Source organism: Ursus arctos, unplaced genomic scaffold (genome assembly GCF_023065955.2).
Source record: "Ursus arctos isolate Adak ecotype North America unplaced genomic scaffold, UrsArc2.0 scaffold_17, whole genome shotgun sequence".
In the NCBI taxonomy this organism is placed as follows: Eukaryota; Metazoa; Chordata; class Mammalia; order Carnivora; family Ursidae; genus Ursus; species Ursus arctos.
The window spans coordinates 5529029-5817386 of NW_026622841.1; the positions used below are offsets into that span (position 1 = coordinate 5529029).

At 40.0% G+C, this 288358-nt stretch overlaps 1 protein-coding gene across 1 annotated transcript; it reads left to right on the forward strand.

Annotated features, from left to right (window-relative positions):
• The first annotated feature begins 76338 nt into the window (after positions 1 to 76338).
• Positions 76339 to 183846, forward strand: NETO1 (neuropilin and tolloid like 1). Its single transcript, XM_026496481.3, has 11 exons — positions 76339 to 76675; positions 78709 to 78762; positions 78993 to 79130; positions 84901 to 85149; positions 143648 to 143689; positions 143808 to 143935; positions 153484 to 153712; positions 174896 to 175009; positions 180794 to 181352; positions 182350 to 182424; positions 183302 to 183846. The coding sequence occupies exons 1-10, from the start codon at positions 76648 to 76650 to the stop codon at positions 182408 to 182410; spliced, it is 1602 nt and encodes a 533-aa protein (XP_026352266.1). The 5' UTR covers positions 76339 to 76647; the 3' UTR covers positions 182411 to 182424; positions 183302 to 183846.
• The last annotated feature ends 104512 nt before the right edge of the window (positions 183847 to 288358 follow it).

Genomic DNA, 288358 nt, shown 5'->3' on the forward strand with positions numbered 1-288358 from the left:
CCGTATTTGGCTTGTCTTTTCATTCTCTTGACTGTGTCCTTTACAGAGTAGTAATTTTTTATTTTAATGAAGTCCAGGTTATCATTTCATTCTTTAATGGGTCATGCTCTTGATGTTGTATCTAAATGGTGTCACCAGACCAGGCCCATCTAGATTTTCTATGTTATTTTCTACGAGTTTGGAAACATTGTTTTTATCGTGCATTGTTTAAGGCATCTCTTATTTCTTCAGCCGTCAATTAAAAAAAAACAGGTATCGGATAACCCTCATTAAAACGTCATTGTCTAAATGATTCCAAAGGTGGAAAATGACATCCGTGGGGGATTTTATAATGCGGAAAGAGGAAGCAGGGAACATGGGCCAAATATAGGTCCTGTATTTTGGGGGTCTAACACGGAGAGCTTTAACGTCACTCTACCTATAAATGTGCTGAAATAAAAAATAAAGTTTATTGTAGGATAAATATAGCTTAGTGAATGTAGGTGTGTAAGTAGGAAAAAAACAAAGTTATGAAATCTCTCTTCTCCATATAATTTCTTAACAATGTAACAATGTACAATAAAACAATAATAGTTTCTTAACAACGCTTCGTCATGCGATGTTTTCCAAAAGGAGGACGTTTGTGCAATGGGGGCCCTGTAGGTCTACCGAGCTCCATTTTCTTCTGTTTCTAGTCACATAGGACCATAACACTTCACAGACCCCAAGAGTGCATATCTCAGCGATGTGGGCAGGAATGCAATCGCTAAGTCCAGGCTTGGGTACAAAAACCCTCTGAGACCTTCCAGCTCCCTATTCCCTGGAAACCATGGGCCCAGCTGATGACTTCACAAGGGGTGGGGCTCCCTCAGCTATTCTTGAAGATCACCTAAATGGAGAGAGAAATAAAACCCTTTTGTTAAGCCACTAAGAACTTGGAATCATGTTTCTCCCACATAGATTGACCCATTCTGACTAATACAGCAGCAAAAATTAGATCATTAAAACCTTTACTTTGCATTCTTATAACTTCTGCCAAACAGTGCGGCATTTCCCAACTGTTATATTATTTTTAACACAAAACTCATACTAAGTCATAGTTAGGTAAAACTCTAAAAACAAGAAATTTGATTTTATGAATCCTATATGCATCACAATTTACCCATATACTTCAAAAGACTGATGGTTTAATGAAGTGAAACTCTGTTTTATTAAACTCTCATTATCTGAAGATTCTTGTTATGAAATATTCAAAGATAATTTCCATTGAAAATCCAAGAAATTGCCCATAACCTGATGGAAATAAGACCATCAAAAATAACTTCTGTATATAAAAAATAATCCTTTTACTAGGCTCTGTGATCCCAGAATAATTCATTTAGAAAATAATATATGAGAAATACATTTGTGATTTGGGAAGTAAAAGTAGAAGAAGCTGCTATTAACTGAGAGGAAAAGCCAAAGTCCTCAAGGACGTCGATCCATTTTCCATGACTTCAAGCATGTGTTGTATACGCGAGTTCTTTGAGTGTCTGGCTCCAGTAGCAGAAAACATGCCTTTTTCCATGGGCTAAGAAGCATTGTTCCAAAATTACATTAATGACAGTAATAGTACCAGTTATTAATATTGGATAACTGCAGTGTGCCTGGAAATGGGTTCAGTGCTCTCTATATTGATCTCCTCATTTAGTCATTACAAAACAGTGGCTACCAGGATAAGGTAAGGGGACAGTTTTGTCTACAGTTCTTTGTAAAGTTTGTACTTTATCAATTCAAGGTACTATCGTAATATCTTCATGAGACTATCTCTAGAATTCTGATTTAAGTTTGTGACAAAATTATAGAATCTGAGATTTTTAAAGTCTGTAAAAGGCAATAATGTTCAGTATTGTCACTTCATCAATTTACAAAGTGCATCAAGACATAAAAGCAAACTGACCCAACATACCTCTGCTTTTCTAAAATTCCTGGTGAGGGGTGCCTGGGGGGCGCAGTCATCATTAAGTGTCTGCCTTCAGCTCAGGGCATGATCCCAGCGATCTGGGATCGAGCCCCACATCAGGCTTCTCCTCTGGGAGCCTGCTTCTTCCTCTCTCGCTCCCCCTGCTTGTGTTCCCCCTCTCGCTGGCTGTCTCTCTCTGTCAAATAAATAAATATAATCTTAAAAAAAAATAAAAAATTAAAAATTAAAAAAAAATAATAATGAAATTCCTGGTGAGTTACTGGCAGGCAGGTTGAGTGGGTCCCAGGATTTCTGCATCTGACTGCGTGCTGGCTCTTTACAGCCAGCTGCTTACTGTAGAGAGAATTCTCTTTTATTAGTTTTTGTTTCCATTCCTGCTACAAAAGTCTACATTTTAATTTAAGCTTCTTTAACGATCTCATAAAAACTGTGGGAAGATATATCATGCATAAAATTTCCAAAAGTAAAGAATTTTTTTCCTTTTGACCACATAAAATAAATAAATGTTGATTGCTAAAAATGCCTGAAATATAAAATGCATATTTGGTAACTGGAATTTTAAGATGCATTTAATTGCCTACAGAGGCTTTGATGTTCATTTAGAAGTAGTCATGTTACTCCAAAAATATGATTAAATAATGACATATACAAACAAGCAGTGGGCTTGTTTTTCATAAAGAATTAGACCAACTTGTTTGCAAAGAACTCCTTTTGAACTAAAAGGATATTATCATATCCATGGCTGTGCAAGAAGGAAAATAATGTGATTTGGAAATTTCATTTAGCTTAATCCAAAAAAAAAAAAAAAAAAGAAAGGCTTGAGAATAAACAGAGAAATGATAAGTGAATGGTTGAATAAATAGATATTCTAATTTTTGCTCAAAAATTCATTAAAGAATATTGAGTTACATTTAGAAGGGACAGGATGAGCACATTTGTTAAATAAAGCTCAGGAAATGTGGGTGCTACCAAACGAATGTTTGTGTCTCCCCCAGTTCATCTGTTGAAGCCCTGATTCCCAATGCGACCATATTTGATGTCCTTTGGGAGGTAATTAGGTTTAGATGATATAATATTGCTGATAACAGAGAAACTGAATTTAAGAAGGCACAGTTGACAGTATGTGTAAATGGGGGAGACCTGGGGTCAGATGGAGAGACACAGCTGTGTCTTCCTCTGCTTCTATACATGCGTAGATGAGGGGAATGTTGGTTTGTTCTGGTTCTTAGTGATTTCCACTTCTTTTTTCTAATAGCCAACCCGCCTTTCCCTTAATTACCTTCATCACCTTTAAACCTCCCTTTCCTCACCTGCACCCCTGCAGCGGTGGCCAGAGACAAAGGACGACCAGCTACAGACGACACTTTGCACTCACAGCCACCAACCACAGGGACACCCTCTCACTGACAGCCGCACACCTGGAAGAATATTTCACATTATCTCTTTCTACAAACATCTAACAACCCCCATCCCCCTGCAAACTCCTCTCAACTGAGAAAAAAGAAGGAATCTAAAGGGAATTTCCAAGTCCTCCTGCTAGCCATCCTATTGCCCCCCATGTGTCCCCGGGCACCCTGTCACCTCTCCCGTGCACCAGCCCCCACCCACTGTGGACTACTCCGTGATTTTGCTCCTGTCATTCCCTCCTTCCCCTTCAGCAGCACAAGTGGGCAGTTTCTTTTCTTCATGAACAGAAAAACATGATCTGGAATCTCACGCTGTTAAAAATAAAATCTCCTGATCTCTTATTCTTCTCCCACTGCCACTCAATTTGCTCCCATTTACAGAAAATCCGTGCAAGGATCGGCTATACTTGCTGCCTCCTTGACTTGCCTCGTGTGACTCTAAGCAGAGAGCTCGGTTGAGCCCACCGGCACTTCTGACCTGCAGAACTGGGAAATGATAGGTGGGTGCTGTTTTAAACTGCTAAGTTTGTAGGCATTTGTGAAATAGCCATAAAAAGTGAATCCAGATGGGGACGGATTGCAGCCTCTAAAGACATGGTTAGGGTCCCGCGCATTGAGAAGCTGCCGCAGAACAAGGGTTTCCAAAGGTGAAAAAATCAGTTGTGTGGATATTTGGGGTGTGAGCGTTCGGGGCAGACAGAAACAGCCAGTGCATGAGCAGAGAGCAAAATCTGGGGACCTAGGGGCAGCATGGGGGCTCAGGAGGCTGGGGTGGCATGAGCAGAGAAAGTCAGGAGGTGAGAGGAAGCTCAGGCTCCTCTGGGATGTTGTTGGAAGGGTTTTGGATTTTCCGAGTGAAGTGGGAAAGCAGTGCGGGACTTTTAAGCAGAGGAACGCCGTAACTGACTCCTCTGCTGGGAATAGACTGCACGGGAGCCGTAGCAGAGCAGGAACAAGAGGTTTGAAGGGGGTTGGCCCATGAGGGTAGCAGTTGAGGTGGAGAAAAGTGGTTAGATTTTGGAAAAATTTTCACCTCTACCTGAAATTCAACCTACAAACACATGGCTTGCTAACTAACCATCCAGTGGTGTGGCTTGGATCTGACGGAATGGCTACAAGGTTGTGATGGTTAAAATGACATGTCAATTTGGCTTAGGTCACCGCACTCACATATTTTGTCAATCTGTGCTCTACATGTTTCTGTGAAGGTATTTTTTTAGATGAAATTAACATCACATCAGTAAACTTTGAGTAAAGCAATACCCTCCAAAATGTGGTGGGCCATACCCAATCAGTCAAAGGCCTTAACAGAAGAAACACTGACCTCTTTAGAAGCAGATGGAATTCTTCCAGCAGATGACCTTTTGACGAGAACAACTCCTCCCTGGCTCTCCAGCCTGCTGGCTGACTGTAGATTTTGAACTTGCAGGTCTCCACAATTGCATGAGCCAATTCCTTAAAATATCTCTCTCTCTTTGTGTGCATTCTGTTGGTTCCGTCTTTCTGGAGAACCCTGGCTAATACAAGGGTCTCTGGCACAGCACAGACAAGAAGCATCTGGAGAGGGTGGGAACAGTAGAAACCTTACCCTGTGTTTTCTTTATTATTAAGCTCCTGCCAGGTGTCAAGCCTTGGTTAGGCCCCCTGTGGATACAACAGGAGGAAGTGGGTCCCTGTCCAACTGTATCACTGCTCTGCACTTTGGAAACACTACCTAAAAGCTCTAGGTTTCAGGTTCTTCTCAATTAAAAATGGGCGTATGACTAACCTCATTTAGCTGATGAGAATATTGAATGTCATAATGCATGTAAAGTATCTACCAGTGAACCAGGCTCAAAATGGACTCTTACTAAATGACAGTATTATGGGGCACCTGGCTGGTTCAGTCCATTGCATGTTTGACTCTTTTTTTTTTTTTTAAAGATTTTATTTATTTATTTGACAGAGACAGCCAGAGAGAGAGGGAACACAAGCAGGGGGAGTGGGAGAGGAAGAAGCAGGCTCCCAGCAGAGGAGCCTGATGTGGGACTCGATCCCAGAACGCCGGGATCACGCCCTGAGCAGAAGGCAGACGCTTTAACGACTGCGCTACCCAGGCGCCCGCATGTTTGACTCTTGATTTCGGCTGAGGTCATAATTTTAGGGTTGTGGGATCGAGCCCTGTGTTGGGGTCCCCACTCAGCACTGAGTCTGCTTGAGATTCTCTCTCTCCTTCCACCCTTCCCCCCACTTGCAGTCACTCTCTCTCATTGTCTAAACAAATAAATAAATGACAGTATTATTATCACTGCCTCTCATTCAAAGGGCATTATGTGGCTGCCATTACCGTTAATGGTACAAGTGGTAAACCAGTAGAAGTGATAATAATACTTTACAATGATTTGACTCACTTAACATTTTAAAGAAGTTTCCTATCTTATTTCATTATTATGCCACTGATGACCTGTATAGGTTATTGTGCTTTTAATTTCAATGGAAACCAGGAAAATGTCACATGATTTTATCCTCAGTCTGTCTGTATATGGAAATCCAACATTCTGTACACTGCAGGTGAAATTTTATTTGGCTGCTGTGATGAGTCAATAATAGTTGAAATAATTGTCTCACCAAAAATCAATAAAATTCTGAAGGGAAATATTAAAAAAGAAGTATACATACTTGCTACAAAAGTGTTTTAAGGGATATCTATACAAATTTTTAAAATTTATTTTAAAATAAATTTAGTAAACAACACTTTGTGCATCTCAGCACCCAATTGTGAGTACATTGTGTCTTTATGGAACTTCACAAAATTGCGTTAGAAACGATGTCAACTTTCCTTTGGTGTTTTCCAAAGAGTTTTACAGTAGAAGCTATTTCATTATATTTTAATTGTTTACCCAAAGAATAAATCGATTTTCTTTAATACTTACTTTAATTGAAAAGACTTAAAAAAAGTTAGTAATGATAAAAGGTAGTAGGCAATACGACGAACGCCTCGCAAGCATTGAGCATGTAAACATCACTCCGGTCCTGTGAATAAGATATCTTTTCTTACGATCCAAATGAATAAGTTGAGATCTAAGGAGGTCAAGTATTTTTCCTAAGGTTTTGCAGCTAGGATGGCAGAGCTGGTATTTGAGTTTTATTATTTGAATCCATGTCTGAAGATAGCAGAGTGGAGTCAATCATTCTCAAATTTCATGGCACGAAAAGGACTAAGAGTCTTGTTAAAATGCAGATTCCTAGAACTCCCCGCCAGACCTAGGAGGCTGGAAGTTCTGAGGCTGGGGCTCTGGAACATTTACCTTTAACACACAACTCGGGTAATAATCCCCGGACAGGTGGCTGGGGGGGGGGGGGGCACAACTTGACAAATGCTGCCCTATTGTTAATAGAATTATTAAGATATTGTTTTAAAATTTTTTTTGTTAAATCTCTGTCAGTGAAAGAGGTCATATTTCTGTCTTCACTATGGTATGACATGTATTATTTTTTTTTTAAGGAAGAAGACACTGGGTTCCTCGTGAAGTGTCTTTCCTCCGCTTTAGCCAAGATTAATGCGTGCCATAGGACCCAGCTCTTTCTTCTAAATTCACCTTCTAAGGGTTTGCGGAAATAATACGGGGCCAGACTGACCTACTTCCGAGAGACTTACAGTAACTTGGAAAGTACTGATGCCCTTGTGCTATTTTTTGGTAAAAGTCAAATGTGCTACTTTCCATATATCTTTCAGGACCATCTTTGTGTTCTAATATTTCAGGCTACTTACTTCTAAAGTGCCGTGAGGACTTCAAAATATATTTGCGTTGCATGCGTATCCACTGGAAGGTTTCATATATTATTGTTAATGGTTAAAAACAAAAACAAAAACCCAATACAAAATAGTGTGATTGTGGAGGAGCGTGTGTGAGGGCATTTATAATAGTAGCTGTTATAACAATGCTGTGAAGGGGCGTAATTATTAACTGATCTAACCCTCATAAAAATGTTCATTTTATTTCAGTGATTTACTTATCCTAAATCAGTATTATTCCAGCTAAGAGTTAACTTGATGGGTTTCTGCCCTAGAAATTCCTTGATTCAACTCCTTTTGACTTTGCAAAGTTTTATTTGGGTTAACTTTCCATCTCCAGCTTTTAATGTCCCTGGTACAAATAATCATATTATGATAGGAAAGAGATTTTTATTTGTTTTTAATGAATACATTGTTGTCCTTTCTTGTTTTAAAATAGTTTTGAATGTATTTTTTTTTTTATCCTTGGAAGACATTGGAGAAAGTCATAGGGAAAGGAACACTTTTTTGTAACTGAGGAAGATGATATTGGGAGGACTTAACTGAGGCACCCAAGATCGCACAGGAGGTGGGAGCCGGGAAGGACTCAGGCTGTGGAGCCCTGGGTCAGATTGTTACTGGTTTGGTCTGGCCAGCCTCCTCTAACGTCCCTTCCAGGAAGGCTGTCTGCTACGTGGCTTCCGCCACATTGGCCTCCTCAAATCAGTTCCCCAGGGGGTCTGTCTGAAACTCGTAAGACCCATGTCGCCTGGGTCCTGCGGGGTTGGGCTGCCCCAAGGAAGACCGCCTCTCCGGCCCGTTGGCCAGGGCACCTGCCGGCGCGAGGTGGACAGCAGGCAGCCGGCGCTGTGCGGGGGGAAGGGCAGCTCCAGGCAGCAGCATTGGGAGGGGCTGGCCCAAAAAGGAAGAGGGAGGACCTCGGACCTCGGACCCCCTGACTGCGGGGCAGGGGCATCGCCAACCCGGCCCCTCTAGTGCTCACGGGGCGCAGAGCTCTCCAGCTCCGCGCATCTGCAAGGGAGACCCGCGCCCCGGGATCTCTAAGGCGACTGCAATTCACTGACACTCACAGCGCTCTCCCCTTTTAAACTCACGAAGGTATAGAGTAACTTTCTTTTTCCTTTAAAGCTTAAATATTCACCCGAAGAAAAACCGGGAAAGCAAATACTCCAGGGACAAAACCAAAACCAAAACCAAAAAGCCGTCCCAAACTATACAAGATGATGGTTGGCCAGTTCTGAGAAGTGCACTTTATTTTCTGAGAGCAGAAAATGAGGAGCAGTAATTTCCTGAAGATCACCAGCCAGTGGCTCATTTTGTAGTAAAGTCTCCTGAATAAGATTCTCCAACCACTTCTCTTTCAACTCTGCTGCCTCTCACATCTTTGCCAAGCTGAGTTATGTTTTCAATAAAGCCACCAAAGCATTAACATTCTAAAGCCATCTGTCACTGTCCATGCTTATTATTATTATTTTTAACATCAAAGCTATACTTGAAAACCATCAAGAGTTTATCTGCATTCTCTTCGCCAGAGCAGGAAAAATGGAGGCCATTCAAGTCATGGCCCATCCACCTGTAACCTGCGTGCCCTGGGGCCAGTTCCCGAACATCTCCGTGCCTCAGCTTCCCCATCTGTGGGACGATTGTCATGATCATGACCACATTGGTTTGTTGTGAGGAAATCAATGCTAATAAAGGTAAAACGCTTAGAATAGTATCTACCCAGAAGGCGTGCTTATAACCGCGAGATCGCGTTGGCAGCAACACACCTGTCTGGGGAACCACACAGGAATTTATGTTCCAGGTTGGAATCACGCCGCTCCCGCTGTTTTTCGGAATGCAGTTATTTGGAAGCTATCGAGCACTGCTGCAAATTCAAGCATTTATTTGATGTTTGACTGAACTCTGGAATCTGTTTCCATGCATAATGTAGACATACTCCTCTAAATAATTTACCAGCCATTTTATTGTCTCAAAAGAAATACAAAAATGTGCGAAATACTAGAAAACCCATATATCCCTTCTATTTGGAAGTTTAAGACCAGAGGTTGAAGAAGCGTTTACTCTCTTCTTCTCAGAGGAGCGTATGCCTCCGGCTTAGGGAGTTACGTTATTGCAAATTTTGTTTTCCTTAGGGAACACGAGGGTAGAGGATCTTCTCATAAATACAGAGGAGGATAAGAGCTGTATGTGTGGGATTCCATGCTGACTACCTAGGACAGGATCTCCCTGAGGGCCATCAGCATTCTCTTGGTATTAAGTTAAAGAATTTGACATTTTTATCCCATGAAAGCATGTGGGCACAGGAAAAGCTGTGGAGTTAACCTACACCAGACAGTACAAAAAAATGTGTAATGACCTGGAATAATGAAACCCACACTTCTTATCATGATCTAAAAGTCTCCATGAGATGCGGCGCCTGTCATTACAAACACATTTTTAAAGCGCTCGATCCACTCGAGACCCAACGGCTTCCTTTGTGGGTTCTTTGGGACCATGTTAATGTCATCTTAACCTTAGCATCTTTGGACTTGCCTCTCTGCCTGGGATGTTTTTCTCCTGGATGTTTGCAAGTTTCTATTCTTTTTCTTATTTTATTCAGGTCTTCACTGAGATTCAAGCTGAAGCAGTTCAGCTCTAAATATGCATTTCTCTAGCTGTGAAGTAAGTTCTGTGTCCCAACACCACATTGTGTGGAATGCCACGATGGCGGGTTCCACGTCTGTGAGCCCACAGACTGTCGGGCGCACAGAAGGATCATGGGCAGGGAAGGCACATCCAAGCCCAGAATATGTGTCTTCCAGGGTCACCCCTGGGAGGTTCTGTGCAGTGCTTTCCACATTCAAGCGGTGCTGGGATATCACGGAGACCCACCTGTGAACCTGGCTCAAGTCTGTTCCCCGGTAAATTGGTTGTAAAGATACCACAGGTATCTTTATTTCTTTTAAAACCCAAATTATTCTAGGCTATCCAAAATCTTGGAATCTAAGAGGAAGCATACGACATGGATATATAAACAGTGCCAACTTCAGACAGATACATAAATGCATGATTTTTGATTTGAGACAGAAAAGGCAAGTTCCACGGTGACTCACGTTGAAGGAGTCTGGGTCACCTGTTGTTACAACTTAATTGCACCTTCTGGACCAGCCTGAGCTGAGCATTTTACATACCATTCCCCTCTGATGATAGATTGCTGCCTTTGCACCTAAACATATGGCTAGGTGGGCCAGGCGACAGCTGGTTTATGATGGAAGCTCACCGCACATGGTCACCTGAGAGCCCATGGTTAAGTGTTCAGTTTCTACAAGACCAAAAGTTGTTAGGAAAAGCTATCTTGAGAAGAGGGCATAGATTGACTCCAGAATCTGAGAGGTCTGAGAAGTCATGATTCTAGAATTGGTGCTTGCCAGGGACTCTATACAACGTCCCGATTTGTCGGGGACACTGGGAGCATCGTTGGCCAGGCTGGAGGGACAGAGCAGCTTGTATGGCAAGCTGGGGTGCTGCAGGGCCCCCTCCTGTTCTGGGCCCCACTCACACAGACAGCCTCAGGGAGCCTGCACACGAGGGTCGAAGTCACACAGTCATATAGGGCATAGGTTGCCTTTATACTCACGTCTTCGTTTTTTTAAAACATAGCACTGGTAAGGATTCTACAAAAACAAATTATTTTAAAGTATACAGAATGTGGAAGTGTGTGTTTCTAGAAAACACACAATCCTGCTGAAATGGCAACTTTAAAAACTCAAAGGTCCCTTCCAATACTATTGTTATATAATTCCATAGATTATTTTGGGGTCTAAGATATTATTTTCAAAATAATTTACTATTGACAAAGCATACTGCTCTATATAGATTCTTTATTCTCATAAATGATTAGCAAGTATATTTTAAGTAGGATATTAAAGGTCATTTAGACCACAAAAACTTGTGTTTTATCCTGGCAGGAATTTTTCTAGAATGAATAGCACAAAATTTCTTTTAAAATCTGTTTTATTTTATTTTATTTTTTTAAAAGATTTTATTTATTTGAGAGAGAGAGAGAAAGAGAGCACAAGAAAGGAGAGTGGCTGAGGGAGAGGGAGAAGCAGGCTCCCAGCTGAGCAGGGAGCCTGATGTGGGGCTCAATCCCAGGACCCTGAGATTATGACCTGAGCCAAAGGCAGACACTTAACCACCTGAGCCACCCAGGTGTCCCTTAAATCTGTTTTAAAGCAGATAATAATTAGAAAAAGTATATATGGAAAATATTTATTATATTAAGATAAATGATTTCTTTTCCCAATTGTAAAAGTCTGTAGATTTTCCAGGATAAACCTTTAAGTGTTCAAAATTATATATTTATAAATAATATTCTAAGCAACACTTTTATGATGTATGTACTAGGTGTAAGATACAAATTAGTCATATAAATTAAGTAATTACACATGATAGGATGAAATGATCATTTAGAATGAACTGCTTGTTTAATAAAACATACATATACAACCATTGAAAATGATTATTTGAAATTTATACTCTGTCCCTGAATTTTCAGATGTCGAATTCATTGAGAGTTGAACCAAATATGAGGCTCAACGATCATGATTTCTGAGCATCACTGAAAGCGTTTTAAGATGTACAAGAGGAAATTGAGACTCTTGGGACCTCTACAAACAGGTGCAATGCTGGCGGACCTTATCTATAAAATTTTGTCCATCCCGTCGGCTACTTCCACCATGAAGGATGTTCGCGATGCGGTCATTGAATGAATAACGGTAGTTTTCTTGCACGGTGACTCACGAAACAGTTCTCGAGTTCCCTCTTCATGCTCTGTGTTCCCTTCCCTCCACCCTGCCCTCTCTCTTCCCCACCGCGAGGCTGGTCCCACTCCTGAACAGAAAGGCTCACTTCACCATCCAGCCCACCAGGAGCCCTCCTTGGGTCGCCTGTCACTCGCAGGACTCACTGTCAGGCTGCTTGCTTTATCCTATCTCTCCAGCCCTACATGGGCGCTGTTAGCCAAGTGTGTAGTCGATGATACATAAGCTGTTTGGGTTGTTTGATTGATGTTTACAGACACAGGAAGGTATTTGATTTTCTAATGTTTACTCCAGGATAAGCTAGCATGAAGATTCATTCTTACAGAGCAGAATATGAATCACATACCAGAAGTAGCCACGTTTTGATTTTAGAAAAGTCATCCTGGGAAATAACTTGCCAAGTGTTCATTTAAAGATTATTTCTTTTAAAACCCAAATTATTCTAGGCTATCCAAAATCTTGGAATCTAAGAGGAAGCATACGACATGGATATATAAACAGTGCCAACTTCAGACAAATACATAAATGCATGATTTTTGCCAGTTTTACCTTTTTGACTCACTTAAAATTCATTTAATATAAAATCCCATGGAAATTTACCAAAAGTATACCTTAAATAGTTACAACATTTTGAAAATATCTAACCGATGCAGTTAGTCCTCACTGGGCGCAGCTCAGGGTCTACGGGGACTTCTGTGGGGCTGGACCGAGCATGGACAGCAGCTGCCTCCACCCACCCCTCACACCAGGTGGAGCCACTTGTGTTCAGGGTACATTTGCTTGGTTGTGTCGCCGCTTCTTCCAAATGGTCATTGTTGGACAGAGGAAAGGAAAGGTCTCTCCAGAAAGGGATTGTGGATCAAGCTGCATTTCCCAATGTTTCGGTTTGTCTCGGGGCCACTTCTTAGACCCATCATCTCCTTCTTCTTACACCTGTTCAATGTATCCTCAGCCAGCACTTTGCTGATTTGTGTTGGTCTGGAGGGGAATAACCAAGCCCTCCTCCATCCCTCCAGGTTTCTGCACCTGTTTACTGTGTCTTGGCTACAGTTATCGTAATTGCATGTACACAGTTATTTTGGGGCGCAAAAGCCCAAACAGGCACCCAGCTGAATCTGTGGCGTTCTGGATATCCTTCTCCCTGTCCCTGCCATGAAGGAGCAAACCCCTCTTCTTAAGAGGACCTGTGTCAATTATCCCGGCAACATATTAACTCTTCTATATGCCTGGCGGCCAAGCAGGATGAGGGAGCCAACATGACCGGATGCCAGTCATCACCTGGAATGCTGTGACCACTTACTCTGTCCCCTGGTACCAGCGTATCTCCCCTGGGAACCAGGGCCCGTTCAAACACAGCCCGAAGTGGCCAAGACAGGAAGCACGAATTACCCAAATGGACCTCTTCCACCACCGCGTACTGGCTGGAGGTTGAGGTGTGCCCTGCATCTTACCAGACAATAGCTCACGAAGTCCCACCTTTCTCACAGGGCAGGTTCCTTCGTCTGAGTGATTCTGGGAGCGATCCCATGGCAACAGCCAGTCCTCGGAGCCCTTGCACAATGATCCTGGCTGGGGCTCTGCATGCAAAGAACGCAGCTGCAAAATGTGGCCCATTCTTAGTAAAGAAAACAGTTCCCCTCCAAGGTGGAAGGTGTCCGATACAAAAAGGCTGTCTTCACATGGCCGGCTCATTTTCTCAAAGATTTGTACTGATCTGGGCTCTGCCTCCGTTTCTGCTGCTGGCTGCTCAGGCTTTCAGCAGCGGCAAGAGCTGAATGCACCTTGGCTAGTAGGTGACCATGTTGCTGAGCTCATACCTGGGCTTCTGTCCCTGCAACATGGTGGCTCCCTTCATGGGCAGATGATGGAAGTAGAGAAGCGAGTACATTTAGAAGTTGGCTGACTTCTGCTCAGCGAGTTAGCCCATCTACCCGGTTGCTCTTCTCTGCAGAGAAGTTGTCTCTTCTGCAGTGGATGTTCTCTCTCGCCCATCGATGTGGACGAAAATCCCCAAAATATTCTGCACACTCTTGTCTGAGTATACGCTTCTTCTCCATAACTTCTTTTGTCTCTAATCTTTCGGTGTTGCTCCTTCAAGACTCCTGACCATCTGGCCAAACCATTTCTCTGCCCAGGAGTGGATGTTTTCTTACCTGTGTTTCTTCTCCCAACACATGACAATGTATACTGCTTAGAGTTGGTCTCCTGGGAGAATTTCCTTACCACTGTCTTTCAGGGTCACCCCTGAATGCAAGATTAGTGCCATTCAGTGTGGTTTTCATCTGAAATAATATATAGAGGCTGGTCCTTGAACTAGGCTTGAAATATTTCTTCCTCTATCACTTGGTTGAAGTGTGCCCTCCCATCCCCATAAGGTTACACGTGGGAGCTGAATGTTAGCAGGTGTCACAGAGGCAGGTAAGCATGGAGTTTGGACCCTTCTTTTGTGTAGCTTCCCATGACCTTGAGCCTGCTCAAGCTTCATCCCAATTATATCATATCCCTTACATCACGGCTGCCGCTGAGCCCCCTGACCATGAAGCCTTGTTGAGGGGTGCGGCAGTAGCTGCCTGGTGATGCTCAACACCCCTGCTTATGTCGTCACTTGTCTCTTCAGAGTTAGATGTTTAGTCCCTATCACTGGTTTTGGAATGGTAAATAGAACTCTCCTGAAGACAGCATGGTCTTGCAGCAGACTCCTAGTGGTCTTCACTGCGATTTAACTCTTGGGGCTTGCCAGGGACACGGCTAGGCGTCCTCACGATCCGCACGCTAGATGCACCACCCACTGGGGCGGCTGCATCCAACACCCAACTGGCAGGTACTTTCGAACTGCAGCCTGACCCTGCTGCAGTCTTTCCCTTCTCTCAGCTCCCCTCGAAACCAGCAGCCTCCCAAGCCATCTGAGAAATGGGCAGATGAGAGCATGCTGTCTCAAAATGCAAGGAGGCCCGCCAAGTGCTGTACTTCTTTCTCAGTGCTTGGCGACATAAGGTGCTATAACTTGCTCTTTAATTCTGATTCGCTGCAGCATGTCCCAGGTCGCCAGACTCCGAAAAATTTCACTGATGTGGCAGGTGGACCCTGAATATTTATGGGGCTTCTTTCCCGGTCTTTAGGGTAGATGTGATTCACAAGGGCATCCAGAGTACGTTCTACTTCAAGCTTCCATGTCCAAATAAATGCTGAAGGCAAGATTTCTAGCTGTGGCCAAGTGACAAAATCAGCAAATATCACTGCCTAAAAGTAACTATAAATTTGGACGAAATTGATGACAATAGCACAGTGCTCTGGAAATTGACTAAAAGCAAATAACAATCTAAGAATCTCTTATGCCTGAAAGATTTCTGAATTTCAGGAAAGAACAGTTGGAGTTTGTGCTACTCTGGCCTGAGGGTGCTTGTCTCCCTTGCTTCCAGCTTGGCAATGCCAGATTTCTGCCAGGGAAGGGCATACCGTGACCACAAGATTCTTCTGGTTAATGGGGGTAGGCTCATCTTTAAGCAGCGGGTGATAGCCATGCCCAGCAGCTCTGTTCATGGCAGTGACTTCCTGGAGGGAGGCAAGGGGTGGGGGGCGCCAAATGCTGGGCTCTCTTAGCCTGAGGTTGCCATCAGGCTGGAGCAAGCATCATCCTGGTTAAGGCCGAGCGCGTGCACAGCCAAGACCAGACAGAGACCAGGCTATTAGACATTCCTGGCCAAACGTGAGCACCACGCTTGAGCAAAGAAACCTGAAGGGGCCCAGTGCAGAGTAAGACCGAGCATCCAAGGCACGGACCTTGACTTCTCATATCATTACAAGAAGGAAACAAGAATTCTTGGAGAAAAGGCTTATTCAAGGGCTGGGGCAGAGAACATACAAGATGAGTCTGAGACACCAGAATTAAAGGAAGGGCTCAAAAAGAAAACACAGTAATGGGCGTATGTCAAGGGACAATGGATCCAACTGAACGAGCTCCCGATGGACAAAGGTAGAACAATAGTGCAGCAAACAATGTATTCTTGAATGGTCACCTGCAATATGAAATAAAGACCCATGAGTCCACACTGATGGTAAATAAGTACATAGATGAGCGAGAAGAGATGAATTTCCCATGCAGAGTTCCAAATTATGTGTGTAAATACTCTGCCCTCAGGGACGGGAACATATCTCCTTACCTCTTAAGTGTTGGGTGCATGTAGTGACCCCCTTTCAAAGTGTACACTGGAGAAACAGACGAGAGGAGCAGATTTTCAGTGGAGGAATCTGTCCGGCACAGCCTCGAGTTTAAGGTCAACAACAATAAGGCATGTTGATGGCATGCACTCAAGGGATGACGTGATGTACACCACGCTCTGTCTCTGTGCTCTTCCTCCCCAAGACCCATAACCTATATCTAACCAAGCAAACCTGTATTAAAGGATGTTATATACACTAGCTGACTGGTGGCCCTCGAAACTGTCAAGGTCATTGAAAACAAGGAAAATCCGGGACAATCTCACTATCTAGAGGAGCTGAGGGGCGTTGGTGGTTAAACGTAAGGTCATATTCTGCGTGGGATCCCGGAACAGGTAAAGACCAAGGTATTTGAATAGAGTCCTTTTGTTAGTAATGTGTCCCTATTAATTGTGAAAAATGTACTTTATTATAATGTCAGGTGTTAATGATATAGGAAACAGGATAGGAAGTATATAGGAATTCTTGTACTACCTTTCGATATTATTTAAACTTGAAACTAAAAGTTTCTAAAAAGTTTATTTAAAAAATAAAGAAAGAAAGACCTGGGGCAGACTGAGAGCATCCTGTTTTGAATGCCTTCCCTAATCATATGCAGTTCCATCCGTGGAGGTTGGACACCATACTGGCTGGGCACACTGGTGTGCAAATTCCGTCCAGTCATTGGCTCACTCTCAAAAATTCAGACATAAAATTAAAAATAAAAATATATACCATCGAATAACAAAAACTGAGTGGAAACATTAGGCTGCTTATTATAGGAAATACAGGTTTCATTGACTCAGCCCAGCCAAGTACTACACAAGCAAAAAGCAGCAGCAACGATCTTTGGGGACAATGATCTGACTGCCTCCTACCTCCCTCCTGCCCGTCCTTCCTTCTCTCTGCTTTTCCCCCTTCCATTTACTTTTGCTTCAAGTCTGTCTTTCCTACAGTACTCTTTATGAGTCAACTACGTATCCAGTATAGAATTGAGAATTAAAGGGGCGCCTGGGTGGCACAGTGGTTAAGTGTCTGCCTTCAGCTCAGGGCGTGATCCCAGCGTTATGGGATCGAGCCCCACATCAGGCTCCTCCGCTATGAGCCTGCTTCTTCCTCTCACACTCCCCCTGCTTGTGTTCCCTCTCTCGCTGGCTGTCTCTATCTCTGTCAAATAAATAAATAAAATCTTTAAAAAAAAAAAAGAATTGAGAATTAAAAAACAAAAAATGGATAAGAGGGGTGCCTGGGTGGCTCAGTAGGTTAAGTGTCTGACTGTTGATTTTGGCTCAGGTATTGATCTCAGAGTCATGAGATCAAGCCCTGCATTGGGCTCCACACTCAACGAAGAGTCTGCTTGAGCTTCTCTCTCTCCTTCTCTTTTTGCCCCTCTCCGTGTTGTCTGTCTCTCTTTCAAATAAATAAATAAAATCTTTAAAAAAATGAATAAGAATCTTAGACAAACCTTGAGTGTTTTATTTTTTCTGTAAATGAGCATTCATCTACATAGAGAAATAGACTATTGGAATATAAAAATATGAAAACCAGCTTTAAGGTTGCTTTTCACTCCCCTTAACCTGCTGGACAAGTCGGAGGAGCATCCCTGGCCCAAGGGATGAGGAAGGCTGTGGCTTTTACCAGCCTCGCAAAGACATGGCCGAGGCCCAAGGCAGAGAAGAGTCTAAAGGACAATCAACAGCTCACATCAACCATGCTCTATCATCTCAAACAGAAAATGCTGCTCAAATTAAACTGGCACACTGCAGTCAAGTGTTGCATTTTAATTTAAGGCCTGGGGCATCGGCTAATTTAGATGGGTGTTAACCAATGTGATAAAGTCTGATGACAAAATGGCAGACGTACCAATGACTAACAACTGTGCCCCCAAGGACCTTACATCTAATAGCAAAAGAAATGCGTGAAATGACCAGAATACAATAGGGTCCCGGAGCATTCCTAAGGGCTATGCAACACAGAAATGAATGGTTGCCTGATGGGTGCTTGGGCTTTGACCTCAGTTCAAACACGAACCTAAATTATTAACATGGAGGCATTGTAACTGCTTGTAGAAATACAAAGGGCCATATATAAATGATCAAGAAGTAGTAATTGCTAGTTGCAGAAGGGATGATTAGACAACCTACTATTTGCCAGACTCAGAACCTTCACGCACATTTGCTTATTGTAATAATTCCATGTCTGTTTATCACTAAACACATTCATCACACATGAAGAGAAGTATGGCTTCGAGAAGGGCAAAAGCGAGGTAAGTGTCCCAGGTCACATAGCAAGAAGGAAAAGGATTTGAACCCACATCTGAGAGACCCTAATGTGGAGTCCCCTGCCACCGAGCCACATTCTTGGCACCCAGCACAACTATTCAGTAGAGCCCGAGGAACACGCATACGTTCATCTATAGGACGCCTGCCTCGCTGTCTCAGTCAGGGTCCAATTAAGATACGGAATCCACACCAGTTGTTTTGACAGAATTGAGAAAGAATTTAACCTCCAAATAATTGCTACCCAGTGTTTGAGATCTGAAAAGACAAAGAGGCAACACTGAGATATCTTGTGGTTGTGCAGTAAGCAGCTGCTTCTTAAAAAGTTTAAGAATAAAGGATAGAAATTGTGACACTTTTGAAGGTTCATAGGTGGCCCCTTTATGTGGGATACAGATGTCTAAGGACACATCTATCCGCCTATGACCCTCGTTCAGGAGCTCAAAGGAGGGAACCCCGTTTATCTGCCAAAGGAATAATGTGGTTTCAAGAGGCCAACCCTGTGTCACAAAGCACAGTGTACCAGAATGGGTTTGAAACAGAGAGACAGAAGCTTAATAACCAACATGCTCGCTAAGGCTGTATTTCCAGAAACCCCGATGCCCTTTCTGCAACTTTCAGAAATTTTTCTCATGGTTGCAACTGGTTATGAGTCACCACCATTACTGAAACTAACTAATATCAGGAGCTGCTGTTAAGTAAGTATTTTGCTCTCAAAATGCCATAATTTAACAAAAAGAATTCAGAACTTAATTGATTTGATATATAATTCATGTTAAATTTTATTTATAAAATGATAGTTAATTTTAACTGGCATTTCAAAATTAGTGCAGTGGTGTTGGTATTTTTATCATAGACTCCCAACTAAATATAGCTCCTCTCTGCAAACTTACATAAAATATTTACTTAAGCATAATTATACCACAAAAGCTTATTCAAATGCCAGGCTCCTTAAGGAGATTTTCACAGTCATCTTAAATCTAGACAGGACGGTTAATCATGGCATAATTACTCTGACCTTAAGCCACATATATCTTTTTATATATCATGCTATTTATAATTCATTTTGGTGGATTAGCCTTTCAAATGTATAGGAGTCTATTTAGTCAAATGAGTCATCATTCTTGTCATCAAGACCACACAGACATCCATGAGAGAGAGCAACTGGACCTCACCGAGATGCACAGTGTTCTTCTGGAGACAGAGAGGGCTACAAAGAAGGTCTCGGGCACGCCGTGAATTCACGTTTGTGTAGAAGGTAAGCGATGCACTCATGAAAACTACGTTACTCACAGTATGTCGTTAGAACCAAATGTATGCTATAATCTATAAGTCTTAAAAATTGGAAGCAGAGGAAGAAATTCCCTATGGGACTCAGTAAAGTAGAATGAACTAGAATTTGAGCTTGACCTTGAAGAATCATTGGTCTCTGCTGTCATGCACCACCCACGCTGAGCACTGTATTAGCTCTTAACTCACCCCACGTTAGCTGTCTCTCCCATCAGTCTCTTGAGCTCTGATGCAGGGATTTTGCCTGGTTGGGCCCTGAGTATCTAGTTTGCTTTAATAAGCATAATCCTAACATTATGTTGTGAAGGACTGGATTACCCATGAATGAAGAGAGAGGTCAACAGCCCCTATTCTTGCTTAGAGTCTTCCCAAGAAAGCAGACATGTCAATGAAAAGGACAGTGCGCTACCCAGAAAGGCAGACGATCCATCTATACCCAAGAGAGAAGTAATGATGTACCAGGCAAAATAATCAGCCACAAATAATATCAACTCAATAAGTCTTTATAGGTGTTTCACCCAGAAAACCACCACTGTGATCAAGATGCGATATATTTCCATCACCCACAAAGATTCCATAGGCCCCTTGGCAGTCTGCCTCCTTCTGCCCCCAGCCGTAGGCAACCGCTGTTTTGCTGTCCATTATTATAGATGAATTTGTATTTCATAAAAATGGTATCGTATGGTACATACGATGCACGTACACGTATGCTGTGTGTGTACACCATTTGGTGACTGGTTTCTTTCATGCAGCGTGATGATTTTGCATTTCATACATCTTTTTAAAAGATATTGTTTATTTATTTTTGTGAGAGAGAGAGAGAGAGAGTGCACATGAGCAGGGGGGTGGGATGCAGAGGGAGAAGCAGACTCTGCGGAGCTGGGAGCCGGACTCTGGAATCATGACCTGAGCTGATGGCAGACTTTTAATCAACTGAGCCTCCCAGGTGCCCAAGTTTCATCCATTTTGTTTCATGTACCGGTAGTTGGTTTCTCTGGATCTCTGAGTTGTATTTGTGATACTACAACTTATAATAAGAACTATATATTTGGTCTTTGTCCTTTCTGGCACAGAGCTCCTAAAAACCTTGGAATATTCTAAGTGGTGAGAGCAATAAAGGTGTCTTTTTTCATGTTACTGAGGTGACTTTCGGAAAGCACATAAGGATGGGGGCTGGTTGCCAGAGGAGCCCGCCCTCTTATTTGAGGCTTGAAGCTTTCAGTTCTATCCCTTAGACTTTTGGGGAAGGGACGGGAGCTAGAGGTTGGAGCAATTGTCAATGGATAATTTAATAAATCATGTCTATGTAATGAAGCCTCCATAAAAACCCAAGGGACAAGATTCAGAGAGTTTCCGGGTTGGCGAACACATGGAGATTGGGACAGAGTGGTGCTCTTGGAGAGGGCGGGAAGCTCCATGCCCTTCCCACACATCTTCCCCTGGGCATCTCTGTCTGGCTGTGCCTGAGTTATACCCTTCTTAAATAAACTGGTAGTCTCACAAGTAAAATGTTTCTCTGAATTCTGTGAGCCATTCTAGCAAATTGATCAAACCCAAGGAGGGGGTCGTTGGAGGCTTCAATCTCTAACCAGTCCATGAGAAGCCCTGGTGACAACTGGGGCTTGTGATTAGCATCTGAACCGAGGGGAGTTTTGTGGAACTGAGCCCTCGGCCTGTGGGATCTGATGCTATCTCCTGGTCATGTCAGCATTAAGCTGAATTGTAAGACACTCAGCTGGTATCCAAGAATTGCTTGGTGGTGTAGGGAAACACCCTCATGAAGAATTGGTACCGGAATTTTCGTATTCAATTGTATGGATGGTTTGTCTATTCAAGTGTTGACGGATATTGGTTTTGATTCCAGTTTGGGGCTGTTATGCATAAAGCTACTATAAACCTTTTACTACAAGTATTCGTGGACATGTATTTTTCATTTCTGTTGAGTAGATACAATGCTTTCTTTTTTATGGCGTTATTGTTTTGGGCCACTTGGTTATGATAGTTGAATCTCTCTCCAACCAATTTAGTTATGTATCATAAAAGCTAAATGTGATAAGCTATGTATGTATTAGAATTCCATTTTCCCTTCTGTTATTTAAATGATTCTACTGGTCATCCTTGTTTATTTTTAAATATTTAATATTATTTTCAGATGACCCAAGAAGCTATTCATTTATAAGGGAAACTAGTCTGTGTAATTAGACTGTCTTATAAATTGATAACCAATTTTAAATTGAGTTTTGAATAAAAAGCATCTAAGGGGGCAGTTAGGGCATACAGCGGTCAAATCACACAGCTGCCCAAGCTGGGAGTAATATCAGACTTTGTCTGAAATAATAATGTGAACAAACTATGTTATCTCAAGTCAGGTATTGCTTGGAGCATAATACAACCATTAACACATCTACTCCAGACAACGACCACAGAAGTAGATGTTTTTATTTCAGGTAAGGAAAATGAGGGATTAAGATATTAAGTAACTTGCCCAACATCACAAAGCCTGTAAGCAGCAAGACTTGGGGGACAGGGGCAGACTCCATCCAAGCCATCTTCTCAGAGGCCACACACTCAAACTTCAGTGACTCTACTAAACTTTGCTGACTGAAGGAAGGAGCCATGACTTGTCATCCTGTGTCCTCTCACCCACTAGAGTGACTAGACATTCAATAAATTTAACATATTCTACTTTAACAACTCCAAGGTTTTCTAATAAAAAGCTCTGAACATAAAAAAATGATGATTCTTTGTATTTCATTAAAATTTTCAAATAACATTGCTCATCATATTTTTTAGTTAATTCTTTTTGATGAACTCATGAGTCAACAGATCTCTCCTGGAAGTGAGGAGACTATATGCTGGGGAAACTCTCCATCCGTGATGATTTACATTCCGGCAAACAGCCTTCACAGTGTGTTCAGTCAACACCAGCTATTTGCACAGAGCAGACAGGCTTGCTCCGAGACTGGAAAACCTAACCGAGTTCCTTCTACCGAACTCCACATAAACTCAGCTTTTACCTTTCCTTTTGGGGAAAAAAAAAAGTAAGAGAAAAAAGAAATCAAAGTTTAAAAGAACAGAAGGCACCTCACATGGAGGAACCGCTATCCCCAGGAAGTTTCTATTTGTGGGCCAGAGTCTGCTCTGCCAGGTATAAATTATGCAGCGGCAGAACTAAGTGATGGAATGACTAGAACTTACTGGCAGTGCTCAGCAGGCATAATTGACATGAGATTCGCACGTCCCGTCTCCTGAGCTCATCTGAGCCTTTTCGGTCTCTGGAGCTGGTGTTTCTGGTGTCAACAAGTGGGCCAAGAAGATTTCCAATGGACCAAACCTCTGAGTGGTTTATACCCACTCGAGTCAAGCTGCTTTCACCTCATCATCCTGTTCTTATCCCCACAGGAAAGGAAAAGAGGCAGCCTTAAGGCACTGCTATGCATGTCTAGCTATCTGAGGGGAATAAAATGCAAGGAAAGACTAAGTATTTTAGTCTATAGATGAAATTTAGGCAATAATGAATTATTAACTCAAAGACAAATAACCCATCAATCTTCATACTGCTAAATGATTTGACACCTATTTTATTTTATTTATCTATTTATTTAGAGATTTTATTTATTTATTTATTTATTTGAGAGAGAGCGAAAGCTTGAGTTGGGGGAAGGACAGGGAGAGAATTTCCAGCAGACTCCATGCTGAGCGCAGAGCCTGATGTGGGGCTTGATCCCATGACCCTGAGATCACGACTTGAGCCAAAATCAAGAGTTGGATGCTCAACCTACTGAGTCACCCACACATCCCTTGATACCAATTTTATGCTCTCTTTTATTCACATTATTCCAGATCAAGCAAGATAATGAACTTAAATGATAACTCAGAATGAGAAAGGGATTGAGATCAGGGAAGAGATGCATCTGTTCCTGGGAAAATACCATGGCTGCCCACCATGACCAGGCCCCTAAATGGTACTAAAGGGAAAGTTAAAGCTTTGCTGCCTGAATATGGAGGTACATCCACATTCCCTTGAAATAGGTTATGAGAAGAGTGCATCAACGTTCATTCTTCACGAACGTGGGGATGGAGAAGCTATTCTTTATAAAATAAATTCAATTAAAATAATAAAGATGAAAACATTTCAAAATGATAGAGTGCTATATAAATGTAGGAAATTTATTATAAATCTACCGCGGATTATAGATATTTAACAGAAATCAAACAAGATCAAGAATATGCTCTTTTCTTTCCCATTTCCTAATCTCCACTTCCATTCTGAATGATATGACAAGTTAAACATCATGCTTGGCCTTGAAAAGTGTGAATAAAAAGGAGTTTTAAATAGCTATCAAATCCTTTAAAACTATGGAGATTGATGGGCTATTTGTTCTTGAGTTAATTATTCACCATTGCCTAAAATTCCATCTATAAACGGAAATGTCAGCTTTCTTTGCATTTCAATTAAATTTTTTCTTGAATTCCACAGATTATAATTTCCTTAGTTTTTTGTACTATTAAAAAACCTTTTATTTCACTGACAATATTGATTTTAGTATTCCTCCCTCAGATTTATAACTTTGTGTGTGGTGGGTAATGCTCACAGTTGCAAAAACCAATAATTTATTGATAAATACGTAGAACTCTTCAAAGTGTAATTAATATATCCGTAAAATAACATTTACAGCCTTGTATCAGAATATAAATACTAAAATGCTGAATTATAGAATTGGTCATTTATTTTAAGGTTTTCTATACAGTGACAGAAAAAAGTAAAAATATTAAACTTTGATCTAAATTAGCCAGTATGTGCTGAACTTTTAAAATTTGAATGTTTATTCAATACCTATTGAGGGGCTACTATGTATAATATTCGGATACTCTGTTCAAAAAAGTAACTGATTTGGGGGCACCTGAGTGTCTCAGTCAATCGAACATCCAACTCTTGGTTTTGGCTCAGGTCATGATCTCATGGGTCCTGGGTTAGAGCCCTGTGTTGAGCTGTGCGCTCAGTGGGGAATCTGCTTGAGGTTCTCTCTCCCTCTGCCAGTCCCCTACTTGGCATGCATGAGCATGCTCTCTCTCTCTCGAATACATAAATAAATCTTTTAAAAAATTAAAAAATAATAAAGTACGTGACTACGGAGAAAACAGTTTAGGCTGGGAAAAAAGCTATAAAAGTGATATTTAGGAGTTCGAGAGAGGAGAAAAATTGCACAGTAAGGAAACCACATCTGAACATGTGAGATTCAATTTACATCTTAAAGAAAACTAGAATTTGGATGGAAGAGGGAGAGAAAGCAAATTCTAGGGCAGTGGAGTGGTTCGAACAAAATATGGAAATAGAAGAGACCATACCTGTGTCTGCCGCATCTGGACAACTTATTTGGCCAGAAAGTGGATTTCATTTGGGAGCATAGAAGAAATGAAGCTGGAAAGTTATGTTGTATGCACTTATTTTTAATTATAGGAAGATTCTTCTGGCCTTATACAAGACAGCCTATTTCTCCGTGCAGCTGCAAGGCCATTTTTGGAGGTGAACGTGAAAGCACTGTGTCCTTGCACCACTTGGTCTCTCCTCACTTACTTCTTCATGGGCAACAGATCACTGGTGGTGTTAGAAATACGACTGGCCTGAGGTGAGGGAAAATTGTTTCTCAAGTCCAACGATCGATGCCAGAAGAGAGAAGGTATTTTTACGACATTTTAGTCTAAATGACATTTGCTCTGGGTAAATTTCTCTGTCTGTTGGCAACCCAGTTTCCCCTCTTTCTACGCATGCTATTGGAACTTCCATCCTGACAATGATCCCGACGCGCTGGGTCATTGTCTTTTCCTTGTCTGTGTCTCTTCCTGGGTGTCATGAAAGCCACAAAATGTAAGTGGTGTGAAAAGGAGAGAAGTGAGCTTTTGCTCAACACCTGAAAAGAAGAAAAAAGGAATTAGGAACAGTGAGAGAGACTCTGCTTCTCAAAGACTCCATTTGCTTCTTCACATTTCCCTGGCCTTCCCGGAAGCTGGGGTTTAGCCATGTGACTGATTTGGGAAATGGGTTGTGCATAGTGATGCCGTCATTTTGGGGCCGAAGGATTAAAAATCCAGTGTGTTTCCACTGTTTCTCTTCTCTTTAAGCAGTGCCTGTCCCCCCTCGGGACAAGGAGATGATGAGTCTTAAGATGAAAATAACCCAAATATCTGTGAATGTTGCCAGACCCACATGGGACTTTGTACAAGAAATAAGCACAGTTGTGTTTAACCAACGAGATTTTGTGATCTGAGTGCTGCGGCAGCCAGCATTAATTATTCTGAAGGAAATATGTATGTTCCTAACTAGCTTAATGCTGGTTTCTTGTGCTTCATTCTGAAGGGTATTTAGAGTCTTGTTTACGGCCAAAATAATGGTTTGCTAAAGGTAATATTGCTGGAGAAATTAATGTTGAATCTTCAAGTACCACCTCAACTTCAACTGCATGAAGAGAATAATTATAATCAAAGATATCCTAAATTTAAAGGTCAAGGTAAAAAAATAAACCCATCTGAGGAGACATTTACATGAAGGTCATGTAGCCACTATCATATGGATAATTTAAGATTTTGAACTTGTAATATTCTGCACATGTCACAGAAGTAAATAACAAATAAATCAGTACTTCAATAATTCATTATGCAGTAATTCCAGTTGATTTAGTCTAAGAGGGCTCAAAATATTTTTGATATAAATTTAGCCATTATCCAGAATATAGATCACTACAATTTTTCTTTGTTTCTCCCCCCCCCCCACAAAAGCCCTTGAATAAATCTATCGCATCTGAATTGGACCCTTTAAATAATTCCTGCATGTATATACAGAGAAGGAATTATTTTTTAAACCCAAAGGGTTTTACCAATGCAGCTGAATTAGTTTTGAGTAAAAGACTTGCTTTTGAGAAAAATTGGGTTATTAGTGCTGTGTGAAGGAAAATATTAATGCTGTATTTTACTAACGAAAACAAAAAACAAACAACCACTCCTCCTCCCCCCCCAGAAAAAAACCCAACCAACCAAACAAGGAAAAAACTTGTTCTCTGGAGTACATTAAGAAGTTCTCTAAAATCACATGAGGAAATTACTTTTGTTTCCCCACCATTATGTTAATTGATAGACCTGTAATCACTAACTATGATTCCCATGTGAATTTACCTTAAATTGCAAGTAGAACGAGACTGCAAGTTCAAAGGGACTGTGAAGAAAAAGTTAACACACAGAGTTCGCAGGGTCCTCTAAGGGGCTTGCTCATAGGTTGACCCTTGGCTGGTGTCTGGGAAGGTGGATTTCAGCAAAGTTCCCAGCATTTCTCCATAAGGGTGGCTCACCGTACCGAAACTTTTTCTGCAGATAACATGTCTTGTGCTGAAACTGTTTTCCTTCCGAGAATCTGGGATTTTGGCATATGCTAGCAAGGGCACCTACGTGACCAGCCCCCAGGAGCCACCGTGGGAGCCAAGTCTCTAATGAGCTTTCCTTGTAGACATCACATGTGCGGTCTCATGTCAAGCCTGAGAGGTTCAGCACGTCCTGTGTGATTTTATAGGGAGAAGATTCTTGGAGCCTTGCATCTGGTTTCTCCCTGATTTTGTCCCACGTGCCTTTCCTTTGTTGATTCTGGGTTGTGTCTTTTCACTGTAATAAATCATAACCATGAATATAACGATATGTGGAGTCCTATGACCCCCCCAGAACCCCCCAATACATAATGAAAATAACCTAAATAATGCATTTATCTGTAGAGACCTTTCAGTATGAGCCTTTTTTTTTTTAAGATTTTATTTATTTATTTGAGAGAGAGAGAGAGAGAGCCCACTGAGCAGGGAGCCCAAGGGCCTCTATCCCAGGACCCTGAGATCATAACCTGAGCCAATGGCAGATGCTTAATGGACTGAACCACCCATTAGCCCCTGAGCTGCTTTTTTATAAGCAGCACATTCCCCTGAGCTCTTGTTTCCTCACTCAGCTGGAAATAGAGGGAAGTTCTGTGGACAGGGACTGGAGCTCCTACAGGAAAATAAAACATAAATAATGTGAATTCTGAAAAAATAGAATATGTACAAAACAATAAATAGAAGTCATGGTTAGGTCTCAACCCACCAATTTGTCTTTAAAATAAAACATAAATGTCTTATTTCATACATCACCTTGTGGTTTTATAATTCTGCAAGCAATTACTTGTCTGAAAAAAAAACTTATACATATCATAAGAACAAGGACGGATTTACAATTAATTTTCAAAATATCCTCACCTATGCAGGCAATTTCCAGGCTTTTATTTTGCCCACTTCTTCTCTTAACTTCTGTGTTCCATGGTCAACTTATTAACTGTACTAAAAATTTCTTTAAATCAAAGAGTCTACTCCTTACTTTGATTTCAAATGCTGTGGTATCTTCTTAGGCCTTATTTGACTATAATCGACAGATTTGGACGCTGGCTTTGGGGATTGAAAGACGAAATTTCATATTGTAAAAGAACTAAAAAGCATGTGTTACTGATAATTTGCTTCTATCACCACATTTTCAGGAGAAAGTTACTAAATACTGACTAATACTATTGCTCTGAACCTTCTCCACGTTGTCATGTTTTTAGGGCTGGTTAGTTATTTTTAATTGTACGTTGCAGACATTTTATTTGCATTTCAGCTGGCGAGTTCCTTAAGTGCAGAACTTTGATATACTTTTAAAAAAATTACCCAATGGTAATTTCAAATAATTACTCAAATAATATTTTCGGTTATTATTCTAGTGGTAACTTCATATCACATGCTCCGAGGGCCATCAGAACTGCTGACCATGAGAAATTAGACAGACGGGACGATTGTGGAGCAAGAGCACAACCTTGCAGAGCACGACACTCTCTTGTCAGAGTGATGTGGGTGGACAAGGGACGGGTTTGTAGAAGGAAAATTGATGGTTGTTATTAGACTCACTCTGCAAAACTCCTGAAAATTTCCTGTATCTTCCTTTTGGTGCTCATGTTACTTCGCTTTCTGCATTTCCAGGCTCATTTATGAGTGATCGACCCACTGGAGTGACTCTGGACCATTTCTTGAACTTTGCAACCACTCTCTACTCCACCTTGGCATGGCTTTCGCTCAAGGAGAACCAATGTGTTGGACTTTGGAACCTCACTGAAGTTCAGACTGCGTGCAGTTTGGTTTCTCAGGATTTACCCACAACCCAAGGCCTTGGGGACTGAAGCAGATAGACCAGCAGTTCTGAACTCCAGGCGCCCTGGAGATTTGCATGAATGCTTGTGCTCAGCTCCAGGTCCGAGCACCCTGATTGAATTCCAAGGCCTGGCTGGGTATAAGCGTTTGTAAACTCACTCCAGATTTGGGGGATGTACAGCCAAGAAGAATCTTGGTAAACAGGGTGATTGCAAACCTTGCTGCTCTGAACAGCTTTCTCTAGTAACTGTTCCAGAAACGTGTGCATGGTGGAGCAACTTAGGGTTTAAGAGAAGAAATGACAGAAAGGCAGATCTTCAAGCACATACCAGCCAGTGGGGAGCTGGGAAATGAAATGGTCTGGGCAGCAGTGACGGGCACAGGCCCGCTGGGCAGGTGCACACCTTTAGCTCTAACTTTGGTTTCACTATGTGTGGGATCCTCAGACTTCAGGGCCCACATCTATCCCTTAAGCAAGAATGCTACAACTTTCCTCTCAGGTTTGTTGAAAGAGTTAAAAGAGATCAATAAACATGAGTATTAGCATGTAAAATCATTAGTGTCTAAACTGGAAACCGTTTAGGGGTGAGTGTGGATGTAGCCTGACACTCTAACTCAGCATCTGGGTTCAGACAACTGGACTGGGCTTCTCAGTCTGTTGCAGAGCTGGGAGATGTCCAGCACGTACCGTGGCCTCTCTACATTTCATTCTTTCTTTCTACAAATGGGTATCACGGGTGTCTTATAAATAAGAACTGAGATGTGTTTGCTAAGTGCTTGATACAGAACTTCCCTCGTGCTGCTGGCTAGGTGAGTGGAAGCTGTCGTTGTTACTGACATGCACCCATAATGGTGCATATAATACAGCTCCTCGCGGTGTCCTGATTACCTACAGCTTAGAGCTCAACACGCTAAAATCCAAGATTATTTTTCTGATCTTGAGAAATAAACACCATAAGAATCAAAGTGACTACTTTTTCACTTTGTTCATTTCTCTAAGATTTAGTGCTCATCAAATTGAAGAAAAATGTTAGTTGTCTCTCTGGATACAGTGTTGTAGAGTTCACAGAACTTTAGTGTGATGCTGAATGCTTGTAACTGTGAGGTCATTTCGTCTGAGAAAGAAGCCTGAGCTAAGTCAGAAATCTGTGTCTTATAGGAGGAAATTGTGTAGAGTCAAAGATTAATATACCTGTAGGGGCTCCTGGGTGGCACAGCGGTTAAGCATCTGCCTTCAGCTCAGGGCGTGATCCCAGCGTTACGGGATCGAGCCCCACGTCAGGCTCCTCCACTATGAGCCTGCTTCTTCCTCTCCCACTCCCCCTGCTTGTGTTCCCTCTCTCGCTGGCTGTCTCTATCTCTGTCGAATAAATAAATAAAATCTTTAAAAAAAAAAAAGATTAATATACCTGCAGACATTGCATTTCATTTCCTATGGTGTAAAAATTTAATTTTATTTTACTGAAAACCATAAACCTCTGGTAATCTTATATAAATTATTTTTTAAAACTTGTGGTAAGAAAATACAAGTAAAAAGTAAATAAGATACTTGCTTACTGTATTAAATATGTATGTAACACATATTTCAACAGATACGAGAAGTGGCATTTGTGTAAATGACGCGTATAAATGAATGGCATACACAACTCTGTTTGTGGAAAAAATGTTACTTTTTGTCTTTGGGTATGATGTCCCCACATATTTTCCAAGAAATATGATTATCTCTGAAAATATAATATTTGTACTATATTCTTTTCCTTTTTTTCCCCCAGCTTAGTCCATCTCACAAAGCTTCAAAATACATAACTTTTATTTCAAAGTAAAAAATATATGCTTACCTATTCACTTTGTAATTATTATAAAATTATCATTTTTCCATAAATTTAAAAACAATTACCATATACTAACACGTTCTAACCACTGAGAAAGAAAAATCACTGAACAACTAGAATTTCTTCCTTAATGAAATTAATATTGCACTCCCTCTATTTTGATTATTAATCAATTAGCAGTGATTATCGAGCCTATAAAATTCATGAAAGTCTAGTAGAAAGGAGAGAAAAATGGTACAAGACTCTTTAGAACTGGATTTAAATCTTACTTCTATCAAAGATAAATATCAACACCCTTTAAAAGCAGATGCTTTTGTGGACGTCAGTGTACTTATTTGAAAAATGTGAGAATGGACCTTGTTGTTCTGTGAAGTGTCTTCCAATAAATAAATTGTTTGATTCAATTCAGAAAACGCTGAATAAATATTAGCTATTTATTAGTATATCACCACTAATTTAAGCTTCCTCTTCTTCATTTTCAATTGGTCAAGCAATTAGCATATTTAAGCAATCATTCACATGTACCAAGCAATCTGATATATAAAAGGTACCTCTCTTTTAATAAGGAAAATAATTCATAAAGAAAGCAACCCCCGTAAGAAATCTGCTTCGTAAACTTAAGTTTTCTAAATTCTTCCTGTTTCTTATGTGCTCCCAATTTCGATAAAGTATAAAATGGCTCTCATGTATTTGATTTCTGAAACACAGTTATTCTTATTTTCTTGTACGTCATTACAGAACATCTAATTTGCATTGTGTAATGGTCTATAAAAGGTTGCCAGACTAACTCACAGCATATGACTCTGGATACATTGTTCTGGAAATGGTGACAGGTCCTACTTTCCAAATGCTAACAGAATACAGTGCTGAGATTTTTATTTTTTTATTTTTATTTTTATTCTTTTTATTATTTATTTGACAGAGAGCACAGAGGGAGAGGGAGAAGCAGACTCCCTGCTGAGCTGAGAACCCCACGTGGCACTGGATTCCAGGACCCCGGGATCATGACCTAAGCTAAAGGCAGATACTTAACCGACTGAGCCACCCACGCGCCCCTTGAAGAGATTTTTAAAAATTGCTAATGCATATATAATATATATGTATACATATATACATATGGAGAGGTATTATGGATGTTCTGTGACATATTTTTAAAAATCAAACATACCATGTTAGAATGGGATACTGTGGGGAAGGTGAAATGCAATTAGAGGTTCAGAAAGGAAAATGCAACAGTATAAAATTCACAAGTTAAAAAAAGGGTATTTCTTTCTTCTTTTAAAATGGACTCTGGTGGGTACCGAATGACATTGGTGTTTATAATCTGCGGCATATATTTAGGTGAGATAACATAGCTATACTTCATAATGTCAACATTTACAGCATTACAAAATACAGCTTTTATAACGATTTAGACTCATGATGAAAACCTCAAATGCCGATTTGAAATGAGAAGTGATACTCAAGAGCTTAGTAAAAAGACCTGCTCTCCCTCCAAAACCTAGAGACGGTATTCTTTCTGTCTCCTTCCTTCGCACCTAAGAAAAAGGAGATACCCTCCAATGTGGCCCCACCCAAGGAAAGGTCACAAAAAACCGCCCAGAGGTCTGAGGAAGTACACATTTCTGGCTAAGCTACAGAGACCGAGAAATTCATCGATGACGGTTAAATTACAAAACGTTCTGGATGCCTGTATCTTTGTAAGTACATTTGGGTTCTTAGGAACGATGCTTGTCTGCACAGGGGACAGCTTAGCAAATAATTTTTGAGAAGGGAAGACCCAAGAGACCTGTTCTCCCTTTTATTTTCACTCAAGTTCAACAATGGTAAGTCACTTAGGAAACGTATTTGGCAACGCATCTTCTGAGATTGTTAAGAGCTTTCGCATGCCTCTGGTCTGGCGAGCTGCCAGGGCGTGTTCCCAACCCAGATTAAAACGAGTTCTGTAGGAGCTAACCGAGTGACTTGTAATGCTAGTTATCTGAGACTGTTGGCTCCTGAGCGTTAAGAGCACTCTCCAAGCCACTGTCAATGCGACAGGGCTGTTCATTTGCCTTTACGCCATAGTTCTGAGTCATTGCTGCTTTCCATCAGTGGAAAACTGTACTGTTCCTTCAACCCCACCTCATGGCAGATAGGGGGCAAATCCCCAGAGAAGGAAAACGCTTCTCCAAGCCACTGTCTTTTTCTTTTTTCTCCCCCCGACATGTGCCTTAGATAAAAACAAACAAAAAAACAAAGATAAAAACTTCAAAGTTCAAATTTCAAACTTTCTAAAAGCAAAACTGAGCCTCTGCCTGGCATGGGATGGATGAATGCCCCCAGAGGGTGGCGAGTGGCATCAGCATCACCTGGAACGTGGCAGAAGCACAAATTCTAGGGCCCAGAATGATGAGTTAAAGTCGGGGGGGGGGGGCAGAAGTCAGTGTTCTCACCAGTCCTGCAAGCGCTTGTGATGCACACTGAATTTTGGGAAGCCCTGGCCTGGAGTAATGCCCATGCTTCTCTGAGCGAGCAAAGCCTGGTTTGCATCCCCGCTCCGACACTCTCTGTGCACATGGCATTGGCTCACTTACTAACGCTTTTTGGTTTTAGTTTTGTTATCTACAAATTGCAGACCGTATTGACTAAGGTGAGATACTTCTAGAGAGGACAGCCCAGTTCGCTTCTCAGTCACCGACACTGAAGTGCTGTCCAGGGGAATGATGGGAATGGGAAATAGTTCGAGCCTTACTTAGGACAGAAGACACTGTTGGCCGAGCCAGCTGTGTGCTTGCATGCGTGCTGTGACAAAGACAGTGACTCCTGCCAGCTGTTTTTAACAGAATGTCACCAACAAGCCCCCCCCCAACCCGCCACCTCCCCACCCCGGCTCTAGGGTCATAAACTTCCTAAAATTGATCATGGTGAGTCTTTCCCAACCTTCCAGGTGCATTCCCTTGAAATGGCACGGAGACGAATGGACATTTACTGGGTTGTGATATTTAATATTCACAACTCTTCACAGACGCTTATTGTCAAGAGTACTCATTCAGTTAAATTAGTGACTTTAGAATTGGTGAGTGAGTATGGGGGTCTAACTGTTATTCACTGTTAATTACTGTTAATTTTAAGAAAAAACATATCCCATATTCAGAGCAAACAGATGATATTTTCAGAGATAAGGCGCTGAGGAGGTGGGATATCTCTTCTGTCCCAGTGGAGGGCTTCCCACATCAGCCTCACATCCGTCAGGACTCAGCAGAATGCCCGTTAAAGAAGCTTCCCCTATAAGACCAGCTAATATTTAACGTGCCTTCTCTCTCCATCCCTTTCTCTCCTTTATTTTTCTTTATAATATTGATCGATATCTGACCTTTGAAATATGCATTGCTGGCTGCCTGAGCTCTACAAAGCTCTACATAGAAAGGACTCTGGGTGTTTTTTCACTGCTGTGTCCCCCGCTCTTAGAAGCCTGCCTGAACATAGTAGCTGCCCAATAAATAAATATTTGTTGGATGATGAATTATTCTCTTTGCTATTTTCATCACAATATGCTCATCAATACACATTTTTCGATATACAATCTTTCGTTAGAGATGAAATGTCATGCCACTTAAATTCTATTTGAAACAGCAATGATTCCCAAAACTTTACATTATCAGAAACCTATCACTCCTGTATGCTGAAGCGGTTAGTGTCCCTTCTTAATTAGTATTTAACACTGCAGCCCACTTTCCTTTCTCTTTGAAGCACAGCAAAATAGCAATCTAAGACGCCCGCCACTGTTTCCATGTCATCCTTTTCTTTTAGTATTCATTAAAAAATAGAAAGTACACGATGCCTCCTGAAAATCCAGGAGAAGAATATTATTTAGCTTCCTACGGTAAATCTCTATTTGGAATAATAAAAACAAAAGAAAGTCAGCAATCCACAAATCTTGCTGGAGGGAAAAATGACTAAGAGGAAGTGCATAGAGAAGAGTGAGACATCAATTTGCTTTTACAACCTCTCCGACGGGACAGTCAAGAATGCCAAGAGCAAAAGAGGAAGAATCCATAGCAGAAGAGTGGCCGAGAACTTGGAGCTTCCCAAGGAGGGCGGTGCAGGGAATCTGCCTTACAGCCACACGGTGTGAACGTAAATCACTGGCTCCTTTAGAAACATATTCATATGGTATTTCTTGAGAAAAAGAACCACAGACAATCACTGCAGTCAAGTAATTCAAGAAAGAAGAAGAAACTATGAAGGATTAGATTTATGGCTCTGCAGCTTGAGAAAAGTTGAAACTCTTTTAAAGAAAAAAAAAAAAACTAGGAGGAAACATGAGCCTTCTGATTTTATGTCAAGAAAAGACCAAAAGGAGACTAATTCTCATTTCTTCTTAACATGGGTTCTGTAGACGTTGGCACTTATCTTCTTCCCGGTTTGTACTGTTATGTTTCAAAAATGTCGTCAAGAGTCTGTATCCTCAGAATAATTGGAAAGGGAGGTCTAAGGGGTGAAGAGATTTCTCTGAGCCATTGCCCACAGATTCCTGTATCACCAAGAACCCTTGTGGAATTTGGAGGACAGGTCAGGTCATCAGGCCCGGGGTCAGGAGGAGGGGCCTCCTGAGCTGAACAGTCCTGTCCACTGTCTGAGCCACTAATTTTATAAGCAAGATTATATATTATGTATTATGATCTGAAAGTCCTAATTAGGGAACCCTTTCACAACACTTTGCTTGGTCAAAATCTTGCATTGGATTACGATGTGCATATGATATTAGCCTAAATCATGCCCTCCCTTAGAAAACACAATCTGGGTTTCTGCAGTGTGACCTCTGACCTTCACAGACTAATCCATTGCTACACAAGCCCTATTATACACACTGTTGTGCATGAATTGTATTTTATTATGGAAGCTTTTAGACACCCTTTCCATTGACAAATCCTTCAATTAGATTTAAACAGTGTTTAGATTGGCAGATGACTTGAATGTAGCAAGTTCAATTAACAATCCTATTTATTCTCAGTTTCACCTGGTTTGAGAATCTTTGTCTGAAAAGGAATAATTTGAATGTGATATTCCATCCTTTCATTCCGAAGCAAGTAGCAAGCAATCAGGCTCCATTCATGGTGCTGAATAAAGTAGATTCATACAAGAAATTTCACACAATATCTAAAACCTTGTGAAGGTCTTTGGGCAGAGTATCACGTACGAGCCAGTCATCCGTGGAGCCTATGGGCAAAATCAATACAAACCAATGTGTAAACACCCTTCGATCATAATTGATTTCTGTTCGATTTTTTTAAAATTTGTATGAAAGTAGCAAAACATATATTAAATAAAAAACTACCATTATATGTACAGGCAAACAATTCACACTGTTGAATTAATACTCAAGAAATAATCATCAAGATCTTTCTTAGTAAAGTGGAAATTCAATGAAAACTTAGATATTTTAGAACTACTTTCTCAAAGGGAGGAGAAAAGTGAGAACACAAAATGTCTTCTTAAAATAAAATTTTATTAGGTCTAGATATTTAATATTGACTTTGAGTGTTCTCTATTCCTCTCCTTCAACACCATCTTAATATCCACTCCCAGTGACGTTTGCATTAATAATGAGAAGTATCTCTTGGGGGAATAAACCCAAACTGGCATCCTACACTATTATTGCAAATGGTATTCGATTCTGATATTTGGTCTACAGGGTCATATTTATCTGAGTATTGTTTCAGTATTAATACTATAACGTGGTCATTTCAATCTATGGGGGAAAGATGGGCTATTCAATAAATACCGGTATAATAAGGCAGCCAGTTAGAGAACAATCACAATGAATCACAAGTTTATAGCTTTTACCAAAATAAATTCCAAAGGGATTAATTATGTGAAAGAAAAACAAAATAAGTCATAAAGCACTAAAAGAAAATATAGATTATAAAACATTTGGAGTATGGAAGATCTTTGTAAGCATGAAACAGAACTCAAGACTCACTAAAAAAAAGACATAAAAGGTCGTTACCTAAAATGTTGTGATAATCTGCATGGCAAAACGTTACCACAAATGTACAGGAAAGTAAAGTTGACGATGAAAAAAATCACTTGTGACAATCATGGCGCTGTAAGCTTCATATTCCTAAATACCAGCAATAATAATTATAGATAAATAAACCAATGGGAAAATGAGGAAAGGAACTGCCAGAGTTCTCCACAAATATTAATATTATAAAATATTATTAATCTCATTCATCATTTGAAGGAAGAAGCTGAAAGGGATAATACATATCATTTGTATTGAGCAGTTACAGAGGTCAAAAAGTTTGGTAACTGTTGGCAAAATGGGAGGAAAGAGGCATTCTCACCTTCAATATTAATTATTAAGAGATAATTAAGGAAACAACCAACCAAGAAAATTTAAAAATGCAATGGATTAAAGAAGGTAGATGCTTATTTCTCTATTTTATCCATGTCTACCCACCTCAGGGTCGGTGTGCAACTCTTCTCCATGAGGTCATTAAGAGATCCAGGCTTATTTTGTAGAACTGCTCAGCCAACCCCCAGGAAGACATCCCCCATCGCGGTAGAGTAGAAGATGGATGCTGCTAGTTCCACATTCTGATGGAACGCAGGAGAGAAGGGCAAGTTCCAGGGCTCACAATTCCCTGCCAGTTCCTGCCCAGGATAAGAGAGCAGAGACAGTCATTAGAGAACCCAGACTGATGACAGATAGGCCCAGGGAATAAATATATCTGTGCGTTCACCGAAGGTAGTGAAACACTCGTCTCCACTGGAATATGTCTGGACGTCCTGACCATAGCAAGAGGGAAGATAGTGAGGAAGTGTGATGAGTCTTCTCTTCTTCTAAGCTTGGGGTTGACCTGGGGGACACCAGGAGGCATAGACTCTTGGTGCTCAGCCAGCGCACTGGCAGTCTCCTGATGACCAGCAGCTGCGACTTTACCAGAACCAGATTATCAAACTAGACTCGCAGGAATCTGACATTTTACCAATGACAAGATTAATAGTTTCAAAGACTGAACCCAAGAGATCCAAAGGAAAGACTTGAAACCATCAACTCAGCTTTCCAAAGTCCTTTCTCACCACCTTGACATCCTTTGGTCTTGAAGAACATGAAAGGTCACTGGGGGGGCTGTGCTCTTCCTATTACTTACACAGGCAAGAGTTATTTTGTTATGAAAACATTTTAGACTCAGTTGCACAACTGCTGTAAGCTCATGTGATATTTTCAAGGAGCCGTGCCCCACCAATCCTCAGAATGCAGACTTGTTTGCTGTAAGTTCTAGACAACCAGGTATCTCCTGCTTAAAGGGCTTCACAGACAGCAGTCTTGCAGCAAACACTGCTATTTTCTCGCAGGAATATCTGATAATAGGGTGTTTACAAGCAAGGAGTTCACTCAACTTTCTTCCTTCTTGGGGGTTTCCCACTGGTAATGGGAGAGAGGAAAGCACAGAATTGTTGCTTAATCCTTTCCCTCCCAAAGGCCCTTATTTAAATATGACCAATTGTCTCAAAAATATCCCCCTGCAATATTCTTCTCCTCACGATCCACACATGACGTTTAGTTTTCATGTCTCTATTCTACCTAACTCTAGAGAAGTCCCTCAGATTTTCAGTCTTTTATGAGAATAACATCTTTTTAAAGTCCAGATTGCTTATGCTGCAGAATCCCCTACATCCTAAATTTCTCGGCTTTGTCCTTTCCTTCTCATTTTTAGAACACAAGTAAAACATTGTTGGCAAGAAAACGACACAATACTACATATATTATGCTATGCACATTTTCATCTTTTTATCATATTATTTAGTACCAGTTATTATTGATAGGATGCACAGCGACTCACTGACTGATGAGTTAAATTGTTAACACCATGAATTAATTGCTCCAGGAGAGATTAGTCACTCGTACCAAAAAATCAAAGGAAGGTAGCTTTCACGTGCATCTAAATGCTTCATCAAAAATGTAGTTACTTCGACATGCGACTTTTCTCAGAACCAGGAATTCTTGCCTCTGTGCCTCTAAACAGATTCTAGATTGTTAAAGAAATGGAAAAATGACCCACTTAGGGTGAGTATTGACCAGAGCAGGTGCCATTCAAAGTTTGATTTGCATCTCCTAAATGTTTTCAAGAAGATAAACAAATGATTCTTGGCTTATTTCTTATCTATATAGTTCTTGGGCTCCAAAATCTAGGTCAAGATTTGTGTAACCTTCAGAGAACACTGTATTGATTCTGTGTGCATGTTGGGTACCTGGGGGTGTCACGGATTGCGCTTTTATCACCTAATCATTTTACTAAACTCTCAGATAATTTTCTTGGTGATCTTTATATCTTAAATCCCTCTTGATACAAAAAACATTCACTTGCCTTTTTATTGAAATTTCGTCAGACATTCTTAAATTGAATGTGAGTCCCATTGATTTGTGTCCTTTTCTCTCAGCGAACTCTTTAGTGCAGAGTGCTGGGTAATTTCTTCTTATGACTATAATTTTTATTCATTCTATTGTCTTTGTAGGTAATATGAGGAGACACTAATTTGATATCGAATGGTTTTTCACATTTGTAAATTTAACAGTATTTTCCACTGGAAAATGTCAGCATCTCACACTCATACTTTAGGAGGGTCCTTTATCCTCAATATTACTGTGCTCTTTTTTTTTTTTTAAGATTTTATTTATTTATTTGACAGAGATAGAGACAGCCAGCGAGAGAGGGGACATAAACAGGGGGAGTGGGAGAGGAAGAAGCAGGCTCATAGCGGAGGAGCCTGATGTGGGGCTCGATCCCACAACGCCAGGATCACGCCCTGAGCCGAAGGCAGATGCTTAACCGCTGTGCCACCCAGGCGCCCCAATATTACTGTGCTCTTAAACTTCTCAGGAGTGTATCCAACAGGCTCTTATACTACTTCATGTTTTCTCAATATGAAACCAAAACTGCAAAGTCCTTGATGATACCCATGTATCTTTCCATGTCAAATCATCATTTTCTGATAATTAAAAATGAATAAAAAGCATTAGGTACTATAATGACATTGCTTTTAGTTATACATACAGGTGATGACACCTTAGATAATTATCAATTGCAGCAATAATAATTGTTTTGTAACCAAGAGTGAATTTGCATAGTTGAAGTAGATACTGGGTATCCTTCTGTTGAAAGGCAGCAAAAAGAATTATTTTAGAGAAATATAATTATTTTAAGCTATAGGAAATGAAATGCTGGAAAATCATATTTCGATAGTTTTAGAATGATTCTTCTTAGTTAAGACCACTGTTTTACTATCAATTAAAAAAAATTAAAAGGCGATCAGCTTTAAAAACATTTCTGGAAATAAGTGACACCTTGCTTATTTCCACATTAGCATCCACTGAAAAGGACTTGTAACGTAGGCAGCTTCCGAGAATCGAGACGTCTACTGGTAGGAGATGGTAGGAGGTGATGGGGATAGGGAAGCATTAGAAGAATGTGGGTTTAATTCCTGTTTTGAGAATAATCTACAGAATGAAGAAAGACTCTCTCTCCTAAGGGTTAAAGAATGGAGTATTTTTGGACTTGCAACAGCAGGAAAAATGTGCGCTTGAATCTCACAGTCCTTGACATTATTACAGGTGATGGTCACAGTATAATTTAATAGCCAACACTCTCAAGATTATGTCTAGGCACATACAATCTTTAGGGACAAGGTAAGTAAAATTATATGATTAGATTATTTTGTCATTAGCATTAACTAATTAAGTTCATTCCATTCCATTTTATTTTCTAAGACTTATTAGTCAACACACATTTAGCATCTAAAAGCCAGGCATGAAGCTTGATGAAATAAAGAATATCATATAGGTCATATTTTTAATTTGATTAATATTTGATTCAGTCCCATATACTCTTCTGTTTGAGATCAGTTGTCACAGAATTAAGTCAATCACAATAGGTTAAACTCATTTTTGTTTAATTTTTCCAACATTCGAGTTTGATTTAATGTCTACTTTTTAGGATCAAATATTCTATCAGAAAATATCATAAATCCGAATTCCATTTCAGACTTAAAACTATGTGATTTGTGACAAATGCATTAATTTGTCCTATTAATAGCCTGTTAAATACAACATAGTAATTGATGATATTATGTAGTTAGGTGGTAAATTTTAGCCAGTATAAATGATTACATCCAAAGACTGATAAAGGTTTAGAATATTTGAACAAGTTCAATGCATTTTACTAATAACTTTCCTTGGGAGATTAATGCATAAAATAAAAGTGAAGTCAGTTTCTGGCTTTATAGTTTAAGTATGTCAAGGATTTTTATCATTTGATTACATTGTGAGACTAAAGTTAAGCACCATGTGATCCCTCCTCTTCAAAGGTAACGTCATGAGAAAAAATTGCCCCTAAAAAATCATGATTTTGTTTCCTTTAACTAAATCATGAGCTATCTCCTTTTTGATCTGGTTGCCAGGAAACTTAAGTATATGTGTGTGTGTGTGTGTGTGTATTATAATAATTTTAATATATATGTAATTTTACTGATGTGTCGTACATTTTCTGTAAAATTTTATGATGCATTTAGATATTTGTGGTATAGATTTGTATTAATATTTAATTGACATTTTATATGCTATTTCTTATCACATGTATTCACTATAAATCAGTTAAAATGCATTTTTCCTAGCTCAAAATAATGTTTATTATAAAATAAATTTTATAATCTGAAACTTCTGCCTTCCTACTCTCCAGATAAAACTGGTGGAACTTGTGAATGCAAGCCCCACTGCCTATTAGAGCCAAACGAAGCAAGGGGCCTGTCCCTTGGGCGGCTGCCAGACGCCGTGGTGCAGATTTACGCAGAGTGGACACGTGCTTTCTCAGACTGACTAGGTGTTTGATTTGAGGATAGGCTTCTACTCACTAAAACTCCCACCTCTATCCTTATTAAAGAAGACATTCTATTCTTTTAAAAAACCAGGCACCATCAGTTTCTGGGCTGAACAGGGTTTATCACAGCCTTTGGAAATTTCTCCTGATCATATTGACTGTTCCTCATAGATGGTCTCTTCACAGCTTTCCTACAACCTCTTGTCAAATCTAAATTCTGTCCATTCTCCTGCCTTTTCTCTGCGGCAGATTTCTAAGTCTTAAGATCTCTATGTCATCAACTTGAAATATCATAAATACATGGATTGAATAATAGCAGATAGCGGAGTTTACTAGGCAAACAAGCATTCTATAGATTGCTGCTCGAGATGTGTGGGCACCAGCCAGATGGGTTCTGTCCTTGACTGTTTATTGTAATATTTTATCATTTACTTGCTAGGATACAAAATACCAGTTAAATATATCAATAGTGCAAAGTGAGGAGGCTGTCATGAAGAATGGCAACAGCAGAATTTACAATAGACTTTGAAATACTATAATGAAAGACCGAAACAAGAAATACAAAATGTCATAGGGAAAAAATGTCCAGTCTTGTATGTAGGTGTGTTTAAGGAAGAAGGATTGCAGGATTGGAGGAAGTAGCTTCTGGCGTTTGATAGAGCTGGGATCAAATCAATGAAATGCCGCCATTTCTTTTTTTTTTTTTTCTTAAAGATTTTATTTATTCGACAGAGATAGAGACAGCCAGGGAGAGAGGGAACACAAGCAGGGGGAGTGGGAGAGGAAGAAGCAGGCTCACAGCGGAGGAGCCTGATGTGGGGCTCCATCCCATAACGCCAGGATCACGCCCTGAGCCGAAGGCAGACGCTTAACCGCTGTGCCACCCAGGCGCCCCAATACCACGATTTCTTTTGTGACTTTGGTCAATTATTTATTTCTTAAGATTCAGTTTCCTTTTTCCTAAATGGAAATGTGTGGATTAAACCAGATAATACGCATAAGATGCTTAGCATGGTACATGATACTAGGTAATCACTCTAGAAATATCAGTTGCTATTATGACCATCACCATTATCACTGCGTGGGAGAGACTGAAATTAAAATCAATTCATTAAGAAAAGCCTGGATTATGAGTTAATCACAAGCATAATATGAGCTACGGAAAAAAAGTAAAGCCAGTTGTACCCTACATTATGAGGAAAAGCACAGCTACCTGAAGGCTAGTAAACAACCTCTGCTAACTCATGGCCCGCGGTTCTTGAACTTGAAAGTGCACATGAATCACCTGGGAATCGTATCACATCACGTGCTTCCATAGACGCGGGTGGATTCTGAGAGTCATCAAGCCAACTTCTGGGGGAAGCTGCCGCTGCTGGGCGTGGTCATTAGCAAGAACTAACCTAGAGTGTGTGTTTCATGCCAGGTGCTGCATATGAGGAATGTTGACAATCTTTCGAGGACATTCTTTTAAGGAAAGTAATGAAGAAAATGAAAGATCAAAAACTTGGTCATATTATAGGATAGATAATAGAAGGCACTGGGTATAATAGCATCGAAGTTAATTTTCTTCAAATTATATGAAAAGCATTACAAATACCTTATTAAATCTTTTTTAAAAAGTACTTTTTCCCCATCTCCCACATTTTTGAGGAGTAGGAAACTTACAGGCACTTTAAAATATTAATTTGAGATACTTAGTAAATGTCATGTACCAAAGTGCCAAAAGTAATTATTATATGATCAATTTTGCTAATGTCATCTTGTTAAAGGTCTAAAGTTAATTTTAAATATTTATTAAACAATTTATGATATATACGTCATTGTACTTTGCCTGGAAATTCTATGAAATGCTCTGCATTTGAAAATTCACACAGAAGTGGGTGAGATATGTATATAAATACCTAATTATCATATAATAAATAAAGCATAAGCAAATACAAACCAATTTGTGAAACAGCTACCATAATAGATAAACTGAGCATTCTAGAAAAGCAAAGATACAAAACGTGTTAAATTTTGCATCAGCAAACTAAACTGAAAAAAGTTCCATAAGATTCTAAGAGTCAGATATACAGCCAAGTTCTACATCATATTTAATTCATTTTTCTGAATGTCATGCTTTATTTCTAAAAAAATCTTAGCTATTTTTATTATTATAATTTATTGTGGTTATACGTCTATGAAATAAATGACTATAACTGAAAGTCATGATTTATAAACAAATGACCATCTGATAACCCCTCGTTCCTTTAAATTGTTCTAAATGAAACACCAAATTTCAACATAGTTGGCTTATTCTGATGTTGCCTCATTTTCATTTGGTTTTCTGCTTCCTCGCCAGAAGCACTATTAGATTGCAAGTAGCATGAATAATAGTAGCGACTATTCCTTTAGCGACTGCTTTGTCAAAGTTACAGAATGTATGTATTAATTTAAAAGTATGGGGACCCAAGTGTGTGTGTGGAGGGGCGTGTGTGTGTATATGTGTGCGTGTATGTGTGTGTTGAGTTAGTTTTGCTTAAAATGTCTCCATATTGCCAGTATTATTCAGATTTCAATGTGGGCGGGTGGCAGGGTCACCAAGAATCTTTGCCCCTGGTCAGCGTTCTCTCTTTCCAGAAACTGTGGCCAAAATAAAACCCCAGGACGAATGTGAAGGGAGAAGCATCTGAAGAGCTTCAAATGTGTAGGCATCAATCTGGGCATGATATGTTAGAAATAAAACAGATCAATGTATCTTAAATTTTAAATTTTAAAACAGATATCCACTTATGTAGTGATGCTCTAATTGTCTAAAGAAGGAATTCTAAAAAGAGCCCTCGGTGTCCGTGAGCTTGCTATAGTCTGGGCATCCTAGTCTAGGAAGTCTAATCACAAGCGAGACTTCCTCCTAGACGTGGTCACTGGCTGAGAAAAGGTGGTAGTCCTGTACAAAGGGCGGAAATGAGGAAAGCGAGAACTTTCAATGTTCTCTTTGAAATGGAATCTTTCAATTCTGGGTGATACTAAGGCTCTTGGAGAATACGGCATTTAAGGGGGAATTACGACCTTCATAGCTTCCTACCGACCAAAGTAGGTTGGTTGGTTTTCTGTTTTGTTTTGTGTGCTTTGTTTTTATTTTGATACAAGGCGATAGACAAATTTGTCTTCTTTTCTTGGCCTTCATAGCTCATGATGCCGGAGTCAGGCGAATCACTGTGGTCTGTCTCCGCTTTAGTTAATGGCTTAAAGCCTGAAATGATAGTTTTGTCGAAGAAAGACTTGTGACGTCACAGGGGGAGCCGTGGCTAAAGGACATTGCTGAACCCAGGTTTATCGCGGAATAGATCCTAGGACTCTGGGAAGGTAGGAATGCACACTTTAAAAACACATTAGCCCCTTGCGTCCACAGGTGGTGGCATTAATGCAGGGACCCTTATGCAGCAGACGGCTAATAGCCAGTTTGAAAGAAATACAGAAGAAAGGAGATAATGGAGCTTTCCAGAATCAGTGAAAGATGAAAAAAGAAAATCTCCTATGTTCCAAAGCATCTTTTGAAATATAAAGACGACTTAGGTAAGCCTTCTTCTCAAATAATGCCCTCTCGGGAAAATCTGGAGGGGCCCGATAAATGAGGTGGGAGTGTGGCACCATGGAAATCACGCAACTATGTCCATTTCCCTCACAGTGTAAAGGAGCAGTGGAAGAGCAACGACTGATTGATCGACAGGTCCCGTAGATTATTTGAAGAGAATGAGTACAACACCATTAAGATCAATATAACTCACCCTTAAATATACTGCTAGACGCAGAGAATATTCCTTGGAAGTGATATTCACTCTAGTCTAAGAAATTAATTTGTGTTTGGCTCCTCCTCAGGTATCTTTCAGGGGTGGACCCGAAGCATGGAAGACGTGCGCAGTGCTTGTAATTGCCTAAGTGCTGGGTCGCTGGTCCTGAGAAAGATCCAGTGCCTTTGCACGTACAAATAGATGTGATGTCTGCCTTAGTGCTTACAATTTACCTTTCTCGTCACACAAAGTGGATAAACTTTGCGCTGCTACTTTAATGAGCCGTTGGTCCTTCCCATTAACACAAGTTTAGGGAATCCCTCTGTTCTCAACTTAGGTGGAATTCAGATCGAATGAGGAGAACACAGTTTCTCCTCTTGTATAATATTTGAAAGGCCAATTTATTGAAATACAGTTTTCACACCAGCTTTTTATGAGTAGAGACAGAGTTTCCATTTAGGTTTTTCAAAAGTAAAACGGTTTTGCTTCGAATACATGCAAGTTTTGTAATGAGTACCGTGAGTATGTAATTTTTGCTTGACTGCTGCCTCCCTTTGAATATTAAGCTGTGACTATTACTTTTCTGCAGTAGAAAGTGCTATGTAGTAAAATTGGCTCAGTTTCTTAAAACTACACTGGTTATTTTGTAGGTCAGAAACTGAATTTTCCTCTGTATCCCACAGACTTTCCAAAATCGTATCTTAGATTTTACATCAAAATATTTATTGGTAAGAAGAAAAATATTAAAAGAGAAATGTGAAAGACATAATACATGATAAAAGTTAAGTCTATTAGACAGATTTTTAAAATTTTTAGGAATTATTTGAAGACTCTTATTCCTTGATATTTTAAATTTAAACAGTTTACTATTTCCCATTCTGTTCTATTTAAACTTCAATATAATATTATCATGTTTGTAGTCAATTTTATGAATACACACACATTTTAATTGCAGGAACTTATCAAAAATCATAAAGTTCTAAATGCAATGTGGTGTCCTGGATTGAGTCCTGGAAGGAAAAATAAAAGTTGTTAATGGGAGGAAAATCCTAAAATGCAAATTAAGCATAGACTGGAGTTGGCAGTGGTGAGACGGTGTTGGTTTCTCGGCTGTGACAAGTGTGCCTGGTAATGTCTACATCAGGGGACTGGATGAGGGGCTTACAATGACTCTATTACATTTGCAGCTTTTCTGTAAATCTAAAATTATTCCAAAGTAAAATTTTTATTTTAAAATTATAAAACCTCGATCAGGCATTTCTATGTTCTATGATGGAAATTACAGGTAATAACGTGCCCTTGTTTTTTATAATTTTTGGGAGAGAAAATATTTATCACAATTAAAATCTGCTTGTAACATTCCCCTAAAAGATTCATGTAAAAATTAGAGTTTCTTTTCTTGTCCTGGTAAATTGTGCCATGTTGGTAGTGGTAATGAAGATGAGTTTATTATAATGAGTCATTTTCATACTTTTATTTGTTTAGCAAACTGCATTTTCTATTTAATGCATTATTTATTTATTTTTTAAAGACTTTATTTATTTGTCAGAGGGAGGGAGAGAGCACAGGCAGGGGGAGCAGCAGAGGGAGAAGCAGACTCCCCACTGAACAGGGAATCTGATGCAGGGCTCGATCCCAGGACCCCGGGATCGTGACCTGAGCCGGAAGCAGATGCTTCACTGACTGAGCCACCCGGTGCCCCTCTATTTAATGCATTTCAGAATATTTTTTTGGATCCATAAGACAGTGATCCATTAAAAGCCAATAAATGAAAAAAATATTCTCTGGGACAATAAACTATCTCCTATATCAGATCCTAGGTTAGGATCATTGACTCTGATATTTCCCAGCTATCTGAAGTCTCACAAAGATTATTCCCTTAGATCAAATATTGCTACCACAGAACGGTATATGTGCTACTTCCACTCACCAGACAAATAAAAATCTAGCAATATTTGTCACATATAACGCACTCTGTTTACCAGATGCTAAAGAGAGAAATCCACCCAGAGGATTCTGAATTGATAATAACCATCTCGTATTAAACTCACAGTCTGGCAGGAAATAGACACAGATTTAAAAGTTCACTGAAATCGACACCGAAAACACAAGGGACGCAACTACGTTTACCGACAATGTTCCCCGAATTCTAAGGATGACTGCCAGATACTTAAGATGAGGACTGGGCAGTTATCAGATATGAACTGAAGGCTGGAGGAATGAAGATATTTTTTTCAACTTGTATAAGAACGTTTATAACAGCCCGAACTAGAAACAACCCAAGTGCACATCAACACGCCAATGAGGAGACACACTGTGGTACAGTCACACACTGCAACCGGGGTGTTATCGTGAAGGTTCAAACTGCCACGAGGCACAAAATAGTGATGTCACTAACAAAAAAGAGGAATAAGTTTAGGATGAAGGAGAAAGATGAAATTTGTCAGACAACACAAAGCAGAGTAAATACAAAGAATACGATCCCTGCCCTCATTGCTTAGTGGAAACCAAGCCTATAAAGAAGCTTATCCTCTAGGTTTATTAGGTATATTAATTAAAAAAAATATCGTATTTTTTTTAATGACTTTCTCACGGCCAGGGACCTCTTAGTAAGTGCATAGTAGTGAGGAGCAATCCATTAGTATTTATAATTATTTTAATTAAAACAACACTTTGGGATGCCTGGGTGGCTCAGTGGGTTAAGCATCTGCCTGCAGCTCAGGTCATGATCCCAGGGTCCTGGGATCGAGACCCACATTGGGCTCCTTGCTCGGTGGGGAGCCTGCTTCTCCCTCTGCCTGCTGCTCCCCCTGCTTGTGCTCTCTCTGACAAATAAATAAATAAAATCTTTAAAAAATTAAATTAAAACAACACTCATTCTAAATCTCAGAACTAATCTGTTGTGCTGCTTCTTCATTTTATTAGCAAACTGTTTGATCCACAGGAAAAGTACATAAACCTAAAAGCAATTTACTTTAGATCACGTACGCAGCATAGATTGAGTAGATTGGATTGTACTTGTGCACTTAAACATAAAAATCATAACATCTAAATTCGTATACTTGAATCCTAAGTGCAGACGACATAGACAGTATGGGTAGAAAGACATCCAGCTTCCTTTAACATTAACAGCTTAATGATCCTAAATTTTCTCTGGACCGGGACTTAAAATATCATTAATTCTCTATTGCAGGTGTTCTTCTCTGGAGTAAAGAACATTCCATCTGTAAGCAAGCATCTCCCATGTTACAAAGAATTTACAAAACTTACCGTTTCATGAACTCACATTCGAGCCAAATGGATGTTTTCTATTCTATCTTTTACAAAAAGTCATTTTTTCCTCTTTCACAAACCAATGCGATAAAAATTACATGAATACTTTATGCTTCACTTTATTGAATTAGGTGAAATATGGTCTATGGTAACTGAATTCTGAATGTTTTCATTGACAGTCTATCCTTTTAAATGTTCAAGCTTATGTAGACAAATGTAATTTCAGTAGAATCCTGCCCTGTAGGCTACCGAAAGTCTTATTAATAGACAGAATAAACATATTTAAAACTAAATTTCTCTTAAGGGAAGCAGCTCTTACATATACTTGATTCATTTAAAAATATTTGAAATAACTACATCAATTTCGATAATGTTGGTCCCTGTCCAAATTTACATTATAATCTTCATGAATGCATGTGTTATGTGATCTAATGCCATAGACTCAAGGAGTTATTGAATTTAATTATCAATATTTACACAGTAGGGTTTTTGACAAATGCCTCGAGAGTTGTTAAGTGTCTATTATGGTTAGAGATAAAGAGTATAGGATAGATTTGCTTTATATCCTGATAATGTTTGCTATTGTTTTTAAGACTATACTGTTTCCATAGTTACAGCAAGAGGCTCAAAAATCCTTCTTTCTTTGTAATATGCTAAAGGATAACTTCATAATACACTCAGAGTAAAACATTCACTGAACATACTACCTCTTAAATACAGCTTTTATTTTATTGTCAGACCCTAGTGTATCAAACGTGAAATTGTGAGCAGGAATTTTTAATACTGAATTTGAATAATGCTTACTGTGTTTGGGGTTCTCATCAAAACAAGCTAAAGGAAGGGGAAAGACATAAAATGATTTTTAGCTTACTTGATTTTGTTATATTACTACAATTATGCAATTTCATTTTTATTCATGGTACTCTAAGGCACCCGTTTGTCTATCCAAACCAATGCTTGAAAATTAGAGTATAATTTGCAGGTTTTTACATCAGTTGAGCCTGATATTGACTTTGAAACAGTAAACACTTGATGGAAGTTCCTGGCCCCACGGAGGGCCTCTCTCCCCCTACTTTCACATCTGAAGTCCACGAACCACCCTCCACTCTTTCTTCATCACCTAATTCTGTTTCTCATGATCACGTCCCTTCTCTCTGCAGTCCTTTCTTTGTACACTGTGAGGACAAAGCTGACAGAGGAGGATGCTTGACCTCTCCCCGGCGAAATGGGGAAATGAGCGAGACAGGATTGTGGCAGTGAACAAAGCTTCGCGTGCAGAGACAAGTGTGAGCTTTTCAAAAGCACAATTCTAGCAGCTTGCAACTTCTCTGTTAGTTTTCAGTAATGCTTCCATGAGAGGGGCAAGGGGAAGACATAACAAACGAGGGTAAAGGAACATCTTTGCCCAAACAGCGATTGCTGAGAATTGTTTTTCCCGAACTTTTTGGTTCCCGTTTTGCACGTGCGGTTTTAGAACAAGGGGAGCACCTGTGCCTGACTGAAAGCACCTCCCTGCCTCGGCGTCTACTGGTTTAAATACACCCGAAGTCGTGAAGCTGCGAAGTCGTATGAACGGATTCAGCATGATTTTTCATTAAGGAGAAAAGAAATACGGTCTCTATTTACTCCTTTCATTTTCCTCAAGTAAGATTTTGTTCTCAATTTAAAACCAAATACTATTATCAATATCCCTTGGAAATTCTACTTAATTAAAACGCTCTAGTCATAAAATCTGCCAAATAAAAACTTAGTTAGGTTTTTCAATTAACTGCATTTAATTAGAACTATATAACATGGAGCAGATCTGCCTGTGTACCTTATCCTAACCAAAGAGGTCTGGGTTTGGGTTTGGTCAAAACATTAAAGAGAACATTAAAAAAGGAATGGATATCCATAGGATAAAATGGTCTTCATTCCAAATTAAGTTCTCCTCTGGCTGACATAACAAAGGGAAAAAGCCGCTGGTTCTTGCAGAGTATTTGTCAGGAACGTGTTCCCAGGACTCCCGTCTGCCTGCATAGTGGGGCTGGGGCTGAGGCCACAGGGCAGTTCTGTGTCTGCATCCAGGGCAAACCCGCGTCACCAGACCGTGTTCATGGCATGGACCTGGGGGGGCGGGGACCTGGCATGTAAATTGTTCAACTTACACATTTCACTTTGTTCAGTTCAAAAAGACAACATAATTTCTACTAGCATTCAATAACAATGGGACAAGTTCCTACCCACCCCCCCTTTAAAAAGAAAGGGTGGGGGGAGTCTGCCATCAGGAAACCTATATGATTAAGGTCTGTCGTCTGCACTTCTCTTTAAGGTGATGACAATTATTTTCAGTACGTGGACAACAGCCGCGTAAGAACATCATCCTGGCTTGAACACCCACTTCTTTCCATGCAAATCACATTTGTGACAAAACATACAGGAATGGAATGTCCTGAAGTCAGCTGGGACACTGCACATTAACAGTCATAGAGTAAGATTCATAAATTTGCATTAGGAAAGCTTTCATGCTCATTTGGGGGGGGGGGTAAAAACCTTCTTTTGATGTTGTTCATACTGTAGTGAGAACAGAAACATGGTATTTTAGATTTGGAGACTTCAGGTGAGTGCTTGATCTTAACCACAGGCAGTCCGGCGAATCGGGGCATTTTACAGAAGAGAGAATACAGCTCAGCAAAGCTCATGGCTTGACCTCGGTCAAACGGACAACAGACGTCGATACCTGCAACCCGAGAGGTGTTCACTACTTTGACTTAACTGGGCAAGATATTTATTTGTTTGCTCCCTTTTTGATTTATTTCTATTATTTCTTCAATTGCATTAATACATGATAAGCCTTCCTATTAAGGTCATACCAACTGCAGAACCGAAAGCCAGACAGGTTAGAGGGGAAAGACAAAGAGCAATATAGGCTCTCCGAAGCCTTGGCCCACCCCTAGGGCATTCTGGAGCATAACCTGCCGGCCAGAGTGTGCCTGCGGCTTTTATTGGCTACAGGCCACCCGGTGAGGCAGCTGGTGAGGGGCTCCTGAAGGGGCTGACACCTGGATATTGTCTGCTGACAGCATCTTCTCTTCCGATGGAACAGAAAATCATCTGTTTGACAGATGGCGTGTAACTGAGGCCCTAGCAGTGGGGGTCACGACTGTCGTAGGACGCCATCATCCTCCAGAACCTGCCTTTTTTCTGTAGGGACCAGAGTGGTCGGTAGTTCTTCCACAGCAATAGCCTGGGGCTCTGAATCATTTAGATCAAGAAGGCAGAGTGTTTCTGGAAAGGATCAGATAGTAAGTATTTGAGGCTTTTTGAACCGCCTTTGGTCTCTGTGACACACCTTCCTCTTGTTTGGTTTTAGGATCTTTTGAAACCATAAAAACCATTTTTAGCTTATGAGCCATGTAGTAACAGTTTGCAGCCTGCATTTGGCCTACAGGCTGTAGTTGGCTTACCCCTGATTTATATTCTTAGAGGTGACTCTGATTTTTGTTGTGCTTGCCCTCCCCCAATGCCATATAGTTTGGATTCACTACCTTGGCTGAGGTGAAGGGGCAGTTCCACAGGCTTCTACTTGGCCCGCCCACAATGAGTGACATTTGTGACCTGGCTCCCATGTGCCCCCGTTCTAACAGGGATCGTGATTATACGTGGGGCCTTGAGATACTAACGTCAACCTAGACTTTGTGCCCAACAGCGCTCAAAATGGTTTGACATACCCTTTCCTCAGTGTTACGGGTTGCATCGTGTCCCCCTAGTGTGACAGTTGAAATACTATCCCCAGTACCTCGAATGTGACCTTATTTGCAAACAGGCCATGCAATGCAATCGTTCAGAGGAGGTTTTATTGGAATGGGTGGGCCCTAATCTGACTGCTGTCCTTACAAAACAAGATTTGGACGCAGGCACAAAGGCAGAACGAACTTCATGTGAACATACAGAAGAACTTGGGGTGATGTGTCTACAAGCCAAAGAACCAAAAATTGCCAGCAAGCTACTAGAAGCTCAGGGAAAGGCCTGGAGCAGATCCTCCCTCACAACCTCGGGAGGAGCCAACCCCGCTGACACCATGTCTCAGACTTTCAGCCTCCAGAACTAGGAGAGAAGACGTTTATAGTACGCAAGCTGCCTGGTTACAACAGCCCTTAGAAACTAATACGCTCAGTACGCACTCGCCCAAGGACATGACTGTAGGGCCCTTGGAGGGAGGACAGAGGCAGCATTGCTGACGACTATGGAGGCATTGCTGAGTCCTTCCTTCTGGGAACATGGCGTCCTCTTCAGTCAGTGGGTTCCAGTTCAGAAAGCTGGCTCAGGTTCAGAAATAGAACAAAAGATTTTGACATTTGGGCAGGGGGGAGTTTCAGCATCCTGGGCATATCTCCTTGATTTATTCTGGTGGTACAAACCCTGCTGATTTCCCATCTATGCTGTTCTCAAGGTTGCTGTGTTCTATTAAGAATCTCCATAACTTTCAGTGGATTAGCCTTCTTTCCTGCTTTCTTTCCAACATGAAAATGGTGACACTCTCTCCACTTGGTTACTTTTGTTTTAGGGTCCTGTCATTCCCATTGCTATCAGTGTGCCTAATTCTGTAATGACCCCTCTTGCCATAGTCCCGGTGTAAGAGGAGGGCCTCCACTAAACATTTGGAGATGCTAGTGCTATTGTCACCCGCTCATTCCTCATGATGATAGCTAATGGTAGGTCCTTTGGACTTTATTGTGGATAGTAATCTTCTGCAGGTCTTATACAGTCCACCCAACCTAGAATGCCCATTTATGCTAGCCTTTCCATCCCTCGGACACTGTCTGCTATGCAATTCTGGCATTTTGACTTCACTTAATGCTGGAAATGCACGATACAAAAGAGGGCGGACATTCATCCGGGCTGAAAAGAGGAAAATTAACTGAAAATCTTTATATACCTTTGTAGACTGTCATACCCTGCCTTCATGCACAGAATTTTGCATGTCTGGCATCTGTCCTCCCTCGCATTCCCCAGGCAGGAGATCCAAGCTTTCATCCCAGGGGAAATTAAACTTTCTTAATAGAAGAGCAATCCATAGTCTAGAATTTGGTTATCTCTCAGCATAATTACATCTAGCTTACTTCCAATCATTCTTAAGCAAATCTGACAATAGACAAGTCTTATAAAGGTACCCAAATTTCTCGCTATCTTTTAATCACATTATTCTTAAAAAATAAAACCAAGTATGGACAAACAGATACTTGAGAAAGCCTCCAACTTGAAGTACACATTGAGGTTACTCCCGAGGTGGATAAAAACAAAACTGACTAAATAAACCAAGGTGAAATCTCATTAAATTGAAGATAATCAGGAATAACGAGAATATGCTGAATGCTCCCAGAAGTAAAAATGCAGTTAAATTACACAGGAAAGAGTTTCAGATTTTTTTTTTCTTTTACTTCTTATTCTCAATACCAGACTCTAAATGCTTTCAAAATATGAAGGGAAAACATATTTTCAATCCATTTCAGAATTTTGTTTTCTTTTACTTCTTATTCTCAGTACCAGACTCTCAACGCTTTCAAAATGCCAAGGGAAAAAATATTTTCAATCTAAAATGTTATACCTCACAAAGCTATCAATTAAATGAAAGTCAAATAAAAGACTTTCCCGTCATGGAAGAACTCAGAACAATTTCTTCCTCTTGTCAGCTTTTCTCAGGAAATTATATGACAGAGCATTTCAGCCAAACAGAATATTAAACCAAAAAAAGTGTTAGATCTCATGTACAATTTAGGTCACTTTTCACTTTGAATACCCAAAACCCAATAAAAACCAGCACAAGCAAATAAGAACAACAACAATAATGAGGTGGGTGTTCTTTACTCTTTTGCATAGCAGTTTAAGGGAGAGGTTGGTGTTAGCCTCAAACAAGGCTATCCACAATTGAGGACCTCCACCTGTTGACTCAACCCTCTCTTCCTTTGACTGCAAGTGAATACAATGGATCCAGACACATCCTCTCAGCCTCATGTTCATAAGAGAAAAGAGAGCCCTTTTTCTCACAAAAAGTGAGATATCTGAGAGCGAGATAAGGTGATTTCCCCAAAAGATTTCATGGATGCTGACAGAGCAACGATGCCCAATACCCACTACACTGAAGAAACGGTGCATTAAAGAACAAAGGAATGAATGAATATCCCTGGGTTTATAACCTAGAAAGCAACTAGATCAGTTGGGAGCTGGAAGAGAGAACATTCAGGTCAGAAATTGCCGAGAAAAAAACGTAGTTCCCCTAGAACACTTGCTACACTAAATTTTTTAAAAAAACAATTTTATTATGAAAGGGACACGACAGCAGGAAAAAAGAAGTCTGAAACTCCAGTGAAAAACAAAATTTCTCAGTGAAAGAAATATAATCACGTTCCACCTTTTGACTTTCGAGTGAACACTATTTACGTGATCATGTTGTTATACACACTGAATATTCGATTTTTATTTAAGTAAATACACTACAAATCTCATGAAAGGATGAAGCAGGGGAGGTAGTGTGCCATGAAAATAGATAAATCTTCAGCTGTCATAACAGGAAGTAAATAGGCCATGTCTCACTTGGAGAACTCAGGATACAGTGATCTAGTAACTTCACAGATAAGGGTGTTAGCACCCAAATAAAAAGCTGCAGGATGAAAACCCTGTTGCCTTGGAGGGAAAGAAAGAGGGAAGGAAGAGGAGGTAGTTGGTTTTCATGAAAAGCTTTTCAGAAGGGACACCTGGGTGGCTCAGTCGGCTAAGCATCTGCCTTCAGCTCAGGTCATGATCCCAGGGTCTTGGGATCAAGCCTCACATCAGGTTCTCTCCTCAGAAGGGGCTTGTTTCTCCCTCTCTCTCTCTTTCCTCCTCCACCCGACTTGTACTTGCTCTCTCACTCTCAAATAAATAAATAAAATATTTTTAAAAATCTTTCACAATTATGTTATTTCTGCCCATGTTCATGTTATTTGGGAAAAATTAACTTTGTAAAGAGAAGCTCAAGGTCTCTGTTGGTCCAATGCCAACTCCAGAACCACAGACTCTTTCAAGGTAAGAATTATCCAATGTTATTTCAAGTTTTCAATAATTTGTAATTTTTTGTTTTTCCTTAGATGTGCTTGTCTGAACAAAATACAGCCAAGAACTAATTTGGAAACAAAGTGGCCATTTCCCTTCTTGCATTCTGCTAACGCAGACTTCTTACCACGGGTTGATATTATCCAAAGTTTGTACAGCCCAAGTTTTGATGTAATGTATCAACCACCGGGCTTATGACACTGGATGGGTAAATGGGGGTGTGAGCTATCATACTCATGCGGTCCATGCGTGGCTTCTTCTCTTGGCTACAAGATGACATATCCAGTCTTATCATTCACCTTCTCACCAGACACTAGAACTTGTCTTTAATTGACGGTGACAGAAAAAGAAAACAAAAAAGATCACAAGTAGTTTATCTATTCATCTTTCTACAATTTCAATGTATCGTCAAATGAACAAAACCAGCAACCTTGAATGAGAAAGTAGGAATGCATTATGTCAGGAAAAGAAGCCTACAGCTTGCCAGTGGATATAAAAGAAAGGAGAGAGAGAGGGAGTGTCTTGCAGCTTGCTGCCTTCCCACCTGTTTCTGGTGAGCTCACGTCTGTGAATACCGCAGCCTGTCTTAGTCCTGCCTGGTGGGTCCCCGCTCCTTCTCCACCTGCTCTGCATCTCCAGACACCTGGTTCCTCTCCCACCAAGTCTCTACCACACACAACTTGTGGCAAGGACTTTATGCACAGTGATATCTTTGCTATTTGATAATCCTTGAAACTGACTTAGCAAAAGGGAATGGATGAAGGATGAAGTGACTCCTGGTGTTACTAGCTGCAAATTATGCATTCAGTGCTTCGTTTTTCTAATACCTAACCCTTTTTATCATGAGTGTCATGGGTGCTTCTAATGGGACCAATATTCTTTTTTTTTTTTAATGTTCTTTTTTTTTAATAATAACTTTTTATTATGTTATGTTAGTCACCATACACCATCCTTAGTTTTTGATGTAATGTTCCATGATTCATTATTTGCGTATAACACCCAGTACACCATGCAATATGTGCCCTCCTTAATACCCATCACCGGCCTATCCCGATCCCCCAACCCCCCACCACCAAAGCCCTTGGCTTGTTGTATTCTTGAAACAGTTTTTCATCACAGATGCTGAATTTCAATACGAACAAATCTAAACACAATGTTAAAAGCTATATAATCAAAATCCAAATTTCAGTGTGTGTTAGAGAAAATTATTGTGCATTTTTTTTGAAAACCAAAATGACTTAAACAATAATGGTATAGATTATTCACTAACTGGACATTCTTGAGGTGATTTCAACAGCCAAGTGATATTATCAAATAGCCTCTTTCAATCTTTTCAAACCACCGTCTTCAGTAAATTGACATTAGTGTTAAACTTGTCCCCTCGTGGTCAAAGTGGCTATGTGACCATCTCTTTGCACATTCCTGGGAAATGTCCTTATAAAGATTTATATGAGGGGGTGCCTGGGTGGCTCAGTCGTTAAGCGTCTGCCTTCGGCTCAGGGCCTGATCCCAGGGGGTCCTGGGATCAAGCCCCGCATCAGGCTCCCTACTCCACTGGGAGCCTGCTCCTTCCTCTCCCACTCCGCCTGCTTGTGTTCCCTCTCTCGCTGGCTGTCTCTCTCTCTGTCAAATAAATAAATGAAATCTTAAAAAAAAAAAAAGATTTATATGAGAATGCTTACTTGCTGTGAGTTTGCCTCTAGGCTGATATAATAATTTAAAAAATCATAGATTATATGATCTTATTTCTCAATATTGGGTCCTATAAAACAAAGTATTTATCAATAGCCATCTAAGTCATAGAGATGATATTTTATCTCTTTTTTATTTTTTAAAGATTTTGTTTATTTATTTGACAGAGAAAGGGGGGAGAGGGCGCACTGGAGGGGGAGCAGTAGAGGGAGAGGGAGAATGAGAAGCAGGCTCCTTGCTGAGCAGGGAGTCCGATGTGGGGTTCCATCCCAGGACCCTGAGATCATGACCTGAGCCAAAGGTAGACACTTAACCAACTGAGCCACCAAAGCACCCTACGTTTTGTCTCTTAAAATAAACAAATAATGGAAATTCTTTCTCATATACAGAATATTTTGGTTAATTCAGTTTTCCAGACTTACATCTTCTTCCTAAAATATTTCTAAATGGCAATTCTAGTAATTTCTTATCATGTCAATACTCTGTTCATTAACTTAACCATTCATTCACTTACACACTAATATTTATTCAATTAAACAAGTAATAACATAACTTGTTACAAATAACAAGTAACAACATGATCTATGTTTAAACGTATGGATTCTGCAGCAAAACTGCCTACGTTTGAATCCGCTCCTTGGTATATAATTCAATCTTGGGGTACCTGGGTGGCGCAGCAGGTTAAGCATCTTCCTTCAGCTTGGGTGATGATCTCCAGGCCCTGGGATTGAGCCCTGCATCTGACACCCTGCTCAGTGGGGATCCTGCTTCACTCTCTCCCTCTCTCTCTGCCCCTCCCCCTCACTTGTTCTCTCTCTCTCTCAAATAAATAAATAAAATCTTTTATAATTCAATCTCTCTCACTGTGCCCTAGTTTTTATGTCTGGAAAAAATGGATAAAACGCACATGCCTTATAAGGTTATCCTTTTTGTATGAGTTACCATATGTACACTGCTTAAGAGAATGCATGGCTCTCAATAGTGACTAAGTAATCATTATTATTCAGTTAAATGCAAATAAAAAATATGTAGCATTGAAGGAAAAGATAAACTGTTTTCATAATTGCCATATTTGTTTCTGTATGATAGAAAAGTCATCAAAAGCAAAAATAGGTAAGTGGGACTACATCAAACTAGAAAGCTTCCGCACAGCAAAGGAGACAGTCAACAGAGTGAGAAGGCAAACCTATGAAATAGAAAATATTTAAAAATACATATCAGATAAGGGGTTAATGTTTGAAATACATAAGGAACTCTGACACCCAACAGCAAAACAACAAACAAATAAACAACAACCACAAAACCTACAACCAAATAATCTGATTAAAATGGGCAAAAAACTTGAACGGACATTTCCCCAAAGAAGACATACAAATATCAAACATACACTATCAAACAAACAAACAAAGACTAAATAGAAAATAAGAAGCGTGGTAAGGATGGGGAGAAACCGAAACTTCCATACACTGTTGGTGGGAATAGGAAATGGTGCTGCCCTTATGGAAAACAGGATGGAGATTCCTTGCAAAAGTAAAGAATTGAACTACTATATGATCCAACCGTCTAACTTCTGGATACTTATCCAAAAACACTGAGATCAAGATCTTGAAGAAATACTTGCACTCATGTGTTCATTGCAACGTTATTCACAATAGCTAAGTAGTGAAAACCACCTAAATGTCCATCGATGGATTCCCGGGTAAAGAAGATACAATATATACACACAAGGGAATATTAGTCAGCCTTAAATAAAAGTATACCTTGCTGTATGTGCTAACATAGCGAGCTTTGAGGACATTATGCTAAATGAAATGAACCAGAGAGGGACAAATGCTGCATAATTGCATTGACATGAGGTTCCTAAAACAGTCACTGTCCTAGAAGCAGAGAGGATAATTGTGGATGTCAGGGGCTGGGGGAGGGGAGCTGTTCAGCAGGTACCTAGTATCAGTCAAGCAAGATGAAAAAGTTCTTGAGATCTGCCCTGCAAAGCTGTGCATATAAATAACAATAGCGCATTCACTTAAAATTTTGTTAAGGGTAGAGTTGATGTTATGTGTTTTTACCACAATTAAAAAAAAATCAGTTCAATCAATTCAAACCCCAAAAAGCTGGTTTGTTTTGGGTGCATATCCCACACAGTCCAACAACCAGCTGAAGACCTGTATTGTCCATTCGCTGCTTCTACTCTTGGCAGGACACCACCCCAAATCCTGGGCTCTCTGCTGCTATCCCTGCTGTCCGACTTGACCAGAGCAGGATATCCTCAGACAAAATGCTTTAAAACGTAATGTATCAATTTGGACTCCTTTCTTGTGCAAATGACAATAAATCAATGCAAACTGACTTCTGCCAAACTAGTCTTACTGACTCATAAAACTGAAGAACCCAGGAGTAGTACTTTAGGCACAATTTAATCCAGAAGCTCAAATTATTTGGAATAATTTGTCTCTGTTTTGCTTTTCTTTTCTTTTTTTCCTCTTGGCTTTTTTTCTGAGGTTCCTCTTTATTCCCAGGCTCATGTCTTCCTCTCTGGCAGCTGTCCCACCCTGAAAGCTTCCATGCTGCTTTGCTAGCGGATCTGTATTATCCTATATAATGCAGATAGAGAGGATACTGGTATAAAATTATCCTTCCTGAGTAGGTTCAACAGTATTCAACAGACAACATAGCCATACTCGTAAGCCCTAAGGTAAAACGTTCGTTTGGAGACATACGGAGACACCTGGGCCAAAGGACTCTACCTGAATATTTGACAGAAATAGTGTCATTAGATCTCATTGTCTCGACCACATGTTCATTCCTGACCAGTCACTCTGGCCACAGAATTTTCTGCATTAGTTGACTGATCCTAAATCATCCTGTAACCCTGGAGGCAGGAGTGGAACAATACGTTTTTATATTTCATATTGTTTAAGCAAAGCCCAGACTTGTTAGATTTTAATAATCTCTTTGAAAACTGTGTTCCATCTTTCATTGCTAGTCTCCCAATTCTGCTTTCAGTGATGGGCTTTTATTTTGCATTCAGTATTCCAGAAGAGCAGATTTTCTTTTCAAGCACCTCTATCCATATGTATATAGTTACGAATCCTGAGTCGTGTGCCTAAAATAAAAGAATATGAGTCAAAGGTATATACTAAGAATAAATCATAAAAAATCCGTATTGCTAAGGGTAACAAGAACAATGTGTTCCATCTTTAAATTAATATATAGGTTATCTAAAGAAAGGCAAATCTTTCATTTCAAAAAGATGGATAGTATGGTACTTGAAAATAAATTCTCGATAGATAAAAATAAGGTATTAAATTCTGACACAAATATTTATTTTCTATCATCTATCTATCTATCTATCTATCTATCTATCTATCTATCTATCATCTTTCACCATCATCATCATCATCATCTATTTCCCTGTTTATCCAATCTATTTTCATTTATTGAATGCTTTTTTCCTATTTTAGAGGATCAAAATTACAACTCTTTCAGTCTTGTTAAGACAGTATCACTGTCTAATTCAGTTGGCCTCGGTTTTGCAAAACACACCCTGGGGCTGTGTGAGAAGTGTTACTCCAGCACAGCCCCCCAGCTCTTCATGAATCAATCTGACCTTCTTCTCTAGCTGCCTTGCAAATCTACTCTCTGTTTATTCAATACAGAATCTTCTTGCAAAGGAAAATAAAAACGCGAAGAGAAGAGACTTTATATAAGAGCTTTGCTCTTCCCTTGAGGACTTTGTCATTTGAAAAAAAAATAATTCAGAAGAAATTCCAAAACAAACAAAAAGATTGTCATGACCACAGATTTGCACAAATAATATATTCGACGTTAATTTGACTCTCCCCCTGAATTCCCACAACTCACCTCTAATATGGGCTCTAGGCTTCTACAGCTGTAACCTCTATTACAGATATTTTTCCCTTTTTCAGTTTTGAGAAAAATTTTTGTATCGAGTGTAAGATTTCAGGTGGAATCTCCTTGGTAGCTATATGCATGTCACGAGGAATGCTTCAGTCAAATTTGGAAATAAATTTGTTTTCCGGAGCAAAGGGAGAAAAGCCAGGTGTAAATCTAGCAGACTATGTACTCGGTGAACAAAAATATGACTGGCTCTAGTTTCTTATTTCTGAACTCAGTCTAACCTTCAAACTCTAATATTTGCTCAACTATAGGAAAACAGTTATTTTCCATACTGAAGATAACATGATCACTTATGATTTAAAACTCCCTTCCTCCCTTCCCCTCCTTGATTCTAGACCAATGTCCCAGTTGGGGAAATCCCGTTATTGTTTCTAGAGGAACAGAATTAGTAGCAGGAACTGGGAATTAATGAGGAGCTGCCAGGCTGGGGACAAAATATAAATATCAATAAGGCAATTTGGATATGGGGGAACTTTCCCATGACTCAGAATTTCATGATTGGACAAGGACACCTGAGGCAGGTACTGATAATAAACTACTGGAATGTTTCCTTGAAGCCTTCAGAATAATGGCTCACAATGAATCATCTGGAGATGTTGCTTTCAAGGGTAGGCAGCACCTTCAAGCTCCATTCCCAGATTCTGCTGATCATCTCTTTTGTCTCAGAATAGAGATAGGACTTCCCCAGTTAAGCCACCCTGAGATCTTCACCTAGTAATTAGTCTAGAATCAATGAGGGGAAATGAGGTCAGACCTTGAGAAAGTAATTATCAACTTCATGGCATTTGCCTGGGGGTAAGGAACTACACAGTTTTGAGACAGGGGGAGGCTTCTCTAAAGGTGTAGATGAGACACTTGTGCTGGCCCAGAGGAATTAGGGGTATCTGAATATTCATAGTTCTCAGGCACAGCCATCACCACCTCACAAGTCTCAGGGTCCCACTTCCTCCCCATCACAGCCTGCCTTTAATACAGACACAGTCGTGATTGGAAAATACCAGGGCAACCTGTCCTAACTATTTTTCTGTGCCAACTTTCCACAGACAAAAGCCTTAGCAATTGTGATGTTATAGCGTGCTGGGGGCATCAAGATTCCAATTATCCCCATCAATGGGGTATTTGTTTCTATAGGGCCAGTGAATGATTCAAATCCAGAATCCCATCCTAAGGATATGCATCCTAGGAATGCTTTGGGTACCAGACCTATTGTTTTCTTTACCTTTCCCTAGAAGAAAACCAAAACCAAACAAAACAAACCCAAATGCAAACACAAACACAAACCAAAAACAACCTCTGGGATAAGAATCTGTATATTAAGTGGTTATTTTAGAAGTTCTTCTAGAAAGTATTATCAAGGTACGGGTCACTGAGGCTAGGAAGGGAATCAGCCCTGTATGGTGTTACCCAATAAGCCACTGCTGTGGGCGTCTCCTTCTTAATCCTCCTGGCAAGTCTGGATCAGGGTCAGACATGGCTTGGGGATTGCACTACAGGGTGGGTGAGGGACACCAGCAGTCATTGTTTGAAAGCTGCTGGTACTTTTCCCTGCTGAGAGCTACTCAAGAGCGGGCCCCAGAGAGAGCCTGCAGAAAACCCTTTGCTGTCAGTGGAAGCGTAAGCCAGTGTGAACGGACAGGGTACCTACCGCCCAAGAGAATAATGCTGAGGCATTCAGCACGAGTTCACTGTGTCTGGTTCCGAGGCTGAAGTTATACCAGCTTCAGGAAATGAAATTTTTAGCTTTCCCTCTCTTAAAAGAAGTTCTGAAATGCCATGTAGAAAATTTAGATGATTAGGTCCGTGGAGGTAAATCTTGTCATAAAGTGACCCTTAGTGTAATATCATCTTGTCTATTGCTATCTGTTTATTTATTTCCTCATTCATGCATGCGTACCTTCTTTTCTTTCTTTCTTTTTCTGATACTGGTGAGACGAGAGGTGGTGAGCAGAATCAACAATTCAATTTTTTTGTGGTTATTGATGTATCCAAGTTTCTATATTTTCTTCCACAAATGTTTGCCTTTTATATTTTACTCTAACTTTACCCACTTCATCCTGGTTTTCAAATTTGTTCATATGTGGTTGTTCATAATAGTCTCTGGCTTGTTTTTAATCTCAATTTTTCTCCTTTTCATTATTTATGTTGTTTATATGCCTCTTACTTCCTTTCCTGCTCTTGATCAATCTTGTCAGAAACTTTTCTATTTAATATGGTTTTTCGAAGAACTAGAATTTGGATTTCATAATCATCCTGATTCTTTGGTCTATTTCACTGATTTCTAGCATTTTCTTTGTTCTTTCTCTCTTTTCTTTCTTTAAGCTTACAGTGTTTTATATCTAGGGTTTTGTTTGTTTTTGTATTAGAAACCCCTTTCTCTTCTAAGCACTGTCTAGCAGCCAACAAATTCAGAGATTTGCTTCTATGCTTGCCATTAAGACCGAGATTTTGATCTTTCTCTCATAATTTCATCTTTGATCTAAGAGGCATGTATTCAATAGAAGTAATTTTGTTATTGTTGACATTATTGTTTTGGTTTCCAGACATGGAACATTAAACTATGCTTTGCATATTCGTTTCTAATATTGTCGCATTCTGATATTTGATCTGCATATTCGTTTCTAATATTGTCGCATTCTGATATTTGATCTGCATATTCGTTTCTAATATTGTCGCATTCTGATATTTGATCTGTATGCTTATTCTTTTAATTTACCAGTTTTGTTTTTTGCATCAGATGTATTTATTTTTAATAAATGTTTACTAGGAGTTTAAAATATGTTTATTTTCTTTTTAAATTTCTGCTTATATCAAATACATTGATCTTATATTTATGTGTTCTCAGTCTTTGCTAATTTTAGATATATTTAATCAGTTTCTGAGAAGATTGCATTAAGCACTTTAAACTACAATTATTATTTAATATAATTCTCTATTTTTTCATTTATCCTTTTTTAGAAAAATATTAATCTGAGGCTAAATTTTAGCTGCATATATGTTCAGGAACATTCTTTCAGTTTGCCATATTTTTTTTTCTACAAATACATGACAACATTTTTTCTTTCGTGATGTTTATCTTGCTTCGATTCTATTTGGTTAATATTAGAACTGTCTTCTGGATGTCCATATTTGTCTGGGATGCCTTTTGCTAATTATTTACTCTACGACTGCAAACTATGTTAAATATTTCCCTTACAGATATCTTGTTGATGGATTTCATTTTAGTTGTTATCATTTGATATTGTATCAGAAACACTCCTTTCATTGATATCTTTAATCCTTATATGTTCATAGCAAATTAAATTACAATTTAAATAATTATCGTAGATCTATTGCAGTTATAGTTTTCTTTGGCTTTCTTGCCTTATTTATTTATTTTTACTCGCATCTTCCTTTAAATGAGTTGAATATTTCCTTTTTTTTTTTAAGATTTTATTTATTTGTCAGAGAAAGAGACAGAGAGCGCACACAAGCAGGGGGAGAGGCAGGTAGAGGGAGAAGAAGGCTCCCTGCTGAGCAGGGAGCCCATTGCGGGGGGCCTTGATCCCAGAATCCCAGATCGTGACCTGAGCCAAAGGCAAATGCTTAACCGCTGAGCCACCCAGGCCTCCTGAATGGGTTGAATATTTCTTAACTGACACGAACAGTTTATATTGTTCTACTCATATAGTGATTACCTCTAATTTATTTATATGGAGTTATGCTTGCATTCCCTACCAATGGCTTGTGATAGTCAATATCTATATTTTTTTATCCAAACCAGACAGGAAACTTAGAACACCTTTATCTTCCTGTTCTTCCCACCCTCCCCCATATACAATGTATGTCAATTGCTCATTTAGAGAACAATAAATTTTCCTAAGACTTGCCTCACCTTTACTTCTATATTGCAATATGTCCTCCTGAAGTCATTATTCTTGTTGCTCTAACACATATAAGCATTCTTTAAAATTGGGTGTGCTGAAAATCTCTTTTTTTTCCTTCTTGAATTTAAGCAATAGTTTATATGTAGTGTTTTTCTTTACCACTGACAATATAGCTCTATTGACTTTTTGTGCCCAGAAGAGCTCTGTGAATATAATTCTATTTTTCAGAAGATGGCTGTGAATATAAATCTACTTTTCTGAGGTGATCTATGTTTGTTTCCATCGGGCTGTGTTTGTTATTGTTTTCTTTTTCCTTTCTTCATAATCTTTTGGAATTTTCTCTTGCTTTTAATTTTATTAAATGTTATTATTGGATTCAAGTTGTTTATTTTTTTCACCAAAATATGCTGTTCAGTACTCATATGTGTTTTTGGCTTAAGGTCTGATAAGATTCTTTAATTATGTTATTATTAACTTGAAATACTTGTCATATGTTGTCATTTTTAAACGTTCTTTCATTCTGAGATGTATGCATAACCTTATATGTCTATCCTCCATATCTATGAACATTTTCTTGATGCTATCCGGGAAAGTACTTCAACTTTGACCATTTCAATACATTCATTAATTTTTTTTAACATTTCAACAATGATCATCTTTATACCCAATATTTCCAATGTCTTCTCCTTCTGTGTCAGTTATCTATTGCTATAAAATAAACCAATTCCAAACCTAGTGGCTTAAAACAATTATCAATTTATTAACTCATGATTTTGTGGTTAGCAGTTTGTACTGTGCTCAGTTGGGTGGCTTTTCAGCTGGTCTGTCTGAAGTCATTCATTCAACAGTAGTCATTAGGGGCTCAATTAGTGTTGGATGGTCTAAGATTATCTCACACAGATGTCTTGCAGATGGTGATGGCACTTGGCTGGGAGTTTGTTGTTCTAGGAGCCTTCCCTGGAATGGCTCATCTGTGTTCCAGATAGCATCATCCTTCAAGAGGTTGTCAGTTTTCTCCAGTGATGATGGAAGGTTTCTCATCAGCAAGAAGTTTAGCCCAGTTTGTAAGCACATGCTAAGTCTCTGCTTATATCATGTTTGCTAATGTTTCATTGGCCAAAGTAAGTCACCGGATTTAGGTGGTGGAGAAGTGAACTCTGGCATCTTTATGGGGGGAGGGCATCAATGTCATATTAAAGGACTACGCAGAGAGGGAGGAAGGAATTACTGCAGCCACGGATGAGAACGCTCTACTACACCTTCGTAACTTCTTAAAGTTTTCAATAACCTTCTTTTATGGTGAGTATTTTTTCTTATGCTTGTATAGGTATTATGTTCTGTCTTCCTTTCAGAGTGCTTGTACAAAGTGCTTTGTTATTGTCTTGGGACTAGCAGCTGTCTTGATATGATGCTTATGTGAAGGAAGAGCGAAAATCCAAGTCTTAGTTTGTTCTTCTCCACCTGAGTTTCCGGGATGGGAGTCTGGAGTGTGTTTCAGGACAGGAAAGCTCCGATGCTGCCATCTTGACTTCCCTTGTCCTTTGCCCACCTCATTAACAGCGCTGTCTCAGGTACTCTTGTTCCAGGGCGGCCAACTTCTTTAGTAATTGCTTGACCCAAGAAGGATTGGGTATGAATTAAATGCAAGGTTGCCGGTAACTGCACTATTTCAATAGCTCCCACTACAGCCACACGCAGGGTCTCCCCGGATAGTGATTGCTGTCGGCTTCACACTCACCCTGATGTGTTCTAGCCCGAGAATGGCAGTGGGGTGGGACAGCAGATTATATTTTTCAAAGACGGCCTTCATAATATCTCCAATCCCACAGGCTCTTCTGCCATGCAACCGTGTCATTCCCCTGCTGAGAGGTGGATTCTAATTCTCTGTCTCCTGGAAACTGAGTGGAATCTGTAACTGCTTTCGGATAGAAGAGGACAGAAATGCTAATGTGCTACTTGAATTATACACTTGCACTGGCCCTGCAGTTTGCATTCCCTGCTGAGTCAGAAAGCACTGTGAGGCGTGCAGGCAATCTTGAGATCTTGAGTACCAGTGAGAAGCCCCAGCCGTGTGGAAACTCCGGAGGATACGTCATTAAGGAGAGGGAGAGAGAAAGGCATCAAGGCATCAGAATTGCGAGTAAGGGAGATTTCTGGAAGTTGTGCCTCAATTCTGGCCACTTCAGCTAATACTAATTATGTGCAGCAGAACCAAGCCACCCTTCCACACTCCTCCTGATGGTTTGTTTGTACACAAAGCCTTGGAGCAGTGTGTTACACAGAACAGAATTCACACCTAGAAGTGAGAAGGTGCTGCTGGGAGAAGAGGCAGAAACAAATGGGGCTCTCTTTGGGACTGAGCAGAAGTCGGAGGCCTTAGGACCCTGAGGAAACTGTCTGTAGGAGCTGAAAAGACAATGTGTACCTTGCTGCCAGAGGCAGGAGAAAAGTTGGCAGGTGTAACACACTGTCACCTGCGTTAATGCAGAAAATAGAAAATATACCTAATGATGGAATGAATTTGACTAAGGAGCTCACTGAGAAAATGCCAACAGATTTCTTACAGCTGCGTGTGGTAAGTCACAACTAGAGAGGGAACAGCTAAAGATGGAACTGTTCATCTTTCAAGCAGAATTTAGAGGAAATAGAAAGGAACCAGAACTTGCTACATTTAAAAAACAAAGCTTTTTTTGGTCATTCTCAGCCTTTCCGGAGAGCAAAATACTCTCAAATTGAAGAAATGGCTTCCAAAAAAAAAAAAAAAAAAAGTCAGATCTGGTGCCTGGCCAGTGAAACAGGGCTTCAGAGGAAGTTCAAATCAAAGTTGAAGTTATAAGAACCTTGGTTAAAAATTCAGAGAGAAGAAAAGGCATCAAGAATCTTATGTGTATCTTGTAGCTCCTCTCAACTAGACCAATGGGGCAAGGAATGCTCTTGAAGGCATTGTTCCACAGTGCCTAACCTTAGCCCAATGCTGAGAGAGAAATCTCTCAAAGAGATTAATGAATGTAATTTTTATCTGATGGAGGAGAGCCCCTCCAATAAGATCTATAGGAAACCCACAGTGTTTTTAATAAAAGTATATTGACAGAAGCTTCCAGAGCAATGCAAGGGTATATTTATAGCATTAATACAAACTCTCAGGCGTGCCTGGGTCACTCAGTCAGTTAGGCATCCCACTCTTGATTTCAGCTCAGGTCATGATCCCAGGGTCCTAGGATCAAGCCCCTTGTCAGTTCCACGCTCAGAAGGGAGTCTGCTTGGGGGTTCTCTCCTTCTCCCTCTGCTCCTCCCCTTGTTCTCTCTCTGTCTTAAATAAATAAATAAATAAATAAATTAATTAATTAATTAAAACATACAAACTCTCCTTCAGCACCCTGCCACTCATAGCCCTTACCCTGTTGTGTCTCACTGCAAGCCCCAGTTTTCTCAACTCAGGACAGCAGTATCTTTGATTTCTTGAAGAGCCTCTCACAATATTTGTATTAGTTACTGAGCGTGGCTGTGCTATATGCCAATCTTTCTCAGCTTAGATATGAATCAGCATTGTTACATTAAACCGTAAAACCACATATGTCTTAATGATAGAACTATATTATAGGGATTGGTAGAGATGGAGATATAAATACAGATATAGTACAGAGATACAGAAATAGGTATGAGTATAGATATTATCCAGGTACTTAGGTTTTTATGAAATTGCTTCCATCTACAAGACACAAAAACAGGTAGTTTTTATCACTGTGTTAATAGAAGTAGCAATATTTACTTACATATGCCTGTCAGTGTGTGCAGTGCTTTATATGTAAATACTTTCCATCATTAAATAACTCTGTGTGTTACTATTCCTGTCTCACAGGTGAGAAAAATAGGCTGAGACAGTTTAAGTAATTTTTATGTATTTACTAATTGACAGATCTGGCATTTTAACAAGAAGTTCCTGACTCCAATCTTCTTAACTTGTACACAATACATTTAAACACTATAAAAAGCTTATTAAGGAATTATCCTTTCTTCTAACAGGTGATGTTATTTAGCTTGGTTACATGTAATGCATACCTACCTGCTTTCTCCTCATATTGCCTGTGTGTGTCTGTATGAACGATCTCTGCCATTCCCCACTTACACCTGCTATCTACCAAGGCCTTTCTGATCTCTAGGCTTTTTTTCCCCTACAATGCACCTGCTGTTTTCTTTAATTGCTCTTTGAATTCTTTTTTTTTTTTTTTTTGAATACTAACCCACATGGACACTACACTCAGCAGTGGTGTCTCTGGAGGCATGCAGGCTCTGACCAGAAAGCGGAACAATGGCAGAAAACATTAGGGCTTTCCTTTGAGCTCAGGGAAAACAATTCAAGGTGCACAGCAAGGTTTGTTTTTGTTGTTCGCTGGGAGTTCTAAGATCTGGATTCCAACAGTTACTATGTTACAAATAAAGTAACACCGTGGAAATCCTGCACTTCCTTTGGCCTCATTTTCTTCATTCTCAAAAAGATAACATGGCGGAGGATCAAGTATTGCTAACTCACATGCACGTAGAGGTGAGGTGTGTAAGCCTGAACAATTCTAACTCCATCTTGCGTCCCCAGCAGACAAAACTGGCGTCGTAACAGTATTGACAGAGATGTAAAACTATGTTGGTGAAAATGGTACAAAAGCGTGGATATTTCCTACAGCGTGTCTCAGAGTAGGAGGACGGCAGAGATTGTAGTGAGTGGGCAATCATTTGTTTGAATTAAAAGGGCTGCTGACATTGGGAATGGTGGTTAATTGTGGTGCAATCAGGATTTTTCAGTGAAGCAAGGATTATTAAGAACTGGATTTATTTAATAAAATACATACCTCAAAAGCATCAGCTTATAACCTTTGACCAAAAGAACTCTGTTGTGCTTTTTAATTATGAATTGAAATGATTTTAACTTAGTCCTCTTGGATGGTAACTCAGATGTTACTCAGTTCTCATACCTTGACCTTGTGGGATGGGTTCCTGTAATACCAAACATGCCATTCAGCTTGCAATCTCAAAGCCAAACCTGAAAGCAAACATCTTCTCAATAAAAGATTCAAATTTGTATCCAAGGCATATACAACAGTTCTTGCTGGCGTCTCATTCCTTCCCCATCTGTTCCCTGGACAAAGGTGCACTCTGTGCAAATGACTGTGTAAGAGAGCTTTCGGAGTGCCCCTCAGAAGGTCAGTGCTTTATAGCACTTCCAACCACCTCTTCTTTCCTTCTACTCTGTTAGAGAGTCTCCTTTTAGAATGAACCGCGATTGTGATAGGAGGGAGTACTGTGCACAGCCACTCAGAACTACAATAAATCCTCTATTTCCAAGAGACATGTATTGAAATTTAACTATGTATGTCTATTAGAAAACCATTTTGAAGACTGCTGTTTAAAATGCTACATTTACTAAAAAGCATCGATGGCATTTTCCCTTAATGTTTAAAAATCATCGTAACTGTAAAGGCTTGGCAAAAATTTTGCTGCAGGATCACTCCCTTCTGAAATGTTTTTTTTTTTTTTTTGTACCTCAGTCTGCCCTAAAACTGGGGGAGAGAGCTATTTTATATTTCTCTTTTTGTCTTGCAAAAGGAAATGAAAACATTTGGGATGTTTCTTGATACATATTGTATATTAAAGAGAACGTACAGTTAAGGAAAAATAGATACATGACTTTGCTATTATATATATTTAAAAAACCGCAACAGTATTTTCATTCAACATTCATTTCCATATACCACAGTTTGTCCACTCTTCAGAATTATTTCATGAGTCGGGCATAAGTCCTGTCCTAGCCTAACATTCAGTGTTATTTTCAACAAGCACATGGTGGCTTTTCCTATTTTCTAAATCATCTACTTAACACCCAATAAATCATCATAATAATATGCTCTGTCCTAAATATGCAAAGGAAGAAAATTTAGGTGATGCTATTAACTTATATGATTAAGGATAAAAAATTATATCTCATGCAAAAGGGATAGTCTCGTATGTGATTTAGCAACTTTAAGTGAAACTTTGTATTTCTTTTTTTTTTTTTTTAAGATTTTATTTATCCATTCGACAGAGACAGAGACAGCCAGCGAGAGAGGGAACACAAGCAGGGGGAGTGGGAGAGGAAGAAGCAGGCTTATAGCGGAGGAGCCTGATGTGGGGCTCGATCCCATAACGCCGGGATCACACCCTGAGCCGAAGGCAGACACTTAACCACTGTGCCACCCAGGCGCCCCAACTTTGTATTTCTTAATGGATATTTCGTCATGAAATGTATACATTTGTTTTTCCACTTAACTTATATTTGCCAAATGTGGTTAAATTCCTTTTTCCACTAGTGATTGTTTTCTCCCCAAAATCCCAGTGAGTGGATGCAGCGGCCTAAGTCAGTACAGAGGCAGATCCTTCACAGAGAGCAGCGTACATTCCTATGTTAGGATGTAGCTTATAGATGCTCCTTTTCTTTATATGCTCACTTACAGAACACTAGCTATTAATTAGGCTGGTGACTATTAAAAAATCCTGAAGTTATCTTTATAAGCCACTGTCAACTAAATATTAATCAGAAGTATGATAAAGTTTTTCTAAATTTTTGCATAGCCTGGTGGATCATGGAGTTCTTTTTATTCACCTCACATTTCCCCAAACAAAGATAATAATACATTGTTCCTGGAGCACGACTATCGCTGACTATGAAACATCGTGGACAATGACCCCCATCTGTAAGTAGTGATGAAAACTGGTTGAATGATGTAGTGCTCTGAGAATTCTTGCCCACTAGAGGCTATAATATTCATGTGATATCTAACAATACCATGTGTTCATACTTCTAAGAACACCATGTTTTATTTCTCTAGCCATGTTCATAAGCTATCCTGCCTTATGTAAGGTAAGATTCAATGACGTAAGATTGTACAATTTCAACAATTTTAACTATCTTCTGTATTATGAAGATTTTTCTACTGTCATGATATATTTACAGGTTGTTGAAGGGAAATGGCTTCCCATGTTGGTTCAAACCAGTTTCATGTTAGAGAACGGCAGATTATTTTTAAAGACTTCCGATATTTGGCAGCAAATTATTAATAAATGTTTTTGATAAACTAATACCATGATGTATAGATTGAGTTAATAAAGTTGAAAAACAACTTTATGTAACTAGGTTAAGTAAGCAAAAAAAACTTTAAAATAAATTTATTTAATATAGAGTGTCTGAGCACTATTTTGTTTCTTGCTTTTGTAACATCACCTGTTTGGCAGCAAATTATTAATAAATGTTTTTGATAAACTAATACCATGATGTATAGATTGAGTTAATAAAGTTGAAAAACAACTTTACGTAACTAGGTTAAGTAAGCGAAAAAAACTATGTAAAATAAATTTATTTAATATAGAGTGTCTGAGCACTATTTTGTTTCTTGCTTTTGTAACATCACCTGTTTACAGCCATAGAAAAACAACTTCGAGGATGCCAATACCACAGATGAATTAATGAAAGAGTCCTAGAGGATCTGGAGCTTTATAATTTTTTTTTTTTTTTAAACAGAGCTATGAGCCAGCAGACAAATACCACTTGGTTTTGAATTGGAAGAACATGTGTCCCACACCCGTTCTTTTAAGGGTTTTGGGAATCTTTCTTACCATTCATTGTTATAAGGTACAACGTAAGGAAACCAATGTTACCTTAATTGGGTTCCAGAAGTATGCATTCTGTGTTATCTTCTAGAAGTAGTATCTACTTCGATGCTAATTTTGCAGAACTGTGACAGGCACCCTCTTCTGGGACAGCACGCTGAACTTACACAAGCTATCGGTTTATAACCACTCCCTTTCAAAACAATCATGTCTTGAAATCGGACCATATGTATGCATAACCTTCCCTGGAGAAGCTGAACTTTTCCCATATGTTGGTTTTTCTCAGAAAGAAAAATCTTGTGGGTTCCCATTAGGGAGGTAGCATTACAGGCAGTTCTGAACTCAAAAGTGAGAAGGCAGTTTGCCAAGAGGCAGAATGTGGTGGGTAGTTAAAAGTATTTCTGCATGCCTGTGTAGGAAAATGAATAGAATTTTCAAGGAAAAGCGGCAGCCACAGCCCAGGAGGATGAGGGCAATAGTGCAAAGCCGCATCATCACTCAGCCTCAGTCTCTGGGTGAGTGAGTGGAGGACCTGGTCCAGGACATGCACACTCCTGCCCTCAGCACTGAGGTCTGAGCAGAAATGCCACCTCTCAGTCCCAGACACTGCCCAGGAGAGCACTGGGGCTCATAAATCAAAGAGGCCACTATGTCTGAGAATTTGATTTCCAACGCAGACATATGGAGCCACTAGGTTATGGTGGAGGAGTGAGGAAATGGTAACGAGTTAGTATCACCCCCCCTTTTCTTTTTCTTTTTCTTTTTTTTTCCTTCTGGGGTTTCCTTCTCGCATTTCCCGCAAGAACTACTTTTGCGGCAAAATTTAGGTGGCCAGTTTCTTGGCCCAGTAACACAATCTGCAAGTGCTGGAAAACTGACCTGGGCAAAGAGGAGGAAACATGTTAGACATACTTCCAGTGGGTGGATTTAGCAAAGACCAAGTTTGTATTCTCTTATCTTCAAATGGCAACTGAGAAATGTAGTAATTTCCCTTAAGATATTTTCTAACGTTTTAACATTGTTACTGTTGAATGGTTTTATCATTTTCCTAAAAGAGACATATTTTCTGGATGTAAAACATAATAACCATCCAGTTTTAAAACTTTTAACATTCCACTATCAACATTTGGTGTTGACCCTTTTTCAAGGGCCCTCCCTCCCCCCTTGGGGACCTGCATCTTTGTCATCTATTCACGTATCTATCTACTAGCCGCTCTAAAGGTCTGCTAACCACCCTCTGGTCACTCGTGCTTCTTTGCAGTTGGGGCACTTCTTCCTCAACTCCACTCCCATCCACCCCCAACACCAGCGCTGGCACAAGAATCACGCGTCGGTCCCATGACTCTCGCGGGACCTTCTGCCTATTGCTCTGGACCCTTTTACAGGTACAAACGTGGCCAGATACACACCGGTTTTCTGGGGCTCTCCTCCTGGCTTTCCATCCATCCACTCACGCCTTGCTCTTAGCTCCTCTCTCTCGCGGCGCCCAGTACGGCTGGAGTTGGCTCTCTGTGGGTGCGCAGTTTGTGTCTGTCCCTCTAGCTCTTCGTTCCGTCCTGCCCCATCTACCCGCCCTTCATTAAATGGATGGAAAGACTCCCCCCCCCCAACCTGGTCATTTTTACCCACTTTGAGGACTTGCAGCTGCTTGGAATCCAGGAACCAAAAGCCCCCAGCCTTGGGGGTCGCCTCACTGTCCCTCTTGTCACATGACGGGCACAAGCCCTGAACCCCTCGCGGCCGCGGTGCCAGGGGAAGGCGGGCAGCACGGGAGCACCACCAGCCGCACGCACGCCCCCACGTGGGCGGTCCCGCGCCACAGCAGCAGGTGCCGCGAGGTGGAGGCCAAGCCGGGAGCCTGGCGGCGGCCGCAGCCCGGCGCAACCGCTCTCCCGTCCCTTCTCAGGGCCCTATCCTCTCTCCTCGGCCTTCGGAGGTGATCCCAGGCTTCGCGGCACCGCGCCTCTCCGCTGCCTGCCTCCGGAGTCCTCCCTACCGCCGAATAATCACCGCCATCGTCCCCAACCGGAGCCCCAGGCCGCGCTCGGGAGCGGGGGGCGGGCCCGGGGTCCAGGACCACCGAGGCGGTGGCCGGGGGTCTCCGGTCCGGCCGGCGGCCGTGGTGGCGTGGACAGTTCGCTGCGGCCGGAGAGGGCGGGACCGGGCCGGACCAGAGGAGGTGCTGCTGCAGCGGCCGCGGAGGGACTCCCCCTCACTCCAGCGGGCTCCGGCCCTCCGCGGGGCCGCCCGCCGTTTATGTTCCTTCCTATTCATTTATTCGCATTTTACAAGCTGGGGCTTTTCCGGGCTGTTTCCCCAGCAACTCTTTTTCCCCCTCCTGAGTTTAACGAGCTGCGCCCGCGCGTGTCTGTGCGTGTCGAGGTGGGGTAGGAGGTGTTCTGTGTTTGCCTTGGGGGTTTTAAATATCTTGAGAAAGAGGAAGGAGTCTTCGCAGAAGCAGTTTGGTGGGGGCGACCTAAACATCAGGCCAGGAGATTAACCGCGAAAGTTTTACTGCTGCTTTTGCCTCCGAGCGCCCCTGCCTCGTCTCCCAGCCTGAGAGCGCAGTAAATGGCAAAGCCTCCTCCCCCCCGCCCCCGCAAGCGCCGATAAGAGAGAGAACCCGCTTCCTCTAGACAGATGCAATATAAGGGGTGGGAGACAGAGCGACCGCAATCTCTAACCTGTAAAAAGTGAAAACTGAATCCCAAAGGGAATTTTCACGCGATGGCCCCTCCCCCTTGCTCGCCTTTTATCGGGCATCGGGATCCAGCTCCGGATTTGCCTGCTCGCTTCGGGCCCCCTCAGCCCCGGCTGGCCGAGTGACGGATCCCAGCCTGGTCCTCACCCCCTCCCCCTTCCCTCCCCCCAGGATCCGAGCGGGTGTGATGTCCTTGCAGCCGCCGCCGCCGCCTCATTCCGCCGCGCACCAGCCCCGGGGGCGCCGGCCGCGCCGCGCTGTCCAATTTCGCCCCGGCTCCGGGCTTCCTGGAGGGTCGCGCAGCCCACGGCTATGACTCAGGCGCCCACTTGGTAACTCTGCCATCTTCCTGCTCCTTCCTCCTCCCTCCCTTCCCCGCCCCCTTGGCCACCCCCGTTCCCCTCCGCCACCCTCACGCCCTCCTCCCAGACGCCCACCCACCCGCTCCTCTTTCCGCAAGATCGCAGAGGTGGCGCGGAGCCCGGCGAGCCGATGACGGACCCTTTCCTCCTGTCTTCAATGCCTCAGCGGAAGATCCCCAAGGGCTGGAGAGAGGAGGGCTGCTGCTGGACATCCTCCCGGAGAGGTTGCTCCGACCTGCTGCTCGTGGTGTATGAAACTGGGGACTGAGCGAGCCCCAGCCGCCGCCGCCCGCCCGCCCCGTCGCTGCCGTCGGTCTGGACTGGCCCCCGCCTCGCCGCTCCCGCCGCCCGGCCCCGGCCCCGGCCCCGGTCCGGGCGCCCCGGGGCTAGCCCCGCGCCCGCCGCCGCCCGCGCGCCGACTGCCCGCGCGTCCTCCTGACAGCTGCGGCGGCGGCGATGATGCAAAGGAGGAGGGTGCTGCCGCCGGCGGTACTGATGGTGGCGATCGGCGCCCGGGTGTGATGCGAGCGTCATGGTGGGGATGCTGGCTTCGCGGCGGTGAGAGAGCGAGCGAGAGCGAGCCAGAGGCGGAGGACGCCAGAATTCGGATCTTGCTGCTGTGTGGGCTCGGATCTCTCTTTTCCCTCTCTCTCTCCCCCCTTCATTTGGTTCTTGGTTTGCACATTTAAAATCCCCCGACTCCGTCCTCTCCCCACCACTGGAAGTCTTCCCGTCTCTAAATGGAATTAGTGGAGATCGGAGCCTCTGGTGTAACGAACAGACATGATCTATGGACGCAGTTTGTTTCACAGTGAGTACCTATCCCGCCGCGCGGGTCCACTCGCGGTCCCTCCTCCCTCTCTCCTCCCTCGTGGCCGAACGCTCAGGGAAAAGCCTCGCAGCCGCGCTCCAACCGGACCCCGCAGTCCCCGCGAGTCCGGGCACCTGTAAACTTTCTGTTTGCAGCATAATCGAGCGAGGCGTGGGGGCGGCGCCGGTCAGTGGTCGCTGGGTCTCAGAATCTGCGGGGGACAGCATCCTTTCCGTCTGCAGGGACGTCCTGGGGGCGGAGGCGAGCACGTGCGGGAGCGGCTGGGAGTGGGCCGGGGTGCGGGCGCAGGTGGAAGGAGGGAGAGCGCGGGGCCCACAGTTTGTAGAATGCAGGGGATAGTCCTCTTTCGGGGGCTTCCGGAGCTCTGCGGGCCCATATTTTCACTCCAGGAGGGAGTTTAGGGCGCACCTGAACGCAGCGCTTGCGGGGAGGGAGAGTGCCAACCTCAACTCTGTGGCCCGAAGACCTCTAGTGTTGCGTTATGGGTGTGTGGTAGCGCGTGCAGTTCAGAGGAAAATGGCTTCAGAAGTCATCAAGTAAAAGGCAATGTAAGAAAACATATGATGGAAATTTCACATTTAAAAGCTGGAATTCCAATGTTAATCCTGTGCCACGCAGTTAAAAGGCCGGCTTTGTGGATGTGTTAGTCCTGGTACTTGTTCCACCGTGTGATTCCATCAAAACAGGAAAAGCAGAGAAGGTTAGAAGAAAAGCAGAGTAACACCACGCTTACGTCCTGGTATTGATGGCCGTGTACCTGTGTGTTTGTGTGTCTAGAATCCTGGCAAGTTAAAATAAGATTCTTTTTTTTTTTTTTTTTTCTGTTTAAACACAGACGACAACAGCTAATGTTTTAATCTAAAAGCAGATGATCAGGCAGGAGTACAAAGTAATATAACTGATACACTTTCTCAAATGCTGATATAAAGGCCCACATTCTTTTCTTGGAATAATCTGAAAACATAAATTTATAAGGCCCTGCTGTGAGCTTCAGTTTAGGAAATCATTGTGAATTATACCTTCCCTTTCCCAAATTAATTTTAAGTGGAAATATTATTGTATACCTAATGGAAGTTAGAGCGTTTAGGGAATTGGGCAACAAAATAAATAACAAAGATAAAGTAGAAGAGGAAAAACCAGTAATTATGAAGACTAGATTGTTTTATTACTTTTCTAGTTTCAGGTTTTATAAAAATGGTGAGTAAATCAAGGTACGAAAGTAAAGCAGAGGTTCGGGTTGCAGTGGTCTTTGCAGATTTGCTCTTGGTAGAGATCAGGGTCTTTTTTTTGATGCTGAAAAACTGGCTCAATAAAATGCTCATAGAAATCACCTTTCTCAAAGTAAGAATCTATTTCTGGATAATGCTAAATATTAACTCAAAGTTAAGGTTAGAAGAAATTAATTGCATAGTTTAGGAAGTGCTGAGGACAGGGGTTACTTGGAGGTATAATACTTTTTTGTAAGAAACGTTTTTGTAATGCTACTTAATGCCTCCAATCCACATTTATCTGTTTTTCTCCTGTTCCCCTCCCCCACCGGCCATAACATTTGCCCAAGTATTTGTTTTCTCAAATACAACAAAGCTGGCATTGCCTTAGGGTCAGTCATGGAGTCCTTCCTCATTGTTGCGGTTTCAGCCTTTCACCTGGTTCCTCTTCCTTGAGAGATGCTAGCAAAGCTTTTCCCTAAGGGCAGTTAGAAACAATACAGGTCCTGAAATCCTACTGTAATGTGACAGGAGTAGATTACAGCATTGCCTCTGAAGTCTTGCGGTATGCATTTGCAGTTTTGGGGTCTCAGCCATCCTTGACTTGCGTTACTTCCTGAAGGGATTCCTAAATTTTCTTGATTTGTGCACTTTTAACCAGTTTTGGCACATTCTGAGTTAACTTGGAACAGTTAACAGTAATACAATTAATCTGCTTTGATATTATCTTTATGCTGTTATGGAATGTGATCATTTCAGTGTATATTAATATGATCTCTTTCTAATTTTTCTTTTCTGTTTCAGTTGTAGCAAGTTTAATCATCTTCCATTTGTCTGGGGCAACCAAGAAAGGAACAGGTGTGTTTCTTTGGGAAAATGCAGTGGAAGACCTCTATTTACATTTTTCTATTTTCCCATGTATTCTTAATATTCCAGAATATCTGAAAATTTTATAGCGTGTATGATTGATTGATTTTGACTAAGACAACATTTCAAAATTAATTTACTAATGGATATTATAAGAATGTCCTCTCTATTTTTAGTCTTATAGAAAATTGGATGATGGCTCTTGTTTTTATTTTTTACAGAAAAGCAAACCACCTCGGAAACTCAGAAGTCAGTGCAGTGTGGAACTTGGACAAAACATGCAGAGGGAGGTATCTTTACCTCTCCCAACTACCCCAGCAAGTACCCTCCTGACCGAGAGTGCATCTACATCATAGAAGGTAAGGGGAGAGAGAGCCAGGGCTGGAGAGAGTGCCAGGCCAAACCTGGCCATAGCTCTGCTTTGGATGGACAGTATGCATACGGACATTACAAAAATTAGTTTTGGAGACCGTGCACAGAAATATCTCTTAATGCATCAAATACCTGTAAAATTTGGAGTCGAGCTGATTATTGAAATTATTAGCAATGGCTTATGAATAAGTAAATTCTGGCAAATAAAAGCAATTCGGTAACAGTTTATTTTGCAGGTGATTTAACTGATTTAGAATTCTTAATAGATGGAATGGATGTATAGTTGGCATAATATTACCTGATGTATAACAATTTTAGAAACTAGTATTTTATTGGTTAACAGCTAGTAGAAAACCCCATACATTTGTTGTTTTTCCTTAATAATATAAAATACAAAAATACATATTAATTTTAAAAATAAATCAATAATCATGTTTCCAAACAATCTGAATGATAGTTGCCTTAGTTTGTGTTAAGAAGTGACATTATCATACTTTAATGCTAAAATCAGGATTCCAAATTATGATGCTTGTTTCCATCATTTTCTTTCCTCACTCAAAAGATAAATAGTGCTGAAATAGAGATCATTTCCCTTTGAACATTTCCAATTTCCATTACCCTCATAGACAGCACTCGATTAAGTACAGCTTTCTAAAATGAATGATCATTTCATCTAGTGATGAAGATTTCAATATTGCAAGTGTTAATACCTACAAGCCCCAAACCTGCAACCCTTTTCCATCCCCCACCCACACAGGTACAGACAGATCCGAGCCGCCTTAATGGAAAAGACAGTGTATGCTCAGTATTTATTTCTAAATGAGGGGCATGTTCATTTGGTAGATCTTTGAAAGAAAAAGGCTTTCTGTTTAACTGATTTCAAGAATTCCTATTTAGAAATGATTCTTTTTCTCTTTTTGTAACTTTTAAGCTAAGAATATTACCTCTCTCCTTTTTGTGCTTGAGGGTGAACTTTTAGCAAAGATATCCTGCCCTACAAGAAGGAGGAAAACCAATAAGCTTTGATAATAAAGGATAAAACTGAGAAATCTGAGCTCTGCAGTTTTGTTCCTCATGTGATTGATAGAAAAGGAAATTGAAATATGGAAATTCTGAGTTAAAATGAGTTGTTCTCTTCATCAGGTTAATATTACCTACCTATTATGTGTGTGTGTGTGTGTGTGTGTACATAAAACATTCAAAGAACTTAATATATATTAAAACATTGAAACATAAAAAGTAGGTAATTTTTGTTGTCCTCATTTTATGGACAGGGAAACAGACACAGGGAGGTTAAATGTCTTGCTTAAACTCACATAATTTGTGTTTTGAAGGAACAGTATTCTAAAACTTAGAATTATTAAAAAGAATAAAATAAATTAGTTCTCTCATTTAAAGGATTAATTCAGAAGCAGATCTTTGCATATTAATTGTGCTTTCATGTTTATTGTTATTTAGAATTAAAAAGCATTGCTAGCATTTTATTTTACTATCGTGCATATATTTGCCTTCATTCCTGGTTATGTCAAGGACAAAACTTAAAGTTGAGAAATTAATAGAACTTCCTGTTACTATTAATCATACTTCTAAACTCTCTTTGAAATACTTCATCCTAGCCATTGTTTTCATCCGTACGTTTATTTAACCAATATTTATTGAACAACTACTAAGAAACAGCCACTTTTCTAGATAACAGTTTAGAGAGCCTTTAACGAAACAACCATCGTACTTGCCTGTGGAACTTATTATGTGGCCTGGGGACCATGCCCCGTTCAGTCAACAATCTAAAGGGGCCCCCAAATTAGCAGTGTTTGGAGCAGAAAGGAGAGGAGCCTATCAGGAGGAGGAGATGCTTTCGCTCAGTTTTGAAGAACTGCAGGGAGGTAATTCTCTATTCAGAATGGCCTGTGCAGAAGTTCGAGATGTGATGTGGTTGGGACCCGTGGGTAGCTTCTGCGTAGTGTGAGGAGAGGAAGAAGCAAGGAGACTCAAGAGGTCAACAGTCTCTCAGATTAAGGAGAACTCGGTATTCTGTCTGCTCCAGCAGTGAAAGTGAAAGTTTGAACTTTATATGATAGACAATGGGGTGCCATTGAAATAATTTAAGTGGAGAAATAATAAACTGATATTTTGGTGAAGTGAAGGAAGGAAAAGCAGTAAGGAGGAACCGTTGTGAAAGACCACATGAACCATAGTAAGAGCCTGTACGACACAAGTGACACTGGCTGGGGTGTCAAAGGAAGAGCCGAGAGGTCTTCAGGAAACTGAGTCATGAGTGGCTGGATATAGGGAGGAGAGGTAGGAAATCTATTCCAAAATTTTTGGCTTGGTGACATATGGATGGAATTGCCATGTCAGGTAAAGAATATGGGTGGAGAAAGAGGGTTTAGAGGGAAAATAATGAATTCCATTTTGGTGTTTATGGAGATGTCAGGTAAAGAAATTGGATACGTGAGTCTAGCTCACTGGAGAGCTTTGGGCTGAAAATAGATATTTATAGGTGATAAATATGGATTGTTGTTGAGGCGTTTGGTATGAATTAAATTATCCAGAGAGAGTATTTGGAGCTCTATTTCATAAATCTTTCAAAAAATACAGATGTCTGGGTCTGTCCCCAAGAAGTCTGGTTTAATTGGTCTTTGATGGAGCTGCAGGCACCATTATATTGTCATCGCTCTCCTTTGGGATGACAGTGGCCCCCAGAACACTGGTCTAGAAAGAGCGGAAAGAAGACGTAGAATGGGTTTCAAAAACAACAGGGAAGGGATGGGAGAGTAAGGAGAGGGTGACAGAGACTGTGAAGGACAAGCCAGCGAGATGGACTAGAGATCCGGTAAAAGATGCCCCAGCACGTGATACAGGTGAAATTTCGGAAGGACGGGAGTAGCCAAAATGCCAGCTGTTACAGCAAAGAGAAGTGAGGTAAAAGCAAGCACATCTATTGCATGAGGCCATGGAGAGGCTGATGGTAACTTTAGGACGTGTGCGCTCGTGGCGCTAGTGGGGCTGGGAGCTGGCTCTCAGCCGATGGAGGCGTGGGGGGTGGGTGCGGATGGGCCCAAGGTAGGAAGGCAGTTACTTTCTTTTTCTTTTTGTCTTTTCTGCTTTCGGTGGGGGGGGGGGGGGGTGCGGGGGGGTGTGTTTTGTCATATTTAGTTCTGAAAAACAGCATCCTGTTCTGTACAAAAAGATAAATGTAAAATACAAGAAAAGTCTAAATCATTGGTGAGGTTTCTTGAGATCAGGTAGGTTCTGATGAATAGAGGTGGAGTCCCAGTCAAGGGGACTTTTGTGGGTTTCAGGTTGTCCTAAAACTCCCTCCAAGAGGGGGCGGTGTTCTGTAGCTATGTGCGCTATTCAGGTGACAGTGCTCAGAGTTTTCGGTGTGTCCAAAGTCATGTTAGGAGGGGTTAAGACCTCTCAAAGAGGAACCTCAGATTTAGATACCAGACGACTTAGAGAAAACGTGGAAGTGAAAGACAGCTACGAATTGAGAGATTAGAAGGGGGGGGGAATGTAAGTGTAAGGAGCTGAACTTTGAGAGCTTCCAGTGGCTTACATGCGCTGTAATCACTTGTTCTTAATTACGATAACTATATGACATGCTTATTTTTAAAACCGTATTTTACTGCCTTCGAAAATTCAGTTAGTGGAATTTCGTATATGAGTGTGTGTAGTTAACTTAAGCCTGTTGGGCCAGAGGAAGATATGCATGAACAAATTCATGTTTGATCGCCATGCATTTCCTAATAGGGAAAAATAGATGGGTATTTGTTGCTTCATAGAGTTTTAAGTAAATTAGCACAAGGTTGTTCTCATTGCTTTACCGTTCCCTAGCCATACATTATTTACATCTAAAAGAAGTATCCTACATTCTCAAGTAGTTCATTTCCATCTAAAACTTATTACACTGGCTTGCCAATGAGCAGATAAACAAGTGGGCACAGTCTGTAAGATACTAATACATACAAATGATATACTTAATGCTACTACATAAATAGGTCCAGTTTCTTAAGCCTTTGCCTCTTTGTTATTGGACTAATAATCTCAAGGGGAAAAACATGGTTTTCCAAGTAATTTCTTATGATACTTTACCATTTGCAGATTTTTTTAAAAATTGAAATTTCATCAAATCTCTCATTATGGTAATACCACAATTGTTTGGCCTTTGTGAATATACAGTAGTGGTAGGTAAAACCATCCCTGGTTTTTCTTGGAAGAGTAATAAATGTGTCTTTTCAATGTCCAAAGAGTCATAAACATTTTTAGAGATTAAAAATAATCCCTAAACTAGTCTTGTCACATGCATTGACCTTTAACCAAATGAGCTTCGATTATTCTGTCTCTAATTTCCAAGTCATCATGTATCTCAATTCTCTATGAATTTTTGAATCCACGCATGCAAGGGTTTCATTTTAAAGCCATCAAGGGTGATATTCAGTACGTATGTAAGAACTGGTGTGGTGTGGACAGCAGTCATTCGGAATGATTACCGACCACATGGGGAGCAGGGCTGTGCTAGGTCTTAACTTACAAGTTCCTGGAGGGTGTTGGTCCCTGAGGAGGGTCACATGGCAGCAAAACACTCAAAGGACTCAATGCAACAGCTGTTTACTAACTAGGATAAATGTGTACGGATATTTCGGCAACTGTTATGGCTATTCTGGGGTATCCTGGCTGAATCCCAGTCTGGAGTGCCAGGATTTTGAGCTGTTTTGGACCTGACAAGGGAGAAATGGCAGGGTGCTAGCAAATGCCTCCATGTGGAGGTCTATAGAGCTGTCAGCCCGCTGAGGCTCTTCCTGATGCTTTAGAGAGCTCTACAGCACATTTATGAAGATAAGCTCATTTACTATTCACCCAACAGAGTTTGTTTGTTTTTGTTTTTGTTTTTGTTTTGATAAATCCTCAATGACAAGTACTGTGCTGAGTGCTGCTGAAGTAAGAAGGTGAATAGATTTTGTCCTTAGGGAGTGGATTTAGAGGGGTGGTTCTTGTCAGCAAGGTTTTCCTGCAGAACCAGGAGTCCGCAGATCCTCCAGGAAGTGCTAAAACACATGGAAGCCCAAAAGAGCATGCTGCCTTAGAAAACGTAGTGTGTCTGAAGTGGCCCCAGCTTGGGCTGTGTGTGGAGTAGGAAGACCCTAGAAGTGTGAGTTGTAGGATATCCTTAAGGGTCCTGCAGTGTCAAGTGCATCGATCATTTTCCTGTAGCTGACAGTTGCTAAGTTTAAACCTGAGGGTGATGTGGTAAGATTGGTGTCGTAGAAAAATTCTTCTTAATGCCCTTGTATATGCACTTGGGTCTAATCAAGACATCGGACTGGGGACTATTTGAATGTTGGGGTAACTCTGTGCTGAATAATTCTTAAGTGGGTTTTGACCTTAAAACTGGATACTTAAGAAGATATGGGAAAAGTGACAGAAAGATGTCTTTCTACTTTCTAAACCTGATGTCAGTGGTCTTTCACAAAAATACTGTGATTTATTAGGTCTGTGTTAGACATCGAAATGGTCGTTTTATAACGGAATAATCTTGTGTGCAACATCATCAGTTTTAAGGAGCATGCCCGAAACGTTCTTACGGAAATGTTGTCCCTTAGAATGCTCAGTATTACAGGCTTGTTTTGCTCTTCCAACGCATGTCATGCTCAAAGTTTCATAGAAGACATACATATAAAATCTGAAGTAGAATTACAAAAATCTACCTAAAGATTTAAAAATGGCCTTCTACACATAATCTTTCCTTGTTTTCAGCTGCCCCAAGACAGTGCATTGAACTTTACTTTGATGAAAAGTATTCTATTGAACCGTCTTGGGAGTGCAAATTTGATCATATTGAAGTTCGAGATGGACCTTTCGGATTTTCTCCAATAATTGGACGATTCTGTGGACAACAAAATCCACCTGTAATAAAATCCAGTGGAAGATTTCTATGGATTAAATTTTTTGCTGATGGAGAGCTGGAATCTATGGGATTTTCAGCTCGATACAATTTCACACCTGGTAAGTGAGGGTTTGGTTTTTTCCTATGCTTTTTTTCTTCCTTAGTTGTCTGTCTTCGTAGTACAAGAACTTTTGTAAGACAACTTCATATTTTCTTCAAAGAATTTTCTAGCTCTATTTAAAATCACACCTACAGTGCTTTCTTTTTTCATTTCATAAATTTTGAAAGGAAAATAAATTTTCCTTAAAATGTAGCCTCCACTAGAGGTGAAGTGTGCACGGTCATCAGGAGCACAGTTAATTAAATGGACTTCTATTATGCTGAAATGTGTAATTCGAGAGGCGGCCTGTAATAAAGAAACTAATTTCAGTATACATTGAATCCCAATAAACTTGAAAAGGCAATTATAGTATTGTAAAATGTATCCATCAAAATGATCTTTGGAGAACTTGAATAAAAAATTCTTTTGTTCTGAAAATTATAATTTTTAAGCAAATGGATCTTAGTATAAAGCAGTCTAATCTCTGTTTAGAAATGCAAATTCCTAAGAGTTCTGATGAAAGCAAGACTGAGACCCATAGCAGCCAAATATTCATTCGCAAGGTCTGCAGACATTATTTGTCATTATACAATTATGCATTCTATGTCAATTTTCCTTTTAACCTGCTAATATTAAAAATGGGCCTATGATGTTGACTGGCTCGCTTGATGATGAGTTGTCATTTGTTACAATAAAAATTGGTTATCACATTTTTAAATTGCAACATCAGGCTGAAGCGATTTGAGATTTGATGAAGTGAGGTCATTTTTTTTTTAATGGAAAGATGACTCAACTTACATAACACAGGTAATTTTTATATAATTACATATTTTCCCAGTTTGTGTAGATTGCTTTACTAAGGTTATAACAGGCAATAGATGAAATTGCTATACATGTAAAATTTGTTGAAGTTTCTGTTCCATGTTACAGAGATAACATAAGAGCAGGGCTCAGATGCTCAGCTCAAGCACTGAAATTTAAAAAATAATTAATATAAGGTTAATGAGGATTTTCATTGTGATATGGTTTCTGATCAATAAGTCATATATTAATGGTATCATATGTGTTAACCTTAAACATTAGGAATGTTTTCACAGTATCAGTAAGAGATACTGTGGTTTTAATTATGTTTTGTTAATACTGAATCGTTCACAGAAAGCATGGGTATTTCATATTGGTGACCAAACTAATTTGATGTGTTCTGAAAACTTGCAAACATTGAGATTACTTTATTAGTGCTACATGGAAATTTTTTTTTAAATTTTTCTTGACTGATAATTTTGAGTATAACCAGGACCTAAAGATAGTTCAAGGCTTTTATAAGTTATATCTTCACCCTAAGATTGGAGATCATGGGGATAATGTCTAGGATTTAAAACTGTATAGTCAGCTTTATCAGCAGAAGCAATGCTGCCCATGTTTCTAGCTCTACCAGAGAGAACATGAATGTTGAAGCTCAGTGTGCTCTCCCAGGGTTTTAAAAAGCCACTGTTTGCTGTTACTTGTGCCTTATTTCTTTAGAGCCACGTTACTTGATCTGCATATAAAAGGAGACTTTATTGCCAGGAACTCCTAAATCACAAGGAAACCCGAGGAGATGATTCCATGAAGTGGAGGATGAGTTAAGGATGGAGCCAGGAGGCTTCTGTTTCCACTTAGATAAACTAGAGGAAAGTAAGTGCACAGGGAGGCCTAGGCTTGGCATATGAAGAAACAGGAGGACCGTAAAAGGGAGACTTGTAAAACTTCCATGACTGCAGACATTGACGTTCCATGGCCCAAGGCCATTGCCTGAGTGGCACAATCTACAGCTCATTTCATAAAGAGGCAGTATTGAGGAAGCCAATTAGTTAATGAAAGAGGAAGGGGGCAGGGATTAGTAATAATTTAGACAGCATTTAGGGAATAGGGAGTCAGGCAGGCTTCAGTTTAATTTGGGCTTAATTTTGATTTGGTAGTGTGCTTCAAGTGGTGATTTGGGGAAATTGAAAAGGTAGAGTTCCTGAAGTCAGCTTCATGATTTAAATTACACAGCATTGCTGCAATCCCCAGGGCATCCAAGTGGACCCCACTGCAGAGGGGAATGCCCTGCCCATCAGATCACATCCAGAGCTGAACCCCACCGTGGCTGCGAGGAACACTGGTTTTGGAACAGATCTGGCCTCAGTCCTGGCTTTCTTATTTCTTGCTTGCTGTAAACCGCAGGCATGATCCTTAATGTTCTGTGCCTCAGTATTTTAATTTATAAAATAGGGATGATACTGACCACCACATAGGGTTGTTCAAAGATGGCTTGCTTGCCAACCAATGCCTGTCTGTGGATTTTTCACTTCGTATGAGATCTCAACTCTTGGATGCTATTAATTTTATTAATTTGATCATGTGTTCTTTAAGAGCAAAGGGGCCTTGTTACAGTTTATTGGGAGAACAAGCGTCCCAGAGATTTTAAATTACAACTGCTCTCGCTCTGATTTTGGGCGCGGATTTGCAAAATTGATACCTGGAAGATGTCACTTTTCCCTGTTAGTTTGTTTACATGGGTCCAGGCCTCCGTGTGGGGGTTGTAGTGTTTGCGTTGGAAGGCATAAAATATGTCAAAGCAGAGACACAGTGGGAAGACCAGGTGATTTTTATTATGTGTGTGAGCTTACTTCAGTCTGAAATCTGGACCTTCAGGGATAGTCTCAGAAACTGGAAGTCAGCAGGGGCACCTGGGTGGCTCAGTCCTTAAGTGTCTGCCTTGGGCTCAGGCCGTGATCCCGGGATCCAGCCCCCCAGCCCCGCATGGGGCTCTCTGCTCTGCTGGGAACCTGCTTCTTCCTCTCCCACTCCCCCTGCTTGTGTTCCCTCTCTCGCTGGCTGTCTCTCTTTCTGTCAAATAAATAAATAAATAAATAAAATCTTAAAAAAAAAAAAAGAAACTTGACGTCAGCATACTGAGAATGCACCCACTTTTAGGAACGTATCACAACAACCAAGCTAAAACGACTGACTATGCATATACACATGTATGCGTTGATACACACACACACACACACACACGCGACACGTGTAAACCTCCATGCATTTTCAGTAAGAATACTTTGAATCACACAGCTCAGTTTTTCTTGTAAGCAAACATACATACACGGGTATCTGGTTTATAATGAGAAGATCGTATAGTGAGTGTCAGTCCAAATATTAACGCTTAATTACACGCGTGCTGTGGGCTAGCACCCTGCCAAGGTACACGATGATCCATCTCCGGGGCAAGGGCCATTTTTTCAGGGGTGCGCTACATCTCAGACCGCCTTGGGGCGATTCCGCTGTCCGGTCTCTGCTTTCATCCTGCCTGACCGGGACACTAGTCGGTGTCAACTCTTGTCTCAAAATTTGTTTCTGTTTCTTAATACCTGAGTCTCTTTGACTTTTCTTCCCACACAACGTTTAAAAACAGCCTTTTCATTTTGGACTCCTGCGTTGGTAGTAGCGATGCTTCTGGACCGGTAGTGGATGGGAGCTAGCGAGCCAGAGGTCATGTGTGGGCATGCGCCGTAGTAACGCAGGGCCAGAAAAGATGCCTCCGACGCGCTCTTAAAGGGTCGCTCCTCTATCTCCAGACACACTGACTAGTCCTCGCCTTTTATTTCATGCATTCTGGTTATCTTTGGTACTGCGTCGGTACCCAGGCCCACAGTGCGCCGCTGAGGCAGGAGGGTGATGGTGGAGCACGCGTAAGGATGGTGAGGCTGAGTAGACAGACAGCAGTCGGCTGGGTCTCACCGGCGATCTGCAGAAACCAAGGACAAGGGTGGGGCCTGAAGAAGGACCAAGGGACCCAGAGCCCTGATGGGAGGCTCCAGGGTGATGTCTGTAAGGGAACCTCTCTTCTTCCTGTGTAAACAGAGTTGTGTTGTGAGGTCTCATCAGCAATACGCTCCCGCTTCTGAGAAGAGGGAGGAGTTCAGCATCATTGAAAATGGTAGAAGTTACATGATGGACAATTTGGTAGCCCACAGATAATTTAATGAGAAAACGTATAAAAGTGCTCATTGTAATAAAATAATATCGTTTTCTCATCTTCATAGGCACATTTTTTTTATCTTAAAGAAAGATTTAAATCAGTTGTATTGCAGAAAAATGTGTAATGATGACCCTAGCTAGGTAGGGGGTGGAGGAGAATGAGGAGGAATTGAAGGGGCCCAGATGGAGATATGGTGAGAATGTATTAGCATTATTAGTAATGCTTTCATTTTTGAAAAGGGTGCTACATTTTTGATACTACTTATGTAAATAACAGTGTTTACGATAAAAAATCAAAAAAGAGTAATACTATAGTTGGGAAACGTTAAATGAATTTTTGGAGCGGAGGAATGCCATTTATCTGTAATCCACATTTTCTTTTTTACTCAAACTGAGAATGCTTTTCAAGTAGACAATAATTTTCCCCTGCAGCCAGCTGCCTATATGCCTCAGTTTTCTTTACCACTGGAAAAATATAGGTGAAGAAGAAAACATGTAACATCTGCTATACCCCCAGTCCAGTAGCATTACAAGGGGCTTTATTCAATATTAAGGAAGAAAAACATCTAGGATGCTCTACTCTTAAGGAAAGTAATCCTTTCAGTCTCTTTAGGAACAAGTATCTTTTGTTAGCCTTGTACTTTTCTTCTTAGTGGAGGAGACGTTTTCAGCTAGTCATCGACATATAATACAATGTTTATAAAATCTTCCTCTTTGGATGATTTTTTTCCTGAAAAAGTTTTATGAAACAATATTATATACACCCTATTAGAGAAATTTAACTTAAGGATTGTGCCTCAAAATACCAAACAGGTGGGGTAGAGTCAGGTATTCCCATGCAAGTGAGTGGAGTTGTTATTGAGATTATTATGATACTTTGTACTTAAACAGCACCTTTCATCTGAGAGCTCAAAGTGCTTCAGGAACTTTCTGCCCAATTCCTAGCTTCCTCTTAGACTCCAAGCTGATTGACATCAAAGGCAGTGGAAGTGATATACTGCAGTGATTTAAATTGAGTGTTCTGAAAAGATTTCTATGCATATTAAATGAAATACATTATTTAGGTAAAATATTGTCATGGACTCGATGCTATTTTAATTATCCAGCACATTGCTTTTCTTCTTTGTATTTGAAATGTGAATGTATGTGCGAATATTGACCCTATTGAAAGTTACTACATTTTCTTCTCCACATAATCAGAGTTATAATATATTCTCTGGTACGAAAGAAAAAAAATGCACACATCTATCTATCCACCTATATCACCTTTTCAACAACTAAATTTTAATTTGACCTTTGCTCTAAAAGATGAAAGAATAAAAGGTTTTAAAGGCTGAGGTTGAAAGAAGGACTTTGATTACTTCATTTTTCACATAGAAATAAAAGATTGAATAACTTCAGATAGCATTGTGTTGTCTATTATCTTTACACTTCAGCCCAGCAAAGGCTGTCAAAAAGAAAATGTATGGAAACAAACATCATATTTCCTCTTTTTTTTTTAATTGAGGTACAGTTGACACGGAACATTGTAAGAGTTTCAGATGTTCAACATAATGATTTGGTATTTGTGTGCACTGGGAAATGATTACAGCGAGTCTAGTTTCCCCATCACCATATAAAGTTATATAATATGTGATACATTATTATTAACTAGAGTCACCAGGCTGTACATTACATCCCCATGACTCATTTGTTTATGACCGGAAGTTTGTACCTCTTGATCCCCTTCTCCGATTTCACCCCTCCTCCCAAATTCCCTCCTCTCTGGCAGCCACTAAACTGTTCTTTGCATCTGTGAATTGGGTTTTGCTTTGTTGGTTCATTTGTTTTGTTTTTTTGGATTCCACACCTAAGTGAAATCAGACAGTGTTTGTCTTTCTAAGGCTGATTTTCTTCACATAGCATAGTGCCCTTCAGGTCCATCCATGTTGTCACAAATGATAAGATTTCATTCTTTTTATGGCTCAGTAGTATTCCCATTGTGTACGTACGTGTGTGTGTGCATGGTCAGTGAATTCATCGTCTGTTTTATATATAATATATATATACACACACACGTACACACACATATATCATCTTCTTTATCCATTCATTCATTGATGGACACTTAGGTTGTTTCCATATCTTGGCTATTGTAAATAAGACTGCAGTGAACATAGGGGGCATATGTTTTCAAATTAGTGGTTTTGTTTTCTTTGAATAAACACCCAGAGGTGGAATTGCTAGCTATGATAGCTCTGTTTTTAATTTTTTAAGGAACCTACATACTGTTTTCCACAGTGCCTGCACCAGTTTATATTCCTACCAACAGTGCATGAGGGGTCCCTTTTCTATGCTTTCTTGCCAACGGTTGTTATTTCTTGTCTTTTTGATAATAGCTATTCTTGGAGATGTGAGACGATATCTCATTGTGGTTTTGATTTGCATTTCCCTCTGCTGAGGAGATGTTGAACATCTTTCATGTGCCTGTTGGCCATTTGTATGTCTTCTTTGGAAAAATTTCTATTCAGAACCCCTGCCCATTGAAAAAATCAGATTGTTTTTTGTTATTGAGTTGTATGATTTCTTTATGTATTTGGTCGATGGTTTACTTTACCGGGCGGAAGCTTTTTGGTGTGATATAGTTCCCATTTGTTTATTTTTCCACTTGTTGCCATTGCCTTTAGAGTCAGAGCCAAAGAAAATATTGCCAAGAATGATGTCAAGGAGCTTACTGCCTATGTTTTATTCTAGGAAGTTGTGTGATTTCTGGTCATATATTCAAGTCTTGAATCCATTTTGAATTAATATTTGTGTATGGTGCAAGATAGTGGTCCAGTTGCATTCTTTTCTATGTGGCTGTCCAGTTTTCCCAACACCATTTATTGAAGACACCATCTTTTCCCCATTGTATATTCTTGCCTCTATCATAAATTAATTGACTTATGTGCATGAGTTTATTTCTGGGCTCTCTGTTCTGTTCTTTTCTGTTGATCTGTATGTCTGTTTTTATGCCAATACTATATCGTCTTGATTACTATAGCTTTGCATTGTAGTTGGAAATTAAGGAGGGTGATGCCTTCAGCTTTGTTCTTATTTCTCAACATTGCTCTGGCTGTTAAGGACCTTTTATGTTCATATGAATTTTTGGATTATTTGTTCTATTTCTGTGAAAAATGCCAATGAGATTTTAATATGGCATGCATTGAATCTAGAGGTTACTTTGGATAATATGGATATTTTAACAATAGAAATTATTCCAGTCATGAGCACAGAGTATCTTTCCATTTATTTGTGTCTTCTTCGAGTTCTTTCATCGGTGTTTTGTAGTTTTCAGTGTACAGGACTTTTACCTCTTGGATAAATTAATTCCTAGGATTTTTTTTTTTTTTTGAAGCGGTTGTAAATGGGGTTGTTTTCTTAATTTAAGAGTTTTCTTGATTCTTAATCTGATTGTTAGTGTATAAAAAGACAACAGATTTTGTTATTGATTTGCATTCATTTAACAGTTTTTTGGTGGAGTCTTCAGCATTTTCTGTATATAGAATTATGTTGCCCTCCAGTAGTGACAGTTTCACTTCTTTCTTTCTAATTTGGAAGCCTTTTATTTCTTTTTCTTGCTCCGGCTAAGTCTTCCAACACTATGTTGAATAAAAATGGCAAGAGTGGGCATTCTTGTCTTGTTCCTAATCTTAGAGGAAAAGCTTTTGGCTTTTCACCGTTAAGTATGCTGTTAGCTGTGGGTTTGTCATAGATGGCCTTTATTATGTTGATGTACGTTCCCTCTCTACCTACTTTGTTGAGAGGTTTTTATCATAAGTGGATGCTGAATTTCGTCAAATGCTTTTTCTGCATCTATTTGAGATGATCATATAATTTTTATCCTTCATTTTGTTAATGTGGTATATTATGTTGGTTGATTTGTGGACACCGAACCATCCTACATTCCTGGAATAAATCCCAGTTGATCCTGGTGTATATTGATCATTTTTATTGAATTCAATTTGCTAATATTTTGTTGAGGATTTTTGCATCTGTGTTCATCAGGGATAATGGCCTTTACTTTTGAATTTTTCCTTCCTTCCTTCCTCCTTCCTTCCTTCCTTCCTTCCTTCCTTCCTTCCTTCCTTCCTTCCTTCCTTTTGTGGTGTCCTTGTCTGGTTTTGATTTCAGGGTAATGCTAGCCCCATAAAATAAGTTTGGAAGCATTTCCTCCTCTTCAATTTTTTGGAAGAACTTTAGAACGATAGCTATTAAAATCTTCTTTGAATGTTTGGTAGAACTCACCAGTGAAGCCATCTGGTCTTGTATTTTTCTTTGTTGAGAGGTTTTTATTTTTTATTTTTTTAAAGATTTATTTATTTATTTATTAGACAGAGAGAGACAGCCAGCGAGAGAGGGAACACAGCAGGGGGAGTGGGAGAGGAAGAAGCAGGCTCCCAGCGGAGGAGCCTGATGTGGGGCTCGATCCCGGAACGCCAGGATCACGCCCTGAGCCAAAGGCAGAGCTTAATGGCTATGCCACCCAGGTGCCCCTGTTGAGAGGTTTTTGATTAAGGATTCCATCTCCCTGATAGCAATTGGTCTATACAGATTTTCTACTTCATGATTCAATCTTGGAAGACTGTATGTTTCTAGGAATTTATCCATTTCTTCTAGGTTGTCCAATTTGTTGGTGTATGATTGTTCATGGCAGTCTCTTATGATCTCTTGTATTCCTTTGGACACTCGTAACTCCCCCTCTTCCATTTCAGATTTTATTTGTATGATCCCCCACTCTTTTTTTCTTGTGAGTATAGCTAAATGTTTATCAATTTTGTTTATCTTTTCAAAAAACCAGCTCTTTGGAACCACTTAACTTTCCTTTTTTTAATTTCATTTGTTTCCACTCTGATTTTGTTTCCTTTCTTCTACTAACTTTGGGCTTCATTTGTTCCTCTTTTTCTAGTTCCTTAGGTGTAAAGTTAGATTGTTTGGGGTTTTTTTCTTGTTTCTTGAGATAGGCCTGTGAGCTCTTAGAACTGCTTTTGCTGCATCCCTTTGATTTTGGTATGCTGTTTTTTCACTGTCATTTGTCTCAAGGCTTTCTTTGATTTCTTTTTTCATTTATTCATTGACCCGTTGGTTGTTTGGCAGCATATTGTTTAATTGCCACATATTTGTGAATTTTCCAGTTTTCTTTTTGTGATTGGTTTTCAGTTTCATACATTTTTTGTCAGAAAAGATGCTTGACATGTTTTTAATCTTCTTAAATTCATTGAGACTTGTTCTGTAGTTCCTCTCTATTCCTTTCTTCTTCTCTTGCTCTCTTCTGTTGTGGTTTGATATCTTTCTTTGGTGTTATGTTTAGATTCCATTCTTAGTATCTTTTGTTTATAGGTTTTTGCTTTGTAGTTACAATAAAGCTTATATATCAGTTCATATATCCCAGTCTATTTTAAGTTGATAGCAAGTTAAGTTTTTTTTCTTTTTTTAAGATCTTGCTTATTTATTTTAGAGAGAGAGACTGTGTGAGCAGGAGGAGGAGCAGAGGGAGAGGACGAGGGGGAGGGAAATAATCTCCAGCAGACTCCATGCTGAGTGCAGAGCCCTACGAGGGGCTTGATCCTACAACCCTGAGATCATGACCTGGGCCAAAACCAAGAGTCAGCGACTTAACCGACTAAGCCACCTAGGTGCCCTACAAGTTAAGTTTAAATGCATTTTGAAACTGTATGTATATACTCTCCTCTATGTTTTGTTTCTGATGTCACCTTTTACACCTTTTTATTTTGTGTATTCCTTAACTAATTGTTTTAGTTATGGTTATTTTTACCAAATTTGTTTTTTTTTTTTTAAGATTTTATTTATTTATTCGACAGAGATAGAGATAGCCAGCGAGAGAGGGAACACAAGCAGGGGGAGTGGGAGAGGAAGAAGCAGGCTTATAGCGGAAGAGCCTGATGTGGGGCTGGATCCCATAACGTGAGGATCACGCCCTGAGCCGAAGGCAGACGCTTAACCGCTGTGCCACCCAGGCGCCCCCAAATTTGTTTTTTAACCTTCGTGCTAGCTTTATAAGTAGTTAGTTCACTACCTTTACTATTATTTAGTTTTACCAGAGAGATTTTTACTTTCATATGTTTTCTTGCTACTAATTAATGCTATTTCTTTTCAGCTTAAAGAAGTCCCTTTAACATTTCTTATAAGGCCAGGTTAGTGGTGGTAAACTCTTTCAGTTTTAAGGAAAACTTGTCTCTCTTTCAATTCTGAAAGATAACCTTGCTGGATGGAGTATTCATGGTTAGAAGGGTTGTGTTTTTTTGTTTTGTTTTGTTTTGTTTTGTTTTGTTTTGTTTTGTTTTTCTTTCACTACTTTGAGTACATCATGGCACTCTCTTCTGGCCTACAAAGTGTCTGCTGAAAAATCTGCTCATAGTTTCCTGGACATTCCCTTGTATGTAACAAGTTGTTTTTCTCTCATTGCTTTTAAGATTCTTTCTTATCTTTACCTTTTGACATTTAACTGTAATGTGTCATGGTGTGGATCACTTTGGAATTATCTTATTTGGAATTCTCTGTGATTTCTGGACCTGGATGCCTGTTTCTTACAACCCTTTGGGTCTCCTGGATATAATCCGCATTGATTTTTAAAGCCAGGTGTTTCGGAGGCTCATCTCTCCAGTGCAGGTCCCAAGAGTTGGGATGCCTACTGTAGAGCTCAGACTTCTCATTCCTCACTGATACATTCTGTATCTGTGAGATTCCTCCCGCTTTACCTGCTTGGTGAAATTGTATCTCTGCTTCCTCAAACCTCTTAGTATCCTTCGTTGTAGAGGAGCTGTTCAGGTAGTTTTAGAGAAAATTGTTCTGTATGTAACTATAGATTTGATATTTCCATGGAAGAGGTGAATTCAGGGTCTTTGTATGCCACCATCTTGAACCATCTCTCGTATTTCTTTTTGGGGCTTATTTTTTAAGAACTAAAATTAAAATTAAAAACTTGAGAGTCACAGCAGGGACAAAATTGAGTGTATAATGGACACCAACATGTTCGTGTGAAGACCGTTTTATTTATCTCTTACTCTCATGCAGCCAGCCCATGCCTTGGTTCATCTGATCTATTACAATACAGGGCTTAGGGGGAGGGATGGGGAATAAAGAGAGAGACAAAATGCTGTTTGGTCTTGGTGGGTGTTCAGGAGAGAAGCTGAGAGTGGGAGAGAGGATTTCCAGGATTAGCTGCCATCTGTGCAGAGAATACTGAAGGCACTAACAAAGGAGAAGGAAGATTTTTAAGAAGTTTCCTGTACAGAAAGAATGCCTTTTTCAACTTGTTGTTTCCTGGAGAGGCAGAGAAAAGTGTTTTAAGTTGTTTATATTTACTTAGTGGTTAATTGCTGGCACACAAGATTGACTATGGTACATCTGGGACTCGACCGTGTGGAGACTCTGGCGTATTTCTGTTGTAGACGTGTATTTTCTTTAGCTCTGAAAGAGAGCTTGGAGTTCACCTCATTCAGCCTTTTCGTTTTAAAGATGAAGATACCAAAGGTCTAGATAAAATCTGCTGCCCAGGTTTATGACGCTGTGTAGAAGTTAACCTGCTGCTTGTTTATCTGTTATGGAACCATTGTGCTGATACACCTTCTTCAAAGGGTCAAGAGTATGACCTTAATTACATCACATACTGCAAGCACTTTTAGTACAGTTATATTAAGAAGTTTAATTAACTGGTGTAGGAATTTAAAATTTCATCTTTTTCATGTTTGAAATGTCTTTCGATTCAAAATGACCAAAGAGGCAACAATTAGTTTCCTCTCCCTCTACCTCTGTTATAAAACTCTGCCCTTTCAACCTCTCTGAGCCTGAAGTATGTGATTCATTCCTTGTTCTCGAATATCTGCTATGATGGACATGGTCAGTTGTGTGTATAATGTTTTCTTGACTTGAAACCGAAGCTCACATGCTAAATACTCAAGGGAAATCCACAGTTTCTGTCTTAGGGCTCCCACAGTTATTCCTTCTTCCCAACACAGGTCTCTTTGACTTTTTCTTCTGATGCTAGTTGCTTCCAGTCTCCAGCACCATCCTTTCTCCAGGGTTGCTGTGTGCAGTTGTGTACCCCAAGGACACTCAGTTGAAGGAGAAGGAAGGGCCAATCCCATTTACATTCAGATGCCCTGGGGCAGAGCTGTATCCTGAAATCAATACCACTTACTATTTTGCACAAATGTGTGTTATGGACTAGCTGAGGCCATGCCTCAATCAGTCTTAATAACATCACCTCTGTACCCAATCACGCAGTAGTCCCAGCATCAAAGGACCAGCGTCCACTCTTCACTTACATAGTTCTAAAGAGAAATTATATCATTTAAACAAGAGGAACATTTAAAAAAGAAAACAAAAGAAAGAAATAATGTGTATGTTCTGTCTTCATTTTGCACTGTCATGTTTTTTCTGGGTATCTGGAGTCATTAAGCTTCTTGGTAAAATACTCTAGAAAACTCTACCATTTAACTTATCGTTGCATATTGAAGAAGTATGTGTTTCAAATTATAAACATCTGATGTATTTTGCCTAAGATGTTATTACCTAACTGTAATTTTTGAAAACATTTTCTTTCATAACAATTTGCATATAATTTGAGGCTTATTGTTATTTTATTTATATGCATAAAATCAGGGAATTATCAGGAAAGCAACCCACCGTGTTGTTTTCTCAACCAATAATGCTTCCCTATTTTAGAATGTATATGCTATTATAGCTACTTAAGTATAGCTCATACAACTATTCTTAAAGTGAATGCACAGAATGACAATTTCCACTAGGCTTTATTTGCCTCTGCATTTATTCAACAAATGTACTGTAGAGATGCAGTATATACAAGATATATGTACTGTATATAAACACTGTAGAAATACAGTATCTACAAGATTCTGTCCTCCATACAATCAGTTTATAGTTTATAAGATAATAAAAATCAGATAGACTGTAGTAAACAATTTCCCCTCCCCTCCCCCAAAAAGATATTTATGACCTAATCCCTGAAATCGGTGAATATATTTGGTTACTCGGTAATGAGAATTAAGATAATAGATTGGATCAAGGATGCTAATCACATTACTTCCATGCTGGGGCCTTCATTTGGATTATCTGGGAGGGCTCCCTGTAATCACAAAAGTTCTTCGGTGTGGAAGAGGGAGGCTGAAAAGTCCATGGCAGAGTGATATGATGTAGGAAAGAATCCAAGGCCAATTCTGGCCTTAAAGTTGGAGGAAAGGACCATAAGCCAAGGAATGTGGGGAGCCCCTAAAAACTGGAGAAGGCAAGGAATGGATCTTTCCCTAGAGCTTGCAGAAGGGGGGGGGAAGCCTTGCCATCACCTTGCTTTTAACCCAGTGAGACCCATTTTAGATTTCTGACATTAAGAACTGTAATATCACACATCTGTGTTGTTTAAATCATCTAAGTTTATAGTAATTTGTTGTATCAGTGATAGAAATAGATACAGGTTTTCCTACCTGAAAGTAGAATGCTGCTGTAAAAACTCATCTAGAAGATGTAGATATGGTTTTTGCAATTGGGCAGTGGGCAAAGGCTGGAGGAATTTTGAAGAAAAGCATGATAGAAAAAGCCTATGTTGCCTTAAACAGACTGTTAATAGATATATGGATATTAACAACTTTGCCAATGAGGACTCCCAGGGAAGTGAGGAGCATTGCATGGAAACATATATGCTTTAAAGAATATAAACGTCATCATAAGTAAACTGCTGGTAGAAATGTGAACGTGGAAGGTGCCAATTTTGAGGACTCCAAAGGAAATGAGGGACGTGTATTTGGAAAGAGGAGGAAAAGGAATCCTTGTTCTCTTGTGTCAGAAAGCTTAGCAGAATTGTGTCCTGGAATTATATGGAAAGCAGAACGTTTAAGCAATGAACTTGGACATTTAACTGAGGAGATTTCCAAGCAAAGAGATGAGATCCAGCCCGGTTTCTTCTTGATGCTTTAGGAAGACACAAGAGGGAAGAGACAGATTAAAGGAAGAACTTTTAAACCAAAAGTAACTGAGGCTTAACGACTTGTTAGATTACAGATGATTCTAAAATTAAGAGATTCACTGCCTATTGAAATTTAGGGAACTCGGGATGGGGTTGGAAAAACATGCTCTAGAGAGAAAATGAAGGTGGAGCTGGACAGCCTTTTGCTCATCCTATGGACAGATAAAAACATTAAAATATTCAGTCTCACAAAAGGCTCTTTCAAATGATTAAGTGTGTGACTCACAAATCTCTTCAGTCATCGCAGCAGAAGCCCAAAATAGAGATGGGATTATCTAGAAAAGACCCGTGGAGCAGCCTCTTGGCTAATAGGGCAAATCTCGTGACATACACAGGAGACTCACAAGGTTGCTGGGAATGTTGTTGTATCAGCAAAAACATTGCCATCTAGAACCGAAGGCGACAGGATGACATGAAAAAATGGTTAAGACCACCAAATGCTTACAGACGAGAAACCTGCTGATAAAACTCCACTGCAGACATGGTCTACCTTTCGTGAAAAAGGAAGGCTGATGCAGAGGGCACAACCCCAAGCCCAGAGGATGGGGCTTTGAGCCCAGTAGTAGAGCTAAGAATCACAGAGGATAATTTCCAGGCTTTGAAACCAGGTGGAATTTTCCAGATGGATTTCATAGTTGCTTGGGACTGTTGGAATTATTTTTCTTTCCACCTTCTCCCCTTTTAAGGAGAAATCTCTATAAACGCTACCCTATACCTGCCTCACCATTGTGTTTTTGGAGCAGGTAAGATGTTTCTTGGGTTAAAGGTTCACAGATAGAACTTGTGCCACCGGAGAGTACCCAGTGCCTCATCCACAGCTGACTTAAATGATTCAGACGTTGAGCTGATGGGATTTGGACTTCGAGTTGATGCTATAATGGATTGAGACTTTCGGGTGCCTTGGGATGGGATGAATGTATTTTGCACACGGGATGGACTTGAGTCTTGGTGGGCCACAGGTTAGACCATGGTAGGAAGAATAATGGCCCACAAAGATGGGCCATTTTTTACCTTCAGAAATTTAGAACCTGGATATATGTTACTTTACATGGCAAAGGGAAATGAAGGTTGTGGACAGAATTAAAGTTGCTCATCAGCTGATCCAAAGACAGGGAAATTATCCCAGATGATCTGCATGGGCCCAGTGTAATCATCAGGGTCCTTCAAGGGCGAAGCCGAAGAATCAGTGTCAGAATGATATGATGTGAGGAGGACTCAAGTGGCCATTGTTGGCTCTGAAGATAGAAGGTGCCCATGAGCCAAGGGAGGTGGGCAGTCTCTAGGAGCTGAAAAGGCAAGGAATGGATTGTCTCCTAGAGCCTCCAGAAAAGGAACGTAGCCCTGCCAGCACTTTGATTTTAACTCAGTAAGACCCATATCAGACTTGACATCCAGAACTGTAAGATAATAAATTTTCATGGCTTTAAGACATTAAATCTGCGATAATTTGTGACAGGAGCAAAAGGAAACTAGTTTGGCATATAACTAACTTTTAAAATGTTTCAAAATTTGGGGAGTGATACAGAAAGTAAACAAATGATGTATGAATTGATCGCTGGGTTGAAGAACATAATCCTTTGAGTCCATCAATTCAGATTTTTAAAATACTTGTGTTCAAAATGCAGAACACCCGATCATTTCGGCGTGGCTTTCCTACACAAAGATTGATACTCTCTTCCTATGTGGATGTATGCATATGTCTCTCTATATACCATTTGATTTTGTGTGAATGCCATCAATATGCATAAATATGGCTGAAACCGCAACAAAATAATGACTTGCAATCCTTCCCAGAGATGTGCACTGGGATGGTGGTATTTTTGTTTGTGGTAATAATAGCTATTTGTAGAACCTGGCATCTTGAAGCCTCTGCCTCTTCACGGTGTATCTGCCCGGTGCCTCTGCTTCAGAAGAGCTCTGCTGTCTGTTCTTGCTTGCTCACTTGGCTAGCTTCCCACCATTTTCACAGCTATGCTGACTTGCTTGAAATTCTGCCTCAGTACCTCCTTATGGCATTTTCCCTTTCCAACTACTTTCAGACACCTCACTTCAACCAGACTATCCCCAGAATTACAGAGTGATTATAATATAGTAGGGCTCTTCGCAATCAGCAAGGCATGTACCCACAAAAGAACTAAACTTGACTTTTTTAAGCAGGAGGACATCTTAGTCATAAATAGGTCACTTCTGTTCTGTATCGATCAGAACCCAAATCAGAAGACAGTTTTATTCCCTGGGAGCTTTTCTTCTGAAATTTGCACTTCAAAGCCCCAAGGAGGTTCTCTTAAGTGATTCAGGGAGAATTGTGATATAGAAAATCAGTGCTACCTTAAAACATCCCTAGACTCTATCATGCTTGCTGATGCGCTCTGAAAGGAGCGTTGTAGCAGATTTGGCGGGCAAACAAAGTAGAATTTGTAGACTGGTCCGTGGCTGTGCAATGGAAGTGGGAAAGAAGACGGTTGTCATGACAATGGCAGTGAAGGGCTTCCATGGGCCTTACTATGACCTTCTGCCAGAGATAACTGGTAAACTGGTGAGAAAATTATTCCTGGTTTTGTTGCATGTGTTTGTAACTTTCTTTTAAAAATAATTTTCGAATTGTATTTACATCTCCATTTTAAATTAAAGGACGGGAGCATGCAAACAGTCATACAGCCGTGCTTATTTTTGGTTGACAGCTGTTTTACCTTTTATCTCATCGCCACTTAGTCCATTCCATTTGTTATTCTCTTGGATTCTTCCCCAGCTTCTGCCTGCCACCCTTTCCTTCTCAGCATTTTTCATGTACCCGCAGTGGTTGCATACCTCTTTCCTGGACGACTCCCTGGCGTGTGTCTCCCACACCCTTCTCACTGCTCCTCCTGGCTGTTGCGTCTCCAGGCTCTCCATCGCGCGTCCTGACTCTCCCAGCCCCATTTGCTTTTGTTTTTGTTTTTCTTTTGGTCTGCTTCCACGTTTTCTAGAAAAAAAAGATCCAGATGCTATTTCCATCTGAACTATTTATGAACCCTTAACATAGGAGAAATGTAGCAATTATATAAATAAATATGATAGTTTTCTGTTCGAAATGTCAGGGTTGGCATTTATATTCATTGTGCTAAACTTTCCACTGCCTAGCTTGAATTGGGTCTAGTTTTTCTTTTAAGAACTTACATGTTCTATTCTAGACATAAAATAATCCACATTAAAGCCCAACTTTCTGTGAAGGTAAAGTCACTCTAAAAATGTGACTTGGTATGTTTTTCTCATTATCTTTGGATGAAATATTCCTTTATGCCTATAGGGTTCTAGAGCAGTTCCCTACTGGTTTCAAGCTATTTTCAATGTAACTTACATTTCCTCATCAGTGAAAAAAAATATTAATAATTCTAATTCACTAATAATTTGAAGCTGTAATCTTAATACATATTTAACTGCAAATAATTTATTTTAGGTCTTTATTTTAAAATATATTGGCAGATACTCATTTCCTTTCAGAGAATATTAGCAATGTGCCAAATAATTGCTATAGTTTATTTGTATATGTCTTTAGTTTCTCTATTTCTTCATAAACCCATTTTTCTCATATTCATAGGTTTTTCATAGTTTCATATAGCGTATAAACTTACACATACACACACATACATGCGTGTGTGTGTGTATATATAAACGTATACACATGTATAATGGTTTCAAAACACGGTCAAACATGGGCCCTAGTGCTAGCTTGCTGTGTAAGTTCAAATCGTGGCGTGGAAACTTTCTTACGTGACTTTCGGCAACAGCAATTTACTTGATCTCTTAGCTTTAACTTCCTCATGAGACCAACACTGGAAACATTATCACTATAGATTTTTCTATCTACTGATGCGGTCAAAATACTGACGTTACCTCACAGGTGGCGTGATTTTCCCCGAGATCACACCTGCACCTCTGATTCATTATTTTGTAAATTCATTCCACAATAAAAGAGTATTGACCCATCATTGGTCCAGGTTCTACTCTAAATGCTGAGACATGAGATTGAGATACAGACTTTGCTCTGGAGGAGATTACAGTGCATTTGAGGAAATAATATTCATATCCAGTCTGATGAGTGCCAACGGAAAAGTGGGGGAACCCTGGATGTGACGTGAGGCCTGTGCCTCCGTGGTACTTCCCCACACAGCCCTCCCTACATCTCCAGGATGGACCGCGTGTCCCCCTGTGCTTACTCAGCTATGGCTCTGCCATGCCCCTTTAGAGTGCGTTTCGGAAATATTCTTTCTCTCTGTCAAACACCAAACTTCTTAAAAGGAAGGAACTTTGGTTTACACCTTTAAATTTCCAGTGCCTTATCAGTGCCTAGCATTCACTGACATTTATTGAAATCTATTTGAATAAATACCTGGATAAGTTAATGGATGAATAAATGAATGAATGAGTGGAATTGAATAATCAAAAGAAGGTAGGAGCCAGATACCAGGTATGAAAAAATTGGTAAAATGTGTAACAGGTAGTCAAGGCCATTTAGAAAGTAAATGCATGACTTTGAAAGGAGAGGAGCTGAGATAAGACCAGAAGAATAGTCTAATTCAGATGCTGAATGGTTCTGTAAACACAAGTTCAGGAAAAGTGAGAAATGTACTAATATTTTAAATTGAATTGCAATGGATGGATTGAGTAGAGACAAAATAGAAGCCCAGAGAATGAAGATGAAACAATTCAAGCACTGCAGGGAAGAAATTGTAAGCACCAAGATTCAAGTCGTGTGTGGCCCTGTAGTGAAAGGGCAAATTTGAAGATTGAATGACATATCGGGTGTGCATGTTGAGAAAGAGAGTGGAGAAGTCTGAGGTCTCTGTCCTCCATGATTTGGTGATTGATTGTGTCGTCACTTATGTTGGAGAATAAAGTAAGAAAATGGTACGTTTGCTTTTAAAGATATTGGAAGAGAGGGACCAATGCAGTATCGTTGTGGACATGTTCTACCAGCTGTTAGCGATTTAGCCCTGGAGCATGGAAGAACAGCCGGGGAAGGGGAAGAGCGCTAATGAGAGAACAAAGCACAAAACTCCAATTAATTATGATATCTGTATATCAAAGTAGAACATTAATAGAGTTTGGGCCAGTGCTCTCCTCTTAAATTAGAACACAAATTTGTGTAGTTGGGAATTTCACATTTTACTCAGGCTTGGCCTCTTTCTTATGGGCAATTTTAGCAAGTTATCAATTGGCATCAGTTTTTCTTTGGGTAGAGGTCGACTTGAGAAATGCCTTTTATTTTGGGAGGTAAGAGAAGAGTATTTTTTTGGTCCCATGCTTGGAGCCTTCCCAGGGGTAGGAACTTTCTCCTGAATTATGGAGAGAACTACTTCTCTGAGACTGGTTAAAAAAACGGACTTAACTGGGATATTTCTGAAAGGTGCAAGGGTAGACATGAGCCGTAGTGCATATTAAGTGAGCAAGTGTAATACCATTTGGTGTTTCTTCTAGTATGACTTTGCCATACTGCCCTTTAGGAGTGACCTCATTTGTTTATACTTACTTTCGAAAATAAAATCTCTATTATCAGGATTGCAGGTGTTGTGCAAGATTTGATGAAATACATTTGGTCCAACTTACCAGAATGGGGTGAGTGGGAGAAGGGAAAAGAAAAGAGTCACTTTTCTCTATTCATTGAGTTATTTCCTTCTTACTCAGACAATATGGACTACTCTACCTATTGCTTCATCTTCTCTGTTGGGATTTACACTGGTCTCCATTGCAAGTTATAATAACATAAATAGCAACACTACTCACTATTAGCTACAATTTAGATGGTTGGACTAAGAAAGGTGATACCATTTTGCAAAATATTCTTATATATATATATATATATATATCCTACGTATTTATAGGAAAAAAGTAGCTTCTTTCTCATCAGAGGCATCTGGATTTATTTATTAGATAAAATACCTTTCTCCCAAATTTCTCTATGAAATTATCCAGCATAACAATATATGATAAATGTAGCCATTCAAAATTAACTCAAATGAAATAATGGTATAATTAGGCAGTGATTCCTGCTTTCCACAATCTTATTATAAGATATTCATCTTAATAAAAATAATGAATGATTGAGTTCTTATTATATGCCAGGCATTGTTCTAAGCACTTTGCGTGCGTTAGTGCGTTTGATTATTATAGGTATTATATCGTTGCCATTCTTCCTTTGGATTTTTGAAAAAAAAAAAAGATTAAAAATATTTAAATGCTAGGCTCAAGGTCATCTCCCTAGCAAAGCTGAGACTTGTACAGAAGACATGTTTATATTTAGGTCTTCGGCCCCACTGTCAACAAATTATCTATTTGCTTCAGGGCTTAACTTCTCAAAAACGTTGATTTTTTTCACCCTTTGTGATTTTATTGTGGAGTTTTGAGATGTTTTCGGTGATCCTAGAATTTCTCTTTTCATTGTAGTCTAACGTCTTTCATATGGTAGCAACATTTCCTCCCGTATCATAATTAAGCAAAACATTTGCCCTAGATTTTAAAAATCTTAATTGTGGTATTTTATTTTCATGAACGGTGTCATCATCATCATATTGGTTATCAATATTAATAATAATATCACTGCTTATAATTTATCTTATGAGTCCATTTTTGTCCCATAAAAATAATATTCATATTTTTCAAGTACATCGTAATGCGTATTTGTCAGAAAAAGACTAATTCACTCATGTTGTCAGCTAGTAACAAAATAGTAAATGACAATCTCAAACACTGAAATAATAACGGGTCTCAGTCCTCTTCATTTTGAGTACTTCCCCCCACAGGCACTACTTTATATTTCTTTGTACTTTTAAACAAAATCGTGAAGCAATTTCAAACCTAGAGAAAAGGTGCAAGGGCAGTGAGACTTTCTCTCCCACCTTCCAAACCTTTTCTGTATATATTTTGTTTTCCTAAGTGGAAAAATAGCATCAATCAGCTTTACCTTTTCATTAAATTTTGCAAAGAGCTCAATGTCTTTTCTCTTTATCGCACTTCCTTGACCACGAATGCCATAGTGGTACAGCCCCCGCTGTTAGTGAGTGGTGACAAGCGGGAGTGCCGCGGGACACAGTAAGAAGAGCATAGCTGTTGTGCCAGCCAGGCTGAAGCTAAGCCTTCAGATCTGGGAAATCTGGCAACAGGTTTGGAAAGTAAGGTGAGCTTGTGTTTTAGCTGCAGTTAGGATGCTGTCCAGCTATTAATTAAAACAAAACAATTAGCCCTTCTGAGTTTGAGATTTCTTGTCTGCCAAGTGCTTGTTACAATGACTGATCCAATTTTGCAAGGACTAAGTAAGATAATAGATGTGTAAACCATTTGACAGGACACTTTGAACCTTCTTCCCCACCTTGGGCCTGTTTGTAGACTGTGAGAAACCATTTCATCCCTCCTTACCAAAGCCACAAATATTATTGCCAAGTCTTTGATCCACGATGCAAATTTTGCTAAAGTTTTCTCGAGGAGTTGGGTGAGGTAACTATTTCAAATATCAAAAAGCAAATTTCCTAAATATTTTATTTAAGTCTTTACTTCCCCTCCAAATATTCTTTTCCTCTCCCTTACATCAACTTCTTCTGTCTTTCGGGAAGTCTGACCCAGCCTCTGCCTCCTCTCCATCTCTTTGATGATCAAAAGCAACAGCTAGAAGGACTGTCACCAAAACAGAAGGGTGCCAACAGTTAAATAACCAGAAACTGTTGTTCCCCAAATTTATGCTGCTGGTAGGGGTGAGGAAGGGGTTCCCTTCTTTGGAAAATAGTATGTTGCCTGGGACGATATGAATTAGCAGGCACACTACAAAAGTTAGCTAAATAAGCTTATATTAACTCTGTTGGTGGTCACCGTTCATCTGCTCTATCTGGTGTCTACGAAGCTTTTCATTACTGTCCTACTGTGATCACATCTGGTGTCAATCATTCTACCTTGAACCCCTAAAACAAAACCGATCTCACCAGGAAATTCACCTTCCTTTAAACTTACATTAGCCACAATCTTATGTCTATATTATTGGTTAAAGCCCAGAGTGCAATTTCCAAGACTCTTTTTTTTTTTTTTTCCCTTTACCTCTGAATTTGCTGTTGGAGCAAACTCAAATTCCTTATTGGGTTATATAATACATGTTTGTGGAAAATTTCTTTAGGCCACTAGCAGACTTTCTGAGATCTTTATAAATTATCCTCAATAATTATTCCCCTCTTGCTTGTATCATTGGAAGAGTGACCCTTGAACTAGGAAAGGCTTGACTGGCAGCCCAAGATTTATTTGTTAGGTTCTTTGCCTTTACCTGGCACTCCGATAATGTTTATGGTGGCTTCCAGATCTAGGGTAATAACTGTATACATAGAAATTGAATGTTACTAGACCAAGGATGCCTACTTTGGGGCTATTCTGGCTTCCCGTGAGAATTAAAGGCAAACAGAGGGTGGAGAAGGAGAACTGTGGCGAGTCCATGAGTAGCTTTCCGTTTTTGCACTTTCAGGCTTCCAAGCCTGCCATGCTTCCCTCCCTTGTCCATGTTCAGAACTCACCTTAGAATCCTGGCTGGTGTCTCTTTCATGCAGATATTTATTCTGAGCTCCTGTCCTGACTGCAGAATGGCCCTATAAACCAGCCTCTACTGATGAGAAATTGTACTCACTCAGCCAGGGCAACCTGCCTTTCAAATGGTGACCGACAAGCCCTGAAAAACTGTTGGTCTCAGGGGAATGAAACACGGGGGTTATACTTCTAGGCAGTGGGCCAGACAATGGAGGACTAGAAACAGCTTCTGACTCAGAGCATTGGAAATCCTTTGCTGTGGAGCGCGTTCGCTAACCGGTGGTCACTGAGCGCCCGCTCTGTGTTAGGCACTGGAAGTAATAGATGGACACTGTCACCTTCCTCCAGGAGTAGGAGATAAACAGAGAAGTACGATCATGGCAAATGCAAAAGGCTACGGCTGAATTAAAAACAAAAACAACTTAATAATAACCTTTCTTAAATATGCTTGGATGTTGGAGCCTCAGAAAAAATTAACCTTTCCCCTTCTCTGTTCCTTTAATGTGGATAATATCTTTCTATTTACACTCCCTGTATACCTTAGGGAGAGTGTGTACTTTTTTTTTTTGTGGGAAGAAATTAAGGAAGTAGGCATTTTAAAGGCATTTGAGGTGTTCTATTAAAATGAGAGAAGGTTATCTCCCCTTCAAGGCACTTACATAACGCCAGGGTCTGATGGGCCCTGGATTAAGAACAAGTCATATGACCTTGAGCATGTCCTTCACCCATTTAGGACTCCCATTTGCTCATTTATAAAAGGATTGCGTAGAACTTGAGGTCATCTAAGACTGTTGGAGCTCTCACATTCTAAAATTGTAGAATCAATGTTTTTAGAAACATTGATCACTTGATTTTTCAAAATGAATTTGTATCGTTGCCCCCGTCCCTCTGTTTTATAGATGAGTGATCTGAACTTTGGAACTGTCTTAGTCCGTCTGGGCTGCTATGACATAATATCATAGACTGGGTAGCTTATAAACCACAGACATTTATTTCTCAGTTCTAGAGGCTGGAAGGCCAAGATCAAGTCACTAACATTTTGAGTATCTGGTGAGAGCCAACTTGCTGGTTCATAGCACCTCAATGCGTCCTCGCAGGGAGAAGGGGAAAGGCAGTTTTCTGGGGTCCCTTTAATAATGGAACTAATCCTATTCTTGAGGCTCTGTCCTCATGACTTAACCACGTTGTGAAGGACCCACCACTTAATACCGCCATCTTGGGGATTAGGTTTTTAGTAAATGAATTTGTAGTTGGGGTGGGGGAGGCACAAACATTCGGTCCATAACAGAGCAGTTGCGTGTCTTGTACACACTGATGTAACGACTAACTGAGTACCAGGAGGGGCCGACAAGTACAGCCACTCTTTCTAACTCTAAATTCTACATTGTTTCTTTTCATTCAAATAGGGAGACAACAGATCGAAATTCTTCACTTCATATATTCAGCAGAACTTCTTGATACTCAGTTCTTAATAATAACTCTGCAATAAGACAGTTATCATTATTTTATTTACTTTCTCTCCACATTATAGTAAGAGAAGTATACATTTGCTAAAGGTCATGTGATTGTCACTGCTTTGTGAAACAGTAGAAAAAAATAATAACGAGAAGCAAGGCTACTTAGGTCCTTCATGCATTATTGCCTTTAACCTCCAGGACAACCCTAAAAACAAACATTATTACAGATATAACAGGATGTAATTCGTCCTGTTGCCTGCAAATTTTAGTCAAAACCTTACAGTTGAGAAAAATAGGTAAAGAAAAATTGTAAGATTCTGAAGACAAATGTTAGGTACATTCGTGTGGAACTTAAGTGACCAAGATTGTGCCTCAACTTTCACCCACAACCTCCCAACAGCATTTTATTAAGAAAAACCTGAAAATTCACGAAGTCTTAGAATAGGAGAATTTTTATCCTGGTTGGGGATTCTCTAAGGAAACCAGTTTTAAAAGCTGTGGGTTCCCACAAGGATTGGAGCTAGGGACTTGTCACAGAGATGAACTGGAATGATGCGACCTGGGAGTTCTGGGACACCCATGCCCAGGGGTTTGGAAGCATATATCAGCAAAAGGCATGCTGCCTGCTTCCTGCTTGAAGAACTTCATAGGCTAGGGTCTAGCTGGAGCAACTTTTGACAGAAGCAGAAATATAGGGGAGAAGAAGATCACACCCGCTGTCTCACATCTTGCAGAACAAGAATGTATGTGTCCCATGGGCCAGGTGGTCTGTCAGGGAGGTAAAATCTGGTGGAGTTGCAAGAATTACCTCCTGGCATGAGTCAACGAGGACAAGTTGGAGAAGAGTGCAAACTGCTCATGTAACTGTGACCTCTGCGTGAGAACCATTCTTTCAATGCCTGCCACTCACAGCAATTCAGCAAAAGTCAAGAGAGAACTCTGAATTTCCACAGCTATACATATAAACTTCAGTTCCTTTTCCTTTGGCCTGTGCCTCAGCCAGATAGTTGAAGATGAGAAGAGTGAGGGAGCTAGGAAGAAGAAAGAAAGACGTGTCTCCCCTCTCCCTCTGCAGGACTCTCGTACAGACATTTGTTAGGAATGGAGATGGGGGAGGAACAATGTGTGACGATGTGTGACTATTGGATTCGAAACAGTTGAAATATCAGAACGGGAGTCTTAATGAGAGTAACAAGAAATTGCTTAGAAATTAAAAAGCTATAGGAGCCTCCCAAGCTCTCATTTACTAACAGAAAGGAAATTCTACACTAATCAAAGGCTAGAGTTGGTAATAAAGTAAGATTATTTCTCTTTGAACCTCATTGAGATAAGCCTAGCAAATCAGTTAGGTATGTGATTATTTTCCTATATTAGAAAGTAGAAAATGAAAGCTCAGAAAAAAAAAAAAAATAAGGTGAAAAACGTACCCAGCGTCACTCAGTTTGCAAATTCCAGCAGAAAAATTAAAGTCCCATGCGGTCTGACCCTCACACCTGTATTAACTCCTATGCAATACTTCCTCTGTAAACTAAGATGACAAATTAAACCTACAGATATCTTCATGGTAAGGAGGAACAATACTTGGACTCAATTTTTACTTTACTGAGAAATGCAATGATTGTTTATTCTTAAACCCAGGCTACTCAGTATTCTTTCCTTTGTGTTCCCACACTTTCTCTGGGAGATCCAGTTCTGCATTCAGACCTACTTACTAGGCCATCCCTTAAATGCACCCCAGACGTTGAACTGACGATGCCCAAACTTGATTAATTCTGCACCCCAGATGAACACCACGTACTGAACATTCTCCAAGGCTAGATCTTTTCCTAAGTTCCATTTGTGATTTCTCAATAGCACGATGTCTCACCCAGAAACCCAAGTCCACATCATCTGAAACATGCTAGATTTTCTCTTTCCTACTCACTAAGTCCTCCTCTCACTCGAACGAAGTAGCAGAAGATGAGGGAGTCGGAAGCAATCTGTGCATTGCTCTGAACCACCTAATAACAATTTTAATTTGAATCTTAAGAGAATGAGTAAGTGTGGAAAGTTTAGGAATATGGGAGTGCCGTAGTTTTATCTGTAATTTACAAAGATTATTCTGGCTCTTGGGTCCACTTGATGAATGTTTGTTTGTTCGAATTGACATATAATGTTGTATAAGTTGAAGGTTACAGCATTGCTTGAGACATGTATATATCGAGCAGGGATTCCCACCATAGTGTGAGCTGACACCTCCATCACTTCACACCATTACCGTTTCTTCTCTGTGGTGGGAACACTGATGGATCATTTCTAAATACTGCTCCCTTGGTCACTTCTTTCTCCTTATACTTTCCCTCTTCCTGTCTCAAGGCAGAGGAGAATTGTTCCATTCCACTCCAGTGTGTATGTGTGTGTGTGTACCTGTATCTTTCTCTTGCTCTCTCACATTGCATTGTAATTATCTATTTACATCTTTTTGCTCCCACTACACTGTGAGCTTCATAAGGAAGTAAGTGAGTCACATTTGTGTTCCAAACATTAGCCATAGTGTCAACATATGGAAGAATACACTTCTCACCCATTTATTTCCCAACACACTGCTGCTTTTGCTTACAGATCCCACTTCCTCTTCAAACTCAAGAATATCAATGTTCCCTTCTCAGAAAACTGCGATTTCCTTCCGTGTTTCACATTTGGGGTAATAACCAACCCTGGTCCGCCACACAGTGACCTGTGATTACCCACCATTCTTTCCTTTTCTTTACCCCCACTGGCTGCAGAAATGCTTTCTGATGATTTATTGAATCTCCGCCTTATCGTTCTACCTCAGCACTGATTGAAGGCGCTCCCGATTTTTTATCTGAGTTATTAGAACAAATTTTAAGCCTGTGCTCCTACTTCAGAATCGCCTGCCCCACGATACTCAAACATCTACTAGAACAGACTTCCTAAAATTCCCACCTGACCGTGAAGCTCTCCGTGAAGGTCGTGAAACTCCTTTATTGGCAGCTCATTGCCTGGAGAATACAATTTAAACTCTTGAGCAGAACATATAGAGTGTTGCGTGATCTCTCTCCCTCTCTAGCCTCATCTCTGGAGGCTCCAGGGCCAGAAGGTTGGGCATCTTGAGCCACACTCAGAACACCCAGGGCATCACCACTTGTGCCACTGAGAACACTCGCTCCATCTAGAACATTTCTTCCATTTAGCAAATTTCAACTCCTGGCTTACAACCTACATGAAGACCAGCCTCCTCTATGAGGTACTTTTTACGTTTATCCCTACTCTGGCATTCATGATCCTTCCATTATAACGTTAGTTGTGACCTCCCCACACAGCCTGCCCAGCATATTGTGAGTTCTTCAGCCTCAAAACTATACCTTATTTTTATTTTTATTTTTTTTACCCGCAGTGCCTGAGAATTACTATATAAGTACCATAGTTTTACTCAAACAAATATGCCAGTAAAAACTCAAGATAATATTTTACTTCTCCAATCAATGAGAAAGTTGGAGATGATTTCAGGGCCAAAAATAAGCATGTAAATAAATTAATGAGTTACAAAACATGGCTTTTTCTCTGTCTTCAACTTCATTATGATCTGAGAAGGAGTATAAAAAATTGACACCTAAGTGTTTTTCATTACTTCTGTTTCACCCGTGAAGAAATCAATGTTCATAATAGCTGATGAACTTAAAGAAATCATACAACTTGAAGATGAAATTGGAGCTTGGGCTGAAGTATTTTGTCTGTGTTTTATTGTCCAGCATAGACTGTGTCTATATGAAAATTGTTAGTATTAAATACTAAAGATTTGCCATAACGTCACACATATTAGATCCTTTTAACTGGTGTTCCATAGATTTTGCTACAACAAAATGGAAGCTGTGATTCAGAAGGAAGTATCTCAGCACAGAGAGTCTGACTAAAATCCTGCTGTAACAGTTGTAGTCAAATTGCCTTTGATGACCTTGAGATCTCTCACCTTAAAGTGGGAACAACAGCGTGAAGCTCACTAGGGTGACAGTTGAACATATAAGGGCATGCAAAGTTTTCAGGAAGTGTACGGCCTATGTTGTGTAATAAGCTTGTATTAAGATCACTATTCTTCTCTAGGTTCAAGGTCAACCCCTAAACCTTCAGTGAACATTTGGGCGAGAAGCACGATTAGATCTATTGCCAGGGCAGGAAGAAATATTTCTAGTGGGCACTTTTAGTCATAAGCTAAGTGCAGCCGGCCAACTGAGTTTTTATTCAGTCAGTGATTACTTTGTCTTATTTTTCCCCCTTCTGATTTTGTATTCTATCAAACTTACCTTGGTGATTGTCACGGCCACAAAGAGGCAGAACTGAAGGAAGGCAAGTGTGATGATGTAGTAACTTTCTGTTTTCTCGAGAAGCTCTGTTAACACCCTTTGCCATATTTTTCTCAGATTCCTCACCATTAATCATTCAGAGTGCGGCTCTCCTTGCATTTTACCCTGTTGAGAGAAAATGTTCTACTTCTCAAAGTATTTCTTCCCGAATCTTCCTACCTTGGTGACCTTTCTTTGCTTTAAATTCCTATAACATTCCTCTTATAGACTATATCACCAAGATTGGGCAGTATTCCTTATTGTATGTTATTCTGGAGAGTTACATGTTGATGTGTTAAATATTCCTAGGCAGGTTTAACATCCTTTGGTCTGAGGCTGTAGCTTACTCAGTACCTACCATGGGTCTTTTGGAATCAATGTATACGCAATGGTTATAGGTTTATGACCAGAGAAAATAAAGTGGAATAAATACTTAAAAATTTTTAAAATTAATAATAACTATTTACATTGGACAATGTTCAAACTATCCAAGAGTATTTCTGACTTTTTGCTCATTTTATTTGTTTCCAATTACTGGCATTATATATCCTACAATAGAAAATAGAACAGAATAGTATCACTTGCTAGTAAAACTATAGCAGTATTAAGAACAGTTTTTATTACACTGCTATGTAAGTAAAAATATGCATATAAACACCCAAAGTATAAAGTTTTAAATGGGAAACTGAATTATAATAAACCATACTTCAGCCTGTTCATTACTAATAGCCTGCAGAAGTGAGAGCAGCAGGCAGAATGTATTAGGTTAGTCTAGTCACACATCAGTCCCTTGGATGACACTAAGAAGCCAGAAGATGTTGTGTAACAGGACTTAGAAACATTAACTGCCAGATGTTACCTAGGAGCTCCAGAGACAGAGTTCTAAGGTCTGCTTATTATAGTGTATGGGTTAATAAAAGCCCAAGGAAGACTACTTGACTACTTCTTTATTCTTTTGCAGTATGATTTAGAAGTGCATGTCCCTGAAGAATAAATATAAGTAAATAAAATCTGAAGTGTTTATATTGCCCTGAAAGAAATCTGATCTTTATGAGGGTGATGCAAATCTAATTTCAGACCTCAGATTTATTAACTATTGCAAACAATAACGTTTCTCCTAAAAGTACTTTGAGTCTTACTGGAATTTCTGTGATGTTGTGAAATAGTTTTTAAGAAGTTTTGGGGACTACATTTTTATTTTATTTTCTAAGAATCACAAAACATTCTACATTGCATCAAAACTTAAGAATAAGCACGTTGTAAAGGTAGCAGGAATTTTAAAGATATCACCTAGTTCATTTATCAGTTATTTCTTTTTTTCATGTGCTTGGAAGTGGAAGTAACAAATAAACCTGTTCATATCCTACCTGGGGACACGGGGGGGGGGGCAATGGGATATATGTCATAATAAAGGTAGCATGTGGCTTTTAGGAAGTAAGAGACCCTGAACTCTGATGAAGTTAGGCAATAGAGAAATAGTCAAGAGGGAAAACCAAATCTGATCTCAAAGCACTTGGAAGAACTAGCTAGGAAGAGGGTATGGCCAGGCCCTCTGGGCTCTAGGACTGCGATGCCCAAAGACAAATGTTACTATTGCTTTTCTACCAAAGAAATTACAAATGATTTGGCTTGGTTGACATAAAGACTATGCACAAAAACATAATGAATGATGTGTTTGGAAAGTTATCCAAGATGAAAGTCAGCATTTGCTAAACTAACATACTTGAATTTAGTCATGACACAGTGGAAACCACCAGAAGATTCTATATATGAATACGAGCATAGTTGAAACATCGAAACACCGCCAGATCACAAGAGAGTACATCGGAAGAGGCTGCAACTGTTTACGAATTGGGAAGCTGTGAAAGATGTTCAGGTGAATTAGTATGAGTTCCGGTGGTAGCACTGGAGATGAACAGAAAGATGCAGCTTCAAGTGTTAGGGAGATATTAAAATTTATAGCATAGGGTTTCTGAATATGTGTAAGGAGAAATGACAGTGAATTATATTGGTACATCTTGGGTTTGAGGTACCTTTGAAATGTGGAAATGAAGTAACCTGGTGTCTTTTGTTATCTGACACACCAGACTGCAATTCTCTGAAGAAGTAGATCATTTTTAATTCCGTATTGTAGCTCCACTTGTTGAACAGAGTTTGAAATTAAAAAGAGGGTCTGGTCAGCAGAATCATGTGTCAAGCTTCTGCATGGAGGTGGTAGTAGAAGTCATGGGTGTGGATGGATGGCATCGCTCATCAGAGAAATATCGAGAAAGATAAAGACAGAATATTTGAATAGATGTACTAGCAAGGGAGTAGACAGGCTGCTATTGGAGGAGCCAAAAATCATGTCAGCAGGGTGGCTAGCGAGTGTCAGGGCAAAGTGAGCTTCAGGTGGGAGAGGAGAGGTCCTGGAAACCAAGGGAAAGAGACCTACTCAAGTCACAGTAGTGGGATACAGTTTTCGATCAGATTTTCAGATTAGAAGAAGTTATCGATACTCCTACCACATACAATTTCCTCGCAGTGGTTAGGGTAGAATTCAGACTGCAGAGAACTAAGTAGTGGATAAAGCTGAGGCCTGGAGCCCGTAAGTGCAGGAACCTCATCCTTCTGGATCCTTGTCTGTGAGAGCAGTAATGTGATAGGAAGAAGAAGAGAGAGTAGGTGGTTGAATTTGAGGAGCTGTGCAGCGTCAAGGGGACACTTCTAAGGTTGACCTTTTGTCCCTTCTCTATTCAAGTTCTGCTTCCACTAGGAATCAGCCTCAAGATAGGTTTCCTGATGCCTTGCTTCTACCAGGTGAAACCCACCTTCCCCCTGCCCATCCTACCCCCCAAACAAAGCATTCCTGAAAAATTTTCTCAGTCTTCCTTATTATACCTACTCACTGAGGAATTGCGAGCCAACACTCAGCCCCTGTGACCTTTGCTATTTTTGTCACTTTTTCTACTTCTTGCATGGCATCCTTGTTTAGATGCCCCAGTCCCTTCTAGTGCCCAATAGAAGTGACAGGACAAGAGTTTCTGAAGACCCAAGTGGTGCTAGTGATATTGCCGAAGCTCGCACCTAGCTGCCACCCCCACGTCCGGTGTTTGGAGACTGTCCAGGCTGCTCAGCGTGTGGATGCGGACACCTCGTTTTTGCCAGTCCCAGGCAGCACCACCTCCCCCCTCTCTCGCCTCCGCCAGTACAACACTGCTGTTCCTACCTCCGCACAGCGGCTTCCTCACCCGCGCTGCCACTTCCCTGAGTCCGCGAACGCCTTATATTCCCCATGTGATGGCGTGATGACAACAGATTTTTTAGCACTTCCTTTGATTTCAGCTGCCTATGTCGATCTGGGGACAGGACTGAGACAGTCTCAGAGACATACACTCTCTTCCAAATCACCTGTCTTCTTTATACGTACATCCAGGAGTCTGTCCTTTCTGGCAGTGAGGCTTCTTTACTTTGCCCGTGGACACACTACAGATATATTCAGAAGTGTCTTCACCTGCCTGCGCCAAACCTAGGGGAATGCGTTTTAGCCTCAAGCTGGAGTAAGGCAGTGTTGGTCCCCACATTCGCGCATGTCGCCTTCACAGCTGCAAGCAGGTGACAGTTCACTACAGCAAGAGCACTGCTGCGGGCACTGCCTGGGTTTGAGAGAACTTGGCCAAAATTGTTTTGTTCCCTAGGGTTCTTATTCTGTCCTTATCATTCCATTTGTTTCTCGGTGAACTTGTCAGCAAAGGAGCAAATAATTCGCTTGTATTTGAAAAGTAAACATATGCTAGAGTACAACAAACGTAGGTCCATTTTAACAGCTACAGTAGAGCTGGATTAAAGTATACATCTCCGTTCACAGGTTTGACTACGGCGGGTGTGTTGGGAATGCGCTAGAACTGAAAATACAGCAATGGTAATAATGAATGACATCGTAGTGAGACTTCATAACCTATTGGAGTGTCTTGTATACTTCCAGAGGGACAGAGAGAGTGAGGGAGAGCGCTTGTCATGTTCATTTAAAGAAAATTACTTTGGGGGCTTTGGTTGGTCTTTAGAAGAACTTGAGGAGAGCTAGCATTTTTAGTATGTGGAGCTCTGTGTTGAATGAACATGGCCCCTGCTGCGCCTCTCCTCTTATTCGTGTCTTATCGGATGCCTTTCACTACCATTCAGTAAGTCTTTTAAAAATTTCTTGAGCCTCCCCTTTCTCTTTTGCAATAATGGCAGTATTCAACTTCTAAGTGAAATGAATTTAGTTTTTGTCATTAACGTTTAAATTGTATTGTGATCAGAAAATGTGGAGTGTTCCTTGTTACCATTTTATGTGTTTGCTGACCTTTCCTGCATTGGAGACTCTTCTGGGATCATTTTTTCTTTTGGAACTACGTCAAAGTTTCCTATAAGACAAGCCTTTTAGAGATAAAATCCCTCAGTGTTTACTTACTCTCTCAATGTCTTCATTTCCCCTTTATCCTTGAAAGATCCTTTTGCTCACTGACAATTCTAGGCTGACAGGTATTTTTTCCCAGCCCTTAGTAGATATTATTTGACTGTCTGTTGACTTGTGTTTTCGCCATGGAAATGTCTGCAATCATTCTGTCACTTCCTTTAATTGACATGGCCTTTCTTTCTGCCTCTTCAAGGTTTTGTTTTCATCTTCTGCTTTGTGATTCCATTGCCTTGTCTGTAGGCCTGGCTTTCCTTTTATTTGTATTTTAATGGAAGCTTTACACCTTATAGATCCAGAGGCTACATATTTTCATCAGCTCTGAAGAATTTGTAGCTAATATTTCTTTAAATATTGCCAGATTTCAGTTTTGTTCTTTAACAAATTTGTATGTGGAAATTCCATGTTCAATCTCTTTGTTTCTTTGTAATTTCTGATTGTCTACTTAGTTTTGAAAATGCCACTTTTGAAAAAAGTATATTCTATATTTGATGATTCCAAACTCTAGAATCTATTATTGTGTGTTTTTTCTATTGGCTGTCATGAAGAATGATTTCCATTTATGTGTGTGTGTGTGTGTGTGTGTGTGTGTGTGAGAGAGAGAGAGAGAGAGAGAGAGAGAGAGAGCTCTTTATTTGTTCTTTTAATCTATTCCCATTAATGTGAACTAATTTTGGGGAAAACTTTCCTCTAAGGATGACTTGTTATCCTTCTTGTTTCTCCCTGTAGCAAAAGAGAATATCTGACCGATACCATTTTAGCATCCCCCAAAAGTGTTGATACAGAAAAGATTCTCAGGCCCAGTTTCCTTGTGTTCTCTTCCAAAGTTCAAAATCCCCCCAGAGATGTTGCTGAAGGAATCATGCATCAGAGAGAGCTGTTTCAGGGTGCCCTGACATTCAGACCATTTTCTTGCACTTCTGCTCCCCAAATTCCCTCCTCCTCTGGGTCTACTTGTTTTGGATTCCAGGTGTTTTTCTCCCAGCTACTGAAGGCTAGTGTGGCTCAGGGCCCAAGCACAACAGGGGCTAAGCTCATAGGTTTTTAGGGTAGTTTGGGCCTGAGAGTCATCCTGTGGCTAATGAGACCAGTGAGGCCTCTGTGAGTGTGAACAGAAGTGTGTGCACGCACATGTGTGTGGATGTGTCTATGTGTACATGTTTACATATGTCTATGGTGCTTCTCAGATCTCCTAAACACTGATATTACAACAAACAGAAGTCCTCAGAGTTATTTTCCAGAATTACTTTATTGTAAATATATTAAAGATCAAGAAAATATAGAGGGACTAAATGTAAGATCCTACAAACCTACTACTGAGCCTTTACAAATATTAGAAAGTTACTATGAAATAGGTAACTTATAAACTTGCCAATAAAATGGTAACCACCAAAGATATAGAAACATAGTCTATAGTTTCCAAGCCATCAAAGAATAAAAGGGAAACAGAAATCTTATAAATCAAACAGAAAGCAAGAGATAGGAAAAAGGAAATGAGATGAAAAAGGAGGGTTAAGAAAACACAAATAATGATTGTAAAAATAAATCCGATTTTTTACTAATCAATATAAATATAAATAGAGTACATTCACCAATTTTTTAAAAAAATGGTGAGAAGTGGATTCCACTAAGGAAAAATGTCAGGAACATAATACTTTAAAAAACCCACCTATACTTAAAATATACCCACCTACCTGCAGGAGGGCTGGAAATTAAGGAATATAAAAAGATAGGCATTAACTAAAAGAAATCCATATGCTTCTGATCTCTTTCCATGGATATTACGGTTGGCGTATGGGTCCATGGCTGGAGATTTCTTTCTTGTTAGAACTTCCACAAGAACATTTGACAATTTTTCTTGTTCTATTATTCTAAAATCAAGACATAATTTTATATTTAATCCTAAATCTCTTTTATGGTAATATAAGTTACTATCTGGTCTCAAGAGATGAAGTAAATACTTGGGAGCTATTTTCATATTATGACATCATCAGTAGTTAATGAGTATTTCTCAGAACATTTTCTATTGTTCGAAAGGGATACCTAATTCATCTGTACCAAGTATACAGAGCCAGGTAATTATAAATCCAATTTGAGATCATAATTTTAAGATTGAGGCTCGCAAAAATGTTATGAGAGAAGAAACATATTAATAATAGAATGCCATAGAAATAGAATTAGAAATAAAGTTACTTTCAGCCAAGCCCCAGCCCATGATTTGAGTCCATTAGTTATTAAACAGTTATGGCATCGGTACCCGCTAAATGTTAAGAATTCTGAGCTACATTTACTGAGATTAAGACAAGCTGGAAAACTCTACCCACTTTCAAAGTTCATATCTAATCCATTAGGAGTTCAGGATGAGTAAACATTATTACTGGAGAATGAAATGCTATAATACAGACATAAAATTGTGTAGTAAAGTCAAGCCCTTGTTCCCCACAGAGTTTTCCCCACATAGCAGCCAGAGTGATCTTTTAAAAATGTAGTCAGACAAAGTCACTCCTCCATATAACCATCCACTGGTCCTTCTTTTCAATAAGAGTTCTTCCATTACTAAGCTCCTCTTTGGTGAAGGGCAAGATAGTAAATATTTTGGGGTCACAGCATTTCCATGGCATCTAATCAGCTCTGCCCCTGTGGTGGGTAAGCAGCCCCAGACAATGCGTAAATGAGTGGGGGTAGAGTGTTCCAGTAAAACTTACTGATGGAAAAGAAGTTCTTTTGAATATCCTTTTTTTTTTTTTTTTTTTTTTTTGGAGGAAGGAAGAAAAGGAGGGAGGTTGGGAAATTTGTTGCTACTGCTGATTCCATTTCCAGAAATCCGATTGTATAAGCAAATTTAATAATTTATAAAACAGCTTACAGAACAGTGCCTGCCTCCAGTTAAGTCTTCAACTTTTATTCTTATGACAAACCGTGTTGTTTTGATAAGAGTAGCACAGTTATTCTCTATTTTACAGTTACAAGATGCACAGAACTCAGGGGCAGAAAAATGTCACTCTATTTCATAACCAAAATTGTGTTCTTGACTCAGCTCACAGTTGTGCTTGGCAATAGTCAATCCAACCAGTGAGTTTTCCTTTTTTTTAAGTCATATTCAAGATTCAACTCAGTTCTTTTTGATGTACCTTCTGCAGATGGCTTCTGCTCCCTGCTCCACTTCCCCAAGTCCTGCCAGGGGACATGAGGGTGGCAGTGGTCCTGACCTTGTTTTCTTTGTTTTCTGTGCCGTGGCACGCAGCTCCCACTGTTGCAGTCTGATTGGTGGTGTGGGTTGTTCCCCATGCTGGCTTGCCTGCATGCCACACTGGACAGCCTGCACCTTCCTAGCATCGTGAGCCTATGGGAGTCAGGCTCCCTCTCCCAGTCCACTGACTTGCTCATGCACCACGGTCCCTCTGGTGCCCATCCCTCCCTGCCCCCGAGCCTCTGAGACTGGAGTCCCAGCCAAGCTCCCAGAGAACTCCTACCATCCTCTCTCTGTCTGTGAGTCGCATTCAAATTCCCCAGCGGCTGTGCGAAGCCAGGGTCTGGTGTAAGACCCTTGCTCCTCTCCACTCACAGGCTCCTCCCTCCCTGATCAGATCCCAGCAGGAGAATATTGGTTCCTTTGCTCCTTACTCCCCTCCCCTACCTCCGTGGGGGATAATTTAGAAGACTCACAGGACCCAGTAAGGGAAGATCCAGCACATAACCTAGGTGAGCAGTGAGTGACATGTCCCTTGACTGCCTCACACCTTTCTCATTACAATTCCATTAAACTGAATCTTAGAAGGACACTTTCATTGTGGGGCAGTTAAAACCGTGGGCTCTGCCTACATTCAGATTCTGGCTCTGCACCATTTGCAGAGTGACCTTTACCAATCCTCTCCATCAACTGAAGTCTCACTTTCTTCAACTTTGAAAATTAGGATGAGGGAGCCTGGGTGGCTCAGTTGGTTAAGCGACTGCCTTCAGCTCAGGTCATGATCCTGGAGTCCCGGGATGGAGCCCCCCATTGGGCTTCCTGCTCAGCGGGGAGCCCCCTTCACCCTCTGACGCTCTCCCCTCTTATGCTCTCTCTCACACTCTCTCTCTCAATAAATTAATAAAATCTTAAAAAAAAAGAAAGAAAGAAAATTAGGATGATAACCACCCTCCAGGATAGGTATCACTCAGGATTAATGAGATCACCGAAGTTCCTACACAGGGGCTGGCATATAGTAAGACCTTGCTAAATATTGCATGATTCTTCTGAGATCTTCCCCTACATTTACTGATTTAAATAAAAGCAGGACATAACGGGCAAGTAAAACTCATCTCCTGGAGACAAGTAAAGAGCAAAGGAGATGACAAGATACAGTGTTTCAGCCAGGGGAAGCTGTTTCAGGGTCAAGAAGCAAAAGGGGATCTAGAGCTATCTCCTGGCCAGGAGGTGGGCAGGAGAGCTTTGCAGGGCAGGTCATGAAGGGCTCGGTGCCATCAGTATTAGTCAGGCTTTTTGAGTGAAACAGAATCAATAATATATGTGTTTGTGTGTGTGTGTGTGTGTGTGTGTGTGTGTGTGTGTATAAAATATATATGTATGACATACTTACACATGTATGGGTTTATTTTAAGCATTTGGCTCACGCAACTATGGAGTTTGAAGTTCAAAGACGTACATCCCACAGGCTGGAGACCTAAGAGCTGTTGGTTTACTTCCAGTCTGTATCCAAAGGTCTGAGAACCGGGACAGCCACTGGCATATAGTCCAGAGCAGGCAGGCTCATGAGAAGAGCCAGTTTTTCGGTTTGAGTGCAAAGGCAGGAGAGGACTGATATCTCAGCCCAGCAGTCTGGCAGGAGTTCTCTCTGCCAGTTTCCCTTTTTGTTCTATTCTGGAATTCAATTTATCAGTTAATGAGGCCCACCCACGTCAGGGAGAACAATCTTTTTACTGTGCTTACAGATACAGAGATTAATTTCATCCAGAATCAATCTCAAAGAGACACACAGAATAATAAAGTCTGGGCATCCCGTGACCTAGTCAAGTTGACACCATCCTGTGTTTTCAAAACTGTGGCAAGGAGATCAGATGTCTGGTGAACAAATGGCACTACCAGGAGGAGATTGAATGGGCTGGGCTGGAGAGAGGCACCAAGTTCTATTGCATAGTGAGGTAAAGGTGACAAAGCAGAAAGCAGTCCTGTGTATTCTGTCATTGATTTTGCTTTCCAGTCTGCCTGGTGGTTTGCCACATGTTAACCTCTTTGTTGAATTTCTCTCCATTGAGGCACATTGCAATTCTCAAGATGACTTTAAATGCAGGAGCTTATAAAATTTAATCTTCATGCATTTATTATTATTCTTTTCTGAAACATAAAAAATCATTTCTTCTTCTCTCATTGTCTATATACAAATTAAATGAACATTAATTGGCTATCCATACATCAAAAAGCCTCTTCAATTTTTTTTTAGAGTAGCTTATAAATTTGAATTTTTCCCACTTAATGTGGCTTCAATGCAAAATGTATTTTTTCCTTCTAGTACAAAAGCATAATAGAAACCTTTTAATCTGTCTGGTGCTAGAGCAGTGCCACCTACATGTTTGAGTTTATGTTGCATTCATCTCTCGTCAGCAAGATAAATTTTGAAATAGAGGCTGGGAATGATTTAAATAGAATGACCTAAAGAAATTAGGTCCTGATATAACATTTAAATTTAATATCCTGAAAGGCAGTCTTTTCACATCAAATATAATTCAAAATGACTTTTTATGTATTTAAAGAAAAAAGTATACTTTTTTTACTTTCAGCATATTTTATTTAGAAATATCTTTATACTTGGGGTGCCTGGGTGGCTCAGTCATTAAGCGTCTGCCTTCGGCTCAGGGCGTGATCCCGGCGTTCTGGGATCGAGCCCCACATCAGGCTCCTCCACTGGGAGCCTGCTTCTTCCTCTCCCACTTCCCCTGCTTGTGTTCCCTCTCTCGCTGGCTGTCTCTCTCTCTGTCAAGTAAATAAATAAAATCTTAAAAATAAAAAAAGAAATATCTTTATACTTAACATTGTTACTTTGGCCTAATATTATTTTATTCTTGCTGTATGTCTCACTGTGTGAAAATTTTCATGATAGAAATTTCAATGTTTAAGAGAAGAAATTTTGACATGCAAATTAAGGAATGAAATTACAATTATATTAAGAGTTTTAATGTTTTCAAATATTTTAAATGGATCTCTTTAAATCCAGATTTCTTTGTATATTTTAGTGTTGAATTCAGTGCTTTATTACTAGGACAAAACTTAAGAATGTTATGAAAATATCTCATTTGAAATAAATCTAGTATTGATACTAAATGATTTTGAAATCATAGCATCACTTAATTATAAAGTGTTAATCAGTTCTCAGAATTTCAGCAAACATACAGCTCCTCAGAATCTCGTCATTTTCTGTAAAGAAGTAATAGCCAATATATAAATAAACTAGGGTTTGGTCTAAGTGTATATTCAACATTGGATCGGAATGTGTCGCAGTCTCCCCGTGGCACAGTTTTATGTGGCAGACCTCTCTTATCCCTGCTGTGCTGGATGTGATGGCCACGCGATTGCTGTGGCCATCATTCACACTCTCCAAAACAGTTCTCGACAAAAGTAGGGAAGAATGTTGAGAGACAAAGAAAAAGGGAGAAAGTCAGGAAGGAGAATGAGAAGGGTCAGGGAGAAAAAGGAGCAGTGATTAAGAGTGACTGTGGCTTCGTAAGCCAATGGCAGATGGAGAATAAATGGAAGAGAGGACAACTCAGGGGAGTTTATGCAGAAACATTTTTGTCTAAATCTCTGGAAAAATGGAATTCTTTATAGAGGCATGTGTGTGAGTTTTAGGAATAGAATACACACACACATACATGTATATACATATACATAGATATAACTACACTTCCATTTTAATATCTTTAAGCTAATTTTTAATTTTCTGTGCTATTAATATTGGAAAATGATACATGTGATATAATTGCAGTAACTAGCATGGGAATTTTGAAAGAATGTATTGCTGATTTGCTTTGTTTGACTCATAAACAGCGAAGTGGTTTTTATAAAGTTATAGTAAGCATAATATTTTATGATATAAGTTTTTTCCCCCAAATTGAAATATAATTATTTTTATCAAGTCAGTCATAACATCTCAATTAGCAAGGGATCTTCCAAGATAAAAAAAAAAATGCCTCGGGTTTAATTTTAAAATCTGAAAATACTACCTGAATAAGGTCTTGATTTTTAAAGAATAGGCTTAAAATGGTAAAAGGCATACTTTGTTCTGAAGATCAACCATCTATTTTTATTTTGAGGAAGAAGTACACGAGAAGCTTCCACATTTTTCCCAGCATGCTTTCGCCACACGAGGATTTGAGCTCTCCATAGCAGAATGCCCTAAATTGCTCCCTGTGCTTTAATACTGTTTCTTAAATATGGAGGAGCATTTTGCCAGAGGCCGAATGCAGCATATATGCTATTATCAATATTTCCTTAATATGCTCAAGTTGCAAGAGGCAAGTGCATGAGAGAATTTATATTTCTGCTTGAAAATTGTATTGACTTCAGGAAAAGTGAAGAAGTGGTGCGGTCAAATCCATTTTATGTGGTTTTCCTGCTAATTTCCAAACAATTATGGCTAAATATTTCCATATCCTTTTAGTTTTGTTTTTGATCATTGTGTCATATTTTTGATTAATAATAACTCCTAAAAATCAGGAAGTACAGAGCTTGGATTTTCTTACTGGATGCCAGCCAAAGGCTAATGCTATTTAAGACACACAAATACGTTTGAGAGCTCGGTGTGTAACATCTTTATCAGCTCAGACTGCAGTTCTCAGGGAGGGTGCGTGCCCTGGCTCACTCCACTCTTGGTTCTTCAGATGGCTCCGTCCTCCCTGGCCACTGGTCCAAGACAGTAGTACTTTTCTGTAGTTCACAATATGAGAACTGACTCCCCTGACAGCAAATGAGAGACAGAGAAAGAACAAGAGAGAGACAGAACAAGACGGAAGTCACTGTGTCTCTAAGAAATTTTGGAAGTAACATCCCATCACCGTTACTGGATGTGAGTCATCATTTAGTTAGAAGTGAGTTACAGGTACGGCTTATACTGCGGGGGAAGCGGTGACACCAAGGACGTGAATACTAACCAAGAAGTAAGGAACACGCGGGGCTTTCCTAGAGGCTACTTACTGCATGGCTTCAATCTCTGTATGTAGGTTTTATAGCTCAACAATCTTTTGGTATTTATAGGAACCTTTTTGCGAAAAAACAACAAGAACAAAAACAAAAACCTCTGAAATTTAGTGCATTAAAACAATAACAATGTGTACTTTCTCCATTTCTGCTGGCTGACTTGTTGGTTCTTCTGCTTCGTGTGATGATGGCCCGAGCACTGAGTTGGTCCAGTGTCCTCACTTCCATGCCAGCCGGTTGGCATCGGGGGCAAGCTGGGAATTCAGTGGGGGCTGTTGCCTGGGGAGCCTTGCTTCCCTTCCGCAGCGCTTCTGCATGTGCTGGGTTGACTTTCCTCCCAGTGTATTTCCTGGGCTCTATGGAAGGGAGCGTCCCAAGAGTGAGTGCTCCAGAGGCAGGAAGCAGGCACTGCCAGTCCCTTGACATCTAGCTTCGGAAGTCCAGGGTGACGCTCCGTTCTGTTGGTCAGAGCAGTTCCGGGGCCAGCTCAGGTTCAGAGGGAGGGCACGTAACGTCCACCTCTTGAAGGGGAACTGTCATCCCCATATAGGAGGAGAACTCTGCTGGAGAGCGTCTTTGAGGACTGGCTGCCTCAGTGTGCCCTCTGGCTGTAACTGTCCATATACTTCCCGCAAGCTACAGGAGCTCACCCCTTCCCAGGACCCTCCAGTTGTCACCCTTTATGACACAACTTGAAATCTAGTATCCCATCATCTGTATTGGGTCCGAGTGTGGACTGCCCCGCATGGCAGATCCCAATGGCACAGCTGTTTGAGTGCGGTTCCCGCGATGGGAAGACCTGTGAGCTAAAAAGTCACGTTATCTGCATCCCCCTCCACCGCACCCTCCCACCCAATGTGCAGTGGTGAGACTGGGATGGAAAACCACAATGCTCGCGCCCATTAGAAGAGGGAAATGGGGAGGTTCACAGTAGTGTCATCCATGGTAATTCTAAAAATCCAGCCTGACGTTAAGTTACCATTTCCTCTGATTGGCAGTAGGGACTTTTCCTTGTTTGGGGCCCTCTCCCTTTCAGTGCCTGGAGTGGCTCTGGCCTCTGGACTCTGAGCTCTGATTTGGGAGTCTTCCTTCCTTCCTTGTTCAAAGTGGCCCATGTTCCTAGGGAGTAGGTTTCTCGGCGTTCTTCCTGACTATAGGGGGTTAGCACCCTAGAGGCCTCTTTTCATTTTGAAGTTTCTCTGTTGCTTTGAATCAAAGCTGCTATGAGAGTCATCAGAACTTTGAGGTTTACTGTGTAACACAACACGATCTACTCCACATGCTCTGGGAAGATGCGCTTAATTTTTATTTTATTTTATTTTTTTAATTTTTAATTTTTAATTTTTTTAATTTTTTTTTTTTGATGTAAAGTTCCATGATTCATTACTTGCATATAACACCCAGTGCACCATGCAATACGTGCCCTCCTTAATACCCATCACCGGTCTATCCCATTCCCCCATCCCCTCCCCTCTGAAGCCCTCAGTTTGTTTCCCAGAGTCCACAGTCTCTCATGGTTCATTCCCCCTTCTGATTACCCCCCTTTCTTCTTCCCTTTCTTCTCCTACCGATCTTCCTATTTCTTATGTTCCATAGATGAGAGAAATCATATGATTGTTGTCTTTCTCTGCTTGACTTATTTCACTTAGCATTATCTCCTCCAGTGCCGTCTGTGTCGTAGCAAATGTTGAGAAATCGTTTTGATAGCTGAGTAATATTCCATTGTATATATGGACCACATCTTCTTAATCCAGTCATCTGTTGAAGGGCATCTCGGCTCCTTCCATGAATTAGCTATTGTGGACAATGCTGCTATGAACATTGGGGTGCATATGGCCCTCCTTTTCACTATGCCTGTATCTTTGGGGTAAATACCCAGTAGCGCAATGGCTGGGTCATAGGGTAGCTTAATTTTTAACTTTTTAAGGGACCTCCACACCGTTTTCCAAAGTGGATGTACCAATTTGCATTCCCACCAACAATGTAGGAGGGATCCCCTTTCTCCACATCCTCTCAAACATTTGTTGTTTCCTGCCTTGTCAATTTTTGCCATTCTAACTGGCGTAAGGTGGTATCTCAATGTGGTTTTGATTTGAATTTCCCTGATGGCTAATGATTTTGAAGATGTGCTTAAGATCCTCAGAGCCAGTTGGTGGGCTGAGGTGTTGGCTGAGGCGGCCCCTTCACAGCTCTCTGCAGTGAACCAGTAGCCACAGGGCTGTTCTGCTCTCCTGCTAAGGACAGGGCCCACGGCCGGCACTCTGGATTGATGTTTGCCCCCAGATTGTGTTTTACTTTTAGAATAATTTTCAGGTTGGAGAAGTAAGAAATAGACAATCATGGAGTCCTGAGTTGGCAAAGTCTCCCCTTGATTCTGACGAAAAGTTTTCTCATATGCACCTACAAGAAAGCATTTGGCACTTCCAACATTCTGTCTGGAAATCTCCTTAGTTTAACCTCTCAAGTTCACGGACTGTACTTCCTAGCCTCTGTGTTACCTAGGCAACAGTGGTACCCATGCCACTTTCCACCATGAAATACCACAGCTGTCTGTAAAAGTCCAGTAAGATTTTTCTAACTGTTCTTCCAGCTCTTATTGATAGTTTTCTCAAGGGCTTTCTGACCTCCAACTACTACCCAGTTTCAAAGCAGAAGATGGAAATCTTTTTACATGGAGCGATGGCATTATCCACTACCATCGGCAGTGGGTGAAAGTTCTCATTGTCCCACACCCTCACATAGCGTGGTGTTGTCAATCTTAGTCTGTTTTTCTGGTTAGTTAGCTGTGTAATGGGATGACATAGTTGTTTTAATTAGTGTTCTATTCTTGGTTATTAATAAGATAAAGTAGCTTTTATTCTGTTTCCTGGACACCTGGATTTCGTCTTGTGTGAAATACCTGTTTAGAACTTTTGCCCATTTTACATTGTGTCGTCTCGCATGCTGTCAGTCTGTAGCTATTCTGGACATCAGGATTTGAAGGCTATATGTGTTGGTAGTATCTTCTTGCAGGTGCGACTTGGGTTGGCACCCACCTTCTTCCAGCATGCTGCATATGTCATTCCGGTGTCTTCTGGATTCTGTTAAACACAAGTATTTGCTCCTTTGAAGAAACGGTTTTTCTTTTTCTCTGGCTCTTTCAAATATTTTCTCTCTCTCAACAGCTTTTAAAACCTTGAATAATTACTTCTTTAAATATTGTATGCTCTCCATTTTCTTCTTTCTTTCTAGAAATCCGATATGATCAGCATCTCTCACTCTGTCCTGTCTTTTATCCCCACCCAGAATTTTGGGGTCATATGGTGATTCTGTTTTTAATTTTTGAGGAACTGCCATACTCTTGCCCCCAGGAGCTGTACCAGTTGACATCCCCACCAGCAGTGCATGAGATCCAGCTCCTTCACATGTTCACCAACACTTGTCATTTTCTCTGTTATTGAGAGTAGCCGTGCTGATGGGCATGAGGTGGTAGCTCATTGTAGTTTCGTTTGCTTTCCCCTAATGATTAATGTGTGATATTGAGAATCCTCTTATGTGCTTATTGGCTATTTATATATCTTCTTTGGAGAAAGGTCTATTCAAGTCATTTGTCCATTTTTTAATCGTGAGCTGTTAGGTTTTTGTTGGTAGTCTTGTTGTGTTTTAGGAGTTCTCTATACATGCTGGACATTAGTCTCTTATCAGAAATCTGCACTGCAAATATTTTTTCTTGTTCAGTGAGTTGACTTTTTCTCTGTTGATATTTTTTTGATGCAAAAATTTTTTCAAGTTTCATGAAGTCCATTTGTTTAGTTTTTCTTTTGTTGCCTGGGCCTTTGGTATCATAGTCAATAAATCATTACCAAAGCCAGTGTCATAAAGAGTTTAACCAATGTTTCCTTCTATGAGTTTTATAGTTTTAGGTCTTACATTTAGGTCTTTGATACATTTCGAGTAAATTTTTGTACATGTTAAGTAAAGGTCTGAATTCATTACTTTGCATGTGGATATCCAGCTTTCCCAGCACCATTTGCTGAAAAGACTACCCTTCCAACACTGAATGTCTAGGCATCCTTGTCAAAAATCATTTGACCTCATATGAGAGGATGTATTGCTGCCTTTTATGTCAATTTAGCTCAAATATTCACAAAGCATCGTAGGGGGCGAGGAACTAAGGCAAAGAGCCTAGCTAGGATTCTGATACCCTAAGGTGATGTAGGCCAGGAACAAGAAGACCACAGTAGACTGGAAAGGGAGGTCAGTAGTGAGAGATTTTACAAAGAATAATTAAAAGCTCTTGGTGGCTTTTGTTTTGTTTTGTTTTTTATGAAAGCAAAGGTGTGAAGAAGTCAAGTTAATTTTGTTCTAGAAATTTTCAGCTCAGGTAATTAGGAGAAGGCTAGTAATTAATAAAAATGAAAAGTCTAGGGGAATAAAATTGATGGGATCCCATCAGTCACACTCTCTGACTTAAAATAAGAGAGACCTAATTCTCTCCTTTCAATTTAAAAATTATGATATTGATTTATATTGCGTTAGACCATTAATTTGGGGAAACCTTGCATTATTTTCACACCTTCTAATGTAACCTTAGGTGCTCTTCTATTTGAATGACAGAAAAATGAGCAAAGAGTGCAGATTTAGCAAATGTTTCAGTAAACAGCTGGGTCTCAAACTGCAGTGTCCGGGCAAATGAAGCATTTGAGTTTTGGTAATGTAGCACCAGCCTTACAATTACACAAATATTTTTTAAATGCCAATGAAAACAAATGTCAGTACAGCATTATTAAGCATTCTAAGACTCACATTTCAATGGACATAATGAGTTGTATTTGATCTAGGTTAGTAAAGTGTTTGATTCTTGCTATCCTTAGATGAGCAATTTGGGAACAAGGGATCCTGACAGCCCAGCTTTGTCTGGATCTCCAGCATCTATAATTCTCTCCAGTTCCCAAGATGGAGGCTCAACTTTCCAGAAATAATTCTTTCTCGGAGGAGGAGGAATTTAAGGAGCTGTAGTCTACCTTTCTTTTTTTTTTTTTTTAAAGATTTTATTTATTCATTCGACAGAGATAGAGACAGCCAGCGAGAGAGGGAACACAAGCAGGGGGAGTGGGAGAGGAAGAAACAGGCTCATAGCAGAAGAGCCTGATGTGGGGCTCGATCCCATAACGCCGGGATCACGCCCTGTGCCGAAGGCAGACGCTTAACCGCTGTGCCACCCAGGCGCCCCTGTAGTCTACCTTTCTTAACATGTGGTTCAAAACTAGGTACCTGACTGATCACTTGTATTCTCAAATGAAATACTCATTAAAAAACATTGGTTTCAGACACCCATTCCAATCTTCGGTATACTGTGCTATTGGAGACATTAGTTCCAGGGGGATGGCAAGAAATGGGAGAAATGCAAATGAAGTGATTCTGGATTTTTATTTTTGTAATCATTTAATGTCCCTATACTTAAGTGGACCAAAGTTACCTGCTAGTGGAGAAGGAAGTACGTGGTGAGATTTCCAGTTCTCAGACAGGTGCGTGTATCTAGGAGAAGCCCTCTGAAATGCCCAGCTGTGACACGAGGCACAATGTTTTCTTCAATGGCTTCATACATATTCAGATAAGCTCATTTTTACCATCATCTAAAATTAAGGTGTAAATTTTGAGCTGAGTTGACATAAAAGGGCTTTTTACACCTCGTATATATTGTCAAATGTTAAAGGGAAAGTGGATGTCTGGGCATTTACCACGTATCTATCCTGATTTGGATATTCGTAAATATGCATTAGGAACTGTGTTGTGAGCTTTCAGCAGGGATTTTCCAGCTGATCCCAGGCATTTGAGGAAGTGAGATGAGATCCTCATTAACCCCAAAGTTAGGTACTTTCCAGTAGAAATAAGTGAAACATGCAGAATAGGCAGTGAGGTTATAACAATGGGATTTGACTTGTAAATAAGGGTTTTAGAGCACCAATATTTTAGGTATATTTTAAAAACAATGTTTTAGGTATTTTGTATCCATTTACCACGCAGGAGCTAAAATTCTCATGTGTGTGGGTGGGATAAATTATATAGCCCTTTATACTTTAAGAAATCTATATCCTATCCATTATCTAGCTGATTTTCATAAGTTCTCTGCTTGGTACTAAGCCGGTTATTTTTGTCCGAATTTCTTTTTAGAAAGGAGGCAATTGATACCTTAGAAGGTAGAATCCTGTCAATAATTGTTTACATAACACAGGTTTGGCAGCATTAAATCTTGCCGGTAAATTCTTCTTTATGAAATTAATAACTTCCTTTTTGATTGTATATTTTGGATTTGCTTTTAGGACCATTTTGTTTGACATCATATTGTTTCAGAGGGTTTTTTTTTTTCATTTTTTTATTGACTGGAATATCGTTTTTGTGTCCTTTTAATCCCAGACATTCCACATCAATATGCATTGCACATACATGGCTTTTCTAAAAAGTGCGTGGCTGGATTGGCTCTGAAGGATGGCTAGAGTTCAATGATTCTGACCTTGGTCCAAGAAGATGGGAGTTGTGGGTTAAAGGAAGGACACACTTCCTTTTAAAGACAGAACCTGGTCACTTCAGCTCTTTATCCAGATGGGCAGAAATGCACCCACTTCGATCATTCCATGGGCATCTCCAGGATTCAGCAAGAGATGAATCATGCACGCGCTCACAGCAATCCACTGGCAGGGGCAGAACTTGGCATTTTGCATTTGCTCATTTTTTCCAATCCCATGATGGCCCCGCTTGCCCGTGTGCACTGCTAGCGCCTGGCATAAAAACTCTGGTGTCCTTGCCAAGGGCACCAACAGGGGACGCTCCCACAGTCTCCGATTAGAGGCCATTCCAGCTCTATTTAGAACCGGCTGAGGCTCATCAAATGCACTGGAAGCGTGGAAGATCTTGTCTTGAAGCTTCATTTGCATGGCTTGTGCGGCTTTATTATGTCCACAGTATATTTAGTTAACTGTAACTTACAAGGCTTCCGCATGATACTTGCGTTTACATTTTTAAATGAAATTGGGAAAACATCACTTTTTCTTAGATGTACGTTTCATTTTTGATGACAATTTGTTAAGCACACAGTGACACAGTGAGATAAAAGAAGTTGATGTGAGGATTGTGCCAATCCCTAGCACGCTCTTTCACACACACACACACACACACACACACACACACACACAACTTGTGCTGCCCCCACTTTTCATTCTTGGCATGTCAGAGCCAGGAGTACCTTACTGCTCTGTCCCGAGTGCCGCACTCGAGGCCCAGACTCTCACTTCGCCCTCATGACATCATTTCCTGCTCCCTGTCTTCTAGATATGGAACCTCCGAGGCAAGTCCCACACCACCTGCCATGACTCTTACTCTAAACTATTCTATGGTCAAGAATTCCACCTCTCCCTGATTCTCATAAAATAATACTTTTTTATTTTCTTTAAAGATTTTATTTATTTATTTGAGAGAGAGAGTGAACGAGGGAGAGAGCACAAGCGGAGGGGAAGGGCAGAGTAGGAGGGAGAAGCAGGCTCCCCACTGAGCAGGGAGCCCGGGATCCTGGGACCCTGGGATCATGACCTGAGCTCAAGGCAGACGCTTAACCGGCTGAGCCACCCAGGCTCCCCTAAAATAATACTTAAAAGAAAATAGTTCCCTTGAGTATAGTTGACACCCAGTGTTACCTTAGTTTCGTGTGAAGTTAGATAGTGACTCCCCTCTGTATACACTGCCCTGTGCCCCCTTTCAGCGTAGCTCCATCGGTCACCATATCATTCACTATAGTCCCTGTGCTGGGCCTTTTATTCCTGTGACTTAGTCATTCCGTAACTGGAGGCCTGTATCTCTCTTGTGTGTATAGATAAACGCTGCTGGATGTTGGGAAAGCAGTAAATGTGAAGTCGTTGAGAGGAAGATGAGGGCATTGGAAGTGTTCATTCAGGGGCACCCAGGTGGCTCAGTCAGTTGAGTGTCTGACTCTGGGTTTCGGATCAGGTCATGATCTCTTGGTTCGTGAGATTAAGCCCCACGTTGTCAGACTCTGCGCTCAGCAGGGGTCTGCGTGGGTATTTTCTCTCCCTCTGCCCCTTCCCCTGCTCTAGGGCTCTCTCTCTCCCTTTCTCTCTCTCTCTCAAAAATCAATCTTTTTTTTTTTTTTTAAAGGAAATGTTCATTTGCTAACAGGACTGGCACCACAGTTATGCCAGCAAGAAATGTCTTATGAGACCAGTTCAATGAAAAAGATGGTTCAAAAGCTGGGCGTGTTTATCTGAGGTTTCACGTCATTTAGGGCGTACTCACTGGGTGAGTGAATAGGGGCTTCTGAGAGAAGGGGGCCGGAGGTGAGGTGTGGCCAATAATCAATCAAGAGCTTCCCTGGCTTCCTTTGCATTCAATATTCAGTTTTGGACAATCTAGGGTTTTTTATTTGTCTTTATTACTCTTTTGGCCTTCTGATGATTTCTTCTTCCTTTCCTCTCACAGTTTTTTCTTTGCTCTATATAGTAAATGCGAATTTTCCCCATAGAACAATACTATTGTCTGGTGACTGTCTATCAAAACAAACATTGTTAAAGTCTGTTTATTGTGAGCACAAGCAAAATCCAGATTCCTTGCATACGTTTTATAAGAAAGAGTTATGTTTTCTCAATATATTTAAAAATGTGAATACGAGCATCATGAGGAAACTTGCTATATAAGAGCTGAAGAATTAAAACAAGGAAGCAGAACATCTGTACAGCCATGCACATTTCAATAATATTTTAAAGGGCTTGCAAACTTCCTCCTGAAATTCTTTTAGTTTTGATTCCTAAAATCCACATATGTAAATTTTATTAACCCAGAAGTCATGATTTATAAACCCGGTGCCAACATTAAAACCCTTAGGAAGAGAAACTGTGAAGGTGTAATTGCCAGCCTTATACTCATAGATAACAGCAACCTTAAAAAGGTTTAAAGTATTATACTATGAATTTTATGTTACAGCAATGTTGCTTCTAGACAAAAGTGAAATAAATCAGATAATATGGTGATGCAAGCTATTTTAGTACCATGCTGTCAAGATTTTTTGCAATTGCTTTTCAAAGTGGCATTTTAAGTTCATTTAACTGATTGCTAAAACCACAAAGTCAGTGGTTTTTCGATCTTGTGTAGGAAGCAGGGAGCCAAGGCTGGGATTGGTTCTAGATGGGTAGAGAAGGGTGGAGATACCGAAGTGGCCATTGGAGTGGCAGTTAGTTTCCATGCAAGAGCTGACTGAATAAAAATATACCCACAGATATTTCAGGACTCTCCACAGTAAATAGACAGGAGAAGTGGAGACATTATGTAGCTCATGAGATAATTCAGAATGTGTGAGATTATGGGAGTTTGAGGGAAATATTGATTCACATGCTCTAAGACTATCTGGTTGGGTAGTTGAGCTGTGCCTTACAACCATATCCAAGTATTGAAGTTAAGTTTTATAATCAGAGGATTTTGTGGTTATGGTTACATGGACAGGTCAAGCAACTCCATTTTCCCATAAGCTGTTGTTCAAGGAATACCACTGTGCTTTGTGCTATAATGGCAAACGTGAGCTGTGAAAGCCTAGACCAACAACATTTTGAGCTCAGGAAAAGAAAGTTTCAGGGATATTTAATGACTGGTTCAATGTTATAAGTTAGCTCTAAAGCTGTTTAGGTTTTAGGTCAAAACAAGTTGCATTTTTCTAAAGTGATTGAACCTCCATTTTGTTCATTTATAAAATGAAGATACCTCTGGTTTGGTTCAGTGATAGTCTAATAAGATAAATATTAATTTACTGAAAGCCCATCTACAGTATGGCTAGCATTGTGGAAATTTCTTTTGAATATGAAATAAATGTATCGCACAGTCCTGAGTTAATAAATTGCAACTTTGAATTTTGTTGGAAGAAGACCTGTACCCATGATACAAAGGGTTGGCTAGGGCAGAACTTCTGTAATATTGTAGTCTTAAAGCCCCTTTCCCTCTCTTAGGAAATACTGAAGAAAGTGCTTTGGCTAATACGGCCATATCCGTCAATTCTTATTATATTAGACATTCAAGCTGATAACATTTTAAATAGCTATTTGTTAATTCATAGAAAAATTATACTGTGTTAACATAAAATCATATGTTGAAGGCATTTATTGATATTAAAATATTAACAAATATTAAAGTAATTAGAAGAATTACATTGTTTTAATTTTGGGGAATCTATTCAGTGTCTGGCTTATTAGAAGAAACTAGATTCTCACATCTACTTCATTAAGTGTGTTACAATGTTTTCTTATAGTTGAAGTAAATGAAGAAAATTCAGCCTCACAGAGATATGTAGTTGAAAAAGGGAGGGGTATTTTTGTAGCCTTCTCAGATGGATACTACCTCCAACCTCAAAACGTGGTAGTTTCTTAAGGTTCGTTGCAATGGGGAATGTGAAACTCTATCAGTGAAGTTTTTGTATTCTGTTCATTAACATCTGTCTATGGCTCTTTTACCCATGCATGGTTTCTTAATGTTGTGCGTTACTCTTTGACAATTATGGGATCACTGTAACGCAGATCTTCCAAATGTTGACCCATTTCATTATTGAACATCAAAAATCACGTTTGTTCATTTAATCAACACTCACATTTAAAAATGCTTCAAGTATTGAGAAGCTGTCAGATACACAGTGATGGACTGATTTTCCTTGCTTGAAGCTTGAGTTTTATCATTGGCAGCAAATATTGTCAGTTGTTTTCCTTAAAGCCAACAGATTCACTATGTTCGTTCTGCAGAAAAGACATGTACTCAAAATTTTAGATTTAAAAAAAATAACACTTTTTCATCAAGGAGGTTTTTAAGTAAAATAGTTGTCTACCCCCATAAATGCATGGGCACGAATTATACAATGAATACCAAAGGCTGTGGTTTGGTGCCACTGTCTTGAATCCTGCTAAGGCACCAGCAGTTTATTTACCGTTGCTTTTGCACCGTCGATGCAAATGTCAACACAGATGTTCCAGCATAACTCATAACATTCAAAAGTTTTCCAACAATTTGAATATTTCAGCACAACTCACATTTGTTGCCAGGTGTTCACATAGAAGAATTAGTGATTGGTCCGTGCTGATGCCGGATGAACTCAAGCAAAGGAAGCAACCACAACCATGTCTATGCATCTATTTGTTACACAAAAGCAAAGTTCTGTAGATATGATTTTGAGTCTCTTTTCTAGTTTAAAGCTAAAACTTTAAATCAGCAAGTTGCTGTATGGTTGGAAAGCAGGAGATTCCTGTTCTGTCGTTGTTGTTGTTGTTGTTGTTGTTTTCTGACCATCCATCCAGGAGACATCCAGCAGTGGCAGCCGTGCCCTGTTTTATTAGTCTGTCATCTCCTGCGTGTGCTTCTCCAGCCGAAGGAGGACGATGACTGACTTCGTAAGATGCCTCAGGGACTTCATCAGCTTTAGTTGCAAAAGTGTAATAAAAGACGTTTAGCTTTCGAAGAGCTGATTATGTCTACATTTAAAATATTCAATACTTTTGAAACAGTTATTTATCTCAAAATAATGCCACGATCAAACTGTCACAATGAAATTACTAGAAAATATTTTTCTGCCTAAATAGCAATAAAACAAATTATTAACATCTATAAAACTGAAGGAATGATAGCTTTTGTCATATTTTCATTTCTTATGGACAGCTTTCCCATCTTTCTTGGAGTAGATTTCTCCTTTTTGTGAGTGAGACACAGCTTTGGAATATTAGTGTCATCCTTTTCTCCAGCGTTAGAAATAGACCGTGTAAAGGTGGTGGAGAAAGTGAGCCTGACAATCTCCTTCATCTCCAACAAGTGTCTCCCCTGCACAGGAAGACGAATATATTACGGATAATGTTTCTTTTATTTTAGGGGAAATATTATTGAATCTCATAATAGTCATACAGTTAGGTAAAATTTTTAAAATTAGAAAAAATATTAAAATATTTTTACATATATATGCAATTATAAAATAAGACAGAAAATGTCCTAAATTCTAGTTGTGCTTTCATGTATGTTCGAGACATAATTCTAGATTTCATAATAACATTGTCTTGGACAAAAATGAGGTACAAAGGGGGCGCCTGGGTGGCACAGCGGTTAAGCATCTGCCTTCAGCTCAGGGCGTGATCCCAGGGTTATGGGATCAAGCCCCACATCAGGCTCCTCCGCTATGAGCCTGCTTCTTCCTCTCCCACTCCCCCTGCTTGTGTTCCCTCTCTCGCTGGCTGTCTCTATCTCTGTCGAATAAATAAATAAATAAAATCTTTAAAAAAAAAATGAGGTACAAAGATTACAGCAGGGAAAATTGAAGCAAGCCAGTAAATGTCCAGTAAAATTACTGAGAATAAACTGGATTAATCTCTGAAAATGTACGTCCTTTATACCCTAAATCCACCACCTTAGAATATTCTTGGAAACACAAGCAAATGTTTCAGTAACCACAATAGTGATGATGTCACCAAATAGCATGTAGGATCTGGAAACTCTGTAGTACATATTCATTTAGGAGCTGAAGCTGATGGGATCGTCTGTGTATAGCTTTTGAGGTGGACCATGTGATAGAGGAAGAGGGAGTGACAATTGTTTGAAGTAGTTTTAAGAGCTCAGCCTTCAAGTGAAGTTCAGCCATTTTGTCCACATTTCACTGGGCAGGACTTGGTCACACGCTACTCACAACTGTAAGGGCGGGTGAGTGTCAGCTGGTGTCCCAGAAAGAAAGAGTCTTGGGTTTGGTTTATTGGAGATTAGTCCCTAATATAGCATCTAATTTGATAATTTACTGTGGGAGCCTCTGAATTGGAAAGAGGTAGTTATATGTGTTGCAAATACATCAACGGTATGAGAAAATCAACATGGTATAAAGTAAATGTATTTTTTATATACACAGAGAACTATGTTAAATTCAGTAATATTTATGGTGCTCCCGTTATGTCCAAGTAGTCTTCTAGGTCTTGGAGAGATAGGAGCAGTAGACAAAAGTCCTTTATAGAGTGTGCTTCCTTATAGTCTGGAGCGAGTCAATGGCCGGTAGGAAAGTAAACCAGTAATAAAACAATAGTGGGTAGGCCGGTGATGGGTAGTAAGGAGGGCACATATTGCGTGGTGCACTGGGTGTTATATGCAAATAATGAATCATGGAACATTACATCAAAAACTAAGGATATACTGTGTGGTGACTAACATAACATAATAAAAAATTATTATAAAAAAAATAAAACAATAGTGGATTTTGATAAAAGAAACCATGAAGGAAGAAAAGAAAGTGAGAGGTAAGGTTACTTTTTATTTTTTAATTATGTTATGTTAGTAACCTTACAGTACTTCAGTAGTTTTCGGTGTAGTGTTCCATGCTTCATCGTTTGCATGTAGCACCCAGTGCTCATTGCCATATGTGCCCTCCTTAATACACATCACCAGGCTAACCCATCCCCCCACTCCCCTCCCCTCTGAAACCTTCAGTTTGTTTCCTGGTGTCCATAGTCTTTCATGGTTCGTCTCCCCCTTCATTTTTCCCTTCCTTCTCCTAATGTCCTCCATGCTATTCCTTATGTTCCACATATAAGTGAAACCATATAATAATTGTCTTTCTCTGCTTGACTTACTTCACTTAGCATAATCCCCTCCAGTTCCATCCATGTTGATGCAAATGGTGGGTATTCATCCTTTCTGATGGTTGAATAATATTCCATCGTATAGATGGACCACATCTTCTTTATCCATTCGTCTGTTGAAGGGCATCTCGGCTCCTTCCACAGTTTGGCTATTGTGGACATTGCTGCTATGAACATTGGGGTGCATGTCCCCTTCTTTTCACTACATCTGTATCTTTGGGGTAAATACTCAGTAGTGCAATTACTGGGTCATAAGGTAACTCTCTTTTTAACTTTTTGAGGAACCTCCATATGTTGGAGAGGATGTGGTTGTGTTACTTTAGAAAGGCTCATGCAGGAAGGTCTTTTTGAGAAGACAGTACTCCAGTCATGAGCCAAAGAAGGAGAAAGATCCAGCCATGCAAAGACCTGCAGTGAGGGCAGCGCAGATGGAGCAGGCAGGAAGTACTGAGTACTGAGGGGCAGCCTCACATGTGGGAGGAACAGGAAAGCTCGACATGTTTCGAGAAGAAACAGAAAAGTCGAGAGGCTGTGATACATTGGGCCAGGAGGTCAGGGGCAAGAACACACAGAAAATTAAAAGAGCTGTGGTTTTATTCTATGCTCAATGAAAAGCCAGGTGAGTATAATGATTTGATTTATATTTTTAAAAGTTTATTTGGGTTGCTTAGTGGAGAACAGCTTTGGGGAGAAATGTAGAGTAGAAAGTGGCTCACCGAGTCCAACTTCACTGTGCTTCTATTTCTGTCATCGCCCCCGAACAACCTGGGGCAACAAAAACCAGCCTTAGTGTTCTTAAATTCAGTGTAGGCTGCTTTAAAAAAAAGTATTGTGTTGTTTATTTTCTGTCTGTTTTCCATGTCATGGGGGCCATCTGTTATTGTGACTGTGATATTACTGGTGGCTCATTCAAATGGAAGTGCAGAAACAATTTTTTCCTCAAGTATTTTTCTCCCTCCCTCCCCCCCGCCTCTTCTTAACCATCAGTGCTCTCACCATTAATACAAAGACAAAAATAAATTTTCAACTCCCAGAACTGGCATTTCTCTCAACATTGTCTAGCACGAGTTATAAAAATGACAAATGTTAGCCTTCACGCCAGGAAATGGAATACCGGCTACGTTTGCACAAGAATCATAGGAACAGCCGTGCCGGGCTGAGACATTCGAATCTATAATGACTATTACGAAACATTATGCAAAATAGTGAAAAGGACATAATGAATAATAAAGAGTCTGGATAACTGAGGTGGGCAAGCTTGATGTAAATGTAAGGGAAAATAGTGGGTCTCTTCAACACCAGTAAAACTGCTTAATGGTGACAACCAATCTGAGTAATTCTGTACAAAACATAGTTCTTTTATTGCACACACTAGGTATTAAATATACATTTTTTTGAGGGGCACCTGGGTGGTTCAGTTGGCTAAGTGTCCGACTCTTGATTTTGGCTCAGGTCATAATCTCAGGGTCATGAGATGGAGCCCCATGTTGGGCTCCCTGCTCAGCAGGGCGTCTGCTTGAGATTCTCTCTGTCTCTCTCTCAAATAACTAATTAAAAACACACACACTCTCTCTCTCTCTCTCTCTCTCTCTATATATATATATATATATATATATATACACACATTCTTTTAAAGATTTTATTTATTTATTTGACAGAGAGAGAGACAGCCAGCGAGAGAGGAAACACAAACGGGGAGTGGGAGAGGAAGAAGCAGGCTCACAGCGGAGGAGCCTGATGTGGGGCTCGATCCCAGAATGCCGGGATCACGCCCTGAGCAGAAGGCAGACGCTTAACCCAGGCACCCCATACATTTTTTGAAAGAATAACCAAATATCCATTAATTTAGATGAAGGCAAAAAAACCTATTTGGGCATCTTGATCCAAATGAACGTGTTGTCCTCATTTCTGCATCTTTCTTGGAAATTGCTTACAGGTACTTCTTCCTTCCTCCTTCCCTCACTCTTTTTCTTTTCTTTCTTTCCTTCTTTCTTTCCTTTTTTCCTTCCTTCCTCCCTTCCTTCCTTCCGAAAGGTGAAAGAACTGTCTTCAAAATAGTTAAACAAAGAAATTTGTACCTTGACTCAAAATGCATTAGCACGTTATAATTGTGTTCTATAAGAAAGTGTGTCTAAAGAGTTGACCTGACCAAATTGTAGCCTGGCTGATCCAGGCCTTTCCATTTCAATGTATCAGTACGCATTACTGTTTAAGAAAATTAGAAAGAAAAAAGAAAAACTGCAATGAAAATAAGTAGAGTTATACAGTAAGCCTGATGCCATGGGCTTAGCGTCTCCAAGCACACAGACATATAAAGGAGCCCACTTGGATACACCCCGGCGTCTGTGCACACCCAGTCTTGGTGTCCAGAAATAACTGCCTCCGGAGAGGGCTACCCTTTCGTACTTCAGCCCTAGACTCTTGTTGAGCAGTGTCTCTCAACATATTTCTAACTTCATAAGATTTTTAATTTATAGCCAATACCTTAGTAGTAAAAAGAAATTAAATTTCGCAGTCACCTTTTAAATTGGATGCCACGTGTCTCCAAGAAAAATCGTAGCCATTAATGCCTTTATCCATAAGTAAAAGAAAATCCAATTCAAAGTAATTGAAATTATAAGTATATACATTGTTTCAAAAAGCAAAAGGGGGAGGGGCCCCTGGGTGGCTCAGTCTTTAAGCGTCTGCCTTCGGCTCGGGCGTGATCCCAGAGTCCTGGGATCGAGCCCCACATCAGGCTCCTCTGCTGGGAGCCTGCTTCTTCCTCTCCCACTCCCCCTGCCTGTGTTCTCTCTCTCGCTGGCTGTCTCTTTCTGTGTCAAATAAATAAATAAATAAATAAAATCTTAAAAAAAGCAAAAGGGGGAGGGAAGTGTGACTACAGGTTAGATGAATACGGTGCCCCAGTGATGTCTGTAGGGATTCGCGTTCTCCAGGTTTCTATTCTGCTCACCCTTGAGAGTTAGCATCTCCTCATGTCAGCACCTGTCAACGTCATAAGCTGACCACCGTGCATGATCCCAAAGGGACCGCATACAAACCAGATCACAGTGTGAGCCAGAAAACTATGTATGCCTTGTTTCTTTTTATTATTGAAAAGAACTTTCTCAGAGGTCCTCCAACTGGCTCACTGTTACATTTCACTGGTTGCATACCTATCTCAAAATCAATTTCAGGAAATGAAAACAAGCCCACCATTTTGGCTTCTAACACTTAGGATGCTTCTGAGGCTCCTGATAAATCAAGCTTCCCCCGAGTATGTGAGCAGAGAAGGACACCTACCTGGACCTGGGGTAGGTTTAGGGGAAAGCCAGGGAGGGAGCTGACATTGAGAGGACACAGGGAATACTGAGGAACACTTTGGAGGCTATCATGGACTGAAAAGTTAGGGAAGAAGGTCTGCTGGAAACAAGATTGTGTGTTCTGCCTGGGGAGAGGGGCCCTCGGTTTCACAGCTGAAATTTGTACTTCTAGTATTTCAGCGGCAAAGAAAATTGTGTTTCAACAATTTACAGAATCTGTTAAATTAGACAAAATGATTATATGTGTCATAGATGGAAGTTTACTCAAAGCTTGACGTAGCTATGGATACATTTTACAAAACCATCTAGTGTCCGATTATGGATTTAGAGATAATGAGTAATATTTTTATTTGATTCCTAGATGAAGAATGGCGTTGGAAGATTTTTAAAAAATGACTTCCTTTGTAGTGATAAAAATGCTGTGGTAATAATTCTGTTTTAAAAATGAACATTTCAGTCTTAACATTATCATACAGTTTTTTTATTTAACCACTTAATTTCTCTTCATATATTTTTTGGCAGATTCCTGAATAATTTAATGGTATATTACTCACCATCATTTTAAGGAATAAATGTAGAATAAGACTAATTATCTTTTTCTCGATTTTTAAGATCCTGACTTTAAGGACCTTGGAGTTTTGAAACCGCTACCAGGTTGGTAAAATAGATACTCAATAATGTTCAGAGGTCTTTGTTTTCTGCTCTGAAATATACTTTTGGTTTATTATTCAAGCTCCATTTTTGTATGTTTGTTTGGCATTTCGTTATTTAGCATGTGAGTTTGAGATGGGCGGTCCTGAAGGAATTGTGGAATCTATACAAATTATGAAAGAAGGCAAAGCTTCTGCTAGCGAGGCCGTGGATTGCAAGTGGTACATCCGGGCACCTCCACGATCCAAGGTCAGTCTGAAGGTGAAAACAGATTGGACAGTCAGCTTGGGAAGTGTCTGGACCATGCACTGCTTTGAACCAATGGACACACTGAGTGGGTGTCAGAGTGTAATCATAAGCTTTATTTTATTTTGGTTTGAAACGCAACTTGTCTTGCCCCATCCAAGGAATTTTTCGATGTCCTAAATAAAATGGAGAGGGTACTTCCAAGAGATCATTTGATCACCTGGACCAGAGACCCTAATGGGACTCTCCAACTCTGGAAAATCGATTGAAATGCGGTCCGTAATCTATGGGCCTAAGTAAAATCACACTATGCCCTTACTGTCAGTATCTGTAGCTAGCTCACTTTTCAACCTAATATTAAATCTTTGGAAGAAATTTTCCAGGCCTTACAAAATGTATGACATATAAAATATCATGTGATAAGGCTGGGGGACAGTGGCGAACAGGACCCAGGAGAGCCTGGCCCATGCAAAGAGGCCAGCCAGGACTCCACTGCCTCTTAAGCTCCTTTTTATTGTCGCTATGAGGAAGTATTGGTCTAACATCAGCAAGCCTCCCATTTTCTCATAACATGGAAGAAGGCAGGATTTTATGTTGATCACCTTGATTTTTAAATGCTGGCAATACATTTTTTAAATTATAAATTTACATGCTATTAAACTAAATATATTATGGGTTAGATTCAGACTCAGGCCACTATTTTGGAAATACTTCTTGAGTACAACCATATTTATCCTCTTACTGAAAGTTTTAGAAATACTGGGGATCACTTTGTGTCGGTCACTGTCATTGGTGGGGAGCGTTGATTATTTGCTTATCCCCCTCCCTTTATTGTCATTCCTGTTTCATAGTTTCAGCCAAGCATTATTGATTTATTAGGTTTGTCGTTGACTGTTTCTTGAGGTTGAAACAGTTTGTTATTTAATTAATAGATTTAGTGGCTCTGTAAAGTCTCAACCCTCATGTTGGAGAGACGAAGAAGGCACGCCAGCCCCTGTCCTCATGTTTCCAGTGTAATACCTAGACAAATACGTAACCAAATAATCCAAGGAACGAGACATGATCATTGAGGTGTTCCTAAGCTGTAGTAGAGAGGGGGAAAGTCTGCATACACCTGCGAAGCTAAGTCAAATGTGGAATCAAATTCAGCCAGGGTGTTCACTGAATCTTAATAAGAAACAGCGTTGTGTCAGGTAGACCAGGGAAGGGCTCTCCAGGTAGAGGGAATGGCATCAGAGTCATAGAATCAGAAGACAGTGAGCTTTTTTTTAAGGAATTAAGTGCTTGAATGTGACCGAATAAAAGTATAGAGATGGATAATGAGTCTTTGAGCCAAAGGGACCTAAAGAACTTGGATTCATTCTGGTAGCCTTAGTGATACATGGAAGAGTGTGCAGGAGAATAATGTGATCAGATTGGCATTCTGGAAAAAGAGTTTTTCCCTGGGAAGTAGAGACAGAGGCGTGAGAAGATGCAGGAGGAAGACGTGGCAATGAGCCCCGTGGTTGAGGCTAGCTTGTGACGGTAGACAGGCGAAGGAAAGATTCAGGATCGATAGAGGAGAATTTGGTGGCTGGATATTCAGGATGGGGGGGGGGGGGATAGCGTCATCTTTGAGGAGGCTGGTATTTCAGGAAGTATGTTGGCTTTCTTCACTTGATTTTCCCATGAATCTGTCTCTGGGTCTGCATACAATTTGGGAGTGTGGCACGCTTTGCCCAGACTTGCAGTCACAGACATTCAGAGCCATGCTCCATCTTCCAGCTTTGCCCCTGGCGAGCCTCTTTGCATCTGTGCAAATCTTTGAAAACTTTTATTGTATTATCAAGAAAGACCCAGTGATTCCTCCTTTGAAAGAAAAAAAAAATCAAAGGCTGTTCGTGACATAAAAGCCAACCCACTCCCTGGATTATAAAGGAGCTAGATTGCAGTTTATTATTCTCTCTTACATAATCCGTGGGTTCACATGCAAGTGCTATTCATTTTTCTTAAACTCTATGAATGAAAGATTTAAAAACATTTTTTTTCCAGTTGGAAACATTTGAGCCCCACCTCATTGCTGTAAGCAACATCTTTGTCACGGCAGTATTAAAGAGAGGGTTTTTATGGGAGCGTAAACACACGTCTTTCTTTTCCCAGCTGGTAAATAGGCTGTCTTTGTACAATTCCAGAGCAACGATACCCAGTGTACCTGTCTGTTACAGAATTTGGCATTCTGTGACCCAAAGGGAAGCCGCCTGCAGAGCTGGACAAAGATGACTCTATTGTGACAGGCTTTCTCCGTTAAATTAAAGGTTAGAGGATAGGAAGTGGCTTTGAATAACTGCAGAGAAAAGCAAGAACTGGATATGACTGCCTATGTGGGCTTTCTATTTTTGTGGAGTTCCTAGCAGCTTATGAGAATAGACTATCAAAGCCCACGTTAAACTTGAAGGGGCTCGTGGTGAATATTTGAATGATAACTGGGGATTGAACCATATTACACAATGCCGGTACTGAATAGTTTACTGGGGTTCTATTAACATTTATATCAAGTCTATAATGCTTCTCAGGCTTTTCGACAAATAGAAAATAGTCCTACAGATGCTCACCTTTAATTAGAATGTGATTAGTCAGATTTCTTAGAATTTGGCGTACTAGAGCGAGAAAGAGCATTGGAAATCTGCTCCTGATTAGCTCGTTTAACAGACGAATAAGCTGAGACATGATAATGAAGTCTTATATTGGCTAATAATGGAATATAGAGGTCCCTTTGTATAGACTCTAGAGCAAGGATGGTGGAGGGGTATTATGGTGTCTTGTCCTGGATCCGCTGCAGAAGAGACCCAACAGAAAAGAATGTTAGGTGATCAAATCATGGTAACTATTTCGATGTTAATTCCGTGAAGGTTGGGGGGCTGATGTATCTCTAGATACTCAGTACCAAGTGTAATGTCTGTCATTCAGTTAAAGCTCATGGAATAAAAAAGAAACGATGTATATCTAGAAAAATGGACATGGTAGCAATCTTCAGACATTTGAAGGACTGTCAAATGACAGAGGAACAGGAGGAGAAGGGTTAATCTGCTTGGTTCCAAGTACTACAATTTATTTGAATGCTTGAAACTGGAAACATACAGGTTTTGATTCAATATAAAGAAGTTTTTGGTTCTTGTTTTGATAATGGAGCTGCCCAAAAATCAAATGAGATTCCACAGGAGGAATCCAAATAAAGTTTGGGAGAGATTTTGTACAATAATTTAAAAGTTAGGTAATTTTTCGGCATAGATAATAATAAACTCCTTTCAAGACCAAAGCTTGATGAGTCTATGACAAGTGACTGCCCGAGTATTTGGTTTGTTGGTACACAGCTAAGGCAAGATTTCCATCTCCTGATCCCAGTCCAGTGAGATGTCACAAAACCACACTATCTGAGGAAATTGTCAAATTCATTAAGATAGGAAAGGACATTAGTCAAAGACTTATAAGAGTACACGAATGAAGATGATTAACTTAATGATTAAGGTGTTGGGACAATAAAACTCTAGCTTTTAGTAATTACCCATCATTTAAAACTTCACATTAATTTTTTTTTAAAGATTTTATTTATTTATTCGACAGAGATAGAGCCAGCCAGCGAGAGAGGGAACACAAGCAGGGGGAGCGGGAGAGGAAGAAGCAGGCTCATAGTGGAAGAGCCCGATGCGGGGCTCGATCCCAGAACGCCGGGATCACGCCCTGAGCCGAAGGCAGACGCTCAACCGCTGTGCCACCCAGGCGCCCCCACATTAATTTTTAATGTGCTATTACTTGATTCAAAAATGTTTTGAATAAAATTAGCATTAAGTAAACAGGAAAAGTTGACAAATATAGTAAGTCAATATTTTATAGTGAAGTTGTTTTAAAGTGAATTATATGATGAACTTAATTGTAGGCGGAATCTTAAAGATGACACCCAAGATTTCCAGCCCAGTCAGTGGGACCGTGAATATAAAATATCACATACCTGATTATGTTAAATTACCTGGCAAAAGGGATTTTGCTGATGCAGATAAGGTTACCGATCAGTTGGCTCTGGGTTAATTAAAAGAGAGTTTATCCAGGGGAGCCTAATCTAATCGCATGAGCCCCTTCTCTGGCTGTAGGCAAAAGGGGAAGTCAGAGGAATTAAGAATGTTTTCTAGGAGCTGAAAGTGATCCCTGGTAAATGGTCATCGAGAAAACAGGGACCTTGATCCTAGAACGGCAAGTGGGGGGGTTTTCAACCTCATATGCCCTTAGCAGAGAACACAGTCCAACCCACAGTTACTTTTACCCTACAGAACTCGGGGTCTTGTTTAAAGCTGCTCTATTTCTGCGAACTGGCTACGGGGCAAGGAGAAAACTAACACAGCAGACGAAGGATAGGACCTGTACTCCATTACAATAAGTTTTAGGGTCCTGAGGACTGAGTCTGCCTTTATTATCTCCAAAAATGAAAAAAAAATTGGGTAAACAAAATGGCAATTTTAACTGGCTAGATAACCACCAGCGAACACGTCGTGATTCAACTTTGTTTTTCCCTGAAATCTCAGTTTTTGTACGATCAGATTTTGGAGGTGGAGCATTTGGACACCTGCTTATGCGTGCCAGAAAATTATTTTAATAGTCTCATCAGGATTTGTTATAGGGTGTGTCATTTCAACATTTCGGGAAAGAGTATGATGATGTGGTTTTCTCCTCCGAATAACTGGGATGCTGCTACTAGCCTCCAGATTCATGGGATGTTGTACCTTAAATTATAAGGCCTGGCATGTCCAGTCACAAATCTAACAGCAGGCACGGAAGTTCTGGGCTACACGCTTTTTATTTACCAAAGCGGAGAGTAGCGTTGAAATCACGGACAGCGTTTCTCAGGCTGTGGCGTGTATTTAATTTGTATTTTCCTGGAGAAAACTGTTCTGGCAAGTCTTAAATAATTGCCCCAAACAATGTCTGTTTTCTGCATCTCATTGTGACACGAGGGGAGGGACCAGGTTGAAAGGTTGGTATTAAATGTTTGTTTGTAAATATATTACTTAGTAAATTGTTAGCTACATTTACTTGGTTTAAGTACACAAAAGGGATTCTGCTCTCCTTATATGGAAGACAGATATTACTAGAAACTGCTCATGTGTTTTGAAGTTCCTCTGGTCCTGTTCAATAAATCATTTTGTCAGCTCAAACTCTTTGTGATTGATTAGAAAGAAGAATGCATCAAAATGATTCACTGAGAGGAGATTGTAATCTGACTATTTTACTGGAGTTACGTATGATTCTGTTTATCATTTTCCCTTTCTCTGAGCAGAAAGACTAAAGAGCTTTCTGTAGTTTTCCGCCTTAAATAAAACCCATGTCATGTGGCGTTCTCCCCCTTGGTGATCTTACGGCACAAGCTTTAAGCTGGCCAGATATCATTTAAATCCTAATAGAAGGAAGGCTTTTATATGATGTATCCTAGAGCTAGTGTGGGCAAGCTTGATCACTTTTCTGGCTAATGACAGTTGGCTTTTGCACCAACAGCTCTGCACCCAATAAACCTAATATCCCCTGGCACATTTTATTTCTTCTCTTAAATGATTTTTATAAAAAGTGAAGTTAAAAAAATAGTAGAATGCTTCGGAAGGGAATATATAAAATCTAGTGACTAATTGTTCACTTCCTCTATAAATAGTGTCCTGTCTACTAAGAATGGCCTTTAAATATAGAAGGTGCTTAGACTGCTGTCATTGAACTTCATGTGAGAATACCAGTCAGTCACCTCGTATGGAAAATGTGGACACTCTCTGGAGCTGTCAAATGAGAAACCACGGGCTGAATATGCAAATCGGCTTTCTGACTTCTAACTATAGATGTGCTCTTCTATAAAACAAACTTCTTTTTAAGAAAATTTAAGACAGCCATTTATTTCAGAGGGACACATTTATTTTCCGCGAGTCTCATTTTTATCTGGACTGTCAACACGTTTCCTCGCCCCTGTAGGAAAATCGAAACAGTTTGGCTTTGCTGGCTTATTCCTTTATTTTGTTGCAGTTGGTTTTCCTTAAGATTGTAACTTTCTTTCTGGAATATAAGTCTGTGAGAATTAAAAAAAAAACATGATATGAGTCTGCGCAGTGCGGTACGAGGGAGTAAACCGTCAGGCGGATCCAGGTTCAATACTCATCTGTCACCGAAGGGCTTGGCCACTTTGAAAAAGTTACTTAGTTTATCCCAATCTCGGCTTTTTCATTTTAAAATGGTTATAACAAGTGTCTGTTGTTGAGAGATTGGAGTGAAATGGTGTGTTAGCACAATGTCTTAAGTTATTACCAGTATAGAATGCAGATAATAAATTCGCATTTGAAGCTGGGTTTCTATAGGCAGAGTAAGAGACTCGAACAGAGTATGCAGGCCACTGACTCACTCAACTTGGAAGCATCAGGCTCTCAAATATCTTTCTTTCTTGAATTAGTCAAATGATTACTTATTTCTCGTTCTGTGGGCAGTGTTTGGTTTTTATAGCATTGAAAGGACACTGGAGGGAGGGGTTGCTTTAGAGTCGACTCCAAAGGACCTTTTTATGTACCCTACTCAGTGTTTTCTCCTGCCAGTAACTATGTGTATTTACAATTGTAATTGCATATTCTTTTGAGGGCTAATAACTATGTTGGGTTGATTGTATAGTATTTGAGAATATAAATATATACTTGATTTTTGTTGCATTTAACAAGTTTATATTACCTAATAAGAATACCTAGATTTTTAAGTATTTATATTTCTATAGTGCTTTCAATCTGTTTACTTTTAGTCAGGATCGGGGGATGTAGTGTAGTGAAAAGAGCTTTGAAACAAGAATTCGGTATTTTAATCCTATTTAAGGCTCCCACATTGATTGCTTACATCCCTGGAGCAAGCTGCTTTGTCTCTTTTGCTCCAGCTTCCTGGTAAAGGTCATCTGAAAGACCCAAGCTCTTTTTGTAAATCCATGTGAAAATTCGAAAAATAAAGTAGTTCGTGGAAGCTTGGAAGGTTTAGCATTTTCAGATATGGCTTCATAAAGGAGACATTTTGGGATTTCCTGGATAGTTTTCAGGAACATAATATTTGGTTGGGAAGAGTGAATCCCAGATGGATTACGTGAGTAATAGTTGAACTTCTGATAAAATAAAGTAGAACATAACCTGGGAGTGAGGAACATGCAGATTTTCTCAGGGCCTATGTTTAATGTCTGTAGTAATGGCAGTTAAAGTTAGCATTGAAGTGTTTGGAAATTTTAGAGTAGCTCCAACTGCAATGTTACAGATTGCGTGTGTATGAAAACCTCACCACGCAAAGCATCGTAAAACTCAAGTGCTTTCCACTGTTTCTCAATTTTTGCCCTTTTCTCCCTATTTCTCTGTTGTTCTTCCTCATGGTTATATGTGTATTTCCTGACTTGGGACTCACACTTTATTTTTAGTCTGTTCTCTCTTACAAAGTTTGCAGCATACTATCTTGTGGTTCTCTGACAGAGTTATATTAGAAATACCTTGTGCGGGGGAATTTTTGCATGTGGTTTCCTACTGCAAATAATAAAATGCCAATTATTCTATATAATTATTATTTATAGCACTTAAAACTGTCTGACATATAGGGGCCCAATCAATAGTCGATAGGCGGTGAACAAATGAAATCAATAACAAAATAAAATTCTCCAATCAGTCAGTCATTCACAGGTGCATCCCCTCACAAACTTTGATGGAGTGCCTAATATATACAACACATGGTTTAATGCCTCAAATGCAAAAATGTACGCTACTGCCCTGGCTTTTTAGGAACACACAGTGTAGTAAAAATGTCATAGAACCCGTAACTTAAGTTGAAAATACGTTCAAAATAATATTTTAGCATAGAGGATGCAGACAATGATTCTGCCATGGTTGGGGAGTGGGGGCAGTGATTATTCTGCCCTGGAAGTTTAACAATTAAACAGGACCTTGAAAAACCAAGAAGAGCTTGGGAGGCAGAGAAGAAGGAAAAATTACTCACGTGTAACACTGTCCTGTGCACAAAGCATGGCATTTTGTAAAATAAGTATGAAATGTTCAGACATAAGAAGAAAACTTTGCCAGTTAAAAGACTGTAGTATGGTTATTAAATTTGTTTCTTAGAAATATAACTTTGACGGGGCTGGGCTTTGGGAGTGGACTGGAAAATTAGAACCTTGGACAGATCCAGGCCAGCTGGGAGACTTGAAATACCGTAGACCTGTCAGCAGAGATGGAAACAACTATTTTGAAGGTCAAATTAAAAAGGATCGCTGCCCGAGTCAGTAAGAACATCGAGGGCAAAAGAGAAATTTCTTTTAATTTGAAATACTGAAAATTTAAATATAAGGAAGACAAACTGAACCTGAGAAATTTTTGTTTTGTGGGGTTCATAGTTTATGAACACATAAGCAAAAATGAATGTCGAGGTGAAAGAGATGGAATTTTAGGTGAACACATGTCTTCAGTTTACGCCCATGTTACATTGATAATAGAAGGATGTATGAGAGGAAAGAGCCCATAACCTTTCATGTTAGAAAACATAAAACACCTAGTAGGTATTTGTGAAGGATGCCTTCTTTGTTTCAGAACCATTCCAGACATCCCTCTCATAGTACACAGATTTTTTTCTTTCTATCACTTCTGATGGTATGACGTTGTGTCCATGTCTCCTCAGTGTTTTCAACACTGAGCCTTATTCTTTTGTGCACTGGTGTATCCCGGTGCCTTGAATAGTGTCTGGGACAAAGTCAGAGGCCAGGGTGTAGATAAAGCTGAACCAATGGTTGAATGGACAGATGACTTCTTTTCAGACCAGTCTTTGGCTGAACTAATTGCTTGTGGTTGTGTGATGCACATTGGAACAGAGCCAGATGAAGTCTGTTGATCATAAAACAGCGTGTGTGCAGCAGTGTTATACTGTGGAAGGGTCGTAGCCTAGGGAGTTAGACCCTGTCTGATGTCCAGTTTATATCACCTGGGTCTCTGTTTCATCATCTGAATAGGACAATAAAACTTTATAGAGTAGTTGGGAGTATTTAAAAATAATCTATAGAGTAGGTTCCACAGGGCATTTCTACTCATTAAATGTTCATTTAATTGTTATTTATGTGGACTTCCCTAAATGGCTTGACTCTATGTTGTGGCAAGAATAACCACAGATCAGCTCTCTTTTTTATTTTACTCTTTTTAATGTGCTCTACTTCAAAAATGCAACAGTGTGGTTCTGTGAAATGATTTAAGCAAAGTGAAATCCGAGACTATCTTTTGATACCATTTCTGTTTTCCTTTAATAGAAATACAGATTATTTATTTCCATATATTCATCTACATGAAGAAAGGAAAATAACATTTGAAAAAAAAAATATTAACCACCGTTTGATCTTAGTTGTTCGTCTTTACCTCCTGCTCCCCACAGGGGAAACATCCTGAGATTGATTGCAATCAAGACTGTCTTGTGAGACTCAAGAGAAAGCCTGGTACTCGCTGAACTACTTTCATGTTTTGATTTGAGGAAATTACTGCATCTGTGTTGTTCTGTTACAGATCTACTTACGCTTCTTAGACTATGAGATGCAGAATTCAAACGAGTGCAAAAGGAACTTTGTGGCTGTGTACGACGGCAGCAGCTCCGTGGGGGACCTGAAGGCGAAGTTCTGTAGCACGGTGGCCAATGACGTCATGCTCCGCACGGGTCTTGGGGTCATCCGCATGTGGGCCGATGAGGGCAGTCGGAACAGCCGATTTCAGATGCTCTTCACATCCTTTCAAGAGCGTAAGATTCTCTGCACTTGACTGTTTGTCCTTCACGTAGGTCCTGGGCTGCAAGTCCGTCAGCCGCTAATGGCATTCTCCATGCCCTGTGAGCACACTAGGGTGTGTCTAAGGAGTTCTTCAGGTCACTGAGATTCCCTTTCCTTCCTTTTGGCCCAGTGACAGGAGAGAGCTACGTATCACATTTTGGTGACCTATTTCGGCACAGGCATCATAGCCTTGCTTAAGACTGTTCACTGTTCAACCGGGGAATGATGATTTTGTTTGTCTTTGGTTTAGCTCTTAGAAGCATATGGAACTTATGGAGCTTTCTGATGAAATTTGAGTTTAAATCTTAAAAGCCTGCCTAAAAATATTTGGTAGGTTCTCTTTAGTAAGCTTCTCTTGCAGTCCCATTTATTGCAAATAGGTCTGAGACGATAGCATTCCAATTAAAGCAGGCAAAGAGAGAGAATTGCTTGGGAAGAGAGTAAATAGAAAAAGTTTCAGAAAATATGTAAAATGGCACAATGGGTGATATCCAGAGTTATGTGCAAAGCACCGCAATTTTAGAAAATTATGTTCTAACAAATAATGAGTCATATTAATAGATATATTTGGAATGTTCTTTAGAAACCCTGAATAACTCATGTTTAATAATTTTATACAAATGAAAAAAAAATAATCCTGAAAAATTCAGCTTTAAGAAATCAGCATCTTTTATTTTGAAACTATGTATTTATTAAATAGAAAAAAGCCAAAATGCTTTTGAAACCTACAGGATTTCTCAATGATAGGCACAGCATGCAATATTTTTTTTGGTTCATAAATATTAAATACACTGGACAATTCTTTTATATAGTGAATAATTTTGGCTTGAAATTCCTCTGTAATTACCCAGTTGGAAAGTTGTAGGACACCAGAAGTACCAAATGTCACTCAGTTTTTCTAAATCTTGATACCGTCACAAAGCATTATCTCGCCCAGCGTTATTGTGGATTTAAGCAGCATGTTGCCATCATGCCCTCATTTCAGTAGTTGCAAAATGTTGGAAGTACTGCATCTTTATTTCAGCAAGTGTTGGGCCAAAAAAAAAAAAAATCTTGTCGTTTTTTTGACTAGAGTAGGAAGAAATTCAGGCCACGAGGTAGCACACTTGATGTCCTCACTGTTGATTCCTCCATAGTGGACAATAGCTTTTGCTATCAAGGGGAATGTCTATGTGTTGTAGGGAAAGGACTGGTCAACCTCGATAGCCTTTGGTGAGAGGTTAAAGGGGCTTATTGCATATTCTTATCGGTCTTGGGTGACAATACGTCGAGAACTCCTATTAATTTAAATGATACACATATAGAAGGGCTAGCTTCTATGTTAGAGAATATTATCAGGTTTTTAAAAATATCACAGAAATCTTCAACTTTTATCAAAACTCTACCATAAAAGGTAATAGGGAGAAAATGAAATTATGTATCGCTATGTTTCAAATATCAGCTAAAACAACAGTAGTATAGAGGAACCCTGACTCCTAGGCCTTCCTGATGTTTTATTTCATTCCAACTCAGTATGAGCCAGTACTTTTTTTTTTTTAATAATTGACAAAAAATATCTTGGCAGTATTAAATTATCTTAAGGAAAGTGAAATAAAAACTCAAAGGAGATATTCTCATGGGAAGCTGCACTGGTCAAACTGCAGATTACATCATCTTTTCTGGGTTTTATGAACGAGGAGGAAGGTAATGAATTGGACGAGGTGGAGTAGGATGCAGGAGCCACTGGAAACATGAGACCAGGTCAAAGGAGAAGTGTTTATCTTAGAGATTTTGTTGTTGTTGTTCAAAGTGTGATTACTACCTTAGACCTAGGTTGGCGATATGGATTAGTGTCTGAAAGCTGAGATTTGCTTGTTAAATTGTAGGGAAACATCTGAGTGAAATTTAGGAAAAATACGTCTAGCTCATAGGAACTGTGAATGGATTCTCTTAGAGGATATAGGCTCTGGATGGAGGATGATCAGTCTGAAAATAGGTCTTCATGTGGCGTGGATGGTGGAGGGGAATGTCTATGTGTTGTAGGGAAAGGACTGGTCAACCTCAAAGATCCCACTGAACTCCAACAGTGATTGAGTTCTGAGTCTCTAAAATTCTGCTTATGCAAGAAATGGTGAATTATATCATACTGTGCAAATGCCATTAGAAATATTTCTATCTGAGCTAAAGGATAGAGTTTTTATGCATGTACGTAAATGATCTCCAGAAGTCCTTCAAGTGGGTGGACTTTTCAATGTTGAATTCAGAAAAAAACATGGCATTTTTCCTCTGTAGGAGGAAATCACCCCCATCCTTTGTGTCCCTGCATAGTGGATGGATTATCACTCTCATTTCAGTGATGATATTACGATAGCATAATCTGTGATTATCTCATAAATTTTATAATAAGCTTCGATTAGAACAAATTTATCCGCTGTGTCATGTTGCCTATGTAGCTTTTCGATATTCTGCTTTTTCTTGCTTTTTGGGGGGGGATTAAAACCAGGTGGAATCTACCATTTTATACACCTAAAATCAAAGTCATTGTGTGATGAAGTATGTGGGGATGGACTGTTTCTTTATTAAAATCAAAGTATTCCAGTTATGAGATGATAATTTCAAAACAACTGAACTTCAACCAGTGCTACTACTCAGAAATGAGTGGTTACGCCATTTTAAAGGCTCTTAATGTGGAAACAAAGGAATTCTATTTAGGGAGTTTCAAGTTCCACAAATGGTATTATTGTTTTATTCGATATTGGTGGCTAAGAGAGTATTTTGCATTACATTTTCATTTTTCTTGATGATAGGTATAAAGTTTATATAATATATTATATAGGTATATATATAATACACTATCATATATAATTACATAATATGTATTAATATTGATATTTAATATATATTTCTCTAATCCTACTCCATACCACCCCGCACACATACAGAATAAAGATTAGAAGTGTGAAATCAAGGACCCGCTTTGTCTTATCCAAATAATATGGAACCACCTTGCTGTTTTTCTTGGTTTTCAACATTTATTAGGTAGTATCCCCAGCACAGTGTTGAGAAGTGTTTATAACATATTCAACAATATTCTAAAAGCTGTCAAAAGGTCTTGTGTTGGGACCATATGATGTACTTTTTTGAGTATAATTGACACCCAGTGTTACGTTCGTCTCAGGTGTACAACTTAGTGATTTGACAAGTTTATACATGATTCTATATTCACCACAAGTGTAGCTACAATCTTCCCCGTTACATCCCTGTCACAGTATCACTGACTATATTCTTTATGTTACATCTCTTATTCCCATGACTTATTCCTTCCATAACTGGAAACCTGTATCTCCTGCCCTCTTCACTCATTTTGCCCAGCCCCCCCCATCAGTTTATTCTGTGTATTTATAGGTCTGATTCTGCTTTATGTCTGTTATATTTTTAGGTGTTGAAGGAGAGCTTAGGGACCATCTATTTCAATCCCAAACGTTTTGTGAAATGAAACAGAGTAAGATAAGACCTAGGAAGTTAACTGAATTTCCCTGCACACCGTTAACTCCATGCTTAGTGATCGAACACTACTGTGGCAAGGATTGAAGACCAGTCTCCTAAGCTCATAAGCTCTCTTGTGGATAGCTTCGTCACGTGTAAGGAATGGACAGCACTCCCATTTTCTAAAGATAATGATGATAAAGATGGTGATAACAATAGGTATCACTTACACATCACTCATGTAGCTCAGACATGTCAGCCCTGGTTTATATGCTTTACAAACTGAATTTTGATTCTTCTGTCCTATCTGCTGCACCTTATGTCTACATGGTATACGAACGTGCTTTGACCACACTGTACCCCACTTTCATATGACCCACAAGATTAGACGCAAGTAAAATTGTAACAAGAGACTTCTACTCTGGAACATACTAATCTGGAGACTAACGGATACAAATAGAACTACATTTTCAATAATCATATTTTTGCATTTGTATCTGAATAAATTACAGAAAAGAGAAAGAATATGTAGAGAAAGAGGAGAGACAGAACCTCAAGCAGACTCCCTGCTGAGTGTGGAGCCGGATGTGGGGCTCAGTTCTACAACTATGAGATCATGACCTGAGCTGAAATCAAGAATCGGTTGCTTAACTGACTGTGCCACCCAGGAGCCCCTGTGTCACTTTTTTATAAGTCATTGATTTTGCTCTAAAGAATCATGCAATTATTTAGAGATTTGATTATTGTTAGTATAATTTCAATATTAAAGGCCTTCCTGCTGTACAGGCCTTGTATATATCCCTCCCCTTGCATGCAGGAAGAATCTGTGCGTATCGTGGGATGTCATGTTATATTTTCTTGCAAAAAGGATTTTGCATAAGTAGTTACAGTCCCTAATTCTGAACTAATCAAAAGGAAGACTGAACTGGTGGATTTGACTATACACAAAAAATATTGGTAATATTCTTTAAGCCCATTTAAAAGAAGGTGTAAAGGTCAGTGATGGAAGAAATCAGAGGCATTCTAAGCTGTAACAAATACTCCTGTGGCCTTAAATAAGCACGCTGACCTGTTGTAGAGAAGGCCAGGTGGCAGAGCGTGGTGGGTAGGCTTCGGGAGCTGAGAATGTCACCTGGTTAAGAGTCAGGAAGAAAGGTGGAGCCTCAGTCCTACAATCCCAGAGACTGAGTTCTGCCAACAATCTGAATGAGCTCGAAAGGGACCCCCATGCTCCAGATGAGCCCCAGTCCAGCCGCCTCCTTGATGTGGCCTTGTGAGATCCTAAGGAGAGAACCCACTCAACCCAGACTTCTGACTCACATTAATGTGAGTTACAAGTGGGTGTTGTTTTAAGCCAGTAAGGTTGTAGTAATTTGTTACTCATCAATAGAAAGCCAAAACACATTCCCATTTTAGTGATGTGCACTTTTGAGTGCAATAGACAATCCGATGCCCATCTACATATATTATGTGTATATATTAACTAATATATTGTTATTTATTAACTGCTCATTGCCGTTTCTAGATTTGGTAGTTGAGGAGATGTGGCAAGGTAGAATTGTAGGAAATACATAAAAAATAATCACTCCAACATCAGCTTGACCCAAAAAGTTGAGTAACCACTGCTATGTTACTAGTCATCAGGGTTTTCATTTTGATACTTACTTGTATTCTTTCATTTGTTCTTTTGTTCCTTCCACAAATGCGTGAGCACCCAGGCACAGAGATGAATGGATGGGTGCTACCACACTCACGCAAACTAAATTCCAGCGTGTGACACACTTCAGAAAATGTGCATTTGTATCTGGTACTGTGCACCACACTCTCACCATGTACTTCCTTAGTTACTTTACTAAATTATCCACAGAGACACTGTATTCTAAAATGCCCGATTCTTTTCTCGTAGGGGATTTTTCTTTCTCTGTAGCATTTACTTATATTAGTAAGATCTTTACTTTTCTGCCACAGTGATCGATTATTATTTCACTGTTGAGTTTTATTATTGTTTCTTGTCTGGAGCCTGTTTGGTGTGCCGTCTGCCTCTTGTGAACACGATTTATGTTCTGTCCTTGATAGTGCGCGTTCCCAGTTTTGCGATATACAAGTATGCTTGTCATAGGACGTCACTAAACTAAATTTGGTGGATCCTAAGGGGGGAAGTATATAGATATTTGATTATGAATGTAAAATGCACCAAGTTCGGTAGCACTCTGAGATTATACGCCGGACAATATTGATGATCAAACTCACAGCAATAGTATTTAATTTCCTCCCTAGAAACAGCAAGGCCAAACACATTTACAAGTTTGGGGTAAATGGTAAGATTGAAAGGTGTTGTATTTACACGTCTTTCATGCCAGGAGGAAAAAGTGGTATTTGTTATAGAAGCAGTGTTACCAATGATAATACAGCCTAAAATGTAAAGTGACGTGTTTACTGATAGAGATCTCCATGTCTCGCTGTTACAACTTGGTGTGTTTTAAAAAGTTGAAGAGTACTTTATTAACATAGGAAATGTTTACTTATTCTGTCCTACAGCTGCATCAATACCAGATGGCGTAGATTGAAAGATCAGTAATACACGAAACAGGCTGGGAAAAGTGCGGCATGTATGTCCTATTTTGGCATGTCTTTCTAAAGCAGACATAAAACACTCTATGGATAAGGGAATACCATATATATAAATACACAAAATTTAAGATATGTATTACTATAAAAACAAATTTAAAAAAGGAAAACCTGAATTGAGCAGTTGGCAACAGAAACAGCAGGCAGTGGGTAAATATTCTTAACTGATAAGGAATAAAGATTGTGTAAGACAATTAGAGGAAGTTATGTAAGCATACCAATAGTAAATGGGGCAAATAAAGTGAAAAATTAATTCCCAGAGAAGCATAAATGGCCTGTTGGTACAGGAAACACACACCTATCTCTATTATTGAGCAAAGAGATGTAAATTCCAATAGGAAAAAGACCTCATTTTCATCTATCGAATTGCTTAAAATATAGCAATAATAAAATAACCAGTTTTGGAGATGATGTAGTGAAATGAGAATATATGTATGCTGGTAGGAAAGGGGAAGTTTTCTGAAGGGCAACTTAGCAGTATCTATCAAAATTCTAAAATAGATTTTAAAAATAAAAAAATGTGCCCCTGGGTGGCTCAGTCGGTTAAACTTCTGACTCTTGGTTTCGGCTTAGGTCATGATCTCAGAGTCCTGGGATAGAGCCCCGTGATAGGCTCCATGCTGAGTGCAGGGACTGCTTGATATTCTTTCCTCTCCTTCCTCTCCCTCCCCCTCCATTCCTCTCCCCACTTGCACACTCCCTCCCTCTCTCTGCTCTCTCTCAAATAAATAAAATCTTTAAAAATAATTAAAAAATAAAAAGTTTAAAAAATAAAAAGGGTCTCTCCTGACCAAAGATATATATATATGGTAAGTATGTTTAGAATCATTTAAAAAAATGAAACTTGCTTAAGTTAATTGTTAAATTGTTCTTAGAACATAACTATATTGTTTTTACTCTTAAGATGATTTGTGTTAGACTGATACTAACATTGAGTTATGTGAAAAAATAAAATTTTAAAAGCAAGTAGCAAACAAAACACATGTAGAAGTATACTTTTGTCAACATGTGTGATAAATATTTGATATAGAGTATTTATTATATATGCAGTGCATGTGTGTAGAAGGCGATGCAGTTAGGATGGTGATTATTTTTAGGTAATGAGGTTTTTTGATTCTCACTGTTTTATGATTTTTCTACAATGAACAGTTTTTGTTTTGGTAAACATTTTTTTTTTTTAAAGATTCTTTTTTTTTTTTAAGATTTTATTTATCTACCTGACAGAGATAGAGACAGCCAGCGAGAGAGGGAACACAAGCGGAGGGAGCGGAAGAGGAAGAAGCAGGCTCATAGCGGAAGAGCCTGATGTGGGGCTCGATCCCATAACGCTGGGATCATGCCCTGAGCTGAAGGCAGACGCTTAACCGCTGTGCCACCCAGGTGCCCCGCGGTAAACATTTTTTAAAACAATAAATATAACTTTGATGTGACTTTGATATGACTTTCTGAAGGGATTTATTAAATCCAAGAAAACGAGAGCATATATGTAATTTATATATAAATTTTAAGTAGGCTCCATGCCCAACGTGGAGCCCGATGCAGGATTTGAACTCATGACCCGAGTTCAAGACCTGAGCTGAGATCAAGAGTTGGATATTTAACTGACTGAGTCACCCGGTGCCCCATATATACATTATTTTCTATATTGAGAAAATCAAGACATATCTACAATGTTAAGAAATGAAAAACTGATCAAGAGTTTTTGGGGGGTGGTCATTATGCACACAAGTGAGGACAGATTACTGTCTAATGAACTGTTCTTTTAGACTAGATAATTACCAGGATCTACACTAGAATTTCTCTACTTTTTTCCTCCAAAACCCTCTTGCCTGATGGCTTGCATATAGCATGACAGATGCTGATTGATAAGCCTACATTTTTGTAATGTCCTTAGAGCACTAAAGGTCATGTAGTCCTTCCTCTGCTGGGTGACATGAGCATATCTTTGAGTTTGTACAATATTTGAAATGGTGTAAGTAGTTAGAAAATGTTGCTTTTGATCCATTTCACAAATCATGACTCAGGAGTTGCAGGGTGTCCTGGTTGAAAACCATTGCCTCCCATGTCAGAGATCTCATGCTTCACTTTTCCCATTTCTGACCTTCCCTGACCCTGTTGTGATGTTGTGTGGCCATATCTACATCTAGAGGGGCTGGTGGATCATGTTCTGTTTACCCTCAGAAATGAGCGACTAGGTATAAATAAGTATAGCAGCTTCATTCCTATTGCAGCTGTAATACATTACCACAGAGTTAGTGCTTAAAACAATACAAATCTATCATTTGAAATAGATTTCACTGGGCTGAAACCATGGTGTCAACAAGGCTGCTGTCTTGGGAGGCCACAGTGAAGAGTACATTCCCTCACCTGTCCCAGCTTCTAAACCATCACATGGGTTGTAGCTCCTTCTCCCGCAAAGCCAGCAAGGTAACCTCTCATCTCTCTTCACTTCCTCATTATATCACATTTTGTCTCTTGGAGCTCCTCCCTCCCTCTTTAAAGACACCTGTGATTTCATTGGCCCTGCCTGGATAATCCAGAATAATCTCCACATTTTGAAGTCCTTAATCACATCTGCAAAATCACTTTTGCATATAAAGCAACATTCATGAGTTCTGGGGATTGGGATGTGGACCTCTTTGGGAGCCATTATTCATTTTACCACACCAGGCTTGCTGTTCCACTTTTGTTTTTATTTGATTTGTTTTTAGTAAACTGATATGCTCTTCATCTGAAATTATGAAAAAAATAATTTATTCGACTTGAAGACCAAAGGTACACAATGCCAAGTGATAAAGGTGTATCTAAACACATGCCCCTTTAATGCCCTACAACTGAGTAAATATTCTTCTATACAATGAAATTATTTAAAAACTAAATATTTTTATTACTATAGAAAAAAATACAAAAAGGGAATGTATCATAAATATGTAATTCTGGCAAGTGTCTAAATTCTAAAATTAATGTTAGACATTTTTCAAAACAAATTACAAATCACCTGAAAAAAAAAGTGTTTTGTTGCGAAAAAAAACCGAAACAGGATGAGAATGTGTGTAAGAGTATCCGTTTGGTGCCAGTAAATTAATTCTACTCCTTTCTTACCTATAACACCTTGACTTTAAGCCTCCGTTTCTTTTCCAGAAAATGAAGGAGACATTATAGAGCGGCTGTGAGTTTTAAATATATGTGTTCAGAACAGAGCAAATGGTGGCAACTATCTTGTTGATGAGTGGGGATAATAACATACTGAAATTTTCATAGTTGTTTCTTACTTGCAAATTTAATGAGGATTTTGAGTAAGGGATTATTCTATAAAATTGTATAGTCTGCCACGGACCCGCCCTTCCTTCTTTTTAAGCATGTGTTTGAGTCTGTAGCATAAAGAAAACAATTATCAGAAATATTTTAATATTTGAAGTTAATTATTGATGGACATTTATTATTGACTTGGTCATTTAGCTCAAATTCTGTTTTTAAAAAGTATGCATGTAGATACACAGGTCAGGGGAATAATTAAAATTTAAAATGAATTTCCTTGAGTAATTTTTTAGACTAAAATATTTAAATAATGTTGGTTTCTATGTGTATTTGTTGAATTACTTAGAAAATTTTGCAGAATTTTCATAGGACTTTTTAAATCAACGTTGGTTGTCAATCTGCCAGGGAGCCTGTGGACAAGAATAAAGGCAGTAAATTCCTTGTAATTTTTGGTAGGATCCTTGGGGATAACATGTATTGATTTCTTTGATTCTGGCTTTACAGCTGCTGTAGTTTATGTCTACTGCTGAAAATAGATTGTATATAGTTGTTGTATGCAGACAGAAAACCATTACTCTGAATTGTTAGCCTTTGACCTCAGAGAACCACAAACTTGAGGTTACGATGGTCCACGTTTTCTCCACTCTAATCTTTATTTACCTCAGTTCCCACTTTTGGGACTTGGCGTGATCGACAATGAAACCAAATATAGTAACTCTGACAGAACAGTGTGTCTAACCAACTGTTGTAGACATGTGTACAGCAGTCATGGAAGTAAAGCCTGAGACACATGTCCAAGTACTAACAATAATCAGAGTACAGACCCCAAAGAACTATAATATCCTCCTTATGGTCATTGCCGTCCTGTCTAATTACAGACGATGAATAAATCATCATGTAGCTGACCCAAGGCAGATATAATTATAGTATAAAAATGTATGCTCATTCTTGGAATCAAACAGAATGGGTAAGATCATGGTGTGGCTCATGTCCTATGTGAGGAAAGAAGTGGCCTCTATCTTTGGAATATAATGTTCTCATGAAGGTGCTTTTCTTTTCTTCATATAATGTCTTTTTGGAGCCGTAGCAATATGCGATTCTAGCAGGAAGATTGGGGGAATCTAATAAATGTGAGTGGGATTAAATTGAAATTCGTGAATAGATTTTCTTGTATTTAAAAAAGAGATTAAAATGTATCTTAATAATACTGGCTATTTTGACGGATCACTAAGTCACATCAGAACATAGAGCTTTGGAGGCAGATATTGATCTTTCCAAAAAATATATGAAGATGATAAAGGAGACGAAGAGAAGAGGCACAAATCTATTTCTGGCCTGAAATCTGGTCAGCATTTTTCAAATAAAATGTCATTTTCTCTAATTGCGTAGCCTAAGGGCCCTTTTAAGTTTAAAATACGATGGCAGGGGAAATTTTTCCATTTATTTTAGGGAAAAATAAAACATTTGTTTTGGGGACAATTCTGATGGCCAAATATATTTATATTCTTTTACATTTTATTCTTCTGTAATTAGAATACCACGATTAAAAATGATACTTAACAGCCAGCTATCCACTTTTGAATCCGGTTTTTGAAGTTTTTGAGTTCTTACTCAGATGCTTACTTATAATTGCAATCTCTGATACTTTAGATACTTTCTTCCTTTATGTTCATTAAGAAAAGTTTAAGTCTTTCTTAGAAATTAAAATCATTGTCAGAATTTAATGGGATATTGGTACGCCATATCCATCTTACTGTTGAAAAATTTTTGTTCTGATACCTGTCAGTCACCAGATATTTATTAAGCATCTCCAAAATGGCATGTGTTATTCAAAGCCCAAGTGATAAAGCAGTGAACAAGACAACTCCCTTGTTTTACATTTTTATAAGAGGAGGGAAAAGATGTACAGATAAGTTAATTAAAGAAGATAAACTCAAGTCCTAATAAGTATTGTGGAAAAACAGCATTGGGTAACATGGTGGAGAACGGTGTGGATCTGGGTGCCCAAGGTTATGGCGGGTGACAATGGAGTTTAAGAGGCAGCTGGGTCAAGATTTTGGATGAGCAGAAGGGGTACTGAGGAATATAGGATTTAATCTAACTTTTTAAGGAAGGTTTTGGAATGTTTGAAAGCAGGGTGAACCACGGTCTGATTTATACTTTTAAATGACCAAGTTTCTTCTGGCTTCTGTGTCCATGGATCTCCTGTAGAAGAGCAGTTGGTGACAGATTGCTGTGAGCCACTTGTACCAATGGAGACCACAATGAGAACTTGATGATAGATAGATAGATAGATAGATAGATAGATAGATAGATAGGGCTGACACAACTAAAGGCCATTTGGATGTGGGTGTTGAGGGTGAAAGGACTCAAGAATGACCCCAACACTTCAGCGTCAACAGCTGAGGGATGGGGGATAGTCTTACCCCTTATTAATGTCTGGAAGGTGTGAGGGGAAGAAGGGGGTGGGGAAGGGGTCCTTAAAGGGGATTGAGGTGACAGCTGTTTCTGTAAGCCTATCCAACCATGTTCCATTTGAGATGGTACTTAGAATCCCAAGTGGAGATGTTATGTAGGAATTTGATGGTATGGTATAAAGCCAGACCTCAGATAGGAATTAGAGATAGAAGGGTGAGCCCAGGAGAAAATAGAGTGTCAGACGCTTTGAGTCTGCTGGGATCCCCTAGAGGAAGGCTGTGGATAGAAAAGAGAAGGGATGTCTGATGACGGCCCTGGAGAATTGACTCCAGGATTTTGACAGGCAGAAGGAAAACCTCTCTCATCTAAATCAATTAAAATTATTATTGAATAAAAGTAATCGAGTTTCCAAGTATGCTAGATCTTGCTCTTTAGTATGAGTTCATTACTTAAATATATAATGCAGACATGTATCACATTTACATATTTATGATAAATTTAAGCTTTATTTCCATCTCCCAGGCAAAGAAAGTCATAGGCTCCAGAGCATCTGGAGTGCCAGAAAGTTTTAATAAATCAGTGTCTTCAAGGCTGATAAAAGTTGAATTCAGAAACGGAAGCAAGGATATGTAAGTGTCCTCCAGGCTCCATCCTCATGCTCCTGTGGCTCCACACGTTTCTGTGACTGTTTCCATTCCCACTGCAGATTGGAGAACTCCCGAGGAATAATGATGAGCAGAAGTAGAAGACCCAACGCTGTGGTGTGTGAGTGTGTGAGTGTGTGTGCGTGTGCACGTCTGCACCCACACAGATCAGCACAGAGGGGGCGGACTTTTGACGAACTGCACACTGAAGAAGTTTGAAGAATCTGAGGCAGGCAAGAAGCAGGAGAATGTGCATGACGGAGAGAACGAGTTTAGGGTCAGGAGATGTGGAGGGAGTGTCTAAGCTATTATTTAGCTATTATTTTCTTGGTGAAGTATCATGTTCTTTGACTTTGAACTAACCTACAAATGATAGTTTTATTAACCACAAAGCACAAGTATTTGAAATATCCATGTTTCAGAGAGAAATCTGCCAGTTTTAAATTTCCATTTTAATATTTCTGAGGGCAGTATTCCGTGAATTTCTGAATTTAGAAAGAATGCAGTCAGATGAAAACACTAATTTGAAAAGATATGTGCCCCCTTATGTTTACTGCAGCATTATTTACAATAGCCAAATTATGGAATCAGCCCAAGTGTCCCTCGATAGATGAGTGGATAAAGATGCGGTTTACACAGACAATGGAATATTACTCAGCCATTAAAAGAATGAAATCTTGCCATTTGCAACCACATGGATGAATCTAGAGAGTATTACGCTAAGGGAAGTCAGTCAGAGAAAGACAAATACTATATGATTTCACTCATCTGTGGAATTTAAGAAATAACACAAAAGAAAAAAGAAAAAAAGAGACAAACCAAAAAACAGGCTCTTAACTACAGAGAACAAATGGGCGGTTACGAAAGGGGAGGTGGGTGGGGGGGATGGGTGAAGTAGGTGAAGGGGATTAAGAGTAATTTATCATGACGAGCACTGAGTCATGTATAGAATTGTTGAATCACTATAGTGTACAAATGAAACTAATATAATACTGTATGTTAACTCTACTGGAATTTAAAAACAACTGAAAAAGATAAAAAAATAATAAAAATAAAAAGCCAGTGGGAAGAAATGACCCCAATGGTGAGGAGTGTTAGTGACTTTAGACTAAACAAAGTTATTACAAATTAAAAAATTTTAATTACTGAAGTGGAACGATATTTATAAACATGTGGCACAATACTGAAAAAATGATGAAATGTTCATGATTAGACCTTTAACATTATGGTATATACATTGTTTGATTCTTTATTAAAATTTTAAATAACTTTATGTTGAGTGTTGTGACTGCCCTTCTTTCCCTAATCCTCCCTTACCTAATTCAGATATGCCCAAAATTATTTTGGTTGCCTTCTACTGAAGTTTTTATTTCTTAAAAATCAGCAGCATGTAGGTGCATGCGTTGTCTCAGACGCATGTAGGATTTATTTTATTTTTTTATTTCTTTCTCCATTGCATTTTATTTTATTTTATTTTTATTTATTTTATTTATTTTTTTAATGATTTTTTATTATATTATGTTAGTCATCATACAGTACATCCCCGGTTTCTGATGTAAAGTTCGATGATTCATTAGTTGCGTATAACACCCAGTGTTGTAGGATTTAAACATCGCTGTAGAGGGAAATGCTATTTCAGGCAATATGGTGCACGCTTGCCACCTAGTGATGAGAGTGGGAACAAGTGAGGATTTCAATACAACCCCAAAGGAAGCAAGGTGAATTCAGTGAAATACTAAGTTCACTAATTTTCTTTAAATATAGTAAGGCATAAATGTTATGTGAAAACTATTATTTTACTGGTTAAAGTATGAATACTATTTGGTGTTTTTTTCATGAAAAGTTATAAGATGTTTCCCAGTTACAAAAAAAAAATAAGTGTGTGTATAAGTGTATGTATACATATGTTTATGTGTATGTGTTCATATGGAACATTTCTCAGTAAAAGCTAAATATGACTTGCGAATATCCTAGAAACAGTCATTGCCCACATTTTGGCTTAGTATTTCCAGTAAAATCTTCCATATGTATATTTGTGTATGAGGCTATGATTTAAAATAATCTGTATCCTCATGTCTCCTCCAGTGTTATACCTTAGTAATTTCCCATGCTGTTCTCTGTTCCCTTCAGAAATAAGAATCCTGTCTAAACTAATAAAATTGGAGCATCTGGATTAAACAAAGTTAAACGGACTTTGTGATACCCGACCCCTGTGAACAAGGAAGGGTTCACCAAAAGCTGATACATGAAAGTGAACTATGTTTCTCAGCCTTACAACACATTTCTTCCTTGCTAGAGCAAAATGTTGCATTAAATTTTGTGTTTCTCAGCCCACAATACATTTCTTCCTTGCTAGAGCAAAATGTTGCATTAAATTTTGTGTTTCCAAAGAATTTATCACGAAATATTTGGATAAATGTTCACTTAAGAAATTTTAAATTGAAATTTTAAAATTGGACTTAAAGTCCTCATCCGTACTCTCAAACTCTGCATCTGTGTGTCGTGTTTATCTGTTCCAAAAACTGTGTTACTCCAGTTGTAGGACAATGTTGTCACTTTCGTCCAAGCTCAATTATAGGATCACTAAAAACTTCAGGAAAAACACTCCTGAATTTCATATTGGAACCAAAACACCAGGATCTATTCTACGTACTTGCTTGTCTTGGCTTTCCAGGACGGGACCTGAATCTGTCTTCCCAATCTGGTGTTAGAAAATGCCCGTTATCTTGATAGTCTTGTTATCCTATGAATCAAGGAATATCATAACGATCTTATGTATCTAAACATTCCTCCTGTAAAGTAGTTCAAGCACTTGTTAAAATCTGTATTTGCCATTATATTTAACATGCATAAAATCTATTTTCTATTTCTTTTTTAGAATTGAACTTCAATAGTATTTTATGCTAGGCATCGGTACAGCAAAGAAATTATTCCCCAAGATACTAAAATAACTTAGCAAGTGTCAGTTTCAGGAAAGTCCTGAACATATCTTAGAAAGGTGTGTTTACAGTGTAGTGGGCTATAAAAATGGAGGCTGGTTACAGACTTACCTTTTTTCCTTTTATACATAAATACTACAACAACATAGAATCAAAGAGCTTGGAGCTTCAAGTCTCTGGTGTGTTAGTGGCTTTGTTTTCACATTGAAATCTATTGCTAAATTCATATGATTACTTGCAAGAGAGAAAAGGGAAAAACACCTTAATTTCTACGAGTCATAAGCTTAATTATTTGTATTACCTATCATGGTGCCTCTTCATGTAATATTAGAAATAATTTGAAACCACTTTTTGACTCTTATAAGGGGGTTGTCTGCTTAGCACTTGGGATTGGATTTTTGTGAAAGGAACGATGGGTGTTGCAGGAAATAACAGCTTGGAGAAAGATATGCTAGGGACGCTACTAAGATAAATATTCTCCAGACTTTTTTGAGAAAAAGATGTTTCATGATACATACCTTTATTTTCCAGTTTCTCACAAGTGGCTGTGGCCGAGTGCCTGGTGAGGCATAGCTGTCAGCATCTGTCTGCTCCGACGGCTCGGGTCCCATGAGCTGCTTGTCAGATACTTTAAATATTACCTCGAGATATAATAGCTTATACGTCTCTGTGCTGAAACCCATTTAATTATTTCCCTTACAGTGTTGTACTGGCTAAAGAACAGCTATGATTTTTGTTACACAATAGAGTAAACACTTCTGTGTGTAACTCTTCTTTTTAGACACTGTTTATCGTGCACTATTCCGTGTGAAATCATTCGTTTAGGTCTGCGTGCCCATCTAGTATTGACGAGAGATCTGTGAATGGCCGTCCTCACTTTACCAATCAGGAAATTTCCTATCACGTCACTTAAATTTTATAGCTGATATCTCCTTAACATTATAAGTGTATTTATTTATTTAAATTTGGGTAATTATCATCATAATTCAAAACCAGCTAACATGTCTAGCCTGTACCGTCGGACAGTATTGGTTATAGTTTTTTAAGATTGGTCACCTTGAATTCTCATATCCGTGTGTGGTAGTCAAGATTAGCCTCCCTTATATATGTGTAACTGAAACTGGGGGATTTTAAGGAACATTGGCTCCAGTTCACACAACCTAGAAGGGCTGGGTCCAGGTTTTAGTCTCCAGCATTTTGGATCCACAGCCCCCGTGCAATGCTAGTTTTCTGGAACAGCGTACAGCTACAGCTAGAATGCTTGCATCCACAGGCTGGCAGTCTCCTAAGTTCTTGGCATTACAAAATCACCTAGGTAAGTCTGATCCTTATCCCCATTTTACAGATGCAATAACTGAGTAGGTGTTCATGGAAGGAGCCATCTATCCTTAGGGATTACCACTCCTTGCAGCCGAGACCCAGCTCTGCCCACACAAGAGTCGTCAGGACTCTGCTGTCCCAGAAGTGTCAGCAGAAACACACGCTAAGATTCATTCTAATGTGCAGTCTCTTACATAGCCAAAAAAACCCAAAAAAACACACCAATAATAATAATGCTTTGCCCAAAAGGGTATGTTTTGGTGCAGGAGGGAAGAGGGAACGGTGAGGTAAGACCCATTTTGTGGGGTAAGAATATCCATCTTCTGTGTTCCCTGAGTGATTTAAACCCAGAGCAATGCTGTTTGTGCACATGACATTCCTCTGGCTGACTAGGATTCTTCACTACATCCAGTTTGTCTTTTTCTTAAAAAGAAATACTCAGCATTGCATGTAGATAATGAGATGGGGATGTTCAGTAAGCCCTTCCACCAGGCGAGGCTGCTGTAGCTGTGCTCATGCTATTTCCACACTTCAAAATAGTCAGAGATGGGGCGCCTGGCTGGCTCGGCCAGTGAAGCGTCCGACTCTTGATTTCGGCTCAGGTCATGATCTCAGGGTTGTGAGCTCGAGTCCCACATCGGGCTCTGTGTTCAGTGGGGAGTCTGCTTAAGATTCTCTCGATTCTCTGTCTCTCTTTCTCTCCCTCTCTTAAAAAAAAAAATAGTTCAGAGACAAAAAGCTATGAAAATGGTTTCTTCTATGTAGTCAGGTTTTAAAAAGCCAATACGAAGCTATATTTGATCTTCTGATAGCAACAGAAAACCTCCTTCCAGAAATAAGTAGACTCTTGATGTTGGGAACCATGCGTGTGAGGTGGGAACCATACTCTGAACTGTGAGCATTGCTTCCTTGGCCGCCATGTTATTGTGAGTAAACCTTACCCTTAACTTGAGTTTCTCCCAGATAGTTTTAGGAAATAAGGAGGCCCGTTTTTAAGAGGCAAGAGTTTCTGACAGTGCATATCGAATTTCTAAGTAGAACAAGTCTTCCGCAAACTAGTAGAATGTGTCTTTCTCCGCCATAGTAAGAGAGCCCAGGAAATGATGCTGAGGTATGGTTTCTGAGAATATTACAAATTGGATTGTACCTGAAAACCACAGCACTGAAGGTTAGCTCTCCACTAACAAACACACCTCTTAGAGTCTTCTGCTTTCTGGGATACTCAGGTACGTACCCTGGCCAGAGTTAACCTGTTTTTTGGTTTTTTGTTTTTTTTTTAAGATTTTATTTATTTATTTGAGAGAGAGAGAGAGAAAGAGAGCAGGGGGAGAGGTGGAGGGAGACTGACATGCAGACACCGTGCTGAGCATGGAGCCCGACACGGGGCTCGATCCCAGGACCCCAAGATCATGACCTGAGCCCAAATCAAGAGTCAGACCCTTAATCAACTGAACCACCCAGGTGCCCCCAGAGTTAACCTTTTGCTCAGGAACAGTAATCAATTAAAAGTATCTGTTGAATATTTACTATAAGCCTAGAAATATTAAACCATAGAAGAGATTAAAAATGAATATTTTTAAGAGGCATGTCCTTAGCCTCAAAGAACATGTGGGGAAAGATGATAAGCATATGCTAAGTGCTAAGCTCTTTTTAAAATTATAATGGGATTTAAGAAAAAGATAATTTTCTTGGTAGCTTGGAATAATATTTCAAAACTGCACAGATAATACAGTGCTGATGCAATTTGGATAGTACGGTGGAGAATGGATACTGCAGGACAGAGACAGGGGAGGCACGGTATTGGGCTTCTGAGCCACAGATATCCGGAATGTGCAGAGGGTCACGGGAAATAGTGTCAGCGTGTAGAATGTGTCCGGACATCCTTGAAAGCACAATAAGAACGTAGCTTGCTTTGGGAGGCGGGAAGGTGCCATTTTATCTTTTCAGCAGGAGATAGAAATAAGAATCATTAATGAGCCGCTGCCTATCTGTATTTACATGAGAGAAATATCCAGACATCCAAGAGCTAGAACATTCGGACCCCATATAAGCGGTTATGCATTTCTTTCTTAGCCATTGCAAGATTTGCTTGTTTTACTTTTGCGTGCCATTTGCATTAGCGATTCCGTAATTTCTGGCAAAAGTAAGAAGAAAAAGATGGAATAGTACTTGGAATGATAATTTTTAAAAGCGAGACGATTAACTGGCACGTTTTCCTCATTCTTTGATGGAAAGAAGCATGTCAGGAATGTGATTCATCGAAAGTCCTGAATTACCTGTACGTTCGTTACCTGTCAAGCCACCAATATTTAACCATAGCTGATACTGGCACATTGATTTGTAGTTTATAAGACACCGTCACAACCACAAAGCAGCAGAACTAAAAACAAAATCCCATTTGGAGAATTTGGAATTCAAGTTTCAGTGCTCTTACCAATATTCTCTTGTATTTCATTCAATTACAGAATGCCATGTCATTTTTATTTATATAGTTAAAATTTAAAAAACTAACCCACCCTACTTAATAGTAACTGTAGCAATTTTTCCAACTCCTTCTGGAAGGGCAGTAAATATCTATGCTCTCCTAAAGGTATTTCTTACTTGATGGATAACTGTATTTTCAGAACCACCACAATCTATTAGGGCATATGTCTATTTTACGTTTTTTTACTAAGGCATTTTGCAGCCACTCCATTTACAGAAAACTCCTTCTTATTCTGTGTACACATTTTGACAGCATTCATTATCTGCTTAACAGACCGTATCGGTTCTGCAAAAGACATTATGGTGGACTACGGAAATTTTAATTTTCTTCCTTACTAAAGAGCAGATTTTTGCAATCATGTATCAAATCATTAAATTTTACATTATGAAAGCCTTCTATGAGGCTTAACAAGTTACTAGCCCATTTTAAACGTGATACTTTCTTTTCAAAATGACTACTGCGTATTTTCTACTCTACAATATGTTTGTTTGTTTTTTCAAAATGACCACTGCATATTTTTAAATCTTTAGCCAGGGGCCTAAAGTCAAACCAAGCGAAGGGAAGAAGGAGCTGTTCTGGGAAGGGGGAGGGAAGGGTGTGGAGGGAAGGGTGCGGTGAGTCAGAAGGAATCTTTGCTTGAGTTAGCTGTATCTTTGCCATATTTTTTATTTTCAAGACTTGAGTGTTTTTGTTTTGTTTTGTTGTTATTGTTGTTTTTAGGATTTCTCTAGGCGTGTTAAGATATACTAAGTTGCCTTATGCAAATTATTTGCCTGACACTTCGGGTTAATATAGCAAATACATTTAAAGAAGGTAACTGTCTAAAATACCCAGGATATATAGTCTTGAAGGTGAAAAAGTCATTACCACATGACTGGCATTTAGATAGTACTGATCATTAATAAATCTTTACTCATCGATCAACCACTGTAAAGATGTGTTTTATATCAAATATGTTCTTCTAGAATGCTGTCCTTTAAAGGGTCTTAGAGCTATTATTGAGGGAAAAAAATGAAACACTAAAATCACATTTTATAAGATAGGTGGGATCATTTCGACGGTAAAAACAAAAGTTAGCTTTAAAGCACGATCTATAAACTATCATCCCTAATGCACTATTACTCTAGAGACTGATTATTCTAAACATCCTATTACGCCGATAATGAAAGAAATGTAACTTTTCCTAATATTGAAGTCATGTCTAACACTATACTTTGCTATATTAAACTCTTCACTATTTCTCACATCTGTGTATTGGGGACCTTCCGTGGGGTCTTACTTTTCCTCCCAGCGCCTTAATGTATATTGTGATCTGGAGATCACGGACCACTGTACCTCAAGTTACTAGGCTGTGTGGAATACGTCGGAATACATGCAAAGTAGGCCAATTTCATCACCGTATGTATGCTAAATGTCGATGAGAATAATATGTACTTTTCTTACGTTGTTCAGGATTCATTCTCCCTTGTTCTGAATTCCATGATGTTCGTTGGTTTGTTCCTATGCTTCAACAATGATATGGGGATTTGTTTAACATATACTTTCTTCGTTAGTATTTTGTAAGCCCGTACTTCACAGAATTATTTCAGTTAATTGAGACTTCTTGCACAGTACAACTAAATTTGTGCAGATGGAATTTCAGTGTAAAGCATAGTGTCATGCACGTAGTAGGCGCTGCATTTTTGTTAAATCAATGCACCGAGTCAAAAAAAAAAAAAAAAGAACCCTAATAGATAATGTACTTCATTTTTATGCTGGAAACCCTCCTGTGCCAGTTTTATAAACTGAGCACATCGACAGAAGTGCCAGCTCTGTTAGCAACACAAGAGATAATTACCACAATGGCGACACTTCTGAGAATGGAATGTTGGGTCATTTATCTCAATTTGATGGAAAATTATCATTCTAGCCTTTTTGTTTTTAGGTTTATAATATGAGTAATCTACCACTGAACATGAGGTCTAACTTTTTTCGTTTTTCTTTTCTTCTTATTTTCAGCTCCCTGTGAAGGCAATACTTTCTTCTGCCATAGTAACATGTGTATTAACAATACACTGGTTTGCAATGGACTCCAGAACTGTGTGTATCCTTGGGACGAGAATCATTGTAAAGGTAATGATCAGACCTAAAAATTTGCCAAAGTCCTCTGCCTGTAGAGGGGAAGAAGTTTATCACAGTGTGGAGATGTATCAGACGGACTTAAAAGTTGACGTGTATTGGGGCTTTGTCGAGCCTCGTGTGTATTTTGTAATTCATGTGTAAACGTCTTTCTTTGCTTTTGCCAGAAGTTTCCTCATTCTTTAATGTGTAGTAGAGAATCGTTAATGCTCAAATGCTCATTAAAGACATCTTATTAGAGCCTGCAGAGCCATGGAGAGGAAATGAAGCTTTTAGTGCAGTGTGTTTTTCTTCTCAGATCTGGTTTCCTTCGTCCGTGCTTGCCCCTCTCATTTATTCCAGTCTGTCCTCATTGGACTGTGTGCACGCGCTCTAGAGGAAAAGTGCATTCAAGGAACGTTTGTGAGTTCAGGTACTTTCAGCCACTTAATCTGACTTCAGTTTTGCTACCAAAATGCTTTTCTTCCTTTCCAATGAAAATAGCTTCCAATGCCCCCGCTCCCTTCTCTTGCCTGCACACAAAGGTTTGTTTACACAGGGAGCGATCCGTGGCCCAGTTATGAATGTTGCGTGTTTTAGTTAAGTTGAAAAATGCCAGGCATATTCTTTTATTCAGATTCAATATTAACTGATTTGCAGAGGGAAAGGAACAGGCAATTAACTCTTTCATGCTGAAAGTCCAGTATTGTCTACAAAATGTCTCCTGGGGCCAGAAGCCGAGGCATCGCCTCAGTCGCCATGGCTCATGGTCAAGGAGTAAGGCATTTGCGGCCTCGATCATTTTGATGGTGGGAGTAGGTGATTATTCAAGGAATCGCTTCTGAACAGATGGGAGATTAAGTAATTTGTGTAATAGAATCTTAAGTCGGCACCGTTACTGATTGGTAGTCATAAGCTTTATTTGCCCAATGGGATTTGTTCCCGCCTCTGTAAGGATTGTTTGACATGAAAGAGGAGTGAAGAGAGTGTCCATGGATCAATATGCTTGATGAGCTTCCATGTTTATCTTCTCCAGATGGCAAGACCACTATTTTGATTTCTAATTCAATCTCTTTTGAGAGGGGAACACACCTTTACCATTTCGATCTTTGTGACAGACTCACCTCAGAGATCCTGCGGGTTCAGTTCCAGACCACCACAATAGAGCGAATATCGCGATAAAGCGAGTCGAGTGAATTTTTTGGTTTCCCAGCAGATATGAAAGTTGTTTTCACTATACTGTAGTCTGTTAAGGGTGTGAGAGCAGAATGTCCTTATAAGCAATGTATTATATAGCTTAATTTAAAAAATACTGCTAAAATGTGCTAACCATCATGAACTCTTTCAGCAAGTCAAAATCTCTGGTCACAGGGCAAATATCGTGATAATGAAAAAGTTTGGAATACTGCAGGAATTAACTGAATGTGACACAGAGACACAAAGTCAGCAAATGCTGTTGGAAAAAGGTGCTGATAGACTTGCTTGGTGCGGGGTTGCCACAAGCCTTCAGTGGTTAAAAAACACAGTATCTGTGAAGTGCAACAAGGTGACAATAAAATGAGGTCTGCCTGTAGCATGGAGTTAGTTCCATGGACTAACGTATGGTGTATCCTAAAAAATGCCCCATGTGCCCTTGAAAAGAATGCATGTTGCCATTGTTAGATGGATTTTTCTAGAGATATAGGTTTACAGCATTGTTCATGTCTTCTATTTCTGTTTTCATTTTCTACCATATTTTATCTATTTTCAAAAGTATCTGTTGAGGGGCGCCTGGGTGGCACAGCGGTTAAGCGTCTGCCTTCAGCTCAGCGCGTGATCCCGGCGTTATGGGATCGAGCCCCACATCAGGCTCTTCCGCTATGAGCCTGCTTCTTCCTCTCCCACTCCCCCTGCTTGTGTTCCCTCTCTCGCTGGCTGTCTCTATCTCTGTCAAATAAATAAATAAAATCTTTTTTTAAAAAAAGTATCTGTTGAATTCTCCAACTACTATGGTTGAATTTTCTACTTCTTTCTTCACTTCTGTAAATTTTCATTTCATGTGTTCTTGAACTTAGTTGTTAGGTCCACGTATGTTTAAAATTGTTGTATTTTTCTGATGGCTTGACCCTCTTGTTGGTCATTATAAAACTATCTTCTTATTTTTAATAACCTTTTGCTTTATTTTTTCCAATGTTAGCACATCCACTCCAGCTTTCTTCTAAATGCACTTTGTATATTCGATCTTTTTCCATCCTTTTGTTTTCAGGCATCTGTATCTTTGAATATAGAGTATGTCTTCTGTAGACAGTATAGACTTGGATCTTATTTTTCGATCCAGTCTGAAAATATTTGCCTTTTCATTGGATTGTTTAATCCACTCATATTTAGTGCTGATATCGATGTACAGTTGGATTTCCATCTGACACTTTACTTCTTTTCCCCTCTATGTCTCATGTATCTTTGTTCCTCTTTTCTTCCTTTATTGGTCTTTTCTGCACTGAGTCAATATATTCTAGTGTAACATTTTAATTCCTTTAGTGATTTTTAATGTATTTTTGAGTTATTTTCTTAGCGGTTATTTTAGGGCTTACAACATACAGCTTAACTTCTCGAAATTTATTTCAGGTTTATACTAATTTAATCTCAATGACATTATTTTAATATAGCTCTGTTCTCTCTTTTTACCTGTTTCTTTTGTACATATTATTTTTATATATGTTACAAATCCAGGAATAATCCATTGCTGTCATGATTACTTTATATAATTTTAGAGCAAGTGTATATTCATGTAGCTCATTATATAACCCTCCCTCTTTACCATTTCTGATACTCTTCCTTTGTTTTTGTGGGTTCACATTCCCATCTGATGTCACTTCCTTATTCCAGGACAGTTTTGCTCTTACCTACTTCACTTGCATTGTTAATACCAAATATATAATATTTCTTTAAGTTATAGGCCCAACAGTACGATTTTATACATATGATATTACTCTTTTAAAAAGTTAAGAGAAGAATGCAGAAGAAATATGCAACTCTACAGTCCTTTTTAATTACGTATAAAATTGCCTTTATTAGCAATATTTATTCGCCTCTTTAATTTACTGCCTACTTAATTTTTTCATTTGGGTTTGAATTACTGTCTGAAGTCACTTACTTTCAATCCCGAGAATTTCTTCTAATATTTCTTTTAAGGCATTTATTTGAACATTAAATTATGTTTATTTTTGTTTGTCTGGAAATGTCTGTTTTATCCCCATTTTTGAAAGTTAGTCATGCTGGATATTAAGTTTTTGATCAACGGTTTTTGTTTTGGTTTTTCTGCCTGCAGCATTTTGAATATGTCATGGCTCTGTCTTCTGGCCTTCACAATTTCTGATGATAAATCCGCTGTTAATCTGATTGGGGTTCCTTTCTATGTGGGGAGTCATTTTTCTCTTCATGCTTTCAAGATTTTCTCTTGCAACATTTTTAATCTTTTATGTCAGAGTGTGGGTATCATTTCATTTCTCTTGGAATTTGTTGAAATTCTTGGATGTGAATTTGTTCATCAAATTTGGGAAGTTTTCACCTTTTATTTATTTGAATATTTTTCTGTTATTTTCTCTCCTTCTTATACGCTCAGTCACTATGTTGGTGCAGGTGATGGTTTGCCTCATTTTTCTGAGGCTCTGTTCATTTTCCTGCATCTTTTTACCTTAGTCTTCTTCAGATTGCGTAATTTTCCCTCATCTCTCTGCAAGTTTGCTGTTACTTTCCTCTTCCAGCTGAAATGGACTGCTGAGTCACTCAAATGAAAGTTTTCTTTCAGCGACTGTGCCATTCAACTCCAGATTTTTCACTCCTTTGTAATTTTTGTTTCTTCGTTGCTGTTCTGCATGTGATGAGGCCTTATCCTCCTATTTTTCTTTACTTCTCTAACCATTGTTTCCTTTAGTTCCTTGAACAAATTTATAACAGCTTTGAAATCATTGTCGGCTAAGTCTGATGTCTGGCCCTCTCCAAGGCTTTTTCCCCTTGTGTATGAATTGCGTTCTCCTGTTTGTTACATGCCTTGTGATATTTTGCTGGAAACTCCATGTTAAATGATGTATTGTAGCAATTCTGGATACTGATGCCTCCCTCCCCAGGGCTCGTTGCTGCTATTGTGTTCTTGGGTATGTGTTTGTAAGGGTAGACTTGACTGGCCTGTTTCAGTGATGTCTGTCCCTGATGTTGCTGCATGGAGACCATGCTGTGGGCAAGCATACCATAGCCTTAGATGGCGCTCTGTGACCAGCCTTTCCCTTTTCTGTTTATCTGTTTGTCTGTTGGCATCACACCCAGCTGTTAGTCTCCACTAATTACTGAACAATTGTTCTGTCATTTTGGACAGTTCCCAGGAGTATAAATTGTTCCAAGGTCTGATCCAATGAAATTCAATTCCACTGGGGGTTCGTCTTTGAGTCCAGCCTTTGTGGTTTGTTCTGAACTAGGAAGGCTCTCTTTACCTGTTATTTTCCTGGTGTTTTATGTTAAACTCCTCCCTGTTCTCAGGTCTGGCTCGTTGCTACTGAGGAGCTTGACACTCTCCTCTTAATCACTTACCAAAACATGGCTGCTGTTTTGGAATTTCCTTAGGCTTGAACTTTTCCACACTGTTCCAAAAATGTAACTTTCTTTGGGCAAAGCTACAGTGCTCTCTGCTCTTGTGGTCTGCCTCCCTTCATGGGCTAAATATCTTCATTACTGCTCTGGGTGTTGAAAGGAGGCAGGGATAGTGACGGACTTCTCTCAGAGTAATACCACTACCTTACGAATAGGGTCCTGGAGGAGGCTGGTAACCTCTGGTCTTCTCAGCTTGCCTCTCCAGGCAGATTGACTCTATGGGTGAGCTTGGGCAAGTGTGATCTGAGACACGCGTTCTCAGCCTGCTGCACCTGGTGTAGAGCTTCCATCCTACCGGTGGTGGCTGGGAGGAGGAATGGAGCACTTGATAACTCGGCCTCTCCCGCCTGGAATAGAGTACCTACCCACACTGTGGATTCAGGGGATGGTGAGAAATGCTTGTGGTTTGCTCCATTTAGGGAGGTACTGTAGCTGTAGGTGGGGAACGTTAGGGAGAGGAAGCCCTACACCATCATCTGAAACCTCCCTAAGTAAGCTTCCATCATGACAAATTTGCATGGCGGTGGGGGTGGTGTAACGGGTTTTAAGGACAGACTCTCACTGTCCTCAAAGAAATTTAGTAAATTTATTTGAATAAGTGTACTTCCATTTTCTGTTTCCATTAGGACAATTTCCAGAACTATAATATATTTGTTAATCGTTTTTACCAGTTGTGGTTGTTTCATTGGGAAAAAGGCCCACAAATGGACTCATGCCACCATTCCAGAAGTGTCTGTCATGGTATCAGAATATTGGTATTACTGTGAGTTCCGTTATTTATGTCAGGAATAAATTCAAAACTGTGTAGGTAGGGTTGTGTTCCCACTAGTGGGTTTTAGATGTTTTCTTATACCTATGAGAAGAAAAATAATTTACTGCTTTTAACGTTACTCATTTATTTCCCAATGTCATGCTAAAGGTCTTGTAAGATCTTCTTCAAACATATGTTGAAAGTAGGGATGCTGGGCAATGAGAGGTCTGTCTCTAAGGCTAGAAGATAGGGCCCTTGTGAAAAGGGAAACTTCTTGTTTATTTTTAAAGATTTATTCATGTTACTTTAAGCCTGTAAAAATTCTCTGCTCAGTGTACTCCTTTCCATGTGCTTTGACTACGGTATTAATGCGTGGTGGATTGTTTCTTGTTTTGTTTGTTGTTTTCGCTCTCCTCAACCCGTAGAGAAGAGGAAAGCCAGCCTGCTGGACCAGCTCACCAACACCAGTGGGACTGTCATTGGCGTGACTTCCTGCATTGTGATCATCCTTATTATCGTTTCTGTCATTGTGCAGATCAAACAGCCCCGTAAAAAATATGTGCAAAGGAAATCGGACTTTGACCAGACAGTTTTCCAGGAGGTGTTCGAACCTCCGCATTATGAGTTATGTACTCTGAGAGGGACAGGAGCTACCGCTGACTTTGCCGATGTGGCAGAAGACTTTGAGAACTATCATAAACTGCGGAGATCCTCTTCCAAGTGTGTGCACGACCATCACTGTGGGTCACAAGTGTCCAGTACGAAAGGCAGCCGCAGTAACCTCAGCACAAGAGATGCTTCTGTCTTGACAGAAATGCCCCCGCAGCCCGTCAAGCCCCTCATCCCACCCATGAACAGAAGAAACATCCTCGTCATGAAACACAACTACTCGCAAGATGCCGCCGATGCCTGTGACATCGACGAGATCGAGGAGGTGCCCACGACGAGCCACAGGCTGTCCCGACACGACAAAGCCGTCCAGCGGTCAGTATCAATAGATTTTTTGATGACAACTGTAACTTGAGGACAGAAATGCCTCCAGAACATTGTGTTCTATTTGATCTTCATAGTTCAGTTCCTCTTTTTATTAGTGATTTAAACCATAGTGTCTCAATTTTTTCCTCTCCCTTTTCCTTTTCAGTGCTATCCGTGCCCTTCCTAAATCCTGTTTCTATACCGAAGCGTTTGTGTGTGAGCACACACAGACCAAAGATATTTCGTTTATTCCTACACACATATAGTATTTAATTCTACAAAAACGATGGCTTTAAATTATATGATAAATTTGTATTGCTAATTGGCTTCCACATAGTCATGAATTTTGTTCTCACCAATACTTAATATATTTTCAGATATGAAATGATATTTGGAAATAACTGCCTTACCAAGATATTTAACCCATCTCGTTGAATAATTTTAATGTAAAAATAACCTATTTTGCAATATAATGTATTATATTTTTTGTATGAAAATGAAAATACTGAAATCCCTTTTTCCACATATCACACAATACTTAACATTACGAATTGCATATAATAGTATGGTATGCTAAAAGACAAAACATTTATATTTAAATGTAGAAAAATAGTAGAAATGTTTGATTCATTTCCCTTTTAACATAAAGATAATATTGTCTGAATCATATTATTGGCCCTAAAATTGGTAAAAATTTTAGGGAAAGAAAATTGAATTTAGAAAATAAAGTCTATTTTAAATCCCCCAATCCAAAATACATAGGTTTTGTTTTGCATGTTTACTAGCATTTAGTTTGTTTTATAAATGGACATACTTTCCCAATTCATTATGCATCCTCAGAACCTAAAATATTTTTAGTTGATTTAATATTTTTGCATGCTGCTGGAAAAAATCTATTTCCACAGTTTAATGAATTTTTAGGAATGCTTTTAAGTAAATATTTGTATGCATATTTATTTTTTGTGCAAATATTACTTTGTTGAATGAAATAGCCATAACATTCCAGGTTCTGCCTCATTGGGTCTCTAAGCAAACATGAATCTGAATACAACACAACTAGGGTCTAAAAAGAAAATTCAAGGTAAGCGAATGCCCTTGGTTCCTTCTCCCACCTTGTTGTATTCTGTTTTGTTTTGTTTTGTTGCAATTGTCTTGTAGATTTTTTTAGGGAATGTGCTATTTATTCATTATCTCTTGAGATAAGTGTTTCATAATATTTCAAAATCAGAAATACACTGGATTCAATGCTGATGGAGTGATGACTTATATATAGTATACATATCTTTAAAATAAATGTTCATATTCTTGCCATCAGGCATTGTACTAGAATGCTATTTAAAAAGGATGTTAAATTAACAAGTAAAATTTTACATGTTTTAAGGTTAAAATACAAAAAACTAGTAAACTCTTTTCAAAAATATCAGAAGAAATGCAAGTTTTTCATAACAAAAACAATTGAATATTGTCTCAATATAACTGAAGTCAACATATAAAGCTGGTTAATTTTCTTATTTAATTTGGCAATATTCTACTCAGACTCATGCACTTAGTATTTGGTGGTTCTTACACAATCTGTGCACTCTTTATTTTTGCATGAATATGTAGCTTATTTCATCAAAGTTAAATGCAGCATGTTATGCCAAATTCTATGATATCAAATTTGAATGCTTAACAAGGTAAAATGTTCCATAAATACTAGCTGTCTGTGTGTACATCTATTTTGTGGTCAAATACCATAAGAGCTTTACTTTTAGCACTTGATAATCTGTATCTATATTAGACTAATTTGTCTCCAATTAAATTTGCTTGACAGCTAAACTCTTCAAAACACTTCAAGCCTATCAACTATTCTTGAATTAGGTGAATGCATTTCCATGCTCTATATTACCTTGATAAATTGGTGTATTTGTATGTGTTTTTCATTGGGAGAAAATGTTTTAACTGTGTTTTATTTTCAGAGAAGAACTATTTATACAAACATGGGGACTGTGAAACGAAAATTCTATAGTGAATTGTGAAAAGTGGACATATTTCTAAATTCATTCCACTGCCTTTATCCAAACTTAAGAATCACAGACATTTGTTATTCCTTCGGCAAGACATCCCCGCTGCACAATGATATGTTCATTTCGTAATTTGGTTGCTGGCCACCAAGTGCTCCTTAGTTTTTAAATACATTTTGAGATTTACTGGAAACTTGAAGAAGAAATTAGTTCCTGATTAAGACAATCCCAATTTTCCTTTTTATTGTTAGTTTCACTTTGTTTCTATGTTGTTTTATGTCCTTGTTATAAAATTGTACGTTGCGTGATATGTGAACAATATGATTTTGGATGAACTTTGTGTTCCATGTACATTGTTTTCATTAGATAGACTGCTTGAGAATAGTGCGTTCCTGAGGGATTTTGAACATGCTACAGTTAAGAAGTGAAAATATGGACCATGGAAGCTCCAGCTAGAGGTTTTCTGGACTATAAACAACTATTGTTGTATTATGATTACATGCAGCCAAGAGTCATGGGTAAAAATAACTAGATTGCAATAAGAAACATCTCTCTCTTTCTTTCTTTTTTTTTTTTTTTTTTCTCGGTCTTTCCCAAGTGTCCCCAGTTTCCTTTTTGTTTTATATCAACGAAAGATAACTAAGTTTCAGAAGAGTTTTTGAAATCAGGTATTTTACCATTCACACCCTTCAACAGAAATGTTTTTTGATTAAGCACTTAGCAATATGACTGAATTGACAGTTTGAGAAAATACCCTGCATGTCAGTACTGGCTATTTGAGTTGGAAAAATATCCTTTTTATTAGACACATTGTAAAAAGCATGCGCTTCTATTGCTTTGTGTCATATGCTTGCTACTTGTAACTTTTTATATAAAGATATATAAAAATGTATAATGATTTCCTAACTGGAGTTAAGAAAAATGTTTTCTTCTATTAGAGTGATAAACAAAAATGACTTACATAAGTGCACACTTTATATCAACTCTTTCTACCTGTTAGGCTCTAGGATGTCTTTTAGTATTGAGGCTTACTTCTCCAAATTTGATCTCTCAAATTTTATGGAATATGTTCTCCTTTTAGAATAGGAAAATCTTTTTAAATGCTTTAAAATCACAGGACTTTTTATGACCCAAATTATGCCATTCGGAGTTGTTCTCATACTCAGGCACACATATAATACCCGAAAGCTTACTGATCATGATGTGTTTAATATAAATAAAGTGAAATCATATATTTAATTGCTGCTGAATCATATACACACTCTCTAAAGTTTGATTTAATAAATGGGTACTTTTTAAATATTCAATGTGTATTCTTAGAAAATAAATTCTAAAAATCAGAATTACTACAAATCCTCTTACTAACATCTCCAAAACCGTTGACTTCTACAGAAGTCTGTCCTTCAAATAGTAAAGTAGTCTGGTCTATCACAGTTAAAACTTTGTGACTCAAGCAGGCTTTATAAGCCCATAGGTGAATAACTTGCATACATCTCTGTTAGGAATTCAATTTCATATATGCTACAAAAACAAATAAATGGAGAAGAAAATAAAATTTTATGATAGAAACATTAAAGAATTATCATAGCAATTCTGAATAACCTATATTGAAAAAATGTCAATATGCATAATCACTTCCATGAATGTGATAAACTGATGAATAGAAAAAATATATATTGAACATGATAAAGAAAGATTATTTCTATCATTTTGCTACAGATTTAAACACACCTCTTATGTCATAATTTAGTCTTTAGGATTTGACTTGACTGAATTATTTAATCGCATGCCAACTCTTATGCCCTTTAATTCAAATTTAATGCCTCCACACATTATTTTTGAAGTGATCAGTCATATTTTACTTTCCCTATTTAGAAAACTTCATAGGACCCTTTACAATTTGAATGAATAATCTCAAAAAAGTATGGTATTCATGTCAAGACTTATTTATAACAGCAAAAAAAAAAAAAAAAAAGGAAGATAAATTAAGTGACCCACTTTGCCATTCACTTTCCCGATAGCTGTCCACAGGCAGTTCTCCCTAAATATGCACAATGCTTCTGATCTGCTGGCTTATTGCTTAAAAGATATTTGCACCAGAAATCTGCTAATGAAACAACAACAAAAAATCCAACCACACTAAGTAAAGTACTAAAGATGAATTTCTTATGAATATTTAGTACACAACAGCTCCATAGGAAAATAAAAATATTTCAAATGAAGACTAGGTCTCCTCAGTGGTCATACTAAAAATATTTAATAATGGTCATTGACTAATCAGAAGCGAAGGGAGTGATGCTGTGGAGGGAGGGGCCTGGGGCTTCCTGTTGGCCCTCGAAACAGCTCTAGATGCTGGGTCTTGAAAGTGTGGGACTCCACGATATCTGGGAGGCCCCTGGAGGAGGCCCTTTAAAAGCCAGGACTGAAATGTATCCGTCTATTAAAGACTCCTATTTACTGGCACATCAGATCCCATCACCTGAGTATCAGCCTTTGGTTTACATTCAAATGGGGAGATACATCGTAGTTAAGGAATGAGATGTTTCAAGACGTTTAAGATGTTTCAGGATGTTTCAAATCAAGTTATTTTAACAAATAATTATATTTTTTTGATAAAGTGAATTCAAATGTGACTTACACAAGTGCTTTATTAATTCCACAAGATCTTCTCCAAAAGCATAATTACACACTATGTTCGTTAATTTGAAAATAGCTGTTTTCCTTTTATTTCTTTATTTTTGAATTCACTTTCAAAAATTGGGAGACATATCACGAGTCTATGCAACACCTGTGAAACCCTGCTTTCAGCCTCTTACTTTGGTCCAAGTACATTTCAGTTGCCTAACTGAGGATCGGTGTGCTGATTTGGAAATACGATTTTTTTGTACCTAATTTTATATATATGCACTTTCTATGCATCATATTGCAAACTAGACATATGTAATGTTAATTTTCCAGAATTCACTTTCATTTGGTCAGATAATTAAAATGTGGCTATAAACGTAACTGGAGATAAATGTCTTTAGACTTTTAAAGGACAATCCGCATTGTGGAAATGTTGGCTTTTCTGTTTTACATAATTTTTTTTCCACTAAAAATACTTAAATAGGTCTGACACCATAAGCTGTCATTTCTGGTGTTGAATAAACGTAAGCTGTTGCATCAACTTCTTCATTTTTTCCCTTAAGAATTTGGGTTTTCCTCAAATTTGATAGCTTAAAAAAAATCCCACAAATGGATTTTCTTCGACCTCCGAATATCATAATAAATGACAGACTATGATACTGGTTCCTGTTACCTTAATTAAAGTAATGGCAAATAATTTATTGATGTTTTGGTGGTAAAATAAATAATAGCATTTATTACGAAGTTTGTATATTTTAATGATGAAAATGAGTCCTGTCAGATTCCAGCTCTGGAGGGAGGTTAAATAAATAAAATCTGTAAAAGTCTCTGAATCCTAAACGTATATGATTTGAAAAGTGAGTTACAGGTTTTTCCAGCTTCACTGAAGTGAGTTACTATCAATATCATGTCTACTTATTATTCTTTCTCCCCTTTGCTTGTTTCTATCTGTCACACTATGGCACAGAGGGTCCAGCCAACAAATTGTTAGATAGATGAAGAATAGAAGAATCAGGACTTGAATTTATTATAAATCTCTTATCCATTTAGTTAATATTTCCCATTCCTCTCTTAAAAGTTGAAAACAGTAGCAATTAAAATATATTGTAAAAATAGCCAGAGATACGTTTTTATAAATCATCTTGTTCCATAAAGCTGAGGCCCTTTGTTAACATGGATTTGTCCTGATTCATTTTATGAACGAGTTGTTTAAATCGTACTGCAGATTTCTTTAACTGACTAATATCACTTGAATAAATCCAGCAGTGTCATGGAAATACCAAACATGGACGACCAATGTCAGACACTCTTAATACTTCATCATTTTTTTTTTATTGTGGCCTCTGGTTCTGTACTTCCTCATGCATTAATAAAGAAGTAAATGCCCTCTTAATATGCCTTTAATTCCTCAGAGGTAGGAATAATAAACTCTATCTGCTTCAGACTTTTGTCATTTTTGAGGGTCTATGGTTGTTTCCAGAAAATTGTTTATTCCTGCACCAGTACGATTATGTAGTTAAACCACTGCTTTATATTCCTAGTATTGTGCAGTCAGTATATTCTGGTTTGTCGCCAACTTCTGCCTCCTCTCCATGGTCTGAGGCATGCCATTTTACATTGGTCGATTCTTTGAAAAGTTATTTTTTTTGCTCTCCTGATAGTCACAGATGTGGACCCAAAAGGTAACAGTGAGCAGAAAACACAATGTATAAATTATTTAAAAGAAAACATTTCTATTATGTCTTACTACAAAATTTGTACTCTTTGGTCACTTTCTCAGAGTTAAGTTTAATCTCCACACAGCCAGTCTTTTTTGATCCTGTACAATCTATATACTGGGATTCTGCCTAAATGCTTTGGGGATGAAGAAAAGGGCAGCAATCTATTGGGGAACATGAGTAGGGAGCTTCATAGAGGGTGTTTAAAGGAGCTAGATCAGAAAAATGAAGCCCAAAATTATTTGCTAAATTTTTCACCTTAAAAAGCTTACTAGTTGGGGCGCCTGGGTGGCACAGCGGTTAAGCGTCTGCCTTTGGCTCAGGGCGTGATCCCGGTGTTATGGGATCGAGCCCCACATCAGGCTCCTCTGCTATGAGCCTGCTTCTTCCTCTCCCACTCCCCCTGCTTGTGTTCCCTCTCTCGCTGGCTGTCTCTATCTCTGTCAAAAAAAAAAAAAAAAGCTTACTAGTTATCTCCTTCATAATCTTATATGGAAGATAAAATATATTCAATTATCAAGAGAATACAATGCAGATGATTTTTTTTAAAGATTTTATTTATTTAATTGAGGAGAGTGTGTGTGCAAGCATGTGCAAGCAGGGGGAGGAGCAAAAGGAGCAGGGAGAGAGAATCCCAAGCTGACTCCAAGCCAAGCCTGGAGCCTAACAAAGGCTGGATCTCAGGACCCTGAGATGGCGACCTGAGCCGAAACCCAAGAGTCAGCTGCTTCACTGACAGAGCCACCCAGGTACCCCCAGATGATGATTTATAATAAAGAAGTTGATAGCGTAAATATGGGTTACAAATATCATCTCAAGGGAATCAAGAAAGGCTTAATGAATAGTTGTCCTTTTAAGCAGATCTTGAAGGTTGGAGACCATCAAATCGTGGGGCAAGGAGAGATTTTCACCTAGAGAAATTGGAGCAGGGAGTAGCTGGGAGGCTACGTATTTATTTGAGTTAGCTGAAGTGTAGGAGTGGACAAAAGGAGAAATAGTAAATATAGTTGGAAGAGTAGGTTGGCATTTGCATCATGATTTCTGAGCTCATGTAGTTTCATCTAAAGGAATTCATATTTTATTACAAGGAGAATATTTTAATGTTTCTTAGCATGATATGCTTTATGAATTATACTTTAAGTCAAATCCTCTGACAGCAGTATATTTGTTCAATTGAATGAGACCAGAATAAGTAAAGGAAATTAAAACAATAAAACACAAAACACTAAAAAAGAATAACTGAGGGTCAGCTATCCAGAAATATCTGTTTTGCTTTTCTATTTATTTTCTGCCATATGTTTTAACTCTCAAGGTTATGATTGGCGAACTGACCAACCCATCGAGCCCTATGTGCCAAACACCATTCGGAGTGTTTTATGATCAAGTGTTCTATTGGTCATTTTAGCCGTCCTAACACTAATAATAACAATACTTGTTGTTGTGGAGGTTGTTGTTGTTAATTCCATTGTACATATGAGGAAATTGAAGAGAGTTTTCTATTAACTTTTCTAAGACTGCATGATGTGGAGTGATGAATTCAGCACCAGCCCTATTCTGATTAATGCCCGAACCAGCCAGCAATCCTCACCCACGTGCATAAGGCTAATAGTCAACACAGCATTAGTTCGTATTCATAGTAACCCCATAGTTTTGTGTCTCCTCATCTGTAAAGGTATATATTATAGCAACTTCTCCCCACCCGGTAGCATGTAAGGATCAAATGACAATGCATTGGAAGATATTTTTATATCCTATAATACATTTTAAATATGTGGTTTTTCCCAAGTCACGTGTAAACCTCATTTATGATCAGCAAGGAACAGGCATAGCATCTATAACGAGCAGTAACGAAGAATGATTTCCAGCCTTCTTGTCTTCACAGTGAAATGACTGACTTCCAGACCCCACTTACTGTTATTCCCTGGAACGAGGTTTTCTCTGATGCTTATTTTATTATATTATTTTACGGAACTCTGCAGCTTCTAAGTGACCCCAAAAGCCCTAGTCATCAAGTACACACAGAAATACCAACACTTGAAAGAAAATCCCATTTTCAATCCCAGACAATTGTTCGATATAAATTTGCATGATATAATTAGTGGATCAGTGAGCATATAAACAGTTATATAGAAAATTGCAGTCTCCAGGCCTCAATTATGATAGAAAATGTGGTATAATGCCCTAAAAATAATGCATCCTTTTTGAACAGGAAAAATTCAAATTCAAACTTCAGGTTCACTTCATACTACGTATGTGCTCTTAAAAATAGCTGTTTGAACCCTCATAGAACATAGTCAATGTGGGTCTGTTAAATGAGCAAATGAGTAGAAAAATTACACATAAGAAGTAACTAAATTTCTTTATTTGTCACAGAAGCATGGTCCTGACTTGGTACCTGGCCTATATTTATTTAGCCCGTCCTTCTTGAAGTTATAGAACTCAGCGGATTCTAAAGTAAGCCTGAAGAAGTGCTATTTCATAACCAATGTGACAGGCACACTAGCTTTTAAAAAAAAAATAATTAATCAGCAGGTTGTGGTTTCTGAAGAAGCATGCACAGAATACAAATGGTAAACAAAAATGGTAAATTTTGAAGCACAAAAACAGGATAACATTTAAATAGAATTGCTTGAAGTACGTATCAATTCAGTATACTTAGGAACCATGGGGCGTTCATGATTTTTAACTTCTCACATATGCTAACTTTAGGAATGAAAGTGTCTTTTTTAAAATATCACTCTTTAAAACGCAGCTTTTCCAAGTGGATCATCATTGTTAAGATGTATCCTATGAACACATTTTCCTATAATATATTTGCCCAACTTTCTGAAAGGACGGTCCTTATGTGTTAAAAATGACTGCATCATTAATTGATAATAAAGTATTTTATAAAATGTTAATGCAGTTGGGAGAAAACACTCTCTACTCCCTTTCTTATAGCCAAGTTTTTTCTCCCATTTATTTTGAGACTTTTCTAAAATACGTAGGTATTTTCTGACCAGACGCTTATCCTTTCGTCTCTTGTAAATAAGTTGATTTCCTTAAGGACTATGTGTGTTGGTGAGATAAACTATCTCACCTTCAAATTGACGGCTCTGAATGACCAGGCCGGGACTCTGCACGCCGGTCATTTCCTCTGCCAGCTGGTCCCCACTCAGATCTCCTAACGGGGCAGTAGAGGAAGACGGAGCCAGCTGAAGACCTCAGAGACTTACTTGCTGTTTGCTTCCTGCCCTGGTCAGCTTCATCCAAGCATCCTCGCTTGGATTCAACAGCAGCTTCAGCGGCTTTTGGGCCTTGGAGACCACGCCTCTAGCATCCCTCAGATGTACCTGCAGGAGCCAGCGTGCCCTGCTCAGACCGCTGAGCCCTGTCCGCAGGACCCCTTCTAGATTCTGGTTTACGAAAACCTCAGTTTGTTCCCATTGTTTCCTGAGTCTGAGGGCTGGTCAGCCTTCACATAGCTTATGGTCTTTATTCCCTGTTTGTTTTCCTGGCCTTCCAACCATTGCAACAGATTCCCTTTATAACACTCCCTGTCGATGTATCTGGTATGTTTTCTGTTTTACCAGCTGGAAGATTCTGATGAATTTTAACTGGCATTCTTGTCCTTGCTAAGAGCATTCTAAAGTTCTTCCCTGAGATTCTTTTGTTTACGTTATGAAACTTTGCCTACTTAAATTTCAGATGCTGGCTCAATTGTTTCTGAAATATGAGTTCTATAGTACGAACTATTAAAATTTATGTGACTGCAATGCATATGTTGATAATAAACAGGTGTTCCCTTTCATGGGGTGGGTATTCTCAGTTCTTGTTGGGATTTACAAGGATGGGGGGAGAGATATCATTTGTAGCGACATGACACTGAAATGAAAATCATCATGGATCCTCTTTCTAATTTATATTCCGGACCTAGCCAGCTCCAGGCAACTTCTTAATTCATTTATGTGCACCATAATCAATTTCTGTGGATCGTTAAATTTTACTTTATTCTTCAGGAATAAAGTTTTTGTCAAAATGGTTGGACAGTTTTGGCCTACTGATGCCTTCAGGAGAGCCTAGAGACCCTGCTCTGGTCTATTAGAAGTTTCAGAGCATTTCCTAGGGACTAATAACTTAAATTTGAACTAATCAGCCACAGAGCTTGGCAAGTTAAAATTTTATAACTTCAGTTTTTCACAGGGAATGACTTTGAATCTAATCACCTGGTGGTAAGAATTTTAATCTCTCTAAGTCAACCACCACCAAACTTTTATCTCAAGGGAACAAGGAGACAGCAAAATGTGGTTGATAGGTGAACTGAGTAATCTTGACTCAGTCTGTGGTCTATTTAAATTGTGATTTTCTACAGTTTGTGATTATCCAGGGGGAAGAGATTCATTTTTCTGGCTTAATCAGATGAAACCATAACTTGTTATGATAAACCCATTTCATACAAAAAATATTCTTGACACTACTTAAATTTAGACTTTTCCCAGAACACTCACATGTATTTACCCCTGCTTTCCTAGTAAATCTAGCCCATTCAGCCATTTCTGAAGGCAAAGAAAGAACAGGCTTTATCCCAAAGGAGTGATAACCAGCAAAACTGTAGCTCTGCATTCAAGTGTTAAGAATAAGTAACAGTTGCTCAATGTTCAGTTTGTGTGAGACACTGTTCTAAGTATTTCACAGGTATTTATACAGTTCATCCTCACAACAACCTTACAAGGTCGCTAGTATTAGCTTTATTTTACAGATGAGAAAAAAGAGGTCCAAAGAAGTTACATATCATTCCCAAGATCATGTAACTAATACATTGTAAGGCCTGGATTTAAACTTTGGAAGTCTGGATAAGGAATCCACAGTCTCTCTCTCTCTCTCTTTTTTAAAGATTTTATTTATTTGAGAGAGACACAGCACAAGTGGGTAGGGACAGAGGGTGAGAAAGAAGTAGGCTCCCTACTGAGCAGGAAGCCCGATGCGGGACTCGATCCCAAGACCCTGGGATCATGACCTGAGCCAAAGGCAGATGCTTACCCGACTGAGCCCCCCAGTGCCTACGAAATCTGTAGTCTTAACCGTGAATCAAATTGCTTCTCATTGATTTCTCACTTATTAATTTTAATGAATGGGAAGGAAAATATTAGTCACTGATTTAAATCCACTCTTTCTAACCTCGTGAGTACTGAGGCAGGAGAGACAAGGATCAGGTGATAGAAATAACATAGTCAATTCTCCTTGAAAGCATGCTTTAGGAATTCCCATGGGGATATTGGAGAAAAATAATGGAGAATCTTTATCTACGATAACATTTTAGTACAATGTACCTGGTCTGCCTAGGTTGTTTATGGTAAATGAATTTAGAATTTGTGGATTTTTGTACGGTACGAGACCTGCTAAAAACTGTTAGAGTCAGCATGTGACTATCTCAGTAATAAATGACAATGTTTCATAACAAAACTGTGTTTGTGTAAGCAGTGCCCTACATGCATCACTTAGGGGGTTCCTGTTCACGAAGTGTGTTGGGGTCCTCCTACTACGCTAATAAGGCACCAGGTGAATTCAGTTGGTACAACCATGCTTCCGCACCTGTCAGATTTAACTCATAGTTACCCATAGTCTTTGAATTATTGGTAAATTTTGATTCTGTGTGAGATATGTGATTCTTGTAAGTCTGATTTGAAAGTCTGACTTTTTTGCTTTCTCAAGGAATTTTGTACAGTTAAAACTCTTTTGGAATTCCAGAAGTTCGATGCCAAAGTTGAACACTCCTTTGGCTTGTGTGGGTGGTTACCACCAGCTCTGTTAATTTATTCAACAAACACACCACAAGCAATAGCAGCTCGCTCAATAAATATTTGTTGCATCCATATTGGGTGCATGGAGCCGTTTTAATCACAAAATGGACAAAAAGATTCACTTTGTGTCCCATAATCTAGGTGAAGGAAACATAAACTAAAGAACAAAGGAAAGCAATAACAATAAAAATCATATGGCATGTTGTGACTGTGCCTTGACAAAAAATGGAATAAAATAAGGCTATTAGGAGATGAGAGCATTGAGATACAGATTTGGCCTTTAATGTGGAAACGGCAGGGGCGGCATCTCTGTGAATGTGATGTTTGAGCACAACCTTAATGGAGTAAAGCAGTGAGATTGTCAATATCTGAGGGAAGAAATTTTCTGGCGGGAGTGTGCTGGGTGTGCGTGAGAAGACACCGTGGTGGGGACAGAGCAAGAGAGAGACAGTTGGAAGCGGGAGGGCAGTGGCCAGGATTGAGATCGGGTAGGGTTACTCAAGCAATGCTTGCAAATACAAATTTTGTCCGGACGGAAATGGGAAGCCACTGGGGGGTTTTGTCAGAGTGCTTGCTGTCACGGTATGGCTCTGCTTTTCCTGCTCTGCTCTTGTCTGCTGTGTTGAGAAGAGTCTGTGAAGGAGTAAGGGGGAAGTCAGTGAGCAGGAGGAAATTCAACAGTGCAGCTGAAGCAACTGTGGCCTCTCTGTCAGGGTACAGCCGGGAAAACCAAAGCCATGTACATATTTAAGGCATTAAAACATATATAGGAATTAAGAGCTTAAATAATAACCTTTAGAAAACCTGAGGAGCAAAGGTCATAGAAGCTTCATGAATGCCCTTAGTCTGATGAAGCCTGAAGATTCTTCAATTCTCAAGATTCTCTGGAAAACGCCCCAAACCTGTTTGAGTCTGTGGAAGTCGAGTGGGGAGGGTAGTTCTGAGAGAACACGCCCGCACATATGTGCATATCATACATGCATCTGGCTGCGCGTGCCTTTGGAGAATAATGGCCTCCCATCTCTTCCGCCAGAGGAATCTTGCAGAGTGCTCATTACCGACAAGTCCTGTCCTTCATTTGTACTTTCTAAAATTCCTGAAATTGGAATTATTACCTGTTTGTAGTATTGCTTTCAAAGTAATTTTCTTTTCAGATGTCATTCATTATTCAATGGTTTGGTAGAGGGGGAAGATAAATACTGTATGGTCACACTCTGTCCTCCGTAAGTAGGAGTTCACGGAACGAATTTCATTATTAAAAAAGTAACCGGTTTATTTTTATATCTTTCTTTCCTACTAGTGTACTAGCTTTTTGAGGAAAGTAGAAATCCTTTTCATTTTTGTATCCCCAGAATAGCACCTTCCTGGAATATCCTGGATGCCCGATAAATACTTTTTGATTGAATGAAAAACTTTTCCATAATAAGAGGAAACATCAGAGGGCAAATTGAATGCTAACATACCGAAACAATCAATATGGACTAGTGAAGAGGTGTCTATTAACGTGATTTACACTAGAGAAATTACCCATACGAAATTATGATTCAAATTTGAGTGAGTTTGTGAAGGAAGTGTAGGACATAAAGAAATGTGAAGAGCAGAAAAATATATAAGAAGCAAGATTTTTTTTAAAAAAGAAGGTATACAGGGCACCACAAGGCTTAAAACAGCTGTGGATTATTTTGAGTATACCATTTCATTTTTTCTATTATTATATTTAATCAAGGGAATCAACTATTCATGATGGACTTGGGAAGAAAAGATTAGAGATTTATATTCTCAAGATTTACCAAGTATAATTGAATTGATATGCTTGTATTTTTTTCAGATATCATTACACTTTTGGTGCAATACTTTGTAAATAGACAGCTCAATCTTCTTGTCAAGTTCTGAAAGGATATATCTAAGGACTATCCAAGAAAACATTTTGGAAATTGTGCTTATTAAAAAACAGCAATACAATTACAACAAAACCCTTTTAGAACCGGACTCGATGCCGTTGCTTTCCATGGAGCACTCTCACTGTCCCTGATGGTCCCGGGCAGGTTAGAACACGGCAGAAGCTGGAGCTCAGTCACAGCAAAGGCAAGCAACACACACATCTGTTAGGAGGGTCTGGTTTTCAACAATAGACACTTAGTTTTCTCATGTCTTAGAGTAAGCATTCATCATGAACATGACAAGTTGCTACGAGTAAGATAAGGTTAACTGTAAAGAAGATTCTTGGACACACATTGTTTTGTTTAATTGTATCCTGACTGTCATTCTGAAGGAAGATATTATTACGTTCTTCATTTTACAGGTAAGTAAACTGAATCTTAAAAGAAGTCAACCGATTTATCTAGTTTGCAGAGCCAATAAAATGGAGGGACTCCCACACTCTAATCTAGGCTTCCTACTGACACACTTATTTGCTACCGAAGTGCAGACTTCACATACTGAGCCCCAGGGATGTGCTAATGCTTGATATACGTTTTCCAATTCAACCCTTGGATCCACATTACTGGGGGGTATGAGTAGCCCTGGGCTTTTTCTGGGCGGATTGATGCTCAGTCATGTTTAATGACCAATGACCAAGAAAGAATTTAAAACCATTTGGAGGGTAAAAGCAAAGCAAAACAAAAGCAAAACAAAACAAACAAAACAGTTATATGTATGCATCCTCAACTCTACGAAAACTGTTTTTCCCCATATCGGTAGTTATTTGTTTGGTTTCTCTTTACAGGAATTATGTTGGATTGTCTTATTTTTAATGAAGCACCACCAACACTCTCTACCAGGACTGCAAACTAGGTTTGGAAAGTATCCCTTCCCTCTCTGGCTGACTTGGAGTTTGTCAATGAGAGGAACTCACAAAGGATTTGGAAGGGAAGACAGAGCGGAAGTCATTCTTCTCGGGAGGTTGCCGCGGACAGATGCAGCAGCTTCTGGACCACATCTACGAGCTCCCAGGTCTCCATCACGGTGACGGGATGTGGAGGCTCCAACAATGTCCATGAGCTCTGGCTTCTCTCCAGTCCCCAAGCTTCAGTCCTCAGTCCTCAGGGACCGCTTCTCCAATCCTACAGCGGCTGCCCTTCCAGACTTTTACTAGCTATCTATTCTCACATCTGTGGGATCCCCAACTCCCATACTAAATTCCTCATTCTCATAACGCTATAGAAATTCTATTTTCCTGACTGAACCCAGACCAATACATGTGGAAGATTTGTCCTGTGGCCTAATCCAAACTGTGTTATTGCGGGTAAAGGTGCGGAGATTCTTGGCCCTTGGGTGGAACACACTTGAAATTTTAAAAATTATGTATATTGCAATAAGTTCACTTAATTCTACCCAGTTGACTGTGGAGGGGAGGGAATGATAGAAGACATCGGAGAAATAATTAACATGGGCAAATAAGCCTGTGGAAATGGTAAGGTGAATGTTTATCCTAATTGCTTTTACTGGTCAAATAGTGCCATTAGGAGAACAGGAATGACATGTATTGGCTTTAACGTGAAGGGGACCACACACATAGGCCAAAGGATGTTGACATTGTACAAGAGAAAATGGGAACGGTATGCTACTCAATATCTAGAAATGAGACTAAGGACTTAATGTGTTGATAATGATATTGGTATATTATATATATTGACTATATTTTTAAAAGTCTGTACTCTAGAAAATGTACTTAACTTTTTATTATCAATATGGCTACCATTTGTTGAGTCTATACAAAGTTTGAGCCCATTGAGTTTATAAGAAATTACCTATATTTTTTGTGATAGGTAACGTAGCGTAAGCATATGCAAATAACATGTTCAGGTAAGCATATGTTTTAAAAACCTGGATTTTAAAATCATAGGTCATCAATATAAGGTCTTACTACACACCAAGGGGCAGCATATTAAACTATGGTGAGGAGAAAAGCAGCTTCTTTTGTGCAGGGTACACACACCTCAAACATACGCTGTCATAAAGATTAATGCAGAGGACGCCCTGTGAAAACGAAACCTGCTATTCAGTGTTCCTTATGAGATTCAGCCCCATCTATCAATACCCACCAAATAAAGATTAACAGCCTTCTCTCTGTTACAGATGTTACTTCTTCTGGCTATGTCTCTGAGAGATAAAAGAATCTTTATCCATAATACGGCTGCAAGTGTATTATTGAATAGAATGACTATTAAATACATTGTTTGTATACACAACTACATCATTTGACTCTTAATAATCTGATCCAAACAGTGATATACCATGCTGCCAATCTGTGGCTAAAACAGATTATAGACCACATTTTGTTAGACGCCAGTGAATACTGATTTTTTAATTCAAAATATGATTTATTGAGTATAACATTTCCAAAATAGCATGAAGAAAAACTAGATCTATGGTATGGTAAATGGGTAGTGAACCTTTCCTACAGTGTCACACAGAATGCATCTGGAGCCGATTCCCAATTCAGAATGTCGCTTACAGTGACAACAGAGGCATCTGGTTTCTGCCTCTCTCACTTGAAATGGGGAAACTCTCGCAAGCATCATGAATGGCGATGAGGTGCACAGATGTCCAAGAGGAGACTTACCTGGCAGTTCAACAGCGTCATGCCCAGTTTTAATGTATAAACTTAAAGAATAAAAGAACTGTCTCAGAAAAAAAAAAAAATCGTTCTTGTGTTCTTGCGAGATTCCTGTCTTGGGTACTGGATTTTGCCGCTTCTACAATATTCACTTTCCCTTGTGGTTTGACCTTCGTTTTGGCTGAAACTCCACCTGTCACTGGTCAGCAGTCAGTTCTCAGAACCCGCATTCCTATATCCCTGGTGGGTGGTGCTCACTCGTGTTCCTCAGCCCACCTCCCCCTGAGATAAGCATTACTCCAGTGGGCCAACAATTAGTATAGGAAACACTCATCCCTCTAGATGGAAAACTCCATGGAGAGCAGAGTGTTGTTTGTTTCAACTATCTCCCTATATACACTATTCAATACAGCTCCAGGAACACAGCAGGCTGTCAATGGTGATATGAATATATAAACGACTTAGATAAAATATTTTTTAAATAATGATTTGTTTCTTTTCTTCTCTCTCTCCCTTCCTCCCTCCCTTCCTCCTTCCTTCCTTCCTTCCTTCCTTCCTTCCTTCCTTCCTTCCTTCCTTCCTCCTTCCCTTCTCTTTCTCTCTTTCTCTCTTTCTCTCTTTCTCTCTTTCTCTCTTTCTTTCTTTCTTCTTCGTATCAAGGGACCTTGTAGCTTCCAGCACCAGGGCATTTTTCTTCTATAACAGTCATCTTGGCAGCACTAAGATATGACCGATGAACTCAATGGCTCATGCAAACAAGCATTTATTTCTTGCTCTCCTTACATGTCAGAGGCAGTGGGTTGGCTCCTCCAGCTGTGCTCCCCATGTTTCTCACTCTGGAAGTTGGTCTGGAGGAGAAGCTTTTATTAAGGACTTGCGATTCTCATTGGGGAGGAAAAACAAGAGAGTTGGAAGACATTCAAGTGATATTTCTGCAGTTTCTGCTTGGTATTGGTTGACGCAATGTTTGTTACATCCCACTAGCCAAACCTGTGACATGGCCAGACCCAGAATCAGTGGGGAAGAATGTTAAATGTCTTACAAAGAAAAGGGGAGCAGGTCATTGGAGACAGTGATGCAATCCACCTCACCTCTCTATAAAATTTCTCCTGTAAAGTATGTTTCAGAAACTAACCCCCATTTTAAGTATGACTTTCAGGGACCAGTGTTTGTTATTCAAAATGTTTAATTAAAATCATAGAAATTAGAAAGTACTTTGGCATCAAACACACTGAATTCGAGCTTTATAAAGAACATATCTGTGATGGTGATAAGTTTCATAGTTACTTGCGCTCTCTGCATCTTAGTGTCAGGGTACGTAAAAAACATTGAAATAAGTTATCTACCTTATAAAGCTTTCATGGAAATTATATTATAACTTGCAAAAAATTTCCGAGGACACCTCCAGACCTAGAGCCACACCTCCCCCCTCTTCTCCTTTGTCTGAAACATCTTTACGCTGGAATAAACACTTAGCTTCACTGCCTTGCCCAGTACATGTTGGCTCCCTGAAATCTACCTTCTCTTGGCATTTTTAACACGAACACACCTAAGCTACTTATCATCAACTGGCTTTGGTACTGAAAGCCGGGGGTTTGTTTCCACCCCAGGGCTTGGGGCTCAGTAGCTTCTATATCTACCCTCAGGCAATGTATTCTCCCAACCCATAGGATTTGGTATACAGAAAGGAGTGGTTTTCTTTTTCCTTCTTAACTCTGGAGATCTGCGAGGTCACTGTTAGCTCTTCCTCCCTTTCCTCTATCCTTCTTCGTAACAAAGACATTGAGAAACTTATGTAAGGATATAGTTGCTGGCAACAGGAAACTCAACTTTTCAATTTTGTTCTTCAAGAAGAATCTCTCTTCTCTCCCACCCACATTCTTTTAAAGCGTCTCAGAATAAAGTGACTGTTTGTACTGTCTTCCAACTTGAATAATCTGACAGATTGCTTCTGAAATGAGTCTTAACTTAAATCAAAATACGAAACTTTAATTAACAAATGGAAAATGCTGTACATATGGATTTTGCCCAGCATCATGACAATTTCCTATACGGCTTGTCAGGCTCTTGGTAAAAATCAAGAGTGTTTGCTAGTTTGACTTTTGACCAGCAACAACAACAAACATATTTATGGCAAATATATAAAGTGTTATAATGCACATGTATAATTATACATGTACATTTCATACATACATAACCAAGTTTAGCAATAAAGTGATTTAATTGCGTTCATGTAAACCTGTCTCATTTTTTTTTTTGTATTTCAGAAAATATTTATTTGGCCACTTAATCTTTCAGTCAGGCCTTTGTACATTAAATTGATATTTATGTATTTACAGCCTCTGTATTAGACACTTCTGAGATCTAGAAATGTAGATATGATCATTCATGTTCTCATGAGGAAGACAGGTAAATAGATCATTACAGTACCACAGATTCAAGCTACATAGAAATGTTAAGCATCAGTATTTATATAATATAGCATAAATTGAGTATTGTGAAAGCAGTAGTTCCATATGAAAATTAAAAAGATAGGCTTGCACAAGCCTGAAATTGGTCTTTTTTTTTTTTTTAATACATTGCCTTCCTGTGACCTCACAATGACAAACTTCTTTGGCAGTGGCAAGATTCAAATACAGTTTGCCAGGCAATAAAGCCTATGCCCCTGAAGTGACTCTTAAGCTGGGAGTCAAAGGAAAATATGAGGAGTTCTCCAGGTGAAGGGGCTTGGCGAGGCCCTTCCAGGGAGGAGTGCTGCCAGTAGCTGTAAAAGGGGGCAGTCTGTTCCAGATGCTCTGCCCAGGAGGTGAGACCAGACAGTAAGTAGAGGCCAGGTTGCGCACTTCTCATCGTGATGGTCTTGCTCCAATTACCGTCTTGTAAATTAATATATTCACTCACCGTTCATTCTTGCAACTCAAACTTTGCTGAGTGCCATGCCAGATCTGAAGAGACAAGGATGCACCAAAAGAGAGCGGTTCTCTAACTTTGGGAAGCTTGGGATCACTAGCAGGGAAGAAAGTCAGCGGATATTCACACAAACTAATGCAACACCATGGGGAGAATGAGATCATGTTCTCAGAAGGTTGATGCAAGAGAAAACACCCTGGGAAAGCCTGAGTTTAGTTAGTCTGAACCAGCTGAATCTCAGTGATGCTCTTGGTCTCTGAATATGGAAATCACCTAAACTTCTGTCACTCGCTGGGTAGGGTTTTCTGGATCCATTTTCAAAGCAGCCATATGCCATTAATGCTGCCCCCAGGCCCCATCTCTTGTCATGTGGACTTCAAAGGTTTTTTGAATGTTCCTTTTAGTTTCAATCAGTTCAGACTACAGTTGATCAAATTTCAACAAAAAGAATCCCTCTTTAGTATCTTTGAAGGTTCTCCTGCCCTTCCTTCCTCAGTCACCACACATATTATTTCCCATTAATTGCCATTACTGACATTCACACATATACATTTTCTCAGTGGACATCCTAGATTAATTTACCTTCCTTTTGATGAGGAACATTCTGACCTAAATGTTTCTTTGGTGCCAAACTGGCATTTCAGAGACCCAGTTTCATTACAATAACTTCTCTTTTAACCTGGGGACTTTAGGACCATCTTACCTCCTTCTTCTGCCAGATTAACTCTTGGCAATCCCTCAGAAGGTTCACTGTCCTTCTTGCATTCCAGAATATGCCTGCCTTTATCAGTCTGGGGTGGCCACCGCTGTAGTCTGCTCTCAGAAACTTGAATTCATGTATTGTAGCATGTCATCGCAATGACAGGTTTTGTTGGTTATTTTTCTCCATTGTATTGGAATATTTGAGATGAAGAATGGTCCTATTTAATCAGTAGAATCCAGCAAAATGTCTGATGCAGATTATGTCTAAGAAGTGTTTGTAGAATTTATTAGCAAATTTCTTCCACCCCAGATTTAAGTCAAAATTTTATTAAGCACTCTAGTCACGATTTCTTGCACGTCTCTTCCAAAAGTGCTCTCTGTTATGAATAATTATCTTGCATTATGTATGAGTAGACACTTTTTATCAATTAACCCATCTGAACTGCATTACCATGTGAGAGGGAGTGGTTGGATCTATTTGTTTTTCTGTCATAGAAGTTTCCCAAGAATTAGGTGGTTGCTCCAAGGTTCTTAATCTCTTTTGGAACCTGAGGAGTAAAGCAGTATCTTTCCAGAGAAATAGCAAAGTGAATTTAAATTAAAAATTCTTCCCTAAATAACTACATTGCTGGTCAATATTAATCATACTAATTATAGTATTCATTGTATAAAGATGATTAGGGTCTTGGAGGAGATAATGAAAATACGTGGTTTTAGAGAATGCAGATTTCAGGGGACGAGAGGGGGCAAAACAGTAAAGCTTCAGTATAGGAATTAGCATACTGAAGTCCTATTTCCTTATTAACTTCTATTTTCTTCAACTCAAATTATTTTTTTAAGGTTTTATTTCTTTATTTGCAAGAGAGAGAGGGAGAGAGAGCACGAGCAGGGAGAGGAGCAGAGAGAAGGGGACAAGCAGATGCCCCACTGAGCGTGGAGCCCGAGGCCCAGCTCAATCTCATGACCCTGAGCATGACCTGAGCTGAAACCAAGAGTCGAATGCTTAACTGAGCACCCAGGTGCCCCCAACTCCTTATATTATTAACAGCATTTATTCCATTTTTTTTGGTGACTTATTTATGGAACAAATGGAATTGTAATAGATACAAATCTTACTTCTTTCTTTAGCATGAGTAAAAAGGGCAGGGATCACTTTTACTTAATTTACATTATTTACATTACTAAGCATAGTGCCATTGCATTGATCATTTATTACCATTTTCATTTCATACCTTTTCATTTCTATCCCTTCGCAGCTTTCCTGCCACCAAAACAACGGAAATGCTGCAGTCCTGGAACCATGATCATCAGGGTGATACGTACGACTATTACAAATATTCCACATATAAAAGTCCTGTCCTCTGGGCCACCTCGTTAGGGTGACCACACGGACTGTTACCAATATTTTGTGTGTATAGCTGTTCTACATAATGCATTTTGTATGTAATGTACTTTTTTGTCCCTTATTGGGGATATTTAATTATTTATAGACATTTATAAATAATTGGGGTGATCTAATGGCCAAGCCAGTCTGTGAGTGGCTCTAATTAGCTCCCACCAAGGTGGTACTCAGTGTTGTCTAGACATAAACTAACATTTTTACATTTCTTTTGCTTTCTAGTCTTTGCCAAAAGCTCGCTCCCTTCTCTGTCTTCATGAATGACAGTAACCGGAAGCAAAGGGGGAGCACCTCTGTGCCCTCTGATAAAAGGAAACTCCATCAAATGATCTACGTAGCGTAAAGTAAGCCGAGAGTCATCTGGTGCAAACCACTGGCTTTACAGATGAGAAATCGGAAGCCAGAAAGGTCAAGTTCCTCCCCGAAGTTCTCTCACAAGATCAGAGAATACCACCTCCTTCCTTCTAATTGTCAGTTCGGTGCTGTCTGCCGAAGGCCCCACACAGTCTACCAGGTGCACTATGTCAGGAAGAAATGAATAGATTTAATGTATCTGCAGAGCAGATTTCATTTCCTTAGACCATATTTTAGTCAATACTAATAAAATCTGAAAGGGGGAATATTGTCTCTTTAAAAAAGAAAAAAGAAATACCGGGTCTCTGCAGTCATGATGTCGTGGACTTTAATGACTTCTTGAAACCTGCTGTAGGTGGAGAACTTGGCGGGGGGGGGGGGGGGGGGCGGTGCGTGGCTAGTGGAAAAGTAAGCTGCAGGTGCTCTGGCATACTCATTACCAAACCGGCTGACACAGAGCCTTAGGTGCTGCTATTGTCACAGCAGATAAAACACATCCTTTTGGCTCGTAAAGATTTTGGAGTCCTTTCATGAAACCAGATGGGTTCTAATTAATGCAGTAGCTGTACACAAGCCTACATCTTTTTATTCCTAACTGGCAGCCTGAGATCCATTTGGGATTTACCTAATGAGTCTATTCCAGGAAACTACCCTTTGCATTAATTAACTCTATGGTACGAATAGGGGGAACACGTAAAGGGTTGTTAAATTGAGGACAGAAGGACAAACTCTCAGTTCTCTGGACCTTTAGACTTTAAGAATTGTTTTAATGAAGAGGAATGCTAGCCTCAGTGCTTTGGAGAGTTCCCCAGCCTCGGAAGTGTCACCACTGTACCCCCTTTCTCTTTAATGACAGAATCTCAATTTTGTTCGGAGCATCTATGTGTCCAGCTAAGTGTCCACCTCCCCAGCTATGCATGGCCATGTCAGTGATGCCCACGTATGTTTGCTGAGTGTGGCTTCAGCGAATGCCATTGATTTTGGCCAAAAAGAGTCAAGTGGACCATAACTTTTACTTTCTCTTCTTTCTACTTGGGCTGTAGACACAGTGCCTGAAGGTGAAGTGGTTATTTGGATTTTATAAGGAAAAAATCCCCATAAGGAAGGTGGTAGAGCAGAAGAATGTACAGAGTCCAAAACAGGTTGGCCTCATGTATGCACATACCTCTCTGGGCTGGCCACTGAGATTAAAGACCCAAATCCCTATTTGGCTAATCATTGATACCCCAAACCACAAGGGTGTCTAAGCTCCCTCTAGAACGTTTTGCCAATTAAGTAAAAGAAGTCTTATATTTGAAGAGTCATTTTTGTTCCCCTGTCATGAGTTTGCTTACAATCATGAAAATACAGGAGAAAAAAGTCCAGCGTCTCGTTTCTGCCCAGCATACCCACAATCTATTCACACAAAGCATTTGTGAGTAAGGAAGACTTCACCAAATACTTGAGGATCACAGGAAGTGTTTCCAATCTTTGAACCCTACGTTCAATATCACATAGCTGAGATTTTAAACTTTGTCTTTTTAGACCTGCAAAATGGAGATTTTCTTGACAATTTTTCCATGTAATGGCTAGGGTCCTATCCTCCCCTGAATCTTCTCTGCAGTCTTCAATTCCCGCTTTTATGTTTTATGTAACTTCTCTTTGAAAGCTTAAAAGCAATTCTCTCTTTTTATCTCATGAGCAATAGTCTGATTTTTTCTTTTGAAACCATCATACCAACAGAGTCTGACTTTCTACCTCAACTGTGTCTTAAAGTATTATGTATTTGTTCATATTTTTAAAGAAAACTTGCTATTGTTTTGCTAAGGAAATATTGGTATCAGTTATTAAAACATACAGATTGTTTTCACTATGCTGTAAGTAAAGGAACGATGTATGTATACATATTGATATGGATTTATGTCTAATTTTATATTTCTAAAAATGACCATTCATGTGGGCTGCATTAATTAAATTTCTACTTCAAAGGGCATAGTCTTTATAAATGTCTTCTAAAATATTGGTAGAATCTCAGAAGGTTTTGAAGAGGGAGCAAGTGTCGCATGCGGGAAAATCAGACGGGCTGGCAGGCACTTAGCTGTTGTGTGACCACTGATATTTCTGCATCTCCCTGATTTTTTATCCATTAAACAGAAATAATACACTGTGGTCATTACGTGGCTTAGAAGATTAATGAGACTACAAATACAGGCTGCATGAGACAACACAGAAATGCTGTAAGATGGTAGAGTGGTTGATTGTTGAGAAAGATATCAAATCTTAATTTTTAGATTGTGGACTCTAATTTTTTTAACCAAAAGTTGATCTGAATATTTTTTAAAGATTTATTTACTTATTTGAGAGAGAGAGAGAACAAGCGAGCATGAGTGGAGGGAGGGACAGAGGGAGAAGGAGAGAGAGAGAGAGAGAGAGTATCCACAAGCACACTCCCCACCGCCCCCAGCACGAGGGAGCCCAACGTGAAGCTGATCCCAGGACTCTGAGATCATGACCTGAGCTGAAACCAAGAGTTCACCGCTTGACTGACTGAGCCACACAGGCGCCCGTGATCTGAATTTTGATAATTGAGGTTTGCCTTAGATTTCTTCTCAGTTATCTATTCGGGCAATGAGAAATCAGGCACTGAGCTCGTCATGCTAGGCAGAGGTGATCACACCATTTAGTAGCACGTTAATATGATGATTGCTGCTAACCAATGACACCACAGGCAACGAGTACTCTACAATCAACTCAAAATAGAGTTTTCTGGCGTGTGGTAAACTCCTCACGCAACACACCACCACCAGCACCCCCTACAGTGTGGCTTCAGGATGACTCACTTTAAAGTATTTCCTTTTTTGCAAGTGCAATCATCTGTAGATAGTTAATGTGAGAGAAAACAAGTGAAAAGAGGTGGTTAGTGTTAAAGCTTGGAATGCAGCTGACGATCATTACCCTAAATTACCGCTCCCCAGCCCACAGAGACGCCACGCAGAACAAAACCAGGGAGGGTTCCCATGTGGACTCCAGAGGATGGATATACAGCCATGTGGTGTGAATATCTATCGCTTGAGCCCTCTGGAAGGGTTGAACTTTTTATATTTTAGAATCTGCGTCAAGACCATGTTTAGAATACAGAAAGGAGAAAGGCATTTGGTTTATTCTGTTTATTTTCCAGAAAAAAAAAGACAATCAAATAATAGGTAAAAATAGGTAAATGCTTCTCATGCTTTTGAAGTTTTACAAGAAAGAAAACTCCAATTTCATCGTGAAATTTTCGTGTAGTCCTCTGATGAGGTAAGTTATTTTTTTTTCCTTCACTATTGAATTATTTCAGCATGAGATACGGAGTTGTCTATATTTGAGGGGTGTATATGGCTTTACAAAACAATTTTGCTGTAAATAACCCACACCTCAGAGTTCATATTAGTGCTCCTCTCCCCACGGAGGATGTGTCTTTCCAACCCCAGGAACACACGCTAAAATGACATACAGAAAAAATAGTTTAAAAAATGAACACCATTTACTATTTCATGACTTATTCCCTAAAGCTACACTGTATAGTCTAGCGTTGGGTGGAATTAGATAATGCAACATTGTATAGACATAGCTGACCTCTTCTGGAAGCAGGAATTCCTCATGGAAATTTTACCAAAATGACTTTCATTACATTATAAAACCTACATTGTATTATACGATAAAAATGCAATGAAATAGTTTATTGATCTCTTTAAAGTATTAGGTGTGAGACTTTCATAGATCTTTAAAATATATTTTAAGGAGTGTTGAAATTGAGTCTAATACATTTTATTACTTATATATAAAAAACAGTGTAATTGTTTAAGTATTTTTTCTAATAGCTACAGTTTATTAAATGCTTTCTAAATGCCAGGAATTGTGTTCACCAAGTTACAGGTATTCTCCTATTTGACACCACAGACCCTATGAAATAGGTATGATTTTTCCCATTTTAAAGTGTTCTGGGGCTTAGAAAGATTGAGAATCTTGCCAGAGTCTACTGGGCTGGGGCTGGACCCATACCAGTTTAACAACAAAGCTCATATTCTTAACAATATGGGTGTTTCTCTACAATATTCCGCCCAGGTTTTATATCCTTATTTCTTTTCAATACAAAACTTTTTATCTCTATGCTTCTGGCTGATACTCTTACCATTTTGAAAATAGTTTCTGAAGTTTATATAATAAGAGTGTGACATTAAAGTACTGCTCTTCGATTCAAACAATGTAATCCTACAGAGACACATCATCGACTCTGTGTTCAAAATCCCATGCTTTACAGGACTGCCACCGCGGAATTCCTCATGCAATGAGCCTGACCCATCTGCTTTAAATCCGTGCATTTCCGGTTGAAGAGAAAATCCTAGGACAGGGCTCTGTGATTGTAACTCCCTTCCTCTCTTAAAAGCTGTGAAGTACTTTGTGCATAATGAACCATGTGGGTTTTGCATCTAGTCCAATTGGTGATTTGGGGTTTTCTAGTCTAATCACATATCATGAAGTGAGTAAGCCTAAAATTTAAGCTGGGCTTGAAAATAATGTCCTGAGGAGCCTTCAGCTTCATTACTGACTCCAGTTCTCCATCTAGAAAGCGGAAACTCTGAAGCTTAGATGTACCACAGTGGGATACTGTGAATGGCTAATTACAAGCATTCAGCTTATTAAAGTTGTAGATAATTGCTAACCATCCTTTTAACCTCTGCTCCGCACTGCCAGAGGCATGGAGGCAGTGAGCTAATGGGTTTCTCCCTTTCTAAGTGCTCCATCTTTAGAGTTTGTACATCTATGCAGGAGTGTACTTGCTGGTGAAAATCAAGTAGAACAGAACACGTTAATAAAATAAAAAGGGCTGATTGGTTCAAAATAAGACATTTTCCATTGACTATCCAATATAGTAGTTCCTACACAATCTTTCCTTAGCTTCTTGACATCCATCTCCCATCTCCTCCACGTCCATCAGAATGGCCTCCTTGCTATTTCTCAAACAGGAAAAACCTGCTCTTTTGCCTGGTCAGTTCTTTCCCAAGATATCCATAGTGTTGGCTCTCTGAGTCAAGGTCTCTGCTCACTTGTCATCCTGGCATCCCTGACTTCCATGGGCTCTCCATCTAAAGAGCCCCACTCCATTCTCTTCTGCCCTTCCCCTTCCCCAACCCCCCCCACCTGTCTTTAGTCCTTGACCCTGCCTTTTTTTTTTTATTTAATAGTGATCATGATCCCTTAGCACATTATATTTGATGGTTTACTCTCTGTCATCTCATTCTGTGAAGGTGAGCTCTATGAGAATTTTGTATGTTTTGCTGATTACTGTACTGTATTCTCAGCATTAAAAGGGAGCTTGGAACATTTTAAGCAGTCACTAAGTTCATAGTGACTAAGTAGATAAATATATGGAAATATTTCTGCATTATATAGTCTTCAGTCTTTATTTCCCAAGTACCCGCTTTCAATAATCCATAATGTGGTCTACATTCGATTTTTGACATTTATAAGGCGGAGGAAAATCTTGTCCTTCAGAAAGTCTTTAAAAAGAACTTATAACTCACAGGCAAGCTCTCATTTACATATGGGAAAGAGAGGGCAACAGAAATCTGTCTCCCTGATGTAGTATTAGTTTTATCATCATATACACCCAAACTTATTTTCATCTTTCTTTGGGATACACGGTTTAGTGTAGGCTGAGGTTCTGAAAGACCCGAGTTCCAATCTATTCGTAAGACATTTGCCAACTGAGTGTTATTTGCACTATACATTCAGGGATAATAATGCCTACTTACAGTTTTTCTCCTGAAGGGTTATTAAATAAGATTATTCTAAGACATCTAATAGGTGTTGAGAGAGAGAGAAGGGGGTGTCAGAAATATCTTGACCGTCAAATATGGTGTTGGTGACACAGACAAGTCTACAGAGAAGCCTGACAGATGCTACCTTAAGTTAACTTGAAGTTCATATCAACGGAGATGATTCAGATCAAATAAGATGCAATGAAAAGAACACACTATTGTTTGTAATTTTTCCTTCACGGTTGCATTACCTGAGTCAAATCCTATAAAGAGATGAGGTAAAACAAAATTAAAGCATGTTCTAGAAGATGACTAGCTTGTAATCTTCAAAAGTGTCAGAGTGGAGGAAAAATTGAGAAAGAGACATAATTAATTTTAAGACATGATTTTGATCTGGATCGTTTTGCTATAAAGAATGCTGTTGAAGTCACATTTCCCTTTTAGACATCAGTGTGTCCTTCCGTAAAATGAGTAGCTTGGATTAGTTTACAAAAATGACAGCTGACATTTATCAAGTGCTTAGTTTGCCCTAATACACACACGCACACACACACACACGCACACACACACACAAATGGTATCGGAACAACTGGCTAAACTTGAACGGGGTCTAAGGATGACATTGTAGGAATGTAACTATTTTTGTTTCTTACTTTTGTTGGCCATATTGTGATTATACAGGAGAAGGCCCCATCTGTAGGAAATACACACTGTAATATTTGGGATGATGGACAATCCATTGACTACTTTGTCTGAAATGGTTTTGGGGGGAATTTTCTTTGTACCGTACTTGCAATTTTTCTGTAACGTTTGAAATTGGTTCAACGTAAAAACAATTTTTTTAAAAAAAGTATAGAAATTTTCTAAATGCTGGATAACGGTTGGAAGATAGAACTGTATAGCAAACTAATCAGACTTACGTCTCTGAATAGTTGCTCTGGCGGCTCTGCGGAAAGTATATTTGGGGAGTGGGAGAATGGGAGGAATGTAACATTTCTGGCATGTGATGTTTGGGGAAAAATACAGAAAGGTTCCCAATTGGAAGGGCGCATTGCAAAATAGCAGCCCATCCTCCACGTTGAGATTGTTCCGGACCAAACTCTCAAAGGCCATGACTATATAGAGAGTCTCTGGGAAACGCAGACTAGATGGAAAGCTATAGCAGCTGTCTACAAGATAGGCGGTAAGTGGGTTTAGGGAAAAATGACTTCCAGATATATTTTGGAGATTGAATAGGTAGAAGAGGATGAAAGATTTGATGTGGAAAGTGAAGAACAGAGAGCAATCAAGAATGACTCATGAGGTTTTAACCTGAACTCCAGCAATGGCTTAGTGGTATCATTTGTACGTGGAGCAATTTGGGGAGAAAAATCAAGAATTCATATCTTGTTATGAGTAGGCAATTCACTAAAGAAGAAACCCAATGGCCAATACGCATAGATTAATATTCAACTTCATTAGTTGAATTCAAAAAAACGAACAGAGCATCAAAGCACTTTTCACCTATCAGATAAGCAAAATCTTTTTTTTCCAATTTTGATTTCTATTATTGATGTTCTGGGTAGAGAAACAGGTTCTTTTTATACTGATGGCAGGCAAGTAAGTTGGAAAGTCATAATGGGGAGAAAATACGCCTAATAGGAATCTAATAATTCATAATTTTTTAAAAAGCAATTCTACTTTCATAAAATTACCTAGATGAAATTACCAAGGATGTGAAAAAATATTTAGCTATAAAGATATTTTCTTTAAGTGGATATTATTCCAAGTAGCCACAAAATGGGATATTATTAGCTTGCAGTAACAGGGGAACTGGTCCTTTTTCCTGGAATTTCTAATGTGTTAATGTAAAAACTGGCCCTGGGATCCTCAGCCTTATCACTACCTACCTCTGATGGAAGCCAGGAGGAAACAGTGAGAGACAATGGCTAACAGGCAGTCTGGTTTTCTTTCAAGAGTCCTCACCCATTAGGGACCGCAGTAAAGGCTGCCTTCCCCTGAGTACCTAGGATGGAGGGGAAAAAAAAAAAAAAAAAAAAAAAGGAGACTTCTTCTCCTTGCCTTCCCAAGCCAGTGGGATAGGATGGAGAAAATTCCTCATAGACACCAAGGTTTCTGCAAACAAAGCAAACACCAACAACAAAAACCAAAAACACAGGCTAAACACCCTGCCCCCAGCGAGGTGTTTATTGAGCTGCAGAAAAATATTGGTTGGAGGTGACCTGTGCTCCAGAGAGGCTGGGCAAGGACGGCAAGTGTGGTTCAAGCGGATCCCACCGAAGGTGGTTTCTTGAAAATTCCCACTATTGGGGGGTGGGAGGGGCTGTGATGTTTTGGAAGAAAAATGTAAAACCTCTATAGGAAGAAAGATAACCTCCCACAAAAAAAAAAAAAAAAAAAAAAAAAAAAATGGCACCAGCTAAGACCCACTATATTCAGTTTCTAAAATGTACTTCGAAGTTCAGATACGTGATTTGGTCTTAACACTTGGCCTCCTTCCTTAGTGAGGAGAAGCTGACCCTAAAAGGGATCCCAAATCTTAGCAGCTTCACACACCGTTGTCTAGTGCAGATCTGAGGGAAGGGGCTCCACAGAGCGCACTCATTGCAGTCACGGTGGTCTTTGAGGGCCTGGAGGTCTCCTGGAGCATCTGCATTCAGCAAGGAGGGCTGACGTCACTCTACTGGCGTCCCATTGGTTGCGCTCGGTCACATGGCCCCACAGGATGTGCAGTAATGTGGTCCAAGGTTTCCGTGATTCGGCTCTGCCTGCTCTCATCCTTTCTCTCTGGCTGGGCCCTGGGATCCAGAGGAGCCAGAGGCAGTATAGGGAGTTAGGGAAGGGAAAAGAACAGAAATAGAATTTAAAAAGGCAAGTTCCCCTTCTCCCACTGCACCTTAGACATCATCTGGGAGCAGAGATGAAGGGGCAGATGTTGAACTGGGTGACAATTGGATTTTTTTAATAACTGAAAACAATTGTAAAATGAAAATTAACCGGAAAAGTTCTGGCATCTTCTCTATATGGGATGGGTAAGGGAGAGCAGACAGCTTGAAGGCAGTGGTTAAAAAACAAAATATTCCTCCTTTTGAGGCACCCAATTAATTAACCGGTTGAATTGTTACTTCCGTATGTTGAAATATAATGTTGCCGTTAAAAATTATGTGCCATATTTAGATTCTATTTGCATGGAAGAATATTCTTGATGAACTACATTAGAAAATAAGTAATGGTATAAGATCATACTTTTACAAAACAAGTATGGAGTTTACATCATCAGTGTATGCATTTGTGTGTGTGTGTGTAATTTGCATAGAGAAAAGGAGAAACAGATACATGAAAAGGATAAGACTGGTCATCTCCGGATGGTGAAATTTATAGTAACCAAACATTTTTCTCCTTAGAACATGTGTTTATTAACTTTTACTTACCTGTTATGACTTCAGGAAGAGAAGAATAAAAAATAAGGATAATTTTGTGAAATAAACATTAACAAGTAAAGTTATAAAAATATGTTTTATGTCTACCTACCACATATGCCCTAATTGTCTCTTAAGTGTTATCTATATCTTATGATTTTTTGAGTCTTAAACACGTGCAAATTTAGCTGATGATAATAAATAAGCTGAAACCAATAAGGATATTTGCCTTTAGACAAATAACTTTTTCCATCTTTTATCTCAACCAGTCTCATTATATCTCTTTCTTCTTTTATGGTTCCTATTACTATAGTAAATATGAAATAAGAATTGCAAAACTTATTTAATAACAGATGTTTCTGCGGTTGGAGAAAATAACATCCCTTACAATTTTGTGCGGCAAATTTGCATTACCTTAAGTTGCAGGCACCCTTTCCAGCCTGTAGGTGGTACCAACGTTCATGCCTTGTAGCTGCCCGAGACCATGGGAGTCCATGGTCTTGGCCAGAGGGGAAGCAGTGAGCTTCTCAGGTGTAGCCAACCTTTGGGACTCCATCGTTTTCAGTAGACACACACTTCTTCAGCCAACACCCGCTCCTTCACGCGGTGTGTATTCTGCTCCCAGAGAGCTTACGGCTTCAGTGCTCCTGGTCTCTCAAAATAACACTAGTGGCCCCCTCAAATAATACAAATTATTAGTATGGCCATCTAGTCATTGGTGTGGTCTTGATGTAGTTTCCTTTTTTTCTGGTGGCCCAGCCGGCTTTTATTTGTGTGAGCCTGTCTTACTTATTGCCCAGAGTATTTGGAGATTTTACTGGATCAGACTTAAGGCTGCATTGTTATTATGTACTCTAATTCATTGTATAAATGCAGTGTGCGACTGTTATCGCAATCAAAAGTCATTTGATTTTTTTTAATTGATAATTGCCATCCAGCAGACATGGGGATAATGTGCCTTGATTTCATGAAATTCCACTCGAGGAACAATAATAGTGTTTATATGATATCTTAGACTCTCCGGTTTTTTATATTTTCACTAGAATGGTATTGTGCACTTAAGACACCAAGATAGATCTACTTACATCACATCTAAATCTCTCTATGTATGTTCCTTCTAATCAATTAAAGCTGAAGCCATAGATTCCATTATTCCCAGATATATTCACTAATTATTTTGTTCTTTGAAAGTAAATATAAATACTACTGTAATATTTAAGGGAATTATTGGGTTTATGTCTTTTAGTCAGTTGAGCTACTAAACAAAAATACGAGTCCTCTATTTAAAAACCAACGCTGTGCCAAACTTTTGGGAAAATGCAATTTTTTCCTGAAATATCAATTCAGTAATTTGTAAGATATTTGGTTCCATCATGACAGCGCTGAGAACTGAACCTCTCTTTTGGAAATATTAAATCAACAACCTGTACCTCACTTTAAGCAATGCCATGCCCCTGATATCTTCGGCGTACATCAAACGGTGTTTTAAAAGCACTCAGGGAAATCACTGTTTGTAAGAATCAAATGATGAATTTCCTTCTAATGGGACTAACTGTTCCGTAAGTTATGTCCTCAGTTAAATTTAGATTTTGTTCAATCTTGAGTTTCCTATCACAGTACCTCAGAGGAGTTTATGATCCTATCCTGGAGGTTGGTGGTTACCCACCTCCGGAATTTATTCAATATAATGTGAAACTCTTTTGAAAACCATGGTAGGATAATTTTTTAAGTGGTGAAAAATCACTGTGTTTAATGTATTTTGACTACAAAATCGTTCCGCAAACACGGTCCCCGAGTGGGAGGGCGCTGTGATGCTTCTGTGTTGGCTTGGCAGCCCGCCCCGGGGGGCTTCGCGGAGGAGGCGGGTTTGGGCGCTTCGTGAAGCGGAGGTTTTCTGCTGGAGAACAGACGGGAAGGAATGATCTGCTCAGGGCAACCAGGTACAGAAAGGTATTGTTGATAAGGCAGGTGCTGTGTTCAGGCCACCCTCCCTGCCATACGCTGTCCTCGGGACAGGCGGGGAGGGTCTCGCAACCGTCCTGAGGGATTTTTACTTAATTTTTTGGCAGTTAGAAGACGAGGAAGGTCGTGCACGAGAACTGATATGAACTGGAGACCAGGGCCCCAGGGCTGTGAAGGAGGAGGGTGACTGCTCACTCTGTAGGATTGCTTCGACAGGGGCGAGAGCTGGGAGAATCCCAGCAGCCCGCACTGTGTGCTCACGCTTAGTCGTGTAGGGTATGTTTTCCCATGTTGGAAAGTTAATTCGTGTGGTAGTTCACTCCTGAGAAAACGGGCCCGGAGAAGTCTCAGATGCTCACGAAAGATCGCAGGGCCAGTGAGTGGTCGCGCTGGGGTGAGAACACCTGCCTGAGAATGGGCGCCAAATCCCCGCTGGGCTCTGTGCTCGAAGACCTGCACCTGCCTCCTCGTGGGGGGGGCAGGGAGGGGGGGCAGGCGGCAGCGCCCGCCTCTCCGCTCGTCCCCAACTGCCGGGGTGTCAGTCCAAGGAAGTGTAGCCTTGTGCATAAAAATTGAAAAAAAAAATCTAGTTCTGTTTGACACTAGCATTTTGGGGAGAAGAATAAGCAGTCTGACCATAAATAAATTAAGAATTGGTAGAAATGGTTTCTGTTATCATCTCTGCTGCTTACTGGCTGTGACTTTGAGTAAATCGCTGAATTGTGCGATTTCCCCATGTGTAAAATAAAGAACCAAGTGATTTTCAAGGGCCCTCTAGCTCTAAGATTCAGTTTATATTTCAAATGGAAAGTATCTGCCTGAAGGCATTAATATAATGTTCACAGTTTCCCAATAAACTACATTCCAATAAATGAACCGCCTAAGGCAATTTGAATAGGTCTCCCTCTTGCCCTCCCTTTTTCTCAATCCATCTTTCTCTCTCTCTCTCCCCATTTCCTCATTTCAGATTAATGATATACTAATTTTGTAATATTGCATTGACTTCTGACTTGATTGGTCATATAACTCACACTTGTTCTCCACCTGCCCCATTTTCTCTGCTGAATTCCGTGAGCTTTCACTGGTGGACTGGGTGCTGCAGGCGGGAAGCTGTGTCGCCCCCTAGCAGACAGCTTCCAGGGAAGGCGTTTTATGGGCACGGCTCCCGCTGGGACTCCACAGTTGTCCTATCTGCACAGGGCAGCTGGTTGGTGAAGCTGCCTATTGTGCTGATTGATCTTACAGGTGTCCTGAAGTATGTGTATACCCTCCGGTGAATTTTCTAACATCTCCCTTATGTTTTACATCAACAGTGTTAGGTAGTGTTCATGGTGTTCGTTTGCTGGGAGGAAGAGCAGATGACATTTCGTCTTCTCTCATATAGCAGTTACGAGCAGGGATTTGAGGTGGCCATCAGAGGTGGGAACTAGTGAGCAACAGCGGGTCAGTGGTAGCTGTTCACAGCACACCGTCACATCAGTTTGCCAGAACCTTGAGTGTAAGGTGAAACAACCTCGTAACGAGTCCCTCTGATATTACCTGCAAAATATCTCCCATAAATCCCTCCCAGTGTTTTAAAATGTTTTGCCAAATGTGTAGAAAGTACCTCAACTGCCTTCCTTTCTGTTTGAATCTTAACTGTTCTTATTGGGGCACCTGGTGGCTCAGTCGGTGAAGCGTATGCTTTCAGCTCAGGTTGTGATCCAGAGTCCTGGGATCGAGCCCCGCATCGGGCTCCCCGCTCAGCGGGGAGTCTACTTCTCCCCCTTGCTCATGCTCTCTCTCTCTCTCTCTCTCAAATCAATCAATAAATTTTTTTTAAAAATGTCCTTATTGTAATCAAGGTTGTGGAATTAAATCCCTGCTGCTTCTCTAAACATTAAAGCCCTTCACAAAAGGAGGCTGTTTCTAAGGTGAAAGAAAGACAGGTGCACTTGAGGGACTAGCCTCGTTACCTACCGTGTCCACCCAGGACTTGCAAGTGGAATTAATTCTCTGAAGTACAGTAGATACGTGTTGGCTTTCCATGTAATTCTTTCTGTAGACGATAATACAACATTTAAAGCAGCACAAAACTAGTACTAATTGGCAATCATTATTACTAATTACAAAAAAATGTAAAACATCATACAATCACATCATAATATTAAGAAACTGATATTCTGTGACAGACACTGGTTCATCCTAAGCTTCTGTGATAAATCTTAGTATTGGCTTTCTTTTTAATTCTCTAGGGATCATTCTCTAAATCCTATGAATATATTCGGTTCAATGTGTTTGTATTTTCATTTGGTTCGAAGTACTTCTTTTATTTCCCTTGAGACTTCCCGTTTGACCTAAGGATGATTTAGAAGTGTATCGCTTAGTTTCCAAGTGTTTGGAGAGTTTCCTGGCTCTACGTGTTATTGATTTCTACCTCGGTTCCACCGTGGCCAAGAAACGCCTCGTATATGATTTCAATTGTTTTAAATTTACTGAGGTTTGTTTTCTGACTCAGGGTATGGTCTAACTTGTTAAATGTGCCACAGGCATTTGAAAAGAGTGTGTACCCCATTGTTGTTTGAAGTGTTCTGTGATTATGGATGAGATCCTGTGGTTGACGGTGTTGTCGAGTTCTTCTCTACCCTTGCTGATTTTCTATCTAGTTGTTCTATCAATTGTTTAGAGACAGGTGCTGGTCTCCTATGGGACATGTGGATTTGTCTGTCTCGCCTCCTAATTCTGTCCATCCTTGATGCATTACCATATTTTGCAGCTCTGTTGTTTGGCACACACACATGCGGGGTTGCTATGACTACTTCTTGGTGGATCATTATGTAATGTCCTTTTCTGTTCCTGGCAATTTTCTTTACTCTGAAGTCAATGCTAACTGATTTTAATAGAACTTCTTCTGCTTTCTTTTCATTAATGTTGGCATGATAAATCTTTTTTTCATCCTTTTATATTCAACCCACCCATATTATTATATTTGGAGTGATTTTCTTAGAAGCAACTTATAGTTGGGTCAGTTCTCTTTGTCTATTTTTGTTGGTTGGTTGGTTTTGCTTTTTTTGCTCATTTTTTTTATACATCCATTTTGCAAATCTCTGTGTTTTCACTGGTGTTTTGAGACCCTTCAGATATAATGTGCCTGTTGATATCTTTGGACTGAAGTCTGCCATTTTATGTTTTCCTTTCAGTTTGCTCTGTTTTTCATTTATCTGCCTTTCTGGGAGTTGCTTAAAGAATTTTTAGAATTTATTTTGATTTATCTATAGAGCACTTGAATAGACCTTGTATAAGTTTTAGTGGATGCTCTAGGATTATATCGCTCTACAATACAGTCTACTTTGGACATTTTACCAGGTGGTAGAAATGTAGAAACTTGACTTATCTTTATGTTGCTGTGCTCTTCCCTGTTTTTAATTCACTGACTTAAATATTTGGTTTACATGCATTGAAACCCACATCAGGCTGTGTTATGTTTTAGCTTCTACCATCAAACGTAATATAGGAAACTCAAGAGGAGAAGGAAAGTCTATCGTAGTTACCCCTATTTTTGCTTCCCATGTCCTTCCTTTCCTTCTGAAGTTCCACATTGTTAGTTGTGCCTTCCTTTCTGTTTAGAGAACATCCTTTAGCCAATCCGTCAGACCAGGGGTGCTGGCAACATGGGCTCTGAGTTTTCTTCATCTGCAAGTATCTTGATTCCCCTTTCATGCCTGAAGGATATTTTCGCTGAATATGGAATTTGCAGTTGAGAGGCCTTTTCTTTCAGCACTTAAAAAAATTTTATTTTGATGAGAAATTCCCTATCATTGGAATTTTCCCCTCTGGTAGTTAAGATGTTCTTCACTACTTTCAAAATTTTTTTTGTGGTCCTAGGTTTTCGTAAATGTGATGATGATTATCTTTCTGTGGATTTCTTCAGGTTCGTACTGTTTGCAGTTCACACAGCTTCTCAGATCCATAGGTTTATGCCTTTGGCCAAATCCATGAACTCTTTAGCCATTATTTTTCAGCCACTGTTCCAGTCACCACCCCCCCATCTCTGCCTAGGACCCCCGTGGCCCCTGGTTCAGGTCTTATGTTATAAGCACCTGTGGCCGCTGTTGCTCTGTGCGTTTTCTTCAGTCTGCTTCTCTCTTTCGTTTACCTACTAGGCAATATATATTCTTCTGTCTTCAAGTTCACTGGTTTCCTTCTGTTTCTCCATTCCATTTTTGAGCCTGTCCACTGAGGTCTTTGTCTCACTCATTACATTCTACAGTTCTAAGATTTCCATTTGTTTCATCTTTGTATCTTCTACTTCCTTCCCCAAACCTTCTATCTTTTCTTTCCTTTGTGCTTACAACATGAAAGCATTTTTGTTATGGCTTCTTTTAATTCCTTGGCAAATAATTCTAGCACCTCTATCATTTTGGTGTTTGGGATCTTTTGGTTGATTTTGTCATTTAGAGTTTTTCCTGGTTGCTGGTATGATGGTTGAAACCGGAACATGTTGAATATTATATTGGGATAATCTGGGTTTCATTTCCATCTAGTCTTTTATCTGGTCTCCCCTTCTATCCCTCAGACAGGAGAAGGGAGCAGCACTTCTTTACTGCCAGGTGGGGCTGAAGGTCCATGTTCCCCATTCAATCAATCTCTTAACACCAGGGAGTGGGATAGGGTTGGTCCTTACTCCATTTCCCTATCAGACCCTCAGTGGCTTGGAGGGGCAGGGGCACCTTATTAATGCTCCAAACTTGGCCTCTGCTGACGTTGAGTGGAAGGGTTGGTCTCATGACTATTGGGCACTAGACTGTTGGTGATAGAACCAAGCAGGGAGGTGAAGGGGCATCTCGTTACTGCTGGGTGGGGCTGGAAGTCCAGGATCTCCATGTGAGGGCAGCTTGTTATTGCCCAACTGGGACGATACTGTCCAGTGGGGAGCTTAGAGCCTGGGACAATTAGAAATCTAAGCTCCTTACTCCCTTTGATGGCAGTGGTGGAATGAAGCCTCATTTTTTTTCTTGTGGTATTTGCTGGAGTAGAGAGATTACTGTCTCAAATGTTCTGTCTTCCCAGGACACCCCTTTCCAGATCCTTGAGCCAGAGGAAGCAGGCTTTTCTGACTGCATCCATTCATAATTCTGGGTTGCTCGTAGAATTAATTCTTCAGCTTCATATGTAGTTTATATGAGCCAAAAGAAAAGTCAGGAACTAAGTTAAATCCTTTCTTGAGTTTCAAGGTCACTGGTTGGTCTGCCTTCTTCTCACTATCTTTCAGAGTTTTCTTGTGTTTGTTTTACATATAAGGTTCAGAGTTTTATTAGCGCTTAGCAGGAGGAAGAGGGAAAAGAGTACTTCTGTTTCATGTTTACCAAAGCAGAGTTTTCCCTATATGATTCTTTAAAAAATAAAATTAAATTAAATTAAAAAAAAAACCCAAAACCATGTCTACAAGGCATGGCATTTCCATTAATTTATTTAAAAGGGAGACTGTTCTGTCTGTTGACAGTTCAGAAAGTTCATGCTGTCCCGTAGCCAGCAGTGGAGATGGAATAACAAGGCCCTTCAGCACCTGGGATTGCATTGTTGCTAAGAGATAGCAAGCATTTATAGGGATTGAGTCACAGAGGAAATGAATCAAAGATCTATTACATTAGAATAATAGGCCCACATCACCCTCGCGAATACTGATCCTCATGTACCAGGAGGGTAAATATGACTGATGTAAAATTAAGACGTATGGATAGAAGATAATACACTTTTGACCAAGACATTATTATGATGATAATGATCATGATTATATTGTGACTATTTCCCACTTGTTCTGAAATTGCTTCCAGTAACTTCAAATATCAGGACCAAACAAAAATGGTACCCAGTTGTCCTACTCACTCTGAATCACATTCTGCTGTACTATTCTTGCTGAGAAAACAATTTAATGCATGTTGTTTTATACTTGAAAGCAGAGTGTACAATTTGTTTAGCCTCAAAAATTTAGCTCACTTCCTTTGCTAAAGAAAGTTAGATGTAATTTAGAAACTTCAACACCGAAATTGTTAGCATCAATATTATTTTATACTAGAGGAATGTTGGTTTCATCAAGAGTAATTAAATATTTAGGTTTTATGCATTAATATTCAATATTCATGACGTAGAGGCCTTTGGTTCACTGAGTTCCTGTGGCTGCTTTTTATCACTGTATATAAGGGTATTTCCATGGGCAGACTTGCCAAGAACTGAAGAAGGCTTTCAAAGAAGTGTTACTTTATTTACCGAACTTGAAAGACATATGGTAAATAAAATCAGAAAACTTGTTTTGTTTTAGAGTTAGAAGGATCTTATGGGATCCAAACCCTTCCCGTAAAATAAGATAGATTACCAATTTTTATTTTTACATTCGCCTCTTTGAGAGAATGAGTTCAAAAATTTAGCAATTAAAAAAAAAAGGTCTGTTAAATTCGAGGTAACCTATTAAAGTTATTGTCATGCAAATTATTTGATTTCTGAGCCCATATATATGTGATGAATACTAATACAACAGGTATAGAAAGGTCAGTTATGGCCAGGAGCTACATATAGGCTAAAGACTAGAGTTCCTGTGTGTCCTGGAGAGAGTGTGACTCGGGAGGGATGCAGACTCAGTTCTGAATTTCCTAGCACGGATGTAGCTTTGAGTGATTATGAATGACCTTCATTCGGGAAAAAGCACTTGGGAACATTTTCCCCTATAGTCTTATTCAGCCTTTAGGGGAAAGTGACCTAAAGGGAAGACATTCAAGAGAACAACTTCCTACCCTGCTCTCAAGACTCATTTGACTCAATTAAAGGAAAATCGCAGCTGTTATCCAGCAGCTGCTGCCAGATGCCCTCTGCCAAGTGAAGCAGCCTCAGGAAGTTGAACTAAGATCAAATAATCTGGTGCTTGTTGAGGGAATGAACAGTACACGTTGCCTTTCCAGAACACTGATGGGTCTACCCTCCTCTGTTCCAACGTGAAAGTCCAGACTGCAAACATCTGGGCGTGCAGGGTGTCACTTCCCTGAGTGTTTAGTCCGCACCACGAAGAACTGAAAGCTCCTCCCACCTTGGTAATTGTTAGAATCATCCTCCAATTTTGTTTGAAGTTGTGTGTAGAAAAATAAAATAGAATAAAAACAAACCTATGTGTAAACTGTAGGAAAATATTTCCCTAAAGATGACATGCTTTGAAATTGATTTTCAAAAACACTCAAAGCCGAGAGAGAGTAAAAAGTAAACATCAATAGACAGCTCTCTCAGGAAATCATTGCCTAGTGTAGTTTCTAGATTCTTGAGAAAGTGTAAGAGAGACATCTACTGGAGAGGAGAGGGCATATCTTGTTACCAGATAAGTTTTCAGTTTCGGGGAGGTAACGCAACTCTATTTCCATTGCCCTAAGATCTTATACCATATAATTCTGAGATGAACACATTACCATAGTTATGAAGATTCATTTATGAAAATGTGTGAACACCATACGCTCAAGTGTCAGGAGAAGGCTAAGTTTAATTCAGAAACCACTTTGGTAAGTCAAACAAGTGCTGCGCCACATCTAAAAATTATATGTAAATCATGTAACCAATGATGGATTTTTTTTTTGTGAAGTACTAATTTTTATTTAAAAATTTTTAAAACATTTCTATAAACCTTATATACAAAATCATAGGCATTATTATTTTATAAGCTAGAAAACTCCTATCTCTTAGGAACTGCACTCGTACAGCATTGTGACTTAAAACGTTACAGGCCGGTAGAGGCCAGAATCCGGAAGTGGACACACAAAAAATTGTCGCTTATCTAAGTAATACAGGCAAAAGGCTAGCTGGGATACACAATGACACCTGAACAGTTTGCAGAACAGAATAAAGGTATGCGTTTTAGGTCCTGCTCCCCCACTGCTTGGAGTAGCTGTGGATGAATAGTTCCGAAAGCTTGAAAGTCACATAAAACTTACTGGAAACTCAGTTGCGCCAATGCTACAAGACCTGAGTTATCTAAATAAACTTGGAATAACTCTTCTTTCAGGTGCTGAACATCGTATCATCTTGTTGATATACAAAATAGGAATATTAGGTGTACTCATGGATGCTGTGTCTGAATTCTGGCTCCTGTAACAGAACATCATAGCCTGGGGACTTAAACCACAGAAATGTTTTAATCACAGTTCCAGAATTTGGGAAGTCCAAGATCAAGTTCCCGGGGAGAATCCCTTCCGGGTTTTTCTAAGAGGCCTTCTTCACATAGTGGAGAGAGAAACAATCTTTTCTCTTCCATTTTTGTAAAGGCATTAATCCTGTCATGATGGTCCTATCCTCATTACTGAATCTAGCCCTAATGACCTCCCAAAGGTCTCCCCTCCAAATCCCAACACTGGGGATCGGGATTCAACATATAAATAGTTAACAATACTGTATTGTGCACTTAAAACATTGTCAGAGAGTAATCTCATGTCTAGTGTTCTTACCACAAAAGAGGAGAGGCGTGAGGAAACGTTTGGAGGTGTATGACCTTGAGTGTGATAATGGGTTCACGGGGGCATACATATGTCTAAACTCACCAAAATACGTACACTAAAGGTACAGCTTTTGTCAATTATACATCAATAAAGCTGTTAACAAGAAGTCATGTTACTTTTAAGATTGTTTAAAAACAGAATGGTAAAGGAGGCTTTATGTATTTGGAATACCAAAGAGTCAATTTAGAAATTAATTAATTAAAATAAAAAGTATTTTCTTCTCCTAAAAGTTTACTGGAATGCTTGATGATAAAATGATATGATTGATATGTTTAAAGCTTGAAGGATCTGGGATACTACCTTACTGACAAGTCAACAAATGGTCTTGGGATAGATGATAGATGGCAGGGGGGTAGATACATAGATGCATAGATATCAGAATAGTGCTGGTTCCGTCGGATATCCCTGTGAGGAAAAGGTTATTGTTGGTCCCTATCTGTCCTTGTCCTTTTTTTACATATTTATTAATGCCTTGAAAATTATATTGAGACCCTCCTCACCTATTCTGTATGAAACTCCAAGCTGAATATGAGAGAAGGTCCATAGCACAGTGAATAAGGATGCCAAAATTTGTACTCAACAACTTTGAACAACAGGGTGAATTTTAATATTCAATTTAACTGTCATGAAAAAACTTAGATTTGGGTGTAAACTATCAATTGTATGAGGAGAAGCAAAGGCAAGCTATGAATGCAAGACAGTGTACGTGGCAAGTGTTGGGTTGCAAGTGACCCGTGTGCATGGCGACAGCATGCTATGACTACAGGAAAATCTTAGATTAAATTAGTGGAAGAACAGAATCTGGAAAGAATAATAAAATGCTGATATACTTCTTATCACATGATATCTGGAGCAGTAGCCCTGGATTGTAAGGCATAGAGAGAGAAGCTGGGGCCACTGGAAAGAGCAGTGATCAAGGCAAAGCTAAATTCTGGGTCATGGAAAGAACATTTGAAAGTACAGTGGGTGGTTAGCCTGAAGGGCAAAGTCTTAAGAACGTAGGAGAACTCCCATATCGATGAGTATTGTGCTTATCTCCTATGTGAGTAGACACCGAAATTATGGAATGTATCGGGCGAATAATTCAAGTTTGAACCAAAGAAGTGTCATCCAAAAAAGTTGTCTAAAGAAAACATAATTTTCCCCCTTTGGAAGAGACTATTTATGGAATAAATATTGGTTCAGTATCTATGATCATGTAAAATTTCCCATAAATTGTGGCATCATATCATTTTTCAGCAAGTCCAAGGCGGCCTGTTCTTTGGAACAGTTTGGAGACAGACTTCTGCTTGGTCAATAGAGCACAAGTGACTAGTAAAAGCAAATGTCTATTGAGATGGCGAGTTTGCTGTCCCTGGCGCTTTTCTACGTGTTCCCCTTGCATTGATGAGTTCATCTGCTTGGCCCCGACAGCAGCGGTGTTGTTCTGACTCTCCCTACAGATAGAAAATAAACACAGATTTTATTTAGCTTGCTGGGACTAGTGCGACCAGTACATTGGGAAAAGCATTTCAAACAATAATCCAAAGGCAGACACACACACAAATAATCGGGAGTGATGCCATGAATTTGCATAAAATGTAATGGAAGGTTAACAGCATCTTTCCTAAAGGTAGAAATTAATTGAGAGCCATCTGGGTGGCTCAGTCAGTTAAGCGTCTGCCTTCTGCTCAGGTCATGATCCCAGGGTCCTGTGATGGAGTCCCGCATCAGGCTCCCTGCTTAGCAGGGAACCTGCTTCTCCCTCCCCTCTGCCTGTCACACCCCCTGCTTGTGCTCTCTCTCTGTGTCAAATAAATAAATAAAATCTTTTAAAAAAGAAATTAAGTGAATTTCCACCTAACACAATGCATTTGAATATCGATGAAAACAAATTATCATTAGCTTCAATTCTCTACATCTTGAAGAGGTTTAAAATAGCTCAACCAAAAAAAAAAAAAGAAAGAAAGAAAGAAAGAAAGAAAGAAAGAAAGAAAGAAAGAAAGAAAGAAAGAAAAAAGAAAAGAAAAAAGTTTCAGAAGCTATAGAATCAGATAACCTCTAAGGTCTCCTAGATGTTCCAACATTTCATTCAAAGAACACAGTCTCTCTGGCCATTATAAAGTCTTTGAAATTCTTTTCGGACAGAACTTCATTGAGTTGGCACAGGATAGAATATTAAAAATAACTTTATATCCCAGATCACTTACTGTGTAATAGTTAAATATATCTTGAAACAGATTCAAAGAAATAAATGGTATTGTTAAAACAAACTTCATTCCATTCCTGTCTCTCTGAACCAGGTTTTTAAACACTTGCATTTGTAAAAACAATAACATAGAAATAAAATTGTGCCCCACCCTACTTCACTCTAGTACATGTCTGAAATTTGAAAATGAAAGAAGACCTCATCTCTCCCTCTCTCATGAGATTCACATCCCACGAATTTGCTTTTTATGTCTAATATTTCAAAAAACATATAGTAATTTGTTTTTCAATATGTTTTTGCTAAAAATAATTGCAACAGTAAGTTAATCTAAAATAAATGTTAACCCTAATGTCTTTGAACACAGGGAATTGAAAAAGTTAAATGGGTGTGCTCACTTGTGTGGCACAGACATACGGCAGGGCATTCAACAAAACATGCTTACAAACACTCTCCGGGGGAGGTGGGAAGGACGTAAGATTCAAGGAGAAACTGGTCAACGTAAAGTCGTTGGCTTTTAAAGAGCTTTTTCATGTGGGTTTTAAATGTCTTATGATGAATATCAAATTGCCCTAGTATGCCTTATTCCTGGATTATATCCTTTGTAACAATGTATATTATAATGAAAAATTATAGATATTTAAAAAGATAGGAGAGGGAGCCCAGTATTTTAAAAAAGTAGCAAGGAATAAAGGAAAGACCACCCGAAAAAAAGAAAGGAAGGACTGTACGTGTTGAACCAATGCTGACATTGGGGGGAGTGAAGCTCTTACCCACAGCCCCAGAGTCTTTACATGTCTTAGTCTCTCAGGCTCTGTGAATGGATCTGCATCTCTGGTCATGTTTCGTCTTTGGAGTATAGTTTGCGAACACTTGGGATTTTCAAGAGCACTGTGGTAGCTTGGATACACCTCAAGACGCCATTCTCCACCCTCTCCCGCCCTCACTTCTTTCCAGCCTGCCCCTCCCTTCCAGTTCCCAGGGTGGTCCCACCGGCTCCTTCCCGCAGGACCTGTGCTCAAGCTGACCTCCTCCTCCTGCCCACCCCGTTCCCTTCAACTCCTTCTCATCACCTTCCAGATCACGCATGTCTGCCTTAGATAACTCTTCCCTGACCAGCAGACTAGAACAGGCTCCGAATTTTACCTTCCCAGCACACCCCATGTTGACGTGCAGAGCCCTTCATGTTTGTCATAATAAACGTATTTGTGGAATGATTGGTTACCTTTCATCTCTAACGGTGAGTTCCACGAAGGCGGGAACCATATACATTTGCACACCATGTGAGGCCGGCTTCTGCCGCACTGCCTAGAATACAGCAACCATTCAACACTTTACAAAATACAGTGAATGACTATCTTACCAGACATGATCTACCCAGAGAAGGAAAAGTAGAGAGCTTAGAAAAGGCCACATAACCTTGCAATTTCACCTGGATAGTTGTGCACTAATGAATCAAGAAATAGTTCCTTTAGTACATTTTGCAATTAATTTTAGATACAGCCTCAGATGCAATTTTGAGGTCAGTAGCTGATTCACTGTGACATCTGACCACAGTGGCGAGCCCACGGAATGGCGGCCACAGCCCAGGCTACTGGTTCAAATTAGGATTTTGGTGAGTCACCTGGTGTCTCCAGGTTTCCTTGGTTTCCCCATTTGTACAATCAGTATTACGTCGGATCTGTATGATGTGTTTAAGTTCTGAAGTTCAGTGAAGGAAGAGGCGTAAACCCACAAACTAATTTTAACAGCTCCATGGCATATTCAGACCTGTAGCAGTTGGGACAGAGAAGTCTAGAAGCTGGTTGTCTATCAGGAGAAATCAGCCAGGGCAGATAAAACAAGAGTAGAAGACATACGGAAGGAGTCGCCAAGGTTTGAAGACATGATGTTTGTTTCTCATCAAGAGAGAGAGAGAGAGAGAACTCAAACCAGCAAGTTAGGGCCAGGACCAGGCAAACTGCCCAAAGCAGTTTCCATAAATGTAAACAAGAGCACACATAACGAAACAAAACAAGCTGGTACGTAGAAATTCGAGAAACGGTTACAATGTAACAACAGTAGCTGGAAAGTGGTTTTTCTCTGTGGTCTGCTGGACCATCTCAGCATTTGGTTGGATTGTGAAATCATCTTTCAGTTCTATTGTTTAAGATGTGTACATTTATATAAATAGACTAAACGTATACATAATACCCCAGACGCCCACTGAGTGAGTATCCCTGTTTCCGTGAATCTTCCTGGAGTAAAGGAAGCTGCTTCCCCTGGGCCACGAGAAGGGACTCCATTTCCTCCGAGAGCCTCTGAGGGGGACGTACGGTAGGTCAGGTTCCTGACATGTAACCCCCAGCTCCTTTCGACAATGTAACTTTACGCAATTTCACATGGATAATGATGCACTAATGAATCAAAAAATAATTCCTTTACTATGTTTTGCAATTAATTTTGGGCACAGCGTCCACTACAATTTTGAGGCCCATAGTTAATCCATAGTGACGTTAGCCTATGAGGACGTATCTGTCCCTCCCTGCCGACACCCTCCCCTCTCCACTATGAAAAGCAAGCTGCTATTTCAAAGATTGAGAACTTTCAAGGTGGAAACGGTCTTCTTGGAGTCTAGGGGGAGTTTTGATATCTTTGCAGAACTGGGACACCACTGTCCCCGTGAGTGCATGTCAGAGAAGGTAACAAGCTGAAACATTTGACATCAGCCTGCCTGATTGAAGGGAGCATGGCTGGTTGATGGCTGAGGGTTCATTGTCCCCTCCAGCTTCACCGTTCTGTAATATCCTTAGTGAAAAAGTGGGTTTTCTATGTAAACTCGGAGTGATAGAAGTGTGTGTGTGTGTGTGTGTGTGTGTGTGTGTATGCATATGGCTTTCGCACTTTTGAAAAATGAATTGGGTGAGACTTCTGTAGTGTCTAGTAAGAAGTGTTTGCACATTTGTCAACTAAACACCCGTAATCATTTGTAGTTATGACAAAGTAATCAAGGCGTATTAACGGCGTGTTCCCCTTGGGTGCAGTTTCCACAGCGCCCTGCCTGGGATGCAGGGGAGCCAACAGGAGACGAAGGGAACTTACCGCCCCCTCCTTCCTCACGTGCCCAGCTCCCTACCTGCTCTGCTGCCTTCTTCTCACCTTTTTCTCTGCTTTCACCTGTCTTCTTGTACCTGTTGGTTGTCTCATGCTCAGGGATTTTTAGTTCTAGGCGGGAGAATTTGGGAGGAATGTGGCTATTCCATCTTCCCCACACCTGATGGATATGCTTTTGAAATACCATTACACTCAATTTTTCTGTCCAATTATTGAAAATTAAGTGCACATTTTAACAAGTAAAATCCAGTATTAATAAGGGAGTAAGTAATTTGATAAATGATTTCTGGAATAACACGACTTATTTCAAATAGCTCATAGAAACACTATGAAATATATTCACTTTGAAAGCAGTGATGAGATCACTTCAAAAGCTGACAAGCCTACATCTGTGCTTTCTTGTTTTTGTTCATTTACTGGAAGTCCTGTCTTTGAGCCAAATCTTTCTATCTCCCTTTGAGGCTGAGTGGCTGTCAAACTGAGAAGATGCAAGGGTGTCTGCTAGGGGAAAGGGAAAACAAAAACAAAAAACCACAGAACAACAAAGATTAGAAACTTTTGATGCCAGGCGATATCTGGGTCATAGTGAATTATTTTCCCCCCGGGAGAATTCTAAGGATTTCTGAGGATATGAGAGTGATAGAAAAGTTATCTCTGCTTGGGAACTGCACAAGTTTGTTGGGGCAAAGACAGCTGCCAAAAGAGAACCCATCGGCCTGTGGTGGAGCTGGCAGCCCAGACCCTGGTCAGGGACAGCTTGGCTCTGCCTTCATTTCCCACGTGGAGGCAGACGTTATGTTGCCAGTGTTGCATTAATTTAAGAAACGGGAGAGCCTAATGCTCAGATCCTGAGAGGCAGTTCTTCTGGGACAGCAAAAGGCAGATTGCAAAAGTCACAGGTACGACACAATTTCAGCTCCTTTTCCAACCCTGGTGGGCTCTGCAGGAGCTGGGATGGTCCAAAGGGACAGCTGGACCCTTATACGAAGCAAGTAGCAGAAGAAACACTTCTCAGACGTGGGAGTCTGCGGCAGCCACCTTGCTACTATGCTTCCAGCAAATTTAGAAACTGGGCTCCTCAGCTGCGTAAGTCAAGAATGTCACACAGGTATGTGCGGATGTGTGTTTGTGGGCAGGCCCCTCCTCCGGGTCCGTAACCCTACCCGAAATGCACACAGCTCTGTGGATACGTGGGTTGAGCTCTACACATGTTTGTGTAAAATATATACTGATCGCCTCTGTATCCAATAGATACTTAGGACACACTATACATGTGTCAGTACCTACGAGCAAGAGGAAAGAAATTAAAGTATGTTCTATGTGACCCTTGCTTTAAATTCGGGATGTCTGCGAAGAGAGGGGGATGGGCAAGGCACCGAGGAAATAACCATCCATTGGGTCAAATGATAACAGCCGTGGTACCGCAAGGCCTGGTGATCCGTGGAGCGCACGACTGTGGTCGGAATTCTAGGATGCCCTTCCTCCCCTGTCCGGTTATTCAATCACACATAAATCTTGATGCTGGGTTTTGTTTTTTTTTAAATTATGTTCAGTTAGCCACTGTAGACGCTGTTTTGAGGGCCCTTGGCAGATAAACCCAAGGTTAAAAAATCAGCTGATTTTAAGAAAGGTAGTTATCCCTGAGGAGGGGCCCAGTGTGATCTCCTGAGCCCTCAAAATCCGAAGTAGAAGGGGGAATGGGCAGCAGGACAGGCAGGCAGGAGGGGAGTGTGTGTGGGGTGGGGGCGGGTGGCAAAGACCTCCCTCGTTGTCAGACCCCCGTGCCAGGGAACAAGAGTGGGCAATCTCTGAACGCTGAGAACGAACTCCGCCGAGAGCCGGCAAAGAAGCCACAAGGAAATCCTAAAACCACAGGGAACTGACTTCTGCGAACAACCTGAATGAGATTAAAAGGAGAGTCTCCCTCGGAGGCTCCAGAAAGGAATTACACCTTTGCCAATACCTTGATCTCGGCCTTTTGCGACTCGCAGCAGACCACCCGCTGAGCCATCTGTCCCCAAACTTGGGACCTGTGGAAGGGAAAGAGGTTTGTTAAGGCAAGAGGAAGCCGTGAGTAGCCTGCCCCTCACTGGGCCGACAGCTCAGCCACCAGCACACAAACGACTCCTGGCTTCTCCACTTCTCCCCGAGCTGACACCACAGGCACCAGGGGCGGCTCGTCTGTTCAAAAGAATCCATCAATTTTATTTCTGCGTGTGTGGCCTGTGATAGAGAAATCACTCCTTTTTCTCTGTTTGGAGAACCTCAATCCATGCTGCGTGTTTGTCCTGATCAGCAGTAAGACACGTCTCTCCCAGTCCAGTTTTAGCCCTTTTGGGGGTACAACTACCAGCTGCTTGAGATGTTCAGCGGAGCTCCCACAGTGAATTTCACAAATGCCGGAGAAACTGTTTTCATCAGACCGCTGGCCAGGGGGTGATGACCGTGAACACCTACATTGTCAGCCTTGGGGAAGGACGAGTCTGGCTCCTTGGAAGGAGCTGAAAATACCAGCTCCCCTGCCTGGCCTCCCAGCTCGCCAGCCTCCAGCCAGTCTGACCGTGAGATCAGGGCCCTGCCGACCTGTGGAAGAGAGGCAAGCCCTCTCCCGGCTGCCCGTGGCCGTGCCCGTGCCCGTGGCCATGGCTGAGTGCTGCTCTGATCCTTCAGGTGCGACCCTGTAGCCGGCCTGTGGTCAGCGGGGAGCCTCCAATGCCCCAGAGGGGGCCGCTGTCCTCGGGCAGTCTAGCCAATGACCAAGTGTGGTGCTGTGGGGGCTGCTTCTCTGTGCCCCCGAGGGGGCTTCTGTGGGAACAGTCTTTGCCCAGGAGCTCCTTGTTGGGCTCGTGGAGACTTCCAGAGGGACCCCACACTCTAGGGCTCTTCCTTTTTTTTTTTTTTAATAATAATTTTTTATTATATTATGTTAGTCACCATACAGTACATCCCTAGTTTTTGATGCAATGTTCCATGATTCATTACTTGTGTATAACACCCAGTGCACCATGCAATACGTGCCCTCCTTAATACCCATCACCAGCCTATCCCATTCCCCCACCCCCCTCCCCTCTGAAGCCCTCAGTTTGTTTCCCAGAGTCCATAGTCTCTCATGGTTCATTCCCCCTTCTGATTACCCCCCCTTTCTTTATCCCTTTCTTTTCCTACCTATCTTCCTGCTATTTCTTATGTTCCATAAATGAGTGAAACCATATGATAATTGTCTTTCTCTGCTTGACTTATTTCGCTTAATGTTATCTCCTCCAGTCCCGTCCATGTTGCTGCAAATGTTATGAAATCGTTCTTTTTAATAGCTGAGTAATATTCCATTATAGATATGGACCACATCTTCTTAATCCAGTCATCTGTTGAAGGGCGTCTCAGCTCCTTCCACAATTTAGCTATTGTGGACAATGCTGCTGTGAACATTGGGTCTAGGGCTCTTCCTGCCCAGGCCACCTTCCCCATCTCTCACCCTGTCAGACCTACAACAGGCCTGAGGTCTTCCCCTGCCTCCTCTTGCTCCCCATCCTCTGCGTCTTTCACAGGCATCATCCCCAGTAAACCTCTTCTGCTTCTAATTATTTGTCACATGCTTCCCACGGGGACCCCGTGGGCACGAGCATTTCTGGGGTGATATCAGCGCTGCCCACAGCTTTCAATGCTGGCGGTGTTTGCGGTACAAACGGGTCTTCCCGAATGCACTGGACACAGCTGCATCCCCACCGCATGTGACTATGGGGTGAACCTGGCTTTTAGCTGCAGCATAGCCGTGTTCTTGGGACTGTGTGTGTATTCTCAATGCTTTCAATTACTCCATTTCTCTTTCTGGTGAAAGCAGCTACCTGCTGTTTCTGTTCCTTGCAACGAAGGAGCCTAGCAGAGAAACCATCCCAGACACACTCCCCAAACTTGGTCAGGAATCTTCTCAAAGTATTTTCAAGAATGCTACAATAGAGAGAAGCCTATGCTAGGTATTACGTAACAAATAACCACTACCTTGTTGAGGGAAGACCCTAAGAGATTAGAGTTCGGATGTCACGATCCCTGAGCCTGTCTGTAAAGACAGGTGGACCTGGATCTGCACTATCAGTAAGGCCAGCTCCTGGCTCAGGGACAGAGCGCCAATTCTGCTTTTTAACCTGTCTGTATTTTCACACCTTGCCTGATTCATACGTTTTATTCCAAAGGCACATTAGATCCATAGATGAGCCTTGCTTTGTCTCACAGATACTCTCTCTTAAAAATAATTGTGATACTAAAACTGTGTTTTCATTACCATTTGAAAGTTTGATAGTAAATCAGGGAAACCACATCCTCTGGGTCTTGGGAACATCATGTACTTGTAACCCTAAATTCTCTCTAAAAGAGGTATCCCTGCACCACTGTATTGATTCTAAAGCTGCAAGGCCCTTCGCTTCTCAGGTCCCCAGACTTTGTCACAGACCACGTCTCACTCGCTCCTCGCAATAACTGTCAGATAAGTTAATCCCACGTCAGTGATGAGGACACTCAGGTGCTCTGAGGTTAATTGACTTGACCAAGATCACAAAGCTCATAAATGGAGTAACCGAGATCCAAAATTAGGTGTCTTTATTGTAAATATCATTTGTCTTCTGGAAGACCTTGCTGATTTTCTCACTGCATGTTATTCTGGTTTGAACTCATTTCTGGATTTGGAATGAATTAAATTCAATTACATTGTGAGTGAGTTTTTTGAGAATATGTTTCGATGAAGAACCTACATTCTACTTTTATAATTTCTGATTCCAAAGTAAATTTATTTTTGCTTCCAAGATATGATTATAGAGAGGTGATTCATGAAGAAATGAAGGGAGGACACTTTTCTTCCTTTCCTCTCTATATATGCAAAATTGAAAGGGACACTTGACTATATCTATCTCTCTCTATATATGTATATGTATGTATGTATACAATGTATATATATATATATGTATATGCATAAATACATATATATAGGCTATATCTATAGCTAGAGATACAAATACATTTATTCCTGTTTTATAGATACAGATACAAATATATATTCATATATATATACATCATGTCATATATATACACACACAGTTGACATGATGATTTCTTCAAATAATATGTTAAAAACCATATAAATTGCTTCATTAAAAACAACTTAAGGTGATTTCAGAGCTCTGTTTTGATGGTATTGTCCTAAATTGGACCTATTGTTGGGCGCTGGGTGCTCAGTCCATTAAGCGGCTGCCTTCCGCTAGGGTCATGATCTCAGGGTCCTGGGATCGAGTCCCACAGAAGTGGGATCCCTGCTCAGTGGGAGGTCTGCTTCTCCCTCTCCCTCTGCTCCTCCCCCCTGCTTGTGCTCTCTCGCTCACACATTCTCTCTCAAATAAATAAATAAAATCTTTTAAAAAGAAAAAAAGAATGGCACACTTTTTGAAACTCGGCTAAGTTTGCAATCTCACTGCCCCCTTGTCTGCCGGTGGATACAGCGTGCACCTGAACAGCGCTGGTGTAAGCCAGCGTGCCAGACCTCTCAAGGGCTCTCTTTCCCACGTGTGCTGAGTGTGTGAGCTCCGCTAAGGTAACGTCCGTGACATTGTCTGCATTGTCAATTACCACTGGCAAACCGGGAGAATGAGGGCTGCGCAGGGCCTCGGGTCTGGTGAAAACTCGCCCTCATGCCCTTCCAAATGCGACATGTGAAGTGCGGGATTTATATGCCCTTTGCCTCTGTAAGCGCTTACGGGGGATTTATGTAATCTTTTGCTTGACTGGGTAGGAACCAGCCAAGCAGGGCTCCTGTCTCACCATGTCAGCCTCTTCAGCTCAAAATTTTCAGATGGTCGCTGACATATTTCTGCTTTTGTTTCGAGGTTTGCTCAAGGTAAACACGATTTAAAAATCCTCAACGAAAAGCTGACATTGGTTAAATTTATTAAAGATTCAGACTTTTTAAGGAAAGATTATTGATTTTATTAAAATTGGTATAAACATAAATTCTTTAGGAAAGTCTAAAGTAGGTTGCAGTTCTGGAAACCAAAACGTATTCTCAATTATTTCTTCCAAATGACTTTCCGGCGATAGAAAATCCAGTGACTTAACAGAAAGCTCCGAGAGGCGAGTGGCGGTACTACCTCAATGATACCACAAGAGGGGGCTAGTGACTCTCATATGGGCTATTACTCCACACTTCGAAAAGAATGAAACTTTCCTTAAACACAGAGGTTCTAAAATCTTGGTTTGATTGCTGGATCTCATCCAATGAACCAACACTCTAGAATTGTGTACTGATTTTTAAAAACGTGATTAAAAGCCGAAAATACCATTATTTTATGTTAATGCCTGTCCCTTCCCTCTCTGCCTCCAGGAGTGGATCACGCCACCAGAATAGGGATGAGAATTCAAGAAACAACTGCTCGGACACTTGCATATACAAATAAATGCTTCCACTTCCACACTCTCACAACCCCTCCAGATATCGATCACAAGTCAAATAAAATGCAATATTAATTGCGAAATACATCTCGACATCCTGTTTTCAAATCAGATTAAAAATTCATGGTCAGCTTCTAGTTTGTGGATGCATTAACTTTTCGTAATTAAAGAAAATTGTTTGCAATCGACTTGCTTTTTTGCGTGTAGGGGATTGAGCGGAGAGCTCGTTGCGAGGACGTGGCAAACCGTTAGTGTGCTGCCTGCTTACGGGACCCTGCCTTCGTGACGCGGCAGGTGAGGAGCAGTCAGGAACAGATGTCCGCGCAGGTGTGAGGCCATCAGGAACAGGTGTCTGCGCAGGTGTGGGAGGGCGCGCCTGCTACCTTACCTCTGCGGCCTCCACTCCCATGCGCGTCTGTACGTTAAGCACGGTCTTGGGAATGTCAGCTTATTTTATGCTTCTCGGAAGAGTTTCAGGCAATAATTATTTCAGAAGTTAATTGGAGTTAATGGAGATGTTCTCTTAATGGATTATCATTTAACCCAGATAGACGCTTTTACTTATTCATTTTATTTTATTTATTTTTTTCTCTTTCTTAGACATTTTGACATCAGCCCATGACCTAGGGCCGCTTCTGGCTTAGCTGAATGCTCTCTACTTTCTAGGTTGTAGAATTTCCGCTTCCTGTGGTTAATTGTATGCTTCCCAAGGAATGGTTTTGTTTCTTCACAATTCTGTGTATAGTGGCTGAGCTTATTATTTTAACTGCAGCATAAAAATCAACGGTCATCTAAAGGGATGAATGGTGAAAGCACATGGAGAGATTTTTTTACTGTAAAAATTATATTGAATGGTTTTGAAAAACTTGATAGAAACAAGTGAAAAAAAGTGCTGTTTACGTATGAGTAAGAGATTAAAAAGATTGACGAAAACATAAAAATTCATTCTGATTCTGAAACCAGATTGCTTCACAATTTTGCAGATTCCTCCTCTACATTAAAGAAAATGAAACTGAAATCATAAAAGATGCCGTATGGCTATTATTTACTCAAGATAGACTAGATCAGACTTTACTAAAGGGAACGCAGTGCAAGCAGACTCAGGGGTCGGTTCTAAAATGTGCATGGTATAAGTTAATAAATTTTCCTGTCTTTGTTTTTCCAAAGACAAAATTAGCTTCTTTGTCAGTCCCTGTCTGCTAGACTGCGGAAAACTTTTAAATGTGCTTTTCTGAGATTTGGTCGTCTGCTCCGATTTACACAGCCGTTTCATGATTGGAGGTCAATTAAATCAGTTTCAGCTTCCTGCCGTGGTTTCCGTACCCCTCAGCTTCTTCTCTTTCCTTCTCCTTCCATGAGGGGGCACCCGTGGCAGGTGGCGTCCTCCCAGGGGGTCCCCAACAGAGGAGGGCACGATCCTCACTGCTCTAGGGCTCTATGTGGATGTCATTTCTTCCTTGTGTTACCCACACCAACTCCCACCAAAGTCAATGAGGCCACAAACAAGGACGTGCTCCTCTCAATGGCCCTGATTCCCTGGAAGCCACATTCCTCTGATTCACCTCCTCCACACCAGAAGGGCTTTTGTGTTAGGTGCTTTGCGAAAAGAAAAATGTACACTAAGGGGGGGGGGTTTGGAGAGAGGGATGTGATTACAAATTGGGAACAGGTGGGCCTTCCGGGGGAGGTGCCAAGAAGCAGACACTGGAAGGGAGTGTGGGAATTTGCTAGGTGGACACTGAGGGGGAGACTGGGAATTAGCCAGGTGGACACTTACAAGAACATTCTATTCGGAGGAAACTGGGGATACTGAAGGTAGGAGGTGGGGGTTGGCCTTTCGGCTTCCTGGAGAAGCAGGAAGACAGGTGCAGGTGGAACCAGCGAAGAGCCAAGTGTTGGGGACCAGAGCCAGCTCCTCGCAGTGTAACCACCCAGTGAAGAGGGCTTGACTTTTGAGTGAAATGAGAAGGAACACTATGGCAGAATCCGAGATCCAAAAGGATTGTTTGGATGTTCCCGTAGGAGAAGACAGAGTGATAGGGGAGAGACCTGCCAGAGGCTTTGACGGTAGTCCAGGCAGGAGGTAGGATGGCGGGGAAGAGCATGGGACCAGGGAGTGAGCCCGACCTGCTGGGCTCTGGATACACTCCACAGACAGAGCCAAAGCACTTCTGACTCTTCTGTAGGCAGGGCAACCATGGTCCAGGGATTTTCTATGTATTCCTTGGCCGTGGTACATTAAACAGTGAGATGAGTGAAGGTATGAGATGGAGAATCTGGGCTGAGGGGATGGAAGGAAGAATTTGCCATCAGCACAGCTGGGAAACCTGCCATGGCGCAGATATGACGAGAGGTATTAGGATCGCACTGTGCGCATAGCATTTTGGGGATATCTATTAGACATCCAAGTTGCGATTTCATATTGGTGGCTGCATATATGAGTCTGAATTTCAGGAGCTTAAGACTTAAGACACAGATACAGAAATTGTCAGTATATAAATGGTACGGGGCCACAAGACAGGATTAGATTACCGAGAGGTGAGGAAGCACAGAGAAGAGAACTCGAACTGAACCCTTGACACTCAAGAGATTAGGGAAGAAAAGGAGAAACCACAGGTGTGTCCCAAGAGGGGAAACCCGTGAGGTAGGAGGAATGAACACCAAGAGGTTACAGTGCCCTGGAACCAGTGAAAAAGTATGTCAAGGAGAGGAGGAGGCATCCGTGGAAGGCGGCTGATAGGTCAGCAAGGGGAGAATGAAAGCTGACGGGGACTTAGCACCCGATGGGGAATCACTGGGACCACGGCGAGGGCCCAAACCCTGAGCAGTTTTTCATGTATAATGGTGTGAAATCCCAGACCTTTATTTGGTCTTCTCTCTCCGGAAAGCATGACAGGATGATTTATTTATTAATTAGTGTAGAAGACCCTGACCATCTTCCCACCCGAAAGTTACACATTTCTGCTCCTTTGATTTGGTTCCTGTAGTGATTCTAGAACTGCTTGTTTTGACTGAGGGGAAAAAAAGCATTGTTATCCTTGATTTCTTCAAGTCCTTTATCATATTCAAATGAGAAGCTCTGATGCCATATTTCTAAGTTAGATGTATTCTCTTCTAGGGTCTTACCTAAAGATAGAAAAGAAACACAGAAGAGCAGACCAGATTAGTCTCCCTTTAATGCACTGTGATATTTCAGTAATAACATGCATTTGCACTGAACAGTGTGCCTGCTTTGACTAGGTATTCTTAGAACCGTAGTTTAGAGCCTTTTAATTTCTAAACATGTTAGGCGGTGTGCAGTATCACCTGATTCTTGGTACCACCGCTTACGGGCCGTGGCTGACGTGGAGAGGGACTCAGTGGGTGCCATTGGTAGAACCTTGTCGGAAATAATACACCTGCTACTATTGTTCTCTTACTGTAGCGTGATGTAAATAACTGACCAAAGAAAACACATTCCAGTAGGATTCAACCCCAACCTCAGAAGATGAGATTACGAAATTTGGTGATAATAAGTCCAATATCATAGTTGCATTTGATGAGGAAATAATTCTATGGAGAGAGACTTCCTGTCTATGGGTATACCTGTAGTATCGCTCTCTTATTATGTGATGATAACTTGGGATTTAGATAATAAATACACTACTCTTGTTATCCCTATAAATGTTTTCTGGCTGCAGATGTGAGTTGACCAAAAATTCTAGGAAGAAACAACAACGACAACGAATAGCTTTCATGGCCAGATAGATCCGAAATGATTAGGGTGAGGACCGACATGCCATAATCTTGGATTCCCACTGACTCTGCGCTCAGCTCTATGTGTCCAACTGCTTCTTATGTGTCCCTCGGGAGGGGAAAAGCACTCTTCCTCCCTTTGGAATTTGCTTTGCATGCCTTCCGTATTTATGGATTTGCGAGCATCAAGCCCGCGTGGCCTTAGGAAACGCGGGGACTCAGTGTGCCCAAATGTGTGTGTGGCTACCGGCTCTGGGGGGGGGGGGGATTTGACGCTCACAAGCCCTCGCATAGGTGCTCAGCAGAGCAGTAAGGGGCGGTGCTGCCTCGGTGACATCGTCCTGTGTCCAGCTCAGTCCCTGCTCTTCAGTGCATCCGGAGGAATTCTGATGCCCGATTATCCCAGCAGTCAAGGCCCAGGAATGGAAAACTTTAATTGTTTCTCCAAAGTGAGAAGCCACTTGAACAGCAGAATCAATTCCAAAGTACTTACTCTTCCTCAGGCTATCTCTTTAAAGTTTATCTAGTGTTTGAAAAATATACATACAGTCCACGTTCAGGTGGAACGTGTGACTTGAAGTTCAGAATCAAAAGAATGTTGTTTTCTCTCAGTAACGGCAGGTTCTCTCCCTGGGAAAGCCGGACCACCATGAGAAGCAGAACTGTGTTCAGGCAGTTTTCACAGCTACTGCAGTAGATGTGTTAGTGTGGGTCGCACATCCTGGGCTGCACCGCTCAGGAAGACGTGGAGGGAAGTGGGAGAGGCTCAGTGGGAAGTTTACCTTTATATTTAATTCTTAGTGAATCCCGTTTTCACTTACTTGACTGGAGTTTCCTAACAATTTTTAAATAAATCAATATTACGCACAGTTGTATGATGAAAGAGCTATGTGTTTTCACCAAAACCCACTCTCATCTCCCCAAAACTCATACGTAGCCAACACTAATGAGCCAGAACGTCTGGCAGATGTGAGAAAGGACACAAGCAGAAGTCACTACTTCAGGAAACACCCTTGTTGCGGTCAGGATAAAGCTCCCGAAGAAAGGCATAGGTCCCACAAGCGCTGTGAGGAGGGACATTCAGAGGGAAATAAAGTTTTTTTCTCTTGGAGAGTTGCTGGGAAAGAAGGTTGGTTCTCTACCGCCTGTTGACCAAACTCCTCAGAGAGGTTGACAATAAAACTTCTAAGTAGTTCTGGGGAACCCAAGAGCAAGGGATACTTCTGTTTTTCCTGGGGAAATATCTGGGAAGAAGGTGGAACCCCACTTTAGAAACTGCCCGTGATTTATACAGGCAGCTAGATCACACATAGCTCCACAGAGCTGTCACAAGCCAGCCGTAGACTGCTTCCCGCATGACCTGGATAAGCGTGTAGAACATGAGTGAGCAGAGACGAGAGGCCCCATGTGTGCAGATTCCAGGGATGGCCCAGCAGCGCCTCAGAGGGTCACTGAACGAAGACCAGGAGATCTCCAGGGAGGTCATGGAACACAGACACTGGCCATGGGAAACCGGTGGTTGCTCCCACAAAGTCATGTCCATGGTGCTTGGATGAAACGAAGCCCCCTAAACCCCACAGAATGGAGAACATCTCCAAACATTTAAGATTAAATTTATGACAGCCTGGGGAGTAAAGGTTCATTTTGATACATACATCCAAAGGTATATCTTTGTACACATGAGTTTGTGATTTGATATCTGCACTCACGATACACATTACAAGGAGACAATAGAACACGCTGTGTGAACATAACAGAAAAACCTGTTTCTGATGACAGGACCATCGACCATCTCTCTGATTAGTTGGTCTTAAGCAATAAAAAAAAAAAGGTAGAGAAAAGTTAATCAAGTAAAGAGTAGAGGGGAAGAGTCTTCTCTGAAGAAGATGCTGTCGATGGGAAGGTGTGGAGCTGGGAGAAGTAAGAGGAGACTCAAGATGAGTACGTGCAGGGGTGGGAAAGCCAACTGAGGGGGCAGGGCCGCTGGAGGCCAGATCAGACCACGGGTCCCTAAAAACTGTAGCAGGCATCAGCTTTATCCCAAGTGAAATGGTGGAAAGAATCCCAGCAGGGAAGTGACATGCTCAGATTTATGTGTTAAGAATCCTCAACTGCTATGTGACAAATAGGTTGGAATTCATACAAGAATGAAATCAGGGGAACCTGTCAAGAGGCTGATAAAATAGTGGGTTTGACATGACACTGGTTTGGACCAGGCCTTTCTGCTCAAGGTAGATTTTGGACTCGGCGATGCACTGAATGAGGAGGACCCAGAGATGCTTTTTGGCTTGAGCAACCGGGCGGGTAGGGAGGAGTTCTCCTGAGAGGGTGGGCTGGCAGGGCTGTGGGGACACAGACGGAAGAGAGGCCCTGGGCGGGAAAGCAAGGGTTCCTTCTGGATGGCTTCAGTTTGAGATGCCCAGGAACCAGGAGTACTTGAATATAACAGGCAAGGATTGGATCTCTACCTGCAAGATAAGAATAGCAATGCCAACACCAACTGAATATTCAAAATTTGCTTATATGTGTATTCCTCTCTTTGGGTCTCTGTTTGATTTGGAAACTTTCAGTGATTATCTATGCAACTATGAAAAGCACAATTTTTCTGATGTATTTTTCTATATATTAAAAATCAACGTGGCCCTAGAAATGTGTTTTTTTAATCATTTTTAAAGGTGACTAAGTAACTCTCTTTTGATCCATTGTGGATAAGTTCATAGTTAGATCTATGAAAGCAAACATATCTAGGCTTTTTGTTTTCATTTTTGTTTTCAGATTCTCAGGATAACTCTGTTGCTCTCAAGAATGTTACCGGTAGAAGTTGGATCCATGTTTGAAGAGAACAGGGCTAGATAAATTAGTCATCTTAAATTAAGAGTGTTCCAGACGTTAAATACCCAGACCTTCGTTTCTAAATGTCATTCTCTAATAAATACCACTTGCTTTTAGGGCTCCCTGGAGAAAGGACGGATTATAAAGCTGGGACAGCAAATGCCTAAGATGGGCCATGTATATGACTGGGGAACATGGACATGGGCGCCAACATGGAACAGCTCCCAAATGGCCAAAGCTGGATCAATTTAAGCAAAAACAGAAACAGACAGAAACAGACTGAAACGTATTAGATTATAACACGAAGAATAAAATTAAAAAAAAAAAAGCACACACACATGGATCCACACTCAGATAAATGAATGAATGAATGCAAAAAAATGAAAGAATGAATAGAGAAAGAAAGAAAGAAAAAGCAGGAAAGGGACTAATCTTCCTTACAGAAGAATACCAGTTAATGAGGACAGAATAACAGAGAGGGAGACGGGATAACTGTTGGAACACCACCGTCATAGCTGTTCTGGGCAAATCCACCACGAGTGCTAACATCAGTGAACAAAACTTTAAAGGGAAACTAGACATCTGCATGTATTCCAAGTACCTTCCCAAAATATTTATCAATTACTATGGTGGTTTTTGTTTTTGTTTTTGTTTTAAGATTTATCTGTTTAAGTGATAGAGAGGGCGTATGAGCGTGCACGTGAGTGGGGGGAGGGGCAGAGGCAGGGGTAAAGAGAGAATCTTAAGCAGGCTCCATGCTCAGTGGGGTGCCTGACTCGACGCTCCATCTCGCAACCCCAGGAGCATGACCTGAGCCAAAATCAAGAGTCAGAGGCTCACCTGACGCCCCACTGTGGCAGCTTTCACACGTGTCTGACCATAAATTCTTTGATACTCTTCCCTCCGAAATATGGAGTTTTCCTCCCCTCCCCTTGAACATGGGCTGTATTTAGTGACTCTCTGCTAAAGGACACGTGATGCAGAGAGAGAAGTAGCAACCTGGCAGGCACCACGTTAACCCAGTTGTCCATGTTAACATCACAGTATCATGTCACTATCATTTACCCTCCTGATATGATTCATGGAGATGAGCACATCACCTCTGAGTCATTCTTATCCCAAATCACAACCTGCATGCAACGTCTAGGAGAAAGCATTACATAAGCCCACATTGAGGGATATTCTCCCAAACACCTGATATGCACTCTTTGAAAACGTCAAGGTCATGAAAACCATGGCAAGACTGAGAAATGCTATCGGTTAGGGCATTCTGAAGAGGCAGCATGACTAACACAAAGTGGTGCTCTGCTTGGGATCCTGGAACAGAAAAAGGACGTTAGGGGGAAAACTGGAGTGATGCGAACAAAAGTCTACGCTTCCGTGAAGGTTACTTTATTAATGTTAATTTCTTAGTTCTAATAAATGTGCTGTGGTTATGTAAGATGCTGATATCAGAAGACACTGGGAGAAGGGTGCCCAGGAACTCGACTGTTTTTGCAACTGTTTTGGAAATCTAAGATTATTTCAGAATAGAACTACTGAGATGAAAAATAGTATTTGGAACTGGGATTTTTCTAGATTCTCAGAGCCCAGTAGCTGACTGGAAAGAAAGATGTGGAAGGCTGCTCTTTGAAAAAAAAAAAATACTATATATACTTTTTTTTTTCTTTTGTTAGCGTGGTTACAGTTCCTCACAATGGCTTTTAGACACTGTAAGCGATAGGAACAAAAGTAATGTGTGTATGGGGCTCAGATCCTACATCTGTGCCGTGTGACTCTGTACTAGCACATGCGCAGATGGTGTGGACTATAAGGGACTCGTAAACGGGGACCTGCCAGTCTAGGCTAACTCATCATCCAAGTCACTAACAGCTTTTGTTCTAATCCACCAAAAGGGGGTGAGAAATGCCTCTGAAATCATTATGAGAACGGAATTTCTAGGTCTTTCATTGGCAGCAGATTATCATTCCCTTTCATTTTTCTCTGCTTCTCGATAGCACTTGGCAGCCTAGCTTATTTTTCCTTCCTGGAATAGTCTTCTTGTTACTTCTTTTTGAGACCCCGCTGGTGCAGACACTTTCCCTGCTCATTGGCTGCACCTGCTCAGCTCTCCCTTCCCCTCCTCCTGGCCCCTCCCTGCCGCAGCCCATGGGACTCTACTCCCTCCACAGGCACCCGGGGGAGTTCCCCTTGTCTTTTGCGTTAAAGACCCACGTAAGTTCACAAAACAGAGTGTCTCCAGGCTACTGGACTTGAATATCTGACAGCACACTGACATTTCCACCTGTGCCTAAACTTGACTTGTCCCAAAGGATAGCTTCCTTTGTTTTATGACCAAATATGGGCAGGTCCGGCTTCCCCATTTTGTTTAGACAAATGCTCAAATACCTCTTTAGAGAATCCTTCTCTCTATACCCATCCAAATCACTACCTCCTTATTCTTCACATTTATTCTGAGAGCTTATCACCACCTGCCACAACATATGTGCGTTCATCGTTCTTTTTTTGTTTCCCCCATTGAAACATAAATCTCGTGAGGACAGGCATTTCGTCTTGCTCACCTCTTAAATCCCAGCATCTAGAACAATGTCTACTGCATAAGAGAGATTCAAGAAATATTTGTTCAATGGATAAATGGAGATATAAGGCAATAAAAGTATGAATGAATCAACGAATCAATCAAAGTCGTCAACCCTTTGTGTTTGTTGGTTTGTTTTAACTTATAACAAGCATGACCTTTCTAACTCATAGGCATCTGTGTGCACTTGGGTATACCGTGTTACGTTTGGGAGCTCAGTCAGAGAGTCACATCATGATTTGGGATATTTCTAAGCTTAATGATTACGATCTTTGGAGTGCCCCAACTGGTGACATTTCTCTGGGGTCAGCGTCATCAGTGAGAAAATTTCTTTCCTCACTTTTTTCTATAACATTATATGCTTCATGAAGCTTTTCTGATTCTGTCATACATAATCATCGCTATTTTAAGACCCAATATACAATGTGATTGTCGCACTTATCACTGAATTATAATTATTATAATCATTTGTTAATATTCCTGTCTCCAGAAACAGACTTGAAGTATTTTAATATCACAAACTATTTTATTTATTTTTTTATTGAGGAGCCTAGCAGAGTGTTTATTACGTGTTGAATTGACCCAGTCCTCAAAGTACCTCTGTCTATTCTCCTAAGTGGGGAGGCCAATGGCAAGGATTGTGTAAAATAATCCACGGGTGCTGGGGGCAAGAAGTACTAGAACTTCTCCTAATATTTATTTTCAATATCATAATTTTAAAATGTCTGTTTTGTATGGAATTTGTATATAAAGTATATCTATCTGCAGTACTCTTAGTTAATTCCTAATTTATAATGCATAGGTTGACAATGGTTGCTTGATTACATTTTTTTCTGGTGGAGGTGTGAACATAATAGAAAGGTCTGGACCTGCTCCAATAGAGTGGCTTAATGACCTTGTACGGACCCTGCCAGGCTGTGCATACAGGGTGGGTTCCCACTAGAAGTAATACCCACATCATAAGAACTGGACCCTGACTGGCTTTGGTGGCAGATCTCATTCCCTTGTCCATCTTTCAGAATCCCTCTTTATTTCTCGGGGTACCTGCTGACAGGCATGTGAGACATCTCATCCATGTTGTTCACCATGTGCCCACACCCTGCCAGTCATGATCTGTCCTGCTGTCTCCTCCAGAGCAGAGTATTGGGCCTCACTCTTCCTATCATTCCTGTTCACAGGCTCCGGACAGCGTTAACGTTGCCCTTGATGGACAGCCATCCAAAAGCCACGATCTCCAGGGAGTCAGATGGGTCCTAGGTTTGGTATGGACGCGGGGAGATAGACCCTGCAGCAGAGTCTGCCCAATATACATGCCCACTCTCTCCTTCATAACACCACCCAGCTTTAAAAGGGGGCAAGTGTGAATTCAGCTAAGGGATGACCTTCTCTATTCCCTTGTAAGTAGATATGAATATATGTGACAAACTTTCAGCTAATTCAATGTAAGTGAAAACATTGCTTATGATACCAGGAAAGATGAGTTTAAAAGATGCTAAACCATATGTGGCATGCCTCTTGTTGCCCTTTTTCGTTCTCATCCCTAAAATTTGGAATACAGCTGTAATAGCTAGAAATACAGCAGCCATCTTGTACCATGAGTTGATCTGCAGGAGAGAAACAAATTCTAGGATGGTTGAGTGGAACGACCACAGTCTGGTCCTGAATAAGATGTGAAAATCGTCATACTAATCAGAGATTGCTGATGTCTAGATTTATCTTGCACATGAGGTAAAAATTTATCTTGCATTTGGCCATGTTATTGCATTTTATTTTTCCGATAAATGCAACAGAACCTAAGCCTGTCACTGGGTTTGAAAGGTACGTCATATGTTGCTCTGAAATATGTCTAAATCCAGTCCACTCAGCTTTTCAGTGCATCCTTTATTTCCTGCAGGCCGCTCAAGCTGCTTTCCTGCGTTTGTCACGTTCTTCCCAGAAAGACACTCAGCTCCACAAAAACAAGCAATAATTAAAATATAGTGAGATCCCAACTCATATGCTGTCCAAGGACAGAGACAGAGACAGAGACAGAGAAAGGAAAAGGAAAGAAAGAAGGAAGGAAGGAAGGAAGGAAGGAAGGAAGGAAGGAAGGAAGGAAGGAAGGAAGGAAGGAAAGAAGGATGGAAGGAGGGAAAGAATCCAAAATTTATTTTACTAACTGAACTGAACACTTAGAGTGTGTGTGTCTTTGTGTGTGCATGTGTGTCTGTGTGTCTGTATGCATTAAAAATTCCATGTTTAGAGAAAGAAAATGTTAGCTATTAAGAAATTCAAAAAGCACAGCGAGCAAACAAAATATGCAACAATGAGAGTTTTGTTAGTGTTGGCTTTGCTTTTGGCTTTTCACTTGGCTTGTCTGGTACCAGTTTGTACTTGAGAAGCTCTGCTTCCTCATGAAGTTTCTTACATCGTATGGCAGGGTATCAGCCAGGTGACTCTGCTATAAACCAACCATGGGTCTAGAGAAAATTAAGGTGATGCTCGCTTTCCCCAGTAAGGAGGAGCTGCATTGAAGAGAAACCGATTTTTCTAGCTGCCAACCTTGGGCTCTTGTGTTCAATTTGGGGAAGTATTTATTTTTATTCCGTCATATTATGAAGACTATTGGTGACACAGATCCGGCCAGTGAATAAGAGGGAAAAAAGAAAGCCAGTTATCTTGATCACGCCACTGAATGTAAGGGAAGAAATGGTAACCACAACAGGGTCTGGTGTGGTTGCCCTGCCAACGAGCTGGGAAAGCTGCTTTGCTGGAAGCGGAGTCGAGGCTGACTTCACACTTCCCAAGTGCTAGCACAGAAGTAGGCTTCAGAAACTTTTGAAAATGCATCTCTTTAAAGCACCGCAAGATTTAGACAGGAAGCTCAAATCACCTCATGTCCATCAATCGATGAGTAGGGTAACAGATTGTGGTATATCCATACAACGTGAGCGCATTTGCAATAAACAGGATGAAATTCTGATTTCTACAACGTGAACACACCACAAAAACATTATGTTCAGTGATGGAGGCAAGACACTAGAAACCATAAATTGTATGAGTCTGTTTATCTGCAGTGCCCAGGTAAGCCAGAGCCAGGAGGTAGCTTTGGGGTGATGGAGGGCTGACCCTGTGGAGAAATGGGAGTGATGCCAGGGAAGTATGGGGTTGCCTTTTTGGGGTGATGAAAACGAAAATCACTTGCATTGTTGTGACGGTTGTACTACTCTGTGAGTACACTAAAAAACACAGATTTGTATCTTTTTAAATAGGTACATTTTTATGGCATGTGAATTATTTCCGAATAAAGTTGTTAAAAATAGGGAAAAGGAGACAGGAGATATTTTTAAATAATGCAAGCTAACTTCTTAAAATGAAAGTCATTTTTCTTCCTCTAACAAAAATGAGCTGCCATTTATTTGTTGTTGGAAGCTTATATCATACGACCATAAAGTAATGATATAAGTGGCCACATACAACCATGTAAATTACGCAATCGGGCTAAGTCCCTGCTTGCAAGATGACACAGCAGATCTTTTCCTATGGAACAGTAAGTCCATTTTAAAATAACACATTTATGCTTAACTTAATAAGAGTGTCTTTTTAGGGGATAAGTACCAAAAAACCCAAGTTAACCTAAATGTGCACAATTCAGCACAAATGGAAATATATTTATGTAAGTTACATATGAATTATTCAGTGTTCAGACACCAATCTTATTTTGCATGAAATTACATTGATAGAGGCTACCCGATCCTGACACAAATTAAACATTTGCAGAGTCTGACCCTCTCTTTCGTCCCTGCCCTGAATGGGGATGAGGGGATGACCTTCATTATACATAGTCAGTTCTTTCTACTTTTCCGAAAATGGCAGGTAATAAACCCTGCCTGAGGCTATTACTGTAAAGGACATCAGCTGCATATCATTATGTGTATCTGCAGGACACTCTTGCGGGCAACGTGGGGAAGAAAGAAAAGCCCCGCTTGCCCTCAAAGATCTTAACTTCTAGGTGGAGAGAGGTTATTGACCAATAAGACTTAAAGAACAATTAACAGGGGGTGATGCCCACGTGGGTCTTGGAAGCAGCCTGATGTCTATTACAAGTCTGAAAAGATGCTGAAAATACACAAGAGGAGTTAAGCTGGAGGCTTCTGCACAGTACAAGTGTTGTCAGTTGGCGTTGTCAGCAACGCACAGACTTGGACAAGTGAAATTAACCATTTCAGCTGTTCTCCTATGATATCTGGATTTTACAATCTCTATGGCTCTTATCTAGGCCCCAAGTACCTGAGAAATCATTTTAGGGAATATTTTCCACTTTTCTTCTGGTCTCCAGTTTTGGATTGACTTACTGTCCTTGAGCTCCTTGCCACAGATTTGATCTTAGAAGGAATAATTGATAGGGGGTAGCAGCGGGGAGACAGTCTGCCCGTTTTGGATGCTAGCCCAAACCTCTATTAGAGTACTCATTTCTCACATTGTTTTCTCTTTATTTCTTTCTGGCCACTGGCACAGATGTTCTAGCTGTTGGGCTTTGGGTCCTCTATGTTTGGTGACATTGCCTCTGGCCACTGGTCCTGTGTTGGTCTATCGTTCTGGGGGGAGGGGATTATCGTTCTTTGGGTAATTATAATTCTTCCCATTGGACCCCAAAGACGCTCATGAACTTCTACCTCTCTTCCCTGTCTCTCCCCAGTGTGTCAATCTGTCGTCTGCTGTATCCATCTTGGTTTCCAAGATGACAGAAAATTACCTTTCATGTAAACATCCTTCCTGATGTTTACCGAAATTTTTCAAATACATGCTGAGTGAATCCGGTGAATTCTGAGCTCGCTAGCGACCTCAGATATTCTGTGATGTCAAGGTCACACTGAAACCCGAGTGGACACCATGCCACTGTAAGAAATAAATTGCAAAAGAAACGTGATTTATGAATCACTAGGACCCAGAAAAAAAAGTGGACCAGGATCTTGTATGCAGTCGGGGTGGCATGGCGAACGAGGTCTACACAGCCTCAAGCCCTGGAAACCCCTCAGAGCTAGGTGTTTGATTCTTCACTTTGCTTCATGTAGTGGGTAAGCTCGGAGGAGCCAGGGCTGCCCTTGCCCCAGCAAGCATCTTGAGCAGACGCTGCCCCCTGCCCATTGCAATCCGAAGCCAGGGGCAGTGACCAGATGTGGGAGAAAGCATCCTGTGTCCAACTAGTCATCCTGTCAGTTTTCAACCTGCACCAGCCCCTGTGGACTCGTTCCTTTCACTGGCCAATATGGATCCATTTCCCTGAAAATTAGCAGCAATCCCATCTGAAATCTTTTATAAAGGGAGGTGAGGGAGGGGAGATTTGGAGCTGATAACTAGATACCCCGAGAGGAGGGGAGATCACAGATGCCCAGCAAGTGGCTATCTCAGTATTGACAGGCGGAACACACACAAGGAGCTAGGACCTCTCTGTCAGGTGTCAAAGTGCCAAGGGTGTTTCCCTACTTTGAGACACAAGGTCAATGTCAGGGACTCCAAGGTGGTCGTAAGCTGATCATTCTTACCAGTCTCTAAGAATGTGGAATGAGCTCCTTTATGAGCCTTCCTTACAGGAGCGAAAAATTAACATTCATGATTTGGAAGTCAGGGAGCTAGAGTTTCTCAGCCTAGCGTTCATGGCTGGAGGTCCGAGTCACTAAGTGCCCAAGTAAGCAGGTGGACAGGAGCCACCCCAGCGACTGCCGGGGAGCAGAGCTGGTGTGCGGAAGCTGGGGAGAAAACTCGTCAGCAGCAGCAGCACCATGTATCTGCAGAGCCCAAAAAGCTAGCAGGAAAGTTACCCCTGTCCACCCATGCGTATCACTGTGGAAATGACCTAACATGCCAGGCATCTAGTCTCATGCCATGTAGCCCCTCGTTAGCTGAGAGACAGCTCTGAAGCCAGAAGACTTGTCTGCTGACCGTCCTAAACACACCCCAGGTTTGATCGCTTGTAATGTATGTTCACTGTTGAAGTACTCTTTGGAATTCTCTGTATTTGCAAAATCCTTTAAGGATCAACTTAATACATATTTATTGCATCTGTTCTATATGCAAGACATTCACAGCATGTTGTAATGTGGATATATTCATGCCACTGTCAAAAATCTACTTACATTAACTTATAGGCACAAAGGAAATATAGTATAACTTTTCATAGCCTACATTTGAGTAGTCTCTCCTGTAAGCCCCCCAATCTAAGTACCCTGATGTGTACTAGACAAATTAAGACAGCCTTGCTGTCTCTTCCCATTTTAACGGGTCCCTTTCCACAAGTCATTTCCAGCTATTCTAAGATCCATTCGTTTCCTTTCAGGGATGATGTCAGTCAGATATCATGGCCCCTTAGTTAATTCTCAGTCTTTCAGGGTTCTGCCTTTTCCACCTTCTCCCCAAATGGGGTCCTGATGAGAAAGTGGTAGTGTGTGCTCATGGCATGCGAGGTGGGGACCTCTTATTGGCTTTGGGGCAGGTGCTGTCGGGATCCACCAAGCAGCCCTTTGGACACCATTCCTGAGCTCTGTTGGCATTCTCTGACAAAGACCACGGCTTGGTCAGGACGTGGTCCTCCCTCTGGTGCGGTCCTTGCACATCGTATCTCCTGCAGGTGATGACGTGTGTTACCACTCTCCTTTGATCTCTGGCCTAAAGTCAACTCTGAAGACTTTTCCTTCTTGCTTATTTCCCCCCCTCCACAGCTACCTGGTGTGTCAGTTGAAGGCTTTTTGGAACTTCAGGATCCTCCCTGCCCCACAGGGATTGATGGATTTTCTCTGTCCAGCCAGGCTGTGCCATCCCTAGGGAAACACTCTTCCATCTACACGGGTGCAAGGTCTGCCTGGCATGGTGGCACTTGGGCAGTGGTCAGTGGTCTTCCTCTGTTTTCAGATTTCCATTGAAACGACATTCCTGCTGTGGTAGTTGTAAAGCCTCTCTATAGATTCTTTGATACTCCTTCCACAAAGAGTGGTTTTAACCTTCTTCCATTACATACGGGTCGTCCTTAGTAATACTTGTCTGATGAGAGATACATTATGTTTCACATTCCTGTCCCCCATCCCCCATCTCTCTCTTCCCTTCCCTCCCTCCTTATAAATGAGCCCCTATGTGAGAAGTCCAGCTAACATGAATTCATCTGTATGGAGTTAGAGAGAAATGTGTGAGGGGCCTCCGCTGTCTCCCCCCACCTGTTGGGGTCTTCCTGCCCCAGCACCACCCTGTGAGGGATGAGTGAGCCCACCTTCTGATGACTTCAGCCCCTACTTAGCACTGACACAGCTGGCACCTTGGGGAGCAGAGCCTGCCCAGGCTGCAGATTCAAGCTCTCGAGTTAAGGTACTGCATTTCTGGGGGGTACATAACAAACCCATAGCAACTCACACACTCGCCTCCCTTCTGGGACTGGAGCTGGAGAGGGAAGGGCAGGGTCTCTGTTCCCAGCCCTACTTTTTCTTAATGAGTCTCCAGTCAGCCCTTTCTCAGTCACCCCAAACCTGATGGTGTACACTTTCTATCTCCTCTCAAGTCTGGTGGAGGTTTTTCCTTCTTCAAGTCTAAGATTAAGTTGGCAAAGCCTCCCTCTTGGTCCATCAAGTGGGAGCTCAAGGACTATGGATGAATGTAGAGCTTCCTTTCAACAAAGCTTGGCTCTCAAAACTGTTGTCTAGTGTAAGATTCAACACAGTCTTCTTTGTGGCTCCAAACTGATCTGTGGCTCTCCTGGTCAATACCATATTCTCTTTCCCTGGGATCTTCCAGCTCTTGCTTAGCTGAGGAGAGAAAAGACAGCAAGGAAAGGCAACCTAAAGAGGAAATGATGATGTGCCATTTCATCAGACCTAAAATAGTATCCACATTAGACAAGGAAGCTTAAAACATATTCCCTGTCCTTGAATAGCTTTTGAGTTATTTCTAGAAGTAAGAAACAAATACCAAAAAAAAAAAAAAAAAAAAAACCCACACTAAAAGCTCCTTGTATTGTTAGTTTCCAAATGAGAGATGCAGACAGTACTTGCATATTCAGTGAGTGAGATCATTTGGGATTGTAGCTACTAAAGATGGTTTCGGGGGCAGGACTTAAAGTGGTTTCTAAAGACAGACAGGAATACAGGGTGGCGGAGTGGGAAGGGTGTCTGGGTAGGGGAGGCAGCATGGCAGGGACGCAGCGTCGGGAAGGCAAGAAGTGTATGCAGGGTAGCACGTGGCTGAATTTGAGAGAAGTGTCCGTGTGTATGTCCAGGGGACCACAGGATAATTGGAGCAGTGAGTAGTAGTGGATTGAATCAGCAACCGAGGAATTCGAGTGTTATTTTTGGGGGCTATAATTGGGATCCAGGAAAAGATTTTGAGCAGGAAGATGACACGATCTGAACAGTAATTTAGAAATATGATTCTGCCCACAGTACATAAGATGAATTAGAGTGGTCAAAATGCTGTGAGAATCCAAGAGAAGGAGACTACCTTGCAATATATGTAAAGCTCTTACAGCAAGGTATGGGAGGTTGTAATTGTTCAATTCATATTAGTAATAGTATCAATATTATCAATTTTATTCGTACCAAGATGAAGAGGGAAGTCAATTCTTAAAGATAATGACAATGAGTCTGGATTTGAAAGAATGTGTAGAATTTAATAAGTAGACACCCAGAGTCTGCATTAGGAAAATAGAGTGGCAAGAAAAAAATGGACATGAGAAAGTGGAATGTCTGTTGAGAATCTATTTGGGAATCAGTTTGGTTAAAATATAGATTGTGGATGCTCAAATTAAAAACTTTGTCAGGAGTCAAATCACCAGGTGTCTTCAATATTCGGAGAAATAGATTGTATAATAATAATAATAATAATAATTTAATATATGCCATATACTGTACTAAACACTGAGTAGGGAATATTGCTACACCCATATTACAAATGAAGGAATTCAGGCCAGTCACAAATCTGAAAGGTGGTATATTTAGCATTCAAACCGGGCCCTGTCTGATTGCGTCTGCGTTTTAATTATTCTCTTCATGTTACCTCAGGTTTTAGTAAGTCCAAAGGAAGCCAATAAAGCCTTTAGAGCAGGAATGCAGCGCAAATAGAACACTGAGTAAGGAAGATTCTGCTGGCTCTAGTGCATTAGACAGATTGATTCGATGGAAATTAGAAGCTGGAGCCCAGCAAGGAGGGTGACTGCACTATTCCATGCAAGTATTGAGGACTTGGACCAAGATAGATATCATGGGCTTAGGAATATGTCCAGGGGAGATACAAACAAGTTATAGGAAACCAAAGGCAATGGTGATGTTCCAAAGCATGGTAAGATGTTGATAACAATATTCAATAAAGGAAATACAAAAAGCAAATATGGATTATTAGTTTCTGGGAGGAAGGGATGGAAGGCACAGGGACGGCAGTGACCTTGATTTTGAATGTGCCTTAGTTTACACGGTTACTTTTGGCCACATGGTGGAAATGTGTTAAAAGTCATTTAAACAGATAGTCTGGAGCTCAAAAGATAGGTGGGAACCAGAGCCTTTGAAAATGGCTTGCAGCATTCAGGGCAAAGTGAAAATATGTAACGTCTGACTAATAAAATCAACACAAAATGGGTGATGTGCGCAATTTTCATAACTATTTCTCCGAGTAACCCATCTTAGAAGCAATCATTCAGTGTGCTGATAACAGAACCACGTAGTTTTCTAGATGTCAATAAGAGGTCAGATGTCTTTTCTTATAAGAGCATCTCAACTCCAAATGTGACTTAATTAACATAAAGCTGTGCTTTTGGCAATGGGAAGCGATCTAGCCCGAGCAAGTATTATAAGGATGAACACACACCGGGTGACTGGTCGGAAACCCTGAGTTAGGAGACGGATCCTGAGGATTTGTCAGGATCACGCCAGTGCCGTCTGGCAGGAAGAAAATTTTCTGATGGCTAATGACCAGCCCTGATATCTAGAGAAAATACTGTCAAACAGAGAAACGTGATTCATCTACTATGAGAGCTTGATGTTTCTCTTAGAAATCACTTAATGTCCTTCCCCTTGGTTCTAATAGCAACTTCCTGGTCATTGTTTTGTTCTTGCTGGGGACGTGCGCGTGTTGCTCGTCACTCAGCAATAAAAAATATCATGAATCCACAAGGAAGGTTTCTTCCTTGGGTTGTGCTTGTCTCTAGGAAATGGGTAAAAATGAGGACAAGAAATGTACAACACAACCAGGCCAGTTGCTAAACTTAGAATGATTACATGGAGAAGCAAATGCCGCTTGAGGCAAATCGTTAAAACATATTTGGCCATCTTTTCTTGTAGCTTTTTCCTGAAATGTAACGTATACATGATAACACAACTATGAGTTAAATCTTTGTAGTACATAAGATTGCCAGTTGGGTGAGGCTGGAATGCATGGAGGGAGAGAGAAAGGACGTAAAATTCATAACCTTGGGAAAGACTGGCACCGTAAGGAGATGGAAATGGGTTTGGATCCATTAAAAGATAGAAAGAAAGAATAGTTAGAGAGGAGGGCAAGAAAACTCTCACATCCTAGCAACCAAGGCAAGAACTCGTTTGTAGGTTAAGTGGCTACAGAGGATAATGTTACATAAGGAAAAATAAAATTCATTGAGTTTGGTAAAAAAAAAAATAAAACAGTTAAGAAAACCATAAAGAACAATTGGGTAGAGGGTCAGAAACATAAACTGGATTTTAAAGGCTTATAAGGCATTGAGGACGTAAAGAAAGGTGATGGTGGTCGATTGTTTTGCAGAAATTGGATGTGTAGAATTAGGTAAAATCCTAGACAGTGCCTTGTGACCATCGGGGAGGGTCTCGCAGGACAGGGTGGTGCGGTGGGGGAGGCGTAAGTACACCCACAGCTCAGCAAGGAAAGCTCGGGTTGATTCTTTTCCCTACGGTGGCTATCCACATTGTTTCCCCAAATAGAAATTGTACTTTACAACTGATGCAATTGTAGGAGATGTCCTTATTCTGGGAGAATGCTTCTTGAGATTGCATTTTTAAAAGTAGAGATCTATAAAATGTTATGACAACTTCTTGAACAAATGTCACATTTTGAACGTTCATAGCCAGTGTTCATATTTCCACAATCTTCCCCATGTCAGGATATTTTATTTTAGCAAATGCTGCATTGCAGGGAATGGAGTGATAAATGTCAGTTTCTTAACTGTATTAAATGGGATTCCCCACGTATCCCTGTTGCTTTGCAGATGATACTTTGAGTCATTAGCTAGGGCTTATCATGAAAGTCCTGGATCGTTGGAGTGGCAGCTGAGGGTTTTACAAATAGCAGATCAATTCAAGTGCCTTTTCCTCAATCTTAGTTTTTCTTGGCAGCTCTGCATTACATGACACTCTTAATGACTCTCTCCTTCTTGAATACTCTCTTCCCAAGAATTTCGCTTTCTCACTTGCTGCCTTTATCTCTTCCCCTGAATCTGAATGCTCTTTTTTGTTCTTCTAAAATGGTTCCTCCCCCTTGCTTATCCCTGGGGGATGATTTATTTCACCCTATTTTCTCTTTTCTCTCAAGATATTTTCCATCAATATCTCATCTAATCTGATATCTATCACATTTATATGACTGGTTCTTATGTTTTATAAGCACATTCTTTTCTTTTTTGTGGAGCTTTCCAAATTTTATTGTAAAGTTCATCATCACTTCAACGTGTACATGTATAAAACTCAAATATATTACCAAAAACATAAGGAAAAAGCATAAGATGTTTGACCATATAAAAATGTTAAAACAACCATGGTTCAATAATATCACAAACAAATAACAAATTAGGAAAATACTTTTTATTAAAAATAATCTGAAAAGGATTTATTCTTAAGTCTCTTATAAACATATTTTTACCAGCACCCCAGTAAAAAAGAATGGATACGAACTTACAATTTATGAAAGAAAAATATAAATGATCTTAAACAAAAATGATAAATATACATATCCATTGGTAATAAAACTGCACCATGTAAACTGAATGAAAAATATTTACTTCCATCAAATAAGCCAAGATGAATTAAGATTAATATTCAGTGTAATCAAAATTACAAAGGAACACTGTTCTTTAATATAAAATGCAAAATTAGTGGAATGTTTTCTAAAGAAAAAATACGTATGAAGAGACTTAAAAATATTTCTAATCATTTACTTAGTATTTTCTATTTCTAGATTTCTGCCCTAAGAATCAAGTCATATATTCACCCCAAGACTGAGCTATAGTGATTTTTACTTCACTAATACTGCTATCATTACGCCACTCCCAAAAGCAACATTCGCTGTGATCCCACTACAAACCCTCAGTGGCCAAGACTTGCGTGCCAGCACTGATGTGGGCTACCTCATTGCCCATCTCATGCCCATATACCCCAAAAATACAATAACTTTGTCTACCTTTAATTACACAAGAGACATAGACCTGCACTGTCTGGGCAAACGCAGGGTAACTCTATCAACGATCCCAAATCACGCACATGTATGTGGTAACGCGGGCAGGCCCTCCTCTCTCTCCCAGCCCCTAAAGAAGCTGGCCTGGGACAAAAATGCCACAGGAGCTTAACAGACAGAAGTAAAAGTGTCTAGACTCTTTAGAAACAAAGGGAATGACAATAAAAGTACATGCAAAAGTCCAATTATCCCAGCTTATTCTGTTTTGGTGCCATAGTTTTGAAATACCAGGTCTCACACAGAGTCAGTAGGAGTCCATGCAATCATTTTAGTCCACGGGGTTCCTTTACGTGATCAGCAGGAAGTCTCGGTAGGACCTGTCACGAGTTTATGGTCTGTAGCATAAGTCGTCCAGGGCGTACTAGGCTCCACCCTCTCCTGTTCCCTCGAAGCCATCCTTTGTCACACATACACACACACACACACACACACACACACACACACACACACAAGCCGTATAAGCTAATGATTAGAAAAGTACTGGTTGGGCTCAAAGCAACATTTTTCGAATTAAAATCCCTTCACCTTAGGAAAAAAATGGCAAATTGACTTTACTACATGACAAGGTAATGACATGGTACCTTCCTTAACACTTCTTTTTTTTTTAAACTCACTTTTTAAAAAACTTTTTGTTTTGAATCACTTGTTGAATAGCAATCTTGCATGTTCCTTTGTTATGATTTCAAATTCATTTGTTTTCTAGCTGAAGTGAAGTTGTTTGGATCTGGGGGTGAGCTCATGTACACGGAGAAGTTTGTGTCAGGATGACGTGGGCTAAATTGTTGTGCTGCTGAGTGCTTATCCGTAGGCACCTGTCAAGGAGCGACAATGAGGTAATGGACATGTAAACCTCAAATGCCAAGAATTTGTGAGGATTTATGGAGAGTGTTCAGTCTGGGCAAGGCTACTCTTTGCTGATATAGAAAGCACTTCGAAGACCTTGGGACATCAGCCCCTGCCTTGGCAAGGCTACTCCTTGTTGGCGGCAGTGAAAACCATGCAGAGGTCCCCTGAAGGAGGCCATCTTGCCCGCCAACACCAGCACCGCGGATCCCCTACTAGCAACGTGGGCCTTTGCTTTGCGATGGCAGCTGGTCGACTGCTCTTGGTTGGCAAAGCTGACTCTTCAGAGAACCGACTCCCAGAAAGAGACCCCTCAACTAAATTTGGATTTTTATCTCTTTCGGCTCGCCTTTGCCTGGAACAGCAGCGTGATTAACCTATCATCAGTTTGGAGTATGCTCTTTCTTTATTGGCTTATTAAGAGATGTTATTCTGTATGCTATTGACTTGTGAAATATTATTACAAATTATAGTGCCCACAGCGAACCTGTGTTAAATTAGTGGCAAAAATAATCTCTGTCTGTGAGCATAATTTGCCGTGAACAAAACAAATGTCTACAAGTAATGAGCTGAACTCGAAACTCTGCCTTCAAAATGAAACATGGTCTCTTGAAATTCTAGCCTCCTGGTCTGAAAGTGCAGTCTGTTTCAAGTGGTCTAACCACGTGCTGGTCAAGCAGAGGACACAGAGAGGTCCTGATCTTGCCACGAAGCATCAATCAGACGTCGCATGCTGGACAAAGTGCTCCTCTCTCTCTCTGTCAAAATTCTCAAACCACCACTGAGTTTTGGTTGCTGGCCCACAGTACTGCGTCTGGCTAGCGTGATACCCTCTTGCCCAGTAATGCTCCGGCGACACTGTCCGCCAGTGGCTGCTGCTGTGATTTAAAAAAGTGTCCAGGATTTCCTGTTGTGGCATGGGAGATTATGTGGCATATGTCATTTGGAAAAAGCAGTGCTAGAACAACATATTTCAGAACTGCTTCTCCCTTGGCAAGTCTAAAATAGATGTGGAGGAAATAGCAGATGATTCACGGACTACTTGGAATTTCGTCATAAGCATAAATGGAGTAAGAGCGTACAACAGGTCATTGCATCCGCCAGCAAGGATGGCGGCCGTAACGAGGCTACTCGTAGGTGAAATTAGATATAAAAATGGAATAAATTGAGTTCACTTGGCAACTCCTCTCCAGATCTGCTGGGGTCTATTTTCATTTTCTGCGAGTATTGGAATGGAATGGAGGGGGAATTCTAGCATTTTTTTCTAAAAAAGTCAGCTCCTGAAGAGCATGGGATGAACAAAAAGAAGGTGTAATAAATAATTAAGAGCTAAATGTAATCCAAATACTTACACATGTCTTCTTAATACTAGACATTCCTGTAGAACCTACCGGAAGCTGCAGACTGTTTTGCAGATCAGTGTATTTGGGGGGCATTCCTTTTGCTTATATATATTATGTGTCTCATCTCATACGTCATGTGTATGCATCGTTGCCTATGACAGCATGTGTGGGGTCTATGCAGTTACAGAGTGTGTCATATATATCGCACAGGTAGAACTCTCAAAGCCGGTCTCGTCTCACAAACTCTCCAAGACTTGCTGTCACAGTGACCTTGTCCTGCTGTCTTCCTGGCTAGGATGTTCCTTTCTTTGAGCTTCACACACAGCAGCTCTACCTTACCTCATCTCAGGGTGTTCAAGGCTTTCCAGACTCCGGCTACGTCTGCTTCATTCACAGCTCAGACGGTGATTCCAGACGGTCTTACCTATGGACTTGAATCCTGTTTGATGCCCTTGTCCCCCATTTCTCCCAGGGAATGAAAGCTCCCTGAGAGAGCACCGGCAGACGCTTAATAAATAAATGAATGTAAGTGTGACCTCCTTGAATGAAGTCCATTTATCAGGAACCAACTTCCCTCCAGGGAAAAATAACACGTAACGTGGGCTCTCACAGAGCCACAGTTATCGTGTTGACAAGAAAAGTCTTCCTGTCACTGTAGCTGTTCATTCAAATGTGACATGTGGCACACTCCTGTCACTTTCTATTCACACCATCCTGGGCGCCCAGAAGAGTCACCAGCTGCTGGCGTGTCAGGGCTGTGGCTCGGCTCAGAAAATGTAATCGGAGTCTCAAGAGTTTTTCATTTGCTGTCATCAATTGGACTGCTTAATAATCTGATTCTTCGCAAACTTATTCTGTGGAGAAGAGTGAATCGCTGGTGACCAGGTCATACACTATAATGCAGGAGGACTATTTTTATTTCCTTTATGGTGCAGTCACCGGACTTTGAGATGTGCACAAGTGTTTACACGTGTCCCAAAACGATTTTTGTCTTAAAAAAATTATAAACATTTAAGGAACACGTCCCCATGGCTGGTCAGAGTTGCTGAAGTTCACAGTTCATGGGAAAGGAAAGAAGATGCCCTGCCCCCACTCCTAGCTCGTGGCCCCTGCGTTGTTTTCTTCTTGCAACTGGGTTTCATTAAACATGGAACCTGATCATGATTTCTTCACCTAAACGGGGTAAACATTTCAGGTACTTTTTCATATGAATAATAGAAGGCTGCATGACTGAACCTGAAATTGTAAATGTGAAATTTCAAGGCCAATTTTGCCGTCCTAGTGAGAATGGTAAGAGTTAACAAATTTTCAGGTGCATCTTGATGCCAGGAGTTTACGGATGTAACTTTGCTCCCTATCACAACCGTAAGTCGAAATAATTTCCATTTTCGGTAGGAAAAATCAAGGTGTGTGGTCCCATTTGCAATGGGATTTCTTCTAAACTTTTATCATGAGACAGTTCCTCAAACTAAATATGAAACCTGGGTTGTGGTTTTCTATTGCTTCAGAACGGAATGAGAAGATAATCTACCCAAAGGATATGTGTTTACCTGCAGGAAAGGAGGGTCCTAGTGGGGGAAGCTGTCATGTGAATGTCTATATATAGTGAAAGCTTACAGAATATTCGTTCCCCTTGTTCAATGTGTGGAAAGGCGTCCATACAGACTGCTTCACCCTATGGAGAAGAATCACCTATCGGACACTTAATAATTAATTTTGTTTGTCATTTTATTGGCCACATTACATTACCTTACTGTGTGATGACTTGTTAAATAATCATTTCTGCTATGTTGTATAATCTGTATGGAGTCAGGGGAAAAAAAATGCCTGCTTATATAAAAATAGCAGAATATGAGATCTTCTTTTCAAGACCTACATACGTGGCATTTGAATACTTTTGAGTAGTATGTCCTTTAGATAATATTCTATCTTGCAACAGAAAAAAGAAATAAATTTGAGTTTGGAAAATATAAGTTATACATAGTAATAGAGTAATTATGCCTGGATATTTCTGATATGAGCCATTTATTTAAAAACTTCTACCGTGGAGAAAAATGTGATTTTTCTTTTTAAATAGTGAACATCAAACTTTAAAAAGTATACCTTTTTGACTTGAAATAAAACTATATATCTTTCTCTTTATTTGTACTTGGAAATAATTTGCCAGGATAAGGATATTGTCATCATTTACAGAGACATTTATTTTTTTCATCCACTTTCTTTCCTTTCCCATGGAAATACACCAAGATAAATGCCAATGATTACTGACTTTATTTTCTGACATGACAGGATTGACTATGATTTGAGATGTTTCTTTTAAATGATACCCTTGTAGATTCATTTTGAATAGGGCTTTCCATCAAACCTAGTTGGACTTTTGAAAGTTAAATATGTGAGTCTCTTGAGTTTTGAATAATTCTGTTTCCTTGTCCTCTCCAAACTTCTTACTCATCGGCTGGTTTTAAAATAATTAGGGCTGATAATTTTCCTGAAAATGTCTGCCATATCATATATTCTTTTATAAAATATTAGTATAAAATCAATTGACTTAAGGAAATAAAATGAAAAACCACAATGGAAAGAAAAATCGTAATGTGCTGAAATAAGGACGTACACCAAGAAAGAATTGGCTTGTCTTGAAAAGAACCACCAGTGGTCAGTTTTTTCCTACTCTCCTCAGTTCCATTTCCTAAATCTTTGAAATCAAACACTCTAGGTTTAAAAAAGTGATAAGGAAGAGGGCCGTTCTGGACTACATCCTCAGCCATTCCTCATGTCCCAGAGTAAGTATAGAAATGTATAGGTATAAGCTATAAGATTTTTTTGAAAGTAACTAAAGGCTATCACTTTGTAAAAATACCTTATGACCACAGGAGGCCACTGTGACTACAATTATGAATCCCTGTTAACAGCCTGCCTTGCAACATAATGTAACTTGCTTGTTCAACTACAGCTAGACCGCTCTTCCCTGGAGCTCCTAAAGCATTTGCTTTCGTCTCTTGTACAATGGTTCTCACATATGGTATCAAACACCTACCTTCATAGACATCACATCCCTTAGATTGTAAGCCCTCATGTCTTGTTTATTTCCGCTTTCCTGGTAAGGATGTACTTTATATTGTCCTCGGTCTACATTAAAGGGAATGAATGAAGGAATGCATATTGACTTATGAGTGGCAGATGGTACGTTTTAAAAATTAGCTTCAATTAGATTCTGATTTAATAATTAGAGAGATCTTATCTAATATAACCGAGTACACTCTCGATCACACATATCACAGATTCCTTCACATAGTAGGTAAAGATTAAATGGCATTTAATTCAATTAAATTCTGTCATTGACCATAACAGCAGGTTAGTAAAATAGATTAAAAAGACAGTGAGTGCTATTAAATCCTCTCTGACATATTTGCATATGTTAGTGGGATCCCATCAAAATTTTTCTCACAAAATTATTGCATATAAAGCATCCTTAAAACCCTTACATTCTGTAGTGATGGACTGAGGTATTAGATCGTTAGTTTTAAAATAATAAAAATATACATTTGGTGTACATCTAATACATATTTTCATTAGTTTCTTTTAAAGATTTGTTTATTTATTTGAGAGAGAAAGAGAGAGAGAGAGAAGAGGGGCAGAGGGAGAGAATCTTCAAGCAGATGCCCTGCTGAACGCCAAGCCCAACTTGGGGCTCGATCCCATGACCTATGAGATCACGACCTGAGCCAAAACCGACAGTCAGACACTCAACTGACTGAGAAACCCAGGTGCCCCTATTGCTACTTTTAAAATCATAAAAATAGGGGCACCTGGGTGGCACAGTTGGTTAAACATCTGACTCTTGGTTTTAGCTCAGGTTGTGATCTCAGGGTTGTGAGATCGAGCCTACATCAGGCTCTGTGCTCACGGCAAAATCTACTTAAGTTTCTCTCTCCCTCTACTCCACCTCACCCATGATCTCTCTCTCTCTCACACACACAAATAAATAAATAAATCTTTAAAAACTAAAATAAAATCATAAAAATACATGTTCTGTGTACATCTAAATGCAAACAATACACAGTTTCCTCTTTCAGTGTATTTCAAATTATTAAATTACTTAGTGTTCGTTTTTTAAATTAATTTAAATTTTAAACTCATAGTACTTTAAAGAAGAATGCGTACGATGCCACAATAAAGGAAAGTGTTCCCAAACAAACTGCTCGGATGTGTGCTGAGGTATTGTCCTCTAACACTCTTCCTGTACACCCCTGTTTAGACACATCTGCCTCCTAGGGCTCCTTGAGCTTTTAATCTATTAATTAAAAATAGTTTCTAAGTTAGAAATAGACCAAGCTGATCGTGAGGGAGAGCAGAACACACGACCCATGTGCCACTTTGGCAAGTGGCTTATTTTGAGCTGAAGGCACTCAAGGCCTAACATACCCCAGAAAAGGTTGTTAGGGTTTTTTTCCTCTCCCTAGTTGCCTCAAAGAATTTGCATAGGGAACCTGTCCCAGGAAGAGAGCTAATGCCAGGGATAACTTTTACATCAGAAAGGCTTAACTGCATGATGTGGCAAACATTTACCACACATTTCCTCCTTCCTTCTTCCTGTGAATTGTCTTCCTCTTCTTTGAAGACCCAGACCCCTTCCCCCTTCTACTTAGTAGCTCAGGATGACACGTGAGCCCAACTGCCTGACTGTCCAGGAGCCTCATATCTCTGCGGTTGTTCTATGTACAAAAATAAATTTGTATTTTTTTCCTTTTGTTAATCTGTCTTACATTAGTTTGATTATTGGGCCCGCCAAAGAACCTAGAAGGGAGAAGCCCAAAGTTGTCCTCCCCAGCAACAGGATGATAGCAGAGAAACAATACTAGCTGTAAGTCTCAACTTTAATTCAGAAAGAAGGATTTTCATACTATCAAAATCATCAATCAGAGGATGCTATTTTTCCTTTAAAATACATACGTAATATTTGTAGGCTGCTGAGTCAACTGCATCCCTAGCACACTGTGTAATGCCTGAATTTGGGCAAATTTGAACTGCATATCCTGAATGAATTTCAGATGGAAATTTGTAGCTCTATTGTTGGTGAGATATTTTGAGAAGATTTAGGATACGGCAAGAGTGCCAGGCTTGACGAGAGATGAATTTCGACAAGACGATGGTCCTGGGATTCTAGTTCCATGACTTCTACCTCCAGATTCGCATAAATAAGCAACTGGGGACATATCGCTGTGATTTTCCATCCCCGAATTTCTTTAGCAACGGTGATGGAGAGCAAGGGAGAGTCGTACATCCCATGGCCTCACACATGTTTTCCACGGACACAATTCAGAAAGCTCTTTCCAGATTTGGAGTGGGTTTTGAAACGAGTCACTACACAAGCTCAGGTTAAAAAAAAAGGAAAATATTTTTTCAAATATACACTAGTCTTTCCTATAGAATACTTCAGTAATCTGTCCAGGTGCAGGGGTTGGTGGCCCCGAAATGTGCCAATTTGCCACACTGATTATTTTAAATTAAAATTACTTAAAGAACAGCCAGGGCAAAAAGAACACTCTGACCCGCCTTTGTCCCCATGGCAGTAGGAAATAAATGTCCTGTGTGAAAGTGACCCTCTTGTACCAGGAGGTAAAGAGAGATCGTGATCACCAGACACAAGGACTCAGGGCTGAGCAGGCTGAGAAAACAAACCTTGTTACCTCTGCACTCATCTGCTGGCCAAGTGCAAACTCCTTTGTCTTACCAATTCTTCACAAACGTATTGTTTGTCTAAAAGACATAAAAACTGTTTGTTCTGGTCATTTCTTTGAGCCTCATATTTTTATGAGCTCTCCTATGTGCAAAAATAAATTTCTATTTCTCCCGTTAATCTGCTTTATGCCAATTTAATTATTAGATGAGCCAAAGGACCTAAATGGGAAGAAGTAAAGTTTTCTTCCCCTACTCTGGTTTCAATGTTGTAATTACAAACCTAAGAAAGTTGAATCAGGACCATATAATTTAAACCAAGATGCGGGATCAAAACAACATGATAAACTCTTCTCAGGTCGCCTTTCTCCTTTTTCTTTCGAAAGCTCGGGTGCCATAAATAGCACGTGAGTTGATCTATTCCCATAAGAAGGTGGATATAGATTAGTGTAGAACTTTCCAGTTGCTAGGAAACAGAAATGCCCATTAAAAAAAGAGAGAGAGAGAGAGCGTTTCTTCACTAAAGAAGTTTGCAAAGCATCTAATCTCCTTGTTAGTAGGCTTGTGTCACAGAGGTCCTCCACAGGAAAGCACATTTTACCGATTTCCTTGTAGAGAGGAACAAGTATCCTATTATTAGATAGGTAACAATTTTTTGGAGTTACTACAAAGATTTTAGTCTTAAAGCAGAAACAGTTTTATAACTACTCTTACTCTTCTGTGCTTGAGAAGTCAATGAGAACTATTTTCACACAGTAATGGCTCGTATTAATTTCAGAATAAGAGTGGATCTGTTATTATGTGTTTGAGTCGAGTAGAATAATTTTAGTGTAAGGCTGTTTGTGTTCTTCAGGTCCATGTGAAAGAAGACGCAAGGAATTCAACAGATATTAAAATGATTGCAGAGGAAAGAAGAGTTCATGCCTCTGAAAGAACGCTGGATTCCAAATGAAAAGACTTTGCATTATAATCAGACCTGTCAACGTGCCGAGTGTCCTTGCATCCCTCAGTTAAATGTTGAATCTCAATTTTTATATCTAAATGGTAAAAGTCTACGTGTATGTGTGTGCATGTGTGTGTGTATATGTGTGTGTTTGTGGGCTGAAGCAGCAGGTGTTCATCAATTCTATAATCTCTGCCTTCTGCAATCATTCACTGAGAATTTACTATAACCAAGGTCTACTAGGAAAATTCATTTTTTAAAAAATATCCTTGACTTCAGAAAGTTCACAGTGTAATGGAGGAGATAAACCAGAAGTGAGCAATTAAAATATTGGGATGCAACTGGAAAGCTTGGAGTAAGAACGAGACTATGCGCAATGTTTCACTCAGTTTATTGTGCGCGAAGTTGTCCTCTAACCCACTTAAGCTCCCTCTCTTCCTTTAAGCCCCTCGTGCCTCTATCAGACACCACGCAATAATTCATCCAGTGGTAAAAAAAAAGTGAGGACCACGATGGGATGTGGTCCTCCAGGGGATTAACAGTTTTATCAGGTATAAAATCGTAGTGCACGAACCTATGGTAATAGAATTCATACATTTCCAGTTTGTGGGATTAGACCCTTCCAGTATATCTGAAATTATATCATGTAAGATTTTATCTCCCTTTTCAAGCAATAGCTATTTGGATGCTAATTTTATAACTTCTGGGTTGATACCTTTTGGTTAAGAGACACGTGGTTGGGTTCAAATGGATTTCCAGTATCTCTGGAATCCAATATTAAAAAGTGTGGGATCAGAAATATTTGGAGACATTTGGAGTTATTTATTCTAAATGCTAAGGAGGAAAGCACCTAGGCGACAATATTTTTTTCACAGCTTCCGTTCAGCTGTGACCCAGCTGGCATTTTATATGATCCTAGAGAAAACGGAGTCAAGTTACCGGAGAAATATTGATACCTTCTAGGCTTTCAGAGTCTCAACACAGAATCTGCAAACAATAATTTTTCTTGCTTTTCAATTTCTTTGAAATTGATCCAAATCAATAGTAATAATTAGGCACACAATTAAAGTTAAATGTATTCTTCCTGCCTCACTTAAGATCTCCGGAATGTTTCTAGAAAATGATGTGATCTGTCCTCTTTCTTTCGCCTCCCTGCAATCACCAGACCATCCTTTATTTATTTTTATTATTTTTTTAAATTAACGAACTTCCTTTTTCACATCTTTTTTGCTTTCTTTACTCTAATAGAGGACATCAGCAAGATCCTAATATTGTGTCTAATTGTGGATATTTTAGTTTCTGGTACGTGCTTGTAAGTTTTTGGTCATGCATGCACATGTGTGTGTGTGTGTGTGTGTTTAACGCTGCCTCTGATTTCATAAAGCAAACCAGAGTGGAAGGAAGAGCTGGCACTTCATATTCTGCTAATTTGTTGGCGTAGTTAACACACTTCAGCACTTACTGATTTGTTTTGTTATTAATTGATAATGAGGAATTGATTTCGTTATACTAAAGTGGCCAGCCAATGGATTGCTGCCTAAATTTGCTGGACTTCATAAGCTCTGCGTATAAATATAGTAGATGGTTGAATGGTCCTCACTCTGCTGGCAACTGGAGCAGCCTAGTTTCGTGAGGCAAATGCGGTCATTTTCTTGGTCTAAGAGGCACATTAATGAGGTCAGGGTCCTGGATTCAATTCCACTTCAATTAGCCTTGCCCCATTCCATCGCCATGGGCTGAATTCTTAAGCATAGATACCCATCCAACAAATAAATCCCTGCATAGGCCAAAGGGAAAATAATGAGAATGTCTAGATAGGTCCTTAAAAATTCATCACAAGTTAAGGGAAAAAAATCATTTTATGAAACAGTGGCTAGAAAATAATTGAACAATGAACACATTGGCTGATTGCTTGCGCCAAGAGGATATTTGAGGGTGCTATACAGGTGTCTCAGGAGAGCAAGGGCTTGTTCGCAAACACAGAAGATCACAGGGGACAGGGTCACGTGCTGTGCAGGCCCCTGTCAAGGAAGGACTCTGTTCTAGATGCTGTTGACATGGATCTTTGGCTCTCAGGCCTTTCAACAATTGCCTTGACTGCAGAGAGCACCCCTCCACCCAACCCAAGAGATCTTACCCTTGTGTGGGGCAGCCTGGATTCAATAACTGATTATTGGGAGGGAGAGAGAGATAAAGGCATGGCCATCTCAGGTCAAATCTGGACATTTCTGAGGGGGTAGTCTAACTCCTGAGCACCCGGCTGTGGGTGGTCCTGGATGACAGCTCAATTTTTCCCTCTGTCCAATTATGCTTTCTTCCCATCCTTCCCACAGATAGAGATCCTGAGGGTACCCTTTAATACCCATCCTATGTCTTACACTCCCATGCAGCGATGACCTCCTGGGAAGCCTGACTGTGGCAAAGACACTTTTATTTGCCATCTAACATCAGGATGAGTTTCAAAATTTTCAGGTCCTGGCATAAAATGAAAATGCAGGACACTTTCTTTAAAAAGTATTAATTTCAAGATGGCAAGACAGGGCATTAAACCAAGTGTGGAGTTGTCTAAATGCAGGGCCTGGGTGATGACACAGCCCTGCCCACGCCATGCAACCAGCCCTATGTAAGTAGAAATGACTGTTTTCATCAAGAATGCAGAGAATATAAAACCACACTTCAGAGGATTTACTGGGACGGATGATACAAAGATAACAAGATCATAGTTTTAGAACCATGCAAATAGATTCCTGGTAATAAATCAGAGACAGTAGGCATTTTACAAAATAATTTGACAAGATACACAATGTCATTAGTTTCCTGGAAAACTAGACCAGCAATAGCTGAAGCTATAAATATATGTGGACCAGAACGACTTTCATTTTAAAATTTTGACCTTTGAAAACTGATAGCACGGAAGAGTGAAGTCACTTACATTTCTAGAAAGGCTCTGATCTTATATGCATGCCAACAATCGCCGATACATGCAAGGGATTGTCCCACGTGCTTTGTCCTCATTCATACATTAGTTGTTACCCCAGCCCCCACCCAGCCCCAAATCAAGCATTGTCATTCCGGTTTTACGGAGGAGACTACTGAGGCAGGGAAAGGAAAGCAAAGTCGTGCAGAGGATCTTTTCTTTGGTTCATGACATTGTGCCCTACTAATGAAAAGCCTCAAGGAGTAGGAACAAATTACAACCTCACTAGGACACAGACAGTTCTTTTCCTTCTTTTTGAGCACAATGCTTTGCGTGCCTTATGTCAGTCTTGACAAAAAAAAGAAAGAGTAAAAAATAAATATTTGGTGAATGTGAGAGAAATCCTCAGTCATTACATGCTGAATGAAGTCTTCAAGATTCTTTCCTCAGAGGTCTTTCTATCGGAGACACACCAGAGGGAGGTCTTTGTGGTCACTGGACCATGAAGATGGGAAGTCACGGTAGGCTGGGGAGCTGAGATAAACGACAATGAAGGGCATAGTGAGAAAATAATTTGTGCTTTCTACGCAACTTTGCCGAGGAATAGCCTGGATCTTGATGCATCCAAAATCACAGTAAAACAAAATATTTAGCTCTAAGTCCGGGAGACAAAGAAATCTATAATTATTGTACCACTTTCAGACTCACTTATTTATGAATCTATTCATTCATTCAAGAAAACTGGTCAGTTGGCACTGTGTTGGCAATAACTGATACAAGAATGAACAGAAAACGGTTATGGTCACATCCTCCCAGAGAGTCAATATCCAAGTAAAGAGGGTTTAAGGAAATACACAAGTAACAGTACAACTTCAGCAGTGGTAAATGGAAGGAGAGGAATCTGAGTTTATGAGAATGTATAAAGGAACATGTGATCCAATCTAAAACAAAAGCAGAAAATAAAAAGATCTGAGATCTGACCTATTGGTTGGACTTAACAGTAGGAAGGTCGTGAGACATTTTAAGACAGGACCAACGGATGTGCAAAAGCCCTGAGGCAGGAAGAACCATGGCACATCGAAGGAGCTTAAAAGGTCCACCGTGCAGCTCAAAACAGAATGCACAGAAGACAGAGGGCTGTGTCTGACGCCCCCTGCGGGATACATGAGGGACTTTTGTTCTAAGACAAATGGGAACATTTTTAGATTTATTTTAGATTCATGTTCTTTAAAGAGTACAGATTATAGTTCATCAAGAATGGATGCAAGAAAATGAGAAAAACGTCTAAGAAGCATGTGGATTCTTAATATATTTATAGGCAATGTAAGCAGAATTTGGTTGGATAAAGGAAATAAAAGAGTGCTGATAATGACATCTTTTAGGTTTTATAAAATACACAATTATAATAAAATATATAATAACTCTATAATAATATAAAATGTTGTATTATATATAATTTAATTATATTTTATCTAATCATAGATAATTTTATCTATAATTATAATTATTTTATAGATAAAATTATATAGACATAATTATAATTATGTAAAATATAATTATATATTCATAATATAGAGAAATAAAGAAAATGGCAGTATTTGAGGTTAATAAGAGACTCTCGGTTCGGTTTGTATCATATTGATTGTGAAATGCTTTGGAAGCTTCCACGGGAAGGTGTCAATGTGTTCACAGTCATTATAAAATCACTAGCCACTTAGGCTATTACAATGGATTAATACACTTGGTTCATTACACTGAATGTTAGATCCTGCAACATATGATGGACATTCGTGGAATAGCTCAGCTGACCAGGGGTTATTGACTGAAAAATATTATGAAATATTTGAGAACACAAAAATAGAGAGAGCAGCATAAACACTCATTACCCAGATACAAAAATTTTCAAGACTTTGCCAAATTTGCTTCATCTCTTTATTTTTAAAATTTTCCTATCTGAAACATTTTCAGTGTCATTCACATCATTTATTACACGTCTTTTAAAAATATGCCACTATCATGTCTACTGCAAATAACACACCTAATGTAATAAGGCAGAATAGAAGTATCATTCTTAATACAATGATAATTTTTATGCACATCTATTACCAAATTAACAATACATTTTCACTGTTTAAAAAAATCTGTTTTTAGAAGGCTTTATTTGAATGAGGATTCAAAGGCCACACCTTCCTTTTTAAAAATTATTATTATTATTACGTTCTTTAATCTCATTTATTTGATAGCAGTTCCTTCTCTCCACCCATGACTTTTCTATTCATTTTTCGGTCATGCCATTGATATGCTGCATAAACTGAATTGTCCAATAAAATATCTCATATTCTAGACTTACCAGCTTGGTTTCTTGGGAACATTTAACTTGTCCTCTTGCCTGCATTTTGCTTATAAGTTCAAGTTATCTTTCAAGGATTGATAAGGTTCAACATTTTGGCAAGAATATTTTATAGGTGGTGTGATGGGCTTCACTTTAAATCATATCAGAATGCAATATTAGTGTCTGTGTTTAGTGGTGCTTGGGTTGTATTTTGTGAGTTCAAGTGGTGACAGGTTGATTCCTTCCCTGTAAAGCCCAGTATCAACTTTTCATTTAATTTTTGGGATGGGTTTTACATGACTGAATTTTTATTATGTGTTGAAAAATGACCATTTCCTAATTTTATCATTCCTGTCACATGTAATAGGCAGAATTCTTCTAGAAAACACTTTCTCAAATAAACTGTATCTATTTGGATATCATAAAATATAGTTTATACAGAAAAGGCTTAATTATTTCTTTCATCAATCTAATTTTTAGAGGGAGATGCAATATGCTTATTTCCAATGGTGCCCAAAATTATTTCCGGTGTCTTGGTGGATTTCTCTCCATGTCTGTCTTATCTAGATGCATTATGGGTTTGTATTATGTAATATATTTCAACAACTTGTATGGTCTCTTTCGATATATAATTCTCACAATCAAAAAGTGCATCATCATGTTGGCTTCCTTGTCCCTTGGGACTACCACTTGTATGTTTCCTACACCACACCTAGGATTGGCCCCTTCTCTGAGGATCCCTAGTTCTTTACAGTGGGGAATGGCATTTAGAAACCATTTTCTGGGTGTGAAAGGTGCTCATTACTCTTTCACTGGCATTGTTTCTAGGCTTTTCTGAGAACAGATATGCATATTTTTAGAAATTAAAAGAAATCGGGGGATTTCATTAATCTATTTCCAATTCAGGGTAAGCACTATCAGATTTTTAAGTAACATCTCTGATGTTTATATCAGTGGACGTTTCCCTACACACACAAAAGATAGACTTTTAATGATCTTAACATCATTATTGAATTGACTTATCCTCAGTGAGACCTACAAAATAGTTTCAAAATAATCTCAAACTATCACTATTTATATTAAAAAATGAAGTCTAAATTTAAAATTAGGTTTAAGTGGGTTTTTTTGTTATTGTTTTTGTTGGTTTGTTTTTTGTTTGTTTGTTTTTTAGTTCTATTCATCTTTGCATTCATACCATTGTGGATTCAGAAACTTGGTGTTTCCACATTATATAAAGTGATTCTTTTCTAACTATGTTTATTTCACAAGATTCAACATTCATTTGTAGGTTTACTTTTTATTCTGAGATACTGCTTTTCTTTAATTTCATTTCTAAATATGTGAACCATTTAAAATTTCAAAGTTACAGTGTAATAAGATCTACTCAGGAATATTATTTTCTTCTCTCTCCTCTCCACTTTCTTTCCTACTATGACTCGTAGGTAATAGTTTTTATTAGTTTTTGATTTATTCCTACAGCATTTTTTTTTTGTAAATATAAGCAAATGCAGATATCGATTTCCCCATCCTCTTTATTATACAAAATATAACATATTATATGTATGTATACATTATATATATATATATTAAGCATATATATATAAATATGCTTAGTTTTGCAAACCTAAGTGTTGAAAGGAGTACGACAAGCATAATGTAACTAAAAAACTGTTTTCTAAGAAGATGAAGAGAAATAGAATCATTGAAAGACAGATACGAGACATGTTACATCATACTGGGAAAAGATTCGTAGAGATTACCCTTAAAGTTATTGATGGAATAAAAATACCAGCTATAGGATTACATGTTTGGTGCTGCTGTATAATACGGTAACACTAAGTAGAGGACCAAACATGGCACTTTTCTCAGGACAGCCCAATTCATGTGTATTTCTATTTGTCTGGAATGAAAACAAAGATCGTCACCTTTAAAAACAACCTGGGTTTGCCTTTGAAGTGTGGGTAGGGCTCGCTTGAGCTAGTTCCATGAATAGACCACTGTATTTGGAAAAGAGGCTATGGGAGGGTTGTGGGATTAAATATATAGATACAGATGTGTGTGTATATTTATGCATGTATATATAAAGCTAGCCAGAGCAATATTTTAAATTTACTTATATATCCCATACAATAACTAGGATGACCCACTAATTTAAAAATTTTTCGCAGTTCCCCATCAACAGTTGGAAAACAGCATAAACGAAGATGTATTTTAGGACCAATAATCCAGTGGTTCTGCTTAGTAGGGGTATGAAGAGGTAGATCAGTATATTTTAATCATAATCCACGTATCAGCTGATGGAGACACAGGTGCATGTCTGGGATAGCTGCAAAGAAACATTTGCTTCGGGAACAAGGAAGGTCTCAAAAGAGAAAGGAAGAAAGAAATGTGACCGTTGAACCCTCCAGAGTGTCTCTCCCAACCTGAATTACTCCTAGAATGAATCGGACAGAGGTTGGTGACAAAGTGTTAAATACATGACAGAGATGTAATGCAGTGGGGTGTTCTTTCTCAGGTTCTTCATCAGCCTGTCAGCCCCCTAACATTCAGACTCCTGTCAGTTATTTTCCAGCAAACGTGGAGATAATTTCTTTAGATGAGTTTAAAAATACGCTTCCCAAACCATCACCATATCCTTCAGGAAGGGTACTAAAAATCCCTCTGATAATCAGTAAGATTTCACAGAGACAGACTCAGGAGAGCACCTTTGCTTCCGGCTCCACGCTCAGCAGGGAGTCTGCCTGAGATGCTCTCCCTCTTCCCCTCCCCCCACTCTCTCTCTCTCACACACTCTCTCTCAAATAAATAAATAAATCTTTAAAAATTTATTCTAGAAAAATTTTGGAAGGTTTTTCACTGCTGAGGGTCGACCAGGAATTTTCAGATTGAAAAATAAATCATGGGAAGGAGAGAGAGTCCAAAACATGAAAGATTTATTCTCTTAGAACATTTGAAAACAAACAGAACTGGATCTTGCATTTCAGAAGACAACTCAACAGACTACTCTGCCTTTGAGAGGGGGCCTAAATCTCATTTCTTTCTGGAAGTATTAATCAGATTGTATCACTTGTTACGTTGTAAAAATTCACTAGATGTCATGAAATAAGTAAATTTGCTTTACTGGGTCACTTTTTTAAGATAATCATTGAAAACCAAATAAGACAGAACAAAAAGCTCTTAACATATGAATTGTGCAATACAAACGTGTATTTCGATTTAGCTAATACAAAAATGAAAATTCATTCTATATCTTCTAATCTGCATTTTAAAAGATTTTTCTTCATCTCCTTGAGTTGTTAACTGACAAACTGAAAGCCTATCTGTCAAAATAGTCAGACTCAAGCCAATATACATGTATTATGCTTACAACAAGAGATATCCTTATAATACATAGCTATGGTAATTTGGAGTCACTATTTTTTTTTTTTAAAGAGTTTATTTATTTATTCGACAGAGATAGAGACAGCCAGCGAGAGAGGGAACACAAGCAGGGGGAGTGGGAGAGGAAGAAGCAGGCTCATAGCAGAAGAGCCTGATGTGGGGCTCGATCCCAGATCGCCGGGACCACGCCCTGAGCCGAAGGCAGATGCCCAACCGCTGTGCCACCCAGGCGCCTCTGGAGTCACTATTAACATAAACTTATTTCAAATCCAGAGTAGATATATTTTTCTGAAACAAATTACATTAGCTTGATAAATGCGTATTTTAGCTATCAAGAAAAATTAGCCAACTCTACCGAAGGAATGAATTTAATAACATATATTTAACCATGTAGCAATTTGTCAAAGTCATAAAAGTACTTTGTATTTAATTTCATATTTAATCAGTGATTTGTTTTTTTCAGTTGACAACCTGGAATTTTACTTAGGTTACATTTAAAAAAATTTCTAATAGTAAAGCTTACTTTTATAATACTAATAAAAACACAACAACACAGTTTACTTATCCTATCCCCTCTGGCAACCACCAGCAATCTGTTCTCTGTATCTATGAGCCTCTTTTTTTTTTTTTTTTTTTTTTTTTAGATTCACATATAAGAGAGATTGTGAGATTGTATGTTATTTGTCTTTCTCTGTCTGACTTATTTCACTTAACATAATGCCCTGGAGGTCTATCCGTGTTCTCACAAATGGCAAGATTTCATTCCTTTTTATGACTGGGTAACATTCCATTGGATATATATATACCACATCTTCTTTATCCATTTACTCATCAGGGGACACTTAGGTTGTTCGCATATCCTGGCTATTGTGAACAGTGCTGCACTGACTATGGGGATGCAGGTACGTTTTCTAGTTAGTCTTTCCATTTATTTGTATCTGCTTCAGTTTCTTTCGTCAGTGTCTTAACAGTTCTCAGAGTACAGGTCTTTCTCCTCATTTAAGTTTATTCCTAGGAAATGTATCCATTGGATGCAATTGTAAATAGAACTGATTTTTTTAAAATTTCTTTTCCTGATTGCTTAATATTAGTGCAGAGAAACACAACAGACTTTTGTGTATTGATTTTGTCCTACAACTTCACTGAATTTATGTATTAGTTCTCACAGTTTTTTTTTTTTAATGGAGTCTTCGTGATTTTTTATACATAAAATCACATCATCTGAAAATAGTGACCTCTTTCTTTTCACTGGACTTATATTTCTAATACACTTAATAGGTGTGGCTCAGAATTCCAATAAATAGGCTGAATAAAAGTGGTGAGAAAGGGCATCTTTATCTTGTTTCTGATCCTAGAGGAAAGGTCTTCAGCCTTCCATTATTCGGTACCATGTTAACTGTTAGCTCGTCATGTATAGACTGCATAATGTTGATGTATGGTTTCTGAATACCCAGTTTGTTGAGAATAAATGGATGTTGAATTTTGTCAAACGCTTTTTCTGCATCTATTGAGATGATCACGTGATTTTTATTTTTCATTTTGTTAATGTGGCGTATCACACGGACTGATCTGAGGATGTGGAACCATCCTCTCATCTCCAGAATATATCCCACTGGATCCTGGTGTATGTTCCTTGTAATGTACTGTTGAATTCAGTTGGCTAATATTTTGTTGAGGAATTTTACATCTATGTTAATCTGGAATATTGGCCTGAAAGTTTCTTTTTCTTGTGGCATCCCTGTCTGGTTTTAGTATCAGGCGGATGCTGGCCTTATAAAGCACGTACGTTTGGAAGAGTTCCTTTCTTATGTATTTTTTGGAAGAGTGTGAGAAAGATTAATGTTAATTGTTCTTTGAATATTTGGTGGAATTCACCCATGAAGCTGTCTGATCCTGGACTTTTGTTTGTTGGGGGGTTTTGATTACTGATTCAATATCCCTATTAGTTGTCTATCCAGATTTTCTATTTTTTCATGAGTCAGTCTTGGTGGGGGTGTGCTTATAGGAATTTGTCTATCTCTACTAGGCTGTCCAGTTTGTTGGTGTATGATTGTTAATAGTGGCCTCATGGCCCTTTTATTCCTGCACTGTCAGTTGTCACATCTCTTTCATTTGTGATTTTATTTATTTGTGTCCTCTGCCTTTTTTTCTTGGCAAGCCTAACTACAGCCTTGTCAACCTTGTTTATCTTTTCAGAGAACCATATTTTAGTTTAAATGAACTTCTCTAATGTCTTTTTAGTCTCCATTTCATTTATTTCAGTGTTAATGTTTATTTCCTTCCTTCTGCTAACCTGGGGCTTCATTTGCTTTGTTTGTTTGTTTGTTTGTCTGTTTGTTTGTTTGTTTGTTTTCCTAGTTCCTTGAGCTATCCACTTAGGTGGTTTATTTGATTCTTTCATTATGTTTGAGGCGGGCATTTAACACTATGACCTTCTTTCTTAGAACTACTTCTACAAATCGGGCAATCTAGAGTTTTACAAAGACTACATTTTAATGCCAATAGTTCGATTACTGTGGATATGGTATATAAATAGTGTACATTTTAAAATAAATCTTTGACTCTTTCAGATCGGACATGCAATTCTCAAACCACCAAACCCAGTGGACTAAGTCTTTCCACTTTCCACATAATTTGTTCTCTAATGAAGTCTTAATGCACACACAGAAACACCAAAAAACAAAAATCAAAACAAACAAAACAAAGGTTTATTTGGCCATTCTAATGCATTCAGAGAAAGAAGGAATAAAACCTCAAACCTCAGAATGAATAGCATTACCTGGTAAGTTCTAACACTCACCCGCAGGTTTAGAATCTGTGTACCTTAATTCTTAGATGATATTTAGGGGAGATACATGAATAGAGACCACAGAAATTATTCAAATGTGTTGTTTTCACATTAAGATTTATTTTATTTTAATTGACTCATTATTTGTGCTAAAGTTCATAAATAACTTTGAAGCTAAATGCATCTTGTCGTCTGTTTATAAAGTTGCCACTCATGTCTGAAGGTAACGGGCATCCTTCATTCCAGCCGGCTTCGGTGAACATTCCTGAGGGGCAGCCCGTTGTGAGGCCAACTGTAAAAAATTATGTAACAGGAGAAACAGGATCCTGGAGGCCATTTGGAAATCTCTTTGACAGAAAATAACAAGAAATCGTATCTCACAAAGAGATTTCAAAGTACTTCCCTGGGCTACAGGGATGTATTGTCTTAGAAGACATTTTGAATATAAATTGCATTTACCACAAGACACTAAAAAGAAAGACAACAATATAAATTTGAAGGGCAACCTTGTATTAAAAAGTCGGACACTTCACCTCTGCAGTCAAGAAGCTTGGGATGTACAAGGCTTTCAGACAAGGCAACGGGCAGTGGCTTGAAGAAAACATGTAACTAACTGTGTCCCCCGGGCCCACGGCCATGATGCTGTTCAAGTACGTGATTTTCTACACTCTGAACAAGCTGAGCATTTCCTCCCCTCCGCCACTTCATCTTCTGTCGTGCTCATGCGCTTACAACCCTCCTTCTGACCCCACCGTTATTCTGTGTTAGGGTAGTGTGAATACTCGAAGCTTCTACAAAAGTTTGCATTACTAGGGCATGCCACTTAAAAGTGTAAATAGAACTTTTTTTAAAAACAATAAGATAGCAGGATAAACTTTCAACTAGAATATATAAGAACAAAGTCACTGTGGCCAATAAAAACTTAAAATATGTTGCTGAGTAGTAACTATGTGCCAACTGTTGGGAAAGGCACTTGTGGTGCCCACAGCGTAAATGGCATCTTTCAACTCAACAACATCATTATGGAGTCGCTGTAATGACAGAAACACTGGGTGGGGTGCTATGACCCTACAAAGAGAGAAGATGAAGAGCCTTTGTAAAGGAGCTTGTTGAATTACAGGTGGAATTGTGTCCCCCACCCAGACTCATATGAGGCAGTCCTCATCTGCAGAACCTCAGAAGGTGATCATATTTGGAAATAGCATCTCGGTCGGTAGTTAGAATAAGGTCATGCTGGAATAGTCCTAATCCAATATGGCTGTCTTCATGAAAAGGAGAAATGTGAACACAGAGACACACCATAGGAACATGAAGCAGAGATTGGGGTTAAGTAGCAGAAGCTAAGGGATGGTAATGATCGCCAGCAAACCAACAGAAGTTGGAACAGAGGATTGCAGACTCTCCCTCTAAAGGAACCCATCCAGCTGACACCTCGATTGTCCACTTGTAGCCTCCAGAACTGCAGGAAAATCTATTTCTGTTACTTCAGCACCCAGTTGGGGACCCTTTGTTGAGGCAGCCCTAGAAAACTCATACAGAGTTTATTCTGGGAGGAACAAGATACAAACACCCATACGTGAACACAAAGCAAGAACAGAAATCAAGAGAGAAGAATAAGCAGAGTCAAATAAGGCTTTAAAGTTCCGGGTGGGGTAGGTGGGTGTTGCAGACCAGAAAAATCTCCACAGGAAAGGGTAACATTTAAACTAAGCCTGAAGGCATTGACAGAATTGGGGCAGGTGAGGCAGGAGTGTGTGTGGTGTGGAGGGGGGGTTCTGACTACGGGAAGACATCAGGCAGAGGAAAATATAAAAAATGTACATCTCCGATGAGGGAGGCAAGGCCCCAAAGGAAAACGGGGCCATCTGCAAAGGTCTTTGAATGTCAGGCTGAGGAGTTCACCTTTAATTTGGCGACCGCGGACCTTTGATGTGCTAAGAATACAGGCGCAAGCACAAACACATAATCAGATGTAGGCAAGTACGTGTTCACGTGCAGAGACACACGCATGTATAAACAAGCTGATTCCTTAAATCAGACTTAACTACCAATGGATATGTTCCAGTCGGCAAGACTTTACATCCCAATGGAGAGAAATACACAAAAATAGATTATGGATACTTGGTATGATTTCAGGGTGACACTGGGGAAGGCTGGTCACTGTGGGGAGAGACAAGTGGCTCCTACTTCAGCCTGCTGAAGCGTCCAGTGGGCCTTGGATGAAACTCAGCTGAGGGGGTCATCCCACAGCAGAGACTCCTAGTGAGCTCACATGTCCCCAAGGAAGGGCGGTAAGAGTGTCAGTCACTGGAGAGAAGAAGATAAAACCATTCCTGAGTGGCTGAATGGCATAGAGAAAGGGCATAGCAGCTTTGAACAGCAGCTAGTGACGAGGATTGCCAGGTATTGGGAAGACATTCAAGAAGTCCCCATGCTGGGGTTCCTGGGGGGCTCAGTCAATTAAGCGACCAACTCATGATTTCAGCTCAGGTCATGATCTCAGGATTGTGAGATTAAGCTCCTCATGTTTCTCTCCCTCTCCCTCCGCCTCTCTCTCTCTCTCCTTCCCTAACAATAAATAAAATAAAACAAAATAAGTCCACATACCCCACATTTGCTCAGGAAAAGGATGAAGTCCACATGCGGCTGACAGGGAATGCTCTGGAGTGACAGGCCGCGCCCCCGGGAATGGCATACTGGAGCCTCTCCTGTCAAGTCGGTCCGTGAAATGTAAAGAAACGGTGCTACTTTACAGCTTCTCTTAGTGTGAAGTTGAGACTAAGGAAGACGGTTTTCTGAAACCACTTGCTCTGGCAAAGCACCAGCCCCCGTGTCCTAAAGCACAGAAGCGTACTGTCACACGGTTCTGGAGGCTGGATGTCTGAGACTGGCTCCTTCTGAGGCCTCACTCCTTGGCTCATAGATGGCTGTCTTCTCCCATGTCCTCACATAGTCTTCCCTCTGCACCTGTGACCCAATTGACAATTCTTACGAGGACACCAGTCACATTGGAGTAGAGCCCACCCATGTGGCCTCAGTTTTCCTTAATCACCTCCTTAAAGATTGTCTCTCTGAATCTATGTGCAATTGTGTTCTAGGGGCCTGGGAGTTGAAACATCAACACATGAATTTGCGGGGAACACGATTCAGCCTGCAACATTTTCTACTGATGAAAATGCATCAATGTTCTAACAGTTAAAAAAGGTCAGCCATCTTCCCTTTTAGGCCTATGCTTCGGCATAGAACCTTCCCGCCCTCCTTCCTGTTGCTTCCAGTCAGCCCCCCACCTCTGCTCCAGGCCCACATGAGCAAAGCCTCCTCACAGTGCTTGCTGTGATGTATGAAGCCCCTTACGCAGGTGTGGGGGTGAGGGTCATGTCCTTTCTTCAGGTTCTCAGGTTCGTCTGACTCACTTTGTGCTCGCTGACAGAGCGTTAATCAGGAATCTAGAGAAATGTGAAGCCCACAAGATGGGGACCCATAAGAGGGTCCATGTGCAGCCTGGCTCCTGGTATCTTGCTTCCTAGAGAAGAAGGGGGCTGATTGGTGAGGGCTCCGAAGGGAACAGGGGCGCATGGGGTCTCCAAAGTGGGGTCAGAGAGAAGAAAAACTATAAAAGGAGGACAGGAACTACCGGTTCTTTTAGTCTGCCTGCATTCAACTCCCCAAGAGAATAGAAATCTGAGGTTAATATGGAGATTTATACCGTGTTTCAAAAGCTATGAAGGAAAAGAAAGGATTCTTAGGAAGGATTTCTCTTTCCAAGATTTGCTTACAAGGAACAAAGCAGTTGCCTGATGAAAAGTATTGTGGGAACTGTTATTATAAATTCATGAAGAATAATTCTAAGATATTTTTACAGTCATATAAGCCTCAGAGAGAGAGGAAAAAATTACAGATATATAGATGGCTCATTTTGGCAAAAATAGTCAGATAAGAGGTTGCAAGCCTGTTGAAAGAGTTCAGGGAATATGCCTTCAAATATGCCTGTACTAAATGCTATTCTCCTCGGAAATAAAGCAGCTGCCAAGAAGGTATTGATTAGACTACAGCAGCCGTGGCGAGAGAAAAGGCTTGCAGTACGTTTGAACGCTTCCAATAAAAGTGGCAGCCTGATTAGTGACAAGGGAATTCTAAAACTCAGCCCAGAGGGAGAGAAGGGACTCAGTCACCAGCTCACACTGTGACATTTACACAGCCACCCGGCGACTGTGGGCACTGGTGTGGCCAACATCTCGTTTTGGTGACACACTTAGGTGGAATGTCACAGAGGGATTCGCACAGATGTCAGAAAGGAAGCTGGGACCGTGTGTATGGTGGGGTGGTCTAGAAAGGAGGAGAAAGACAGCCCCTAGACTCTTCTCGTCTGGTTCCAGCTGAAAGAACCAGGAAGTAGCCACAGCTGATCCTACAGGAGAAAGGAAACCCTTGCTACTCCCTCTCCTTAGAAAAGATGCTCATTATCTGCTGAATGAGAAATGCACACGTGCGCACTCCCAAGTGAGGGAGCTATGTCTCCGTGGCTTCCAACCCGGGAAACCCCGTGGGGCTAGTGTCAGCTTGCCGGGGCCGCCATCACAAACGACCACAGACTGGGGGCCCAAACAGCAGAAATCTGCCTCTCAGTCTGGAGGCTGGGAGTCTGAAATCAAAGGGTAATCAGAGTTGGTTCTTTCTGAGAGCTGTGAAGGAGAAATCTGCTCCGGGCCCCACTCCTTGGCTTCTCTTCATGTTCACGTGGCGTTCTCCCTGTATAAGTGCCTGGGTTCATATTTCCCATCTTTATAAAGACACCAATCATGTTGGATTAATGACCTCATTTTAACATGGTCACCTCCGTAAGACTCTATTTCCAAATAAGATCACTTTCTAGGGGTGAGGACTTCAATCTGTGAATTTGGGGTAGGGGAAACCATTCAACCCGTATCAGGAAGACATAATATGTACTTCAAAGAACAAAGTCCATTTCCTTGTCTTGGAGCCTACCAATTTCTGCCTCACCGCTTTTGCCTTCCCGTGTAATGGTTGTTACAAAACACCCTACAAGCCAGGCCCCGTTGACACCACAGAGCCCTGCCCCATCCTCACCCAGTCCCTGGGCAGCTCTCCCCGCCTGCCTGCTCAAGCTGATGTCTTCTTCAGGCCAGAGTGGTTGGCTGCAGCCTCAAGCCGTTGAGTTTCTCCTGTGCTTACATAGTAAGTCACTTGTACTCACCACAAAATAGACTAAGAGCAGCACTGCCCCATGATTTCAATATTTCTGAGAGATTTTAGATGTTAGACTCACATAGGAGTTCAAAGGACCCAAGCTAAGGGAAGGTGCCAGTGTGTTCAGAATCATCACTTCCGGCATATTCCACAGGTGCCTCGACCATGCTCAAATATGTCTGTCTGTATCTTAGGGCTCACAGGGGTGTGTTTCCAGGTGATTACTACACCCCCCAAAGAAAAAGGGAAGAAATTATATATTAATATATAATACATTAACGTATGTATAATACATATACAATATACAAGAAATTATATCTTCTATAAATGGATATAAATGTAATTATATCTTCTATAAATGGGTAATTAACCTGTTTTTCATTCATGGACAAGAAAATACATAGAATTGGTAACAGTGGCTTTTGATGTTGAAATGGTGCAATGATGATGAAAATAGTGACCAATGAAAGTATAAAGATTGGATTGAAAAGAATGCAAGAGAAACTCTGTTTAAGGATGCCTTAGGGATGTTCAGAGCTTTCACATCAGGGAAGAATCTGAAGGACCTAGTGGGAAAAGTGACAGCAGGCATCGTTCGAGAACAGACTGGAGCCTCACAACCGACCGCATGGGTGCCGGGGGTAGCCGAGTGCTTTAAAACTTAGTCCAAAGAGACTGGGACTGTGATCTTCTTCAAATGTAGTTAGCCCATAGCCCACTTTTTCTGTGCCGTTGCAGCATTTAGGCAAGCAACAAACTAGTCCGTGTGCCCGGATATGTAGACGAGGTGGAGATAGAAGTGATTCTGAAATGCAGAGGAGGAAGGCGAGGCTGTGAGGTGTCTCTATGAGGAGACTTTGCCTTTCGGTTTTCCTGGTAGTGACTTAAATAAAAGGGAAACACTTAAGTTAGGAAACTCTTACCTAGTGCCAAGAGTTCTTGTCCCTTGCCCCACCCACACCTAATAGGGATTTGACATAGCCCCAGACATATGTCTAATCAATGTCTTCAAGGGACCCTTGGAAAACATTCCTTAAATTCCTGTTATATCTGACTCTTCTTTATTGTCAGTATGCAACGGCATCATTTGCACAGAGTAAAAAAAAATTACAGAAGTTAGAAGAATCTATTAATAAAAGCATTTCATGTTTCAAACTATTTATTATATTATCTCTATGCATTTGTTATGAGAAGTGGAAAGAAATTAGTAGAAGCCAGTTGGGTTCAATTTCCAGACTTGCTTGGCATTGTTAACAGAAGGTCAGTAATTAACTTCTGCATTGCGTTAAAAACAAATCATGAGGTGTCTACTAAGAGGGGAAGGTGAAGAGTGAAGAGTGTGCAGATCCATTAAACAGGAGGATGCCGGCATTTCTGCACCATTTTTAAATGTCACTTCACAGCCCAAGAAAAGATGTGCCTCTGGGGAAGTGGGTAAAGTAATCATATTTTGCTTGACTACGAATTAATTTCAATTAGAAACTTATTTTGAGAGAGGAAGAAGGAAACGTTGTTAATTTGTCATGAAAGGTAGGGTCAAGTGTTTAGATATGACAAGGACCTAATTACATACAAAACGGGGTGACATATTCTTCTAGAAATTTGCTCTAATATGCCCATTCTTTCATGCCGGGCTATGGTCTAAAGGAATAGCATTTTAGCCTTCTATTATAATGAAGTGCATGCCATTCATCCTGGTGTGGCTAGCCCAGTAAAGATCTCTAAGAATAGCATATGACTGATAAACTGTGTGTCCCTTAAAACACATGTATTCCACTTTAAAAAGCTAGCAGTTCAGGTAGATAGGCAGGTCGTTAAAGAGTTTGCATTATGCAAGATAAATAGAATTTAAAAAGTGATCTATGAGGGTACTGCTTACATTACCCTAGAATGTAACCTCATCGGTCCTAATTCTATTGGAAATAATGAAGAAACTATGGAAGACATTTGACCAAAACATGCAGGGGAATAAAGCTGTGGTTTAATGAGAGCAGGAGAATCATCTGTGAATGTCTCTAAAACACAGACTGATTCAACAGGTCTGGGACGGATTCAGTATCTGTAAGTGTTATAAGGTCCCCAGGAGGTGACACCACTCCAGTGGGCCTTGAACCACACTTTGAGGAAGAGTAGATCTGTGTGCATCACTGATTCTCAAATTTGGTTGTACCCTTTGAGAAGTCTTGTGTCCCAGTCCCCATCTTCAAGATATTGTACTTGGTATAGGATGCAATCCTGGGAATCAGGGTATTGAAAGGTCACTCTGTGATTCCACATGCAGAGAAGTTGGAAAACTACTGGTGTGAATAACATTCTAGTTTTTAGAAAATAATGAGGATTATTTCTCAGAGAAAGTGAGTTCCAGAGGCTATATTTTTCCAATTGACAGCTGAGTCATTACGATACTTTCAAATAATTTTTTCATGTGTTTCTCTGTTTTGGGTTTTTCATTGAAATATATTAAGGAAGCTATAATGGAATTTTGGTTTATCAGTTTATTTCCTTCAATGATGCAGGGGGTAGATGGCTTGGGATTAGAAGTCTTAGCTGGTAAAATATTTCAAAGAGAATGTCTAGAAGTCAAGCACTCACACAGGTGACTGGTGCAAGGATTTAAGGGGGGGAATGGCAGCCTCAAGGAAAAGAAAAGAAATGGTATAATTTTCATTACCAAAAGTCCATTATTCTGAACCAGGCAAGAACAGAAAAATAATAAAATATGAATGGGTGAATTAGCATTTTAAGGGAATCTTTGAAAGCTTTGAATGATTCAAGAATGTACAGTGGCCACTTTTCACATATTGATTTGCAGTAGGCTGGCTATTTAGTGATTTAGATTGTGAATCCTTGTTAGAAAAAAAAATCACTTATTGAATTAAAACTTGAAAAAGGCAGAGGTCTGAGTAAAAATTCCTATGACCTTAGTTTTTTTCCAGGACTAATGGCTCCCTGCCATTGAAGAGATATTTTATTATTTATAGGTATTGGAGATTTAAATGAGAAAGGTTTTTACATAATCTAAATACAAATTGTAAAGTATGTCACAAGGAGAGGGAAAATGTAAATAATTAAAGGAAAAACAGGGCAGGGGAAAGAAATGAAACTAATTTATTGAGATTCTCCTTGTGGCATGAAATATGTATACGTACTCCCATCTAATGCTCTTGGTAAGCCTGGACGGTGGGCTTTATTATGCTGGTTTTATAGGTGGTAAGACCACACAGGTGACCTTGCTTGTGGCAGTTCTCCTTGGCCCCACCACACTGCGAAGGGGCAAAATATAAAGGTGTGTGTGCTAGTCAGTGTCCAACCAGAGCAAGAGAACCAGCAGAATATGTGTATTAAGAGATCACTGCAAGGAATCCGTTTATGTAATTAGGAGGCTGGGTTGGCGGGTTCAAAATCCTCAGGGCCAGCTGTTGGGAAGTTACAGGCTGGAAACTCTAACAGGTGCTAAACCTGCAGCCCACAGGCAGAAATTCTTCGCTGGGAAACCTCAGCTCGCCCCTTAAGATCCTTCAACTGATCAGATGAGGCCCACCCAGATTATTCAGAATAATCTCCTTTACATAAAGTCAAGTGACTGTGGCCTTTCCTTAGATTTATAAAATGCCTCCACAGCAACACCTAGATTACTGTTGGATTGACTGGAGCCTGGAGCCTGGATAAACTGACACATAAACTGACCACCAGGGTGTCTTTGGATGTGGGGATGGGGGTACGGGGGTCAGGAGAGGAGCTGACAGGGGTAAAAAGGAGCTTCAATAAAAACTAGAAATGGAAAGAGGTAGGCAAAAGGGAAAAGGATACTTTAAAAATTAGAAACAGTTGGAAAAAAGTGAAAATATTATTGGAATGGGATAAACAAATGTAGAGTTTAAGTATGGGGCACACTGAGAAGAGACTCCTCTTTCTCTCCAGACCAGAGAGGCCACAGGTGATGAGCTTTATAATGTGCCTTCCACTCCCTTTTCTTGTCAGGAACCTGTATGATTCCAGAAGCATTTGAAGGTAGAAGTCCTTTATACATTGAAGTGAATGTAATGCATGGAATTTGAACTCAAACCTAAAAGTCCAACTACCTTCATTTTGGGAAGAGGGTATGTGATGGCTAGTTTTATGTCCACTTAATGGGCTAAGGGGTGCTCAGATAACTGGTAAGACATTATTTCTACCTGTGTCTTTGAGGGTGTTTCTGGAAGAGATTAGCATGTAATTCTTTATACCGAGGAAAGAAGATCTCCTTCACCAATGTGAGTGGGCACCATCCAATTTGCCGGGGGCCAGAATGGAAGAAAAAGGCCATGGAAGAGCAAACTGCCTCTCTCTTCTTGAGCTGGGTCATCCATCTTTACCTGCCTTGGATGTTGAAACTCCTTCAGACTCCGTAACTTATACCAGAGGCCCTCTGGTTCTCTGACTCTTGGGCACAGACTAAATTATACCACCAACTTTTCTGATTCTCCAGCTTTCATAGGACAGATCATGTCTCAGCTTCCCATGTGGGTCAATCTCATCTTACATATATCTTTATATATCCCATTGGTACTGTTTCTCTGTTTCTCCCCTGTAGTGAGGGGAATGGGTCAGAAAGGGGCAAATTTTTAATTATTAATTGTTAATTAATTGTTGGGTCTCTACAATGGAAACAAAGAAATCAGCTGCAGCCAGCAAGCAGCCTGCCTTGCGAAGAGTAACTAGAACACAAAGTGGTAGGGTTAGCATGTGTGCAACCCAGGACTATCTTGCTCCCCCGCACATACAGTGAGGGCATCTTCAGGTGTGACACTTGGGGAACACTTTAGGCTGATTGCTTCCAGCAGAGAGTGAACCGGGAGGAGGGATCAGTGGGGCTGGCTGAGCATGGTGCTTCCTGGTCTTAATTCCTTGGCTCTACCAGGAGACTCTCCCTCTGCTTGGAGGCCCATGCTTACCATTTAAGGGGTAATCTGTAGTCTTCTGGAGCACTGACTTTCTTACATTTTCCTCTTGGCTCAACCTTCCCATCCACCTGGGAGAATCCTACTTTCTGGCAGGGTCCCCAGGGATAACCATCACACTAGGGAACCCCCGACCCCTCAGGAGGTCTCCTACTCAAAAAATCACTTCCTGGACTCTTGCCCTGCTTAACTGATGGTCCTTATCTCTACTACCTCTCAAACGGTGTGCGGGACTCTGTGTGCATGCGGAAACCTTTCATTTTTGAAAACTTGAACTCTAATAGCCTACACTTAGTCTCGTCACCTGGACTTACTGACGCCCTTGGTATTTACTTTCATGCCTAATGGAGTTCCTTGTATCTTTCCCCTCCTCCTTCACCCCCCATTTGCATCCCATATCAGCCTAAGTCCTAACTCCCTTTTCCTCTCGACTTTCACAGACAACTGCCTCACACTGAATCTATCATCTTTCTCCCTTCTCTTTAAATCATTTTAGTGGCTAAATTTATCATATTAAATAATCAACGTATTGTAGCATTAAAGAAAATAAACTCATATCACCCACATTTAATTAAGTTTACCTAGTTTAGTCCAGTGGGAAGTCTGGGTTCCCGCGCAAAGCTGGAGAAAAATGCGGGGCCAGGAGTGTTCAGGCAGCAATTGGTGGTGGGGGGGCACGGGGGGTTGGGGGGGGTAGCCTCAGGCGGGGCGGAGCAGCTCAGGTCCCTCCCAGGAGCAGCCAGGGCCACGCCCCCTCTGGGCCACTCCCCCAGCGTCCAACCTGCAGGCCACGCCCCATCTCCTCCAGGAGAAGCTGAGCCCTGAGCTCTGAAACCCCAGTCCCTCAATGCCTTTCCTGACATCTCTCTCTGACGGACCCTGACCAGGATTGAGCGCAAACCCTCATTCGTGCCCTAGACCCTTTTCCCTCAGATTGCTTCAGGGAACTTGATTTATCAGTCCATCTTTCTTTCTCCAGGTTTGTTGGCTGTTTTTTGTTTGTTTCTTTCTTTTCCTACCGGCTCTTTGTTACAGCCTTCTAAAAATGGGCCCTGGTGTGGACGTCCCATGTGAATCTCATGAAGTTTATTTTGCCATATATGATTATTAATTTGATTAATGAGCAAATAATACGCTTCTGGGAAACACACAAAACTATGTTCACAGAATTGAAATGTTAAATCTAAATTAAAACTAGATATATGAAAAAAGATCATATTCTTTGTATACACATATATTTAAATTTTTTAAGTTAGCATTCTTGTCCAGATTTGCATTAGTAAAATCACGGATCAATATTATGACATCCTTCTGTTCAGCTCCATGGACTTTTCTGCCGGGAAGTCCTATCGCCATTCTGGTCCAATCATACTTTTAAATGTTTTAAAAAAACAAATTTAGAGAAAGACTGTCTTGCTTTCATTTAGAGAATGACATTTCAATGTGTAAATTTTAAAAAACTACACTTCATTAAAAAAAATTAAAAATTGACAGTGACAGAGAAGTCGTCAGTACCACCACAGTAACCTCCCTGATAGCCTCCAGGTTTAAACAGAAGTTATGCAAAGCAGTCATTGCATTGATGGTGATTCTCATCGGTGTGTTGGACTTTTTTTCTCATCCTT

Bases quoted from the DNA above. Each gene is read 5' to 3' on its own strand.
- NETO1 (XM_026496481.3), top strand. From the start codon at position 76,648: ATGATCTATGGACGCAGTTTGTTTCACA. The intron at 143,690-143,807 runs GTTGGTAAAATA...TTCGTTATTTAG, and splicing joins AGTTTTGAAACCGCTACCAG to CATGTGAGTTTGAGATGGGC. The intron at 153,713-174,895 runs GTAAGATTCTCT...TCTTATTTTCAG, and splicing joins CTTCACATCCTTTCAAGAGC to CTCCCTGTGAAGGCAATACT.